Below are 288358 nucleotides of genomic sequence, written 5' to 3'. Positions count from 1 at the left end.
AACAATTTAGGGTGAAAGCTTTATGATAGGATAGAATATATCCTTTCTTTATTTTTACCATTTATATAATCGTGTCTTTCTATTATTAGTATTGATTCATCCACGCCCACAGGCAAAAGTACCCATCGCCTACGATTCCGCGACACAAGCATTGCATCAGCCTGCTATCGTATGAAACTCACGATTTTGTGTAAATAAATCTGACAGTCGCTCTCCCACACCCTCGAGCAACAACAATAAAAAATGAATAAATAAAAAAAGAAATTTCTCTATTATGGAATTCGATTATTGCTCAATTCAATATGCTTATAATTGAGACCTTAGATTCGAAACAAGATCAGATTATGTTAGACAAAATTCTCCGATAAAATATCACCAAAACATGTTTTTGAGATAGAGACGCTCTCTTCTTTTAACGATCGGCGTCACTGTCTTAATCCCAGATTAATATGCAGTCCCACACTCAGCTTAAGGATGCCAGACACGGGGTTCACAAAAATGATATATAATTGCTCGTGTTATCGAGTAAACTGTTTCCCTATCGAATGGCTCTCCGTCTGACTTGGTTTTACTCAGGACTTTTTGATATGTGCTTTCTTGAATTTTGTTCCAGTGTATCTTTAAAGGAAATTGATTATATGTGATATTGCTGAACTTGTTCTGCCTTTTTATTTACATTACCTGATTAGAAGGGGGGGAAATGCCACTCCTCAAAAGAAACTTACACCGCAGTTGTACTTGAGTTGATTTGAATGATTTTGCATGTAGGGTGTAATATCTTGATCCTGATCGATCCAATAAGAGAGTAGCGTGACAAAACAATTCTTGTATTTACAGCCTTATATACGTACACAAAAACAACTTGTTCTCATCTAGGTTAATATTATTTACAAAAATCAAATAACAGTTCAATCACGAAATAGTTCCTTGATCAAATCGGATAATAAGTCACCAAAAAAACTACTGACAGACTCTCTTTATCGGGCGGATCCTTACGCAGAAACTCGAATCACTTCTCAAAAAATCAGGAACAACTTCTCTGGACACCGACGTCTCTCCGAATTCTAATTCGAAACCTTTCATTTCGCTCCTCTTTCTTTCTCTTTGACTTAAAAAAAAACGCATTTTATTTCCATCAGATATCAACCTCCGGTTTTTCTCATTGGTGAACTTGAGTTCCCTATCACCCAGTAGCTGCTCAGCAACGTTTCCTCAATGGTCTCAGATCGATCGAGGGAGTATTTCTTAAGGATCTCTCTTTGTAACTGACCTTTCTCGAGCACATGTTAATTATAATCCATTCACAGTTAACATCGGCTAAGTCCACCTGGATTCGATACTTTATTACAATGGTTGATGAGGATTGACCGTTTCTTGATGATTTAAGGAGTCTCTTCATAAGGGAAAAAAAAGTTTAAAATCTGAATGTCTTGACGTTCTTCTCCCTTGAAGACATGATGGATCTATTTGAACACACATCTGTGTCCTTTCACCTGGATATAACAAATGATCAGATGAGTGAAAAGAATCCACGTCTAGAGGTCCGTATGCACTTAACTATGTGTGGGAAAACGGGTGACGTCACATCTGGCCAGAATGCTAACTACCATGTGAGGGAAACGAGGAAAATGTTACAAGGGTTTCAACGGAAGATTTTGTAGCCAGTGGCACTTCTCCCTCGGCTTTCTCGTATATTTCCACAATGTGACGTATTTTGCACTTTGTGCTGTAAGGAAAAGAACCGTGAGGCATAAACATATAGAATTGGATCAGAGGCTGCATCAAATTTCATCCGTCTAATTAGTTTCGTTATCTTTTATTTGTAATATTCACATGCTCGACATAAAAAAGCACACGCTGGTATATATATATATATATATATATATATATATATATATATATATAAATGCTGTTTTTCCGGATTTCGCAAGGTTTAATACAATAAAATTCTTCAAAACGGCGGGATTTTTTTTTTAAATATTATAATATTTTCACTTCCTGTAAATGAGAAAGCTAAAAAGCGATTATTTTAAAGATTTATTTCATTTTATTAAAAAAAAATTTAATTTAAATTGCCAACTATTACACATGTATGAATTCGTAAAATTGTTTCTTCCACACAAAATGAATGCATCTGACACCCAGACGAAGGGATGCTGACCCCGACGGAATAAAAGAGTGAACTGTAAATGTGGGTCCACAATGAAACAACAATGCATTAAATACATGTGATAAATAAATTTTAGAGAAGTCCCTGAGAGGTTATTCTCTGCAACAGATAAATAAAAAAAAATAAAAAAATGAAATTGAAATCAGAAGACATCAGAGAATTTTAGCTGAACCTAGACTCACAAGAAAAAAGCAATCAAGAATTGTAACAACTTTATCGAGAGATCGTTCTTTTACATTTTATTACTTAGGAAGGTCTATTCAATTGAACAAAGGATACAGAATCACCTCACCAAAAAGAACCTTCACCCCTTCCTCGCCAACCACCAAAGCCAAGGAACTATTGTGGAAATTTTGTTTATTAATGTACAATAATACCAACATACATAGAAATAACTACTCTTGTCGCTGATTTGCTGAAGGTGGGGATCTGTTTTAGAATCGTGTGGCCGATGAGGTTACTGGAACTATACCAGCAGAGCATGTTTGGTGTCCTCAAGGACAGGGGTGGGCAGACTTTTCCAGAGCACGGGCTACTTCTAATTTTTTCAAAGTGTTGCGGTCCACTTAATGGCGTAGGCGTGGTGAGATTAGAAAAAGATCTACAATGTTTATTGTAACTTAATAATAGATATGGAATATGTACTTACCTACATAACATAATAATAACAACAAGATAAAAGCATAATAATAATAACCACAAATATAATAATAAAAAATGATGCACTTAATATCAAACAATTCAAAATACATTAAAAAATAAATCATTTTTCATTTAAAGTGAGTTCTCGTATTTATAGTTAGTAGAAGACTTTCTCTGCATACTGTCCGCCAATATCTCGGTTATATAATTACTAACTGCTCATCTTGCCTTGGATTCTAAGGGGTCGTCTGTGAGACGGGAACGATATGTTGTTAGACTTATATTCATCTTTAAAAATGCAGATTCACACAGGTAAGTTGAATCTGCATTTTCATGTTAAATGATATGCAACTTTTTTTAAAATTAGGATACTTTACTTTCTCCATTAGATTCCAAAAGTTATTCTTAATTTCTGAACTAAGTCATTTAAAAATTATATAATTTTGAAGGAAAAAAATTTTCGTTTTCTTCAAGAGAAAAACAGAATATAATGTTCTATAAATATGTTTCTTTAGTATGCGCGTCTCAGTAAAGGTATCACCCCAAAATGTCTCGGTGATCCACCGGTCGATAGCGATCGACTTAATGCCCACCCCTCATCTAGGAAGAGCCAATAAAATCATTTCACCTCTCCCTAATGAACCTTAAAATCCCCACATTACAAGAATGTCATTTATTTCCAGAAGTTATCCAGAAAATGAAGGCCGTTAGGATCCGCTGAGCTGTATCCAGTGACTTATCCATTATATACTGAACTATTTTGAGAATAGCTTTTATCCTGTTTGAGAAATTTTTGATGTCATCTGTTGTTGTCTCTAATGGCACTTGTCATAGACAAGCCCGCTGACGAAGTCGGCGATCTTAAGCCGAGAGAGCATCTCTTGTTTCAGTAGCGCCATCTAGAGCCAAAAGTACGTATTAGCTACTCATGCGTCACATTCGCTTGCACAGCCCCTTTTTATAGGGGGGCACATTCACACAATTCATAAATAGAGCACAGATGAAGAACAACCATGCCCGAATCGGGACTCAAACCCGGGACGCCCAAATCACGGGGAAAACCCCTATGCCCGGACGCCGGCTAATGTTATCTTTATATCCGAAAATATTTTTTTCGTGTTTATTTTACAATTTTCTATTCATTGTTTTTAGTCATGTGTGTATGTCATTTCGTCGCAATATATCAGTTATTATGCAAAACTCATATGTTTATTATAAACATTAGATGCCTTTGAATTTAATTCATGTATGTACGTGTGTGTGTGTGTGTGTAGTTTAAGTCATCTGTGTTTTCAGTCATGTGTGTACGTCATTTCATCACAATATACCAGTTATTATACAAAATCTCTTATGGTTGTTATAAACATTGGAGGCCTGTGAATGGAGAAATTCAAGCTTCATTCATCCCCTACGGTATGCATTGCTCTTGGAGAGACCCACCTCCACCCCGTTTGCATGCTCCACCTGTCTGCATGGAAAAGATATGTTTTTTATTCTGTCACAACAACAGAAATGGCCGTTCGCTCCCATCCTAAAGTGAATAACGCCCTGCTCGTCAGAATATCTTTTCGATGTGCCATCACTCGAAATCTCTGAAAGCTTCACTTGGGAGTCGACTGGTATCCAGCCGAAAAAAAAACAACATTTAAATGTAACTGTCATATTCAACATCAAAGAAATATATTGATGAAAATGGGAACAAAAAATGAAAAGATTCCCGGGGCGTTAAAAATATTTTCTAGTCTAATTATTGGTTTTCAGAAAATCTTTGGGTTGTATAAAAAAAGAAAGCTTGTTGAAAAAGTATGGAAAAAATAAGTAAACGATTTAAATCGATTTATCAATATTTATTATTATTTTGTTCACCATTTTTGAATAATCTGCATTTCATTCCAATAGCTGTTAAAGTCTGGAGAGGGGGCTCCTGCTCAGGTGTTGTCCTTGCTATCTGACGGCGGTTCAAAATGGCGAGGTCCGTCCCAAAGGTGCTTTATTGTTGCGTAAAAACGAGACGTTAATATGATTAAACTAAATGAAACCTCCAAAGGAGTACCTTTGAAAAATGGCGAGCACAAATACAAAAATGGTGTTTTTTTTTTTTTTTTTTTTTTTTTTCATATCCATAATTTAGGTCTCAAATTCTTTGAATAATTGAATCTCCTAAATATTTCGGAGACGTGAAAGGCTTTTACGAATTCTAAATAGCCTTAAAATTTCAGAAGCTCTATTTAAATTTCAGTGTACTCAGCTGAATATGATGTTGTTCATGTTATTATTCGCTTTATATCATCAAAATCCCCTGTTCCTGAACTGAAGTATTTAAATATATTCAAAAACATTCGTTTAATGTGATTCTCTATGTCGCTTAGTGTTATAAGTTTTGAAGTAAAGAAGTGTTTGACTGTCGTGGAATTTCTTGTTCCCTTTGTAAGGAAAGAACTGTGATTCTTACGAAATAGAATTCACATCCTTCTGTGTGGACCAGAATGATCCGGATTGCATTGAAGGGACAACTACGTTGCCAGATTCGGCTTGTAATCTATAGAATAGCTGTAAACAAATGTTGCTTGTGACTGAATTAAGAAGGCAAAATGAATGAAAAAAACTGATTTCAGTGTTCAAAGTTGAAAATCTGAAAAATATGGAAGTTTACTTAAATCGAGCTTTCGCAATGCTATTAATGTGTAGTCGAAAATGTCACAGACTCTTCTTTGTAAAATTTTGAGGGTTTTTTTTTTTTTTTATGAGCAAGATCAAATTATAGGCATGGATATAAATGTGTTGAAGAAAAGGGTCCAATAAACATTGATCTGAGAAGCAAGAAACGTGACTTGCAGCATCGCTTAAAAAATTTTACAGCGTTTCCGTTATTTTATTTTTATAATTTAGAAAATTTATAAGCAAACTTTTGAGGAATAATTGTTTGATAATCATTCATTCAGTTTTTTTAACTACATTTTTGAAATAAATGACAAATAGCCTTTGGAAGAGATAAGTGTTCTTTTTTCCTTTCCTTTATTTATTTGATAAAAACATAGTGATTTAACCCAATTCTTTTATCTATATTTATCTAATATTTTGTATTAAAAACACTTTTAATATTCAATTTATATGCCACTTTTTAATATTATATTATGTTTGAATATATATATATATATATATATATATATATATATATATATATATATATATATATATATATATACGAACACTTCATATTCTTTAGAACTCATCTAGCCTTAAATTGCCCCTAGTTCTACTATCTCTTAACTTTTTTCTCTCTGCATTTTTTTGTACTTTTAAATGCAAAAGAAAATCAGCTGTTCCATTTAATACAATTTTTTTCTGATTTTCAATATTTGAAAATGAAAAATTTTAATATTTTTAAGTCTAAATTTCATTTTAACACAAAAATTTAAAATTTCTTTAGCATCGAAATATTTTTGATCGATTTGAATTTTCTCCTTGACGCAAACGCTAAAATAAGTTCTTCAGAGGTTTTTTTTTTTTCTTCTTCTTCTGACACTGTGCGATCTAAAGAATGTTGTGGTTGATTGTCAATTAAGCGTGCATAACGTTGTCACCGGATGCAGCTTGGTGTATTTGGAAGTGGTAAAATTAAGTTCCTTGAATAAGATGTCCTAAATGTTGGTACCGAAAAACCGCAGTTACCAGCACAACGAATTCGCTGAAGGCTTTCAACCACTCTAACAGACTCACAACGCTCATTCTGGTGGTCTACGCCTCGAAAATGTTCTTTGAATGCACGAATCGAAAATTTTAACAAACATATCGAATATTAATTTTATTCATAGTAATTATTAAAAACATTATGTTTCGTCAAGTAGGATTCGTAAATAATAAATAAGTAATAGCAATAGTAAATATATATATAATATAATATTATTAAATAATAATATATAGTAAATAATAAATAAGTAATTAGCAATGGGATGCTGTCAGGTGCACTGATTTATATTATAACTGATGTTAAATGTATCGCCCTTTACAAATATTATAACACTCAATGACGAATGATGTTTTAATAATTAGCGCAGTATTAGGTACGCAAAGGAAAATTATTTTAATTTAAAACAGTTTCAAATAAAACTGTTTTAAAGTCATTTTTAGGAAACACGTTTTTCTGAGTTGATAGATTTTATCGATAAATATAAAATTGTACATCACAACATGTGAATTCATGCCATTTCCACTAGAGTCATTGCGATTTGTATATGAATGACAGAATTTCGTGATGCTAGGGCAGCTTATGTAAACCATCGTAAATTTTAGCCATACAAGAATCCGCTCTGAGAATATAATAACACATTTTGCTACTATTAAAATGGCACGAGGACGATTCGTTTTTTGGTAGAATTCAACGGATGATTTTGAAATATCAAACTTTTTCTCTAACAACTCCCATGCAGCATTCTTTCTAAAAGATGATTCGTTTCGTTTAGTTAATGTACCGTTTTAAAGCAACATTAGGGCTATTTTGAGATAGACTTCGTCATTTTGAACCACCGTCAGATGTCCAGAACGACACCTGAGCTGGCAGCCTCCTCTCTGCACACTTCCACACCGCACCACCGGGAGGGTGTTTGGCCCCGACGGATTCAGCGTGCACCATACCCACACTTACACGACGATTTTTCTATGGAGTCAGGTCTGGAACCTGAAGCCTTCCGGTTCTGTGGTCCAAACCTTACCACCCGGCTACCGAGGCCCGAAAAGATGATTCCATAAACCGTATTTACGTCATTGCAGTCGGATTAAATTAAATATATTATAGAAAGCAAGATTCCGATGCCGATCTATGTCAAGCGTTTTTGCCTTACATACTGTGTTTGAATGATCTATATAAGGTGAAAATAAAAAAGTGTCAATCAAGTCGACCCATATTAATGAAACTGTACAACTTTTATAACTCGGAGAGAGAAATCTTGACGTTCCTGTTTCAACCCTGAATCGGTATTTGATTGTCCGGCTGTTCCATTCTGTCAATCTTATCAGACAGATGTCTTGATGAAAACTTTTTTATTCCGCTTAACTGTTCCTCTCAAAGGTCGGGCAACTGGTGTCAATGAATGATCACGTTTCTTTCCATTTTGTACAGATGTTCAGTCCAACCGCAGACAGAAAGTGATACCATGACAATTGACCTTGAATCTAAAAGCTCTGCAGAAGAAGCAATTTTTTTTTTTTTTTCCTTGGAACAGTTGAAGATGAGATCGTTTGAACTTGAGCGAATAATGCATGTCCCAGTATTGAATGATGTGGCTGATATGAAAATGTTGATCTCAGAGAAGTCCCCAAACTTATGAAGGGAATTATAAGAATAAATGGTTACAAGGAATGATATAAATAATTTTTTAAACTGCAGGTTGCTGTCGAATGACCACGTGAGCAGGCAAGAACACTGCAAAGTTCTCGAAAGATTCCAAATCCTTTTTTTATTTTTTCTGTTTGTATGTAAGAATTGCCTTAAGAAAACATTTCTTGGCAAACAGTATTTTAATAAAATGATGGATGAACGATCTTAAATGGAAATGAATCTTATTTATGACTCACCGAATTCAGCTGTTCGTCAACCACATGAAATCTTTAAATGAGTCTTGCGAATCAACTTTCCTAAATGACTTATGACCCCATCAAATGTAAACATTATTTTAGATTATATTTACGTAATGAACATGGAGTATTCTAGTTGGTGAGCTATGTTTGTAAAATGACGAAATAAATCGCAAAATTGGCTGCCAAAAGGTTCGTTAAAATTTTATTTTACGATTTATTTAAAAAAAAAATGAAATGCACACAAAGAAAACAGGTGACCATGGACAACGTATTGTAATGAATCAGCTTCTTCCTGGGTGACCACTGTGACATTTCTTTTTCCCACACTCGATAATGTACATTCCGGGCCATTCTTCATCAACGAAACTCCCACAGTGTTAAGTGCCTCCAGATTGCCAAATGGAAGACCCTCCTTTTAAGTACGGTCATCTGGCCATTTAGTGCTAATCCAGATAAGGAACCACACGTGCGTTTCCCAGGCAAATAAATCGTGTCTTCGAAAGGCGACAGTGTCAAACACTCCAGATGTCCTGCATTTTTCCCATGGTGGAGGGTGAATCATCAATGGACATTTTCCCACGGGCGACCAGAGACGATTCAGGTTGTTCTGAACGGTGATTGGGTAACAGGGAGTCTGAGAGGAAAATAAAAGGTGAGATTTTTCGGAAGAAGAAGGAGAGAAGCTTCGTGTGAACCAAGGAGAGGAGCTTCGTGTGAACCAAGGAGAGAAGCTACGTGTGAATCAGGGAGAGGAGCTTCGTGTGAACCAAGGAGGAGAAGCTTCGTGTGAATCGGACTTCTGCGTAGAATTCCACCCGAAGAAAATTCGGTGGATCCCGAGAGCTACCCCCCGGAGTAGCCTAAGACGCCAACAGCCTGTTAGCTGTTCTTGTAAAGTTGTTTCCTTCGAAATGGTTCGAGGAACTATTCTTGTGTAATTTTCTTGTTGTAAATAGCATCATTCATTTAACCTAGATTAGAAAGAGTTGTTTTTATGTAATAAAGCTGTAAATAAAAAAATTTGATCATATCGCTACCTGTTTTTGGATCGAGACTTTACAGTATCTAGAGACTATGAAATTTTATCTTTACTTATAATACAGATGAAGGGTTGTTTGTGTGTGTGTGTTGGGCTCTACTGGACAGACCGTTTGATCTAGAGCCACCAAGTTTGGCACATATACACTTTGGTGGGAGATAATATGCATTGCGGAACGTTTTTAAAAAAGTTTAATTCGAATTTAAATTAAAAATTTAGAAGATATTGGCTTTTTTTTCGCAATAATTTCTGAAAATATTATAGCACAAAAACGATTTTTATTTAATCTTAAAATTTATATATATATATATATATGTAATGATATTTTAAAATCCAATTTAAAAATTAATTTCCTAATTTATAGCTTCATTTAACTCATATTAACTTCATTCTAAAATGTTCTCTTATTTCCTGATCCAATTATACCTTTTTTTTTAATGAATGCAACAGAAGCTCTGTAAAATGATTGAGATCGACAAGTTCCCACATTCAGAGTGAAGGGATAAAAAAAAATGTCAAACCAAGCACATTCTTTTAAAAGATCCCTATAATTCCCTTGTCTGGGTTCACGTGTAGAGAAATCCCTATCAAAATCTCACAGTATATAATCACAGACATAAATCTTTCATTAGCTTTTCCTCATTTTTGTTTTGTGTAATGTGTTTCGTCGCTTCTGCTTGTACCTAGATGATGCCTCCCGGGATGGAATAAAGCGAAATTAAAAATTCGAAGTGTTTTCTCTCTGTCTTCGGCCACGATTCTGTTTTTATATTTATATATATATTCAATGGCACCCATTTTTTTTTTGTCATACAAATATTTTTTCTATATTTAATCAATATGAAAAACAATACTTTAGTATATTTTCCATCAAGAATTGTAAGAATTCTGAGTGAATATCAAACGTATCACGAACAATAATCCAAAAGCATAAGAGTTCTAGAAGAACACCAAAGTTATGGATCAAAGTTGCAGATTCTATCTTTGAACACAACTTATTATTGGCAAAGTAGATTTTAGCAAAGCGATGTATTTACTTAATTCTAGTAAGTAATTCTCATTCTGTGAATGATTTATATTTAAAATATTATTAATATGTAGAAAAGGCCAAATTTTGCATTGAGTTAGGTTTGAAATGAGGTCACATTGTTAAAAAGTTAGATAAAGCAAAGGGCATCATTTTTTTAAATAAATTTTATGGGAATTGACAGAAAATAAAGGAAATGCATAATAAAATGAATACAATGACATAAAGCTTTTAACCTAGCATGAATTATATATCTGTTAAAATTTGAAGTTTTAGAATATTTTGTATTACGTTAGTATGGAATAAAAATTTTCGAATCAAAATGTTTGGAGGAAAATTTCAGAGTTTTTGAATCCCCGAGGTTGCTCGTATATCATAAATAAAAATATTTTTTTGCCAATTTTTCTTTAACTATTTTCGCTACTTAAAAATTTTGAAATGTTCAGGAGCACCTACATTTTAAAATTTATCAATGGCAAGTATTCGCCTTAAGCTGAGCGCATCAAAAATGTCAAAAGAAACATTTATTGCTCGATTTTTAATGCGAGAAAAGATCGATTATTTCAAAAGCGCATATTTCTTACAATCGTCTTACAATCCCCCGTTGCCAAGAGATTCGCAGATCCATTTCAAACGAAGCCGCATTCTAAACAATATTTCATTTCACACATTATCGCCTGCATCTCTTCACACCTCTTGATATCGAACCGTCTTTCTCAAGCAAAAACGGTTCAAAAAAAAATTAAAAAAAATTGGCCTTTTTGATAAAAACTCGGGTGGGATTTATCGCTTCGCAAATCTTGCAGCCAACAAGTCTGGCAAAAGTGGTTCTGGAACGAGATCACATTTCCCGCAGAAAAAGCAAAAAAAGCAGAAAAAGTCGCTTTGGTTATCAGGGGATTGTTCATCGCACTCCTTAAGAATTTCTTATCGCAGCCGGCAGAGCGCTTAATTTGTCACGTGACACGAAGAGGGTTGCTTTTGTAACAGAAATAATCGCCAAAGAGCGTTCGAGGTTTGGCGACCTTTTTGATACTTGCGATTTGCCGAGACTGCGCTCTGCGTGCCAGTGGCAGTTGAACTTCGTGTTCGAAAAAGTGAGAAAAATGTAATTTTTAATGAGATGAAAAATTCCGATCGAATAAGAACATGTTAATTTGGAATTTTGTTGTTACGAAGGCAAATAAAAGCAATATCAAAAACTTTACTGTGCACTGGGGCATAGTTTTCCACTATTTTTTTAAACTTGAAGTCCATTTTCTTTTTCTTCGTACGGGCATTTTATGGGAATTTAATCTCACTCGATATCTTTTGTGATAAAATAAAACTATAATCTTTTCCTATGATTTTTAATGTGTGGTGAGCAAAACGTTAAACGCATCCGTATTTTTCATCTTTTTATTTCTCGCGTTGAAAAAATGAAAATATTTTTATAAATTTCAAATTTATTATTATTGTTATGTATATAAGTTTCGAATTTATAACAATATTAGTATTGTACTTCACCTTTAGTATTGCATTATTATCTATGAACAATTTTGATTAAATTTTGTCTAGAATTTGAATAGAATTCTATACAAAATATATTCGAATAGAATAGAATATATTTTTCATTTTTCTCTGTATTGCCGGCATCACTGCAAAAACCATGCAACGAAATTTCATTACTATAACAGTAACGTGTTATGTGCAATATGACTGAGATTTCACAGAATAAATTGCTGATCCATCTATGTTTTTAAATTCTGTGCTGAAACTTACCGAAAAAAATCTATCACTGAGGTATTTAAAATACATTATAAAATATATTTAAAAAAAAATCACAAAATTCAGAAATAGCCAAAATTTTATTTTGAAGGCAGTTGGCTTATAATGAAATTATTCTTTTTTGTTTATTTATTTCATAATTTGATTCATTGATATTTAAAGGCCAATCGATATGGTTTTCGAAGTTTTTAAAAAGCTTTTTGTGCCAAACTAAAAGGAAGAATACATATTTAAAAAAGTGTATCGACCGTATTTTTTTTTTTTTTTTTTTATTTTTTTTTGTATACGTAGGAGAAAATATCATTACCGTCAATAAATTCGACCTCAAAATGAATCTCCCCTTTCAGACTTCTATGAGATGGATGGAATGCGATTTTTACGCTTTCACTGCAAATTCCTGCCAACTTTTGGAAGAAATTTCCGACCGAAAGTCTGCATTTTATCGGTGTGCATAAGAATATGATAATTCAAATGCCAGATAAGATAAAATTGGCAACTACCGAGGGACCAGGAACTTTCGAAGGACTTTTGAGTTTACATTTCACTTGTAAAGACTATATAATAAAATTGAATGTGTGTAGCCGCTCTATGGACAGAGCATTTGAACTAGACTTCCAAATTCGGCACATATATGTTTTTGAGGATGGTAATGTGCACTTCGGAGCAATTTTTTTTGAAATTTTAATTAGAATTTAAATCAAAAGTTAAGTAAAATGTTAGCGTTTATCCATGATAATTTTCGAAATTATTTCTTCAAAAAATTGTTTTAAAACCGTTTTAAAGACCAAAAAAAATTATCTTTTCCATGATGATGATTTCAATTTAGTTGCTGTAAAATTCTTTAGTCTAGATTTTAACTTTTAAACATTTTTAATATATATTTCACAATTTTCCGAATGAAACCTAAATCGTTTTTATTATTTCATTAAATATTTAATCTCAAAGAATCTACCTATAAAGAAGAAGGGTTCTGCTTAATATCTCAGTAGTTTGCAGGATAAAAAAAAAAAAAAAACAATATTGCAAAATTTAAGATGGATGAACCGCACATTTCATTTTCAATAACGTCATGATGTCATGGAACTGATCAAAGTTACGGGATCTGCAGATCGGAAATAAATTGCATTCTATTAAAAAGGACATTGCTGTTCGTCCTATACGTGAGATGGGTGTTAAATGGACTCGCCTCCGTATAAGGCAAGCGCGCTTCACCCACAAACATCTCATATTTGTGGGAAATGCGCTTATGTGCAACAAGTTCAATTTACTGTTCATCATATTTTAAGTCAATTTCCTAGTTTTAGTTCTTGTCGTGCTTGTTTTTTCTTACCTCGGCTTCATCAATATTGCAAGAGTTGATAGAGGAAAAATAACATCAAAATATTTTTAAGTTCTTAAAAAATATCGGCTTTTTTACTTGCATATCGTATCTTTTTTCCCCTTTTGTGTTGAACATTTCTTTTTAGTTTTGTTCATTACTTCATTGTATCGAATTTTTTAGAATCATAGTTTTGAATTTCAAGTTGCCAATATCATTTTTATTTGTTTCGTCATTTATGTGTATTTATCGTTATACATCTGCTCTTATATTTTAATAAATGAGTTTTTCTTGGGCCGTTTATAATTTTAGCATTTGATTAGCGCAGTGTGGCCAAATAGGGCTCTTGCGCCAATAAACCACCACCACGGAACTGTTCTCCATTAGAAAGACTCACGTACAAAATAAAGAGAACTTAAATAAGACAATTAAAAAAGTAGCTATAATGTCCGGCAATTTGGATGGATTTTGGGCTTAGTTATATCTAAACGATTTATCTAAGAAGAAATATAACTAATATTCTCGGCGAACCAACTGCTCGCCTAAGGCGACAGGTTCAAAACAAAATTAAATATCTTTTAAAGTTGGGAATTCTTTTGTATTCAAATTCATTGGACCACCCACAGATTAATGTGATCCAGAAAGTTTTTACTGTCACCTGATTCACTTATAAGTCAATGGTTCTGGCCAGCTTAAAACATTTATATTGTATTACAAAAGTGTCGTAATTTTTTTAAAACCATTTGACTGGCATTGCTTCAAAATTTTTAATATTGAAACCAAATATCTTAAAAATGGCTGGCAATTAAATATTTTCTTATTAAATTCTAAATAAATCCAATTAAATATTTCTAAGATTTTATTTCTTTTTAAGAAATAAAATCTTAGAAATATTTAGAAATCTATATAAAATTTATAAATTTTATAAAGATATAAAATTTAAATCAATAAATAATATCTGCTTTTAGAAATTGCGTAAAGGAAAAGAATAGGGGCAAAATGTACATTCTTCTAGGGTTATTATGGCCTTGAACACGAGGGTCATTTTAGGGGAGGGGGACTCTTCATCCATTTGAATTGTGTTCAGATATGACGAAGACAGCCTTAGAAAAAGCATTTCTCTCTTCAAATTTCCAAGACTGTTGGGAAGATGTTTTATTTTCGACGTCATATTAAACTATTTCAGACTAAGACATAAGATGGCTCTTTTGTGGAATCGGATATCACATTTGGGAGCTTTCTCTTTCTAAAACCGAAATCTTATTGTCAAACTTCCTTTGTTTCTCTGTTAAATTTTATCATCAACGTAACTATGCCTAGGTTAAATATGGAACCCAATTAATCATTGAGAATTATTCTAATATACAGGCATAATTCCATTTTTGTTAGAAACTAAATACAATAAGCGCCGTATTTTGTAAGTGAAAATCAAGAATCATTTGTTTTTTTTCTAATTAAGAGTTCTGTTTATGAAAGAACTTCAGTCATAATAAGCAAAAGCAACAAATCTCGCAATTAGTAGGATGCAACTTTCCATGGCTGTCATCAGGGCACAATGAAGGTGAAATGGAAAAAAATAACTTGACAAACGAACTTGAACAAACGATTCTCGAACAATGTTATCATCTGTCTCCCATCTATCCCTATCAAATAGCCCTAGTGTTGCTTTTCAACGGGACGTTAATATAACTAAACTAAACTAAACTAAACTAAACTAAAAACTAAACCATCTATCCCTATCATTAACCATCACATTCCATGTCGCCAATCTCCAATTATGTACACATATGCCTGTATATGGATGCGAAATGCAAATTGATTTCTTGGCAGCCCAAATGAAGTAATCACATTTATAATAAGATGGCTTCGCTAAACCGTCGTCCAGTTTACCGTCAATATTCATTAGTCCCTGTCCACTAAAAACTGCGCTTAATGGAATCTGTTGAGAGACGTTAGTATAACATATTCAATTTCTTCACGATACGTAGACGTTACAGTTAATGAGATTAATTAATAGAATAACAACAATTGCAAGATTGATACCATTCAAGTTAAAAGTAATTGTGTTAAAATAGTTGCATGACAGATGCCATTTAGTATGGCATAACACGATTTTTTTGTATGTTGTTGCGGCATCATGCCGCCTGTAAAATGAGCAAAAGATTCTCACACTGAAACGACGCGAAACATTTGATATATATCATATGAACATGCATCGAGAATTTTCGATCCAGTAAAATCATAACTTTCGACCGAAGCTATAGTTTGTCAACGAGGGCGGTCTAGAAACCTGATGGATGTTCTGAAATTCCTACAATTGACGAATAGCTTTTGTTGTACAGCTGAACGGATGAATAGTTGTGTTGTTGATACTTATGGCACTTTACAAACCCGCTGACAGATCTGTCAGCAATTTAAGCCGAATGCGCGTTTCTTGTTTTTTCAGTAGTGCCAACTAGGGCCAAGAGTACGACTTAGCTACTTCACGCGGCACATTCGTTTACACAACCCCTTTTTACAGTGGGAGGGGGACACATTCCCATACCTCACAGATAGAAGAATCATGCTCGAACCGTGACTAGAACCCAGTAAGCCCATATCACGGGAAGACGCGCTATCCCTCTGCCAGGACTGCGGCTGACGAACAGCTATAATCAAAAGTAAACGACCCATCTTAGGAATATCAGACTTTTTCATTGATCTTTTTTACAGCTGCATTGAATTGACCGATTTGCTCAGCAAATGAATAGAGCTGCAAAATATTATTAGAAAGGCTCTAGAGAGGGTTCACGAAATCCCCAAAGTCTATTCAGTTAAAGAAAAGAAAATATTAAAAAAAAATCAAGAAATAGATTTCCAACAGAAAGTTTAATCGAGCGCTAAAATAGACTTAACCGTCGGCAGATAAGTAAACCTATTATGGAAATAGAAGTTCATATCTTTTTAAACAATTTTCTTAAGGAAATGATATTATATTAAGAACAAAAAAAAAAAAAAAAAAAAAAAAAAACCCTTTTATCATGATATTAATTTTATTTCTATATAATTTTTTCTTAGTTTTACTAATATTTTTTAATTGAATTTGGTGAAATTCAAATCCGTCTATCAAAACATTCAATCTCGTGTTTTTGCCTATCATTAACTAAGTAGTAGGGTTTTTACTTCCGCTTTTATTTCACATATTACACTTTTAATTTGTAGTACATTGATTTCATTTTATTCAGGTATTCAGTCGTATTTAATGAGGTGAAAGGTTTTTTTAATACATTCCATATTAATTTTTCAAAACGTAAAAAGTCAATAGTCCAGGCGAACAAACTCGTCATCTAAGGCGGCTAGTACCTTATATAGCAATGATAATAATAACATTCTTATCATTTTGCATCCCATTAAAAATGGATGCTATAACATTCACGTTCACAAATGAGGTGAGTAAAAACAAATAAATAAGGGAAATACATTTTTTCAAAGTTGAAGTTATTTGCTTTGGAAATGCAAACAAAACAACTCACCAAGCTTGACTGTTTGCTTTATTCCAGTACACGAGACGAAACAAATTATCGAAGAAAAGAGGAAATCTTAGAAATATGTTTTTGGTGGGGGTTTTTTTTTCCACCGAGGTCAAGCAAATTAATTGGGTTTTACATTAAAAACTAAACAGTTTAATTCAAAGTCACCTATTAACTTCGTTATAGTATGCCTATCTTTTTGTAAAAAACTGGTTTTCGCATCTCCCAATCCCCGTCTCCCTAGAAAAAGAAATCTTTGATGTATGTCAGAATTCTAAGCGCGTTTACCATTTTAATACCAATAAATCTTGTTTTAAATGTCAGAGACACAGATAAAAATTATGTATTATTAAACTAAAAAAGAAATGCATATCAAAATAAGTAGCAGTGGAAATTTAAATAACGCTGTAGAAAATGTTTCGCCAAAAATGTATGATTCACCAAATTTATCAAACTAGCAAGTACAAAGAAACACTTGTAAATATCCCATCCATTCTATCACTTTCAATATTGGCTTTAAAATAGAGGAGAATATATAATAGCAGCTCCCCTAATTTCCAGGATGGTCATCATCCCAGCTTTACTGAAAATCTTTGTAATAGCCCTGACTGTCTCTCTTGTAGCCAAGAAAATGACATTGAACATATTCCCGCGCACTGTTTGACGTATCAACTCATAGAACAAACCTTTGGGGCAAACTCACTTTCAATCACCGAGATATTTCGTCTCTTAAAAGATTTGATCCAAAGAAACAGTTTTTCATAAGTATCATCTACAAACTTTTCTTCGTTCACTGAAACGTTTTGACATCTATTAACTATGACTGTGGCATCAGAAGATGATAACCGTTGCTACTAAAAATCCCAATGAGTCCATTTCAATAATAATCTGAGACAACACCACTTTTTTTCCTTGAAACTGAATGATACAAAAAAAAAAAAAAAAAAAAAAAAAGTAGGTGTAAAAATTTTGAACAATCTTTTATAAAAAAATTCAATCGATGTGACCGCCGCGGGGGCCTGTTAGTAAAGCCTTGGCTTCGGAACCGGAGGGTCTCAGTTTCGAATCCCAAATCCACCGAAGAACTGTCGTGTAAGTGGGTCTAATTCACACTAAATCCGTCCCCCAGTAGGTGTGGAGTGGAAGTTTGGAGAGGGGATGCGAGCACGGTCCTTGTTATCTGACCGTGCTTCAATATTACGAGGTCCGTCCCAAAATAGCCCTAGTGTTGCTTTAAAACTGTACATTAATATATCCAAACTAAACTGACCAGGGAAGGGCACGGCGGTGAAATCTGAGTTCTGGATGAGATTCAGTATAATGATAATACACATTTAGAATGTTCACTCATGAAAATACTAGCAAAGGCCAGTCAATTTCGAGAAAATGGGCCTCAAATTTTTGGTAAAGCTTATATATTGATAACGTGACTCCCGTCTGAATGGTCTCAATGGCGTGGTTGTCTAGGTAAGCGTCTCGTAGACGGAAGGTCAGGGTTCGAACATAGATGGTTTTTTTTAAATAATTCTTATTCAATTAAAAATTTACAAATCCTTTTAATTAATATGTTTTAATTTTTTGATCCAAAAATAGATAATTATTATCGAAATACATAATAATAAAATTAAAATTTTAAAAGAACAAATTATAAATACAGACGCATTTTTTTAAAAATATTTAAATTTAATTAAGGATTTACAGATAGTTTTAATTAACATGCTACATATTTTTATGCAAGGATAATGCTTATTCTTTTAATACTTAAATTATAATTTAATATTTAAAAAAATAGTAATAAATATAACATAAATGGTGATAATTAATAATTATAAATATTCACATCATAAAAAAATTATTCAATATTTCTAAAAAATTATCCTATATGCATTTATTTTCGATTACATACAAGAACCAAAATAGTAACTATAGTAAAAACATTGGAAACAAAATATATTTCGAGATCTTGCACAACTGATAAATGATGATTGCCCACAATAGCAAGGTTTCTTTAAGAGATGTATGGGAAAACAAACTTCATTTACATTCGAAAATATCTCTCTTTCATCAGAAAGTTGGGCAGCGTACCATGCATACATACTCTATCATCTTATTGAAAATTGGTGATGACAATTGATGGCGTACAATTGATTGAATTTTTACACTATCTTCGCGAGAATTTATTTCTTGATCATGTTCGATTAAATAAGAATTTTGTATACGCTTAATAAGATTTTTTTTACTTGTCTATAAAAATAAATGTCACAAGGCTGAGCAAGGGGAGTGCATTTTGGAAGAATTACTTTAACTTTACAAGTTGGCATTTTCTGGTCATCTTGGAAGATTTCATCATATCATGCAGGTTTTGCATGCCCTGTCCAAGAGACTATAATTAGAAGAAACTGTTCTTTTTCAACATAAGATTTCAAACAACTTTTAAGGTATTTAATATATAATTCTGCTGTTAGTTTTCAAGACTTTGAAAATTTAATAATCACATTTTTATATTTCTTAGCAAATTGATTTTTCAACACAGGATCAAAGTTGCCGATTGCTTCCTGAAGGCATACAAATGCCGGCGTCCTGGCATAGGGGTAGCGCGTCTTCCCCGTGATCTGGAAGTCCTGTGTTCGGGCATGGTTGCTCTTCATCTGTTCTCTCTGTGAGATGTGTGAATGCGCCCCCCACCCGTAAAAAGGGATTGTGCAAACGAATGTAAGCGTGAGTAGTTAAGACGTACTCTTGGCCCTAATTGGCGCTATTAAAACAAGAGACGCTCCCTTCGTTTAAAATCGCTGACTTTGTCAGCGAGCTTGTCCATGGCAAGTGCTATTAGAAACAACAACAACAGGCATACAAACACTTTAGACAGTATTTTTCCAGATAATGTGAGCGCATAATGTGCCCCATAAGAATGAGTCACTTTCTTCAAATCGAGTTTTCTGACGAATACAATTTTGCTTCCTTTATCAGAAAGAGTCTGTTATAAATAGATTGGTTCTGACATCCTGTAAAAGAGAGAATGACATGAGATATATAGGACGAACAAGTGTTAGATTGAAATTAAGGATCTATTAAAAATTTAATTGCATTAATTTACCTGTCTGGTCAGTATTAATAACATGGTTTTTGCTGAAATTATTTATAAGATTTAATGTCTGCATTCGAAAAGTTGTTGCAGAGGACAAGATTCCTTCGTAACTGTTTCTTTTTTCGGGACTGTTACTTTTCATTGTCCAATGCTGTGCTTGTTTTTGAATTTCTTTACGCATCTTTCGGAAGCTTTGAATTCAGAATCTGCTAATTGTCTAACAGCAGCTAAAACCCACTGCTGTAAATTCCTGGTAGTTACTTGTTGAAAATTCTCCCTCGCTTCAACGAAACGATCATAAGTCCAAGAATCGATAATTGCATATTTATCAAATATGCTTCCTCCCTTTCTTACATCTTCCTCCCATTTGGAGAGATAATCTTTCCTTTTTAAACGACTACATCCATTCTTTTGGAATGATTGTAGATTCCATGTAGGATATAGTCTTGATATAGTAGGATATAGTTGACGGCTTTGATTTTATAATCTAAAATATATATATATATATTCTACTTCTTTCTCTTTCTTTCTTTCCCCTTCAGGTTCGTACTCATCTGATGAAGCATTATCTTCAATATTTTCAGAAAGTTCTTCGTCACATCTTTCACTTGCATGAATAAGTTCGTCATAACACACAATAATGTTTTCAGAGAGCATACCAATAACACTTTGATAAATTTCTTCACCCAACAAAATGGCTTCTCTAGAAATTGAAGCTGAAGATTCCGATGCAATAAGATTATTTTCAGCTAACAATTCTTGATAATAAACAAAAACATCTTTTAATTTTGACACTTCACTGTATAGGGATACAAATGGGATTTCATCTTCAGTTTCCGATACATTTGCAGTATCCGTATTCACACACATTTGAACTTCAAAATATATCTATATTATTTTTAATTAATTAAAGGGCGATTTAAGACGCACCAAAATCTTTACTTTATCTGCCTTTTTTCGAATTTAAATGATTATTAAAATTTGAACCATCTGCCTATGCATCCAATAAATTAACACTTGCTCTCTACTATTTCTTTTGATTCTTGCAGTTGGGGATGTTTGCTTACATATTTAACAAATATCAGCTGCTACCTCCGATTTCTGATATAAATACAGCTCCATTGAATTAGAATTTATAATTTATTATTATTAAAATCCAAGAATTTGAAACTTAATTGTTTGAAAATGATGCAAGCAAGTTAAATTATCTGTAGTCATTAATGTTACATTTTTAATTATTTTTCCTTTAAACATTAAATTATAATTTAAGTATTAAAAGAATAAACGTTTATCCTTGCATAAAAATAAATAGCATATTAATTAAAACTATCTATAAATAGTTAATTAAATTTGAATAATTTTATTTTGTTTAAAAAATGCATCTGTATTTATAACTTTTTTGTTTTAAAATTTTAATTTTATTATTATATTTTTTGATAATAATTTTTTTGGAATTAAAAAAATTAAAAAACATATCAATTAAAAGTATTTGTAAATTTTTAATTGAATAAGAATTATTAAAAAAGAAAAAAGCCAAGTTCGAACCCTGATCTTCCGCATACGAGACGGTTACCTAGACAACCACGCCATTGGGATCATCCGGACGGGAGTCAAGTTATCCGTTATAAGCTTTACTAAAAGTTTGAGGACCATTTTCTCGAATTTGACTGTCCATTGCGTTTTAGTATTTTCATGAATGAACATTCTAAATGTATACTATCATTATATTGAATCTCATCCAGAACTCAGATTTCAACCCTGTGTCCTCCCCTGATCAATCGGAATGAAACAAATAGAGATGTATATATTTTCTTTACAGAATGCAGTTTCCTTAATTACAGAAGCGGCCAATTCATTTTGATGCTTTTGAAGTATAACTAAAAACTCTGTAGGGTTTATCAGTAATGTTCAAATATAATTCAAAGTTATATGATAAAAATAATATGAACGTATTTATGTTGATATTCATAATGACTTAATTATTGTGATAAAATATATTCATCAAAACTGATTGATACGACAATTGTAAAAATATTGAATAATGTCTAATTAATATCATTAATACTTTCCGTCTTTAGTTATTGTTTCAATATTATTAACACTGTGTCATCTCATTTTGATGAAATATATCTTATCAAAATCGAGGGAAAAAGGTATATTCAGTTTTTATTTTTAAGCATCTTAGAATGATATATTTTTAATTTCTAACATTTCATATTTATATCTTTTTGTACCAGAAAATTTTAATTTTAAAAACTGATGATTTAGTTTTTAGTAACTGATGGAAAAATTAGCAGCTCATTCTATTTGAAATAATTTATTTTTAGTAATGAACGTATTTATATTGATATTGATAATGATTTGATTATTGAAATTCAAAAAAAAAAAAAAAGAAAGAAAGAAAGAAAAAATGATTGAATTAGTTGATATGTGCTGAGCATCAAAGGCAGTTAAAATTTTACAAAGTAGGAATAGTTGATTTTAATAATATCATTATTTCAAAAACTACTGAAAATCACATAATTTTCATCATCACAAGTTGAATAAAAGCAGAATTGACTTAAAAGCAGAATTTTGATACCACTGTGTATTTTGAAGGTTGAAAAGCTAAAACAACATGTTGCCAAATCGCATGCATGCACTATGCCTGGTCTGAAATAGGGTGGTATGTTTTCTCGGTTCATACATTTTTATTTTATACAGCGAACATTGGGCATAAAACGATTTCTTCATATTTCTTTCTGAAGCAAAATGAAAGAATTAACATCAATTAACATTAATCCATTAACAGAATGCAAACTGCTGGCCCTCATCACAAAAGCTCCTTACTGATGAACACGAGACCGAGTTTCCCTGGTGGTAAATCTGTTTCCACGAAGAAGGACCATGATTCAAGGCCACACATTTGAGAAATATTTACGGAGAATAGGAGCCTAATTCCCCTTTAATGTGTTTGTCATGGACATAATGTCCTTCCATTGATCTTGAGTGGAGGTTTCGAGAACGGAAAGTTAGCTCAGTGGATGCCCTCGTCTTCTGATCCTGATTGCAAACGATGGAGTGTCACAAAATGACCCTCACATACTTTTAAAACGGATTTTAATCTAATCATGCTCGGAGAACACTTCCTATTTGGATGCTAATTGCTTGTCTGTTTACACTGCATTGACACTCCTTGCATTATTTGAAGTACATTACTGGAAGTATGTAAGCAGCACCCTATTGTTAATAAATATTATTCATTTCGAAATTGAATTGAACTAACAGGAGCATAATCAGAATAGACCATCTATGAGCAAGCATAAATATATCTGATTATCTGGGTCCCGATGGCCAGGTGGTAAGGTCCTGGCTACAGAACTGGAGGTTTTCAGGTTGGACACCCGATTCCACCAAAGAGCGCTTCGTGTAAGCGAGTCTGGTGGCCGATAATTAAGTTGAGGCCAAAAGTCTGTGGTGTATGGAAGTTCGGTGAGGAGACTGCTAGCTCGGATATCATCCTCGTCGTTTAGCAGTGGTTCAAAATGACAAGGTCCGCCCCAAAATAGTCTTAGCGTTACTTTAAAATGAGACGTTAATATAAATAAACTAAACTAAACTAATACTAATCATTTGATAGCACCATTCCCCTAATAATCTAATTATGTTTATCATATCACTTGAATATTATCCATTTTGGATTTCAAAGGATTCGCACATACAACACCCACCCCCGCTATGTAAATCATTCCTGATATGTTTTTTTTTTTTTTAACTTTTAAATTCTTCTCGGAGTTTCTTTCCACCATAAATTACGCCATACGCAAAAAGAATGACAAATCCTCGGGAAAGGATGTTATATTTTGCACTGACGAAGGACACCTGTTTCCGAACCGAGTCCTTCCCTCCAAGGTCAAGGTTAGATCGTTCATAAAGCACCCGAGACAAATGTCTGCTTTTCCTGAAGGCGATTTCTTCCTCATTTCAAACAATAATATTCATTTTTATAAAATGCCTGCACGACACGCCGAATGTTTGATAATATCCATTTTTATTGATGTGCTAACTTTTTTTTTATTACTATTTGTCTCCACTTTAGCACAGCAAGATAACAAATATTTCGCAACATCGCGCCATATTTGATGGTATGGCATAGCTACTGGCAGGCCTTCTCTTCGATTGACGACTATTCGAGCAAAAAATAAGATTCCAATTCCAAAATAAAACATCATTTCTGTTTATAGCACATACAATGGAGTATGTTGCAGCTGCTGATAGTAGTTTTAGTTTAGGTATATTAACATCCCGTTTTAAAGCAACAGGTTCCGTATAGGTTCCGGCTAGCACTAAGCAAATGCCGAGGCTGGGAAATTCCTGAGGCGGTAACTACCTTCCCTTGTTGGACTCCGTGGTGGGTGGTGCTGTCGGGACCCGAATGACTCTTATCTTGTGTATGGGTAAACCAAAGAAATCTCCCTTCATTGGGCGTCAATGTGAAGCAAAAATTTTGAAAGAACATTTTGACACGTTTTTCATTGTCAAACGAAAGTCTCCAGCTAACGAGACTTTCCATACAGTCTCTCCATTTTTGGTAGAAAAGGCCATCTCTGAATATCTTGGGGAAGTTCCCTCAGTACGGAAACTTCGTTCTGGTGACTTGCTTGTTGAGGTCGATACACGAAAGAAAACCCAGACTATATTGAAAGGAAATAATCTTGGTTCTATTCCCGTTACTTTCTGTCCACATTATACACTTCACTTTTCCAGGGGAGTTATTTAGTGTGGTGAATTGTTTCACACATCCATTGAGGAAATGACTCAAAAGATTAGAAGTCAAGGAGTAACTAATGTCCGACGTATTACTATACGAAAAGATGGATAACTTCTTGACCCTAAACATTGAGTGCTCACATTTCATGCCACCAGAATACCAGATTCTATAGAAGTGAGTTACATGAAATGGGCCGTATCATATTCCGAATCCCTTACGGTGTTTTAAATGCCAACATTTCGGTCATTCTAAAGCTTCCTGCCGCGGGACACTTACTTGCGCTCGTTGTGCGGAAGCGGGTCATGATAGTTCTGCTTGTACTGCGGTTGAAAAGTGCAAAAATGGCAAAGGTTCTCATGCGTCCTTTTCTCGTACATGCCCCACTTGGAAGTTTGAAAAGGAAGTCTTTTCAGAAAAAATTATGAAACAAATAACTTACGCAGAAGCTAAGCGAAATGTCAGGGCCCGCTTACCGGCACCTGAAATAAGCTATGTAAGCTTTGCGCAAAAAACGATTCAAACAAAAAGCACTCAAGTGGACCCTGTGGTCTTGCCTTCTGTTTCCGTCGTATTCCAAGCATCATATATACCTTCTGAAACTTGCCCTAAATCTGCTGAAGCCTTTATAAATTTGCCTTCAAATAATATTGCTAAAAAACTAAGTTTATCTAAATCTGGAGTTCCAGATTGTACTGCTGATCCACAAGACTTCTCAAATTTTAAGACTGTTCAAAATAGGAAAAAACTGAAAAAAGATTCTAACATTAATGGTAATTATTTGTCCAAAAGTGTGGGCGAAACCTCGAAAACCTATAAAACTGTACATAGTGCTGCAGCATCCAAACTAAATTCAGATAATAAGTACAGTTCTAAGTTTTGGAAAACTTCACCCGAACAATTTTCAAACACTATTTCAAAAAAGGCCAGTTCTTCCTCTAATTCTCCAAAGAATAAAATCATAGTTACTGATGAAGATACCTCTCATGTTTATAACTATCATGCACCTAAGACAGCTGAAGTTTTGGAAACGGATGAGGAAGTGAGTACTTCGAGGGCTCCGGAGGACATTCTGGAATACAACATTAGTGAGGAGTTAGAGGAGACATCTTCAGATGTTCGTACACCAGCTTCCCCTCTTCCTAAAGCAACAAATCAAAAGCTTAAATATATTATTCCAACGAAGTACAAAAATATATAATTTTTTTGCTTATCTGTGCCTACTTCGTTTTTTCCATTTATTCTCACAAATTATTTAATAGTGTTCGAAATATAAATTTCTTTGCCTTCTTTGAAAATTTTAGAGTTTGCATTTTAATCCTAGGGAAAAATTAACTCTTCTTTTAAACATTTCTTCGTGTTTGATTGTGCAATTATATTCGCTGGGATTCTGTTTTTTACTTTTGTGCTAATTAGGTTTTAAAACTTTTATATCCATGTTTTTATTCAATTGCTGAAAGTTTAAAATTAAATTACATTTCAATTTCAAGTTTTATATAATATCATATGCTTGGCGCAGTATGGCCAAATCTGGCTTTTGCGCCAAAAAACCTCAACTACCAACTAACCAACCATCCATTATAAGTTAAAAATATCTCCCTCCTATACCTGAAATATCATCAGATGTGCGAAAATGCGGAAAATAGTTTAAATAGATAGTTTTACACTATATATTTTTTTTTTAAAAAAAAAGATGAATAATATAAAATACAGAGTGTCCCAAAAAGTAGAACAAGCATTTATTTCCTTAATTATTTCAATTAGATATGCATTTCTAATTGCATAGTTTCATAAAATAAGGTACCTAAATGTATGCAAATACTTTGGTTTCTGTAGAAATTGCGAATTAAAAAAAAATTACAAATATTAAATTTTTATGCTGCCCCATAGCGAAAAAATGCCAATGAGTACAATGATTTCTTACACTCATTTAGAAGGGCACAAAGTTTCATGCTCCTTTCTGCATTCGCTGAGATATTAAAAGGCAAATTTATTGATTTAGACCCTTTTTCATACTTCAGACTAATGTTTGAGCGCGTGTTTCGCAATCTTTTTCTGAGATAACAAAAGATTATTAGAAGTGTGGCAGTTGCGGAATGGTTCATTTTTTTGCAATCGTTAAACCCTTCTTTGAATATTTTCTTATAAGGATGTCGGAAAACGGTGTTAGTATTCATTTGTAACTAAGCTAGCATAACGATTATATACAATTAAATTACATACGATAACATACAATACATACGATTAACATACAATGACATACGATTACATACAATTCAAAGGTTCTTCGTTATTGAAATATGCCATTATTTGGAAAGCTTAATATCTCACAAAACAAATACAAAAAGCATTTTCTTTTCTTTTTGGGCATTTCACTATTTCTCTGGGATATCTTAAAAGTTTCATTTTCTCGAATTTCAGTGTAACGAGTCTTTGTATCAAAATTTGACTGCAATTAATATTTCCATCAAAATGTGTGGTCATATCCTCTAAACCTCACAATAAGCATATCCATTGAAACTGTGTAAAAAGAAATAGAAACTTTGTGTTTGCATAAATGAATGTGGATGATTAAAGGAGTGGATGAATATATTTTGCTAATTAATATTTATATTCTGTGGGGGGATATATAAAAATGTAACTTTTTATTATCAATCTCTACAAAGGTCAAAGTGTTTCATTTAATTGTCCACCTTATTTAATAAAGCTTTGTTACAGGAAGTTTATGTTTAGGTGCAATATTTAGAAAAGGACACTTGTACATCTTGTTTGTATTATTTGAATGGGCCACCGCGGAACATGATTTAAAGAAAAACGAATGGAAGTGGGAATATATTAAAATTCCATTTCCACCAAAAGATAATACAAAATAGCTAACTAAATGACTGATAAGAATGAAAATATAAAGTGAAATTTATTAGAAAAACATTTTTTTTTTTTTGTTATACACGCTTACGAAGTAGGTCGTTTGATTATTATCTAGAGATAAACACCATATCATGCCAAATTTAATAAGACAAAACTAGATACATAAAAGTTGCAAAATTTTTGCGTCATCAAACATATTGAATGAAAGAATAATATGCTTTTTTTAAAAAAACAAAAGAAATAAACAGAAAAGTTTAGTTATATTAACGTCTCGTTTTAAAACAACACTAGGGCTATTTTGGGATGGACCTTGTAATTATAAATCCTCGGTCAGTTGACGAGGACGACACCTGAGCTGGTGCCTCCCTCTCCAAACTTTCACACCACACCAGCAGGAGGAAATTTGGCCCGATGGATTTATAGACCATACCGCTTACACGATTCTCCTCCGGTTCCGAAGATGCGATCGTACCACCAGGCCACTAAGGCCTTCAAAGAAACTAATATATATATATTAAAATTCTGAAAAAATGAACAGTTACTTTTTTTATCTTTAAAGAAATTTTTTAAACTTCAAAAAAGTGTGAAATTTATTTTTGTCTGATAATATTTTTGGAAATAATACGAAACTGAAAATTTTATCTTTATACGAAGAAATAATTGCCAATACACGCACTTGGTAACGACAAGAGATGTTTGACCCATGATTCGCAGTCGGTTCGGTGTGAAAATAATTTCAGCGATCGGCTTACGAACTATTCAGCTTGCAAGTGGGTATACGTTTTAACATTTGACTGTTCATTATCCCATGAAATGCTCTAATACCGTATCTTTTTCTGCAGAAAAATTCTGAATGAGTTCTGAAATTAAAAATGGCGTGCTAACCTTGCTATGTGTTGCATGAACATGAAATTGTTTCATTAATTTCATTATTGTTGCCAGATGCAAAATAAACTTTTTTGAAGAATATATCGCTCATCGGCCTTGGGTGAAGGCCATTCCTAAAGTCTAACATTTCCTTTTGTGCATTTCTATAATTTATGCAAAAATATTTTCATTAATCACATATTTTTATAACAAGAAAAAAAGGAGACGCTAGCTATTCATGAACTAACTTCCGATCATGAAAACTGTAAAATTACAGACGGATTATTTGTTATTTTTATACATTTATTTAATTTCACTCATTTTTAATTTATCGTTAGCAAATATTCGATGTTTTTCAAACCATATCGAACTTTTAAAAAATAAAATGTTAGATTCATATTTTCTTAAAATAATGGTATATTATTATAATCATATCTTATGCTTGAATAAGTCGACAAAATTTCATATCTAATGTTTGCCTCCAGAATTCCAAAATATTATAAGTAAGAACAATATTTATTCGAAATATACAATCTTTTTGCAGTCGTTTCAGTGTTGATGATATTATTATTGCTTGCAGCTGCAAAAATATTGCAATAGTTGATAAAAAGGAGGGCCATTTTTTTTTTCTATTCACTTTAGAGGGGGGGGGGTGAAGATTTCACGCACGCTCTGCCGAGTTTCTAGAGCGGAAAAGAATCTTTATATACGCTTTTGTTCTTTTCTCTGCTGAAACAAAAAAGAAAGTTGGATAAAATAAACTCCAAGAAGGTGGAGCAAATATTACGTCAAATGCTTCTGAAAGGTTCATCGCTCTAAAAGAAAAGGTAAAAATATAAACCAAGTGCCAAAAAAAGTAGAAAAAGGTTTATTGTAATTTCTGTAATAAAAAATAAATAAAACGTCATTAGAATGGGTTATCAACCTATAATTTGATTAGAAAAAAGCGACCTTTTACCAGATGAGAGGTTTTTAAGATAAATATAAACGTTTTGAGAATTTCCCAAATAATTCAAAATTACTTTTTTAAAAATTCCTTTCTTCATTGATGTTTTGTATTTATGCGCTGAGATGAATTCTACATGATTACACTAGTAAAAAATTATTAATCGGCATTCCAAAATATATATTTAAAAGTAAAAGCTAATGATAAAGAAAAATTAAAGCGCAATTTTATTTTTTCGAATCTGTTATATAGAAAATAAAGGTATGGAAATCTTCAAAAAATTCGACCACAAGATTTTGATAAATCTCCATGTTTAGATATCCTAGAGTTTGCAAAAATACCTTTATATCTCTCTGTCTATGAGCACAATGAATCAAAAATACAAAGAATAACTTAAATTTGGTATGTTGTCTTTATACATTTTAAGTTTAGATGGAAAAAAAATAGCGTGTACAGGATGTCCATTTTTGTCCATTTTATATATTCTGTTTGCGTGTGAATAACTCAAAAAAAAAAATAATAATAATAATAAGTTGTGCCTCGATAACTCAAAAAAAAAAAAAAAAAGTTTAGATGAATGGGTATTTTTCCGTTTCCGAAGGCCGTAAAAAAACATCGCCAAACTGTTGGCGATGTTTGGCAGCGGGAGGAGAGTACCAAATTATATTTGATATGCAGTGACATCCACTTTGTTGATTTCTATCAAATTTTGAACGAAATCTGTCTTTCTGAAAGTCTGTCTACATGTTCGTACGTGTGAATTAGGGTTTATACAAAAACCGGCTTTTTGAAAAACCGGTTTTCAAATTCGATATTTCTAAAAAACCGGTTTTAGCCGGTTTTCGAATTTTCAAAAAAAAAAAAAAAAAAATTGTATAGGGAAAAATATTTTATTTTTCCCTATTCTATTTTTTATTTTATTTTAATTTCTATAAAATAACAAAAAACGAAATCAATATCAAAGTCAAAATATAAAAAACAAAATTAAAGATTACATATACATATTACTTACACAAAATAACGAAAACTCAAACAAAAATTTCAAATAATATTTATATTATTTTCACTAATTTTAATTTCTCCTAAGAAAATAGGATTTTAAAAAACATAAAATATCCACTGAAAGGTGGCTAAGTCTCATTCTTATTTTGGGCACAATATTGCCTGAAATTGAAAATACTCGTTCACCAGTTACTGAATTTGGCATCAAATTACAAATCTAAGTTTTTTGTTCTTTTATTCGTTTGTTCAAATAATGAAAATGCAGCTTTCAGTGTCTTTGGATTTGTAAGTTTTTCTTCAGAGTCTTCAAGAAATTAAACAATTATATTATATCCGACAATTATTTTATGAACTGCTTTCAAATGATTATGTAGATTTCTCGTAGATAATCCTTTGCAGCTCAACATTTTATTACAATGATTTCATTGTCTATGCCTTACTTTTTGAAATTATCCCAAACTTTATCTAAAAATGAAATTAAAGTTATTGAATAAATATTTTCGACGTTTATTTTACAATTTTATTATTAACTGTTAATATTAATGCAATTTAAAATAATATAGTCTATACATTTACTAGAATTTTTTTAAAAAAAATAAACACTTCTTAATCTAATTCCGATGATTCTAATCTAAAGACATAATTTATGCTAAAACGTTGCGAAAGAAAATATGGAATATTTTAACACCCTGTGTTTTATTTAAAATTTCAATTTTATTTTAATTGAATATTTCGTATTGATATGGCTAGTTCAAGTGGTGTAGTAAAAAAGCTTTCAGGAGTGGTACGAAGAAAATTTTATATGATATTATTAAATACTGTGATCAGGAAGCAGAAAACGAGGAATTATTTATTCCTTTCACACGTTCTTCGAAACGAGCCAGTCAAATTGCTGACGATTCTATTAGCACCGACTCCATACCGATAGACAAAACATCCGACGATAAGCAAGAGATGAACTTTATGAAACTTTTGTTTCGCCTAGAAAAAAATAGTGAAAAGGGATGTTCATGAAAATCATAAATTGACGAATTCGAGGTGTAGTGCACAAGCAGTGGCCAACGCAATTTGGAACGTTGAAAAAATGTGTTTGCTGCCCGTTGCATAGAATGAATAGCAAATCATATAAGTTCAAAATTAAATTTTACATAATAATATGAAATCTTAAAACCGGTTTTCTTAATTTAAAAACCGGTTTTCGAATGTGATAAATTTACTTTAAAAAACCGGTTTTTTAAAACCGGGTTTGAAAACCGTCAAACCCTAGTGTGAATGTCAAAAATATAAATACCAAGCAAAAAACGTGAAAAAGAATGATACTGGACTCATGGTTTTTATCGTTAGGAATGTAGATGATCATTTCAAATTTGGGACAGAACTCGCCACATGCGTCTCTGTAGAGAAATGCGATACTTTTAATTTTTATACCAAAGAAGTTTAGATGAATGGGTGAACACTCTGCCTCTAGTTTGGAAAATTTCACAAACTAATTTAAAATGAGACTAAAGTATAAATGTGTGTCGAAAAGAATACAAAGAACCCTCCAATAGCAGAGCATTTTAAAGAACAGAAATTTCGAATAACTCGATATGACAACTCACTTTTAGAAGGGCGCTTGTTAGCAATATTTTATGCAGAGCAGGATACAAAACAGCGGGAGGAGTCTTCCCAAACTTTCTCGCCAACTCTCTAATAAAGACGAACCTGTGTTTTAGACGTGTTATTTCCCAAGCTATTAAAAATTTGACTCAGATTGTAGTCACAAAATCACATGCCAGATTTGATATTTATAAGCCATTTCATTCCGATTTGGAGATCGCGTTTACATGCTTTTGAAAGTCATACCGATAGATGTTCAAACCCTGGGTGGATTAGCTGAAACTTTAACAGGTATTCAAAATGCAGATATTAAATCTGCGTACCGAAATTTATTTCTTCTGCTCTCTTCGTTTCGAAGTTATCGTGTTCATTTATATTCGAACAGCTGGACAGACAGACTTCCTCTGAAAAGGTTTTGCTCAAAATTTGATAGAAATCTACAAATTTGGTATCGCATCATCTGCGCAGCTCAAAGCGCTTTTTGATTTTCCTTTATCACAAAAAAGCAAAACAAAAAAAACAAAAAACAACAGATATAGATAATGCAAAAATACGTATTTTTCGATCTCGGGTATGTCTAAAAGCTTTCATTCTCGAGTTCGAATTTGTAAAAATATGTATGTTTCTCTCATAGCTTGAATGTTTTTGACACTTTGTTTTAATAGTACTAAGTGTACTGGTTCCATGCGGCAAAGCTCCATAAGAGATAGTACAATTTAATCGTGTTACAGGAGAATGGATGCATGAGTCGTTTTTCAATTGTCTGTTTTAAAGAGGCCAAAAAGTGAAGCAAATATTTTTGAGGTGTGATCCAAATTTAATAAATGGGAGACCAAATAGAATGGCATGTCTGAGGATCACAAATCGAAAAAGTTCATATCCTGGAGGATCGATGTCCCCTTTAGCAAGAAATTGTTCAGTGGTTTGGATTTCTTGATCTTCCTTCAAGTGAAACATGAATGTGAACTAATTTCGCTTAAAAGTCTCCTAGAAGGGCAACTTAACACTACAAACAGAATTAAAATCGGACTTTTTCAGATAGTATTTTAAATACTTCGGATTACTTTGTCCAATAGAAGGTGGAAACTTGTATTTACACAAATAGAAGAAACTTGTTTGTCTTGTTATATAATGTTGTTGTTTGGCTGTTAATATAATATATTTTTCCATAGTATAAGCTCAATACAACAAATCCTGCAGATACCGCTTCTTTCAGTGGTGGCGGGGTGGTCGGCTATATATAAGAAAAAGTAAAAACTCAATACAAATGAGTAAACAACGTTATTCACTTGTATTGCGTAAAAATAAATAAATAAATAAAAATAAAAACTTCATCAATTGATATTTTTTTATCTAGTCTGATTATCTCCTGGAAATTTAAAAAGGAATCTAGGCTTTTCCGTATCCCACAGTTGTTAATTATTCTATGATGAAGAGGATTCGTGTTTTTATTTAATTGACTAGAAATGAAATGAGCTAAATTTCACCTTATTCAGCCGGTGCAAGGTAAGTGTTATCATTTCATCTGAAGTAATGTAATGAACCACATCCGTATTCATTCCTTGTAATTGTTTTCTTTGTATTTATCGTCGGCTGTTCAAGCTAGATATATATTCTTCCAATAGCCATAAACACGGGACCTTGAATTAATATATTTCACACAACTAAATTCATTATTATAAGTTTAAAGTAACTCTTGAAGGTCAACGAGGGAAATCCTGCACCTGTTCGACAGAATTTGAATTCACGGTGAAGCCGAGTTGCTTTTCCGAGCTGAAAGATGTGATGAGTGTTGGCGAGCAACGTGCATGTTTTGCGAAGAGGCTGATCACGTCTCTGAGCGGAAATTCAGGATTGCCGGATAAGTTGTTTACAGAAGATAGCGCAACTCTTCGCCAACAGAGGGTCATAAATCTGTTAAAAATACTTGAATCACTTCTCATTTATTTCTGTGTAACTCCTTGGAATTTATGAGTGATCCTTTTCACATGTTTCCGGAGAAAATTAATTTTCAGGTGAAATTTCTTTAAGGAATAGAATCGTGAAAAGTAGTTTAACCCTTTATAGTTCTCTGGCATATATTCTTACCACTGCAAAAGATTTGTTATGAGGGCTCAAAAATATTTTTAAATGATAAATTGGGTCATTAGATGCTTAAAACTCCATTAAACTACTTTAATAGCTCTGAAATGCATCAAGTCTGTAGTTAAATGTTATTTAAATTCAAAAATGGTAAATGTGCTTACCACTGCCCTTTCACGATGTAAGGAGTTTCGTAGTGACATTAAGTTCCAGCGTTTATCATTAAATTGTAACTCCTGAAAAACTTTCCAGAGATGAAACTCCGCTGTTTTTTTGTTCCTTATATCTAAGATATTCTTGTAATTAGTTATCATTATTTGATATTGATTTTATCTAATTTAAATTCAACATTCATTTTTTAAAATGAACAGAAACTGTTGCTACAGTTGGAATTTCTTAAAATTCGGAATCTTTCTGTTAAAGATTTTATGCCTATTTTGACTTCATTTTTGATACATTGATTATTTGAATGCCGTAATTTATGACATTTTAGTTTATTTCTTAAAGCAAAACGAGGCTAAGATGTTATTAATAAAATTGCATCAGATTGCAACAGTTTTAATTTTATGCAATGTAACAGTCCGCCCAGACAGCCTAATAAATGCAAAATGAACTTCAAGCTTTAATGTAAGACATTACTGAATTTGAATTCCAAACAATTCCATGATTTATAACTAAGAAACTGTATAAAATTGTTTAAAATTACCTATTTACCACTGAATATTCGATGATCATTTTTACCCTTAACGTTCAGTGGTAAGTCTGCTTACCGCTTTCCATTTCCCCTGAAAGATCTCTAGTAAGTATATTTACCGCTCCTTATTTCATAAATTAAATGGCAAATCCACATCGACCTTTCGATGTTTTAGTATTGACATCCTCGGTTTATCATGATATAATTTTTTATTTGTCATTGTCCCGGAATCATGCCCTCTAAAGCAGTAATCATTGCGTACAGTTAAGAGATGTCTTTACGTAACGTCAGGAATTCAAAGCATATCTCTCGAAAGAAAGAAATAGTATAAACCTGCGAAGTTAAAATAAAGTAGAGGAAAGGAAACTCATAAATCATACTGAAATATTCAGAATGAATAATGAGGACAGGCTTGTTGTGCTGGTTGCAATCAGCACAACAGCAACCATATCTGCCGGGGTGCATAAACGCAGCGTGGCCTGGAAATACTCAATGAGAGGAATAAATTCAATGAATGAATGGATTCTCTGCACACGCATGTTTCAGATGCGGAATGTTAGCCACATTCCAGCTATTCCAGATCTAAAAAAAATTATTGTACATCTCTGATAGATTCTTCTTCTTCACATGAGCACAATGGCCCCTAGCAGAACTTGACTGCCTCGACCACGCGCACTTTCCAGCGCTTTTTATCCCCCGCAACTCCCTTCCAGTTCTTTACCCTCAGAACACTCAGGTCTCTTTCCACGTCATCCAGACATCCAGTTGGAGGTCTTCCTCTGGCCCGGGATCCCATAGGATTTTTAAAAGTGGATATTTTGATATTCAGGGCTTATCCAGGTATGGCCGAGCCATCTTAACCTATTGCTCCTGGATAACCACTGTTATCTGTGGTTGCCTATAGAGTTTGTATTATTGGTCTTAGTTGTTTTTTTAGTCCAAAGAAACATATATTAACTATTTCTATTCTGCAGTTAATTTCTGCTCTGAGTTTATAATTGTCATTGTAGTGAAAGCTTATAAGCTAGCTAACAGGTACGAGACATGAGTATTACTTTTGTCTTATGGTCTTGTTACTCGGCTGCGAACCACAAGGTCCCAGGTTCTATCCTCGTTCATTACAATTCGCCACATCATTGTGCCAAGGTATTTGAAATGATCGACTTTTTCTAAGGTATGACCGTTAATACACAGAGGAATGCTGTGATTTATAGTCGAGGGCGGGAATTCCATAAATTTGGTTTTATCTTCGTTGATGGTAAGGCCCATATTTGTGACAGAAGTTTCCAAAGCTTGAAAGGCCTCTCTCACTGCCCTTTCTGGCCTTCCAATAATACCTATATCATCTGCATAGGTCAGCAGTTGAAGGGATCCAGAATGAATCTATTCCAATATCAGCAAGCTTTTTTCTTCTTCTCTATTTTTCCCCCCGTCTTTTGTAAAAAAAACAAATTTTAGAACTGTATTTACAAAATAATATAAAACCTCAACTAGTGAATAATAAAACATTAATTTTTTTTGGAAAATTAAAATAAAATGCTTTTTTTCCTACTGTTATCGTTAAAATGAGTTTACTTTCTTCGCTAAAAGTATAGTTCAGCAACGGATTGTAAAACCGTCCGCGCTTTTGTGCATGCGTTAGGATGGTTTTAATTCGCCAAAATAGGGTGAAAGGAGGAAATGTTTACATTTACTAGTATCTAATAGGGGAAATCCAAGATCAAAAGGAATACCGGAAATGCACTCATCGTTCCGCTTTCACCCCTTAATGAGATGGAATCGTCGAAATGCGGTCCTCTCAGAATATGTTGACGAACTACACTTCAATAAAATACACTGCAAATCAATTATTATCAATATTATAATAAGAAGAAACAATTATAAAAGTAAATAATATTAAACATATATATCGTGATAAAGATGAAAATATGTGTGTAAAATGTATTTTCTGCATTATCAGTCCTTTCGAACAAGAAAGTAAGCAAAAGTAATAAAAAAAATAATTGAAAAACGTACTCAGAAGGGAGGGAATCTGGGGATACATTTTTTAATCTAAGGACGAACCCTCTTGCAAGTCTCAGAAAGCTCATAATTTTAATTGCAATTTTACAGGTAACTCCAGGAAACTTTTACCTCTGTATCTATTATGGTATAGAGTAAATTTTTCGAATTAGACTTTTTGGCTAATTTTTTTTATTTTTGGCGATACTTCTTTGCAGTTTCTTTATTTCGCCGCTAGAGGCCCTATAACCTGTCTTAATAAATTGAGCATAGTCACTTTACTATAGTTTCGCGCTATTTCCCTGGCTACACGAGACGCCTTTTCGAATTTAAAGGCCTTTACCAATCGCCTGGCATGTAATTGCTCGTTCATCTTCTCAGCGTTCCCACGCCATTCATCCGTTTGTGTTGAAAGTTTGGAGAGTTGTGCTCACGTTCGAGAAAAGTTTCGGACAAAAAAAAAAATATTCTAAATATTTTATTTTGATCCATCATATCATTTTAAAGATATCGAGAATATCTCTATTGTTATCATTTCATTTTATTTTGTATTTTTATACTTTTTGATATACTTGGAGCTAATGAATGGACGTCAACGACCCGGTCTGGAACTAAATTAAAACTAAACTTTTGATATCCCAAATTAGATTGATATTCCAGAAGTAGTTAAAACAACATAATGGTCCAAAAATAAGTCACTTTTTATTCATTTATTAATTTCTCAGAAACCTTCGTGGGAGCAAGAACAATTCATCAAAGTTTAATCGAATGAATAGTACGAGAACTCAGAAAAGATTAATAATTAAAAAAAAGTTATATATTGGATATTTGCTTTATCTTAAAAATTAGTTCTGTTAGGTGGGAAAGAGCGCATCAAGGCCATTGAGGGTAGTCACAGTATTTCTCTCTCAAATTTGATATTTTTCGATTCTCCCAAAATCGATTCGGATAGTTAGAGATTGACATGATTGAGTTTGCAGTTTCATAATAGAATGAAAAGAGCCTTCATGCGTTTTGGGAAAGTATTTATTTTGATATATATGGGGGCAAAAAGCTTCCGGAATGGTGGCTGGTTCTCGCCGCTCTGGTGGGTACAGAAATGGGTAGGGTCAGCTACCCTCGATATTAAATAATTCAGCTACTCTCTATAATAAATTTCAAATAAATATAATATTGAAAATTGTTATTTAACAGAACTTGTTAAGTGGAATATAATGTTTCAAATTAATGAATAATTAACATGCCAATATATTGTAAAATGTAATTACTTGTATTTGAATTCATGCTTTTAATAATTTATTATGTGTATAAACTACCGTCTTAATAATTTTTAATACAAAAAAATTCATATTACTTAGAAATCTACTTATTTGAATACTACACTTATAATTAATGATTTTAATTAATAAGTCCAGGGGTCCTAGAGTTCATTTAGTAAGAAATTAGCTATACTATAAGAACAAACGGGTCTCTGGCCTGAAATATGTGAATTTATTAAAATCCGGAGAAGGCAATGTTTGAGATTAGCAATTATTTCTCTATCCATAAGTGAAAATAAAAAAGATAAGAAATTTTAATTTTCGTAGAGACAATCAACTCTTGAGATCCAGGCCCTAAGATTCTCAAGCATTCAGAGGAAAATGCTTTTCAGTGAACTGAGCCAGATATTAAAATATGAAAAGTAACTCTGCAGCTTATTCAGCAGTAGAAGTTATGGATAAAGTTATTTTTAAAAATATCGGATTCAAGAGATGTTTAGTTTTGTTTAGTTATATAAACGTCTCTTGTTAAAGCAGCCCTGAGGCTATTTTCTGAGCGACCTCGTCATTTTGAACCGCGGTCAGACATTTGAACCGCGGTCTAGGACAACATCTGAGCTGGCACCGCCTCTTTAAACTTCCGCATCAGCGGGAGGACGTTTGACCCCGACAGATTCAACGTGCACCAAACCCACTTACATGACGGATCTTCGGTGGAATCGGGTCTCGAACCTGAAGCCCTCCGTTTCCGATGCCGAGAGCTCACCACAAGGTCACCACGGCCTCGGTAGTCTTTCGAAGAAGCTATGATAGGCTTACAGATGATCGCATCAACTTGCTTGAGAGTTTTCTGAGTGACATCGCCGGCATTCTCTTTTATAACTGTGTGAGGTCATGGCAACCAAATTGTTACCAATATCAATTCATCATCTTTGGTTATACGACGGTTCTTCAGTGGAATCGGGTTTCGGGCCTGAAACACTAATAATCAATGCAGTAACACAATGTTCTTGAGAGCCACTCTTTATCATACTCTTCTTTTTATGCTTATCTGCATTTGTCACATTTCTTGAGGTCGCAGTGGCCTGATGGTAAGGTCTCGGCTTCGGAACCAGAGTGTTTCCATTTCAGAGAGGAATCAATGAAACTTAATATTATTATGTATGAAAAAATTAATTAGCATAGTAATAATTTTTAGGTTATTATACGCTAATAAACAAATTGATACACTGCAAATCAATGAAATCTAATCATTTTTTTATACATAATGATATTGAATTTCATTGATTGCCCAAGTTTTATTCAATGATTTTTAATGTCATGTACTGCCATATGTCGGATATAAATTGATAGATGATCATAGATGATTAATTCATGCAAATTAGTCCGTATAAATAATTCAATTACATTATATGAAGAAGGAAAGAAAATTAAAGATTCTTTTCAAAGACCAAACTGTTCCAATACTTTTTTAACTTCACCTCTTTCATGTTTGTAACTCCATAATGAATCTTTCATTCGCTTTCATGAGTATTAAATTTTTAGAATCTACTACAAATTTGTATTCTTTATGTCAGTGCAATATTGAAATATTTTTTAAACTTAATCATCCGTTAATCGATATATATATATATATTTAGCATACTTAAGAAAAATACCTTTCACATTTTTTTATTATTTTAGGCTATCGGATATTTAGTAATCAAACAAAATCGAACATTTCACCGTACAATTATAAAATATGGAATGATGAAAGAAAAAAAAATATATGTTTTTTTAAAAGGAGTATTTGAGTTCGAACAGAGCCTCGAAAAAGATAAATTTGAGCCTCATTTAGAAAATAAGCTTACAACAGCTAACTGATAACGTAACTACCAGCTGCTCTGGAATCTTAGGGGAGAGTGTTACGGTTTTCTAAAAGCGCCACACACTTTTTATTTCTCGTCGTTTATTGTAATTTCGGAATGCCCCCTCGATATACAAAATCTCTTTCAGAGCGGAAAAGCGCAGTTTATGTAATCGCTCCAAATAAAGGAGATGGGCGATTCTGGATATTCTCTTCTCTTGCGATATAAAACAAATAATAGATAGCGCATGAATGGGCCTCACATTTCTTAAAAAGACGAACCGCATTTTCTCCTGCTTTCTATCGTTTATCTTTAGTGTTCAGAAATCACTTTTTTTCTTTCCAACTTCCCTGTACTAAAAGGAGTTTGCATTGTCCGAGTTCAGAAGAAGGAGAAAAAAAAAGCGGATATATTTAATACCGCCATAAGTCTGTCAATAGGGAGGAGACGGCACGTAGAAGTCATCTGCCTGATTGCACCATACGAGATTTATTCGAATTCCCTTCAATCCGATTTCCATTTCTCTCGCAGAATGTTCGGAATGTCCATAAAGCGGCTTTCGTAGTAATTAAATTCCACAAACAATACGATTAAGATGATGAATGGGAAGGCGATTCATGGGATGGCTGCGCGGTTTTGAGGAAGAGGGTTTCATAGAAAGAGGGAATATATTGAAGCGCTTATTCTAAATTTATCCATATTTTACTCCTTTTGTGTCAAGGGGCAGTTTTGTTTTAATTGATTCTTTATTTATGCTATTATTCTGGCACAGCTTCTAGTTGTTTTTTTTATGTAGGATTATAGCTATAAAAAACTTTGTACGCTTCTGCTCGTATTCTTGAATTACAATGATTACTTGCATGATCGAATGTTCAGCCTTTTTCAAATTCCATCACTTTGCTTCATTTTGAGTAAGTGCAGATGCTTTGTGCAGGCGGAAATCTGGTGTGGAGGGGACAGGATTGCAAAGTACTCAAGTGCCAAACCCGTATGGGTGTCAAACTCGCTGTCCATAATGAATGCTTTTACTGTCCAACTGATGAAATAGTATGCAGCAAAAATGATAGTAAACCTTTTTGTATTATACATGTTGTATGCAACATTCGTGGAGGGCTGCTTTTAAGTAGTGATTATTGTCGCATCGTTTCCGTCACCAATAGCAGCGAAGTCTAAAAGTGAAAATAAATATAGAGGAAATAAACGAGTCCTAATAAACAAAAGATTTCTAATGAGCCCTATTAAACAAGTAAAGAAACAAATGCTCATTTCCAAATAATAAAAAAATTAATCTTTAATAAATCAGTAATATACTGACTAAGTTAAAAATATATTAAAATGTGATACTAAATTCATGAGTTTATTAAAGAAGGGCCTCATAATATGCTGTAAAATAGGTCTAAATATACATCTGACATGACGAATTTGAAACGCATTTTTTAAAGTGTGAAGAAGATTTCGAACCACGGATTGGGAGCACTCGATATGTTTTGCTTTTAAAAAGCGGTTAAATCATTCGTCCAACTGCAATTGAGAGCAAGACTATTGATGAGAGAAAGAAATTTTGATTAAGTGGATCTGGTTCGTTACTATTATAATAAAAATAACAAGATCATTTTGACGATTACATTAAATAGCTTCAGCTACCATTTGTTTTTGTTGCTGTGTATTAAAAAAGTTATTAAGAGTTGACCAGTTGCCCCAATTCAAAAGCATATAAAAGTAAATTTCTGAGTTTTGAGGAACTGGCTGCAACGCATCCAATTAACCCTGAATTTCTATTTTACATTCATTATTTTTGTTCCTCAGTATCGTTGCTGAATTAATACCATCTATAAGCATACACATAAGACGGCACAGCTGACAGGAGTCCATTGTCTTAGAGATCATTATCTCAAATATTGCAAATACAAAATGTTAAAGTTTCTGAGACTAACCTTACTTCCCAGTTATAAAGAAAAAAAGTATTCCCATTGTAAAAATATGTAGAGGAGCGACGCTGTCTGTTTACACTACTTATCTAATGGTTCTTTAGAGAGGAAAAGGGAGGGTGAAAAAGGGAAAATTTGACTGAAAAAAAGATAACAGAGGGCACAGGGTACACATAAAACTAAACTAAATTTTTAAGGCTGAAAAAGAAACAGTATGAAAACAACAAATAAAGCAAGCAGAGCGGCGGGTATTAAGCCGCGGACTTACGACTAAAGCCATGTTAAACATATTGAAGATATAATATTTTTGAAACAAGTTAATATCGTCTTATGCGAATAGTGGGGTCTTCAACAAGCTACCCTGTGCGTACCAGAAACTCTTGTAGGATAAAAACATTTAACTCACTTTTATTTTCTGTTTTATCAAATCTACAAAAACTTAGAGAAGAAATAAAAATAAACCTTAATTGACTGTATTAAAAATTGATGGTAAGTTATAACAACAGAATTGTAAATAGAAAATGGTGCTGTGGTAATAATTATCAAAGCATCATTTTTTCCGTTTATTGATTAATTGAAAATTTTCGATTTGGAATAACATAGAACCTATTCATCTTTATTTTTTCAAAAAGGCTTTCCTTTATTTTTTTGGTATAAAATGAATAAAGGACTTTTTTCTTATTGGAAGAATGAATCAGTTGTTTAGATCTTTTAATTTCAGTAAATCAGAAATAACATACAACACCTTCTTTTTTACTGATAAATAACATTTACTAGACAAATTTAATTAATGAGAATTAAACCCGATTCTTTTTTTGTTTTCCTTTTCATCAATATTAATGAGTTAAAAATTCAGCATTATTATTTATATAAGAATAAATGTTCTATATGTTTCATCTTTTTGATAAAAATAAAAGACTTTATTTATTTACTATTTTTTATTTGGTAACATCTTTACTCTATATTTATGTTCCAAAACTTCAAAATGGGAAGGGCGGCGCTGAAAACAGTTACAATTGCAGTGGTATTAAACGGCTTTGTATTGATTTTATATTGATTATTAGAAATATTCTGGCGATGTGGTTGAAAATGCGAACCATAAATTAAATTTCGATTATACTTTTATGAATAAGAAATTCCAGAAAGCGGCCAAAAGGAAAAAGCTCCTTCACTAAGATTACTGTTCCATTGACAAAACAATTAAATAAATTTGGGAGATATAAGATTCCTTTGATTTTATTTTTACAATAAAGAATTTTAATTTGTGTTTATGATGAGTAAAGATTTCCAAACCATATTCGTGATTAACATGGCCTGTCACGAGGACACGTTTATAACATGTCCTCTGTATAATACATTTTGCAATCATTGAAAATTGTGTTCTTATTCTATTACTTTTTAGCACTGAAAATAAAATAAGCTGTAATAAGTTTAACTATATCCCAATGAGAGGGAAAACTGATACCAATGACTATACATGTGTAATTTTTACACTGATTGAATGAATTGACTAGTTTCAAGATACCAGTTGAAAGGATAAATTTCACTGCACTTTTCAGTTATACAGGGTGACTATAAAATAAATTTCCTAGTTTGGCGGCATCTGCAGTTTAAACGAATGAACGAAATGAAACCACATTTACAGACATATACAGACTGTGGAAGCCATGGGAAGATAAATTCAGCAGGGAAAAAAAATTTAGAACCAAAAGTTGCCGATAGGGAAAATACTGGCGCTATGGGAGTACAGATATTAATGGAATTCATGAAACTCACAAAAAATAATCTTTTATTTATCAACATTTGGATACCCTAAATGCCGTGCAACATTTTCAGTATGCTAATCTTTAATGTGTACAACATACTGTATACAATATATGACGTTCTCTAACTGTCTGTAAACTCTCAGTTTCGATGTTGATAACAGTTCGTCTTATGTTCAGTTTCAAGACATGCAGGTTTGGAACGCTGCCAGCGTATACTACGGATTTCAGGTACCCATAGGTTCAGGGCCCATATTAAGCAGCATAAACAATGAATTATGAAACGCGTCAACAGTCAAGAACACATCAATAATTAAGAACGAACTGCTAACATGTCGTTTGCTTTTCCCTTTATTACATGGCTCTGCTATCACGCATGCACTAGTAATTTTACATAATCCATCTCAAATGCAAATTTCCTCGTTCCTACGTGACAGCAGCGCTAATATTTCTCCCATCGGCAACTTTTAGTACTACTTTTTTTCCCCTCTGCGGAATTCGTCTTTTTAATGCCTTCCACAGTCTGTATACAAAATGTGGTTTCCATTTCGTTCATTTGTTTTAACTGTAGATGCAGCCAAACGGAGGAAGTTATTTTATGACCACCCTGTATATAAACGGAAAATTATAGCTAGCTGAAATATTTAAATTTAGAATTAAGCTGTGATATAAAATTGGCCTTCACCATATTCCGTCTTTTTTATATATGTCCCCTTAAATAGAACTCTTTCAAGTGTAAATTTAAATTAGTAAATATAATGTCTATACAATTTTTGATGAAACTATTTCCTGCAATAGCTGAGGGCTTTGACAAAAGGATGTAGATGATTCAGTGCCAGTTCTAGGGAGTTCAATGGTGACAAAACTAATGCATTAATGCCACTTTTTAGATTTAAATATGATGACTGAGTAAAAAAAAAAATAATACCATATACCAGGTACCATTTACCTTCGTTTACGTTGACAAATTGAGCTGACGACGGAAGGTCAAAGTGAATCTTTAGATCTCTAGGGTGGTGGAAGTTTTTGAGCTTGCATCCATTATACCTCTGTATTCCCCAAAAGCTGGAATTTGCAGATTTCACTTTTTGTTGTTTTGATATACGAAAATCTTGACTCAGCGCTTTTGTGAGAATTACAGGACCGGATAGCAATAGCCTTCGTCGGGATTAGTTCCCCTTTCTAACACCAGATGGCAGCGCATTTCCGTTGTCTTGAAAGTTATGCAAAAAAGATTTCTTGTTTGCTTGGCAGTCAAGAAAGGTAAACATTCACGCGGACACCCAGCGAGTTTCTTGTGAAATGAGTAGTTTATGAAGAAAATAATTTTTATTGTCTTTAGGAAATATTCGTAACTGTAATATGGAATTGCTTATAGGAAATTGCATAAAAATAAGGAATGGCTCGATGTGAATAAATGGATGGCTGGTTAAAAAATCTGTTTCTTGATTTTTTCTTGCGTAGAATCTTCTACCTTTTGCAAACAGGAGCACAGGGTATGTGGTGACGAACAGTGCAGAAATACTTCGTTAGGGAAATGTCCCCTATATTCGACAGCCTTCTAAATTCTAAATTTAATTATTTAATGTACTTTCTCAGTTTGTAGCATACACCTGATTCTCAACTATCTTACTTTCGTTATGCCACTGCCTTATGTCGTTGCTTTTTGTCAATTCTGTCGGAAGCGCAGCTGCTGTCAGTTGAATCAAGATGATTGAGCTTATAACTTCAGGAGACACTTATATGAATGTCTGAAACAGAATTTTTCTTTCCCCCAAATTTTCTCTGCTGCATTTGAAATATGAATCATTTTTGTCATTGTTTTACTTCAGGTGCCTAAAATAACAATTGAATAGTTAACGAGCATCTCCACGCTAATATGTTTTACTTTTTATGGGAATATCTTTCTAAAATAAATGGGGGTTTATAAAATGATCTATCAAATGGCTAATTTATGAATTAAATATCACCTTTCAGAGTAGAAAATTAGATCGGCGAATTTCGGCAGATCATTTAAAAGAAAAGGACGATAACGACTGCCAAGATGAAGAAGGTGCGCAACTTATTCCTAGTGTAGCGGATTGTTATAAGCGAGGATAGAACCTGGGACCTTGTGGTTCGCAGCCGAGTAACAAGACGAAAGTAATTACTCGCGTTTCGTAGCTGTTATCTGGCTTATAAGGTTCACCACAGTACTCTCCCTCCAGTGAGTCGGAGGTGAGACGAACGATAATCAAAGCATTTTAACTACACAGTTGTTTTAACGATTGCATTAATCAATATCATTTAAATGAGGTCGCTCACCATTAAGTTCTGCATGTCGGGTCTGCGTGTGTGCTCTTCATCCGTATGTTATGCTCTTCTTTTCATTACCTGTCAAACAGAAGTACTAATTATATACTAAATGTTCTTAGTGATTATTCTTTTTGTATCTGAATAGAGATCCCCACGTATGGCTTATGAGACCTCCATTATCACATCGAATAGGGCAAATCGTTCATTTTCTTCGACTGTCATACTTCTATCTTTTTCTTTTAACTTGATAGTGTTTATAAGCTGAATGCTATCTGTAAATTGCACGATCAGTGATGTGATATCTTTATAGGGCAGGCATTTTAACACATTGCGTACAGGTCATAAAATTCCTCGTTTTCAGCAAGCCGAACATCGTAGCCGGGTCACGAGGTATCTCGTTTCCATGTTTTTTCGGCCGAATCGATGCGTAACCAAACAGAAGCAAATATTTTTGTAAAGATTTTTTTTATTGACATTCCAAGCATATGGAAACAACCGCTCAATGTAGTCAGTACCTTGGTAGATCTTTGCCGATCGCTTACAGTACCTCATAAAGTGTTTTATTATTGTACATTTTATTATTTCAAAATTTGTGTTTTAATTTGTGAGGAAACAGCTTTTTAAAATGTAAAAAAAAAATCTTTATTCATTTATTATATTATTATCTCATTTATTATATTATTTAAAATATAATAAATGTATAAAATATATCGTAATATTCAAGAATAATTTATGTAAATATAATACCAAATACAAATTAAAAATGTGCATATATGCATCCTATTGCTTGCCATGCTTCTAGAGCGTTCAAAAATGTGCGGGCCGTAGGAGTGCGCAGAGCGCTGTACGCAATGTGTTTTAACATAGAGATACCGGAAATGGTTCGTTGTTCTATCATTTGAGTAGTATATGCTCACTAAGAAAGGAATCCTCAAAATCTATATACATAAAATTCTAAATTACGTGGCACGGCACTTATTGCTGAATTTTATAACGTTGTCATTCAGCACTTATTGCTGAATATTGTAACGTTGACATTCATCACTTATTGAATGGTAACAGTCAAATATAAACAGATTCCTATAGGAACTTTTCTTGCAACTGTAAATGGACTGATTTTTTTTTTGTACAACGATTGTGTTTGTTTTTCTTTTATACAATAAGAGATTATTTTTTTATTGTGTGAGTATGTTGTCGAATTTACTCGGTGTTTACATCTTATAACAGGGACAATAACCATTGTTGCAACACATCCCAACTTCATATTTTCAAGCTCATACAGACTTTCCAAACTGCTTCGCTGAATGTTTTTACAGTTGCATTTAATTCAATACTTCGCTAATTACTCGAGCTGCAAAATACAATTAGAAATACTGTGGAGAGGGCTGGTACTGTTTGTCTACCTCAAGAATAGCTCCCGTCAATATGTCTACGATAGTCTGTTGCCGTGGAAACAAGACCTGCTCTATTTTCAATAGGGGATTTAAAAAGGAAGGCATCCATGTTGGCTTACTGATCGCCTTGATGATGTATTGGCGATTTTTTTAATTGATTTATAAAGAGTGAAAAAAATTGTTTAATATATTAATTATATAATAATATTTAAACTTTTAGACATAAAAATGAAATATTAATGAATATGCAATAAAGATGAAAATTATTACAATAAAAAAGTAACTATTTAACTTTTTAATAATTGTTTAATATTTTCATAACTATTAATAATTATCAAGGACTTCAGATTATTAATACAATGACAGAACTTCGTTGATTATTAAACTTTCAGCATGTATTTTCCAACAATTTCTAAGGCAAAACAGTTTTAAAAGTAAAATAAAATAAAATACCGTCTAAATTTCGAAAATAATGTTCATTCAAGCATTTCAAAATCCTCTAAATCACTCTCACAAGTTTCGGTTTTTTCTGAATCAGAATCATCATTGGTATCAATTTGAAATGACAGTTCGCCCACTAAATCTTCTAACAGTCCACCTTTCACCCAATAATTATTTTCAAGCTTTTCTACGTGTTTGCAATGCGCCGCCCATTCTGCCGAAGTAACTTCAGTGATAGCTGTTTGGAGAAGAGATTTCAGATTGTCCAAACTTAAATCGCCAGTAACATTTCGTTCCTTTATCATTCTTTTTACAGAGGACCACACAAATTCGATTGCGTTCAAATCGCAATGATAAGGGGATAGTCGGATAACTTCATGTCCTTCTTTCTCTATTAAATTATCAATTTTATAGACAATTTTCTTTGGACGATTACTGTCTATAAGAGAGAACAGTTCCGCTTTTCGCATTTTTTGATCGCAGGGTATTCCGTTGTTTTCAACCAGTCTATCATAACTTTTTTTGTAGAATACTTCGTTGGAGTGGGGTTTTCAACAGTCGTATGATACGGTGCATTATCCATGCATACGACACTGTTTGGTTGCAAATTTGGAAGAAGTTTATCCAACACCCATTTTTTAAAGTTTTCATAGTTCATTTGCCCGTGATAGTCGCCGCTTTTTGTTGACGCTTTATATACTAGTAAAGCACCCGTAAGGAAATCCGTTGATGACCCAGCATGAACAACTATAAGTCTATTTTTCGAATTAACATTTGCTGTAGCTCCCAAAACTGTGTCATCTTGCCAACATTTCTTAAATGTCAAATTGCTGTCTACCCAAGTTTCATCAATATAGACAATCGGTCGTCCAGCTTTCCTGGGACATCTCATTTCTCTCAAATATCTGTGTCTCCAAAAAACAATATCTGGTCTTTCCATGAGTACTTTTCTATTATTCACGCACTTCTTCCATCGGAAATTCATTGAATGTAAGACTTTGCACAATGTGTCTTTTTGCCACGAAAATCCAATTTTTTCTTTCAACACGGGTAGTAATTTTCTGATGGATGGTACTTTCCTTTCTTTTATGTAAAAGTCTTGAATTGTTTGCCGTATAACACACTTGTCAAAGTCGTCTATTTCACAGTTTCGCTCACTAGGTCTTTTACGGTGTTTACCGGGTGATTTTAAAACTGTCGATGAGCCGGATGATGAAACTTCCTTTTTTATTTTTTTTATTGTAGCTTCAGAAATTCCAGTTGCTTGAGAAGCCCTTTTCAGAGCTTGTGGGAATGGAATTAACGCAGATTTCGATGAAGCTTCACTGGAACAAAATTCCGCAACATTATATACAATTTTACGTGCCTGTGATTTCAAAATTTCACCCTTCCTTAACTTAAAGGCCATCTTGCAAGTTTAGCAAATTAGCAAAATCAATTAAACCAGTAAGGAACAAATAATTATAAAAGCAAAAGCAAAATAAACACAAGGATAAGATAACGCGTGCAACTCTTTTAAATCCGAGAAGACGAATGACGTGATGTAACCTCTAATTCCGCCAATTCCCTACACGCTTAATCCCCATTAGAAATGAACTAGTCTTGTTACTACAGCGACCGCCACTAGACAGACTTCTTGGCGGGAGCTATTCTTGTGATCGACAGACAGTATTTTATTCGGTCTGAAGAAACAAGATGTAAAAGAAATCAAGAAATAGGCGAAAAACAGAAAGTTTACTAAGCAGTAAAGTAAATTTAACTATCGCTAGATGGATATTCTTTAAATTTAAACTTTTTTATATTATTTTTTATATATTACATTATCTTATAACTTTTATTTAAATAAGATTTTGCTTTTTAAGTTTATATACAGGGTGATCAAGAAATAACAGGAGGTGTTCGGAGCCCTGTAGCGTGTTATGTACTAGACGAAATACAATAAAATTTGGCCATCATACACAATAAAGTATGCGGTTTCGATTTATCAAGAAAAAAAAATTAGTACAAAAAAACGCCGATAGGGGAAATTCTGGCGCTGAAAGCGCATAATATGTGGAAAAAAGAATAATAATTGTCAATGGAAACAGTAAATAGCAACACAGCAAATACCAGTGAAAAACGTTTATTATATAGCAACTTACGAATTTGGCTCAAAGTTACCACCAATTCGATGTTCCAATAATTTACATGAGGTTTTTGACAATGGCTCACAGCATATCGGTATTTATTCGTTTAACGTTATTTGATCGTTTAAAGTAGGAATGTCAGGAACATATCCTTGATACACAACGCCTTTCAAATGAACCAGGACCACCTCACAACCAGAAATCGCCAAGATTCAGATCTGTGTCGTCAGTTAATGGATGTTATCTTAAATGGACAAAATTTCAGGATCTTACGCAATATCTTCTGCATCGTCGAGAACGGGGTAACTGTTTGTCGTGATACTGCACTGCTGATAACCTGCTTATTAGCTATCGCCTAATCCATAACGGCAGTTGCAACCTCTTCAACTTGTTCCTGCTTGATAATTTTACGTCCTCGGCCTGGTTGCACATCAAGAATCCCTGTTGTTTCAAATCTTTCAATGCGGAATACGAGGACCATTCCTCGTAAGTTAGTTATGGTCATCGGTCCTCTACGTGACTGTTTTAACCGCGGGCATTCACGAAGAGCAGCACTGGCATTTTCATCCCGCTGATAAAACAACTTGACTAATAAGGCGCGTTCACGTAGTGACAACGCAATCGACGGGAGAATTCTTTCAGAATGAAATAAATTCCCGCAACCCTTCCTTTTATTTTCGATGTCATGTCACAAAGTACACTGTATAAGCAAATTACATAATAAAGTTTTCGGTCTCAGTGCCAGAATTTCCCCTATCGGCATTTTTTGGTACCAATTTTTTTTCTTGATAAATCGAAATCGCATATTTTAATATGTATGGTGGCCAAATTTTGTTATATTTCGCCCAATACATAACACGCTACAAGGCTCCGAACACCTCCTGTTATTTCTTGGTCACCCTATATATAGCCATTCTTTCCTGCAAAAAAAACAAAAACAAACAAAAAAAAAACGCGATTTTATACGCGCGCGCAAGCGCACACACGCACACATAAAAAAACACATTTTTTATAACTAACTATTAATTCCCACGGGGGGGAGCACCTCGTAATTCAGGGCGAGACGCTTCAAGCATAGTGGTTGGTTCACACTACCCTTGCGGGTATACGAAAAGGTGGAACCTCCATTGGCTACCTTCCATTGATAACGGGACTTGCTTCCTCAGGGAAGGATTCTACCGTGGCCGGTGATGGCTCTTAAAACTCAACCACAGTTCCGGCCAATATTGTTATTGCAGTGGTCCGAACATTCAAGCTTTTTCGTGTGCCTTCGGGCGGGTCGGAGTAGTCAGTCGATGATAACTAACTATCAGAGTCTTTCTTCTATCTGCTCTCATACTGAAAATGTCATATAGCGCCATCTCGTAAATTTTTATAGAACTTGCAATGTTGTCATAGGATGATAACTTACCAGTGACTCAACATTTTGTGAGATGGCACTGATTGCTGTATGTGAGATGAAGTAAGATTGAAAAATATTCATATGTAATCAGTATGTGATTCGCATCTAAATATTTTTTCCGAAAAAACACGATTTTACAGAAAGAAAAGAACTGTCAAGTGAAGCTCTGTCTTCCAGTTATTGGCTTAACTAATCCATATTATTCGTTTAAAAATTCAATCATCTGAACAAACAAGTTGGCCACCAAAAGCGCTAGTTTTGACTCGATTTTTAAGCAAAAACGAATTAAAATGTTAATATCTTCCTTCTATTATTTCGGAATATATTAATGCACACAACCCATTTTTATATTTTTCTAAAAACCTTAAATAAATTTCATTGATAGCAATTTTATTTTCGTACAAGTTTTTGTCTAGCTTTATTAAAAATTTCAAAACATTTTATATATACTTTACGATAAATGTTTACATTATTTTAATTATTGCATTTATATATATATGCATGTTAAGAGTATATTTTAAATATAGTTTTTGTTTGCACGTTGATGTTGCAATGATTTAAGGTACATTTTCAAAATGAATATAAAGATAAATGATTAAACTCTAAAACATTACCATGTTCTGGTTTTTCGGACTAGAGATTTGAATGATCATACATTTTTACTTTCTCATATTTGAAGTATATGAAAAATATTGTAATCTAAAAAAAAAAAAAAAAAAAAAAAAAAAACTAGAGATATTGACGAATCTCTACGTTTCAAATCTGAATCTGAAAAACAAATTTTTTGAATTATATTTGACTGGTTGCCGAATCAATAATTAAAAAATAAATAAAACGTTTTGAGCTGGTCTGATGAAATTTGTTATATAGAACTTTCCATCGAGTTTGTAGATTTCAGTCAAGTTTTTAACGGAATCCTTTCAGATGAAGTCTGTCTTATCCGGCTGTCAGAGTTCAAGCGAACTCGATAGCTACAAAACGTAAGAATCTTGGTGGATAAAATTTTAAGAACAAGTTTAACATCTAAAGTGTCAATGATCAGATTTTGAACCAAACCTGTCAAAGGCTTGACCCTCTGCCAGTCTGTGCTTTCTCATGTAAAAGTACAGTGAGTTCACTAAATAAAATTTGATATGTGACCCAGCGAATAGAGTGGTAGTTCCTGCCAAATGTTGGTTTCAGTCGGTCTGAATAAAAGGCATCCAAAATATATACTAGCTTTTCGAGCATTTGTGTGTTAACGGCGTGCCAGGAATGAATCACCCAACAAAGCGCGATACACTGAATAAAAATGCCATGTTTCACAACGCTAACATGTGTTCGCTAAAGCATCCATTCGTGGTTTTACCCAAGGTCCACAGGTGATGCGGGAACACCTTTATGAGACACCAGATGTAAACGTGTTGAGGAGATCACTGCCTCTGATGTTTTATTTATTAACTCAATCGTTGATAAGGCGATTGTTTAGAAAAGTGTTATTGTATGTGCATGAAAACAATATCGGTATATTTCCTCTTTTTAGGCTATGCAGTTGTTTGGCAACGGAAAATAATCACTTTCTGTTAATGGGAAACATGCTGCGATATTTCTGCGTCATTATATTTAACCTCGCTCATTCTAATGTTTTCTCGACTATCTAATGGCAGGGTAACCACCTTTTGTTTAGGAAATGTTTCTTCGATTCCATTAAAACGCCATAAACTACTTGAGATGCTTATACGTTATTTGCCATGTTTGCATCGAGTGATGAAGTATACGGAAGACTTATAAATTTTAACCTACGATGATTCACTGCACGAGCCACATTCCTTCTCTACAGGTAATAAAAGGGAGTGGTCCCTTCAAAACTTTCTCGCATACTCTCTAATAAAGGTGTTGGCCCAGAGAAAGCCTTGCACCGCATTGGTGTATAATAGTTACGAAATGATGGATGTAATGAAATGGCAACAATACGTGCCTTCACTTTACACGCCTCTTTTCCAAATTCATTTCCAAGAGAATGCGCAATTAAAAATCCATAAGGGAATCCATACATTCACTTAAAAATCCATAAGGCCTCTGGCTGGTCATTTATATTAGATTAACCTACTTTATTTTGTGATCGTCTTTGCAGTTGTCTTAATAACAAGAACGATGGCGAACTTTTGGGTACAGAAAAGCTCAAATTTGCACTGTAACAGACCAGATTTCGGCAAGAAAAAATGGACTGAATTCAAACACGTCATTACCGTACGGTATAATCTACCTCCATCTCGACTTCTACTTATCTCAAAGTATATCCTCTGATAGATCTGTTCGTGTTTGCCACTCAATGAAGCAGGCCGTCGCGTGGAGGGATATCGAATTCATCACACATATTTTAGAAGATGAGAAGGGGCTCTTCGGAGTCATTTTTTCGAAGTTCTGATTCGTTTGAAAATGAAAGGAAATGATAGCATTTTTTTTTTGTCACTCAAAATTTTTTTATACCATCTTAAAGTTCAGAAATATATCTTCGGAACACCCATTTAATTGTCGAGTCATTTTTCTAATTTTTCACAACTTTTAAAAAATAATTTTTTATGACTTACAATATAAATTTTCATCTTTATAATGAAACTGAAACTTGTTTCATTGCTTCCCCAAACATTTAAGTGGCATGGTTTTCTTTTATTTAAAATGTGATTGTGATTATAAGAAGAAAAAAAAAAAAAATATATCATTTCTGTTTTCGCAAAACGCTTTCACTTCATCAATCTTATTATTATTATTATTTTATTATCATCCATCTTAAATTTACCAATGAGAAAAAGTAATTGTTAAGGATATTCTCTTCAACGAAGAAAATGAAATAGGATGCAACATTTAATCATAAACGTTAACGTTTCTGTTATTCGTTTCCTTTGTGAAATATTTTTTTTTTTACTACGGGGGCTCAATGATGCACTGCATTTAATGTCTAAAAGGTTTTTTCACAGTTTAATTTCGTACCCGCAACAAATGATCTGAAGACAAACGGCTGCTTTATTCAGAACTAGTCACCTCTGGCAACCATTTGGCTCTCTGAGAATATTGCTTTTTTTTTTTTTTTTCGTGACTCAAAGATTCAGATTCCGTCCAATTGTCTCATGTTAAAGCCGTGTTACTTTCATTTCCTTAGTTAAGAACTTTTAACAAATATTTCTTTCTACATTCGAAAACGCTCGCAACAACGAATTTATTTTTGAATGCAATGGGTGAAGAAAATAATTCATTTAAAAAACATTATTAAATTGAAAATATTAATTAAATGTTATTTACAATTTAATTATAATTAAATTGTAAAAGATCGTCTGTTTAGTTTTTCAACGACCCTATTTACAAAAACTGTGCAAAAATGTTAATTAAGTCGTGTCAGTCGTGAAACCCATTGCAACAGAAAGATTTTCTTTTAGGAATTGTCTGAATGAAGTGGATTTCCTGTTCAATGTCTAACAAAATATCAAGTAAATGAATGCTTATGTCCCAATTTCTATAATATAATGTTGAACAGAAATCATTGTAAATGAATTCAAATATCAAAAATTGCATTTATTTTTTTACTAAGAAAATATGATACAACAGAAGTAAACATAATGCATCTAACTTGATTTATTTTTGGTTTTAAAACTAGTCCATAATCATTTTTTTAATTTTATATTCTCAAAATCATTACGATTACTTGTTTTCTATTTATGACATCTTTTTTCCAGTAATAGAAATTTTATTATCGTTTTGACTCGATGTTCTTAAAAAAATGTATTGAAAAAACAAATATTAACCTTAATTATTTTCCTTTCATTCGAAAGCTTGTATTTCAAGAACTTGTTCTAAAATTCATTTCTATTGCTTATTAAAGACCTGCTGTGGGACAGAATTTTGTCTTTCGGTTGTATCTGAAGAACAAAATAAATAACTTCGTAAAATAATTAACTGCTTTCAAATTAATATTAAATGCAGTAGAGCGAGTAAGAAGGATTTTTTTTTATCAAACAATGATATTCAATTTATTATTTTGAAAAGGCAAGACATAATAGGAGAAATATGCAACAATGCCAGTACAATACATTAAAAAACAATTACTGCGCTCCGAAAAAGAAACACAATTTATAGCTGAAAACATTCATTGGAATCTAGCTTGTTTTATTTATTTGCCTTATTTTTCGATACGTATATTAACTTTTGTTAAAAGAAATTTTAAAATAAAAATACCGATACAATGGAAGTTTATTATATAATGACTTATTTTCTCTTGCCATAGACATTATCATTCTATAAATATGGTGGGAAAACTCCGAAATTAAAACTAAAACTTTATCGTACTTGGAAGTTTTCTGCTTAGATATTCTTTTTACCAAACGATTATGTATTATTCTTTCATAGTTATTTTTGTTGTTGTTAGTTTCTGTATGAATTATATGTATGTATCCAGAGAAATGCTTTTAGGACCGTGGGAAACATTTTTCTTTTTCATAACCCTGTTTGCTGTTGTATGGACTGGCCCGACTGGGCTGAAATTGTATGATAATTCACTTTTAAAATCCCAAGTATTTTTCCTTTGCCGGTATTTTCTGGGAAAGTTACATCCGACAAATCATCTGCTCGGAATTTTCAGAGAAAAGTATGATTTCAAAAAGAGGAACTTACTTTTTCTTATTTCTTTCCCCTGTCTTTTGCATTTGAAGCACGTTTCAGATTTGAATAAGCTTTCAAAATAAACTGATTAATTTTGCTGGATTTTAAAAACAGTGCATGATTTTATCTCACTTCTATGTTATTCTTGGGAGATTTAATGTATATATATATATATATATATATATATATATATATATATATATATATATATATATATATATAGCATTTTTGCGAAATCAAACTTGAATTATTTCTTCTTTAAGAATCTCAAAATTCCCAAATTTTCCTTTCAAAAATACAATGATTTTCATATTGTTGTTGAACACATATATGCGTTGGCGATGCAAAATAATATAATATGAAACATAAAAAAAAGAAGTGTAAAGTTATAGTAGGACATTTAAAAAAAGTGCAAATGCCAGGTAAAGAACCTAAAGCCCTGGCTACTTCATTTAACCTCTTGTTTCCAGAATACATGAAGGCTGTCTTGGGCCACCAGTTTTAAGCCATGGTCGGATGATGAGGCAGCACCTATACTTCTAAGATTTTGTATACTGATTTATTTGTCGCGTTTCAAACCCATGGCACTCCGGTTTTGAAGCTGTGATATTCCCAAGAAATTATGGCTATTTTCAAGAAAAAAACGTTTTCAGAACGACTTTAATGCATGCTTGAATGCGGCCCAAATTTAATTCTGGAATCTATAAGGAATTTTTCGTTTGTTGCAAGAGGCCTGGTTTCACAATGCGGCTCAAAAGAAGGAAGGAAATATGTATGGCAGACGTGATCATGTTTATTTTAGTTTATTGTAGTTTAGTTTAGTTACGTTAACGTCCCGTTTCAAAGCAGCACTAGGGATATTTTAGGACGGACCTCGTAACGGAACCCCGGGTCAGATGGCGAAGACGACGCCTGAGCTGGCACCCTCACTCCAAGTTTCTACTCCACATCAGGGGGAGGGCATTTGGCCTCGACTGATTTAACGTGCAGCAGGCCGGCTTACACGATGGTTCTTTGGTGGAGGCGGGTCTCGAGCCTGAAGCCCTCCGGTTCCGAAGCCACCAGGCCACCGCGGCCACCTTTTGACTATTATAAGCAATCCAAAAGAAATAAGTGATTGTTGTATGAAATAACTTATTTAATTTCCTCACTGTAAATCTGTATTATTAAGTGCACCATTTTGTTATTAAGTGCATAAGTGCACTGCGCAAATTCGAAGAGAGTTTTTAGACTTATTTGATACTTTGTATTATATTCTCTTTTTGGGGGGAGGGAGGGAGGATATAAAAATAATAATAAAGATTGATGTATAAATTTATAAACTAATTTGTAGAAATTATGTAATTTATTTAATTTAATTTTATAGATAATTAAAGAATGCATTTATTTTAGATGAGATAAACAAATGCATTAAAATTCAAAAACTTCATTACATTATATCAGACTTATTCTAATAATGAAAGAAAATATTAATGTCTATTGAATTAGACAAATTTAAAATATGATGGAAAAAAATGCCAAAAATCTTCTTCGAAATTCAATTATCAGAACTAAAACGGTAATAAATATGAAAATAATAACAAAAAAAAAATGGAACAATTATTTTAACAATTAAAAGATTTACTTTTAATTAAAAGAAGCTGCATTTATAAAAGGCTTAATAAATATGCTCTTAACGTGTATCATGTGAGCGTGAATTGATTCCATTCCAAATACTTAAGCAGCCGTACTTTTTTTTTTCTTCGTAGAAAGAAAATAATTAATTGTGGAACATTGCAGCCCTTCCTTTTCCAAACGATTCTTATTTAATCAGGAATTAATTACGTCTTTTAGGAATATTTTTTCCTGAAGTAAATGTGTATTCCTTTTGCAACAAGCTGTGTGTTGCAGACGCAAATCAAGTTTTTTTCTGTTCCACTCGCGGAAGTATGAAGTAAATGTCACGCTTATAAGGTCACGATTTACAGTCGTGCGGAGGAATTACCTCGTTAAACGACCTTAACGAGACATTTATGTGGAAAGTAAAGCGATGAAATTGCTGCGATTTTTTGAAGATATTTTAATTTTACTTCCGCGTCCCGTGTAATATGTCGGATGGAATTGTAAAAGAAACATTTTTTTGCTCATAGCAATTATCTTTTCCTGTCAACTTTTATTAGACTGTATGATAATTTATTCATTCTTGTTTGCTAAAGACTTTGGTTAGAATTTACTAAAAGCAACGTAGAAGAGAATGGTTCATAATTATTTAAAAGTAGCGATGATTTATGCCGAATCTATGGAGAAGAGGGAATCATCAAATAGAATTTCATTGAGAAGAAAGACAATAACTAGAATGTCAAGAAATTGTTAAATCCATTGGTGACAATTAGAGATAACTGCAACTTATTGCATCACTGAATGAAAACGGGGATTTATCTTTAATTTTCTTAAATTAAATAAGATATGTGATAATAATGATAATGCTTCTAGATAGGAAGAGTAAATACGATCTGTAAATTGGTGCAGATTAAAAAAAAATCTGCATGCATCAAACCATTCTACAAGGCAGACCTCTAAACCTATAAATAAATTCGGTATGTAGTTACTTTTTAGTGTTCAGAAGACTTGCAGTTGAAAGCGACAACGCTTCGTATGCTATTATCCATGCAAATGTATTGTTATGCTGTGTGATTGTATATCCTTAAGCCTGCGTTGCTCTATATATCTAGAGCATCTTTTTTCTTTCAACTCTTTTATAGAAACTCTTCAGTTTGATTAATCTAGCATTATTCTATTTTCGAATTATTAAATTCAAAGACAGATGGATGGATATAATAACAAAATTGTTTTTTTTATTATTTGTTTCCGCAAGTAGGGAGGATTTATTAAGTGGAGAAACATCAGCATCGCGGGATTTAATTCGAGTGCTTGATATCTCTATATATATTGTAACGTTTTCCCTTTTCCCTCACAAGGTAATTAGCATTCAGACAGGATGTCACGTCTCCCGTTTTCCCACACATAATTAAATGCATACGGACCACCAGATGTGAATCCTTTTCACTTGGAGAGTCATTGTATCTTGTCAATTGTTACTACATATATGTGTGGGAAAACAGATATGTAGACCATCGTTTCAAATAGATCCATCATATCTTCAAGGGAGAGGAGCGTCAAAAGGTCGAGATGCTAAATTTTTTCGCTTATGAAGAGACTCCTCAAGCCACCAAGAATCGATCAATCACCAGCAACCGTTGTCATTAAGTGTCAAACCCAAGTGCACTTCAGCCGGTGTTAGAATTGATTATAATTGACATGTGCTCAAGAGGCGGTCGGCCACAAAGTTAGATCCTTAAGAGACACTCTCTCAATCAAGTTGGGATTATTGAAGAAGCATTGCTGAACAGCTATTCGGTGATAGGGAACTGAAGTTCTCAAATGAGAAAACCAGAAACGGATATCTGATGAAAATAAAATGAGTTTTTTTTTCTCGAGTGGAAAAGATGATAAAGTCATCGAATTGGAATTCGGAGAGACTTCGGTATACGGAAAAGTTTCTTTGAGAAGCTCCGTGTGATTCGGGCTTCTGTTTTAGAGACCACCCGATATAGATCGGTGGATTTCTGGAGCGGCCCTGGAGCAGCCGTTTAGAATTAACAACCTGTTAGCGGTTTTTGGTGACTTATTATTCGATTTTAATTAAGGAACTATTTCGTGATTGAACTGTTATTTGATTTTTGTAAATAATATTAACCTAGATGAGGACAAGTTGTTCGGTGTAAATATAAAGAGAACAATTAATAAATGAATTATTTTGTTACTCTCCTATTTTGTCGGTCTTGACCAAGATATTACAATATCTATCTTTTCTGATGATTGTATTACTTTCTCTTTATATACTTTATACATGAAAAAGTAAAAATAATTAGTTTAAAAAATCATCTTGTATGAGAGTAATCCACTAAAACTTCGCAAATATCCATTTTAGACAGAATTCTTCTGATTTGGGGTAAACTATTCTTAATTTCTTATTTATTTTCAGATTTCGGATCACGATAAAATTTTTCAAACCTAACGTGGTCTTAAAAACCATCTTGGATGGGAGGGTGTGCGTGTCTAAGATGCCTATGGTACATTAATGTCCATTTATACCGGCCCATAATCAGACTGCCTCTACTGATTATAAGAAAAGCGTGATTGAAGTATTTTTTTTTTTTTTTTTTTTTATTATTATGATTTTTCTCAGTCACTTTTTGACGGTCATCTTTTCTGACAGACCTCCTTGAGCTGTCTTTCCAGGGAAAAGGGCAAAGGTTGAAAGATGGTGGGAGGGAAAAAAATGAAACGCCCTGCTATTTTTCTTTGTCTTTTCACTTTTCGTCGGTCCTTTCGGTATGGAAATGCGGAGTTGCTTCCGTTGAAAGATTTATGGTGTCAAACTTCCTGCATCGGGGGAGGTGTGATGGCCTCGCAGTCGGGATAGAGATGACAGAAGCCGATAAAATTTCCCGGCCCACCCTCAGACAATTTAATAGTCAGCTGGCTTGTCTTCCGCTTTTGAAAGAATGAGTGGCTCAGCGGTTGTCATCGAGATAGTTGAGTCAAAATCGATTATTTACTTAATAGTAGGGGTGGGTGCTTGGACATTTTTTGCGCCTCTCTCTCGGGACTTTAATCAGGTTTCAAGAATATTTATATATACCAATTATAATAAAGAAAGAAAAAAAGAAAAAAAAGAAAGAACGAAGTTCGAATCGAATCTCTGATCCAAAATATCTATCATGATTTAGGTTTCATTCGTTTGGCTTGATTGCATCTGCTTTTTGCATCCTGTGAGTAAATATTCTTACATTTTGGAATTTACACACTCTCTCTCTCTCATACACACACACACACACACACACAAAAAAAAAAAAAAAAAAAGGAAAGAAAGAAAAATTAGCCTAAAAACATTATTAAATTTAAAAAAAAAAAAAAAAAGCTTGAAAGTGAAAAATTCTGCTTTGTTGTCCGAAAAAAAACTCTCTGTATATTATATATATATATATATATATGTGTGTATGTTTGGCTAAAATTATGAATATATCAGACATTTCCTGAGCAAGGGTAGCAACATTTTACTATCAACTTTCAAAATTATTTTAAAAATGTTTAAGAACAATTTTGTGATATATTATTATGGTGTTTTTCAATGAAAGAGCCTTTTGTATTTCTTCATTATGAATGTTAAATGTAACAGCCCCACCAAGAGGGATCTTTTTTTAATAAAACATTATTTGAAATCCAAATAAATAAATAAATGATACATTTAATTTTAATCCAGATGTCATATTGGAATTCAATATTATATCTTAAATTTTAGCCCAGACTATCTATGAGGAATTTGAAACTTGACTCCTGTATGCGACGTTTCTTAATATCCGTTTCTGAACAACCCGATCTTCATGTCTGAATCCCAGCGATTTTCGCTCAGAGGTACCATAAAGAACTGATTAACTGTGACATCACCAGCACTTTTCCGGAATTCATGAGCAGTATTTCCTGTCATATCATCTGTTTCAAGGGAAATGACCTCACATGAACGAACTTCGTTTGCATAATGGACCTCGCATAGTAGCAAAATGGCGCTCTAATCTAAGAAATTAAATCAAACCAACTTTTTAACATTTGATATCGCTTATTGAGAATCATATAGGAGGATCTATATCTCTTTTTTTTTTTTCTTTCGGCGGAAAGAAAAACGACATTTCAACTCTTTGATTTGCGCGAATAATATATACTATATAGAGAGAATGACCTTTCACATACAATTTTTTCCAGATGAAGAATTTCGGACTTTCAAAACTGCCATTTTTAATAGACGATATATTACTGCTATACAGAAAAGGAATGGAAAGTTTGCAAATACTAAAAGAACATTTTTTTAAATTAGAAATCATCTCTTGTGGAAACATTTCAAAGGAACTTAAAAAAAAGTAGGGATGTTATTTCATTGGCACTCTCGGTATGCTAACATACAGTATGAGGCGTTCATCATATCCTGAATTCTGCTTTTTTTGAAGATAACAGATTAATTTACTTTTATTCTCTTAGATCAGGAATGGGCAGACTTTTCCAGGGTACTTGCTACTTCTAATTTTTTCTAGACATTGCCGCCCATCCCGTAGCGTAGGTGTGGTGAGCTAAAAATAAATATCTAAAATATTGATTTTAACTTAATAATAAATACGAAATATGTACTTACCAACATAACTACAAACTTAACAATAATGGCAAGATACAAACATAATAATAATAGCTACAAGTATAATAATAACAAATGATGCACTTAATATCAAACAATTCAAATTACATTGAAAAAGGAAAGACTACACAAATAGAATACTATCGTCATATTCAAACTACTTAGAACTTCTTGAATAATAATTTTACCTGTTGTCAGTTATTGTGATCTCTTGCATCAATAGCGTGAAGTCAAACAACTAAAGTATTTCTAGGTGATATTCAGGCTATTCTAAAAATTATCGACAATTTTTTGCGGATATTTGTTTTCTACATCATCTACTTCCCAAAGTACAGAACACTTTCCCGAATGAAGGCTCTCTGTTCCTCAAAACAAACTCCGAATAAATTTCCATCTGCTAGATTATGGCAATTAACGAGATCTGCGCCGTTACTTCACCTAGATGGATAATAAAAAAACCAATGAAAAGGCCTTGTTTCTAACACCAAATTTCCTGTTGGATCCGAATAGTTTTGGTTTCCAAAAATTTTCTCTCCCCCCCCCTCTCGAGATTTCTTTTTCATCTCGTAAATATTTTCCACCTTATTATATTCTTTCACAGTTCCTCCTGCTATAATTAACCATTAATGATAATGAGTGCATCGAAAAGAAAGGGGATGTCTTTGCCCCATCGACCCTGTGGTTTGACGGTCGGATTGCCTGGAAGATGTAATTTTCAACTGTAGAAAACAACTGACGTTTTGTTATGATCCAAAGTCAGATGTTTTGTAAGCTTATTTCCAAAGGAATGCTGATATGCAAATAGGCAGGCAAAAAGTGAAGTAGTATTTGAATTACGATTCGATGGAAGATTTTTTTTGTGGCGATGAATTGAACCCATTGATTTTATAAGTTCATTGCAAAAAATAAATCATTATAGGATTTTATAATCGTGTTTTTGACTTCATTTCTTATCATTGCACTCGAATCTTTATGTATCGAATTTGAAAATTCCGATAAAAGAAATCGTCTATAGAATTTTACTGAACCTTAGTAAATAATGCAAGTTTTTCATCGTTTTCTTCTTGAAACAACTATACATTATTATCTTTTTAAGGTTAAAAAAGTTAAATTATCAGAGAAATTTATTTAAAAAATATAAAAATAAGAATGATTTTTCAAAAGTGTTAATCCCTCACTGTCAAAGTTTCGAATAGATCTTCATGCCTGAACGCATTCTCTCTTCATATTTTCTTCGCACGAGGAAGATGCGAGCAATCAAAGAAAGGCCAAGATAGATTCTATTAGTCAGAAGATACAAGTCCTGATCAACGTCTAACTGCCAGGTGGCAAATTGGATTTATATATTTCAAATATATTTTCAGTCAAACGGGTTGTAATAATTGTCTATATGGCACATATAGTTCTTTCATACTGCTCACATACAGTTCTTGCATACGATGAGGAAAAAATGCAAGCGCTCTATTACATGCATCGTAAATAATTCAAATGACGTCTTGTTTTGAAATTTGTGATTTAATTTCTGTTCTCTTAAGTGCCATAGCTTGTAAGCTGAAGAGAAAGTGTATGAGGAAGTAAACATTTTAATCCCCCTCCCCTTCCTCCGTCATTTCCTGTTCAAATTTCTTAAGCCTGGTGGAAGGAGGACGTGAGAAAGTATAAGAGAGCTCTGTAATGAGGAATCACAAGTTTGTAGTAGTTGCATTACTCTATCTTTTCTTTTGGATAATAGATGGCGATGTCTAATGAGATAGGCATCCCATAGTGCACTGCGATTGTAATTATAATGAGATGAGATGCTGTTCTTTAAAGGGTTCGCGCATGAATGTCTTGTTTTGTCTTTCGTGTTTGTGCTTGTTTTATGTAAAATGTGATGATTAATGAAATGTTCCCGAAAACATACGCCCTCTTGCTTCCATTGCACGGATCTTAATGATATTCATTCCACCACAAATTTCAGATAAAAAGGCAATCGAAGTTAGGACCTGGATTTTCAGCCCCCAAGTTTTAAGCGATTGCAACCATCTTAAAACCTTCAATCCAATAGTTGTTTCTTAAGATGCGGTGGTAATTCGTATAATTTGAATAATCGTTCTATTTTCAATAGTGAGAGAGTTATGGGGAAGTGAAAATTTAAACCGCCACCATTTCCACTCTCTGTGAACTCAGGCGAGAGCTTCCCTTCTAAAACACAGGCTTTGCTGTTTCAATTAACAAAATTTACTTTAGATAATTCGACTATCGTAAGAATTATTGAAATGAACTGACTTTCAATATGGAATGAATTTACTTAACAAGAGTCTTTTTAGAGTGGTCAGTAGTCTTGCCTATTCCTGTGAAAATCCTTTACCCTGAAAAACCTACCAAATTCTGAAACACACTTACACTGGGGCAGTTGGAAAGCAAGTGAATCAGTCCGGATCACGAGACTATGAGTTCCACCTGAGGTAAAGTTACAGCTTATTGATACGACTGATATCAAGGAGCATCTTATTCCGCCCAACTACAGTCCAGTTCTAAACATAATATAAGAGCACTGCTTTTCTCGTTCTTAAACATGTAAGTTAAATATGATTATAAAGAAATTTAAATAAGATAATTTATAAAAGTTCATTTGTCTAGCTCACTCGATTTTTAAGTATTGTAAAATGTAAGACATATATTCACATGCAAGATATATTAGCAATGTTTTTCGATCGTTAGATTTAATATGTGGAAAGAAACTAAGGTCATGGTGGTCTGATGGCCTTGGTTTCGGAACCGGAGTATTTCAGATTCAAGACCCGATTCCACCTAAGAACCGTTGTGTAAATGGATATAGTGCACTTTAAACCCGTCGTGGCCAAATGTCCTCCCTGGTGTGGTGTGGAAGCTTGGAGAGGGGAGCTCCAGATCAGGTGTCATCCTCGCCATCTAACTGCATTTCAGAATTACGAGGTCCGACCCGAAATAGTTCCAGTGTTGCTTTAAAACGAGATGTTAATGTAATTACACATATTAAGAAATTAAAGTAGAAATTTTTAGATGATTGCAGTACTTTCTTTATATATATATATATATATACTTCGTCAAAAGATTATTTTATAACTTTTCCTTTATTTGTTTGTTTTTTGTTTCTTCCTTTATGAAGCTTTTTCTATTAGGAGCACTAAGTACTTAATTGAATTCTTCTTTGCCTAAGTTTCCTAACATTCCAAAGAGAGAAAGAGAAAGAGAAAGAGAAAAAAAAATGCGATTTTTTCCGAGATTACAAACCGCCCTTATCGAGTCAGATCGTGTGATAAATTGTTGGCTTTTTTTTAGTTGAGTTTAAAGAACAACATTAAAGAATGTAAATGAATAAAAAATTATAAGTTTGTTACATATGGAATCACTTAAAAAAATGAAAGAATTGAATTGAACTGAAAATAAAACATCACGAGAAATTCATCTAATACTTGAGATTTAAATTTTGTTCTGGAGCTTCTTTCATTGTAATTGGGGTTGGGGGGAAAGCAAATTTTATATTGTAATATAAAATGCAGAGAAAAATAAAAATAATAAGTAAGTTAAGCAGAATTTAAAAACCAGTTTATTTGCATCTGCAAAACCATTGCCACTCTTCCAATTAATTTCTAGCAAAACCACCGATTACTACCGTCCTTTGAATCCAAACTAATTAACGTAAGATGCTAATTCTGGTGAACAAGACAGATTTACAAGGCAGCCATTCAATTTTTCTTATTTTATCACCATTCTTTTCTACGTTGGGAAAGAAACTGATTCTTTTTCTTCTTTTTTTTAAAAATCGTCTGACGGTAAGGACGATGACTCAGGTGATGTTTCGCGCCCACCCACGGTCACATGAGATAATCTCGAGATCAGACACAGCCTGGGGGAATGGAATTTTATTTCTTCTTGAATTCATCTTAGTTTTATAACAGCTTTTGGCTTTGAATAGTCGTCCAGTGCTAAAACGATATTTCTTATTAGTTGAAGAAGACTTGATACCCTAAATTTTTTTCCCCACAATTTTCGACACATTTTTTGATAGGCAGATGTAAACTGCGAAAAAACTTAAATTTCTAAAATATTTTTCAGTTTCAAAAATTACAAATTTAAATATTTTAAAATTTAAAAAAAATATTAAACTTTTTAAAAAATGCTTCTTTTTGTACAATTTTTAATATTTTTCCCCAATTTTTTTTATAAAAGGGACAACATATATTTAACAAAATTAGGGATCGGAGTTATGATATCTATATTAGTTTCCGAGAAAAAAAAATTAATTAAAATTTTGCGAAATTTTTCGGACTATACCTAATTCTATTAAGCTTGCATTTAAGAGTGAGAAGAAAAAATTTCATGAAATTTCAATAAAATGTGATTGACTTTTAACATTTTATAGCTCATATAGATAAACAGCTTTAAAGTGTCCAACACAATAAAATTGTCAACTTATCATATTTATTAATGACTATTATCATGTATATCAGAAGAAAATCAGAAGATCAGAAAAATATCAGAAGAAAAATTAGAAAATTTTCACTTTTTTTTATTTAATAAAATTTTTTTCGTAAAAATATATATTAAATGATCTGCAGTTCTATTTATCTAATATCTATTAATACACAGCAAAAATTCTAGACCATTTGATCGAAATTCAAATGAAATGAGTCGTTTTGATGATGATTATAATAACAGTGAGAAATTCAATTGGAAAGTAAAGCGAGAGCAGTAAAACTATAAATAAACAAAGATTTAATCGTTACAGCATCAAACAACTTCCCTGCTTTTTATTTCATGGCTACTTGCACGTGAATATGTTTGACGTAAACATTGGAAGTGGGCGTGGAATCTACTGTCGTGTTAGATAAAATATCTAATTCCATACCTCACTAAATATTTGTCCGATTGTTTTGAAATTTTCAGGTTAATAAGGCAAAGTTTCAAGGACCATTTTCCACTCAAAATTGGAAAATCGATATATTCGTCGATTTTCCAAAATTCTCATGGTACCGAATCCCCTGAAATGATCATTGAAAAGGTACATTGTATTTAGGACTACTCAAAAGTCGGAAATATCGTAGTGATAATGCTTTAGTTTTTATTTATCTAGCTTTGTCGCCCCAACAGTACTCTGTGCATGTTGATTTTTACAACACTCAAGAAAAAATCCTAATCTAAAAATGTTTGTAGTGTTATAAAACATCCGGTTTTGAAATGTGTTAAAGCCTTAGTTAGTAACAAAATGAATGATACATTTATTTTTGTTTAGCCACACTCTTCTTACTGAAATATTCACACTGGTTATTCAGATTCAAGCTATTTTATCCCACGCGATTATGTAAAGGAGAAGTATTGTTAGAAAATTGTATTTAAAAGTAATCTTGATATCTGGAAGCAACAATATTTATTAGAAAAGTAATTTTGACATTTTTTTTATAAGGATTAAAGAAATAATTGTAGGAAATGGAATTGCTGTCATTGAAAGGCTAATTTTTAAAATTTTAAAGTGAGTAAAAAAATGACCTTACTTCGAAATTATTGAGGCAAAACACTGATTCATTTGCAATTAGTTAAAAAGTTAATTAAAATTCTGAATAACTCCTTTTTTAGGTAGCACCTATGGCCCAAGAAGTGACAAATTTGGTAGCAAACAATTTTCCTTTTCAACGACCTTTGCATTAAGCATTTTATAAATTGTAAACCAATTTTTTAAAAAGAATCTAATATATAAAAATCTCATGTCATGGTTTTTGTGTTCGTACTCCTCTGAAACGGCTCGACCGATTTTTATGAAATTTTTTATGTGTATTTGGTAGGTATGAGAATAGGTCGTAAAGTATGTTTCATAACGCTAGGTAATTAGGGTGTCTCTATCGCGTCATTCCACGTTCAACGTACGCTGATGAGATCAACGCTTGCTTGAAATCATCGCCATTCTGGCGTAATGTTGAAGTCCAGCTAAAAATAAGCATGCGCGTCCAAATGCTACAAGATCCATCTGCTGACACATTCTCGGACCAATTGTTAGATATCGGCAATGAAAAAGTTGCTGTCTATGAAAATACTGGATACATAAAATTGCCTACTCATTTCTGCACTGTCGTTGATTCGCAAAATGCTCTCATTGACCGCATATTACCCGATGTACGCACACAATACATAAATCATGCGTGGCTGGCAGAACGATCCATTTTGGCAGCAAAAAATGTGGACGTCGATGATTTAAACTTCAAGATACAGCAGTCGTTGCCAGGTGACTTGATATCATACAGTTTGCGATCCTAACGGAGCTGTAAATTATCCAACAGAGTTTTTGAACTGACTGGATTTGCTAGGCATATCACCACACCTTCTACGACTGAAAGTTGGATCTTCAGTTATTTTACTTCGTAATTTGAACCCACCACGGCTGTGCAATGGCACACGATGGGTCATTAAAAAATGGATGAAAAACGTTATCGAATCCACCATTTTGAATGGCAAATTCCGAGCCGAAAATGTTTTGCTACCACGAATTCCAATGATTCTCACAGACGTGCCAATTGAATTCAAACGCGTTTCAATTAGATTGGCATTCGCAATGACAATCAATAAGTCGGCCAAACGATGTCTGTTTGCGGCTTCGATTTGGGCACACGAAGTTTTTCACATGGACAATTCTACGTGGCATGTTCTCGCGTGGGCAAACCATCGATCTTATTTGTGTTGGCTAAAGACGGACTGACAAAAAATATCGTACACTCAATTGCTCTTCGAAATGAATATTGATTTTCTTTATTTCATTTTTATACTTTAGGATAAAAGATATATTACTTTTTTCACTTTACGTTTAATTTTTAAGAGATCAAACAATGTATATGTTCGTTACGTTATTGAAATACATTGTATTGAGAAATGAAAGGTTTTTTTTTTTTTTTTTTTTTTTTATCGGAGCTTATTGTCTACAGCGCTCCATTCCTCTTTCTGTCATAGACCTCATTCCCACACACTTACAATACATTCGTTATTTTTTAATTAACAACCAAAATATTCACTAGAAATAGTTTATATGGCAGAACAACGTTTGCCGGTTCAGCTAGTATTGTTATAATATAAGGAGCTTCCTTTGATTAATTCAGAATCATTGTCACTTAAAACGGAATATTGGATAAAGACTGAAGAGTCTTGTTTTCATTTCCATTTACTATCAAGCTACCAGTACAGAAGGTAGAACAATGCTATGAAAATCAAAACGCAAGTAAATGTTGTATTTCTTGTAAATAAGTCGTCGCTGAATGAAAAGCTCCATTCTCTGATGTTCGTACTAAATCTGCATCTGAATTGCAGCGCTGAATGGACGAACCATCACCGCCCAAGTTGAACTTCCTGTCAGTGTAAATCAAAACAAGGCTTCCAACATCCCCCCAAGCATCGCTCCGTTTTATTGCTCTTTCCCTGCTCATTTAGAGGCGATTCACCCTTCAAATCAAACTACTATTGAACCCAGAGTGGAAACATGTGAGCGACCCTAACAAAAACCACAACGACTTCCTCCTGAATGAACATGGGGCAAATCCACAGGTGCGTTGCGATAAGTCCAGCAATCCACCAAATGAAAACATCAGTCGAACAATGGCGGATATTTTGAATGAAAGGCGGTCTGTGGGTATGTAACACATCCTAACGAGATTTACAGCATCCTCCACCCCAGGAAATGTGTGCAAATGGAAAATCGGCTGTGGCCGCAGGACAAAGAATCCCCACAAAGTTGTTCAGAAGAGTCTTCCGTAGAAATTGATAATGGTTTCAGCTCGAAGGAATTGCGAAGATATTTCGCAGATGTTCTTTTTATCCACCCTAGACCTTGGGTTTAATTGTTTCTTTAATCACACACTCTTGCAGGTGAAATACTTGCTACAGAGTTCAAGGTCATTGCAGTTGTTGGGGAATAATGCGGTTTATTTCATGCAAAACGCAAATGATGTGCGGAGAGGGGAGGAATAAAAAATATTTTCTGCCTTGTTCAATATAGAATATGGGTTTTGCATGGATGGAAGGAAGAATCGGGGGGGGGGGGAGTTGGATATTTTTAGAAGTTTAAGCAAAAATTCTCAAAAAAAAAAAAAAAATCTTCGTTTCATTAAGCATGGAAAACTTATTGACTTTTTAGTTACAATTAAAGAATATACTATTTATTTGACTTAATGCAGAAGAGGAATGAAATATCTTTAGACCAAATGTTGCATTTAGAAAATGACAGATTCTTTTTCTAAAGTATAAGTTATCAATTAAGTTCTTCGAAAAATTACCCCAGTTTCGTAACAAGTTACTTCAAAGGCCAGCATATGATCTGACTGTGGCCAGCTCTAGAGCTGCAATCGACAACTCTCATATTAATTTTACGTCTGTAAAAAAGACTAAGAATTTGTTAACTCTGTTATATATCTGGTGGATTAAAATCTCTCAAAATTTTTCCTGTTTCGGTCTCAGATAGCTACGATGAGTGACATGCATGAAATTTCTGGATTTTTTTCAAAAATAACTAATCAGAATAGTTAAATCAGTCCTCACAGTAAAAAGTACGTGCTAATTCAATTAAAGTTCTCTATTCCCCCATAAATAATCAAAATATTATTTTCTATTAATAATTATGTCATAAAAATATTAATCTAACAATTATACGAATTTCATGTTATTATAGCTTCATTCGCTCGTCTAAAGTAGTTTCAATTCATTTTAATCTTTCCCTTAATTTACAAATTATAATAACTATTCCAGATTATGATGCGGAGGTGCTCGTGACCACTTTGTCACACCGCGAAACTCTGAAACATCACGACTTTGCCGTTACCGTAAATTAGAAATTCAAAATAAGCAAATTCAATTTAATTATAAAATATCGTTAATTTATTAAAAATAAAAAGAAAGATTGCATCAAATAAATTGTAAATAGGAATTGAATCATTTCCTTAATTTTTTAAACTATAAAATCCTTTAAAATCGAATAATACTATTATGAAGCGTAATTAAACATCTCAAAGATTGAGGTATTTTTATAATGATATAACGAAGAGTTTAATTTCCTGAAGTTTCCAACCTACATATTTGCCACGTAATATCTAGTCAAGTCACTTTTCTCAAAGAATAACGACGAATAGAAAGAGGGACAGTGAACTTTTGTATTCCTAATTCTCTTATGTGTAGATTTAAAGGATTAATACTTCAAAAAGAATTCGAATCTCTTTTTTTATTTCACTTCTTTCGTGCTTATAAAAATGAATTTTCTAATCTATTTTGCATTTCTACTTCATTTATCAGAATATTGAGCATTCTCGATGACGATAAATTATTTTTATATATTCAGAACTTAATTGCCAATTAATTACTAATTAAATTGAATTTTTTTTCCTTATTAGGGCGCCTCTTGGCAGTGGTTTCAAATGGTTTCAGTGGTTACAACAATTTCAAAAACAAAAAGTAGAAATTAATTTAAAAAAGAAAACAGCTGTTAAGAGTACTAAAAAAAGTTTGTTATAAAAACTTTTTTAATTTCATTTATTCCATAAATTCATAAAATGGAAAATTTGTTTCAAAACCGTGATATATTTTCTGTTTTACGTTCAAAGACAATGTAATAGTACAATTAAATCCAGTGAATTTGAATTTGCTTCGTTTCTTGCTGTTTGAAAACAATGCATTTGATAGATCAGGAACTTATTTTAAATTTGAATTAACTGCCCTAAGTGCACGCCAAGGACAATTTAAAAATAAATAGCTGTGGTGCCAGACTGATGCAAAGCTTCTCTGTCTCAAAGGAGGAATTTAACATATTTCAGTCTCAAATGCTTAAAAGAGCACAACATGGATTCAGAAAAAAATCAGAATTTAGATCATTTAGAATTCTCTATCATAATAAATAATCTGTAAATATAATTTAAAAGAATATTGTCTTTTTTTGTAATAAATTGCATTTTTTAAACTCGATTGATGTGACTCAAATAATTTTATTAATACTAGCCATATTTGATGATTATATTCTTGTTATTAGCACTGTCACATCGACCCATTTCTACTTATGAAAGCCAAAAATTAACATTTTAAATTGTGAATGCATAATAATTATAGAGCATTCTGATAAGTTGACTTTGCTTCCAAATTAACGGGAAAATATTTGCGACGATATTGTCCCAATTATTGAGTTGAAATCTTGGTGTTTTATTTTGTAATATCCTTGAAAAATTGAAACGGGGAAGGGAGACAACTTTTGATAACGTATCTAAAAGTTATGAACTTTCATATGGAATAAAAATTGGAGAAATCGGTGCAATGGTTGAACTTTGGGACTATGCCGCAGTTTTTCCTCATAAAGTACGTAATAGAGGAAATACTGTTTTTGAGATTCAACTCATAAATGAGATTCAGGACTTTTGATGACGTATCTGAGTGTCATAATTTTCCTATGAAACAAAAAGTAGCGAAATCGATGAAACAGTCGAAACAGAAGAACTGGTCTTTGATTTTCCAATTATTTTAATTATACAGATGATGGGCGAAGTGCTGGTAGGCGGAGGCGATGAGTGCTTCAATATACAATATTCAATTGTTTTTGACTAAAGAATGAAAGGAATTTGAAAGCATTAAGTTAAAAGATAAGAAATCTACCTTTGCTTTCCAATTAAACAATAGATTGTTTTTTTTTGTTGGTTTTTTTTTTTTAATTTTTGAATGATGTAAAAAAAGGTTTTTGTGAAATATTATGTACCAAAGTTAATGAAGAAAAGCATCAACATTTCTATAAATTCTTAAGCATCTGCAATCTAATTAAAATTAAAAAATATATTTTTGTATTGAGAACCTATTATCTAATTCCAAGTTCAGCTGTCTGACTTGCAGAGTTTTTCGAATGAGTTCTGCATTGCGCATGGGGCCGCGGTGGCCTGGTGGCAAGGTCTCGGCCTCGGAACTGGAGGTTTTTAGGTTCGAGACATGATTCCGTCGACGAACCGTCGTGTAAATAGGTCTGCTGTACGTTGAATTCACCGGTGCCAAACGTCCTCCGACTGATGTGGTGTGGAAATTCGGAGAGGGGGATGCTAGCTCAAGCGTTGTCCTTGTTTTCTAACCGCAGTTCAAAATGACGAGGTGCGTCCCCAAATAACCTTAGTGTTGCTTTAAAACGGGACGTAATATAACTAAACTAAACTAATCTGCATTGCGCATGACACACCCAGAAATTTGCAGATAAAACCAGCCTTAACATAACATTATCGTTTAAAAATTCAAAGCTTACTAATTTTCGTAAATATATCTTGTGAAGAAAAAATATTTTTCGATATTCACTCTAAGATGAAATAAGTTTTTCGTAAGAATACAATGAACATACATTTGGATCTTTAGGAATGACCGAATTAGGTGAGAAAATATTTTTAAAGTACATTTACAATTTTAATAATAAAATGCTTTTTTTTTATAAATGAATTAGTAAATAATTTAATGATTAATTGCTTAAAAATAAAGATGCTGATTGAAATAAAACTGCAAATAATTTCCGAATTATTTCCTTACTCGTTTTAAAAATAAGATGATTCGAAAGTGAGCACTGCTGTCCTGAGGAATTAAGCGACACAGAAAGAAGAGCCTATTTTCATAATTAGAAATGCGTAGAAGATTTTAATTTCCCCGTTGTCTGGTTCCTCTATTTGTGACAATATATGCTGTTCAGCATAATTAACGTCCCATTTTAACGCATCACTAGGGCTATCTATTTTGGGACGAACCTCGTGCAGAAGAAAAGCTCCCTTTGAAGTTGCTTTTCTTGTTATTTTTTTTTTTCAAAATTGTAGATGCATATCCAGTATTTAATACGCACCTACAAATTTGTGTAAATATTAAAAGCCAAATTTCTCCACTCATTTCGTATCGGCTCTGAGTTGCTGTCCTCAAATGCACATTGATAAAGAGATAGACGGATCGATGCACGCATATAACGTAGATACCAATGAGTCCAAAAATGGGTTTTCGGACTCTGGCAGGTCTTAACTGTAGAAGATCTCGGAACAATATTTCGAAGATTACATTTCTTCATGTGTGCGAGACAATAAAAGGATGATTTTTTTTTTTTTTTTTTTGCATAAATAAACAATGGCGTAATAGTGAAACTGTCTATTGTCTATTCTTTTGAGCAGGGATGCGCAGACTTTTCCAGGGTCCGGGCTAATTTCAATTTTTTAAAACTGTTGCGGTCCACCCAGTGCCATAGGTGAATAGCATTAAAAAAAGGGTCTAAAATATTGATTTTAAATTAATAATAAAGACGGAATATGTATCAACATAACTACAAACATAATAGTAATGGCAAGATACAAACATGATAATAATAGCCACAAATGTAATAATAACAAATGATGCCTTTAATATCAAACAATATAAAAGACATTGGAAAATAAATCATTTTTCATCTAAAGCTAGTTCTTGTAGTTATAGTTAGTAGAAGACTTCTGCTACATGCCGTCCGCCAATATCTCGGTTATATAATTACTAACTGCTCATCTTGCCCTGGATTCTAAGGGGTCGTCCGTGAGACGGGAACGATATGCTATCTTAATTGTACTCATCGTTGAAAATGCAGATTTACACAGGTAGGTAGATCCAAAGAACGAAATTAAATAATATTTAACTTTTTTTTATGTAGATATTTTACTTCGTCCATTAGATTCAAAAAGTTATTCTTAAGTTCTGAACTACGTGCTTTTAAAATGATGCCATTTTAAAGGAAAAGTTTTTCTCAAGAGATAAAGAGAATCTTCTCAGTTATTTCTTCCACTCAAATTGCCAAATGGGTAACGCATGAATGCAACAATCGGTTCTAGTTTACTAAATTCTTGAAAACGTCCCTCGAATTCAGAGTGAAGTTTTATTATTTCATCACAATATTTTTCTTTGTTTAATGTACCTCCGTTTTTAAACAATTCGGCAGAAATATTTTTGGAAGTTTTACATCGGTGTTCCATAAATATATTTCTTTTAGTTTGGGCCTCTTAGGCATTAGTAAAGGCGGTCACCCCAAAATGTCTTGGCGGTTTACCGGTCCATCGTGATCGACTTAATGCCCACCCCTGCTTTTGAGGATGAGGAGCGATGAAGTATTTGCAATTTCAGATAAAGACGCTGTTTCTAGTCTCTCTCTCTCTCTCTTTGTTTGTTTATCTATCACTAAACTACTTTTAATTTTAAAAAATTCAAATAAGGTGTTCTCAAAATGTCTTTTTTAAGATTAAATTGCACTTGCCACTTTTATAGATTACAGCCTTCTAGTAACTGTCTCCAAACTAATAAGGTTAGAGTAATTAATAATAACCTTTCGCATCTGCAATCTGACACTTTAATGACGACGTCGGAAAACTATTATCAAACAGCACTGAGGAAAAGCGAGAAAGTAGATTTTTCTTCGACTTCCTCCAACCCATCCACTCGAAGACAGCAGTCGCCGTGTTACGGAGGTCGTCGCTCCACTCCATTGCAGCATCGAATTTCGAAAAAGCCACTTTCGATTGTCATACCTCCCCCTTTCCTGGCGTCTTTCCAAAATCGTCCAGACTTCACGGCAACTTCTCATTTTTAAAACATCCTTCCCATCCATAACTGTACCCCCCCCCCATCTCCCCTTCCTCCCAGACGATGCGCTCTGCTTGAGACACGAATCCTTCGAAGACTGATGGAGTGATCAGAGCTGTCTTCAGAAGAGTAAGCTCTTGGGTAAAACTTCCAGTGGTCTAGTTTTTAATGATCTGCTGACATTTGGAAAGACACTTGATGGAATAGGTAAATATTTATTTCTGGAAATTAGGAATGACCAAACTTATCTAACTGTACCACATACCATAACATTTGAATTTTTGCTTAAAATGAATGGCACATATGCCCACAGTTACACAAGATAATTGAAAGCTAACTGGCGCCCTTTCGATAAAACGATTATGTGTGATTTTAACTTGCCAATACGTTAAATGCCTGCAATTGTATTGGATTGCAATATTGATTTTCAATGAAGACTTAATTGGAATTTACATAATGTATTTTCTCCCAGATAATTGATTGTGGAAAAAAATAATATTCTCTAATCAAAGAGATTTATGCATTATAAAATAAATAAACAAAAAGCCGAAGTAGCGGGAGTGGTCACCGAAAACTTTCTAACAGATTCCCTAATAAAGGCGAATTTGTGTTTTTTTGCCTCTTTTATTTCCAACTGATTGAAACCAAAATTTGACACGACATTACAACTGCAGTCACCAAATCCCACAGCAAATTTGATATATTTAAGTCAGTGCTTTTTTGAGTTATCATGTTTACAGGCTTCTGAAAGGTAGACCGACGGACGTTCACCCCTTGTTCGATTTAACTCAAAATTTGCAAAGCACTTGCACGATAGATACTAAATTTATGTACCCAATTTGTTTCCATCTAGCTCTCTTCCTTTTCAGTTATCGGAACGGTTAACTTATATTTGGATAGAATACTTCCTAGGAATGGATTTTACATTTGTGAATTTCTATCAAAATTTGATGGAAATTCACAAATGTGATGTAAAGACAATATAACAAAATAGTTCAAAGCGGATGGAAAACAGAATGTTCAGAATAGTTCAAACAGAATGCCAAAAGTATGTTTTATTTGACGTTTGCAAAACTTTCTCCATGTTTTGCATACGTAAAAGTAAAAATAGATTTTTCCTGATACTGTAATACATATTTATAGAAATTTAGAGGAGTAATGGCAGCATGTGAAGTGCATTATCCAATGATTCTGATTTGAATTTATCTGCACAAATAATTTAGAAAATCTTACAGATTATTTAAAACTAGCCTTTTCAAGCGACCATCTGGTTCACCGAGAATATTAACTGTGCGTAATTTCAATTAAATGCCTTATGCAATACTTGCATAGTCTGCAATATGCAACTTTTGCATTTCTTCTGTTCATCGTGAATATAAATCATCCTAATAGAATCAAATCCCATGACATCAAAAATGTCTTATTTATCTATGCACTCAGTGGTGCTATCTACTCAAAGGTTAAGTAGAATTCAATTGAATTGATATAAGGAATAAAACTAATAAATTATCGATTTTTTCTTGATCTTCTGAAAATATTTGCATTATAAACTCTGAAAGGAAAAGACAATAATTAATCCTGCTACCAAGCTTAAAAGCAATTGTGAATAAACAAGTTGCAAATATCACAAACCGTGAAATGGATAGAGGCTATAATATCTTGATCCAGACCGACCAGAGTAGCAATATAAATTTTTTATTTACAACTTTATATATTTACAAAAAAAACTTGCGCCCATGTAGGTTAATATTATTTACAAAAATTAAATAACAGTTCCTCGATCAAATCGGAGAATAAGTCAAAAAAAAAAAAAAAAAAAAAACGCTAACAAGCTGTTAGCTCTAAACGGCTACTCCAGGAGCCAGAATGTAGCAATCTTTATCGGGTAGATCCTAACGCAGGAACCCGAATCACACGGAGCTTCTCACAAAATCAGGAACAACATCTCCGGACACCAATGTCTCTCCGAATTTAAATTCGAAGTCTTTCACTGCTCTCTTCTCTGTCTAAAAAAAAACGAAAATACTGCATTTTATTTCCGTTAGATAACCGCCTCCGATTTTCTCATTGTTGAATTGGAGTTGCCTATCATCCAATAGCTGCTCAACAATGCTTCCTCAATGGTCTACATTCAATCGTGGAAGTGTCTGTTAAGAGTCCATCTTTGTGGCCGACACCAATTGAGCACATGTTAATTATAATCAATTCGCAGCTAACATCGGCTGAAGTGCACCTGGGTTTGACATTTAATGACAACGGTTGCTGACGATTAATAGTTTCTTGATGACTTGAAGAAACTCTTCATAAAGGAAAATAAAATTTAGCACTTGGATGTTTTGACGTTTCTTTCCTTGAAGACATGATGGATCTATTTGAAACGTAGGGGCACACATCTGTGTTTCCACACCTGGATAGCAACAAAGGATCAAACACAATGATTCTCCTAGTTAAAAGGATCCACATCTGGCTGTCCGTATGCACTTAACTATGTATGGGAAAACGTTACAGTGACGTTACATCTGGTCTGAATGCAAATTACCATGTGAGGAAGAGGGGAAATGTTATAAGGCCAACTAACTGAGAGATGAAGTCATTGAAAAGTTCATTCGAAGTTATGGACAATTGCAAGACAAAACAACATTATGGCTGAAGGCATTTAATAAATTTGGAATAATACGATAAATTAATTATAAACAACAGAGGATTAGTTTGAATCTATTCTGGACGAAGCCGAATAAAAAAGCTGTATAAAACTTAAAAACCTAGCCTGACCTAATGCACAAAACGTAACCAAAGTAACCTTACCTACTGTGCAAAAACAGACAAAGATGTCATTGTTCGCAACTTTAGCTGACTAATAACAGTACTTTAGCTAGATGAATATGATTTTAAGGGCTGCTAAGAAAGACCGCAATATTCTATAAAGAAATCTCCCTTTTGAAGATATTTATTGAAGGTTCAATGCTTATATGGATTTAATGAATGTTAAATCTATTTTCATATGAAAAATGTTTGCTATGAAGTTTAAATTCCTATTGTTCAGCGGTTCTGGATCAGATGTGGTAAATCGTTATCTGACTGCGTAGCAAAATGACAAGTTCTGTTTAAAAATAGATGCCATGTAGTTTTATATCATTTAGTATCAGTCAAATTGATGGCCCATTCAAGGCAATACGATTTCCAATGTGGGACGATCTTGTCACTTCGCACTGTCGTCAGATAACGAGAATGGTGCCAGGCCAGGTAATTCAGTATCTATCCATGGAAGCACATTTAATTTTCATCTGACCCACACATAAGGCTTATTATTCATCGAACCTCGGGTCATCTAGTCTGGAACCTTACCACTAGCCACTATGATCCAACGTAGCTTCAAAATGAGACATTATTAGGAGTGAAGAAGAAGCAGTGCAAACATTTGCTTATTTATCCAAGTAATAAAAGACATGCCCTTATGAACAGTCTCTGCTTATCTGTTGCATGTGGTTTTTCTCTGATATGTACACGGTAACGCCTTATGAGATTGTTTGGAATTATAGCGTCAAAGGATCTCTCTTCATGATTCTACTTCAGATGAGTGTGAATGAGTGCATAATGAAAATGAGTTTATAACAAGTAGCTTGTTTTATATTAAGATGGTGAACGAAAAAAATTGAAACAAACAAAAAAACACGAAAGTGGTCTACATTAATGTCGAAAGTTGTTTAGTTACATTAATGTCCCGTTTTAAAACAACACTGGGGCTCTTTTGGGACGGATCTCGTCATTTTGAACCGCGGTCAGATGACGAGGACGACACCTGAGCTGGCACCCTCTCTTCAAACTTCTGCACCAGCGGGAGGACTTTGACCCAGACGTATTTAATGTGCACCAGACGCACTTATTTTCGGTGGAATCGGGTCTCGAACCTACAGACCCCCCCTGTTCCGAAGCCGAGACCGGGCCACCGTTGCCTCAGTAGTCTTTCGAAGAAGCTATGATGGTCTTACAGATGATCGCACCAATTTGCTTGAGATTTTTCTGAGCGACATCGCCGGCATTAATTTTATATCTGCGACAGGTCATGGCAACCAAATTGTTACTAATATCAATTCTTATTACCCTTTGGTTAAAAAAAAAAATCTGATTTCATAGCTATTCATTTGCACACCAGAACATCTAAGAAAGGCAGACTTTCAGTTTATTTCATCATTATTTATTATTTAGTGTATTTTTTATTTTCTCAAAATCATTCCTCGATTCCCAATAACATTTGAATCAAAATCAACAATTTAAGTAAAATAATCAAATTTTTAAAATTAATCACCTCAATGATACTATCATATTATATTCGTTTAATAATAGCTCCAAGCAAAAATGTGTCGCCCGACAGCATTTGCATTTGTTTGAAAGAAAAGAGAATTTTAATGAAACTATTTCCAAATCCATCGGAATAAGACCAGAGATATGGCAACCGATAATAGATTTGAACTTGACCGAGAAATTAAAAAGATGAACCGTACGACCTTCAGCTGAACTCATTTCGAGGCACGAGCCCCAGAAATGTACTTTAGAAACAATAACAAGCCCAGTAAACTGCAGGATGTAGCCTTGGCAAACAGTGTAATGGAAGAAAACGGCATACATTTCAATAAAAATTATGATGCTTCAGATTTAAAGTAATTAGATAAAAGATCCCCATATAATGCAGAAAGTGTTCACACATTTTAGAAAGATTTTGGGACCACTTGATTAATATTTAAAAATTCTTTTTTAAAATGCTCAATCTGACAGCCTTTTTTCTGGACTATGTCTGCATCGTAATTTTCATGTAGAAGACCTTTGAGAAAATTTCTGGGGGTGTTGAATTTCATTCCTCTTTCATTGCTTGTTAGTCCATCAACCATGGCAGGGTCGCAACCCTATTTTCAACTTTAGAGTCACTCTTCAACAGACCAAAGACGCATCAGTCCATAGTTGAAATAATCGGTAGACTTCACATGAATATGTTAAAAAGGTGTGTATGCACAATACCCGTACTATTTTCCAATTTTTCAAAAAAAATGCAAGGCTCTTTTTTGAAATATGATTGGTATCTTTATCTTGATGAAGCTTCATTCTTTAAAAATCGTTGTGTTAAAGTAATGGAATTTTTTCTGTAAATATCGGATTAAAACTTTCCCTTGATAATATGCTGATCTGATTTCAACATTTTTTTTTCCAGTGTTTCTAATTTTTAATTTCATTTTGAACCCTGAGATAATCATTCACTCCTTATTGAAGTTTTCTTTGCCTTGACGAAACTAGGTTTTTCATTTTTTCTCTTCATTTTCAATAGTAAAATACTCGTTGTAGTCTTTTAGGTAAAGCCGTGTTTCATCATAATGCATTGCTATTTATCTCCTATTAAATAGTTTTCATAGAGAATACTACAAACTGTTCTGCGTTGAACCATATGCTTCGGTAAGAATTGGGAAACATTGCGCATTTTAGCTTTTTATTTTCTCGCCTAGGAACTATAGAGAAAATATTCTAATCTCCAAAATACTCGAACTCGAGATTTTGGCGAATCTCTACGCTTCGGGGCCTCCCCGAGTTCGAAAAACACATTTCTGAAAAATGCCTGTCTACCTGTGACAATGATAACTCAAAAACGCTTTGAGCTAGACGGATGAAATTTTGCAAATAGTCTTTTCACCACATTTTGAACAAAATATTTTCAGAGGATGTCTGTCTGTCCGGTTATTCGAATCTAAATGAAAACGATAGATGCAAAATAAAGAAAGCTAGATGGATAAAATTCGATACACAGATTTAACATCTACAATCCAGGCACCCATCTCATTTCTGAGCCAAAGCTAACAAGTTGAGTGTCTGCTGGTCGTTCTTTCAGAAGCACGTAAAAGCGATGATTCAAAAGCGCAGTGGCTTAAATATTACGTGCTTGCACTAATACACTGTATTTTAATCAGCGACATCTATTGGTGAACATGTGAAGTATCTATATCAACGACAATGGTTTTGGGTTTTACCAATTTTCTATTACTTTACTGATATCATTTTGAAAGTTTTCCATTTAGTATTATTGAGTTTTTCAGCGTATTAAGACCCCAATCATGGAACGCTCCAAATTGCATTTTTGACATTCATTGCTTGTTTTTTTTTGTTCGATTTGAAGAAATCTGCTACCGACGCCCATCAGAGAGTTTTAGATACTTTATTGTGATGCTGTTACGTCATATCCCAATTGTCGGTTTTGGTTTCGGCGATTTAAGAGCGGTGATTTCGATGTCAATGACAAAGAAAGGCCCGAAGGACCCCAAAAATTCCAAGACAATCCATTGCAAGAATTGCTGGACGAAAATGGAAAAAAGTTGATAGAAAATAAAATGATGGAAAATATTTTGATTGATATGTATTGTACCAATTTTCCTCAATAAACACCTTTCCAAAGTGAAAAAAAATGATCAAAATTCACGCAAGCACCTAATATATCAAATTTGGCATGTGTTTTAGTGACTGCAATTGTAGCTTTGTATCAAATTTTGGTTTCAATTGGATGGGAAAAAACGAAATATCTCCTGATAAATTCAGATTTATTGGGGAGCGTGCGAGAAAGTTTCGGGGACCGCTGGTTAAGTTATAAATCTTGATTTAGTATTTTATTTATTGTTGCTCCAAGTTTGTATGAAGACTTTATAATTGCTTTCTGCTTCGACTGATCTCTTTTTGTTACGAGCGACTTGAAATAGTACTTACTTTTTTTTTTCAGGAGCTCATTTGGGACCTTCTTTCCATAAAGAATGAATGAGTGAAGGCTTCTCCCTTATCTATTAATACACTGTCGCTTATTCTGATGATCAGAATTTCAATATCATGCGCCTTCACAGCATCTTTGAATTGAATAATAGGAATATTTCTCTTCAGAAAACACAGACCGTGGTGGCCAGTTGGTATGATCTCCGCTTGAGAAACGGAGGATTTCAAGTTCGAGACCCGATGCCACCGAAGGACTGTCGTGTAAGAGAGTCTGGGGCTTGTTAAATCCGTCGGTGCCAAACGTCCCTTCGCTGGAGTGGTGCGGTAGTTAGAAGAGGGGATTGTCAGTTCAAGTGTCGTCCTCGACTTCTGACCGAGGTTCAAAATGACTAGGTCCCTTATGACCGGGCCGTTAATATAACTAAGCCAAATTTCAGAAAATACAGTAACGTATATTCAACTCAATTCCCAACCTGTTTACATCAACATTTTTATAAACAAATAAGTTTTAAAATAGCAGATGACATTTTTCATCTCAAATTATAAGCTATTGCCAGAAATTAATTTTTTTTATCGAAAGTATTTAAATATCATTTATACTATGTCATTATAATATTTTGATGCTATTTGATTTATGAAATTGCAACTTGTAAAACCGTCGAAAAAGTTTTTCATTAATACCTAATATAATTTCTAAATTGAAAAAGTAATCAATATCCAAAAATAATGATTTTTGTGTAAATTAGTTACTGCATTTAATTAATTTATTTTAAACTATCATTATCTGTTTAAATTTACAATTCTTTTTGAAAGATCATTTACTTTATTTATATTTATTAGTCGTCCTTTATTTTTATTATTAGTCGTCAAAATAGCCGATGTTTCCGGTTTGAAGGCTCATTAAATTCAAGAAAATTTTTGAAACTCGACGAATTTATCTTTTTTACGAACTGCAACTCATCACATCAAAATTAAATCGTTATCAATTGATTTTTTATTAAAAAAAGATCTCCCTAAATTCACGTCCTTCTAAAGTTTTTGAATTTTATGATTAACCATTTGCAAAGAACGATAATTCTAATCTCAGTTCGAACACAAAATGAAAAGGAGATCAATCCTCTCTTATCGTTTGGTTGCAGACATCCCGAAAGTCAGTCGCTTAAGCCGATTAATAAACCGCCTAAAATTTTGAAAGGAAAAATCTCAAACGCAAATATCACGATTCGAGGAAATACTGCTTTAATCCATTTTCCAAATAGTTTTTAAAATGAACCAATTCAGTCCAACCGATATTGTATACTTTCTTCGTTTCCGAAGATTTTCAATGAAAGCTTCTTATTTGTTTACAACAAATCTAATTAACTGCAAGTATTAATTTTCATTAATAATGACTATATTGTCTAAATTTACTTTTATTTACGATAATGAAGTTATTTAACAGTGAATAACGATCTATAGGATAAATGAATTATCGATGCCCCGTAGCAGTGAATTCGCAGTGTCCTAATAAATGCATGATATATGAGCTTTCAGTCTTGAAATAAGAAACTGATTACTTATTTTCGATATATAGTTATAGGAATACATTTACTAGGACACGGGATAGTAGCATTTTATGGAAGCAATACCTTCTTTAAACAAACATTCCTGGTAATTAATTCGAATTCGCTTTTTAAAGATTTGATGATAACTGGAATCGAGTTCGAATACCCTGTTACTCTTTCAGAAAAGAAAATGCAGCCATTTTTTTTCATTCAAATTGAGATAGATTTTGTTGATGCAGTTTCAATTTCTAATTTTTAAATTAGCACATTTTTTGAGGGTTATAAATTAAATGTAAGCGCAAATCAAACAAACACATAAAGAAATAAACCTAATAGCAACTTTTGATGTTTAAATATTTTGTTACAAATCTGCAATGTTGTTCCCCAGCATGGTTAATATAATCACTGGAAAGACCGTTTTACGATCAGCTCTGTTGGATGCTGATCGAGTGCCGAATCAATGATCCCAGAGCGTGGCGACGAATTTCATGACAAAATAGACAATACTGGAATCTTCCAGAAATTTGGCAACCGAGCCAATAGGAACCGAGATATGCCTGATTGTTCGAGAACCTTCTCTGCCCGTTCTGAGAACTATAAAAGGCAGGCAGTCTAAGCAGAAGACAATCGTGGAAAGAGTCGCTGGAAGGTTTAGAGTCGCATAACGAGTTAATGGTGAATAGTTGTATCAGTCCAGCGAAGCGCATGCATTGTATGGAGCTCAAGCGTGTAGTAGTGAGTAGCCAGTAGTTTAGTAATCAGACAGCAGTTGGAAACAACTAAAGCTACCCCAGGGCAGCCCTTGTTTCTTATGACCTCCCATAGTCTATTTGGCATGGATTGGACCAATTCTTTGAAAAATTATCCATCGATTTTGGCCCACTCTTTGACCAAATGTTTTCTTAAATCCTGCTTATTAGGAATTTGATATTCATATAGTTTTTGCTGCAAATAATCTCACACATGCTCAATGAAAATAATGTCTAGACTGTGCATGAGTCTTAATAACACTAGGACATTGGTAAAGGACCTATAACTTGAAATTATCAGTAGCATGTTTCGGGTCATTATCTTGGTACAATTTTAAATGCCTTGAGATTCCCAATTTGTTCGGACTTTGCTTTGAATTTCGCTTGAGAAAATCAACATAGACATATTTATTCATTGTACCATCGATAAAATGTTAATTCTCGGCACTAGTGCCTTGCCATACAACTCACACTATTTACTTGCCACCTCCATATTTGACAGTAGGCCGTACATTTTTGGCATGCATAGCTGTATTTGGTTTCCGCCAAACTTTTTGCTTGCCATCCGATCCGAAAATGTTATATTTCCTTTCATCAGCAAAAATTACATTTTCCCAAAATTCTTTTGGCTGCTTAACAAACATTTTAGCAAATGCCAGCCTAGTTTGTCGATTTGCTTTCCTGATGTAGGGCTTCCTTTGAGATACTCTGCCATGATATTTATGTTTTCTTAAAACTTTTCTGACAGTTTCAAGATTTACAGATTTTTCGAACTTATTTTTGCATTTGAGAATCAATTTTACTGCACTAGTTTTTGGATTAAAGTAAACTTGTTTCATAATTCACCTCTCTTCACCTTCATTAAATGTCCTTAGACGCCTGATCTTTTCTTGTTTTCAATACTATTTTAATACTATCGCCATTTTCTTGAACCTGCGAATAATGTTAAAAAACAGTAGATTTACTTAATTTCAAGATATTATCTATACAGCGAACTGATTTTCCCTTTTTCACAAGAGTTAGCCAATATATGTTTGTTTCTCGCCATTTTTTCCTATAAGTAATCTTATCTGCCGAAATTTTTATGCTTTAAAATGATGGTCTAAAACAGTAGACAACCTAGATACCATGTTACAACGGTTCGAATTGGAAATTCGAATATTAATCTTCACAGATAAACATGATTAGGGAAAATACAGCCATATCATATCGTTTGGTTGGATAACTCTATAAGAAAATAAACTTTCCTCCCATCAAAATGATTTATTAATTGTAAAATGCATGCCTTTATTGAAATGTAAAAAAGAAATTATGGAAATTTAGTTGTATACATTTAATATAAGAAGTTATGAATTCAAGCATGAAAAAGAAATAATATTACATGGGCGTATTCTAACTGAAATTCCACAACTGGTCATAGAACGTTAAGAATTAATAATGTTGGGCCATACATAAATGATCGCCGCCGTCTTCTCCAAGATCCAATGCTAAACCGGTAAGGTTCTGAGCTCGACCGATTTAAACAGTAATGCATGCCACGGATCTCTGGTGAAAGCCATTTCCCTTCTCCGAAAACGGGATCGCGGTGGCCTGATGGTAAGGTCTTGGCTTCGGAACCGGAGGGTTTCAGGTTCAAGACTTGATTGCACCGAAGAGCCTGCTCTGGTGCACGATAAATCCTTCGGCGCCAAACGTTCTCCCGCTGATGAATTCAATGCATGAAAATGCGAAAGTTTTTAGCGGCGAGCTAGCTGAGGTGTCGTCCTTGTCATCTGACCGCAGTTCAAAATGACGAGGTCCGTCCCAAAGAAGCAATAGTTTTGCTTTAAAATGGGGCGTTAATGTTACTAAAACTAAAAAATACTCCAAAAACGATAATGTTCAGTCAAGATACCGCGGGAATGGAATGCATTTCCTCAACAGAATGCGTTATTCAACTTGGAGTTAAAATTAATTTTCAAGAACCACAAAAATTTTGGACTTTCGCCAGTCTTTAATTGCGCTTCTCTGATACCGCATTTAATCTTTTCTCCTAATATGAATATGTGAATAATTCAAGATAAACACACGCTAAAGTCCTGATTTTTTATAATTCCCAAATTTTTATATATATATTTTTTCGAATTTATACGTTTGGCAACCAGATTTACAACATTTTTAAATTGACCTGCCTGCAGTCCTTGGTATCTGCCTCGTCAGAAAGAAATCCGCCATTGAGAGTAAATTCCATCATTCATGACAATAATGCCACAAATGATGCGGCATTCAAATTTATATGCCACATTATCATGCAATCAATTCTTTATCTCCTTAAGGGAACTCGGTACCGAAAATTTCCAACACATTTTTTTAAAATTTTGTCATAGATAGATGTTAACTGAGCATAAACAAATTTCTAATGTATTTTTCAAAAATATTAACCCTTTTTTATAAATGCATCTTTTCGTGCAATTTTCAATATTTTTCCCAATTTTTTTTAATGGACTTCATAATGTATTTAGCAGAATTAGATATAGGATTTTTGATATCTATATTAATATCTAAAAAAAAAAAAAAAAAAAAAAAAAAACGTGCTCAAAATTTTGTGAAATATTTTGGAAAATATGAAATTTTTTCACTTTGAACACTTTTAGAAAATATTCTAACCACAAATCCATCCTTATTTCTACTAAGTATGCATTTAAAAGTGAGGGGGGAAATTTCATATAATTACAACATGATTGGTGAAGAAATTTTATATATATATGACATTTATGATAAAACATTTTATAGCTGAGAGAATTTTGGAAAAAAAGCAAACTGAGATAAATAGCTTTAAAGTTTTCAAGACAAAAAAAAATTGTAATAAAAACAGTTCATATCAAGCTGGTTTTTTCTCAGAGCAATAATGTGCATTTGTAAGTCCTAAGATCTGAGTTTTATCAATTGATAAAACTCAGATCTTAAACATCCATCGCATGAAAACACATTGTATCTTTACATTAAATTAGATTACATTAACATATTATATTAAATTAGATTGTCTAGTGCGATTGCCAAGTCAATCTATTTATTTAAACCATAAAAGATTTTTAAAATTGATATGGTCACTATAAGATGTTGTTAGGTTATCTAATTACGTAATAACTTAAGACAGAAGGACCCTTAAGTAGGGACTGAATAAATTGACCGACTTGATATTACATGGATCTCACAACTTTTTACGATAGAAGAACTGAGTTGCGAGACTTGGTTTTTTTTACAAGTTATGTTTTTGATGGCATATATATTATTATCATATTTATTTATGACCATTACCATATACAGAGATTATTAGAGAGAAAAATTGGAAAATTTTCACTTTTTTTTATTCGATAAAATTTTGATCTGCAGTTTTGTTTATCAAGTACCTATTATTACACAGCAAAAATTCAAATCCATTGATTGAAATTTAAATAAAATGAGTCGTTTTTAAGTTGATTATAATAAACAGTGAGAAATTCAATCGAAAAGAAAAGCAAAAGCAGTAAAATTATAAAAAAAGATTTAACCGCTACAGAATCAAACAGCTGTCCTGCTTTTCATTTCAAGGAAAAAAATAAAGTGGCCTGGCTATTTGCGCATAAAATATATTTGATGTAAACACTGGAAGTGGGCGTGGCACCTGCTATCGCGTTAGATAAAATAATTTCATATCTCTCTAAATAGTTGTCCGATTGTTTTGAAATTTTCAGATTAATAAATCAAAGGTTCAAGGATACTTTTACACTCAAAATTGGAAAATCGATACATTGGACGATTTTCCGAAATTCTCAGGATTCCGAGCGCCCTTAGTTTCTTTCTTTTTTTTTTTAACTTTAAAATAACTACAAAACGATCTGTTAATTTGTCTTCTTTGAGTATCTGAAAATTTCTGCTAGATTGTGCATTGCGCAAATTAGAAAAATTACACCTCCGCACCCAGCAAAGCATATCATGGGGGAAGGTTGTCGAATCAGCGACATTTGAAGAACTCCACAAATTATTTTTCGCATTCCCACCACCGAGTTGAAAGAGCAGGAGCTTTCATTGTTCTTTTTTTAAATTTGTTCAATGATTTCCTTTATCCACTGAAAATACTGCCATAGGTAGAAAGATATCGAGTTCACATTACTGGGATGCCATGTCTAAAAATTAATTTCAACTGTGTCTGGAGTAATACTTTCAACAACGGCTCATATGCCTCATCTCTGATCCACAGTCTGAAAAGAATCTGCAAATCAATATATAATATTTGTTTTTAACGACAAGCTTTGAAGTGCGGGTGTTCGGTTCCTCTTTGGTTAAAGGACTCGGGAGAATTTGGAATGTTCACACATTACTGTTACGAGAGCCGTAAATAAATTAATTATTTTTCTATAGAGAGTTCAATGTCCACCAAGTAACAAATGCTGATTGTTCGTTTCAGTATCCCGAGACTAATACTTTTCGACGATTCTGTCTCGTTAAGGGGTAAGACGAGGAATGAGCACATTTCCAGAATTCTTCGTCATTCTTTGACTTTGACTTCCGCTCTATTATATACATTTTCGATCAATTTTTTTTCACGTGTATGTGAGTGTTGTGACGTTTCTAGCTGAACTGTTTTATTTTAATTCAATACTGGGTTATTGATTACTTATATGGCTAATGCAAATGGCAAAAATATACATTTTGAAATAATATTTTTAAATAAAAAAATCATTAATTATATTTTAAAAAAGTATCTAATTATATATATAAAAATATTATTTCTAATATTCCTAAGATATTCCATAATTACAGTAATTTCTTAAATGGAAACAAAATGTTTTAAATAGAGTAATCCAGCTTTGTTAATCTCAAAATATTGTCAGAAAATTCAATAACATATAAAAAACAATACAAAGCCTTTTAACATTAAAAAAATCATTATTAATTTGTAAAAAAAGTGAATTACCATACTTTTAAGAACAGAAATCTTCCATTTATTAATGTTTATACCCCTTAAAGTAAATGAATTATTTTCTGACAGTATTGCAATTTATTTGCAGTGTTTACGCCTCATAAGTCCCCGAGTTCACTTTATTGTTAACCCATTAACCGCTGGTGTTGCGTTGACGAAACGGTCAATATAAATGCATATAAAAAATAACCATTAAACAAATGTTTGAATAAATTACAGTTTTATGTTAAAGAAAAGCATTACTAACAAATCAGTGAAAAAATTGACTTAAATTAATTATTTTACACCTAATAGTCGATGTTTTACTTTAAACATTTTTTTTGTTCAAATTTCCAAACTCATTTTTTCTTTAAAAAAAATAATAATTAAAAACAAATTGGGGTTTTGTTGTGAAATACATTAACCAAGGTCACTCTTTGTCAGTACATTCCACAAAGCAGTACATTCCTCAAAATATTGTCAGAAAATTCAATAACATATAAAAAACAATACAAAGCCTTTTAACATTAAAAAAATCATTATTAATTTGTAAAAAAAGTGAATTACCATACTTTTAAGAACAGAAATCTTCCATTTATTAATGTTTATACCCCTTAAAGTAAATGAATTATTTTCTGACAGTATTGCAATTTATTTGCAGTGTTTACGCCTCATAAGTCCCCGAGTTCACTTTATTGTTAACCCATTAACCGCTGGTGTTGCGTTGACGAAACGGTCAATATAAATGCATATAAAAAATAACCATTAAACAAATGTTTGAATAAATTACAGTTTTATGTTAAAGAAAAGCATTACTAACAAATCAGTGAAAAAATTGACTTAAATTAATTATTTTACACCTAATAGTCGATGTTTTACTTTAAACATTTTTTTTGTTCAAATTTCCAAACTCATTTTTTCTTTAAAAAAAATAATAATTAAAAACAAATTGGGGTTTTGTTGTGAAATACATTAACCAAGGTCACTCTTTGTCAGTACATTCCACAAAGCAGGTGTTTCTGTGGGGGAGGAGGGGAAAGTAAAAACAGGTGTCAGCGGAAAGGGGGTAGACTGTTATCCTCCTTGAAAGATTTCATTTCAGTACTGTGCGTCTTTTTTTATCCTCTGTGGTTTAAAATGCGTAGAACGAGATATCTTACATTAGAAGAAGCTTTGGAAAAAATTTTCGAACAAAATTCCGATGACGAAGATACAGACGAGACCGATATTGTATGATAAAAATATAATGCAGAAATATAAAACAGAATTTGCACTTGGCAGATAATACTGCAATTGATATCAACGATAAATTATATAAAGTAAGACCGTATTTAAATTTATTAAATACAAAATTTCAACAATTTGGTGCTTTTTCCCATGATTTGTGTATAGATGAACAGATGATTCCGTACAGAGGTAAACATTCTGCAAAAATGTTTTTAAAAGAAAAACATATAAGGTTTGGTTATAAATCCTGGCCTTTAGCTTCTTCAGGTGGTTATGTGTTCAAATTTGACATTTATACAAGTAAATCAGTTGGATCCAACTCATCAGAATAAGAAGAATTTGGCCTTGGTGGGAGAGAAGTTTTAAATTAACTCAATTTGATTGAAACTCCCATAAATCATACCATCTACTTTGACAATTTCTTCACCTCATGTGCTCTACTCTCCAAGCTAAAATTTCTAAATTTTAATACCATGGGAGCTATTAGAGAAAATCGCCTGGATAAATGTCCGCTAGAAGACGTAAAGAGCATTAAAAAAAAAAAGAAAAAGGAAAGGTTATGATTTTCAATATGAAGAAAACAAAAAGATACTTGTTGTTCGGTGGAACGACAACTTTGTTGTGACAATAGGGTCAACGTTTGGAAAAATTGAACCACTAAAAAATGTTTCTCGATATTCTAAAAATCAGAAGAAGAAAATATTAGTAGTCCAACCTCACTGCATTGTGAAATATAATTAGAGAATGGGTGGTGTAGATTTGTGTGACAATTTTGTTTCCAATTACAGAATTAGGGTCCGTGGCAAAAAATGGTGGTGGCCGATATTTTCAAATTTCATCGATGTTGCACTAACAAATGCTTGAAGAATATCAAGATTTTCTGAAGAAGGAAGTAAAAAGTCACTGTTGGGTTTTAGATGAGAGGTTGTGCTTTATCTGTTACCCTTGCCCTCATCTGCCCTTGGATTGTGAGATAAATAAGAAAAGATCAGCTACAGGACGTCCGAGCAAATTCAGCCTTACAAAACCAATATCCGAAGGACATTTTATTGTTAAGTCTACAGACAGTAGAAGACTACGTTGCAAGTATTGCCACAGCCAAACTATTTATCGCTGCAATGTTTGTGAAGTTGCTTTAAACAACACAATTGTAGTGAAGCTTATCATACTTGATATTTGTATCACCTTATTCTTACATAATAAGTTTGTCACCTACATTTATTTGTTAGTTTTTAATAAATTAAAATTTTCAAAGAAGTGTTTTGACTATTTTACACCCTTTAATAAGCTCACAAAAGTTTCTAGTTTTTAATACGTGAATAAAATGCGTCGTAGTGCTCGGTGATAACGATCAACATTCGTGCTTCTTTTCCGCTGACGTTGCGCCAACACAACACCCTATATTTTTAAATGTAAGTGCAATTTCCTTATTTTTACATTAAATTACTATTATAAGTGGTCAAAATAATAACTTGTACTGTTTGCATCGAAAACAAATAATGATTTTGAGTTTTGGCGTTTAATGGGTTAAATGTCAACATCTCCCTGTTTCATCTTTCCTTTCACCCCTATTTTGGCGAATTAAATCCGTCGTAACGCATGTGCAAAAACGCGGAATGTTTTAGAATCCGTTGGCAAACAATATTCAAGATGAAAAATTCTTAACCAAACCACTGAGAATGGAAATCTGTAGATATTGAGAAAGGGACTCAAATTGCGACCTTCACGAATTACCCAAGACGTCCTAGCATTCCATTCTTGACATTTCCCTATACGAGCGAATTTAACATCCGAAGGGATTGGCTAAATAAATTTTTTACTAAATCTGTGCGAATACTCTGCAGGATAATCCGTACGCCCTATGGCCACCAAATACATTTTGATGGGTGAAAAAAAAAAATGCATTTCAAAGCAATTCTTTTTTTAAACCTCAATTAAAAAATGACGTGGAATTTTGACGTTTTTTCTACGATAACTCACGTAAATATTATTATTATACAAAAATGATTTTTATATCACTTTAAAATATTTTTTCTGTTCACTTTTCAATTATATATTATTTTAATTTTGCAAAGAAATATAAATCATTTTCATTGTTTCTTAAAATATTTAATCATGTGTTTTTTTATTTTTGCCCATTGTAGAAAGTAAAGGAAGAAAAATCATGCAAGAAAGGAAGAAAAATTATCTGAACAGTTTATATGGTAAATTACATTATTGTAAAAAACAGCCATTCCATTTGAAACTGATCACTCGGGCAGTCCCGTTTAGAAAAATGTCACGGAACTGAATATCTCCGGACAGTTCATGAACGCAGAACAAGTACAGAGCTATTTAAACAGCGCAGCTTTCATGTTTGTCACATTTGAAGCTTAGCGGAATAATTTAAAAAATAGCGGATATTTTTTGTAAAAGAAATTCTTATGTGCAAACTAGAGAGAATTCTAATTTTACTCGAGTCGCAATTGTCCAAACAAAACAGAACGCAACTGATGAAAGCTTTGTTATTAGATTAGTCTCATATGCAGGTAAAATAAGGGGGTTGAATTTTGTCCCGGTTTTAAAGCAACACTAGGGATAGTTTGAGACAGAACTGTGGTGGTATGGATTGATTCTTCCACTTCAAGAGAAAATTCAATCCATACCACCACAGAGCTTCAAGAAACAGTACGGCATTTTTAAGAAGAACAAGAGTAGATTTATTTTATATAAAAAGAACGAAACAAACAAAAAGAGAAAGCAGCCCTTTCGAGCTGTGAAAGAAACATTAAATTCTTGCCAGTCAGATCACATAGTGCGTAGTGAAATAGAAGTACCTACGGACCTCGTCATTTTGAAAACCGCGGTCAGATGACGAAGACGACACTGGAGTTGACACCCATCGCTAAATTTCCACACCACGTTTGGAAGACGTTTGGCTCCGATGGATTTAACGTGCACTAGACCTGCTTACACGATCTTTCTTCGATGGAGTTGGGTCTCGAACCTGAAACCCTCGGGCTCCGAAACCGAGATCTTACCGCCAGGCCACATAAGGGATTTGGAAACCAATTTTCAATCTTTGACTTCTAAATTATTACAGCTATCAAAATATTGATTTATTCGTAATGATGAAGTGATTATTTGCAGAATTTGAACCGGTCCTTTGTCTTAATTGTAAGGTAGTTATGGGAAAATTAAAATTTTAAACTCTTTGAGCCTGGCCAGTTTGTCAATGAACTCGAATATCTTCCCTACGGATAAGAATTGATCTTGATCACAAGTTAATATGGGCAAAGTGAAACGAATAACATATGCATACAATAAAACTCCATTTATTACACACTTCGTCACAATTCTACTTAATTCGTAACTACTGTGATGATGAAGTATTTGTTTACACTTTTTTCTCCCTTCCTAAATTGTGCAAATTTTCTGTCTCATTATTTTATTTTTTGTACATATTTTAGTGTATTATCACTCGTGATAGATCCATAAAAAGTTCTTTAATTGAAAAATATGTATTTCTTTATGTTGTCAAAAATCTTTAGTGTACTTTTGTAAATACTAATATTTTCTACCCAGTGGAAAGAAAAAAACTTCGAATGGAAATTCAGAAGAACCAGTCACTTACAGGAAATCAGCAAGTCTAGCTGGACTATCTTTAAATATTCTATACATTGCTCTTAGAACAACATCTTTCCATTAAGTAGATTTATGTTCATATTGAAATGTTCAATGGATTATGTGCCATCCACAAGTACCTAGATTTTAAATTTTACAGTCCTTACTGCACAAAAGTTCTCCTTTGACATATTTTAAAAAATTTAAATTTACATTTGGTCCATCTATGCTAATTTCTAAAAGTATGTCCACACTTGATGTAATTTCTTTAGAATTCTCAAACAATTCATTAGAAGTGGTATCCTTAAAAATATTTAATTCCAATATCTTGTGGAGAATCCACTGTTTTTTTTTCAAACCAATATCTTATAATAAGATCCATTTGGTATCTTTTTGAAATGTGGTTGATTCAAAGCTTCGACAAAGCACATTATAAATTTTTAAAAAGATTTCTTTAGAGATTGTTAAAAAAATAAAACTATAAAGTATGATATTCTTATATGAAAGAAAGTAAATTTTTTTGGCTACTTCTCTATCAAGTGAACATACATGAAAATATTTCCTGTCATTGAATGCATTAAAAAACGAATGTGAGATAACGAGTTTTAACACCCATAAAATTTCAACTTTAAATGATTGTTCTCGAGCTGAAAAGGACGAAATCGGCTTTATTTTCGGACTTGGCATATCTTCTATTGTATTCCTTTTAGACACAAAGTCTAAAATCAATTATGGCTTTTTTGAACTGGTACACAATTTTATATGTTTTCTTCTTTTGGTATGACTAATATGAGCCTGTTTTCCCATATTACTTCAGCTTAATATAAATCGTATCATCGTAATATCATATAAATCGAGCAGTATGTAGCAAACAGATTTTGCGGAACTTCTCTGAACCATTCGACAAAGTCAGGATTCATATTTTTATCCGTTCAACTTGTATTAAATGCAGATTTTGAGCAGCTCATTATTTAAAAAAAAAAATTCTCTGATGTACTCCGAATAAGCTCAAAATTTCTCAGATAATAAACAAACCATTAAATAAACTCATGTTGAGTGACTAAATATCACCGATATGCATCCACAGATTGAATGTTGCTATTCCTGCCAGAGAAATGTATTCTAATTTCTCATGCAGTTACAGAAGTCTCGCACATTCTCAATGGTTGCAATTCGGAAATCTCATTGAAAGATAACAGCTGTCGCTGAAATCGAAACTGATCTATACAGGAAAAAAGGGGTGTTTCTGCGATTATACAACTTTTCCATTATGGCAACAAACTCTTATTCTTGTAAAATTCAGAGATCAGCATTTTTCAGATGAAATAAATAAATAATAATAGGGAGCTTAAATTTCCTGTATTTTCTAGGTTTTTATGCAAGCTTTCAAATTTCCCTGCATTTGAGATAATTTTTAAATTTCCGGTATTCTCCCTGTGCCGTGGTAAACCAGATTAATAACATATATAACGAACATACTTGATTCAAAATGTTGTATTCAATATTCAGAGATTATAAACACTAAGAATGATAATTAAAGCTTATTTTAATTAAATTTCAAACAGTATGCACATTAATCATATAAAATTAAAGATGTATAATAAGTACTCAAGCCACAAAATAAAATTGATCCCCCCAACTTTGATGATGTTTAATGCTAAAATTCAATTATTGTTTAGAACTAATAATAAATAGCACTATCACACACCACTGCTATCTAAAAAATAAAAACTTTTAAATGCATATGCATTAGTAATATTAAATTAATTTATATCATATATTAAAAAGTAATTAAATATATACAATTAAAAATTATATATGGCTTGGGATCACAACAGAAAAATTTTTTTTTGTAGAAATTTTTCAAAGTTATATCATGAGAAGAACTGCAATGCGAAGTATCCCTTTCAAGAATTAACCTAAAATAAACCATCAAACTCATTACTACAAAAATTTACTATTGCAAAGAAAAAATGTTAAAAAGTATTTTAATTTTGTGCTTCTTGGTTATTTTGTAATTTATTTATCTATGGATAATTGACTGACTGAAGATTGAAAGCAATAAAAGGAAAATTACATTATGGATTCTGACAGACAATGAAAATTAAGTAAATTAGTATTTATATATTAGTAACTTTCATAAATATTAGAACACAATCAAAATCATAAATATTAGTTTATTCCCATTCCATATAATATACAAAATAAAATACATTTGTTTAAAACTTTTAAATGTACATGAAGAAAATGGAATTTTTAAAGCACAATTTTAAAATTCCAAACATTTAGAATATATATTTTTTTAATTGTCCTAGGTTACAACCATTTCACAAGACTGCAACATTTTGGTTGTAAACTTGAGTTAAATACATATGAATAAAAGCAGAACTGTGAATGTGACCAAATGAAGTTCCATATAATACACAAGAATATGAAATCTTATGTTTATTTATTTGCACTTTCTGATGCTAGTTTATAAAATTTTCTATTTACAAAAATTAACAGTATGCCACAGGTATACTTACAACTTAGCATATAATTTATTTATTTTTTAGACTTAACACATATAAGAAGCAATTATTATCTTCTAATCACACACCAGGTGATTACTTCTTAAGTTTATTCTACAGAAACATCTAGGAATTTAATAATTAAAATCCAATGATTAACAATTGTTTAGAAACAGTGACACTCAATATATATAAATTAACTTAAATAATTCATTAAAATTTGTAAAACACACAATAATACTATTACCAAAATGACTAAAAAATGCAATCATGTATTATAAAAAACAATTGATCATTGATAAAAAAAATTTAGTTCATAAAATTGATTTAAAAGAAGGTTAAGAAAGTAAATAAATAAATGATAGTTAAAAAATAATTTTCAAATTTTAATTTTTTTAAGTTTTACTTCATTCCAGTTTCAAAGAATGTATAAAATGGAATGAATTCAATGTAGAAAATTCTTAAAATAATAATACTTTAAGAAAATTACAACACAAAAAAATCAGAAAATACATTATTAAAAGCCTAAAAACTTGCTGAATTCTCACTTCAAATATTATTCAATACAAAGCCTATTACATCTGAATAGCAGCAAAATACTAAGATGTAAAGAATTAAATTGTAATGCGGATTAATTAGTCAAGATAAATGCCAGACTGTGATTTATGGTGGTATTTTTCAATCAAATTTTTTATTATTAAGGTGCTGATTATTTTACAAGATTATTATCAAAAACTATTATTATTATTATTTTAATTTGGCACAGTAAAAAAAATTACTAAAGTAATCTCAAAAACTTCTTATCTCGATATAATTAAAAAAATTTCGATACAAAAATTTAAAAATATATTATTAGAGCCATTTTGTCTCAAACAAAATATTATTTAACTGAAATGCTTTAATAATAAGAAAAAAAAAATATCCTTAACTATATTTTGCAAATAAAACAATCAATATACAATCTCGTGCTGGTTGTTTCATTTTATTGGGGGAAAATTGGTATATTTAATTTACTGTTAGCCTTTTCATGCTAAGTGAAAAAAAACCCTTCCCCCTCAAAAAAATATTACACTATCTTCTCCATGAAGTTGTACACAAAATAAAGAAGAGTATTTTATATTATTGATCCCCGAGCAAAAAACAACCCTACAAATTGTTAGAATATAAATAAACGGGTTTTCCAGGCTATAAAATAAATGGTTAATAGATGAAGTGAAACATTTTGGCTAAATTCGGCATCAACCGATTCTCATTCCTCCAACCGAACTTGGTAAGGGTCCACTGTACAAGCTAAGGCACAAGAACAGGACAGGCTATCTTTTATGTCTTGTTCATTTTCTCAAACGATGGATATCATGCGATAGTCAACTTAAGCATTACGCATAAGACCTGCAAAAAAAACAAGAATTTTATAAAATCGAAATAAAAGAACGAAATCAGTCATCACTTAGAATGAATTCCTCACAATACTATGCTTAATTACTATGCATATATATATTTTTAAAATATAAAGCAATTTTTCAGACAGCAAAACACAATTATTCAGTGACATCACCAATGAATTTCTGAGATTTCATTTTCAGGTAAAGCAGGTAAATTAAAAAAGTAAAATTATTTTAAATAACAAATGCATTTAAAAAATTTCCCAATAGAGGTAATACAAATTATTGTGAAAAAAGAGCAACCAATTTTTAGAAAATTACGATCAAGCATATGAAATGAACAAGTAAGTTACTCAGAAGATTCTTTTAGTTCTACATTATACACATTTTAAAATGTAAGTACAAACTGAAAATTCATATAAAATTTCTAATTATTTGCAATTTTATACACAGTTTTAAAAATGACCAGTTTATTGTTAAAAAAAAAAACTTCAAGTCAACTATATCTAAACTATTTAAATATTGTTTGTTACATAATTTGTTTAAAATTAACATATTTTTGAAAGCAAGAAAACCTACTTGGATTCACTGGATTAAATGTTCTGTCAAGTGAGCTTTGTACTATGATTAAGCTCGCCTGAAAAACAAGCATACGAGTTAAAACAACAACAAATTAAATGAACATAAATGTTACTAAAAATACTACAAATGAATAGTTGAATTACCTTCCAAATGCCCATCAACCTCTTCTGCTGATTCAGATCTGGCAAGTTCTTGAGCTTTCATAATGACCATTTGAGCTCGAACTGCATCCTCTTCCAAGGATTTCAGTCTAGAATTAAAACACAAGGTTTTAAACTTGCAAAGAAGTTTCTAAATTTATATTTAAAAATATTATGTTATATAATCTTAAATATAAATTATCATTTATAAAATTTTCCAAGCACAGTATATTCAATTTCAAATCTTATACTTTTCCCACAAACAACTACTCACACATTAAAAAAAAAAAAAAGCTTATGTGCAGAAAATGCTAGATACTTAAGAAATCATCCAAGAATGATGTCATAAAGCATCCTTCAATAAAAAACGTTATTCTGCCTTGGTTTGAAATGGTTGGATACATGAAGTTCCAAAGTGCAATATTATAAATGGTTCACCAGCACATACACTAGAATTTAATATAGAAATTCAATTTATAGTTTACACATAATTTTTTTTGGGGGGGTAGAGATAATTTTAGTGATGTTTTGGTCTACACAGTTCAGTTGAATGGAGATAAAATATATCAAACTGCATAAAAATTACAAATCAATTGTTGTTGGTTTAGCTAGCTAGAACAGGCTCTTTACTGCACTGTCAGATAAGGAAGGGACGGAAAATCAAAACAAAGCCTTTCATGTTTAAATAAAATCATATGGTCCGAGAGTAAAAGTTATTGGCATTAGAAGAGCCCATAGAATCAGCATGTTCAGATAGCTTAAACAAGTCAGTAATAAATACAAAGAAATGCAAATGTGATAAATATTTTTAATATGTCCTAATTAAATTAAAGAAAAACTTGCATTTAAGGGAGCAAGAGGGTCAAAAATTCAAAAGTAAAAACACACACCTTATTCTACAACTATTGCTTGACAATTTCAAGTGGTCATTATGATGACTGATTTTCAGAATAAAGTGAATTCCCCTGAAAACGGCCAATTTCAAAATTAAGATAAAATTTGATAAAAAAAAATCTTTCTCTGTGGCAACTGGTTTGTAGAGATATTAAATGGTGTTCACAAGCATAAGGGTGTGTTGCATGGATCCTTGGTTCATGTGAACACGCATAATAACTGATATAGCTTCAAATCTAATTTTTTCCGCTTCTTTTTGAAAATTGTCCATTATAATACAATTTAATAACATAGAACATTTTTAGAATATAATCTTTTTCAATCCATGAGTTCGAACAGATAACAAAATTCTTATAGGCCTTATTCAATAATATATATTTTTTATAGGTTGATTTTTCAAAAAATAAAGCTAATATCAATATAATATTTATACCAAGTAAGGAAGAATATTGTATCCTTCCATTTCGAAGTTTTAGTGTCTAATGTAAAGATTAACCACTAAGTAAGTTAATTTAAATTTTTGCTAGCTTAAAAGATATATTTTGAAATTATATATATATATATATATATATATATATATATATATATATATATATATATATATATATATATATATATATATCAGATTTTGTTACTAAAAAATATGTTATTACAAACATACATTTTTTTAGACTAGCATTTAAAAAAAAAAAAAATACACATAAGAAATTATATTAATGCATGCGATACATACTAACAATCTTACCTCTGTGCAAATTGAATTTTTGTACTATATTGTACCTTTGACCCCATGATGTGATAACAATAATATAATAATGAATAAACAAATAACAATAATATAGTAATGAAAATTAATAAATAAAACACTAAATCAGTTTTAAAAAACGAAACTGGAATATTGGGGATAATTATGCATAATAATGCAAAATTTCTCTCAAGTGAAGGTCACATGAGAACTGGAATTGGTCTTTGCAAACTATACTTTTTTTAAACAATGTCAATACATCTTTAAGAAGTCTTTTATAGAATACCAATTTGTTTCTAAATTAAAAAGATCATTTGTTTATAAATGATATCAATAACTACATATGTGAAAATTTCCATGATTGTTTAACATTAAAGCAATAGCAAAAGCAGGTTTCAGAAAATGAAGCAAAATAATTATTTTATAGTAATAAGATAATTATTCATTAATTTGTCATTAAAAGGAATTCATAAATTTTTTTTTCCAATTTGTATTTTTATACGATAAATGTAAAAAGTCAAATTTTACAGACTGAGAGTTACCTGGCTTGTCTCCAAGCAGCTCGTTTTGCGGCATGCAATGCCCTTTGTTGAGCAGGAGTGAGATTCTCTTCAGGAAGGTCATTTTGATTCAACATTTCTTTAAGTCTTCGCTCAGCTTTTGCTGTTCGAACAGGAATTCTGCTAATTTGTTCTGTAGATTGACTAAAGAAACAAAACATTTTTAAGGGGGGGAAAAAAAAAAGATAAAATAGCAGTTTTATGCAATAAATATTAATGCAAATCAAGATAAATCAGTTTATCAATTCCTCTGCTGTACAAACTTACATTTATCAGATTTTTGATAAAAACATTTTATTTTTTGTCAATGTATGTAGACTAATTTTATCTTAAAAAATAAGCACTTTATAAGTATTTCTTAGGCACCTTTATTGAGAATAAGAGCCAATGTTAATGTTATATTTTTTATTAAATTGGGTTGTTGCTCAAATCTAAAGGGGGATGGGGTCCTTGTATTTTCTCTGCGTGTATGTGCAATATAAGAGGAAATGCACAAACAGCACTTATGTGCTAGTTATAATGGAATAACAGTACGCCATAATATTAATGAGTGGAAAAAGGAAGAAATAATATAACAATACTTATAATAATAAAGAACGTTTATATTTACATAAAGAAAAAATATATCCTTATTTTATGTGTAGAATTTAGCAAGGCAATATTTACATATTAAGAGAGGGGGGATATTAATCACCTCTCATGCTCAAATTAACCCACAAAATAAAATTTTTACAATCTTGATACAAGCCATTTAAAGATTACTTAACAAAAAAACATTATGAAGCAAGATTACTTTTTTTATTTTTGTCTATTGATATATACAGGAAGCAATTTTTACAACTTCTGCAAATTTTCCAATTATCAGTTAATTAGCTCCAATAGTATTCAAGTAGCTTGTAATCAGTATTCCAATATGAGTATTTTTTTCTCTGCCGTAGATTTTTAGAATCATCAAAATCTATCAAGAATAAACTATCTGTTTTTGCTCCTTTGATTATGCTTCATTTGACAAAAAATTTTCATTAATTATTTAACAAGAATGGATCAAAAAGGCACCATTAGTTAGATGTCTGAAATTTTTTAAGGAAATAGCTAAAGAATATTTGCAGTAAATATGAGAGAAAAAGATAAATTTAGCCTTCTTTAAAATTTTCAAACACTTCTTGAGCAATGGTATACCTTAAAAATATCAAATTCCAATTTCTTGTGGAAAAAATCTATTGATTGATTCACACTAATATCTTACATTAAGAGCGATTTGACAAGTTTGTGAAATGCAATTGAAAGCTTGATCAAAGTATATTAAAAATTTCTTATTGTTTAAAAATCTAGAGAGATTGAAAAAAAAAAAAGTCCTAATCCATAGCAAATAAGGTAATATATTTTTATATAACCGACCAAACATACACTTTTTGGATAATCAATATCAATGAACATATATGAAAGTATGTCTTAATATATCATTGAATGCATTAAAGGATGAATATGAGCAACAAACTTCAATACTCATAAAAGTTCAGCTTTAAATGATTGCTCTTGAATAAAAAAATTTGAAACCAGTTTATTTTCTGATATAAAAATTTGATGCTTTCAGGTTTGAGACGTATCATTTTCGTCACTATTCCTTTTAGATAAAAAGTCAAGTACTATTCATTTCAGTATCTTGAGATGACCCCTTTTCGTCGATTCTATGTCACTAAGGGGCGAGACGTGGAAAAGATGTGCACATTTCTGGAATACAATTTATTGTTAAATGTAAACATCTACTCCTATTTTGGTGAATTAAAACCATCCAAAAGCACGGAAGGTTGTAGAATCCGTTGGCAAACAATATCAATGATGGCATTTTGAACTGATATATAGTTTTGTATATTACCCTCTAATGGCAAGATTAATAAGTAATACTTAAGCCATACTTAAATTTTCCATATTACATATTTATCGTTACCTTCTTACAAAATAACCAGAAAGAGTAGCAAATGATTTTGTGGCACTTCTCTAACCCATTAAATAGATATTTTTTATCTGTATAATTCACATTAAATACAGATTTTGAGCACCCATTAAAAAAAAAAGGCTCTAATTTACTCTGCATAAATACAAAATTGCACAAATAATAAATAAATGATTTACATAAACTCTTATGCAAGCTATTAAATACCACTGAAAGCTTCCAAAGATTAAATGCTATTATTCACGGCAGAGAAATTCATTATATTCTCTTGCAGCAATTTATGTTACTACTTGTACATTCTCACTAGCTGCAATTTGGAATCTCTCATGGGAAAAAACAACTGCCTTTCAAATCAAAATTGGGTTGATCTATATAGAAAAAAAAAAGCATAGCTATTAGAAAAAAGATGAGTTTTTTCAAATGGCAGTGCTATGTTTTTGAGGATATCAATTTTTTTTCTTCATGCAATGCTTAAAGAGATAGCATTTTTCATCTAAAAAATGCTGTATTTCCAGATTTCCACAAAAAATTTCAAAATTCCTAGCATTTCTACCATTTTTTAGATGATTTTTAAATTCCCCTAAGTTTTCTGGCACCATGATTCTAAGCACATAAATACTGACAAAGAAAAACAGTCTACTGTCAATATTTCCCTCTTCCATAAAGAATTATTCATTGTTATGGAACATAATCAAATTTTTGAGGAGAAATATTCAAAAGAATAATATATTTAATGTAATTACCTGGAATGAGAGAGGGAATCATCAATAAAGTTAAGATTTTTTACATCAAACAGATTTGCATTGTTAATAATTTCATCAAATTCTTCTTCAAGAGAATGATAACCTTTCAACTCTTCCTCTGTCATGGAGGCAAGTTTTCTTTCTGAAATAAGTAAATACATCAATGTATGAAGTAAATTATACAAAGTAGTAAAAGTTAAATGAGTATTTGAACCTTATAGCCCCAACCGCTTCATGATTTTATTACTAGCAACTGAGATACAAAGTCAAGACAGTTACATTATGCATAATGATGCTTGATGTAATCTGAAAATCATTAAATAAATCATCAGCCATTATAAGACGCAAGTACCATCGAATGATATTTTCTGTTTAAGCAATGAATTATTTTGTGGAATGCATGCCACTGTGAGGCATATTCTGGTGATAGATATACTGATTCAAAACATAAACAGCAAGAACCAATATTACTTTTTTCAGTTGTTTGTAAATGTAATAACCAGATATTGGGATAAAAACTAAGTTTCAAAATTCATGGGAATTGCTATTTTGAATATACAGATTAATTTTTCAAGTTAAGTTTTACAGTTAAAATGACTGCAGAAATCTTTAGCTATAATCAACGATGGCTCAAGTGTATTATTATTATTATTATTATGCCTAGTTCAACTCTCTGAGTTTGTATTAAAAAATAATTACTATATTTGAACATAATTGAACTGCAAACAATAATAACAAATATTCTGTGTAATAAAATTCAGTATTTTAGAAAATAGTCCCTTCCTATAACTTAATACTGTAGAGACACATATTATGCCATTAACCAATAAAGTGAAGGGTGTAAACTCATCACCAACTTCAGGTTTGAACACATTTATGATTCAAGTGTATTATACCTTCTTCTTCCTTCATTCTTTCTAACTCCACTGGTGAGAAATAGCTGAACTGCTTTGTGTCCCCTATTACAGCACCATCAGCAGGTTTGGTCACAAGCTCAAAGCGGCGTTTCTTTTCACTGAATGTTAACTGCTCAGGATCATCTACTGGTGGGATGAATGCCTGGAAATAATATAGAATGTAATCTATATACATTAAAAATCTATCTGTAATCTACATATATTAAAAAAAAAAAAGTTTCTTTCTTCGATGTTTTTACTCACTTCCACAGAAAAAAGTAAAATTGTACAAAGGGGAAAAAAATTCTGCCTAAAATCATGCAACAAAATTTTACAAGCATCTAATAAAGATTTCCTTTAAGTTCAGTACAGATGATTTCTGAAGTTTATTGATTAATTCCTAGACTTGAAAATATTAATGTACTGCAAACAAAAAATTAATTTTTAAAATTACATTTTCAGTAATCCCAATTTCATTTTCTATTCTTCTTCTGAATTTTGAAATATTAATACAAAGCAATAAATTATTGCTTATAGGTATTATAATTTGCAAACAAAAAACATTTTCAGAGAATAATAATTTTAATTTTTCACAGAGCAGTACAAGAAAACAAAAATGAATAATAGAGTGATCGTCATTTTTAGTGTACATCTTTTAACATTTAATAATTCATATATACTTCACACACAAAAAAGTAAGATTTACCTTAGACATTTTTGGAAGAACTGGTTTAGCACCTGGTAATTTAGATCTTCCAATTGGATCTACCATTGATTCATCAGTACTTGATGTTAAATTGGAATTTTCTGCACTGAAGTGGATTGGTGAAGGCATCTCTCGCATCTAATTTTATTAAAATCCGAAATTTTCAAAATGATAGAAAAATGTATAAACAAAACTAAAAGCAATCAAATATTTCAAATAAGGGAAAAAAAAGTGTATCAAATTAATTAGTACAAGTAAATCATTTCTATGTAATTATAGTGAAGACTACAAATAAATTTAAAATTAATATCACAAGCAATCTTTATTTAAAAAATATTCCTTCATATAAACTAATTGCATTTGTTTGTACAATTAAAGAGAGATTTTTAATACTGAAATATATATAGATAAATATTAAATATAATTAAGTTTTCTTTACCTCTGTTTTGTTTGAAATTTGAAAGTCCTGCCTGTTTGGTGTACTATACATAATTTCATTACCGCATTCTTCAATGTCATCTCCAAATATTTTGTTACCCTAAGAGGGGAGAAAAAGTGTTAAGAAAATATCATACATTTAAGAACAGGAATAAATATCAGAATATAAAGCATTAGCAAATATATACCTCAACGGAAATGACTTTGAATTCAACATTTCTATCAGTCATGAGTGGACCTTCTAAATGGAGATTATCGGTTTTCTCACGAAGTTGCTCCTATACATGATTAATTTAAATTAATATGGCAGTTTAATTTCTAATAAAAATATTCTACATTTGTAATGTAAACAGATTTCTGAAGTCATTCATAAATAAGCATTTTTACATAAATGTTATTCTGCTTCTTAGATAAATACAAATTAATTTATATGATTCACTATTCTTGCATTTTAAACTTTTATGCATATAAAATGCATTAATTACTAATATATATATATATATATTTTTCAAAGTCAAGAATCAATAGTTATTTTAAAGAATTAACAACCAAAGTACTTTTCAGTATCTTGAAAATTTATGCAATAATATATGAAGGAATTAATAGCATTTCCTTTATACCATTTTTTCCATATCTTCTTTTTCCCACTCAGCTGTTTCTTTCATTACTTCGTGCTCCTACAAAAAGAAAATTTTATGCAAAACTCATTTTTGTATACTCACATTTCAAACATATCTCTATTTCTTAACTACCTTTATTCCAGCAGAATTATATGCAAATAATAGATGTAATTACTAATTTAACAGTAACCACTAGCGAATTCAACAGCAAAATTGAAGTGTCAAATAATATATTATATATATATATATATATATATATATATATATATATATATATATATATATATATATATATAGAGAGAGAGAGAGAGAGAGAGAGATGACAAATTTGTGCAAATATCTTTTATTAAATTACAATATTAAACTTTTCCAAAAATAAGAAAATTCATATTTACCGATACATTTTTTTTATATATTAAAAAAAACAAAAAACTATCAATTTAAAATCTTTAGTTTAAATTTATAGGATCAAAGCAATATATCAGCTGGGAGGAAAGAAAATTTATTAAGGACATTTTAAAAACATACTTGTAATAGCATTTTAAAAAGTAACTTCGTATAATTCTAATTAATTTGTTTTTTAATCTTTAAAATTCATTATAATAAACTATGAAATTTTGTCATCGATTTTTTTTCCTTTATTCAATATCAAATGTTATAACACATATGGAGTAAAAATTTAATTGATTAACAAACAGTTATATTTCATATTCTAAAAGCTGTCTATTGATGTCAAGAACACATTAGTATAAATCTGGAAAATTGACTACAAAATTATATCTTTACAAACATGAATCAGGTCAAGTAAATTCAAAGTGAGTAAAAAATGCAACAAATTAGAATAAACTAACCTGTCTGATAACATTCATCATCTCGTCATCTTTATCAATTGAAGATGATGAGTGTGAAGGCTTTATTTGTACAGACGGTTCATTTGTTTCAACAAGAGAGATGTTATATCCATCACACACTATCAGACGAACAGAATCGCATGCTGTACGCAAGGCAGTAATGGCCTCTTGATATGTGGCACCAAGTAAAGAAGTTTCATTTACCTGACAAAAGCTTTCATTTACTTCATTTTCAAAAAAACCCAAATGAAAATGGTGATTGATTATCTATAGGATTGCAGAAAAATTAAACAACAGAATTTAAAGTTTGTTTTATTGCATAAATGCAAAATCGTACCTCCACTATCCGCATGCCAGGCTGTAAACGTCCATCTGAACCAGCAGCGCCATCACTATTAACCTTAACAAAATTTAAAAAAATAAAAAAATATTTGAGATCCATTAGTTTTATTATTATACAAGAATTATACGCAAGGAATAACATGAGCTTAGTTTGATGCAAGATTTCAGCTATTTTATAATAAAGCAAATACTCTATAATTTAAATGAAAATGTATACTTTATATTTATATTCTATCCAATTCATAAAAAAAAAAACCCTTTATTTCTTTATCAAGATGTGAAATATACAACCTTTATTTCAACAAGAATACTAAAAATAAGATAACTAGATAATTTACTTTAGCATTAAAAATAAGCATGACGGAGGAATTTTAATTTTTGCCTGAATAAAAATATCAAGTTTATAGTTGGTTATTCAATAAAACATCTTATGTTCGCAAGTTTCAAATTTACATTGCAGTAAGAAAAACACAAAAATGGTTTTAATGATTTAAAAAAAAAAAAAAACGCATGCATTACTTATATCAAACTTAAAAACTACATAAAGAAATAAGATAAATTTTGCATAAAATCAGAATAAATGCTTCAATAAATTTTGTTTACCCAAGAGATAAAGATACCCTCATCTTCTTTATCATGCGGATTACCAGGCTGACCTCCAACACCTCCTTTAATTCCCATTCCCAGTTTCTCAGTAGGATGTTTGGTGATAATTATTTCCTGTACAAAGTAGAAAGAAAGTCACTAAAAATGATCATCAAAGACAAATAAGCATACTAATTTTCAAGAACTATTACAAATGATCGGCTGGCAGTCATCTTTTTATACAGGATATCACCAAAATGTGGAGCAAGAGTTTATTTCCCTACATAACATAACTGAAGGTATACTTCCAATTACAGAATTTTATCAAAGGAAATAGGCATTTGTATGAAAACAATCTGGCTTTTATAAATGTTAATAATAAAATGTTCAAAAAATTAAAATTTTATACTATGGACTAAATTTACATTCAACTATGTACACATAGAATTTGACAAATCTCCAGATAAATTTGCAGAATTATGTTTATTTCTTAATTTAGAGAAAGCTTATGACAAATTTAGATGAAAACTTTCTTTTATTCACTGCAGAAAAAATGATATATGTGAATATTTGTCTAACAACACATCATTCAATCTTCATAATTTGAAAGAAATTCACTCATCACATATATTGCAATTCATTTTAAGAGTAGCAATAATTTCCATTTAATAATGAAATGATGATAAATTTGAGAAATTGATTATTTAAAGTATCCAGAAGAAACAGTGCAGAAATCCGAACAGAAAATAAAATTCTATCATAGTAAATGTGTGCATGAAATCAAACTTTCAAAAACATATTCCAGTAATGAGGAATGTCTAAAAATACTGACAATTTTTATATTTTATGGAACTGGAACTGCCCTAATATGTAAGTACTATTAAAACAAAGAAATTTTTAAAAAAATGTCAATAATGTACATTTTAAAAATTTTATAAAAACTTAATGTATTATCTGATCACTTTTAATATATTTAGTAAGAGTTTAATAAATGTATTATTATTATATCTTGATTCTGTTCTTTTACTAACTTACTGCAAAATGGACATTATCTCTGAAAAGCACAACTAAAGATTTGATCATCCTGAGGTATGAAAAAGCAGTCCAAGTCAGTAAATTAACCGTTTAATATTTCTGCAAACTTTGTAGGTAAAAATGTGAAACTCTGTGTTCTCATAGATGAGTGTAAGAAAAACATTTTACTCATTGACAATTTTTCATAACGTGTCCTTATACAAATTATTTTTTTTCAAAACTGTCCATAATCAATCTCTATAGAAGCCTACATATTCATTGTTCATTTCATTTAGTGAAACATTGCAATTGGAAGTACAAAAGCATATCTTTCATAATATGCCTATTTGTAATTCTTAAGGAAATATACATACTTCACTTTTTTTAAGACACTTTTTATATAAAAATTTAAGTTGCATTACACAACCAAAAAAAAACAGTACAGCTATTATATAAAAAATACAAATTTTCTAAAATCAAATCTATAGACTGAAATTAAGAGACAATTATTCCTTGATGGCATAACAGAAAGATGAATAATAATAATAATAATAAAAAGTACATTGGAAAAGGGTATCAAAAAATTTGAAAACATTAATAAATAATCATTTCTACCATACTTCACACCAAATATCCAAAATTATTATCATAGATATTTCAAAAGAAAGCACAAAATGCTAAACAATGTTTATTCAATGAAAGGATTCTTTGGAAATTTAATTTATAACTGTACCCAAGATAAGAAATTCTTACCATAACATTTCAGTTGTTCAGAAAACCAGCAGTAAAAGTAGTTAGTAAAAAGAAGTTGTACTTACAGTGGAGTACAGTAGCCGCAATAAATGGATAAAGAAAGTAGATTGATGTGCATGCACCATCACCATGGAAACTTGATAAAGAAAATAGTGTAAAATATGGTTGCCAGATTTATTAGAATTAAGGAAATAATTTAAGGCAGTAAAAAAAAAAAAAAGTGACCAAAAGCTATTATCTAATTGATAAAATAAAAGCTCATTTTCATAACAAGAATTTCTAGGTTTATACAAGAGAAATTGTTAAGCAAGTAAATGAGAAGAAGCTAAATGCATGCAACAGATCATTCGTCAATTCCTATCATCTATTTAAATTCTACATACACTAACGCAAATAATTAAAAACAAATAAAATAACAGTTTTGATGGATGTTTAAATGCATGCACATTAAAAGAGATTATCTACAAAAATTAAATTTTTATTTCATCCATTAGTATGCTTTATTAAAAAAAACACATTAAACAAGAAGACAAGACAAGAAGCTATATTTTTGTGTTTTATAAATTTAAAGTTTCAGAATTTTTGTGAATAATCATGGAATGCCCAAGAAATACCATACGGGAAAATAAGACTCTAAAAAAATTAAACTCAGATTAAACTATTCTTATAGAAATCAAAGTGATAAAGTAAATCAATGTATTAATAACAGTTAAAATGGCAACTTCATTTTACTCCTTCTCCACTATAGAAATTGTACATAAGAATTAAGAAGACAGTTTTCCTGGTTTTGAAACTATAAATTCTATTGCAGAATCTAAATAATCAAAAGCCTTTATCTAAACATTTTTTTTCATTATAACTAATCTCATTTGTTACAATTATCTGAAAAAATTCCAATTTTGAGGGAAAAAAAAAAAAGAAACAGACATTAAACTTTTGATATGAAAAAACAGCCTAAATACTTAAATTACAGATAATTAGACATTTAAGATTTTCAGTTACACATGCATGGTTTGCATTCCTAATTACACAATACAACTTGTACTATAATACAATAAACAAGAAATGAAACAAAGTAAATAAACTTGTAATTTGAAAGCAACAACAATTTCAACAATTTTTAAACATGCATAACATACAAAATGGGTTGAGAAACATTCAACAGGAAACAAATAAAATCGTCACAAATATAAAAGGTTAGAATAAATCTCTAGATATCTACACAGCATAGGATTCAGAATTACATGCAAGAATCTTTAGAAAACAAAATGCAACTGCAAAACACAAAAGCAAAACAAAAACTAATATCACAAAACATCAACTTGAATCTTTACAAAATCTATTAATATATAAATTAATATTATCCAAAATATTAATTTAGAATATTTAATAGACACTGATTAGATAAATCAATAAATATTTAAAAAAAATTAAAAATCATCTTAAGCTAAGACCAAAACAAAAAGATGGCAGCAATTTATATAACATTTTTGTGCATGTCTTCAATTCTTCAAGACAATTTAATGATAAATTTGAAATTTTATTAATTATTTCCACAAAATTTAGGTCCATTCAATACATATGCATTAAACATAGAAAATATAATATTAAATAGGATTTATGGATAATCCCAGTAATGCAACACATTTTTATATCCTACAATAATGAATTTTTGTCTAATACATTAAAAAAAACATTTCTATTGTAGACAAAAATTTAACAAATATTTTAAAGCAAAAGTAACACAAATTAAATATGTGCTATCTATAAATTTTAAATTAACTTATTAACTACTGTCCTCTACAAACAGTCATGTAGACTATAGACAAAAATAGAGAGGTAGGCATGGCAAAATTGAAGCTATTTTTATTAGTGTAGCATCAAAACGCATTTATTTTAGATTATAGAGTTTAAGTAAGAAAATATATAACTTTTTTTAATACTAAAGTTAATGAACTTATTTTTATTTTTTAAAGAAATACAATTTTTTCATAATACATAAAAAAAAGGAATTTAAATATCTAAATCTATAACTTGAAAGTAATAGTAACAATTAATAATAATGTAAAGTAAAAAAAAAAAAAAAAAAGTAGCAACAACTGTGAAATTTATATCTTGGAAACAAATGGTGTAAAAAAATTTATTCAAGAATCAAGTCTAACAGGACAAGACAAAACTTTATTCATCATAAAAGTCACAAAGAACTATAAACATTCATGTCAAATACAGAAGAGTAGATGAAGTATTTACAAATGACTTAGTACCAAGAATGATCTGTATATTGAATGTAGTATACAAGTTTTGAATTTTGTTCCTGTTTGTGCTTATAGAATGAGGTTAACAATGCATTTTAGAATAATACTTCTGTCACAAACATTAAGTTACAGAATATATTAAAAAAAAAAATGCACTGTACAAATACTTGGACCCAACAATTTAATATGAGGAAATTAAAAGGAAAAACTTGGTTATGATAACTCGCAGCATTCTAAGATAAGGAAAGCTTATAATAAACACAAACTTTTAACGAAATACATAAAAAAAGAAGATTCAACCATATTATATAATTTCTCTCAATTAAAAATAATTATCATGGATACCTTTAATAAGGCTCTTTGAAATATTTAAATATTAATCTCTAAATACATCTTAAAATTTATAAAATATTTTTAAAAATTAAGAGTATTTTATGCATTGAAAGAGTTAATCCACACTTCCCAATCCACCTATAGCAATCCAATTTTCCAAGGAAACGTTTAAACTAAAAATCAGAGGAAAACAGTTAAGTTAAAAAAAAAAAAGAAAGCTATGATTTTGGAATAAATTATCAATATTAAATTAATATATTGAGAATTATACACACAAGACATATATTAGATTCTGAAATAAACTTGGACTAATGTAATTTCATAAAAAATTATTTATCTATTGGGATGGTAACTAAGTAACAACAGAAGTAACTAAGTAACATTTTCCATCATCATTAAAAATTTAGCCATTTAAAAGGTACAGCATGAAACAAAATGAATGGAAATATGAAGAGCAAGATCAAGGCTATAGTGGAAATGACAGCATATCCCAACCTAGATCTAATAATTTTTGACAAATGACCAAAGATGTACAAGGCTTGCATGTTCAATACCTCACATGCTATCTGCTAATACTAAACACTTTTCTTGAATGCACTCTCAGTTTGGCAAGTAGATAAACATGGATGCCCTAGTTAACCATATTGTTTCTTGATAAAACTCCTAAGTGCAGAGTTTCTTTATAATCCCACCAAATTGGCAACATAATCTTTTTTTTTTGGGGGGGGGAGAGAAGAAGAAGCAAATCTTTCTGTAATCTCGCGTTTGCCATAACAATCAGAATTCACAATGGCTATAATATGCTTTTTTAAAAAAAATCAACTTCAACAAAATGGACTGTTTTTGAGCTAGAAACCCCAAGAAAAAAAAAAATTGGCAAACCCATTTTTTTGTAAAGTTTCATCCTCATATAGGGCATAAAATTTCTAATAACCTTGCAGCTAGCTGCTCCCTTTTCAGAAATAACACATTAAAATATATCTGAAATATGCATTTTGTTCTTCCATTTTCAAATTGGGAAAAGAAACTAAATAACTGACCGATACAATTTTCTTGTTGATTGTAGCTGGAAGTCCAAACAAGAAATATATATATATATATATATATATATATGTGTGTGTGTGTGTGTGTGTGTGTGTGTGTGTGTATAGGTTAGGTACTTTGAATATTATTACAAATTAAAAGATTGTATTAATCATCATCTAGACAAAATCTATAATCATTTAGTTGCCAAGCCAAAGTTATATAATTTTAATGATAAAATATGAAACTTTCAAAAAACTCAAATTTCATATAATGTTTTTTTTTAATCAACAATATGGCATTCAACCATTCTTTTATTGATTTTTCTTGTCCCTAAAGAAAAAGAGGATACCTGGGGGAGGATATTAAAATGCTAACATCTTTGTTCATAAAAATAAAATTTTCTTGATTAACATCAAAAATTAGTTAATTTAAAATATTCACTTAATATAAATAGCTAAATGGTTATGTAAGGCTAAATAATATATAAAAGTTACTGACCAAAATTACAATAACAGAACAGAATCCATCACAGAATAAAGGAAATTTATTTAAAACTAATTAAACAATTTGATTCAAATATTAAATATAAATTATCTTTTAAAGTTACTATAAAAAATGAATTACAATTTCTTTCTTTCTTAAGCTGTGAAAAGTACAAGCCTTCCTTATTTAAACCAAGACTTAAAATTCTCGTATAAAACATTTTTCATATGAGATTAAGTCAAGGTTTTGCCAATATGCATACCTTTTCTGCCTTTCCATTTTTATAATTTAAATCATTGAGATGCCTCTTGCATTCATATATTATATATATAAAAATTACAAATATTCTTAATTAGAAAACCCTAAATTATGAAACAGATTTTAGAAAGTAGACGAGTTTCATGAAAGTAATCAAATAAGCGTCATTTTCTTGAGTAGGTTTCTACATATAACACGGAGATTTAATTAGATCAGCTTTCTATCAGATGAACTGAAATACTTCTGTATATTTTTTTCTTTACCTGTTGGCATATTATGCTCATTCCTTTGATGGAATGAAGAGAAAAGTTCGAAATATATGCAAACCATGATTGCTACAATATACAAAAAATAACAAGAGGTTTCTGTCAAGCCTTTACTGATTATTTAAGGAATGATATTATGGCAGATTAAAAATATAATTTTTCTATTTGTATTTGTCATTATTGCTTGAAGAAGAAGATATTTGCAAAAATATAACTCTTTAAAAAATTTCAAAGACTTCAAAAATGCTAAATATTTCCAAGCTAATTAAAATCCACAGCTGAAATATCTGAATATTTAAACAAATGTCATATATATATCAGTTTCAATTTGCTACAAAATAAAAAATTATATTACTTAGAAACCAGAATTTTTAAATTGCTAAATTTTGAAGTAAAATAAAAAATACCAATAATGACCACTAATAACAAGTAAAGTGGAAAATAAAGACCAATTTAAAGGTAAAAGAATAAAATAAAAAACATTAGTTTATGATTGATCATTATTACAAGTTAAAGAATTCTATACAAGATAAATAAGGAAAATGCTCACACCATTCATTTTGAAAAGGGAAATTGAAACAAGAGGAATAAAATATTCATGAGTTCAAATCAAAACAGAATGATTTTCTTATGATATTTCTCCACACAATATTTATTCAAAATTTAGATACCTTTCAATCATTCAAGTGAGTTTTAAATTTTAAACTTATATCATCGCTGGAAAGAAACTTCGATATCCTCTTTTAATTGGAATTTTCATAAAACAGAAGGGGGGATTATATAATTGAAGGGCAGGGTTTGTGGTCTTATAATCACATTTCTATAGATCATCAGCTATGAATCTAATCTTATATCTAAGGCAAACTGAATAAACAAGAGTATTTAAATTATCAGCCTGGAGATTATAGAAAGATTACTTCAGCAAAATAAATGAAGTCTCATTATTCATTAGCACAGCATTGTACTACCTTGTAACAAAAGTAAAAATTCTATTGAACTAGTAATCATATTGTCACTAAGAGAAAGTTTAATTAACAGTTAAAACTCAACAATAGAATTGGAGGGCAGAATCTGGTATCTTACTTAATAAAAGAGAGATTTTTTAAAATTAAAAGATTCACACAGAATTCAAAATTATTTTCATAGAAATACAATTACTTATATTTCAGGATTATATATATCACTACTACAACTTGTTCAAATATTTATTAAATGTATGAGCAACAACTGCATTTATGCAGCTGAAATTTTTATGAATACAAGAGGCTCTTTCATTTACAAAGCACACTTAAGGCACATATCTATAAGCACGGCATGAAACATTCAATGTCTTTATATATCATCTGAGAGCATCACACTAAACCACTCTATTGCTTCGTTGTGAAAAGTAAAATGGCAGTGCTTGTAAAGTGAAGAGTAAATTTAAATATTAATTGGAAAAACTCATTTCATTTGACAAACTATTTAAATATGCATTTATTATACCAAAACTATCCTTTAAAAGCAACAACAACAACAACAAAAAAAAAAAAAAAAAAAAAAAAATGTAACTTACTATACATATCAACACAGAATGATCGAAAAAATTAAACAGAGTCTAGCATTTTAATGAAAACAATAATCTTGCTCTGAGTCGCATTCATTAGATTAATTTGAATGCCTAACATATAATCAGATGCAGCAAATCGAATTTGTTGAGAGTTGAAATTTAATGTGAATAACTTAATGTATAAAAATATCAAATTAGAAGGTATGAAGAGGAAATAAATAAAATGGTATTTAAATTTTCAGTAAAAAACTAAACATGAAAAAAGGAAGAAACAAAATTAGACATGGGAAGTATTATATAGCATTCAAATTGTATAATTCAACTCAAAATGTAATAATATTTTTGAGTATCAATAAAGTGACTCAAATGCTACAAAAATAAAAAATAATTACTTATTGGAAACTACTCATTTAAAAGAAATTCCTGGCCAACTTCATTTTCCTTAAATTAGTAAAGAAAAAACATGCCAGTAATGTCAAAAAAAAAAAAAAAAAAAAAAGTATATGAAAATTCTAAATGAGAATTCTGATATGCAAGTAAAAAAGTTGGCTAGAAATCTTAATAAACAAAATTTGCGAATTCAGTATTTTTAAATATTTTTTTAGAATGTCTCATCATAAAATCTAGTTTGAAAACAAAAGTGGATATATTTCAAAAGCAGAAAATAATTCAAAAATTAAAAATAGGACAAGATAGATAGCATAGATTAAGACAATAAGTATTGTCTTATGTAATGCAGAACTAAGGAGTGATTTTGAGCATCTAAAAAAATTTAATTAAAAAAAAAGCACAAAAAGGATGATTTCAATTTTTCTTATGCAAAATGATTTCAAGCCAAAAGTCAAAAGATTTAGAGTGATTCAATTCTTTAAGCTGCTCACATTTGAAAGTAACACTTTTTTTCTGTACATACTAACAATATAATAGCAATTCATGTAAAAAATTTCTATTTCAGTTAGAACTATAATAGTGAAATTCTGTCCATTTTTACAATAGCAAATTACAGGAAATATTTAATTAAAAATTTCTGTTATCACAGATATGCACATAGTAAACTCATTTAAAGATTTGAAGCAATAGATTTAATTTTTGGTACTTTTCCATTTGTGCATTAGTTACCAAATTATTCATAGGTATGCCAAGAATAGAGACCCCATGTTGTGGTTGTATATTTTGCATTAAAAGACAACTACAATTGGTAAGATATAATTTTGGTAACTCTCACTAATGAAAAACTACCCAATATTTTTTCTTAAGATTAATTTGTACTCTTGGAATTAGAAACTCAAAAAAAACCAAATGGGATCTTGTTTTTGAAATAAATTGGAAATGTACATAATAATCGAAACAAAAATTTTATTTTTAAGACTGAATCTTATTTTCCTTCTTTTTATTAGACAAAAAAATTTAAAATTCATTTTTATATCTGCCATTATTTGCTTTAACCAGATTTTGAAGTCGAAGTATCATTTAAAATTTTTTATTTTTTTTCAAGGGATTCAAGAGCAATTGTTTCAGTTTTTGAACATTTGACTATTCTTTAATTTTACATTCCACTTATTTTAACCTTGGTATGTATAAAATAATTTATTTAATTTAATTAAAATGGGCATTAAGCAATTAAAATTTTAATAAAATGGATAATAAGATTCAATCGTACAAATATTAAAATAGATAAAAGTTTTTAAAAGAAATAAAAAAAAAATTATTAATAAGCTTTTACGCTTATTATAATTTTAATTTTATACATAAATCCAACTGAAATTTAAATGTTCAATACATTTTATCTTTTAAATATCAAAGAACATTTCCAGAATCATAAAAAAGTTGTTTAATAAACTTTAGAGATACATGTATCACCTACAAATTTTAAAATGTCAAATGATTTGAGAAAGATCAATATTCAATTAATTGCAAGAACTCTACAACAAATATTCATTTCATCATAATGTAATGAATTCACACAAAAATGAATTTATACAAATATGAAAAATACTGTTTCTCGTGAATTTCTTATTAGAAAAATACTCATATTACTGAAGAAAAGGAGCATGATACTCAATTCATTAGTCAAAGAAATGTTTTTTTTTCCCATGAAATAATTCACATTTCCGTTTCAGAGCAATATTAGAGAAATTTCCTAATAACTGTAAACCATGAAAGTTATTTTAGGAATTCTTAAAAAATAAAAAGGGAGGTGCAAAACTATTCTGCACCATGCTGATTTAAAACACAAAATAAAACAAGCTACTCTTTCAGCACCATTTAATGCTATATAAACAATATGTGTAAAATTTTGAATTAACAGTGAAGAGTTTAGCTTTTAAGTGGGCTATATCAATATAATAATCATCCACGTCTGGGCTAAAATAAGCACCACAGTAAGGCACAAAATTTTAAACTCTGTTCTAGATAGATTTTGTATATTATTTGCTAATTGAATATATTACAATAGAAAAAAAAACACTAGTACACAATAAACATTAAATATAGCTATCTACAAGATATTTGGGAAAAAATATTACAGCATACTACGATTCAGTACGTAATTAAGTATCACAGAAATAATGACCAGCAAAACTTAAGATAATACACCCAAAATTCATAAACAAAAATGTATTTGAAGAGGGTAAAAAGTTGTTGCAGTTAAAATTAAACGAGAAATTTTTCTCATTCAAAATATAAAAATATATAGTTATTTTGATTTCTTAATAATATTAAAGTAATTTTTAAACAGAATGAAAGTGAATCACAACAAAGCTTGATTCTTTAAGTACTTCTAAAAATAAAAACTCAAAACAATCAGCAAATTAAAAAAATATGATACAACTAGAAAATAATTCTGAAACAGACTTTTATTATCAAAAAAGCAAATTTAGAATGAAATGCTCAGAAAACAATTAAAAACACAATCATAGTTTGAAGACAACTCACTTAAAAAAATATATTACTTATAGATTAATAAAAAAAGCTAAATATTTTTCACTGATTACAAAAATACTTTTATTAAATCATTACAAAAATTTGATAATAAATCAGTGATAATGTTAACTTCTGACTCAAATCCAAAATGCAATTTCGGATTATAATTATTAGATAAAAAAATATCTTTCATAGCCAATTAGAGAATGAACTGCTCAAACATTTTCACAATAAAAGAATGATGTTCAATTTGGATAAAAAAATCAGATTCATAAAGCTATAAACAATCACATCTAAAAACTGATAAAATACTTTGCAAGTAAATAAATAGATGAAATTTGCAAATTTAAAGACTAATCATGCATACTGATAAAAAGCAAACTTAAAATGCCAAACAAAACATATTTCATGGTTTACAGTATGATGACCTAAATAGGAATTGTATGTTACAAATTACTCTCCCCAATGGGAAGTGGGGACCCTACCTGCCAACCTTGAGGCAAAGGGTCATGACGGACGGTCAACGTCATTTCATATGTAGGAGCTAGGAGTGCCATTACTGCATCCTTATGTGAAGCTTGACACACATCAGCACCATTAACCTGGAAAAATAGCACATAATATATAATCAAGTAGCAGCAATATTTCAATTTTTGATGCACTATTAACAATTCAACAAATTTTTTTAAAATTACACTAAAATGTCAAAATTTAATTAGTACAAATTACATTAAAATATTTTTAAAAAACATTAATGAAAAACTGAAACAAAAATCAATAAGAATCTTTTATATCAAGCTAATGGATCCCACATAGAGTTGAAAATTTAAAAAAAAAAAAAAAATTTAAAGAAAAAAATTAAGTTTAGCCACATAAAAAAAAAAGTCTCTAAATAGAATTTTTGAAAATTAACATTTCTAATAGATATCCCATTTAAAATTTTTAAACAAATCGGTTTGATATTGCACAACAATCAATAAAATCTTAATTTAAAGTTCCAAGATTTCAAATTACCTTTTCCTTTCTTTATGTTCAGCTCCAAAAAAACTAATTCATATTTACTAATAAGATACCTTACGATAGTATTACAAATTTGATAGAAAGTTTCTTTGAATTTTAAATCATTATATTGGAAAGAACACACATCAAGTCAGTAACTGAATAGAAAGCCAAGTTTTAGTCGAGATTTTGCCAAATTGACAATTTTGTCCACCAAACATGGCTATTAGTTTTCAAAGAAATTTTGTTATTTTCATGGTTGGAGGTTTTTATTTTGGATTTGACTGCCACAATTATAACTTTAGTTGGAGAGCATAAACAAGACTTAAAAGGGTTGGAGAAGTTTATCCTCACCTAATAATTAAAACAACAAATATACTCAAAACGTTTGTAGATCTAGAATTGATTTCAGGAATGCCAGAGTAGAAAAATAGGAGTATAGAAAATAAGTTTTTATTGTTTTTTTTGGAAGAAAGCAATTATTAGCACAAACTCCAAAATTAACAAATATATATATTTTTTAAGATATCCATGGAAAAGTTCTTGTCAAAAAATTTAATTACTCGTTTATAAAAACACGTTATCTATTTTAAATTAGATTAGAATAATTCACTATTTGGAAGATTAATTTCCTATTATGGCTGTTAAAAAAATTAAGACATCAATTTATCTTCATTTTAAAGATTTTTTTTTTATTTTTTTTTAGATATTTAAAAGATTTAAACAGTTCTTTTTATTTAAAGGCACATTTCCCAATAAAAAGTAATAATTTTTCACCCATTATTAAAAAAAAGACAATAATGAAACTCACTTTTAAGAGCCTATCACCAACTTTTAATTTTGCTGTCTTGGCAGCTGCTCCTTCTGGGACTATCTAAAATGAATTGACAACTATTAAAATTTCATATTTTTAGTAAGAATTTCATATAATAAAATAAGCAATTACCACTATATGTTTAAAATTTAAAACTTATAATACTAAATGATGATAGGCCTGATACTTTTAATGCTAACTTAGTTCAAGAAGTCTCCCCACTTCCAGAAACAAACAGTAATTGTATTAAATCTATTTCTCAGTACAATTTCACATTTCAATAAATTGGGCTACCGAATAGAACAAAACAGATTTAAAATATTACTCAGTAATTTTTATAGTAGACAAGAAGGTTTTTTAGCATAACCTTAAGTTTATGTCATTATCTCTTTATATGATTAAAGTAAAATCACTGAATTAATTAGAGAACTGTATTTAACACTAAGGTATATATTTTTCCAAGCCTACTAGTATGTCATTTAAGAAAATATTACTTTCACACATTCTCAAAATATACTGCATTGTGTACTGATCATTCTCAGAGTGCCAACTTCTAATTAGACGAATTCTATCCATCTACATTATATTTCACTAAAAAAAAAAGTAGGGTTTTTTTTTTTTTTTTTTTTGCATTTTTTGAGCTCCATCTTCTCTATCAAAATTCTTCCCAAAATTGACTTCTTTTTTAGAAATTTGTGGTGACCAATTCAGGATGAACAACATATATGTAAATTATGAGTTTACTAAGATAATGCCAACATAAAATGTAATAGAACAGATGAAAATGTCAATATAGTGAAAGTCTATAATAAATCATATATACCTATTATAAATCATATATGATATTTGTAAACTACAGGCTCTGTCGAGGCTGTGTGTGACATAATCACCACACCGCTCATCATCCAGGTATGCTTCTAAAAAAGCTATTCTTTCCTTTTATTTAGAACTCTTGTGTGCATTGCCTCGCCAAAGAGCGTTGTAAAAATCAAATTTTTAATTTCTTTAGTTAAATTCAAATAAAATTATTTTTTTAAAACATTGCAATAATTGGAAGCGCAGAAAATACACGTTACCCTAGTAACAACATCAATAACAGAAAAGACCATAAATAAATAAAAACAGAGAAACTGAAAAAATTCAATTTTTTTATGCTTCTAAAAAGTACAATGCAAATAATTAAAAATAAAATACCTTTGAGATAAAAATGCCAGGTTCTCCTGCACCAAAAGGATGGCATGAATGATCGATGCCTCCAATTATGCTTAAGCCTAAAGGACCACCTGCCTTCACAAGACTAACTTCCTAGAAAATTATACACATAAAATGATTTTTACATTTTATAGATACCAATACAAACAAATAAAAAATGTTCACTACCGATAAAAAAACATTATAAAATTTAACACATTACTTACAATTTAACTGTTTTTATTAGATCATTTATATATTACATATACACTTATCTTAAAAATAGCATAAAAACAAACTACTCCACACATACCTCTACTTCACCACTGGCATTTACATGATTCAAACAATTCATTTTAGAGTAAGCACATGTCATACTGTCTTTCACTGACTCTTCAGTCTTTCCATGATCAACATTATTATAAGTTTCAGTCGTAGTATTAACTACTGGTGACTGAGTTGTAGTGTGAGTGGGAATGGGTTCCAAATCCAGGGGATCATTTCTTAGTCCAGGTAATTTAGTGTAAAGTGAGAAAGTAGGTTTCAAATCTGCAGAAGACAGTTCAGGACGCTTGTAAGATCCAGTATAGGAAGGTCGATTGGCCATATAAGAACTGGAAGAATAAAATTTTGGTGTGTATGGTCGAGGCAGTCCAATAAGTTTGGGTGACTTCTGGCCTAACAATGATGATGATGAAAGAGATATGGATGATTTGTCAGGCAAGTGTGGAGTATTTGGATCTCTTGGTACCAGCTATAAAATAAAACATTTCAAAATTATAAGGATATATTTTATTTAAGAAAAAGCATAAAATATTTTCCTACTAATTAAAGAAGTTTTATGCATCAAGAGTATAAATATAATAAAAGAAATAAGGTTTTAAAAATGAGTGTTTATTAATGAACTAAAACAAGGAGTTTTTGAATATTAATTTCATAAAATCTTGAAACAATTTCTTTACAAGTATATAATTCTCTTGTATGGAATCAAAATTTAATAAATAAACTGATTTTCAAAATATGTACATAGCATATTTTTACATATACACTTTAATACATATATACCTTAAAAGTGAATCAAGAAGTGAAAAATCAATTTAAAAATTCTACTTTTAAAAGAAAAATTATTGTTCAATGAAATTTGTTTTATAAACTGTAAGAAGATACTTATTTTAAAAAAAATATTATTAGATTTATATACAAAAAATAATATTTCTTTTAAAATGGTCTTTCTTGTTTCAATCAAATAAATATACACATATAAAGCATGACACTTTTTCTAGAAAAGGAAAACAGGTGTGGACTTCTTTAAAGATTATATTTTTGTTCCTTCTGGATGAAAATGGGAATGTTCAATTTTGAGTAATTATTAAGTTCTCTTTCTTTGAAAAATGACAGCCAACATCTCAATCCAAATAAGAAAGTAAAAAAGAGAAAGACGAAAAAATATTCAAATCTCAAAGAGTTTAAGAAGGGAATTTAGCTGAGACTGCAGTTTTGATTTTGGTATGTAATAAACTCATACGAAAGCATATGCAACACAAAAGTTAAAATTAAGCATGAGTTTGAAATGGTCAGAAGATAACAACATCCAAAACTTCTATATATCTAATATATCAATTTATACAAGTTCAAAAATTTTATTTTCCATCGTCAGTAAATTTAGTGCAATATTAAGAACAGTTACATATTTTGTCATATTTAAATCAATTAGTTTTTAAATGGCAACTTTGTTTATTTGCAATTAAACATCAATTTCTCAAAGAAATAAACCTCAAGCAATTTATTTCTAAAAAGCAGCAAAAATATATATGAAAAAAAAAAAAAAAAATCAACACATTGCTACCACATTATCATATAATGCAATATTATTGGGAGTTGAAAAATCCAGATCTTATGCCTGCATAAATTTTGAAAGGCTTGTGACCAACATTTGGCATGAATTCAATTACTACAAAAAATATAAAAGTTTGAAATTTCTACCCAGATACCCCAGAAGTTAATATCAACCGATGCAAAAAAATTAAAGAACATTCAAAGCTCTGGTTTGAAACATCATGTTTATGTTTTAGAATTGATTTGTTTAATTTTATAAATGTATTCTTAATTCAGCAATGATAATGTGAATGCACACAAAAGTATTTAATATTATTGCAACATATGCATGCATAAGTGTTGCAATTAGAGAAATGAAAAGTTTTGTAGCCTTCTGTTCATCAAAAATCGAAAATAACAGTTCAAAATTTAAATTCAACACATTTATAAAAGCTCAATGTGATTCCCTACAAAAACATGAAGGATATTCAAGCAATACTGTAACTCATCAAACACTTTTTTCTGCATGTTTTATGAGAAACTATGAAAAGACTGCAGATATGCATGCATGGTGATAGTCAGTGTTACAAAAAGTCAACAGACAGAAAAATTGTGTATTAAGTTATTAGACACCATCTAATATGAAGAATACTGTGCAATTGAAATTCCAAAAAAGTGATACAATTATGACTATTCAGAGTATTTCATGATGAATATGAAATTGTCCTACCTGACTGATGTTGATTTCAGAAATTTTATGATGAAAAGTGTATTTGTAGAAGTATTTGTTAAAAAGTGTATCTGTTAAGAAATTCTATCACCAACATGTCAGTGAAGAGAATATTGAAATTATTCAAAATGCTTTAGCTAATGGTCTGAGCAAATCAAACAATACATCAGCTTGCAACAGCAAATGCCAACATTGACAGTATGGATAGTGTTGCAAAAATTAGTATTTAAACCATAAAAGTTTTAACTATTCCAAATGCCAAATTAAAATGATTAACAAGAAAGAAAATAATTTCAGTTCATAATTTATGAGCTTGATAATGACAAATCTTTTATCAAGTATTTTAGAACATTTCACATAAACAGTACAGTGATGCATCTGGAGAACATCTGATCCACATGCCAGCACTGAAGTGGAACATGATTCACCAAACATGAATGTGTTTCAGGAAATGTTACACAATAAAATTTTTGGCCTATTCTTTGTCTTTGAGAAGACTATTTTAAAGGGATTATTTATTTATTTGGATATATTACAGATTTTAGAGGAGGAATCTGTTAATTTAAGTCTATAGCAATGTGGTACAGCATCTCACTGGCACTTATATATTGCTGTACTAGCGGATTGATTAATGAGCATTCCAAGATCTTGTTCTTCATCAACGGCGCCATAAGAACTCAGAAGCCCCTATACAATTCTTTTCTCTTGAGGTTACACTAAACAGCAAGAGTTTATTCCATCACTACTATTAACTAACTAATGTTGAATTTAAGATATGCATATCTGCAGCATTTCAAAGGGTCACATCAAACATGATGAAAAAATTGTAGGATGAATTATCTAACTGCCTTGATAACATTAATATTTTTAGAGGGGCTTGCACTGAACACTAATAGCAGTATTGAATTTAAACTTAAAATTATTTTTAATTTCCAACAGACAACAAAGTAGTACATAATTTTATCCTTTTATATAATAGTTCTGCAAATGTTGTGATATTCATTCATAGACAACACCCTGTAGTTTAATAATTTAATAAAATCATACAATAAATTTTATGGATATAAAGTTGATATCACTAATTTGCTAATTTTTAAAGCAACATAAAAATGATTTTTGCATGATACATTCCAAAATTAATGGAAAAATAAAAAGATTTTTGCATTTATACCAGAAAAACTCAACATTTTGAATTTTGCTTTAAGCATTTATTACCAAGAAGTAATAAAGCAAATATGATGGCTACAGGTCCAGCTATTTATCATATGTAGCATTTTGCATTACTTTTCCACCATGCATATTAATAGATAGCATCTGCTTATAAACTATCTCAGTTCTAATAATCAGATTTTATTGCATGAGAACACAACTTAATATGCTTGCAAATAGATGCTATATGTTATTGTTTCTTTAATCTTAAAGGTTATTTCTTACTTAATTTATCCTTATAATTACCTCCAATGTGCCAAATGTGATATTTTTAAAGCTCATGTATAATGTTCCATTACAAGAAAAAGAAAGTTTATCAATATAATATTGAAAAATGCCTATAATAAAATAAAAGCATGTCCCACCTTTCCCAATATGTGTGTCTTTAGGATTTTTGACATCTATATCAAATCAAAATGGAAGATTCTTTATACAAAATAACAAAGTTAACAAAAATTGCATCCATAATTACTCATTAATGCATCTTTATTGCTTTTCAAAGTTGCTTACTTTTTGACGCTGTATAACAAGACGAACAAAACGATCTAAACCACTGAGGAGAGAAACGGCTTGATCTTGCCGTGCTCCATCCATGTCCACTCCATTTATTGTTAATACCTTATCTCCAACTTTTAGCTTTCCATCCTTTGCAGCAGCACCATTTTCAGCTATCTTAGCTATGTAGATACCCTAGAAAAAAAAGTTTAAGGTTAAAAAAAAGTTAATTTACTTTCATAAATGATTCCAGATAGTATAAAAATTCAAAAACATTATAGTTTTTTAGAGAAAATTTGAAATGACATCAAATAATTAAGTTATAGAAAATTAACAACTTTTAATTGAATAAAGAGAATATTATATATACAGAATGTTTTTAAAAAAATCAAAATCTTATAATAAAACCACCATACGGAAAATTTTGGTCTCTTTTGCTCTTGAGTCACAATGTAAACGAACATCAGTTTTACCATCGCTTCTTGTACATAATATGCCCCCCGTAATGAAATAAATTTAAGCTAAAAATTCAAAGTGTCTACCATTCACCCAAACTGCTAAAATATGTTAACATTTAAAGAGTCAACATGATAATTAGAAGTGCTAAAAGACTCAAATTATTAAAGAATTAAAATTATATGCAAATCCATGGGAGAGGCAAGTAAGATCAATTGATGCAACAATTCCAGCATCACCTCTAATTTTGCCCCAACTGAGCGGACATGCTACTTGCACCTGAGGTTTAAGTTGCTTTTCAAACATTAGAAAAATCAAATTCTTTAGAGCACCATGAACATTTTGTTTTATATTTATTTTTGGAAGCCTTCAACCATTCACAGCACACATTTTTTTCAGCATATTGCTAAAAAATACCTTTTGCATTAAAATTACACGGAGAAAAATATTTAAATAATTTATTGATAAAAATGTCATAAGAAATATTCTGCAAAGAAGTAATCACTGAACAAAACTACAATAATGAGTTTAAATCGTAGCTAAATCAATTTTATATACGATTTCAAGCCAAACAAAAAAATTTCCCACCAAAAGATTATTATTATTTTTATTTTCTTTTTTGCCTACCAATGCAAGCAAAGGAGACTTTAAAAAATTAAGTCAACAAAAGATGTATTTTTTCTCCATGCATGCATACATGCTATACACTAACATAGGAGAAACTTTATTCAATTTTTGAACTCATTAATGCAAATGAATCAGAAACAAGCATCACTTCCTTCTTCATGGTCAGCACCTTCATTGAAAGATGAGACAAAACAAAGAAAATTTATTCCTATACTAGGGCAAATCTAATTTCCCGAAAATTTTATTTTATCTTCAGAAAGAAAAATATGCACTTTGTATAAAAAATAAGCATTTTTTAAGGCCCTTATATAAGGACCATAAAAATAAGCAGATTTTAATGACTATGCACCCTGTGAAACTCACATGGAGCATTATATTAATGAGATATGTGAAAAGATTACGACATGAAGAGTATCCACTTGGACGGAATTTTGATATTAACTATTATATTAATGAGATATGTGATAAGATTAAGTAAATAATTTTGTGCATGAAAAATTACTATGAGAAATTATTAATTGTGGTCTTCAAAAGCGTTTATAAGAATTAAACTGGAAATAAGAGTAAAATAATGAAATCTTTCTAATCTTGTAACTGGACTTTATTTTTCTCTTTGAATACATAAAACTCAAGAAAATCCTTTCTCTTCTACATGTATTTCTTAAATATACTCAAAGTAATTATAATACAACTAAATAAAAAAATAAGATAAAAGTTTTTTGTCTATTTGTAAGTCACGTTAAAGATATGTTACAACCGAAATAAGAAATTACACATACCTGTAAGCTTTGATTTTACTAACTATAATTTTTAGATAACCACGTTAAAAAAATGTTTCATAATATTCAAATAAGAATAAATAATCATTTAAACTTACATCGCCACCTCCCACATCATTTGGCCTCTCAACGATGCTCAAACCAAGACCATTTTGCTCTCTGATGAGTGTTGTATGTAAAATCTAACATATAAGATAAAAACAACTTTAATAACTATTCTTTCAACAAGCAAAATCATTGTATACCTCAATATCCTCATTGCTGCTCAATAAGAAACAAATCCGATGAAGCACAAAATAAAAAATGAATACCATGCCATTTAATAACAACTTGAAGTAAAAAATAATAATAATAAAAAGTTCTGATTTTTCTTACCAAATGCTTCTAATTCTGATAGTTCCCCCCCCCCCCAATAATCAATATTTTTAGTAAAAACACACTAAATAAATGTACAATATGCCAGATTATAAAAAAAAAATCAAAATTTTAAACACATATTTAATACAAATAGTGCCAAATTAACATAGAACACTTTTGTTTAAAATCTACTAAATAATCCATTTATATTACATTTGATACAATTATAGCAAACTTTAAATTTAAAAACTTTTGTAATTTTTCAGTATAAAAAATATGTTTAGACAATAACTTACTCTTCACAATTCTTTATACATATTTACATCAGAACATAAATAATCAACAACATAAAACATTTTTAGAAAAAGCATTTTTAAGCTTCTCTGCAAAGAGAAAGCTGCTAAAAAATCATCATCCCAAGAAACATCAAATTCTTATTACTAAAATTCATAAATTTCCTTCTTCTTCATAGAGCATAAGGCAAGCAGTTTAATCAAGGTAAGTACTTTACATTATATATTAGAATTTAATAGAATAGAATTAATACAGATAATACATTAGAATTTAATACAGATAATAAGAAAAAAAAAATTGTAATCACACAAAACAAGAAAAAACTATGATGAGAAAGACTCACTTCAAATTTGATATCATAATCATCTGAAGCCTGCTTCCTGAATGAAGGTGATGCAGATTCGGATATTTTAGGAGCAGAATTTTCCTCTTTAGGTATATCAATAGTTAAGTTTAATTTATTTTTTGAAGGAGTATCAGTTGCAGCAGGTATTTTCTCTAATTTTTCAGATACTACTTCCTCTTTTCCAGGTTCCTCGAGAATAGCTTCTGTTTTCTGTACAATATTGCTTTCAGAGGAATGTTTGTGATTTTGTTGCAAGGATTCTTCAATAGGTTCATTTTTAGAAATTTGACATGGCTCCTCAACATTACCATTTTCCAAGTTGTTGTTTGATGGTGATTCAATAGGAGACTGCAATTACAGAATTGGAAAAATTAAATTATAAATATATTTAAGAAAGTGTAATAGTTTCACGAAAATACAAACTTTTGGAAAATCTGTTTAATAAAATTAAGACATATGATTATATATATAATTTTACAGTCTAATGCAATATGAGTAGGAAAGAAAATTATTTGAGTTTCTATTATTCAATTTAGAAAAAAATTTAGATAAATATATAACACACCTAAAAATTTTGTTTCTCTTTCAAATTGATTTAATAAGTCAACTTTTTAAAATGCACAAAGCCTCCGAGACCATGATAATATACATGTTACATATTAAATTTATCTTTGCAAGAGCAGGAAAATTGTGCAATTTTTTTTTAATAATTCATATGGTAATTAAATGCAAAAGGGAATTTAAAAGAGTTTCCACCAAAATCAGGGGGGAAAAAATTCCCTGCATGTTTTTGCAGTACACAAAGCAAATAATACATTTGTGCTAGATATATTAAAAATACCAATACACTTTAATTTTTATCAGTAAAAAAGAAATGAGAAGTAACAATTCCCAAGAGTTGTGTATGCATGAAGGGGAGGTATAATTCTTATTTATATTTTCATGGATAAAAGACATTCACAACACTCTATATCAAAAAAGTAAAAAACACTTACACTAGGTGGAGAAATTGCAGAATCCCTTCTAATTGTCATGACCATCATGCTGCCAGCAGCTTTTAAAGCATCCACAGCATCAAAATGTGTAACACTTTCAAGATCTTTCCCATTGACCTTATGAAAAATACATATATTGATATCTTCCAAAACAAACCATATATTTCGTATCATTAAAATTACTAACTATTTAAAATACGTTAACCAAGTAAAAAATTAAATTTGGTTTCTAGACTGAAAATATAATTTTTAACTTTATATTATTTAAAACAAATACATAATCAAAAATAGGACAATACTAAAACATAAAATTTCTAGATACTGGCCATGAAGTTAAACATGTATTAAACTGATAAAAATGCCGACTTACTGATAAAATTTTATCTCCCACTTTTAATCCAGCTGATTCAGCAGGGCCTCCAGGAATAACTTTTGATACAAAAATACCCTGAAAAATATATAAATACTCCCATAAGCTTACTAATATAAAAAAATAAAGAATTTAAATTTATTATATATATTCTTGGGATCCAAGATGTAGTATCAATAATTCATGCATATATATGTTTTTATACCATTTTAATTATTTTTTAAATTGAAAACTAGTATATATATATTATCTTCCAAGCAAAGCAAACTGGTAAAATATGGAAAATTAAAATAAAATTTTGTTTTTCATAAAGCAGACAACGAATCCTTGTTTTTAACAACAAAAATCTTTTATAATTCTAATATATTATCAATACAATTTTATATACAAGTACTCTCACACTGTTAAACATTTAACATAACTATTAAATATAAATTTCAAATATGCTTTAAAAAATTAAGTAATTTTCATTTCAAAAGAATTTTAAATCCAGAAACGTACCGCATCATCTCCTCTGTAGGGTGTTGATCCTATACCTCCAGCTATACTTAAACCTAGACCAGATGAAGTTTTATGAATCACAATTTCCATTTCTGATTCAGAAATTTCAATATTGTGAGATTTTTCCTCTATACCTGCAATTATAAGGAATAATATTAAACGAAAAAATGAAAAGATGTCCTATTAGAAATACGCAAAAAATAAAGAGATGAATTGAATACCATTAGAATTAAGGTGTTCCTTTTCCACTTCTGAGTCTTGAGATAAAAGTGATGGTGAATTTACAGATGGTGTGTCATCAGTAAAATTCTTTCTTTCTGCCTGGGCTAATATTGCTAAGACCTTTAAAACAAAAAATAATATAAATCAGTATACTTAAAATTATAAACTGCTACCACAGAAAGCAATCGCATCTGATTTATCAATTAATTTAAACAAATCAACAAATGCGCCTATTAAGACAAAAAAAAAAAAAAAAAAAGATGCTAAATTATAAATAATGTTTTTGCAAATACAATGCAACCTTTTTAATATCAGTATCTATTCTAATCAATCAGTAATACAAAAAACAATGCCATGTTTAAAGACATACCTCTAATACGAAATGGGGAAAGTTGAGTTCAAGATGAGACTTGACATATTAATAGCATACTTCTAACTAAGGTAACCATTCAATGATTTATGAAAGGTGAATAGCCAGCAAATTCCAAGATTAACCTTCAAATGTTTGCCACAGCTACATATTAATAAGTTACCACTATTGGTCAGGAATGCAACACGAATGAAAATATACAAGCTTGCCAATCGGATGGTCACAATTCAATACTGAATATTCAATTTTCTTTTTATTATTGTTAAATTCTAATCAAATAAAAAATTACAAATATTTTTTTTTATCAAAATATCAATTCTTCTCATCCATAAAAATAACTGTTCATTTCATGTTAAAATGAATTAATAATTAAAATTTAATTTTTTAATAATTATATAATAACTTTTTATGATAAGTAATATACAAAATTACTAGGTATCATTAAAAAGTCATTATAATTTTAAAACTATTATATTAATATACTTATAAAATTTCAGTTGATGGAACAATTGAAGTTACACATGAAATAAAAGCAACTGTTAATCTCTTGAAAGCACTGGCACATGTTCTAAAACTTGTGGCTTACTTTCCAGCAATCCTCTTAAAAAAAAATTGTTCTAATGAACATACACAATCATTGTTTACTAATGGTGTACAATGTTGAAATATTTTATTTAAACATTTTTATCATTAGAGTATTTTTTTGATCATTATAATACAAGTTCTTGTATGTAAATAAAAATTAAAAGAAAAAAAAATAGATTAAAAAAATTAACAATTTTTTTTAAGATGAAAGCAATAAATTATTATTTGGTTCAAAATGTAAATTTGTACTACAATTTAAATATACAAAGAAGCACTTATATTTTGGATAAGAGTGATTAATATTTTAATCTGTTAATCCAATTTGAAATTATTAAAAATAATGGCACCAAAACCTGTTCAACTGTCTGGCAGGCCGGTACGGTATAACAAATTTTATTCTCTATTGACAACTTACTAATACAGGGGCTCCAAATTGTTTTGGTTTTGCAGATCATGTTACAAGAGCCACTAACTAAATATACAAGTAAAAAAAAAGCAAAACACTAACAAAAACAAGTAGTTAAAATAAAGCTTATTGTAAAAGAATTAAAAATATATCAAAATACTTTATTGCAGTGTAAGAAAATTCAGGAACCACAGATCAAAATTCAAAATAAGAATTTTTTTTTTCAAAAATTCAATACAATTTTGATATTAAGAGAATGATTATGAGAGATAGATTAAAATTTGACAATTTAAATTTCAAATAACTTTCTACATTAATAAAAAATATGTTAAGGAAGCATATTTACACAAATCACTAGCAGTCCACTTATGCAATTTATGACTGAATTAGAAATGTCTGTAATAGAATATAAGCTATACCAAAAGTTAGCAGATTATTTTCTTGGAATTTGATAGCTATTATGCTTTCATATACTAATGTGTGAGCATCCTAGAGGAATTATAATAATACACTAAGTCTCATTCTCCTGCAAATTTCTCAAGTTGTGTTCTCCTCTTGCATGCTGTTTATCACTTCCACATTTTGTTTACACTTTTAAAGTTTCATAAATAAAACATTCTTGAGATTTCAAAATTTAGATCATGCATCAACAATCATAGCTTAGCTATGTTTAAAATCCATTTCTAAGAGTTACTGAATCAATATAATAAATATTCCACTGGTGGATTTCCTTCAAAATTACAGGATTAAAAAAAAAAAAAATGCAAAATATATTTATATTTCAATTTAAAATAAGTTTTATTTTTAAATTATCAATATTAAAAAAAATTATTTTTTTACTCCAAAATTTATACCCCGTTATAAGTATTATAATGTGAATCCAAATTCAATCTGTTTTCAAATTCAATACAAAGTGACACCTTTCATATTGAATCAAAATTAAATGACATTAACTGATTAACAGTTAATTAAATTCCAAAAATATTTCAAATAGTGATTTGTCATAAGGAACATACACATGTGCAAAACTTTAAAACTCTGAAAATATTAGGAAATAAAAAACTCATTTCAAAATTTGACCTTTGTAAATATGAAACAACTAAATATAAGCTGTGAAATAAAAATGGATAAAAACTCTCAAATATCCAATGACATAAAAATAATATAAGAATCGAAAGATGAGCAAAATAGATTTATTTACGAGTTTGATTGCTAAGAGCAAATGAGAATTATATGCTAGATTAATAAATAGTTGAGACAATTTATTAATGTTTAAAATCCTTTTACAGGAAGGTGAAAACTAATAATAATACAGGGAATCTCTTTACAATTTCAAGAATTTATTGGAAAAAAAAAAAAAAAGTAGATAAATCAGTTGAAATTTATTACAAAATGAAAGTTGCTCTTCTCCAGATATAGTTAAATTACTTCTATTAAAGTTCCATTAGTAACATAAAATTCATCAAGATGGTGCTTGATTTCTAGTATGTTCTTAAAATTGAATATTCTCTTATGGTATAGCCTTGTCAGAGGGAGAGGAGGCAATATTTATCAATGACTTTCCATCTCAGAAAATTAAATACCCTCTATCTTTGTTCATTTCAAGATTTTTAAAACATAACCCATAAAATACACTAAATGCTTTCTTGAAGTATAAATATTTTTAGAAGTTTATTAAACAGCTTCTGTTTCTTCAATGAAATAAGCAAAAGAAATGGGATCTCATTGGCAATGAGTTAATTAGAATGTCTCATTAATTGTCTTTTTAGTAATTACTAAAATCAACAGATGCCTTCTATAGTAAATAAAATAAAAATATAAAGGTCAAATGATGAAATTTCGAATATCAAGGGATCAAAAGTACAAAATTTTCTATATCAAAATATACCTTTGATATTTCATTTCTAAATAATTAAATTACAAAATAATACCAAATTTTGATTTATAATTGGAAATTTCTTTTATTTTTAATTATTAAATATTAAAATAATTGTTTGAATGAATCATGTCACCCAATTTTAAACATTTCTTTTATATTCCAAAATAAAAATAAAAGGCTTTTTTTTGTGTGTGAACAAATATATATGAAATTATGCGATATAAAATTGTTGTTTGCAACACTAATTAATTTGGAACACCTCATTAAAATATTCTTACTATATTTTAATTTAAAAAAAATAAAATAATGGCACAAAAGAGTGCATGCATACATTTTCTTTCTATGAGAAATTAATATAAATTCCTTTGTCTTATTTTATCTTTATTTAGAAATCAAAGTTTACATATTACACTGAAATTGAAAACGAAGCATAACTGTTCTGACATTGTGATAAAATATTAAATATTCACCAAGTGACATACATTTCACACCCTTAATATGAAATATTCATAAATGGGATAAATTGCTAGCGGCAATCACTATATGGATATATATCTCCATCATCACATGAGGAAAAAATATTTATATCTTTGAGAAGTGCTGAAATTAGTCAAATTGATTTGATTAAGTGAAATGAAAGTTTATAAAATTAGTGAACAATACAAAATACATATCATACTAATTTACATATGTTGTGATGTTACTCTATTAAGTGGAATATAAAAAACCAATTAACATAGCTTATTATAATAATTATAGATGGAACCACCATAAACCAATTATTTCAAAGTTTACAAAATATGCAACTTATGGAAAAGCAATCTTGCACAGATGTATAAAAGCTTTATTTCAGATAATCAAGATCTAAATGAATTTGCAAAGGTTTACTGAAATCCCTAAGTAAGAATTTGTTCAGAAGCATTGTCTGATTATTTCTTTATCAAGTACCCTATCTACAAGCAAAATAAAAAATCAAGTAAAAAGCCTTGACTTAAAACAGGGTATTAAAGAATTAGAGTAGTTTTAATATTAATACCATTTAAGAACTTCAAGGCATAATTTGCCCCTAAACTTTCCCCTTAAAATTTTAAGAATTTATGTAGCAATTAAATGTTTCAATTGTTTTTAAATACTAATACACAGGAAACTAAACAATAGCAATACCTTCGACTCTAATGTTACCTTCTCATGATCCTTTTGAGAATCAATGAGGTTGATACGTTTGTTTTTAAGATGATGTGGAGTATCCCTCCGATGTAACTTGTTGGGTCGATCATTTTGATCTTCAACATCAGTATCAAAACCAACATGTTTTTCACCCTCTTCATCCTAAAATTGTTTTTTTAAAAAAAGTCATTATTCATCTTAAATATAATATTAATCATACTAAAATTAAAGGCAGAAGTAATCCCATTGTAGTAACATTGTAGCAACATCTAACAAATAATAAAAGCCAATATGGATGTTGGCATTTTATATAGCAGAATGCCTTAGAGTTGTCAAATTGTGCTCTGAGGATAGAAAAACACCTCAGAGACAATCCAAAATTTTCTTTTACAGTACCATTTTTTTTTCTTTCTCTTTTTAGTGATAAGTGTATTAGGAAATTAGTAAGGTAATCACTTCAGAGCTTTCTCCAGCAGAATCTTCGTCCAGTAAATCCTCTCGCGTTTGTGCTCGATAAAGGGGGCGATTGGATTCAACATCTTCCACACTCTCTTCTGGCATTTGCTCGACTTCTGGAAGATCATCTGAATCTGGGATGTCTGCTAAACTCTGGACAGCATCTAAAAAATTATCGAAATTATTCATAATTATTTATTATTATCAATATTTTAAGAGCCATTTAAAGGATACAAGTACAGAAATATGTCAGAAATAACCAAGTTATTAGACTAAATCTACAAACCTTTGAATTGAGTAGCAGAAGTTTCAGAACTTGAAGATGTTACAGATGTTATACTAGATCTCTGAGGCCTAAAGCTGTCAACAACTTCATTTCCTTTCTATAAAAATAAATCATATCCTTACAGATAGAGGAAATATCAGACGAGCAAAGAATAACTTTTATATCAAAAATACAATCATTAATTTTTACAAGTTTTATATTTAAATGTCAGAGTTACTACAAAAAAGACAGGAGGAGGATTCAGCCTTTTCCCCTTTTTTCACATGAAGAGTTTAAAGAAAATCGTGAAAACCACAAATGAGTAAAGATGAATTGCCATTATAATACCATCAAATATTTGCAGACTTGTACCATTACTTAAATTATCTACCAAATTTCTAAAAAATATTAATAAATATAGCAAACAAATTTGGGATAGAAAAAAATTCAAAACACTTACAGAAAGGTGATACACCAACAGCTAATCTACGATTATGAATATACGAAAATGAAATAATCAATCCATAATTTCTCTATACCACTACTTTCGTGTAGTTTAGAGAAAGTACGGTAATTGACAAAAGATTTGAAATCAAGAATTTGATGTATCTCCATGTTTTAGATGTCCCTGAGTTTGAAAAATATTCTTAGAAAATGTCTGTCTGAGACAAAGATAACTCAATAACTCTTTGAGTCAGGTGGTTGAAATTTGATATGGGGTCTTTATACCAAATTTGCAATTTCTATCAAATTTTAAGCAAAATCTGTTCAGAGTAAATCTGTGTGGGTGGATGTTCAAATATAAATTAATACAATAACTACAAAATGAAGAGAGATGGATGGATCAAATTCAGTACACAGATTTAACATCTATAATATATACATTATCAAATTTTGTACCAATGTCAACAATCACTTGTTGGTCTCTACTTTCAGAAACATATAAACAAATGCAAGCCAATCAAAAATACAATGACTTAAATATATCAAATTTCCAATGTGATTTTGTAACTATAAGTGTAATTTTATCCCAAATTCTTTCAATTTGATGGGAAAAAAGGTGTCTAAAACACAAATTCAATTTTTGAATACTGTTTGGGCATGCCAGGGATAAATTGCAAAATAACTCCCCAAGAATAACAAGACAGATTCAGTAAAAATGCTAAATTCATGCAAAAGGTTTATATTTTGTAACTAATGTATGCTAATGCCATATAAGGCTATCTCTGGCATGAAAAGTTCGTCAGAGTATGCAAGAAATTTTTGGGGAAACCAATCCCATTAGTTTACTTATCAAATAATGACAAAACACATTCATCTTAATATGATAGATAATTTTAGAATTCTTCAAATTTTTAATTTTTTTTGTCAAACAACAATCATGTTTTCAAAAAGGCATTATTGAATTCTTGAACAGAGTTAATCTTCCCAGAAAAGGCGGAAGAACAGCACCCAAATAGTACCATTAGAACTTTTTGATTGAGATTCAATAAATATCATTGTGTTAGTAAGGATTTCATAATCTGGATGATTTGAAATAGAAAATTTCTCTAATACTTTACTTAAGTAACATCTCAAATTCTGAGCATGAGATTAATTGTATTAGTTAAATACACTAATTAACTTGCAAAATTTCATTATTCAAAAACGTTTGTATGTTTTCTATTAACCAGAGTTTCTATTAATGCAGATTGAAGTTTAATACTAATTATATGGTTTCCTAAATATCAATTATAAATATCCTTACAACATGGTAAGAAAGTATTTTACAAATAATCATTCTTATCAAAAAACTAATAGAAACTCTGATTATATAGTTTTTTTTTTTTTTTTTTTTTTTTAAGAAAGTGAAGTAATTGAAAATTAAGTTATGAAAGCCCCCAAAGCATAGTTCCTGCTATTTCTTTTCTCCCCAACAGATAGCAAAAAATGTCAAATTTTATTATGAAGTTATATTGCATATTAAGAAAGAAAGCATTAATATTTCATTGCACAAAATTTCAAAAAATGCTGTAAAAAATAGAGGGGGAAAAAACTAGTGATTTTTATAGTGTTATGCTTTCAAAACAGCAATGCAGTGCATACCTCTTCATGGGCCACAACATGACCATCAATGTTTTTAGACTTGCTAACAAGCAACTTATTGTGCCTAGCTTTTAACTCTCGTGGATGTGGTGTGTCATGCCGCACAAATTGAGTCTAAAAAACAAAAGGGAAAACAAAAATAGTACTGAAAAATACAAAAAAAGAAAGAAAAAAAGGCATGCAGTGAATTAAAGCGGCATCTAACTCACTAGGGGAAAAAATATTTACATGCTGAAATAGAATATCTTTTCACTGATCCATTCAAATTTTTTATGTTATTAACTTAACTAAAAAAAAACAGCGATTATAAGGCCACTAATATAAAATTCAATTAATGGACTTCCCTTTCTTTTCACGGGAATAAATATATCTTCTTTAATACTTTAAACCAAAAATAAAATTAATTTAAGGTAAATGTTTCATAATTTTAGTATTTGTTAAACATTGCCACATTAGTTAATATATAACAACTGAACCAATGAAAATGTATGCTGACTCATAAGAATTAAATAATTAACAATAAAAATTCAGAAAAATGGAAATAATTTTAATTAATAATTATCCATGCAAAAAAAAAAAATCAATATGCAAAAGATTACTTTGATGTACAAACAGAATTACATATGGTTAGCAACATTAAAAATTGTATAAAAAGGTATTTGTTACTTCATAGAAAAAATTCTTTCTCAATCAATAATAAGAAATTTAAATTTTATAATTAATGCCATCAGTAATTTTTTTAATTAAACAGTTCTTTGAAGTAATTATTTGATACATTGTGCAAGACTACTACACAATGTCAGAAAATCTGAATTGATTAATGAAAAAATACCCATTCCACACTGAGAATATAAAATGAAATTGCTACATTATCACACTTGGTAAGACAGTACAGCAGTTTTTATTGCTTTAAATATTATCAACTGAATTTTAATTTTATTTTTTACATTATTTTAGGAAATTTAAGCATTTTAATGAACAAGTATTAACATACACACACACACATATATATATATTTTATCCTCCTTTTCATTTATATCAATTTATCATGTCTGAAAATTAATACTGTTCATGAGAAATTAAAATTCTTAACATTTTAATTCAATAAATAATTACTTGCAAGCTAAGAAACTGCACTTTAAATAATTTATATAGATCTGCTTGGTTTGCTTTTAACACAAAGATATTTTGTCACATCTTCATAACAAACAAAATCTACTCGATTTAAGTTTCTCAGCTTAAGGCTAATGAACACTTAACAGAAAGCTTTTATTTATTTAATTTAAATATTAAATATGAAGTGGCCTATTTTGCATTTTAATTTCTTTTTATTTCAATCCTTAAAATTAAAAATATTCTTAATTTTTTACAATAAACTAAATCTAAACACCTGTTTGCATTATCTATTGCACAATTAAAGAGTGCCATCAGAAATACAATTAGAATATATAAATCTAAACTGACACCAATAGCCCTATTTTTACAAATTCATATTTGATGTATTCTTAACTAAATTCATGAGTGTTACCAGCATATAAATATAGGAAATTGGATAAATAAAATTCGTTAGTGTGTGTATCAAACAACCATTCTGGTATTTTACAGAAATGAATTCGTATAAGTTGGCACAATGTTCAATTCTTTGGTAACTAAATTTTATATTTGAGTTGATGTATGCCTGGAGCAAAATGCCTAGCAGAAATATAGCCAGGAAAATAATAATAATAAAAAAGGCACTTATTTTAATATAATAAACTAGCTCAGCTATTCATGCAAAATTAGGCAATGGTTCACTCAGCTAAGCAACAAATTTCCAAAAAATATTTCTAAAACTTCTAATTTGTATCTTTCTGCATAAACATAATGGACAGCTTCCATAGCAAAAATGCATTTTTTTCCCCTTTCTTTCTGTCAAAGAATTTTGCTTATCTACATACTATTCTTGTTAGAAACCTTTTACTAAGATGTTCAACAACAACCAGAATTAGAAATAAATCCTATATGAATACATAAAAACATTTTAAATTCTGCATTACATGAATAAACTTTGTTCGCAACAGAACTTAACAAAAGGTATTATGCTACCAAAATAATAATTTCTTTAATGTATACATTCCACCACCTAAAATAGCAGATTTTTATAGAAATGAAATAAGATGTTCTAAAAATCATTTACATAATTTATAATTTATTAGCAAAATTAATAGTGAAATGTAAATAATCTTATGTACCTAAAAAAAAAAAAAAAAAAAAAAAGTGCGAGACTGGAATTAATATTACATTATCATAAGTACATATTATCTCAGAATAAAATTGGTAGCACTGTTGCTTCAATAAAAGTTTTTTATTTTGAAACAGAAAATCTTACCATCAACCTAAAACTATCCAAACATTATAATAATAATAATAATAATAATAATACTGATTTCATTACAAAAATTTATTTAAGTTTACAATTTTAAAAACCAATTCATGAAAATAAAAATAATCTTCGCATTTGTAGTCGTAAAATTATTCAACATTGTAACACAAAGAATTTTTAATTTTAATTTCATATTATTACATGCACAATAACTTCTTTGAAGGGAGAGGAGAATAAGAGGAAAGAAAATTTCAATTGTAAATAATAAATTTTGATTCAGCACAAGACCCAGACTTGTAACAACATTACTTTAGTGATGTATTTCAATGCAAGATATACTTACCTCTTTTTCCTCATCATCCAGTTCTTTTTCGTCTTCTACAAATTTAACAAATGATGTTCGATCGTTCTTTTCATTCTTTTGTTCCCAACTCAAGCGACTATCTTGCTCTCCACTATCTCTAAGTAGATTTTCTATTGAAATATTAATACGAAATTTCAAAAACATATGCTCTTTTCAAAAATTTGTCATAAAATTTTTCTCTGGTTACAAAAGAATCATTAAATATAATACTACAAAATGTCAACTATGGTATAGTTGGGTTTTAAAATTTTTTTAAATCCAACATAGAGCACAACTATCACAGAATAGTGATTTTATATTTGATTGTTATCAAAATGGTGTCAAAGAAGAAAAAAGTTCTATGTATTCTTTGGTTCAATGATTTTAATTTGGTCAATTCAATACCAAATTGGAGTTGCATAAAGGACAAAATGTTTGCAATGCTAACTGAAGATATTGATACACTCAAAGTAAAGATTATAAATGTTATATTTAGTCTGACAGCTTTATACTGAATTTGCGAGAATTGGAATACGATTCTTAACATTTCTCAAGTTACCAAATGAGCCGACATTGAGATTTATTGACATAAGAACTTTCATTAAAAATTTTATACACATCTTTACAATATATCAAAATAATCGCATATCAAACCAAATTATAATAATTTATATACAAAAGGAGGGTTCCCAAGAGATTTTTTATCAATTACTTCTTTCCAAGAATATGAAAAACCTTTCCTCTGCATAATTTTTTGACATCTACAAGGACTAACAATGGTTAAAAAACACGACATGAAAATGCATTTAATGAAATATAAATCATAAAAATATCAATAATATCTTTTGCTAAAATTTAAGTAGGGACTTACCCATGCTTTCTGGGTGATATTCTTGTTGTGGTAATAAAAAGCATGTTAAGACTTTAGCACCATTTCGTTCATTAATATCTGTTTGAAACTTTAGCATTGGTTGAGACTATACATAAAAAAAGAAACAATATTTTCGAAATTTCAAGGAAACAGATATTAAAAGATAAGCAGAAATTGTGACATATAATCAAATATCAGATAGTATAATCAAAAGGAGCCAAATCATTCAGCATATCAAAAATCTTGCTTTTACAGTATCCTTTCATTTTTTTAAAAAATATGTAATCCTTTTTTGGCAATTGATTTATGTTAAATTACAGTAAATAACAAAACTTATAATTTGAATTTAAAACTTTTTCTAATAATAGTTTATTGATATTGAAATAAATAATATTTTGAATAAGCAGGAAGTTTAAAAACATAATTTCATACTTTTACTGAAGGAGAGAAGGAAAAATTCAAGGACCATTAAATTACCTATTTTAGATATAAAAATGTAAATGATAAATTAAAAAATTTTTCACTATTAATATAGTAATGCACCATTATTATTATTATTATTATTTGCCTACTATTTCAAGATGCTTAAGTGAACAGTATTAGACATCTGTTAAGCTCATTTTTATAATTAACAAGTCAAGATTTAAAAGTTCAATTTGACTTTAAGATTTGACAACTTCCTTTATCATTACCCACTTGAATAACTTCGACTAGATTCTAATTTCACACAAACTGTTATTGCGAGCTGTCTTCACAGACATATCAATACTTTAACAGAAACAAAATTCTTAAAAAGAAAAAGGGGGGGGGGAGATTCAATACCACAAGAATCTTATTTTAACAAACACTTGGAAAAATAAAAGGTAAAATATAAGAAACAAATAAACCTTTATTTACATTTCTCCAAAATATTTGTATGCCTAAATTATGAGAGATATTAAAATTTATTTAGTTTCATAACTTTATACAACTTTAAATCACTGAACCATTCTAAAGTAGTCAAGTTCCTTGAAATCATAGTGCTATTAAAAAACGTAATTGTCAGGATCATTTTTCCTTCACAGCTCCTTATAAATTATCAATAGATAAAGCAGGATCCTTCTTCTTTAGCTTTTAACAGTGGAAGAAAATTGCACAAATATTGGACGAAATATGCAAACAGATTGAATTTCTTTGCAACAACGATACATATAGATGCAAATTATGAAAGAAAAGCAACTGGCAATATTCAGAAAAAAAACTGTACAACATTAAAAATTTCACCATTAAAAGAATATTTTTAAAATTTTAAAATGTTGCAAAAAACAGTATCAAGCTAGCACTAATATTTTCAGGAATTATTGCAGGAAAAGATACCATTTAATCTTTTATTTTAAATCTCTTCAATGCACACACCGCACTCCAAAGAATATCTACAACAAATGGGTAGTTCTAGGTCAAACAGTCTGCCCTGCCAAACACCAAAACAGACATTTTTCTTGGCCTTTTCAGCTTCTGTTCTGTAATACAAGAACCCTCGCTTTAATTTTCACTATTTTTTTTTTTTGTTCTCAATTTGAAATCGATCAGTTCATCTGTATTGTGTTATTCCTTTTCTTATTCTTTTCAAGGTTTTGAAATTGCTATCTTCATTACTTGTTTACAGCATATTTAGAGTAAGCCCCCCCCCCCCCAAATTTAAGTCTTTTAATGATTCAAAAATCTCCTACTCCAAACACTTTTTTTTTTCAATTAAAACTTTTTGTACTATTTTTCTTCTTTAAGGTTTCTAATTGCCATAATTTTATTTCCAGAAATTTCCTTTTCAATTGTGGTAAGGATATGAGATAGCATCACGAAAATCATAATAATTTCACTAAGTTTTCACCTACAAAGTATTTTGATTAAAATTTTTTAAGGTTTTTAAATACTTCTAGCTGCATAAATTTGCAAGAAAAAATATTTAAAATGTTCTTAAATTCTATTAAAATAGAATCAATCTTTTTTTTTTTTTTTTTTTTTTGTAATTCACAAAAATAGAAATCTGGGAAGGTCTGAAAGTCTTTTTAGCAATCTGTGACCAAAGAATAACAAATTTTTAAAATGTTCTTAAATTCTATTAATATAGAATCAATCTTCTTTTTGTAATTCACAAGAATAGAAATCTGGGAAGGTCTGAAAGTCTTTTTAGCAATCTGTGACCAAAGAATAGCAAATTAACTTAGCTGATATCAGCATATGAATCTTTATTCGAAGGCTCAGATTAGAAATGCTTTTGATATATTAACAATTTCTTTGGCCTAAGTGAACATTTTTCAGGACACTAAAAGTTTCCAAACAGTCAGTGAAGGAATAATTTGTACCAAAGATTGCATAAGTAGAACAGTTTCTAAAACAGAATCCTAAAATTGGATAATTTTGATAAATGACAAATTAAACCTTGATTTCCCAGATACAAGATTTTTACTACATTTTGTGGCAAATTTATATGTTTCATCTCTTGGTGCAACTCAATCTTTACATTCAACCTTCTCAATATACCAAACCAAGTCGTTCAGCATTTGAATTACTCATTCAATAGAAGCTATACACCTAGAAAAATTACATTTTTTTTTCCTTCTAGCAGTGAATTAAGTAGTACACATTAGATGAAAAGAGATTCAGTGTCCCACCTGAAAATTATTTTGCCATGTCTAAAAGAATTGTTTAAATAAGCAAGAAAAAATTACCCATATTTATTAACAATAATAAGAATTCTTTTGCATTTCACAACTAAGTGAGGGGGGGGGGGGAATGCATTTTTTTAAAGGACCACCATTAAGACATGCAAAATCTCTCGTATATATATATATATTTGATTGTTTGTTGAATTATGAAAATTTCGTAAAATATCCTATGAAAAAAATCGCATATCTGGTCACTTCCTTGCTTTTTTATTCTTTTTCATTCAAAAACTGAATTGCAAATACATCTGGGAGAACGGCAGTGCCTCCGCCAAGTCGAGCAAAAACAAGCGGCACGGCCGTACTATCCTTTTCTCGAAGCAGTTCAGGCCATTTTCGACCCCCTATAACTTCGTTGTGAATAAAACTAGAAGCCTGAATTTTCAGTAACCAAGCAGTCATTATATAAACACGGTATATTTCAAATTCCATTAAATTTGAACCAGTAGTTTAAGAATTATAACTAGTCAAAGTTTGTGAATTTTGTCACTGACTGACTGACAAAAGGAGCTCGTGAATGCATAAAAAAATATGAAGACGATGCTTCTATGACTGCATGCCTGGAAGAGAACATAATTATAAAAATAGGAGCAAAAGTCATGTTAAGGCGAAATATTGACGCAAGTCTTGGTTTAGTTAATGATTCTATCGGTATAGTGCAAAGAGTAAAGGTTGATCCGGAAAATACTAAAATAATTAAGAAAATATACATTACATTTAATAAAGAACATGTTTACGAGCTTAGTCCGGTCAAAACTAAATTTGAAATTATTAATAGAGCTTATGTTCATCGCAAATAGTTTCCCATATGTATAGCCTATGCTATAACTATACACAAAAGTCAGGGCCTAGGTCTAACTAATGCACTGATGGATATCGGTTCTGCAGTATTCACATCCGGTCAAGCTTACGTATCACTTTCGAGAGTTACAAGTCTGGATGGCTTACATCTAATTAATGTCAACTTTGGAAGTATTAAAGAGCAGGAAATCCTCAATTTGTGAATACAACAGACTAAGAAGCATTTACCATCCAGACTTGTCAGAAATTGTAACATCAAAGCTTACGAGAAAACCCATAGAGACCAGGAGTGGGCTATGAGAAAAACTGTAGCTGAAGCTCAAGAAGTAGTACCGGAAAAGAAAAAGAGGAAGCCTACATACAAAAATAAGAAAAGGACCATCTACAAAAAGAAATGAGATGCCATCAAAAACATAACTTGTAAAAAAAAAAACCAAGTCTTGCAACTCAGTTCTTTTATGGTAAAAAGTTGCGAGATCCATGTAATACCAAGTCGGTCAATTTATTCAGTCCCTACTTAAGGGTCCTTCTGTCTAAAGTTATTACGTAATTAGCTAACCTAACAACAACTTATAGTGACCATATCAATAATAAAAATCTTTTATGGTTTAAATAAATAGATTGACTTGGCAATCACACTGAACAATTACTTATTTAACTTTACTTATATTAATAATATTTGTGTTTATCTTATTAATTATTAATAATTTATTAATTATAAATTATTAATTAATAATAATTTAAGATTAGATAAACATGAAAACACAATGTATCTTTACATTAAATTAGATTACATTAACATATTATATTAAATTAGATTGTTTAGTGCAATTGCCAAATCAATTTATTTAAATCATAAAAGATTTTTAATATTGATATGGTCACTATAAGATGTTGTTAGGTTAGCTAATTATGTAATAACTTAAGACAGAAGAACCCTTAAGTAGGGACTGAATAAATTGACCGACTTGGTATTACATGGATCTCACAACTTTTTACCATTGAAGAACTGAGTTGCGAGACTTGGTTTTTTTTTTACAAGTTATGTTTTTGATGGCATTTACTTCATTTGAAAATATTTGTTGAATGTTTGTCAAAAATACATAAGGCTATACACTTTAAAACAAGCCAGACACTTAAATAAAACAGCTCTAATGTATGATGCAATGCTAAAAGAAACTAAGCAAGAGCATTTTGTTAGAACACAAGAAAATTTCTTGGCAATCTTGGTGTTTAGAAATACTTCTTTAATAAAGCTTAAAATCCTTTTATGAGAGTTATGTTAACATCCCATACACTCCAAATTCTATTTCAATTCTGCATTTAAGCACAATGAAAACAAAATGAATGGCATAACAGTACTTTTTCGAATTTCTGAGTCTATTGAAATTTCTTTAGCAGTTCTGCTTACCCTTTCCATTCTCCAAATTACACAGAGAAAAGATTAGTGTTTGTCAGAGTTCTCAAATCAATTACTATTTTTTATTGGTGGAATTTTCAAAGCTAAAGCAAATCATAAACAGATTTTCTCTTTCCCTCCCTCCAAAAAGAAGCAGATGCACATTTTGCTTATTTTTCAAGAACCCATCAAAAATTCATTTTTTTTTTTTTTTTTTTTTTTTTTAAGTGCCACAAGTTTAGCAAAATAAAATTTAAGGAGTTCAACAAGGGCCGTGAGGACATTGGAAAATTATATTTTTCTTTCATAAATTTTCTTTTTCCACTTAAAAAACATGTTAGTAGGGAATGCTGTATACACAGAAATTGTAGAAATATAACAAATATATGGTTCATTCTTATAAATGCATCATTACTTTTAAAATAATATAATTATTTTGCAGACATTTTTACAAAATAATTAACTTAATTCAATTTGCTACTAGTTTCATGGGGTGTTTCAGATTTAGCATGGCACTAAAAGACAGAAAATAATAGATAAAAATAAAATAATGGGACATAAAAAATAACAGAAATATATTTTTCTTCAATCTTAAAAATATAATAATAAATTACAACTTAACTGTAGCATCACTTTTACTTCCTCATCATTTTGAATTTAAAATACTAAGCAGTTTTTTTTTTTATTAAAGAAACTCATAAATAATTAAGAAAAGTAGAAAGGAAAATTCATATTGTTGCATGTCTTATTAAATATTTTTCAATTAAAAATAATAAATTCCCATAATTAGAGACAATATGGCTTTAGATGATACAATTAGCTACAATTGATATGGATTTAGAGCGTAAATAAACATGACAAATTAAAATAAATATTGTTTAAAATAGGAAAAAAAAAAAAAAAAAAGCATGGGAAAAAACTAAAAATTTCACTAAAATACATAAGATAAACCATGCATGTTTGATTATTTCCTAGGAGTTAACTGATAAATTTTTACATAAAATATAATTAAAAAAAGAAATGATAAATTTTTCAAAAAAGAACACAGCATTTATCAAATATCCCACTTTTCGTAAAGAATAACATACAAACCTGATTTTCTGCCAACCAAAGAGCCTTTAAGTTCAAAGCAGTAATAGAGATTGGAAGATACTGTAACCTGGAAAAATTATTTCAACTAATGATGAGATTCACATATAAATAAAATGCTAATCTTAATACTACAGAGATAAAATTATGACCAATAATATTTTTTACTTTTTGAAATTAAATAAATTTTTATGCTTTTCCTTTCTTTTTATCTCTCTACATAATAAGAACCTTTCATACCTAGATTTCCACTTTTACAACTTAATAAACTGTTTCCTTATTACATTAAATGGAGGTTGCAAATTGTAATTTAGCAATTCAGAAATTTAAAAAGCAAAAAACATGTAATATATATGCTCTCTCTATTCTTATCTAAGATGAAAAAGCAATATATTCTACTCTCAACAGATTAATATATTAGAAATTAATTGAATCTCTACTATTTGAATTTCAAGAGGAAAAAGAAAAAAAAGTCTACCTATAAAGTTCAAAGAATTGAAATTACATCTAGAATAATTTGTGTAAGGAAAAAGTTAATCTGAATACATTATTTATAGCAGAATAAAAGATTACTTTCTTTATATAATAATGAGATATCTCATAAATAAACAAAAGAATATAACAAAAGATAGAATTCACGAATTAAATAAAAATGAATATTTGACAAAAAGCATGAAATAAAATGAAGCCTAGCAGGAAACAATATATGCTATGTATACAAGTTACAACCAAGAATTTCATTGTAATTTGCCAAATTTGTTAATGTAAGTAAAATATGAAATCATAATTTTTCAGAAGAAAATAAAATAAAAAGAAACATGCATGTTTTTAAAAAAGCTACATTTTTTTGGTCGACTTTTCACAAACACTTTTCTGTTACCTTTTTGATGGCTGGGTCCCAGAGAAGAAACTGTCAAACCCAAGTAATAACTTGTCAAATTTTAGTAACTTAAAAATTTTTAGTCATGCTTATAAGTTCTAACAGAACAGAACAAACACTTGAGGTGAATGACTGGAACCAAGGTAACAAAAAAGTACACTTGTTTTAATATATGACACAGCTCCATGGAATGTTAATCATAGAAATCAACTTGAGTTTTTTTTAGTATTTTTATGCAAACTAACAATATTGGAGGATCTTTCCATGAATAAAAGTTCAAAAATAGTTTTCATTAGAATTTAAGACAACCTTTGATACACTAATCATACAGAGCATCACAAAAATACCATATCACTAAAAGCAAGGCTTTAATTTACATAGAAAATACAGTTGTTTTCAACAAGTTATAAAACAGGCATTAAAAAAAATGCCTTGAATATTTTTCCAAAACTGAGTTGAATGTAAATATGAAAATATTACATGCTTTAATGTGGTTGTTAGTGACTGGAAATAAAAAAATGCAATAAGTTCTCCACCCAATTATTTTTTATATTTAGTATTTATTATTATATTCACTTTTTAGGTGAATGCACTAAGAACTTTCAACTGGATTGAAAATGATAATAATAAGTCTTAAGTATCATTTAATTGGAAGCTGAATTGAGGAGAGAGAGAGAAAACTAAATGAATGACAAAAATGCCACATAAAAAAAAACTGAAAACAAGAAAATGTACAATCATTTACTAGAGAAGAAAGTGATAGCAGAAACAAATAAGTTCTGCAAACTCTTTGAGAATTCACACTCTGAGGTAGACACAAACATCTGAAACTAATTCTGGTTCATTTTTAAATCATAATCAATGAAATTCAAAATGAATGATAGTAATCTTATTTTAGTTTCCATTATCAGTTTAATATTTTACAATCGAACTTGACATTTTTTTAAGTATAAAAATTACTGCTTTTTTAAAAAAAAGAAAAATATATTATTTAATTACTGTAATTAAAAAGATTTATATTTAAATTGAGTATTTTATGTAAAATTAATCATGAAGTCTTGAATGTTTCTTCTGATGAACTTTTCAAATCTTTATAAAATTTAAAAAGTGTCATCTGTTTCTAATTTTTTTAAACTTATATTCAATATTGTAAATATAATTCTTTAATATTATTATATACATACTGACAAATGTGCAACAGTTAAATGTAAACAAACATTTTGAACTATTCTATACAGTACATTTTCTAGTTCAAATGCCTTAAAGTGTTTCATTGATCACTTTTAGAGTTGCACTTCACTTAATGCTTTTCTAACTGATGCAATTGTGAATAACTGATATAAAGTTTGAAAGATACTGTTCATCAAACATTTAAATTCGTTACAAAAGTTCAAAATGTTTTATCGATTAAATGAAAAGTGAAATTCTTTATGAAAATATTTTAAAAATTCACACAAGTTTGATTTTCTTCTTTTAAAGTGAACAATCTTAAACTTAACATTTGCTTTAGAATTTCACTTGTAATGTAATGCAAATGATGTACATATGATAGATATCAGTGGTTTTCATATCTTTCAACATATTTCAATTCCTTTAATGCAAAGACGGAAGTGGGATTTGTGCATCCAATAATGATGCAGCACAAAGGAGCACAGATTTATATTATAACTCTGTCTTGTATTACATATATTGTTAGGTAATTATATTATACTCAGTAATATCATACTACATGCCAAAGCTAGCATTTTATTTGAGTAGTAATTAATTGGGAAATAAATACACAGGCAAACATTTATTTGGGATATTTACCTGAATATTTATCCTTCAAAATAAAGCATGCAAGTCAAAATTGGATTTAAAAACTTCCCTTTTCCTATAAAATTTGACATTTACTGCATTTTCCATTTCCAATCATTAATTCATGGCATTGGTCACAGGAAAAAAGATGCATTTAATTTTATACAAAAGACAAAATAAAAATAGCAATCTCGATTAATAATAAAAGGGAATGCATGCACAATGGAACCCTACAGGGCAAGACCCTTTGACCTGAAGCTAGCAAATTTGATGTGCATATAATTATTTTTTGAAGTTCTAATTAATTAAATGAAAATTTGGCATCTTTCCAAGAAAACTTTAGAAAATAGTTTAAAAAATGTCTATTTTAAAATTAAAAGAAATCTTCAATGATATAAATTTCTTCAACATTAATTTTTTATTTGCTTTTTCACAACTTTTTAAAGAAATACTTTTTTTCATGAATTTTTCAGCATATTTCATCAAATATAAAATCTCAGATTTTTGTTAATTGTTGAAAGATCAAGATTCTCATTATTTATTCTGCTTATAATGACGGAATAAAAAAAATGCATTTACAGAACTAGTAATGGTGACAGGCAACTAGAATTTCGATTACTCAGTTAACATTTTATTGTTACAATGATGTTGCAAAACGTCAGTGAAAAGATTCATGTGCATAATAATTAAATCAAGTTTAGAGCTATTAAATTAACACAGACCTAATCTTTATTACAATTTGATGCTTAAAAATATACTTTTTGAAAGAATTATCAACATCAAAGTAGTGTAAGAAATTTCTTGAAAATTGAGGGAAAAAAAAGCTGGTTGTTATGGTGGAGAGTTTCTAATACAAGTAGGTAAAATTATAATAAGTATATATTATAATTTTACCTCCCATTTGAACACAATAATATTTATATTCCTGATTTATTAAGATATTTAAAAACACTGGACTGATATGATCATGTTTATGGGTGAGTTGTCATCTGTACATTGTGCAATGCAAAAATAATTTTACAGGGCAGGCAAGCAGGCACTTAGAGCTACTAAACTTCTAATTGCTTGGAAAGTAAGAGATTACCAAGACAGATTTTTAAAAAAAGATTTTTTCCTTTAATAACTTAGCAACATTTATATTTTAAAAATAAATAAAAATTCAGCTTTTTAGCAATATTAATTTTATTTCTGCACATATTTTCCAGCTTTAATAACTTAAAAAATATTTATAAGTAATATTTTAAAGGAAAAATATTATTATGTTTAACTTATTTAATATTTAGATGCTAAAAAATATAAAGATAAGAATATTTTACAATTGAAAATAAACTTTATATTCCTGTGTCAAACAAAAACTAATGTTTTTCTCCTACCTGCTGTTATAAATTTACATATATTGATCATTGGAATTCTTAACAAAAACCATACAATTTTAATGATTTTAGTTAAATCCCAATTGTTAAAATAAAACATAGGATTTTTCTCAATTTTGCACAAACTAAAATCAAAAGAATTAGTATGCTATCCTTCAGTTATTTGGACAATAAAGGCATACTTTCAATATACTTTAAAGTGAAACTCTCATGATTTTTGTGATAAGAAGACATTTATTTGTTAGATGTGTAATTAAGGTACATTCTGCCATGCAAAGTCAAAAGCATCTTCATCTCAATATTATTTTAAATTTGCCACATCTAATACTCAGCTTGCAAAAAATATTGCTTGTATTTAATTTAAATCAAATCTCTAAGGCAAAGCTTGATTTTCATGATTCCATCAACAAAGCATTTTTAAGCATCAAACTGTGATAAACATAAAAGTTGTGCAATTTTAATAACCTCACATTTGTTTTGTTTAATGTATGATGAACATTCCACGTGAAAGCACTTCAAATATTAAAACTAAAATTAATAATCAAATCAATATTAATTACTAATCAAATATTAAAACTACAATACCACCCTCAATTGCATTTGTTTTTGGAGGTGCTGAACCCCCCCCCCCTCCCACCATTTTTATCCTGCATGTAAAATGTGTAGATAGTAAAAAAAAAAAAAAAATCCTTCTTCTTTAACTTTGAATAACAGAAGAAAATCATGCAATTAAATACATCATAAAATGCTGAATACTAAAATTTCATTGCAGCCATGAAAATTAAATTTTATATATATTAGAAAAAACTTCTGAAATTTTAAAACTTCTATTTTTTTCACCAAGGGAGGCACAATTTATGTACAAAGAATAAGTGTTAAAAAATATGCCAGTCTACATTGCAACATAAAAAAAAAAAAGCCATAATTTTCTAGTTTATTGATTTTACTATGAGATTTTTGATACGGATTTCTTTGACATGTGTCAATTTAGGAAAGGGAAATTTAGGTATTTTATTATTTTTTTATAGAGTGTAGAATAAGTAAGATGTCACTAAAAGTAAACAATGCTTTAAATAGTAATTAATTATATTTTAATAGTAATAATTATAGCATGGAAAAATTTAAAACATGCATCAGTTTATTACTCAAATTAATTGAAATGCAAAATTTAGTCAATCAGTGGAGTCAAAATATTGCTGTTCTTGTTTTGACATAATATACAGGGCAGATGAGAAACTACCCCAATTGATACAATTTATCATTTGTCTGATTTAACACAATTTAAAAATCCAAGAACAGAAGAAATCTGTGTACGAGTAGACTGTCTATTTGTGTGCTTGTGAACACAATTAAAAAAGAAAAGATATGAAATTAAGCATATGGTTTTATAGTCAGATTTGTAGATATATATCCAATTTTCAATCAAACTGGCCAATATGACCACCTTCCATTTGTCTATTCACATGTATGTGAGTGTTGTAACTCAAAAATAAAAGTTAAGAAAATGAAATTTGATAAGTAATCTTGTCACAAAAATTAAAGCTGTATATAAAATATTAGATCTAATGGGTCAACAGAAAGAACTAAATTAAATATATAGTTGGCTATATTCAACATTTAAAAGAAACAGTGCCATACTGAGTTAGTAAATGTGAAAGTCAAAGGGAGAAAACTCTCACTGATTAAGTAATTGTTACTGAAAGCTGTAATATTTCAATGACATTCATAAAACTTGCAATTAATACATCAGCAAAAATCACAGCATTACTGTCTGTTCAACATATAAAAATACAAACCTATTTCCTGAAACATCAAGAACATGCAATTCTTTCAACATCCCTGTCTCTTCAGGTAAAAAGTTCAAACGGTTTTCTCGCAAAGATAAAACACTTAATCGGGTCAAATTACCAATCTGTGCTGGAATTTGTGAAAGTCTATTTCTGTCCAGATTCAGATTTGTTAGATTCACAAGTTTCCCAATAGAGGAAGGCAGTTCTGATATTAGATTTTCTGTTAGTATAAGTTCTTGAAGAGATTCACAATTTCCAATTTCTGGAGTCAAAGAAAGAAGACGATTTTGGTCAACCTGTAAAAAAAACATTTAAACATTAAGGGTATATTTTGTATTAAGTTAAATAAAACACATGGCAAATAAAAAAAAGATAAGGCACCAACCTGATAGAAAATGTAAGAGTTTATATTTAAAATCATACCTTAAATATTGTAAGTTTTGATAATTTCCCAATGCCTTCTGGTAGAGATTCAAGACAATTTTGGGATAAATGCAAGTCTGTGAGATTTTCCAGTCCTCCTATTTCTTCTGGCAAGTATTCTAATCTGTTTTCACTGACATCTAAACATGTCAGGTTCTTGAGATTTTCAATTTCCTAATTTCAAAAATGCACAAAATAAGTTTAAATAGTAACAGATCAAAATCTTTTGCACCTTTGATAAAATCATACATAATTTTGTATTTAAAAGCAGCTAAGATAACTGAAGAATTTGACAATCATTAACATATAAAAATTAATGCAGGCAAATTTTAACAAAGAAATTATAACCATGCAATTACTAATTTTTGTTAAAAACTGAACTTTTAAAAAACTAAATTAAATTTCTATTTGCCTTTAGTCTTCATGATACAAATTTATGCAACTATAATTTTGCAAGGCCCATGGATGAGCTACTAATAACACAAAAGGAAGTAAAATATTGGCAAAGCAAAACAAGAAAGATATAATTACCATTTTAAATGTAATAACATCAAAATAAGAAACTTCATTTAAAGAAAACATAATAATAAAAACAATTACATAAAACTAAGTAATAATAAGGGAAAATAAAAATATTAAAAAAAATAATTAGATATAAAAATGAAAGTAAAATAATACCCATTTAAAAACATTAATGAACATGATAAAAGTTCCTGCTTACTTAATCTAACATTACTTTTAAGAAGTTTTTTTTTTTGGGGGGGGGTAATATTATCATATTTTTTCTTTTTAACTCATATTTTAAGAAATTTCAAAAAGAGGAGATGTGATATGAAACTGTAAAGGAGAGTAGGAACCTACTTATGAGCATTTATTTAAAATCTAAAAATAGTTTCATTTGGGTAATATTGGGACATTGATAGAATGCTTTGTTTTTAAATACATATTCAGTAAGATTTAGTTATTAATATATAAAAACAGCTGATTGCAATACTTTTAATACCCATTCAATAACATTTGAGGACAGAAAAAAAGCCATAAAATATGTTTTGCAGAAAATACAAAAATAATGCTATCACTTATATAATAATGATAAATTATAACGTGCACATACTGTTGGTAAGGTAAAAAGTTCATTACAGTCCAGCCACAGCTCTTGCAGACTTGATAACTGGCCAATAAGGGAAGGCTAGAGAATAAAATAAAGATAATTTGCAAATATAATGAATGGTAGAAAAATTTAAGAACTATTTAATTTCATAAAGAATACATTAGCAAAAAAAATAGCTAGAAATGCTATTTTTTTAATAATTTAAATCACTTACAAGCTCCGAAATTTCATTGCTTCCTAAATCCAACCTTTCTAATTTAGATAAATTTGCAAAAGAAGGTGGCAATGTTCTTATACTGTTCTCTCGAAGCTCTAAAGACTGAAGATTTGTCAGACTGTGGGAAGAATAATAAAAAATTTAATACTTTGATATACTAGATAAATAAATTCAAATATAAATAAAGCTGCACCTTACTTTCCAAAATCATTCGGTAATCTAGTCAATGAAATGTCATTCAAACCTAACACTGTCAGATTTTTAAGCTGCACAAAACCAGCAGGCAACCTGAGGGAGAAAAAAAAATCTAAAAGATTTCTAATTTTTTTATATGGAAAAATGACAAATATTAATAAAAATTCTTATTTCTTCCAATTCTGTATTAGTTAAAAAAAATTACAACATATTTTATTTGGTTGTTTGTTCCTTCATTTCATAGGCCTTTGATTGTTTTAAAAATAAAATAATGTTTCATCATCTTGAATACAGAGTCTCTCTGGGATAATCGTAAATAGTACAAATAACTTTAATACATAAAGTGATAAATCAAAACTAATGCAGAATTTTGTTAGTCTTTTATGAACTATTAAAATTTAAAAACAGTTTTGTAATTGCACACATCTTAATTACATTTATGATAAGGTACATTTTTTTTCTCCTAATCACATTTCTCTACTGTTATATATTTATATTATTTGAAATTTTGTTAAAAAAAATATTTGAGGTAGTAATTGCACCAAGCTACTTTCAATGAAGTATGCAATATACTAATGCACCCTTTTCTTGAAAACAATTAAATTTAAAAATTTTACTATAAAATTATCCCATTATTTTTATTTTTGGGGGAAATTTTATGCATATCTTATTTGAATCTAATAAAAATATATTGTGTGTAAAGTTATAAATCATATAAAAATACTCATTTAATGTATTTAACTCAAGTACTCACTCAAAGTAACTAAATTTGATATTATCATTTTAAAATTATCAATTCTTTTATAATTATTTTATACTTGCCCTTTCAACAAAATTATGAAACCAATAAATGGTGTCATACAAGAGAATTATGAACACAAAAATTTCATTTTTAAAACATGGGTCATTCAAAGTCTTCATTAGCGTTCTTAGTTGATAATATATCACTTCACACTTAAGTTGAATTTTTAAACAAACTTAAAATTTTATTATTCCTTTATGATGTATTTAAAAATGTTTCTTAACAGTACACAGAATCAACCCAATGTTAATCTAAATTTTAATCCATGCTAATTTTGTTATGAATTATTATACATATGAATTTCAGTTCAGATAAATATGCCATAGAATTTCTATCTTTTTATAAGAATTTACCGAAAACCAGTATGCCACATACTGAAATAAATAGAAGTTTGGCAGTGAGCATTCAGTTGTAATATCATTAAGTACTGTATAAACATCATGATTTTAATTGAGTTCACCAAAATCTATTCAAGATTACTCTAAGTCAACCCTAACTGACAGGAATCAAACAAAAATAAAATTTTAGATAAGTTTAACACATTTATCATAAATGAAATGATATTCTATTTCTCAGAAAAATTATTGCTTTCCAAAGAATATTATTTGTATATCAATGTAAATAAATAAATGCATTAATAAATATTTGAAAAATATGAACACTTGTTTATTATTATTTTTTTTGTCTAAAATTATATACAGCAAGCACAACTACTTTTTTTTTTTTTTTTTGTAATGCTTCACATAATGTGTGGAATATAAATAAACTCTTAAAAGCTTCATACTATATATATATATATATATATATATACTTATTTAAGAAGAAACAGATACAGATTAACAAAAGTAATATTAGACCAATAATATCGAATCAACAATACTTAAACTAATTCATTTAATTTGCCGACATCTATGCGTAATCAAAACCTTATTTACTATTATCGCATTTACAAGCTAAAATTACAGGAAATTAAGGACCACTGCTTTCTTTGTTATATTGTTTGCAATAATTAATCTAACTCTCTATTTCTTACTCTTTAATAAGAGAAATAAGGTAAGGTCAGATTAACTGGTATGCCAGAGATGACAGTACATTATTCGAGTTTCAATTTTGAGTTCACTTACATCATATTTACCCTTATCAAAAATATAATCATAATTCTTAATCACATCTTTTAGTTCTTTCTTAAATTCACATTTATTCTCCATGACAGTTTGAAGTAAGAAAATTTAATCTCACAGAATATAAAAGTAAAAATTTAAATGAAGTTATTCTTTATAATTTATTTAATTTTTTTAATATAATTTTGTATATTCAGAAAGAACTAATATATTATGAGACAAAGTGTGATCTAGGATATACAAAGTCATTTTTTTAAAAAAAAATAGAGTACGCACCAGAATATCCAGCAGAATGTGCCGGAAGGACTGGCTGAATAGCTAAAACATCCGATAGGTCTGAGTTATATGAATTCAATTCTTCGTCCACCAATACCAGAAGATAAAGATTTTATCCAAAACTTACTGTTATAATACATATTTTCTCACTTCTTATTGAGTATTAAGCCCTCCATTTATCTCAAGCTATGTAGAAGGTAAAAGCGGCCCGATGAATCACAGAAACATGCAACAGTACTGTGTAGATAGTGTGTAAAATAGAAGATTCTGTACTGGTAGTTTATATACTGCATTTTACATTTCAAGAATTTATTATAGAAAAAGTGAGTTAAAGGATATAAACTGTTCACACTTTAACATAAATTTTATAATGCCAGACTAAAATGCAAGAAATGTAAACAAAACATTAATGTAAATCATAGGCCTAATTCTCAAGAAAATTGGTTCAAATTTTATTTTTCACTGACAAATGGTTATAGATATGAAAAGGTAACCCTAAGATAACAGTCAAACCTTAAAGAGTTTTTAGGTTTTGAAAATGTCTTTAATAGAACGACTTACCTTCCTCATTTAATTACGATAAAAGAAAACTAGGCCGGATAACCCAGAAGCCAGATAGTCGTAAACTGGAATACTATAGTCGAGAGTGTTCTGTACTGTAGCATTTTAGAGAGGGAGAAAACATTCTTTTTACATTAAGTCTCAATTATGCCTTCAGCATTTGTCATCTGGAGATGTTTTATCAAAAAATATTACAATATGATGGAAATCATCCAGCCAGTATCTAGGATGCACGGTGGAGATTTATTTTTACAGCATAATTTTACATACTTAATGATTGTCAGCAATGAATTTTCTTTTTTGTACAGTCAGAAGTGTTTAATGTTTCTGTGGGTAACTTGAAAGGACAGTACTGTACCCAATGATAAGCAATTTAAATCCATTGATTTTTGCAAAGTTTGTAGGGTGCAGGTGGTAATTTATTTTGGAAATGAATATTGAGAAAAAAGCCAAAATTCAATCTGAGTGGAGGAGTTAATTGAAAGCTAATTTGTTTGAAATTTAGAGGTTGTCAATGCTGATGATTCTTCATGTTCAAAAATCGATTTCAATTTTTACTAAAGTCAAAATTCCCAAATTTTATATATATATTTTTGAATATTCAGTAGCTTTATAGATGCTATCAACCACTTTGAAAGTTCTTGGGGAGATTTATAAAGATAATTTGCCTGAGATTAATAGGCAAGACTTGTTAATACCTTTAATGCCATGCATGCCAATTAATCTAGCTGTTTCCCCAAACTAAGTTTTTCAATATATTAAAATACTAAGTGAGAAATCAGTTAAGAATTCTCTCAGAAATACTATGGGAACAGATTCAAACATAAGTTGAAATGACTATTTATTTCTCTCGCAGCTTCTTTTCAGAAAAAAGAGGTTGGTTTAGTACAAAGAGAAATGCAGAAAGCACGGCATGATAGCAGAGTATTTAGTTATATTAATGTCCCGCTTTAAAGTAACACTTGGGCTATTTTGGGGCAGACCTCGTAATTTGGAACCACCATCAGATGACGAGGACAACATCTGATCGGGTACTCCCTCTCCAAACTTCCACACCACACCAGCAGGACATTTGATCCTGATGTATTTAACGTGCACCAAACCCGCTTTCATGACAGTTCTTTGGTGGAATCGGGTCTCGAATCTGAAACCCTTCGGACCTGAAGCCAAGACCTTACCATCAGGCCACTACAGCCTCGAAAAAGAGGTGAAAGTGAGGGTGGGGAGGAAGGGAGGGAAGTGGTATCTGATTTTGAATCTGATAGTTTTTGATTCCAAAAAATCTAGAAAACAAATTAAAAATGAAAGAAGTGTACATAAAACAGATTTAAAGTTTTCATGCAGCAAATAGAATGATTTGTGTTTAGAATACACAAGCAAATATTTCTGAAAATGAATGATTTACAATCCAGGGGAAAATTTATCACCATACATTTCGATGGAATTTTTTTAAATACAAAATAAATTATTTCAATACTAATATAGGGGAGGAAGAAAGAAAAAAAAGACTTACTTTGCTAGTGGATTACTACTGATATCAAGAGTCTGTAGACATTTTAAAAACTTAATATTTTCAGGTATATCCGAAATATCTAAAAATAGAACAAGACAATATGTAATTATTTCTACAACTAAGAAAAGAAATATATTTCTCATCATATATCAAAAGTTAATCAATGTTCAAAATATAAATTGAAACTATAGCATAACAAATGAAGACAAAATTAATGCTAAAGGATTCTGAATTCTCAATTTACAATTACCGTAAAGTAGTGCAACATTTTTGACAGACTAAGTTCTGAGGTGATCTTGGTGCACGAATTTGTTATAATTCAAGGCAAGGGAGTATGCAGGTTTTTAAATGTTATTTACTAAAGAAAATAAAATTTTAAATGTTACTGCCACTTGCAAAATTCATAAATATATATAAAAAAAATCTGCATGGAAAGTAAAAGGCAATATGCATGCAGAAAAGAAATAGACGAGGAACAAAAAACACATATAGCATATTTGCAACCATGATAAGATCTTAATAGTGAATATATGGATAATCTAAATATTTAAGAAGAACTGAAGTCCAAAAATAGCAAACAATATCAGGGCCAAAGAATTTAAATACCATTTTTCACATATAAATGTGAAAAATGAAATGCTTTATAGTGCAACAAATGTGAAAAATGTCTGGTAGTCTTTTAATTAAGTTCAAAAGAAATGATATAAGAATTGCTAGAGTACACAGTTTTTTCTTTTTCTTCTTTTTCAACTTCCCAACAGTAATTTACAGCACTTACCAGTTTTATTTTTGATAATTCCTTTTTAATATATAGATAAATGAAGTTTGAGTACATACTGCAACATACAACAAATCCATAGGACTCTAAACATTAGGAAAATATATTTACCATTTTTGCTAATATCTAATTCAACCAGATTCACCAAACTTGCAATATCTGATGGCAGTAATCCAATTTCATTGTCACTCAAACTCAAACGTCGCAATTTTACAAGACGAAAAAGACCCTGCAGTAGAGAAAATTAAATTAGTCAATGGCAATGAAAATTACCTTCAATATATTATAAACACAAAGCATTATACATTATATAAAAATATGGTCAAATAATTTAATGTCAATTTGGCCTTCTTATGTGCAATATAATTATCAGAAAGAGAAAAATTATGAAGCCAATAGTTAGCAATAAAAAACAATTCAGATTAAAAATATTTAATTGTTGTAATTATGTAAATCATTCCAATTTGATTATGAAAAAATTATAAATATAAAGATATTGACTGATGTTTTTAATTAAATAATCAAAACTAAGAATACATGTTTGAGTATTATTTCTAGCAACAGTTGCTATTTCAAGATAAGTTACTTTAATAAAAAAGCTATCTTTTGTACTATATACAGATATTATAAAAAATTTCAATTTTGAAAGTAAATATATTGTGATACTTCTCGTAATGCAAATAAATGAATAATAAACTATGTTAGAGACAATAAAATAACAGCTAATAAAACATATATCTAAAAATTTGCCAGAGTTATAAGTTTTCTCACTTTGCAATTTTTCACCCTAACATTTCAAAAATTGTTCTGTCTTCCATTTAAAAAAAAAAAAAATTTTTTTTAACCTCCTTACATTTGAAAAGTTAATTCATCACCACCTCCAAATAATACAACAAATCTAAATTTTATATCAGAAACTGCATTTTACAATAAAAATCTATTGTTTACTTAATCATGTTCTCTCAAAAACCTTAAAAAATAATTAAGAATACAACTTCAAATTATTTCCAATAGAGCTCTGAATAAAAATTACCAATAACGAAAGACATTTGTCCAGTTTTAAAAATTATATCTTTTGACATTAATTATAAGTGAAAGCAATTGGGGAATCTAATGCTGAAAAGCAAACACATAAAATTATTCTAAAAAAAGATTTTATGACTAATTTCTATTTTATTAAATATAATTAATGGTTACATGCCACACAATGACCTTGTCAATATTTATTGGCATAAAATACATTAAAACAAGATGACAATCATAATTCAAAACCAGAAAAGCAGAAATAACTTATCAATGATAAAATTAAAAAAAGAGTTACTGATTTTATTATTTAAAAACACTATCAATATGCTAGATTAGAATTTAAAAGAGCAAAAGTATCAATAATTATGGAATACCTACTAAAAATTATTATCCAATTTTTATATTAGAGCTTACTTAACAAAATATAGAAACTATTCTGAAAGAAATTGAAAACAGACTACAGAAAATTTGATATTTACTGTATATTAGAAGATTGTAATAAATTCTACAAGGAAAACTTAATTAAAATGAGAAGAAATGCAGCAGAATTTTCATCGAAGAAAATTAAAAGCTGCCACAGAAGTCATTTTTTTTTTTTTAAATTCTTCTATGCATTAATAAAGATATTTAACAATAGATATCCCCAAATTTATTAATTCACATGTTTTAACAAATCCAAGAAGAAAAACATTTGTATGGTTACCAAATGCAAAATTATCAAACTTCCATATAGTTTTTAATTTTTAGATTTCTACATCAACCCCAAAATATACTTTTTGTTTCTGCCTCCCCTTAGCAAAAAAGCCATAATTTTTTTCTGAAAATAAGATGCATTGAAACCTTTGATTTTATAAGTTAAAAATTAGCTCTTAACTAACTTTTCTAGTTTAGCATTTTAAAACACATAAAAATATACAGAATATCCTCTTAAAATTTCTGAATTCGCTACATTTTGTATTTTTACATAAATGTATGGTTTCTAGGGAAAAAGATGCAAGACCGAGTCTGCATGCACATATCAACTTTCAGCTTTTGTATTTATAGCCTTAAACAAAAAAACGTCTAATCTTGGAACCTTTTCTTAGGTCCTTTATAAATTAGGTAATTATTTCACGTAAATATATATATAAAACTGTTATTAAATCAGATATTGTAAAGATTAAAATAATTTCGCAAGAAATAATAAAATAGCATGTTATTATGGTACTTTCCCGTTAGCTGAGTGCAAGCAAAAAAATCCCCAAATGATGTAGAATTCCGCCAAATTTCTTACGACCACGTACTCTATTCTCTGAATTCATTCAAAACAAACTTGGCGACTTGGCTCACGTTTGGTTCGCAACTGGTGACATTTGCGCCCGACTAACAGAAAAGTACAGTTATAATTTATTTCATAATTAAAAGACAAAACTGATGAATGTCTATAGATATAACTAATAATTCAATATATTTTGTTGCATAAATATAAAACATAGTTAAAAGGGTACACCTTAAATATCATATAGAATTAAAAATTCTAAATTATATTATATTATAGGCAAACTTGATTTTGACACTTAGTTAGAACTTAACAGTCTTCTCTTAAATTTGGTAAGATTTTGAGGGTTCTGGTAGCAGGATTATAAGGGAGGGGGGGGAAGGGGGGAGTTTTTGAACACTACTGGGATATCTTCTTTCCAGATGAGCAATATAACAAAATAGTATTATATTTTGCTTTTTTTAAAAAAAATTTTTGTTTTAGCTTTTCATATATTTAATGATATAATATATAAAAGTGACAAATTGAAATTTAAATCAAATCTGTTTTTTTTTTTCATTTATTAAGAGACAATATGTTCTTTTTAAAAATGATTTAATTAAATCTTGACCAGAAATCAGAGTAATACACTCCCAGCACCATAATTATGATGGGAGATAACGAGAGAATGCATTCAGTTTATATACAGTTGTAGCCACTACTGCATGCATGCAATTTTGAAATTTGATGACTCATGATAGCAATTTTATTAACTGATACGCAATAATGCTATATATTACTTTCAAGATAATTTAAGCAAGAATTAAATAAAATAATTTTTATAATGGATATTCATACTGGAATAACTGTAATAAAGAAGTAAAAGGAAACATAATAATGACATATACAAACATTCACATTTATGACAGTAAATACTTATTCGAGTAAAATTTAGCATCATCTACAGCTTTCGAGGAACATCCTAAAGAATTGACTAATACTTTTAGTTCTTCAATGTTATGATGCGATTCCATGATTGAATTATTGTTTTACTTAAATGGGTTTTATTACTTGGTTGCTTCTGTATAAAAAGTTTCTTTAGACTGTTCCAATAATTTTCAATTGGATTAAAATCTGGACTATTCACAGCTCATTCCAATATAAAAATAGATTGTCTTGAGGCCAATTTTCACATATTATGGTAGCGACATATAGCTGATTCTTGATGAATAAATTCTTCATGATCTGGGAAAAGATTAGCCAAAGATAGAGGTTAAGGAATAAGTATTTAATTTATGTATTTTTGGACATTTATATTCTTATTAAGCACAGAAATTCTTTATGCCTATGGATTTTTGTCATACAACTGTGAGATCATAACACAAATTGGGTATTTAAGAGCAAGTATAATCTAACCAGAATGGAAATTTTCTATCATATTCTTCGTATATTTTATACACTTGTTACCAAATTGTGAAATTTTGGTCATGACTCAAAATCGCATTGTTCTGCTGTCTGTTAATATGAGTTATCCTTCCAAACTTTTTTTATAATTTAAAAATGGCTTTTTTTTTCCTAATAATTCTTTCATTTAAATCAGATGCTTGAAATCTGAGTCAAATGCTCATAAAACTTAATATCAAATTGTACCATTTGATTTTGTATATTCTCAAATGATTTTCTGCTACCACATAGAACCTGTCTTTTAATAAATCAATCAGCACTTAATGTTAGACGCCCTTTACCAATTTAGTTTCCATATGACTGAGATTTCTTATACTGCTTCAAAAAATTGATAAATTCCATGTTTAGATAGATTTTTATCAATTTTCATCATAACTAAAGTTTTGTTCATATAATAGCAAATTTTTATATCATATTTTGAGGTAACCTGTCTTTATGCAATTCCAAATACTTTTTAAATTTAACAACTCAGGAACCTCCTCTCAGCCCCAAAACATGCTATCATCTGCTGAATTCTATTAATAATAAAATGCCACTATAGACTTTCTAAAAAATCTTGCCCACTGCTATATTTAAAAGAAAAGCAATATTTTATCAATTTAAATGAAGTGTGCTTTATTCTGGTTGCTTAATTATAATTAAAAAGAAAATAAATTCACCACAATACATTCTTGCTTAAATTGCTTCTAAAATAATATATACTTTTAAGATATTTCTGCTAATAATAAGGTAGTTAAAAGCAATCAAATTTCCAAAATGCACTTTTTCCAAAAATTTTCTTCAATTTCAACCATTACTTAATTCAAAAGAGGACTTTTTAAGAAATGGGAAGGGGGGGGGGGGAGCTGAGCTGACATTTCTTTTAAGCATCTGATTTTCACACGAAATTGCAGCTAATCATAAAACAGAGTATTAACAGTTTTTTTTTTAGCTTAAATATTAGAAGGTATGAATAATTCTTAACAATTGGTTCAAACAATTTATAGTGAACTTTTTATATAATTTATACACATATCAATACCTGCAAAATTTATCCTTTGATTCTTTTCAATAATAGCATAATTTAAGAAAAAAAAAATGCAATGTAAACACATAGTATTAAAAATCTATATTCAGAAGCTTCCAAGAGGTAACTGTATATTTAGAGCAAAAATTAACGATACAAGCAAAATTCAAATGAGAAGTAATAAAAATAATAATAAAAAAACAACAACCTAGATTTGAATTAGTTTGATTTCAGAAAGAAAATACATTGTTTTTGTTAATACACTATAAATATTTATATATTATGCTTCCTTTTTAATAATAAAATTTATAACATATTTATAAAGATATTTATGGCAACTTTTATATATTAAAAAAAGTATAAAGGTGATGAAATAAAATTTCACATGTAGACAAATCCAGAAAATCTAAAGCAGAGGATTTAAATTTCTTTTTAACTACAAGATCTATTTAATTTTGCTATTTATACAATTTTTTTTTATTTTTAACACAGCTCTAAAAATGAGAAACAGCACAATAAATGGATTTATCCTTTTAGCCCTAATGAATACTAAAATAATCATTCCTGCCAACTTAAAATAATACAGAATTAAATTTGAGTCACAAAATATTTCATTTCCCTCCCCCTTCCACTTCTTTTCCTGTCTTCACTAACATATTAATGCGCAATTTGCCTGCTTTTTCATCCGGGACAGTTTTAAAAATTTATATTTTTGAATAATGCATATGGAAGAGGTATAAAATATAAAAGATTCATGCTGAACAGCCTGTAAAAAGTTCAGAGCTCAAAAATATGCATAGTATAGGCAATACAATTTCGAACTTGATATCCAATGTCATCTTTTCAACTGAATAAAAAATTATTAAATTACACATCAATACATACCTTCAGTACTAATAAACAGGAAGTTTTTTCAAATAATACCCATATATTAATTACAATTTAATTCTAAAATTTTAAGGTAAAATTTATTAATCTCAGATTATTCATAGTAGAGCATTTAAAGCTTTAAATTACAATAAAATTTTCAGTAAAACAATTTCAATAAATACCTAAAAGTTATAAATCAAGAATTCAATCTTATCTTTATTTCAGAAAAATGAAAATATGCTTTGAGAGAGTTATAAAGGTACACATTTCTAGTAGAGAAAGGTTCCATGTCCAGTTGAGAATAACCGAAATATGTTTTGAAAATTCAAGCACCCATAAAATATACATAAATACTAAATTTTTAATAAACTATTGTATTTAATTTTTCCACATTTGCTTTGTTCATTAGTAAGCATTTTGCTATTAACAGACATTTTATATTGAATGCAGGTGCATTAAGGTTGGTTGATATCACAGTTACTAAATATGAATATCCAACCATTTTTTAAAAAAGGAGCCAATATAAAATTTACTTTCCTTTATATTAGGTTATAAGTCTAAAAAATATTTAGCAGTGATATTGTCCCAAAATTTTATTAGAATGTTTCCAATTTAACAAGAGTTAAAAGCATTAATCTCTGTCATGATATATCACCATCGAGTTCAATATAATACTACTGGTAGGTAAAATATTTATAATTTAATTGCTTCTGTGCTAAAAACTTACTGGACTAATAAACCTATTATTTTTGGAGAGATTTTCTGCTTAAATAAAACTTTAAAAAATATATTACAGAGAACAGAAACTATGAAATTCTTTTATTTCTTTATCACAGGATAAACAAACATATAAATATATATTAAGTCATAGGAATAATAGAAGATAAATTCTTTTTCAGATGCACACAATTAATATGCAAAAGAAAAAAGCTGTTTAAAAATAATATGAAAGTTTAGTAAACTGTCATTTTAACAAATTTCTGTATATAAAAGAATACATTTTGAAAGTGCTCCTTCTACAAAAAAAGAAGATATTAATTAAACAAGTTACGAATTAAATTATTTACTATATTGTTAATTAAGTTAAAACTACATTTGATCAAATATATTTAAGTAAATTATATAAAAGGCGTTTTAGAAGAATTTTACAAAATTCTTCATATTCTTGATTTTTTCATGCAGTGAATAAATTCCCACAACCAAGGCAACAATTAAATTAAATTCGAGTCTTGGATATAATGTAAATTTAAGTCGCACTAGTATTTTTAAAGAAATAAATCACTTCGGTCTTGTTACAGCAAGCAGATCATGTTAGCAAACTGAGTTTAACAACAAACAGAAACAAATTAAAATAATGGAAAACATTTAATAACAGCCAAATACATTAATAAAAAGTTTTAAATAAAAAAAAACCCCATTTGCTTAAAGAAACAGATCCTGTTTCAAACCGATTCCATAATCAATCACGATCACGATCCAAGATGTTTTGAGTCACGTCTTGTCAAAGTGCATCCCCAACCCTTAGGCTTAGTCACGAAAAATTGTAAACACAGAGGGCGTCGGCTGAACATTTTTTAAGATTCATGGCATTTTCAAAAATCAAAGGTACAACTCGAAAAAATTTTGTAAACAAATAACCTTTGGCAGATCTCTGATGTGATTGGAATCCAGCAGAAGTTCTTCTAAAGTACGAGGATAACGCAAAACATCATCGGGTACATTTGCCAAACTACAGTGCCTCTTGTCGATGCATTCAACTTGACGGTTACAACCTCGAAAAAGTGGAATACAACGAAACATTTTCAATTATTTAATTTGCTTCTCATGATGATACACAGGAAGAGGATTCCACTTCCGAAGAGAAACAGATTAGCCAAAACATTCCCAAGTAAACTTGCTAAATGTCTACCTCATTTGAACACGAAAAGTTACTACGATTACGTCACTTCTTACAATTACAGTTTGCGCACGCCATGTTAGAAAAAAAATTCCATATCAGCTCATACTGTAGTCTTTATATATAATTTTATCCAAACATCATTGGCAAAGATTATACATAAATTCTGTAAAAAAATTGGCGATTTTTATTTTTCGCGGAAAATTTTTGATACACATTTGAAATCTGAAACTATTTGCAGAAAAAACTGCTTTGAAGAATTGATATTAAATGAAATACGATATTAAATGAATATTGATATTAAATGAAGAATTGATAAAAAAAAAATAATTTAATGTATTATAAGGGAAAAAAGTATTGAATTCCTAACACTATAGCTACTTTCAGATCAATTTTACTGTCCAATATATAGTATGCATCAAACACGAACCATAATGTCCTAAGTTTAAATTAATGCAATATCCATTATTTGAAATATAATTTTAGAGTATTATCCTGATTTAAAACAAAAAAGGGCTTTGTTATAGTTTTTTTTTTTTTTACATATTTTGAATTTTACAAATACAGTGAGTAAAAAGAAAACAAATCGCAAAGAAAAAGTTGAAAGTGAGAGTTGAGATGTGTAGACGAAATTCGAATTTCTTAAGCATTTTCGGGCGAAATTGTTTTCAAATTGAACGGTGGTGAAATTCATGAAAAATAACTTTTCATTTATTAAGTTGAGTGTAATATTATTTCTGTAAGTAATCCGAATCACTTCTTTTTCACATCAATTTAATAATGCGTATTGCTTTGCACTGGAACATTCACAACTGAATTCATATATCCGGTATGTTTATATCTATATTTATTCGAGGATTAAAGAATTTCTAGTGTTGTTTACAAATATTGATCATTGCTGGTGCTTAGAGTGAAACAGCAGTTAACAAAAAATTTTATTTGTGTTGACATTTTTCCATTCATTAGGAATTCATCATATAAAACCAATCACTGAAAGCTTGAAATAAAACTGCTATTGATATTTTGGTATTGATAATACTTAGGAAAAAATTCTAATACTAGGTAGTTTTATTACGACGAATTTGTTTTCACTGATTGTTTTTGTCTATCGTTATAATTATTTTTGGACAGAAATATTTAAAAGTTGCAATTTTCTTCTGATAATTTTGTATCAAATATATATTGAAAATGTAATGAACTACCTTAAACTGCGAAAATAATGCTGAACTAAATGGCATTCTACATTGCAGTGGCAAAGCAAATGGCGAATAACATTTTAGTGTTTAGGTGATCTAGTGTTTGTAACCTGTTTAAACCAAAGATATATCTTATTAGGAGGTTACACCCTCTCATTACCATTCCTCAAGAATCATGTTGTGATTCTTATGCTGTCCAAAATAGATGGAAATGACACTGCTCCTATACTTGAAGAACTTCATTCTTTAAATTATATATGCTTCTATTTTTTTCCTCCCGTTCTGTCTGAATCTTAATATGAATGATTCTTCAACCTTTTCATGTGCACTAACTTTTCATTTTTGATTTTTAATTGAAATTGCCTGATTTATACTCATTTTTTGTTTTGTTTTTTGCAAGCAAAAGAATAAATTTGTCTCAGTTTTTTATGCAGTAGCAAGCATGTAAACAATCAGAATGTGCAACCTGTTGTCAAATGACGATTAAGAAATTTACCCTGATTTTGCATCCCTATAAGAGAGATGAATTAATAGTAGTACACATCGTATGCAGTAAGGACTGTATGTGGAAGAATGAATGCTATAACTTTCAGTCACTTTGCACTGTACATATTTTTGTTATATTTATCCATAGAAACCATTAGAATTATAATAATGCATCTATATTTTTATTACACATCCAAATTGATTTTATGTTAAAAAGTAAATAATAAAAGAAAAAGTTAAGAATGATAAAATAGAATTTAGGAAGATGAAAAAAGGGATTAATAGTTTATCCCTTTATTTTTATATGTATGCTGTGACATTTTTAAGTAGAAATACATCCAACATATGGAATGATAATCTGTAATATTTAAAAAATTGCTTTCTTGAGGCTACTCCTGTTTTATTTTAAATCTATTGTAATTCTTGCTTAATATCTATACATGAAATACTCCTCATCATGTGCCATTATGTTTGTTTGTTTGAAGAGTTTGGTTTGGTATTCATCGTTTCACCATTTTTCAAATTAGCCTCATACATGACACATTTCTACTGGTTTATGTGTTTTTGGAATTAAATTTTATCCTTCATTAGATTGAATAATTTTCTGTCATATAATCAATATTTTTACTATCCAATGCATTTTATGAATAAATTCATTTATTTTATTGTTAAATTAATCTTATTTCTTTTACTTCTCTGCATTATGCTTTGCATGATTTATTATTTATTAAATTCAACTTTGTTTTTGCTCGAAGCCTGTGTTATGTTTATCTGTGAAATAGTATGTAAATCTAAATTATCATCAAAGTTTTCAAATGTCTTTTAATCAAACATATAATATTTATTATTTGTTTATCAGGATTGACAAGCACCTAGAAAACCGGGAATTTAAAAATCTACAAAAAACAGGAAAATTTGAAAATTTTCATAAAAATCTGGAAAATACAGGGAATTTTCTATTTCTTAATTATTTTTTTTTCCATCTAGAAAATACCGATCTCTAATGATTGTGAGAATAAAAGATCATAGTCACAGCTTCCATAATGAATCAATACCATTCATAATTGTGTAATATGAAAACTCGGCCATTTTCTAATCTCTCCTTTTTTTCTGTATAGATCAATTCAGTTTCGATTTGTGTGACACTTCTTATTCCATGTAATTCCTGAATGGCAGCTAATGAGCATGCGCAAGACCTCTGTAACTGCGTAAAAGAACATAATACATTTTTCTGGCTGGAATAGCAACATTCAGTCTGCCGAAGCAGTGCAGTGGTGTTAAATCTACCATGCTTGAGTTTATTGAATGGTTTGATTGTTATTTCAGAAATTATGAGCTTATTCAAAATAGATTAGAGAATTCATTTAAAACAATGAGTGGTTCAACATCTGTATATAGAACAAATAGGGTGGATAAAAAAAAATCAATCCTGATTTTGCTAAATGTGTTCGAGAAATTCTGCAAAATTTATTTGTTGTATTCTTTTCACTTTGTAAGAAGATAATAAACCTAAGTAATATGGCAAAACAGGCATTTATTAGTCATGCCAAAAGAGGAAAATGTACAAGACCATGCCAGTTCAAAAGAGTCCTCATTGATGTTGGACTTAGTATTTCAAAGGAATATGAAAGATGGTATGTCAAATCCGAAAAATGTTAAATTGAATGTCCGAAAAGAAGCTAATTTCGAACTTTATTAAATTCTAGCACAATCATTTAAAGCTGAACTTTTATGGATATTAGAACTTGTTGCATCACTTTCGCCCTTTATGCATTCAATGAGATATCAGAAATATTTTAACATATATTCACTAATAGTAAAATAGCTAAAAAATGTATGTTAGGCTATACATAGATGTTATATTTTATTTTTTAATAATTAGCTCCATGATACTGATCACTGAAAAATCTGCAGAAATTGATGTCCAAATACTAAAGCAAAATTAAGCAAGCAAGCAAAAATTAATAAATAAATTTTAAAAAAATCTTTTTTATAATGTTTTTTTTTTTTTTTCTCTTTATTAACCCTCTCGATTCCAGCGGGGCGGTTTGAGAATTTACCCTATAACATCCACGTGAGGCGGTTTGGGGCGGCTGCTAGCCGTTATAGGGGAGATGGGTATTAAAAGAGGCTTCTCTACTGAACACTCCAGGAGGTCCTCGTTATCTTCGACAATCGCGGCTTTTTCACAGTAGTTTCCCCTGTGCCTTAGGGCGGTAGGAGTTGAGGAGGGATTCAGTAAATAGGTTCTTGGCGTACATTTTGTATTTTGAAAGGGTTTTAGTTTCTATTTTCACGTGTTGTTAGCTCAAAATTGGAAAGATTTTATGGCCATTTATAAAAGAAATTTTCCACTGAAGTTCTCTGGTAACGATAAGGATACCGACACGTTGTTTATTTTTCAGACAAGCATCGGAAGCCCTTTTCAGTAGTAAGACTATTGTAATGATATAAAGACAAACCATTGCATTGTCAATGCGGCCTATTCGCATCGCAGTTTTCTCACAAAATGGGTAGCGACACTTGTTACTATGGAAGGAAGTCGTTTTACACTCCAAGCATCTTATTCTTTCATCAAAGGACTGTCGGAAATTCTGAGGCCGTGTACAAACTACCGCTTTTAAAATAGAATTAAAAGACAAAAAAAAAAAAAAAGATTGGGAGTATTCTTTATCGCCCTCTTCAAAGAGTGAGATAAGTTATATAAATACTGAGTTCCTTTATAGAATGCCATTCTGAAAATTTCTCTTCAGTTGTGAATTTCTACTCTTTATTTTATGTACTGTGAATCGGGTGTTTGGATTATCAGAGTAATTTTTCTATTGAAACGCTTATTTTTTCTTCATTATGAGTAAAAGAAATCGTGAACACAGTGAAGAAGAAATTAAAGCAATTTTACTTGATTCTGATGAAAGTGACAGTGATCTATCAGCGAAGATGATGGTTGGCCAAAAAATCATACTTTAGCTGATCTCTCATTTATTCTAAGCAAAGAAGCAGGAGATGAACGAGAGAGATAGAGATGAGGAGTCAAAAATTTTTATATAATGTACATATTATCAAAAATTTGCAAATGATTCCCTCGTGTGGAAATTTAATATGAAGCTTTCGTTCAAAAATTTATCTTGTCTTAACAATACTATAGAAAACTTCACATAACATTTTAAAATCAGAAATTCAGCTTGAAAAATTCAACATGACAGTTCATACTAAAAAAGTAATATTTATGATTAATGTAATTTTAAATGTGTTAAATCTTCATATTTAGTTTATGAAGAATGTAATGTTTTAGAAAAATGTTCAGGCTGAAAACTGAAGGAATGTATTTTCGAATTATATTTCGCTGAGTAATTTTTCCCCCGAATTTTATTTCATAAATTTTTGTATTTCATTATTAAATGAAGTTTTAAAAGTATGTTATCTCATCTATTGAAACAATTCGATAGATGAGATATATAACGTTTGACGTAATATATTCCCTTGGTTAGAAAAAAATTTTAATAGTTATATTTTAAAAGATTAGTAAAAATGAGTGACAAAATAAAGATATTTTTGGAATTTATATTTACCCTACATTCTTTTTCGATTATTTAATGTAAAAGCAAGAATGCGTAAGGTTTTGGGGGAAAAAATGTGAAAACTTCTTTAAAAATTTAATTAAAGTTCTAAAATTTTTCTTTTAGTATCACTATCGAAAATACAAAATAATATTTTATATTTAAAAATTCAATAAAGATAATCGTTTATACTAAAAAAAAATGCTAAAGACAATAAAAAAAAATCTAGGCTGAGTGTTGAAAGAACATATTATTTTCGAAACATCTTTCAAAAAGAGCAATAACATTTTTTTTATCCAACGATTGTTTTTATTTCGGTATTAAATGAAGATTTAAAACATTATCTTGTTTATCACTGAAAAGCATTGACATCTATACTATGTAAAAAAATGTACTAATTGCATTGATATATGTATAATGTATGTTTTACATTACTATGTAAAAATTTTTTACATGGTAATATATGACATATTATTTAATTTTGGCAACAAAAAAATGTAAAAGCCTATTGAGAATTAAATGAAACATAAAGATGTTTTTGAAATTGCTAGTAAAGCCAGTTTTTATTTAAATGGTTTGGAAGCCTAACATAAAACTTACAAAAAAAAAACCTATTTTCTAAATTATAGAATAAATTTCAAATTTTTTGTAAAAAAAAAAAAAAAAAATACCCCACAAAGATGATGAGCGAAACACTTCACACTAAAAAATATAAATACATTAGAATAAAACTCTTAAACTGATGGAAAATGAATCTCCTTGTCGAAAACCGCAAGGCAATTATTCAAGGTAGAGCGTCGACAGTTTTATTACCTCAGAGTGCGGGGGGTAACTGCCCCTCAGCTAGGAAGAGTCCATGTCTTTCAGAGACACGCTGAAAAAGTCTGGATGTTAAAGGAAGTGCCACTTGAAAAGTGCTTGGATGTTAAAGAGTTAAATGGTTTGTATCATGATAATAATGTTTTATTTCACTTGAAACCTTAATTTTGTGTGACTTACAAGTGAAGAGCATGAGAAGTAAGATATCCTCCACCTGCAATGTATCAATTTTGCCTCACTAGATTCTAGATAATATATAAAAAGATTTTTTTTATTGTAAATGTAAACCTTCTTTTAATATGTTATTATTTTGAATTATGTTAAATTGCTGTTCCCTTTCCTTGCTTTTCCACTCCTTAAAATCATATTATAACTAGGATGAGTGTTATTTTTGCATTTCCTCATATTTTACATATATATACTTAATTCTTAGTAGTTGATTTTATGAATTTCTGAAATACATTGTTAAAATTTTATTTATTATTGCACTAAATCTGACTTCAGTATATATTAGAATATTGTAAATTAAGTGAAAATTCATCCATAGATTTTTATATAAGAAATAATAACTTTTTCCCAGGAATGTCTGCACTTCTGTAACTAAATCCTTCTGGTAAATAGTTTTCAATTGTTTCTATAATTAAATATTTATTTATTGGTATTGGATATTATATAATTATACATCTTTTTTTATTGTTGTAATTTTAAAGTTATTTTGTAATTTAATTGCACTATTTTCGGTTTTGGTTTTTATTTTGTAGTATCGGAATCAACCATTTTATTATGCAAATACAATAATTTAGCTTCAAATACTATCTTTTAAAATCATTACAGTTTCTTTTGCTTTTTTGGCTTAATTTTGTGTCATATTTTTAATATATCTGTTTGCATATTATGTGTCTTTTTAATGCTACTGTTTGATCCTGGGCTCTTCAAAAAGTCTTTATTTTACTTGTTACATAATTGTACTTTTTAAAATATGTCCAATAAACATTTTTTTTTTTTTTTTTTTAACTTTGACAACTTACAAATTTTTGCTTTTATCTTAATTTTACAGTATCTAGAATTCAGATTTTCTCTTCGCCTTGTTAACCTCTATTCTCGTATATATTCATCAAGCTTTTTCTTCTTCATAAGCACAACAGCCCCTTGGCTGCCTCAACCATGTGCATTTTCCAGCACTTTCTATCCCCTGCAACTCCCTTCTAGTTCTTAATACTCAGAACACTCGGGTCTCTTTCCACGTCATTCAGCCATCTATTTGGAGGTCTTCCTTGGCCCAGGATTCCATAGGATTTTTAAAAATGGATATTTTGAGGATGCTGTTTTCAGGTCTTCTCCAGATATGGCTGAGCCATCTTAACCTATTGTTCCGGATAAAAAATATTATTTGTGGTTGCTTATAGAGTTCAAAATTTATATATATCCTAATACTACTTTTTATATATTTGATTAAACTTTAAAGAAAATTTAAATATGGATGAAAAGATTTCCAAATGAATTAGAGATGAAAAAAGTCCAAAAAATATTCTAGATAATAATAATAATAAAACTTAAAAAGTTTTTTTTAAGGATATATATATTTTCTTGTGAATTTGCATTCCATTGAGCACACCTTGTATCTCACTCTGTGAAAATTATTTGAGTTTTATCTGAATTTTGTATACATTCGAATTCTGTTTTTAAATAAGATATTTTCCATGTGTTGTATGAAATATAAAGAAGTATTTATTATTCAAGACTAAAAAAAGAAAGAAACTTTTAGATTATGTGCTCTCAAAATTCTTCATCTCGTATGTTAAGATTTGAATAAATAAATATTTCCAGTATCAACCCAGTAACTTCACATTTTCCCACATTTTTGCTAAATTTGTGGAAATTTCAAGCAAAGTATATATACACCTGATGGCAAGAATGTTGTTTATTCAAAACTTTTACAGCAGTTGTTAATTATTATTATTAAGGATTAGGAACTCTTAAAACTTCTAGTTTTAATTAGTTTAGGAACCCTTTAAACTTCTTAAGGCATTGAATATAAGAATTCAAAAACTGCATGGTGTAAAAATATGCTTTTGGGTTTTTCTTATACATAAACAACACAGGCAGAGCTGCAGGTGCAATATCTAATGTAAATGATAAGATTTTATTAATTATTCTATATTTCTGTTGTCAAAATACCTTTTCCTTAACTACAATGAATTTAAATTCAATGAATATGATATTTAACTCACTCCTGATTATGATAAAACACATAAGCATTATGTTAAATTGCTGTTTAATGTTAAACAAACAAGAATATAAGTGCCAAAATGTGCAGGTATTTTTTAGTTATGCTTATATCCCTATGAGTGGAAAGTGGTAATTTTATGATTATTTATGGTATTTTCAAAATAAGTAGTAATTATAAACTCTACTGTTCTATGAAAAAGTGCCCTGTTTTCATTTTTAATATATGATAAATATTATAAATATTAAATGAATGATAAATATTTTTTATCATATGATAAATATTATGAATGTGCATACTTGTATTTTATTAAGATAACATATATAAATAATGTACTTTATGTAATCTTTTCAAGAGTTAATAAATCCAATAATATTGTTTTAGCAATTACCAAAAATGACACAAAAAATTCAAGATTATTGCCATCTGATGTAAAATATTGAATTCAAATATTTTACATCAGATGCCCTTTCGCATTGTCAAATTGCTGAAGTAATAGGTTGAACAAGGCAAACTAATCAGCAATAGGGTTGTTATAAGAACTACTTTGCATTTTGTAGTATTTATTACATTGCTAAGTCAAGGGTCAAATTAAAATAAATAGATTTTAATCAAATATTGTGCACAAAAGTTGTATTCTAAATGCAATCCAAATATTCAATTCAAATGTTGTTATTAACAGTTGTTCACTGTTAGTCATCGTTATTTTGTGTACATATATTTCACTGTGGATTTGACAAACTATCAACAGATTATTTAATGGGTCAGACTAAAGGTTTAAAAGATTTTTACAAGTTTGCTGGGAGGAATTTAACTGTAGGATTTTAAACTTCACTATACTTTTTAAACTTATATTTATTCTACTTATTACTATTTTTCAGGTTTTAAAATTTATTATATTCTTGAATATGAATTGCTTAGATTATTTCCTTTCATTTCAGCCATCAGTTATTTTTTTAATAATAATATAATCAGTTGATATTTTATTTATTGGTAGAGCCTTGATAATACTATCAATAGAAATTTTTTCAGCAATTTTCTTGGTTTTGTAGCAAAGTTGTGTTGCCTGCATTGTCAAATTTGGGGGGGGGGGTAGAGATTCTGGCTAATAAAAACTTTATTCAATAAACTCATTATGTTTTTATTATTATTATTATTATTATGAATTTAATGAAATTTGAATCTCTCATAGTAAAAGCATAAAAAATATTTTCTAATTTATGTTGTTAATTAGAAGCTAATAGTGCTAATTTAATGATAATTCATAAATATGTTGAAAATAGGCTATTCATAAATCATATATATGAAACTATAATTATTACTATTGCTATAATTATGACGCAATTAATACAGATTAGTTGTGTCTTGTTTTGTTTCTCTTCAAGAATTACTGTAATCTATAAACAATTGACTTTTTAACTAAAATGATTAAAAAATTTTTTAAAATCTTTGCTGTGTACTGTCCTTTCAAGTTGAAACTCGGACAAAAAAAAAAGTTAATGTATTGTATTTGGGCTTAAAGGTTACAATAAATATTACAAGTTAAATTTCATGATTGTTTCTGCGAATGTTCTATCAGCTGAAATACTGTGTAGCTGAAATTAAAAGTGTGATTATGTAAGCATTGCAATAAAGCATAAAAATGAGTAAAATCTCTTGCATATTTATTTTTAAAAAAACACTATTTTATACTTGTATAGTGTATTTAACATGACCCAGAGTGCATCACAAAGAATGCTCAAATTTGCTATACTGGGGCAATTATTGAAACATTTTTAATACTTTGGAACTTAGTAGATCTATCTGCAGCATTTACAATATAATTAATTAAAAATAGAAAAATAGTTACAGTTGTTATTTAAAATAAAAACAATAAGTTATAATATGTATATATTATGCAATCAATAAATATTTACACAATTATATAAAATAAATGCTAGCAAAACCCAAAATTAAAAGAAAAAATATTTGTGATTTTAAACAAATACAACTGTAACTACTGCTAAAAAATTTAACAAATTTTTCCAAAAAGTAATAAAAAGAGGGCTTTTACATTATGTGCTATAGCTAAAAATTATGGGTCTGCTTAATTTAAACTATTATCTATTATTAAAAAAAGAAAGCTAAAAGGGAATTCTAAATCTGTTTTCCCCCTCTATTTATAATTGAATTAAATGTGTTTAAAAGCAAGGGAGGTAGTCCGTGTAGTGGAATACTATGACACAAAGGATTTAAGAAGCTAAAATGATGTTATATTGTAAATATGTATTAAATAGTTGCATTTTGTTTCTTTATTAGGCAAAAAAGAAATTTTAATGATTGACAAATATGAAACCCTCTGAAAAAACATAAAAAGAAAAAGTAAGTATTCCTTGTGAATGCATTTTCTTTTAATAAATGAATTTTTTTAAAAACTTAATATCTTTATTTATTTATTTTGATACAAAGTGTTATTCACTTAAAATTTAAGTTCTTTATTCTTGCTTCATGGGAAATAAATGAAATTTATTTAAAAATTATATAAATTGATATTGTTTGTAGTCTCAAAGTAATAGAGGTTATATCTAGGATACATATATAAAGGACTTTTGAACAAACCTTTTTGTAAGAAAATATTAATCCCTGAAATATCCAGATTTCTTATTAAGCGTATGCTTTTTCCATGTTTTAGCTTTGTACCTGGTTGCCACACACAGGGAAAATACAGTGAATTTAAAAATCATTTTAAAAATATGGAAAATGCAGAGCTATTTGAAAATTTCCGTCGAAGTCAGAAAAATAGGAGGAATTTTAAGTTTCTTTTTTACCCCTATCTAAAATAATGCCTATCTCTGAACATTGCGAGAATAAAAAACCATAGCCACAGCACAAAAACAAAACCATTGCATAATCGCAGAAACTCAATTCTTTTCTACTTGCTTCCCTTTTTTCTATATAGATCAGTCTAATTCTGATTTCAGAAACGGTTGTTCCTTTTACATGTGATTCTCAAATTGCAGCCATGAGAATGTGGTAGATTGATATAACTGCATGAAAGAATAGAATAAATTTCTTTGTCAAGTATAGCATAGTCTGTGGAAGTAGCATGGTGGTTTTAAGTCTACCATGCTTGAGTTTGTAGAATGGTTTGTTTATTATTTGTGAAATTATAGCTTAGTCAGAGAAGATGAGAGAAATTTTTTAAACAATGAAGTTGCTCAAAATTCATATTTAATGCAGATTGGATGGATAAAAATATCAATACTGACTTTGCTGAAAGAGTTTGAGAAGTCCCCCAAAATCCATTTACTGCATACTTCCCTCTTTGTAAGAAGATAATAAGCTTAAGCAATGAGGAAAAACAGACTCTTATTAATCATGCCAAAAGAGAGGGGGGGGGGAAACCATACAAAATTATGTATCTGTTCAAAAACATCATATTTGATATTGGACTTCGCTTTCAAAAGAAAAACAGATGATATGCCAAGTCCAAAAAGGTTATATTTGATATCCAAAAATAAGCTGATTTTGAACTTTTTAGTACAAGAACAATAATTTAAAGCTGAACTTTTATGGGCATTAAAACTAGTTACATCAGAAATATTTTCACATAGCCAAAAAAATGTTCTACAGATCGTACAAAAATGTTGTACATTATTTCTTACAAATTAACTCCATTTTATTAACATCTCTTGAAAAATCTTTAAATAATAATTAAAAAAAATGTAATATGCTTTAACTTTAATGAAGCTTTGTACTACATTTCTTAAAAAATACCAAATGAGTCTTGATGTAAGGTATTGGAATTCAATATTTTTAAGGCATACCACTGTTCAAGAATTGTCTGAGAATCTTAAAGAAGTTATATCAAGTTTGTATACTTTTGCAAATTAGTATTGATGGACCCAATGTAAATTTAAAATGTACCAACGAACTCCGTGGAAAAAAATATGTAAAATTTGAGATCTAGGTATTTTTGGACTATGCATAATCCATTGAGTGTTTCATTGTGAACATTAATATACTGAATGGCAAACAGATGTTATTGTAAGAGCAGTGTATAGAATATTTAAAGATAGTTCTGCTAGACATACCAATTTCATGGAAATTGTTGGTTTTTTTGAATTTTCATTGAAATTTTATTCTTTCCATTAGGTAGAAAATATCAATGTCTGCAAAAGCACTCTAAAAGTTTTTGACAACATAATATGCTTGTTCTCTAAATATTTCAAAGAATTAATTTATTTTAAAAAAGGATTATTCAAAATGAATCATCTGATTTCAAAATGCTGTATTTTCATGAATAACACAGAATGCAAATGTCCAGCGTATTGCAAAAATCATTGTCCAACTTCATTCCACGATTCATAAAATTCTTCAAAAGGTATTATGTAACTAACTTATAAGCTGTCGCTTGTGTATTAGCTCTAACCTTAAGATCATAATAGCTGACATCTTTACATTGCAGTTTGAATTCCAAAATGAATGCCCATGGAACAGTTTATAGATGGACAATGCCTACTTCCATATGGATGGTACAGTTAGCATGTATATTTGCCAAATTTGGGCTACAATACTTAAATATCTGCAGGCGGGGTTACGCTCTTCACATGTAACAATTTAGTGCAGTTTTACTGCTTCATTCATTCAATGTCACTGGTTCTGTCTCGTTACCTGTCACCAATCAACAATATGCATCGCTATTGGAGCAATCCATGATTCCAGCACTTCAAGCCATGCAATGTGTTTCAACAGTAGTGTTTATACAGAATCCTGTTCCTTAAACATCGCCCATTGTTGGAAACTAGTACTCTGCCGCCATTTTTATGACATGACAATCATCATCCATAATTTCCATACAGTTTAGCCGCCCAGACTTGAATCCTTGTGACTTTTGATTCTGGGGATATTTCAGGCACTTAGTTTGTCATGATCCCATTATATCTGTCTTTTGAACTAAAAGAAGCATAGCACAGCATTTACATAATATTCTCTGGTATACACTGTTTCCAAAAGTTGAACATGTGATTTTATGCTACCAGATGGTAGCAGACAATGGTGGACATCATATCTAGTGTATTTTGGAAACAGGAAATTGTTATTTTGTAAATTTTTATAATGCTCTTTATAAAGCTATAATATGCCATCTAGTCTTTTTTCCCTCCCTCCCTAGATAAACTTTTCAGCAATTCATTATGCCATTACCATTTTCATAAAATTTTTGAGCATAGTATTTGATATAGACAGTTCTTGCAATTATGAACCTTAATTTCGGACCCCATGTATAAGGGGTATGATACAAGGGGGGGGGTCAATATGATACAAGATTGTTAGCTTTCAATATTTTCTTTTAAAAATTTCAATACAACTTTTACCTTTATTTGTAATTAGTTAATCGTGAAGATTTTGTAAATTTTCCATTTTCAACCCTATATCAACTTTAAAATATTCTATGATCACATCTATTAAAAAAACAAAAAATATTTCACTACTCCTAATAAACATAAAGTTACAGAAAGAAAATGAAGCATTAAAAATCATGATAAAAATTAATTAAATGCACTCATTAAGAAAGCTTAATATTTTAAGTGAAAATGGCTTACTGATATATTTTTACTTGTAAAAAAAGAATGTAAATACAAACACTATTAATTATTTTCTTTGCACATGGATTTCTCGCACCACAATTTATTTCAAGCCAAGTTTGTTAGAAATGCATATCTTAGTTTAGATGTTATGCTTAGAATTTTGATGATAATATCTATTTTGATTTCTCAAAAGTTTTATAAATGTGTTAACATTTTGTTTTATAAATGTATCTTTGCTTACTTCATTTGACTGAAGTTAATGTTTTCTGTTAAGATTCATAACTTGAACATTTTCCCACTTCACATTCATTTAGTGTTTTGTCCCGTTTCTTTAAATTCAGTAAGCAGTTACAATAATTATATTTAAATACATTTCTTTTATATTGAAAGTTCACAAAATCACATCAAAGTTAAGTATATGATATTTATATTCAAATTGCTTTTAAGCAAAATAATAATAAATGTATTGTAAATTTTCTTTGCATTTACATTTTTTACTCAATATTTTTTTATGTTATTCCAATAGGAAAGAAAATGGAAACAAAAAAGAAATCTTTAAATATGGCCAGTCTAAAAAATTTACCTACAACTGAAAAAAGATGCAATAAATGTGGTTTTGTGACATTTTGCTTGCGTGTGCTGTACAGCCACAGATATAAATGTGAAGGCAAACTATTAGGATCATTAATATGTTGTTACTGTAAAAGAAAATTTAATTACTTATCATTATTCAAAACTCATAGAAAGACTTGTGTGAAATTTCACCACAATAAAAAATTGTTGTACAAGCCGAAATTCAAAAATTTAATAGCTAAAAAATGTAGAAAATCTAATGAGGAAAGAGATCCATCTAAACTATCTATTATTTCATGTGCTGATTGTTTGAAAATTTTCTCATCAAAGCAAGACTACGATGTGCATGTGAAAAAAGGTTTTTGCGAACTTAAGAACTTAGTTAAAAAGCAAACCTTTTCAGCTAGAAAATCATTTTCAAAAGTACAACCAGAAATAGAAGAATGTTTATCAGATGTAGATGCCTTTCCACTAAATGATAGTCTTCCATTCAGCATGTCTGTCAAAAAGAAAAGGTTTGTTTCTGAGCTACCAGTTTCTGGAGTTTCATGCAAATGGTGTAAAAATATTTATCCTACAAAGGAAATCCTTCAAAAACATTTGAAGAAAAATTATCAGTGTGCTCTTCAACAAAATTCATTTACTCCTTATAAAGAGACTTATAAAGCAAGAAAATCTTTTGGTTCAAAGGAACCTGTTGTTGCACGAAAGTCATTTTCTCATATGACTCCTAGGATCATATTGCCTTCATTCAGTTACACACCTTCTGGTGGATCTGCAAGGAAATCTTTATCCAACTCAAAGAAACGATTTTTGAAAAATTTGAGATCTCCTTCAATGAGCACAATGACAGTTTTAAACCAGTGCCCAATTTGTTATGTATCATTTTCTGATTCATTTGAGTTTTTCCAACATCAGAAGAGACTTAATCATTGGGGGAAAGCAACTAAATCAATTAATAGTTTTTGTAAGTGTCCATTCTGTGAGAAACAATTTTTCCATATTCGTGCACGTAATGCTCACCTTCGAAACCATGCAGATAAATCTGTAGAAGAAATTGAATCCTTTTTAAAAAGTAGCACTTGTAATATATGCTCGAAAATTTTTGTCTCTGAAACAGCAAAATACCAGCATATGAAATTAGAACATTCAAAATCACTTTTTGATATCGATTCCAAAGAAAATCGCAACAATAAGCAATCTTTATTACCTCTTGTAATCAAGCAGAAACTAAAAGAATATCCTAACACTTGCCCCATTTGTTCAAAGAATTTTCCTTCAACTTTTTCTCGTGATAAGCATTTTAAGAAAAAACATCTGGATTCAGAATTAGAATGCAAGTTTTGTCCTCAGCGATATAACAGCGTTGAAGATTTAGAATATCATATGCAAAAAGCTCACTACAATAGCTTTAAATTTGAATGTCTTGCTTGTAAAATCAATTTAGCAACTGCCCCACATGTTGTTCTGCATGTTACAAAACTTCATGCTGACCAAGATCCGAAAAAGATTATCCGATCTAGAGATAATGATTCTGCACTTTTTGATGAACAGGGTTTTTCTTCCTATATGCCAAGGAACAATCGAAATAAACAGGCCGAATTCTATTGTGACATATGCAAAGTTAGTTTTCAAAGACTATGTGGCCTGCAAAGCCATCGGCAGTCCAAATCACATCGTGACACTGTAGTGAAAAATTTGGATTCTATGCATAAATCCCTGTCAGATTTACCCCCATCTCCTCCACCAGTTCCAAAAAAGAAAGTTAAGCATCCTGAAATTTTAACATGTAGTGAATGCTTAGAGGAATTCACTACTGTTAAAGATTTCGTACCACATCGGTTGAGTCATTTTGGTGTTCACGGTAAATATCTGAAGATAAATGAGGAAAATCTGTATACTTGTGAAATTTGTGGGGAAGTATCTAATAGTCATTCTAAGGTTCAGTTACACTTATTCTGGCATTTACAGGTTGAATCTACTTCCACTGAGAAAAATCCTGTAACTGTTAAAGGCAAAAATGATCCTATAGTTCCAGATAGACTGAGTGGACAACATGTTGCAAAAAAGTCATTTGCTAAACAGAATTCCGAATCTCAACAAGAAGTGGTCATTGGTGGGGTGAAAAAGCCTCTCTTCACTTGTGAAAATTGCAACATAGGATTTACTACTCAAGCTCATTACAGCTTACATGTTCGTAAATTTTGTAGAAAAAAGAATGTATCGTTGATGGATAATGTGAAAGAGAATGATGAAAATTCTATGCATTTACCAGGAATCAGTACACTAAAGAAGCATACAATCAATATAAAACAAAATAATTTAGAATTCTGCAATGTTTGTAACTGTTTATTTTCTTCATCTGTTAAAGAAACGCACAAAAGTTTTTGTGAAAAATGTGCTGTAGATACTTCTGAAAATATCAAGGATTTAGATCATATAACTTCTAATATGGACCTTGATAATGTTATAGCTGTTTGTGTCTTGTGTGTGTTACCATTTGATGATCCACAAGCATTTGCTAATCATATGCTTGCATGCCATAAATCTGCAATAAATAGTGTTTCTCTGCAAAAAACTAGTAATGGATCTACAGTACACTGCACAGCATGTAATTCTTTGTTCTTTTGCCCTGATGCTATGGAAGATCATAGCAGTTTTTGCAGCAATCCTTCCTGTTGTGATTTTGATGCAGATTCAGTCACTGATATTCTGAAAGCTGCATCAAAACTTGAAAATCTTATAGCAGCTTGTATTTCTTGTTCTTTAGCTTTTGATAATATTCAGAATTTTAATGAACATATGTTGTCACACCAAGAGCCCAATTCAAACAGTGACTTACAAAGTTCATTAAATGAACTTCAAGTCTCAAGTAGTGATGGAATAATTGAATCTGCATCTGTTGATGTAAATAATGTTCTTTCTTTTGGTGACTTAGAGCAAGTATCTGCACAAATTGAAAATAGCAATACAAATGATAATAATCCATCTGAGATTTTGGATTCTTCCAGTTCACAACTACCAGATGAAGTTGTATGGACAATAACCAATTCTTCAGGAGCCAATCTGTCATCAGATTTTGAAGAAGATGGTATGATAGAGCCAATAGATAAACTGAGGAACGATTTTTCACAACTGTTCTGTATATTAATAAATGATTCAGAATTAATGCAACAATTAGGATTTGGTGAACAGCCTGTTGATGATGTTTTAGCAAAAGTTTTACAGCAGATGGGCCAAAATCCCGCTCTGAAGGACAGCCAAACTTCAGATATTGATTGCTTTCGTAAGAATATTCAAACACTTTTAGATTTTTGTTTAAAAGATCAAATAATGGAACTTATAGGAAGTGGAAAAACTTCCACTGACGAGATTGTAGCTGAAGCTCTCAAAATCTTCACTGCCGAAAAAACTCCTGCAACTGTTGCAGAATAAGATTGACATTACATGCATTTTCATAAATACAAAATATTTTTTAAATGGAAAATTTCTCCAGCAATACTCAACATCATTTCATTGTTATTTCATTCTGTCAGTTAAAGTTTTAAGATAAATTATTTTCCATACTTATTCATAAATTGTATCTTAAAACATAACATGTCATTAAAAATATTGTATAATAGTTTTAGACTGATGATTGTTAGAAAAAATAAAAATTTTGATGCCTTGTTTGAATATAATTTCAGTTTCTGGATGAAGAGAATAGTGGTGTTGAAGAAATGAATTTCGTTCATTTTCAATTAATGCTTTTTTTTCGAAGCATTATTTGAAAATTCAGTGATAAATAACTTAGGATTCAACTAATAATGGTCATTCTTTTATACTTTCTACGTACAGAATTTTTTTAAAGATGTTTAATAATTAAAATTTAGTGACATATATATATATATATCTTAAATGAAGAATTAATAACCTTAATTCCAAATTTTGTGTTTCACAGCTCCCTTTAAACCTTAAATTCCATTTAGGGATCAAAATAAAAATTTCATTGAGTATTTTATATATTTAATAATGTATTGTTTGTCTATCTAATTACAACAACAACAATAATAAACTTCTTATAATTAATAAAATTATAGTACAGATGAGATTCCTTGCAATTTTGTTCCAGGATTATAATGTTGGAGACTTCAGCAATTCTATCTTCAAACAAGCAAGTTAAATAGCTAATATAGCAGTAGGAATAACTGTTTGCACATGTAATCTAATTTTATAAATGCATATAAGATCTGACTAGATGCCAGGTACTACACTTGAAATAATGAGCCCCCCCCCCCAGTTTAAAATAAATTCAATTACAATTAACTGGATATAAAAGCCTATTTCTAGGGAACTGTTTGAACAGTTTTAAATATTATTTCTGGGTTAGTAGAAGAACCAGTTTTGAAGGGATATTTTTTACTGAAACTTATAATAAGGGTTATGTTGAACTTTCAATTGTTATCAAATAGAACTTTAACAGTCATCAATAATAATGGGTCAGTTTATTAGCCTTTATTTCATTTTACTATTTCAGGGATAGATACAAATTTATCTTTCCCACTCCCTCTATTTTGAATTGCCTATTAGGTGTTGAGCACTCTCAGTTTAATACAAAATGATACCATATGCACATTAACATTCAAAACAGAATGCAAAAAACATTCATTTGGTCATGATTTTGAAAATTGTCATGCTACAAAGAACCGAAAGAAACTAAGATTCTTACTTCCCTGTGATCAGGACTATTTATTTATATTCCCCAGAATGCTCTCCATTAGCCACTATATCCTTTTGCACTAAGGACTAGATTTCTCGCAGCACATCGTGAAACATGGTAGATTTTATAAGCAGAAGTACTAGTAATGTGTTGTTGTGCATTCCATATAAATACATGTGCGCCCTCTGTGTCACAATATCGGCTCGCGTTTAGTCTGGAAAGTGGGGCTTTGCTCATATTTCATGATGCATACTGTTGAAAACCACAATCAGACAATTTTTCATTTTTTTTACACTCTGTTATGAGAATTAATGTGTGCAAGGCATTTATTCATATTAAATTGAGGGTGCTTTACAACTTTCTAATTGGCTTTTTTCTTGCATCTTTCACTTTTAAAAGACATGAGACCTTTTTACTATACCTTAACTTCTTAAGCTGTCACCATTAAAAAGTTAAGGGGATATAATAGATCTTAGAGAGAAATCTGGAATATCCCAGAGACACTTCTATGCAATTCAAAAGCATTTTTGATCACATGGATGAGGTGCTACTGTTTAAGAATTAAATATGTCAAAATTTGGGCCGGATGAAAAAATGTGATGCAATGTTTTCTATCGAATCTAATTTTATTAAGAAATAGACTATACGGCAAAGAGTTACAATTTGTAAAGTTTTTATAGTCAAATTCATATATTTATTGTTGCCTGATTTTAATAATTCATCTAGAAATTTCACTATAATTAACTATGATCATTGAATTTCAAAAGGAAAATTAAAATAATAAATTTTATTAAAAAATTACAATATTTTCATACACTAAAAATGTTACATTCATCTCTCTCTATATATATGTATGCATGCAAACCTAGTCACTTTGTATTACAATCAGATTACACCTAGCAGATAGCAAACTCTTAAAATTTCTACATCACATGAATACTTGATTATTAATGGCAAATTGCCATATACCAAATGTAGCATACATGATGGAACTTCAGTAATTTTTAAGTCTTTGATCCTTTGAAATTCCTTCAAGACTTTCCATTGGATCAACTTTTGTTTTAAATAGTGTTATTGGAACAGAAAGTACAAAGTAAAATTCAGTATACAGATTTAATATTGATAATGTAGACACCTATCAAATTTTCGTGCCAAATCCAACACGTGGTTGACTTTGTTCTGTATTTTCAAAAGCATGTACATGCAATAAATTAAAAATATAATGACAAATTTGGAATGGGATTTTAACTATAAGTGTAGTTTTGTGTCAAATTGTTTCATTCTGTTGAAAAGCACATCTATAATACAAATTCAATTTTCTGATACTATTAACCATTTGACATGAATTAATTGTCAAAAAATTCAAAAAGAGGTTAATATTTTGTTATTGTTATATACCAATGCCATGCAAAGCATTGGTATAAGGCTCTGGAATAAGACTTTTATTAGAAAATAATCGAAAACGTTTTGTGAAGACTAGTTACTAAATACATTAATATGATATTTAAGATTATAATTAGCCATATATGGCTATTCCCATTAAATCAATTTTAATTTTCCGTGACTCTAAGTAAAGTAACATAGAAAAAACGTGGAAGAAAACAACAGGTTATCCAAATACTAATTTTTGAATGCCTCATACAATGTTTGCAATTTTCAGTTCTTCCCATGATTTCTCTCATATATTTCAATCTGTTTTGAATACAATTTAAAATTTTCATCCTGTATAGGCTTTGCTTTGATTGTTCACTTCAGTTAAAACTGATAAAAGAATTTAATTAAATTGCAGTTACTGAAAGCAAAGAATTCTATTTGTTCTTCATTCAGATTCATTATCTTTTTATGGCACATGGCCCAGTAATGGTCAAACTGCACTAGCTTGACTTGAGACATCAAACTTTCCATTGCAATAAGGAAAAAAATGCTGGGAAGTACTATAGCTAAGCAGTACTAATTAATTAGCCAATAACACTCTTTAGTTTTATGTATGAAAATATTTATAATATTTATGGGATACAATTCATGGATTCTATTAAAATTATATTTTTGTTATGCCTGAATAAGTAGAAATAAAAGTTATGTAACGAAATTTGATCTTGTTCAAAATAATTTTCATCCCAAGAATAGATATGTTACTTAAATAAAATTAAAACATTGCTAAAAAAATGACAAATGAAAACACTTTTCCAATAAATAAAGAATACTTATGAAAAAAAAGTTTAATGTAAAAATGTACAAATGCAGAACTTTAAAAATAAAAATTGTTAAATAACAATACACAAAAATTTGTCACACAAATATTTACAGTTTACTTTTACTTGTCTTGCTTTCATGAGATTAGACTGAACTTGAAAAGGCAAACCTAAATTATTCGGTAACCTAAAAATTAAAATTACACATAATTATAATATTATTAGGAGGATTTTGCCAGACTGAATTAATAATAACTTGTAAATTATTACAATTTAAATTATAGAAATGAACAAAAATTGCTAAAATGAATTCATATTCTTAAAATGTTATTTTATGGAGTATATGAAATTGCAGATCATATATATACATATACATAACTGTTAGTATAAAACATTGTAAAATGCACAAGTACTATTGTTCTGAGCAGTTCAGTCTATCAGTTTCATCTAATAGTAAAGAAATGAATTTTTGAGATAAACTTTTTTACATGAAATTTAATATTTGTTATGTCTTCGTAGTTTTGGAAGTTTTAAAATTCAATCAGAATAGTTAAAGGATTGAATTGAATTAAGTCACTGAATGAGATACAGGGCATTAACTTATAATTTCTGCAGGGACAGTTTCATTTAAAACATGCAATTACATTAAAACCCCAAACTATATAATTCCCATAATATCATTATATAAGATAATTTAAAATGATGGTATCGATTATAAATGGCTTTAAATTCCTTCTCAATTGTGACCAAGATGTTATATAATAAAGGAGGAAGAATCCTTAATCACATGAAAAACATTTAAACTGTTATCAATTTCATATCAGATATTGTGAAGCATGTTGGTAACAATTAATGATCTCCAAGTATACCTTCAATATATTTTACCTTATTAACCAATGTGATGCACATGTAAAATCTAGTCAATAAGATTAAGCTGAACATTGAAATTTGCAAACTATATAATAATACATATGAATATCTTCTGTTACTTCCAGACTACTTTTTGGATACTGTTCACAAACCCAAAGAGTGACAGCCAGTATAACTATAACATGCACACACTCACAATAAATTTAAACTGGCTCTGTGTTGAGTTTATATTTTTTGTTCTTAGTGTTTAAAAGAAAATCAGCTTTAGTCGGGCATCCATTTTGAATTATCTTTTATGTTGAGTTATCTCTAAGGGTGTATAACTGACATATCAAATAACATTTCAAATACAGAATTTATTATATTTCTGTCAGTGACAAAAGGACTATGTAATATGAATAAAATAAAAGAAAGAACTAAGATAGAATTCTTACTCTAAAATTTAAATTTTAACTAATTACTAACAAAACTAATTAAGGTTAACATACTGTTGTATCTCCATTTTGTACATTATTTGACAACTTGGAACGTTTAGATTCCCTTTCTTCTTCTTCCTGGTCTGGTTTCTTTAAAAATAAAACATTTTGGAATTTTCCCAAATATAAACATCATTATATAAAATAAAGAAAAAGGCATTTGATACAATTTTATAGCAGGAAAAATACAAAGGTAACATAAAAGGGGGAAAAAGGATAGAAATTACAATATTATAGCATTACTTACTTTTTATTTTATAAACCTTGATAAATGAAATATTATACATTAAATTTAAAGTTTTGTCACACAGGATTGCCATTCAATTTTTTTTTAAAAAAAAGCCCTTATATATATAAAGACATCTAAATCTAAATTAAGCCCTAATTAATTTCCTAATTTCTATCTTAATTTTACCCATATTTACTTCATTCTAAAATGTCCTCTTATTTCCTGATCCAATTCTATCTTTTTTATTTATCTTATTATCTCACGCTCTGAGTGAAAGGATAAAAATCTGTCAAGCTAAGTGAATTCTTTTAAAAGATACCTAAAGTCCCGCTACCCAAAATGAAATGTGTAAAGAAATCCCTATAAGAATCTCATAGTATATAATCACTGGATATAAATATTTCTGTCTCTTTTTGCTCTTCTATTCTTGTATCGCTTGTGAAAAGATGGCAATTCATCATCGCTTCTTGTACAAAAATTATACCTTCGAGATAAAACAAAAAATTCTTCAAAAAGTTTTTAAAAAAAGTGTTTATTTCTTTGGCTACAAAACTGCATAAATATTACATAGATAAGGAATAACAACTTCCTAGATTTTTTCAGTATGAAAAGCAGAAAAGTAAGAAATTACTGAATTAACTGAAATCAAAGTATATTAAATGAATGTTTATATTTACAAAAAATAAAATCTGTTTGTTTGCTGCTTGCAAGACTGTTGAATGGTAGCTAGACTCTTTTCTCCTCCATCAATTTTTTCTGCTTCTTTGAAGCTGTATACCTAACAATCCCTAATTTTACAATAGCAAATCTCTAAAGATCAGAACACTTAAGAAACCTCCATAAAAGTTAATAACATGATACATAGTTCTAAAACCAATGAAAGAATCAAGTTTCAATAAGAATATAGTTTTCGATACTAAATCCACAGTTTACAGCAGAATTGCAATGTGGTAATATAAGAATTATTTTCACAGTTTCTCCAAAATCAGAATATTTTTAAGACCTCAAAAATTAGAAGAGAAATAATCTAAAGAAATTATTTCTTAACACGACTATCTAAAGAAATTTTTTTCATTAAACGAATTAAACTGTTCTTTGCATTCCCCCACAAAAAAATTTCAAATTAGATATTTGCAAGTTCTGAACATGCCAGGGTAATCTGTGCTTTGGAATTAGGAAGCTGTTTGAAGCAAACAAACCATTTGCTTTTAGTATAATACTGCAGTGATTTTTAAAACATGTGGATTTAAATAAAATGCAGCTTTTAAAACAGCAAAATTTTCGGACATGCAATCAAATATTTTTTTGTAGTATTCTTCACAAAATTAAACTGAAAAAGAATTCATTTTCAGTTTTGGTAGCTCTACTAGTATTTAAATAGATGTAGTGACTATTCCAAAATTACTGTTTTTTTTTTTCAGTCTTGAAAATTGGATTGATTTATGCAGAAGAAAAAAGATAAGCTTCTGCAGTTTAAAGTTGTGGATGTTTTGGTTTTGGTTTTTAAAACTCTGGCAACAAAGTTTTATTCTTGCAATGTTTAAAAAGTATTAATTTTCAGATAAGAGGGGAAAAAGAGAGAGAGAGAGAAATTTAAAATACTCAGTATCCTCCTGGTTTTTAAGGAAAATTTTCCTGAACTTCTACTGTTTTATATATGATTTTTAGTTCCCAGGGTTTTCCCAATTTCCTTGGTGCCACAGCAATACTATCAAAAATATTGTTCAAGAAACGCATTTCATCGTTATAAAAACATCCACATTTACAAATGTTTTATATAAATTGATAAAAGCATTTGCAAGAATTGCAGTTTGTTTAGGATTAGGAAAAAATACTTACATCTTTCAAGCAAACACTAAGGAAACTATTTTAAAAATTACTAAGTAGAGCACTACATATCTATTTTTAAAAAGAGTTAAAACTTTCTTTTAATTAAAAACGGGTATTTAATAAACTTCCCAAGTGATTAATTATTAAGAAAGTATTATTTTAAGTTTTTAATTTAAGAAGTTTTTAAAACAGATAAGTTATATTTCTTATATATAATCTTAATTTTAAAATTTATAGCATACTTTACCCATGAAATTTTAATAAAATATATACATAATAATAATTATATATATCAGCTGAAAATAGAAAAAAAAATTAATCTATCAATTGGTGATTTAAAGTAAATTTAAATAACTGTATTATACTTTTGTGCCTAACAAGATATGCTCCTCTAGAGTAATATTAAGTACATTATTTAAAATCATTAAACACTTCCAAATGTATTAATGTCACAATTATTAGCAATTCCTAAATTATAATAAAACTACATAAACTATAAACCAATATTTAAAGTTAAATACACACTTCTAATGACAATTAAAAGGATTTCCCATTTTATCTTATAAGTACCTTAACCCTACGAGCTTGAGTAGCCCGATATCACCCATTTGACAAGGGCCTGACCCAGGCGCTTTGGGTCAGATAAATGAGTTTAAAGGAGAGAGAGATACCTAATCAAGAAATACCTTTCATCCCTTGAACTCATTTAACCAACACAAAACACCCGATTCAAGTCCCTGTCAAATGGGGTGATACCGGGCAATCAGGGCTCATAGTGTTAAACATGTTTAAAATGAGTTTTCCAAGTGAATTGAATATTCAAGGCCAATCATCATTTTTACAATTTGCACATGCTCTAAATAAATGCATTTGAAGTTCTTACATTGTATGGATAGACAAATAATGAGCCACTTTAAATCAATAAGTTTTAGTGAATTGTGTAAATATTATCCAGTTATATAATCCTGAAGATAAGAATCACGCTTGTTAAAGAAAATCACCAAAATAATGAAAATCATAATCAGAAATTCTTTGTAAAAATTTTTGTCTTATCAATTTGATCAACAATCATGCCTCTAATTAGTCCGCTGGAATATTAAAAACAGTATGAAAACTTCGCTAAGGCACCAGTGTTGCTTATACCGCTTCACACTATTTTTTATAGCAATTATACATATTTTTGCAATTAAAGTTGTTAGCAAATACAGATCACTTATTCTAAATTCTGAATGTCTCATCCCTGATTTATAAAGAATCTTTTCGATTAAGATTTGAAGACTAAAATTTTTGCAGTCTAAACTCAATTAGTCAGGAAAGTAACATCATAAAAAAAAGGGGAAAAAAATACCTTTCGTTTTAACAAATGTGTAATGTTTGAAACTGGCTTGGAGGTGCTTTTGTCAGCCTCAGGAAATCCAACCTAAATATATAGGGGGGAAAGAAAAAAAATTTCAACCTCTAATCTAAAACATCATAGCATGATAATAATTTAGACTTCATTTATCTGTTTTGCTAAAAAAGCATAAAAAGACAAATGAACTAAAATCACACAATATTTTGAAATATAACATTAATTAGTAATAAACTGAATATTAAGTTTTGCTTAGTCACATAATAGCTATTAAAACATTCATGCTTATTATCCAAAGTCTTGTTATTTTGTTTTGAATTTTGGAAGATTTATTTTTGGAATATTATTCAATTAGATATTTAATTTTGGAATATTTGGAATTAACAAAGAAAAAATTACTGCACAGAAATAAAATTATTATCACTGAAAACTTTTTTTCTTTCTGAATTTTAAAATGACAATTGTTTTCGTGGGTCAATACATTCCAAAATCATAGAAGCAAAAACAAGAATATTTCAACTTTTCTTTCTTTTTCTTTTAATTAAGACTTTGGAAGGGCCTTTTCTTGATATCTAGGATCCAAAAAGCAATTATATGAAAGAGATATGCAGCATTTCAAACAATTCTTGCATCATGTTTGTCACATGATATAATTATATAGCATCAAAACTTTCAATATTATAATGCTAAAAATTGAACATATATTTCTGTAAAAATTTAAGAAAAAACAGATAATATATAAAAACTATGAACAAAGATAGTTGCAGCTTGTAATGAACAGAACTGCAACAGAATTTTAAAACTGCATGAAATACCGTTAATCTAAAATATGCTTAGTTAATATCAGACTTTATAATCTCCTACAAACTAACAATACTAAGCAAATGGGTTTCAATGTCTATTTAATATGCTATGTAACCAGTTAATACAAGATAAGAGGAAAGAAGTTGGACAGTGTTGATTTTTGAATTTATCTTAGACTGAGGATATGTTTTTTCACAATGAATCCACAATGCCAATTTTTTACTGATATGTTATTTCAAACAGAACATTTATCAATTTTTCCTGTAACTATGTATTTGAGCAAAAAATAGTTTTAGATCTCTTCTGACTTCAACTGAGATTGATTTTGAAATAAATAACAGTTATAGAACTTAATAAATAACTTTTTAACTTTGAAAAAAAAATGGCAGTAGAGAAATTATTAACAAATGTGGCAGAAAAAGAAATTTTTGACATAATTACTGACATGTGTTCCAGCTATATAGCCTCAATGGAAAAGACAAAGATACCAAGAAGTAGTCACCTTTTCCAGCTCATTTCTTTTAATGATTATGCGGTCTTCTAAAGCTTTTTTGGCATCTTCAATAAGTTCTCTGGTGTCTTCTATTTTCTCTCTAATATCAGACAAAACACTTTCCAAATCTTCAATTTCTTTTTCAACATCAGCTTTATCAAAGCTGCCAGGAATGTCAGGAATAGGAGTGCTCTTTAAATTTTGTATTTTCAATTCCAAAATTTTCACTGTAGTTCGGAAATTTTCCAAAGCATCTACATACATTTTTTCCAGCATCTGTGCTAGACCCATTTGATAATATCTAAGATAAAATTAAGAAAGTCTGACATTAAATAGTAAATAGCACTTCATTTTTTTTTACCTTTCTTTTTTTGAAGTTGATTTAATTCACAAAAGTCAGGTTCTAATAAGCATGAGAGTTTAAAAATTCTAGTAGGGATGAGCAAAATAATTTTTCACTTTCATGAATAATGAAACAAACTTTATTTACTTAGTTTATGTTCTCCAACAAACAGTTCATATTTATAATTTTTAATCATTTATTAATTTATAAAACAAGAAGAAATTTTTACTTTCTAATATGTATAAATTATTAGGACAGAAAATAACTAAAAACTATCAATTATACACAACACATTGAGTTTTAGTTATTTATCGAAGTGATGGCATAGATACAAGGCAATGAATCTAAACATTTTCCACAACCCTTTTCCTAAACTACATTGACTTGTATATAAAGAGAAATGCAAAGAGCTATATGGAAAATATTTGACACAAGACTTTATTGTCGCCACTTTCAGACCAAAGCAGCTATCGCTCTTTCCATGATAATGAAATTCTAAAAAAAGTCGCTGTACTGTTGAAAGAAATCTATCATGGGTTACTATTGCTATCATCATTTTGGCAATATTATGTTCGGGATGTGGATAAATGATAGTGGGAAATTAATGATTGCATGCATGCTCGTGTGAAAAGCTCTTTTCTACAGTTTACCTTTATTCTTAAATATTTTTGTGAATTACCCTGATTTTTTTTAGATCAGTAAAATTCTCTGATTACTTGGTTCATTCTCCATCCTACTTATCTTTCCTTGAGGGAGGAGGAGGGATATACAAGTTTATGAACATTTGATCTATGGATACGATATGATAGCAACAAAAAAATTAAATTATTTATGCTAAAACACATGATTAAAAACTTGGAAGCAAAGTTTGCTTGAAACAGGGGACCAGAATATAAAAGTAAATTATGTAATGTCGGTCTCTATATTGATTTACATTTTGAGATTTTTCATACAGCTTTGAAGCATTAATCGCTTCAATTTTTCTGTAGTCTTTTAAAGCATTTAAAATAAATATTTATTTTTCCTTGTGATTTTATATTTTGCATCAGTAATCTGATGTTACTTTAAATACTATCAGTTATTATAAAATACATCACATTTTATAAATATTTAATATCAATAATATTATATATAAATATTTTAATTGATTTTTTTAAAATCATGTTTGAAGATATATTTATTGTCACATATTTTAAAATTGTTTCAGTTATATGCAAAATTTTATTTGTGTGTAGTTTCATTTCATTATTATACTCAAAGCTAGATTGAATATTTTTCATTGAAGGTTGCAGTATTTATTACTGATATGTTGTGCAATTTCAGGCTATCGAAGAACATTAAAAGTATAAATTGCCATACATTTTTCTATTGCTAATTATTCATCAAAAAATGTATACTAAAATATCTTGAACAGTTGCTATTCAACTTCTATTGTTATTACATTAAAAGAAATTTTGCAAAAGTCTTAAAATTCCACTAACATTACAAGTTATAAAAAACTTTTTTTTTTTTTTTTTTTTTTAACCAGTCATGAATGCATAAAATTGAATTATTGGCATTTCAACAGGAAATCTAGACTATGTTTAGCAAGATTTTTTTTTTTTTTTAAATTCTTTTAACAAGATGACTAAAAACTATTCATCAGCCATTTTTCAATTTTAAATGAATAATCGTAAACCAACAGATAACTATTTAAAATTAAACAAGATATTTCTGATAACACAATAACATATGTATAAAAGCTGCTAGCACATATTTTATGAAAGGATACGTTTCTGCTAAAAGTCTATCATCAGGATTAAGATGGCGCTTTTTAATTTCTAAACATGCCTTGAGATCATTAATGGCTGCTGTGTTGTTGTCAGATTCCATACTTATTTCAGCTAAAAGTTGAAGAATTTCTGCAACTTTAAGCTGAGCTTCAACATTATCTTCCCCTTGTCTTAAAAAAAAAAAAAAAAAAAAAACAATAAACCAAATGAATAAAAGATAATGAACTTCAGAAATGAAGAATATAATTTACATAAATAGAATAAAGATCTTACATATTCATTATATTTGGAAGAGTAATAATGAAATAATTACCTAATGGTTAAATGATTGAATGTGCTGATAATATATACTATTTATAAACCTATAGACAATTGTTTCAAGAAAAAGAATATACTGAACATTATCATTAAAAATATATGGGAATAAAGTTATTGCTTTAGAAATTCTAAAAAGTAACCATATTTTCAGACTTAAGCTTGTTTTCTCTTGCTAATCCCAAATTTTAAGTATCAAACATTGCTGGTTCACCAGATAGGTTTAATAATAATAAAATCTAAGCAAATTTTAATTAAGACAGCATAGCCTAGAAACAAAATATTTTAATCATTCTTGTCCAAATTTTATAAGCCAAAATAATTACAAAAAAAAGTATTTAAACTTGAGAATAAGAATTTGAAAGTCACCGATTCATTCCAAACCTATCATAACTGATCTCTGCCTTAAGTGAACATTCTGGCAACCCCGAACACCGGAAACAGAGTATTCCCCGAGTTTTTTCTTCAGTCTGTGCGCAGTTCCCTTGCTTGCATGTGAAGAACTCATGTTTACTTAAAGAATGTAATTTTTATAGAATTGGTTAATTAAAAAAATTTATAAATTATTACTAGACTAATACTTATAAATTGGCACCTTGTAGCGGGACCATGCTGCTTGTGAATTGCACGCACGGCTCAGTTTTGTTTTATGTAAAAAAGACAGTCATCTGTACCTTTACGGAAAGGGCCCAACCTGAATCTAGAAATATTGATCAATTTGAAAATATGATGTGTCGCATTTAATGTACAGTTCCAGATACATCCTGTATCTCTCAGATAAGTTTGTTAGTTTTTTCGATAAGTTCATTAGTTTGTTTTCTGTATGATCGTTTATTCTCTTAACAGGAAATGAATTGATAGAGTGTGAATTTATGTTTTGATTATTTTATAAGTTCATGAATTGTTATTTTAAGGAAATTATTGAATTGTTATTTTGAAAAATTTATGAAATGTTCTTGAGATAAATTATGATTACTGTATACTTATGACAAATGATAATTTGATGCGATTGATGGTATTGAGTTATATCTAATTGATAATATGAATGAGACTGATTATTATGTAATTAAATTTATTTACTCAAAATAAGATTTATTTTATAAGCTTCGAATAGCTAGTGAAATCTCCTTGAATTGAATTTTGATTAATATATGAGTTTAGTAGTTGAAAATAATTAATGGTTAATATAAAGTGAGTTATTTAACTTTATCTACTCTGAAAACTTAAATAAATGAAAGAAATTGCTGATATGCAGGGGTGTTTGTGGGACCCCAAAAAATCCCCTGAAACTTTTACGGACTTACTACCAACATTTTGGAGTTTCGAGAAGGGGGGGGGGGAGAAATTAAAAATTACAATTATGAAGTATTGAATGACCTAATTATAAAAGTTCAATTAATTACTTTTTTTGCAAAATTAATAACCATAAATTTTCAAACTTATAAACTACTACATTTTATGTAAATATTTTAAATTACCTGAATTAATTCTTTAAAAAAAATTATCTAATTTCTGCTGCTTTTTTTTATTTTCTGATGTTTGTGGGCTTGTCTTTCTTTTGTGGTGAACTTCATAATTGCAGGAAGGTTGACTTTTATTTTCCTCATTTACAGTTGAAGAAATTTCCTCGAGAACTGCACATGCAGAGGTAGAAGCAGTTTGCTTTTCTGCTAATGTAGAAGGTTTTTCAGAGACTTTTATAGGTGACTCATCTGAAATACATGTTTTTAAGTCCTCTTGATATGTGTTTCCAACTTCTGTTCATATTCAGCAAGAGATCTTTGTGAATTGGATCAGTCATTGGATTTTTTGAGCCATATTTTTCACATGAGGTTTCTTTAGAAGCCATTAAATCATGTTTAATAGTCTGCACTGCATCTAGGGAATCAATCTTAAGAGAGGTTCTATAGTCAGTGACAAGTGTATCCATTAAGTTGAATGCACTTTCCACTAATGGGCCATGGAAGCAGCTAAGGCAGGCTTTGACCAATTTAGCCAATGTAGGATACTTATAATCATTTGTGAAATCATCTTTTAAATTAAAAACTTTAGACCAATATTTATCAATTGTACACTTGACTTGATTTCCTCTTTCATGAGATGTGTAGAGCATTTCTTTGGTGATATCAATATCACTCTGGTATAACCTTATTTCAGCTTCTACTTTTGACTTTTCATTATCACTAAAAATATGGGACATAAAAGATGATAATTTTTCAAAAGCTAATATTGTACTGGTTTTACCTCTTAGCTCTGGATCTAATGCTGTAAAACTAATTAGATATGAATTTTTAAGGGGTAATTTCTGTTTCATATGCTGTGCTGTATTAGTATAAGCTTTTATCAGAGAAATTTGGAATTTTTTTGCTATTGGATGATTTTTTGATAATTTCTTCAGGAGAGTGGAAGTTTCTGCACCAGTAAATATTACTTTGCTAGGTAGATGGAATTCTGGATTTGTGACATCAACCTTTAATAAATCATTATAAGATGTGCACTCTATATTTTCTGGCTTCATAAAAAAAGAGAAAAATTTTGCCATCAATTTATAAATACTGGAATGTATTAAATGAAGCATTGGTTTTTTTTGTTTCAAATAATTTAATATATGAGTTGAACTCTGGTAATACTGCTGAATACAATGCCATTTGCAATAAAGTTTTGTTTTTCATAACAAATAACCCATTTAGTATTCTTTTTTTCCGAGCTAAAGCATCCTTTGTGAGTTGTTGGGAATGCAAGCAAGAATACACCCCTTCAACAATTTTTTTCTGAGCTGCAGAAATATTTCTTTTATTGTATACAGTTTCAACATAAGAAAAATAATCCCCTTTATAAGTTTTATCCAAGTAGTGAAAATAAAATGCAATAAGAGCATCCCACAGATCTTTGATCCTTTCTAAAACACATAAAATGTACACCCACCTATGGTCTGGTCTCTTCAAGGGCTTAAGTTTTTTAATGGCAAGGGATTCACAGATTTTGAAAACATTTTCTCTTTTACTGCAGCTTTTCATATCAAAATAGATGTCATCAAACAAATCTTCTAAGTATCTATCAAAACATGAAGCAAATTTTTTTGCACAGTTATTAGCTGTATGACATGTGTCACCATCAATATCTAATAAGTGGGGTACTTTGTTTGATCGTAGTCTGGTTTCAACACCCTTTTGTTTTTCCACGCATGGTGTTACATGAGTCCATTAATACACTAATTAAGTTTGCCCATGGAATATTATTATCTTCAATAGTATTAACAACTGCTTTAAAAACAGCTTCTGAATTGCAAGATTCCATCTTTAGAGATGCAAAATGATGAACTACAACTTCATTTTGATTGTTGTCATAAAACTGCACCAATATTGCCAGTACACTTTCTTGAGCATTGCTAGTACTTTCATCCGAATTTAGAGAAAATGGAGTCTCCTTTAGAGTTTTAATGATATTTTCCTTAATAGTTTTTGCGAGCCCATATTTCATCTTATAACATGCAGTAGTCCTGGACATTTCCAACGAGTTTAGTGTCGTCTGATCGCGGCTCAACTGTTTGCAGAGTTCAATTAAATTGGGAGCTACATTGAAAGAAAGAGAATTCTCGGCGATAAACGAAGTTATTAATACCCCTTGGCGTGCTTTTCTTGTCACTATATCCAATGGCCGAGCATCAGTCTTCATTAAGTCATCAGTATTTTTTGAATTAGCATAATTACTTAAAGTCATTGAATGTCTAATGCACTTCGAATATTTTATGTGGTCACAGTTTTAGAATGATTAGTGAAAGCCTTGAATCCTTCCCCACCATACTTCAGCAGTGAGTTACAAAAAACTCAATATGCTTGTCCAGCAACATTTATTTTTTTGCACCATGTGCCGATGGTATCCCCATTACCATCTCTCCGTTCAATCCAATTCCACCTAAATGCATTCCGAACACCTTCTTCTAATTGTATAATATCACTATTTATATCGAGAAATTTCATAGTGAAATTCTCTTGCGTACATAAATAAAAAAATATTTCAATAAACGAAACGAAAAATTTACACGTGAATCAATAAATGAAACGAAAATTTTACACAGCGGAGAAAAAAAAAGTTGCGAAGCGATCAATGACAAATAGCTAATACGGCGAAAAATCCCCCTTCTCTACTTATTGGCGCCACGCCCGGAGAGATAAGACCTTTGAACCCAGAGTCACGTGATCGCACATCTGGTCGAACGAAGTCTCCCCCTTTTTTTTCTGCCGCGCCTACTTGCCGAAAAGGATCCAGAAGTGAATGTCCGAGAACCGGGGGAATGAGTCATAACTCGCAATAAGTAAAGAACAAAAAAGAAGTCCCCCCCCCTTTTCACGCATTATCACTGCCTTTGGAGAAAGAAAGAAAAAGTTTTCACCACACACACTGACCTTGCGTTTTCTGCTTTCAAAGCAAACAAAATTACCCAGATCAAAATAAATAATTCCTTATTATTCCTACTTCCTTTTGAACGACGATCCCCGGAATTTCCGGGTATCAAAATTCAAAATCCCCGGAATTCCGGGGTTTCCCCGGAGCACAAACACCCCTGCTGATATGTGTTTGGATAAAATTATAATCGCTACTAAATATTGTTGTTTGAACAATATGTTTAATTATGAGTAATTAAGCAAGTAGGATCATGACCATGTAATTAATTAGAATTTAGTTTAATTGATTTGTGTATGCCAATTTAATTACCAATTCTGTCATTGTAAAAAACTAGTAGTAAACTTTTTATTCAAATCAAAAGGTTCATTTTCAGGTGCTAGCAATTTGTAAAATTTAATAGATAAATTTATTTGCAAAATTTAAAATATATGTAAGGAACTCTTAAATTTTTTTTTTAGAACATCTGTGAAAGACTCGCATATTAACTCGGTAGTGCAACATGACTCTTGTAGCCAGTGCAACACATGAAGACCTGATCACACTGGCTACAGAGTTGGGTGGGCAGCAAAGAGACGTAGGTTACCTTGAAGGATGTCATTTTGAAATCTGTTAACTATGAGGAGGAATATGTTAAAGAACTTCTTTTCACAATCGCAGAGGAGCGAAGGCAAGGGTCGAAGAAGAAAAAGCAAGAGCAAGGGCCGAAACAGAAGAAAGGGAGAGATCGAAAAGACTAATTGGAATTCGAGGAAAGGAAACGCAAGGATTATATGGATTTGGAGTTGCAGAAGTTAAGATTGCAGCACAATACAAGTCTAGCAGAGCCAAGTAGAGGGTCAAGTTCAGAAACGTTGGTTTTGAAGACCCAAGTGAGATCTACAAACCCTCATCCATCGTTTTGATCCTAACAACAACAACATCAGTCTTTATCTCATTCTCTTTGAGCAACAGGCTCAACGTGCAGAAGTACCGAAGGAGTTTTGGGTATCCCACCTCATCGGTTTGTTACCAAGTGATATTGCACAACTGTTGTCTTGGGAAACCGAAGAAGTTGCTCAGGACTTCGACCACATAAAAAGGCTTTTGCTTAAGCGGTACAAGATGACACCAGAGAAGTTCCGACAAGTTTTTAGCAAGCATACTAAAGGACCAGAAAGCTCCTGGATGGACCACTTATAAAATAACGAATTATTTTTATGGCTGGATCACTGGCCTAGAAATAAAGACATTCGAAGATTTGATAGACTTGTTGGTCACCAATCAATTGAAACGTAGAGAACCTCCAAAGGTGCGGGAACACTTCCTGAATGAATGGACGCTCCTTACATCGTCCAAAGAACTGGCACAGAAACTGGACAACTGCGAAATGGTTCATCAAAACCTAAGAAAGGAACCGTCGTCTACTGTCAAAAAGTGGCCTAGTAGAAAAAACAAGATAAATGCCCAAAATCAGAAAACAAGACATCAGGAAAAAGTTGGAAACCAAGAAATGAGACCTCCAATCTATTGCTACAGATGTTCCCAATCTGGATACATCAAAGCTAAATCACCCACTAGCTCTCAACTTTCTGATTCTACAAGCAACCAATTCTCCGTTGGCTCCGCTAGATGTAAACATTGTAGGATTGACCGTTCGAGCCTGTGCTGACACTAGCGCTTCAAAAACAGTTGCTGGAGAACTTCTGTATTCCCGTTTGTTAAAGCAAGGTGTGACCTTCCGGCCAACTAGCATCACCATGACTTTGGCGAATGGTTGCCAAACTAAAGAAGCAGCTTGCACTGCCCTGGTGACGTTTAAAATTGAAAAGAAAGTTCTTACAATGGACCTTCTATCTCTGCCCAAAGCAAAAGGAAACAGAACCTTGCTCGGGACCGACTTTCTTTGAAAAGCTGGAATAGTACTTAACCTGAAGCACAAAAATCAGCACTTTTATAAAGATTAAACAAGGAAGATCCCTTTTCGAGAAGATGTACCAGTTAGCCGCCTATGCCCTGTAGAAACTGTACCAAACCCCGAGTTTCTCTCACCAGTCAATCCTGTAAGAGATGAGACCGAACCAGATGCCTGTCAAGGACCCGATGCATTGCCTAACAATTTGTCTACAACTCAGATTAGTGAAGTTGATCAACTACAGAATTGTAGTCTTAGAGAAGAGGTAGAAGAAGGCTTGACCAAGCCCCAAATGTCCCGTTTGAACCAATTGTTGATGGAATACCAGGATACCTTTAATCCAGGGGGAGAACCAAAGGCGTATATTGAACACTGAATCAATACAGGGAATGCACCTCCAGTTGCAACAACACATTATCGCATGTCACCTGCTCGACAAGAGATACTTAAAAAAGAACTCTAATATCTCGACTCTGGAATTATAGAAGAATGTGACACCCCATATGCTTCCCCAGTAGTGTTAATTCCTAAGCCAAATGGAGAATTCAGATTATGCATGGACTATAGAAAATTAAATGCATTGACAAAATCTGATCCAGATCCATTGCTAAGAGTAGATGATCTGTTGCATAAATCTTCAGAGATTAAGTACATGTCCACCATTGATTTGAAGGCAAGATATCATCAAGTTAAGATGTATACCCTGACATGGACAAAACTACTTCGTCTGACCATTTGGAGTTTATAGATTCACTCATTTGCCTTTCGGCTTGAAAAGAGCTCCAGCAACCTTTCAGAGACTAATCGACTTTTTCCGAAATGAACTAAAGGTAAATATGTTGGCTTATCTTGATGATATTATCATAATGTCCCCCACCTTTCAACAGCATCTTGAAGATTTGCATCTAGTATTCAAAAGGCTTCAGCAGTTTAAGCTACAAGTAAATTGAGAGAAGTGTCACTTCATGTGTCAGAAGGTTAAATACCTTGCACATCTCATCACGAGATCTGGCATTGAAGTTGATCCTGTCAAAGTGCCAGCCATTATTGGACATTCCTCCACCAAAGAATGTGAAGCAGCTTCAGTCTTTTCTTCAAACCTGCAGTTGGTACCGACGTTTTATTCCCAACTTTGCTGGTGTCGCAAAACCTTTAAATACTCAAACCAGAAAACGAGTTACCTGGACCTGGAGTTCGGAAGAGTAAAATAGTTTTGATGCCTTGAATAAAAGTCCGATTTCACTACCAGTTCTAAAACAATTAGACGAGAACAAACCGTTCATCCTCAGAACTGATGTGTCAGCCTATGCCTTAGGAGCAGTTTTGTGTCAAAACCAAGGTTCTGAAGAACACCCAATTGAGTAAGCCAGTCCTCTTCTTATACCGGCTGAAAGAAATTACTCAACCACAGAACGAGAAGCTCTAGCTGTGGTCTGGGCACTGGAGAAATTACGAGGATACATCGAGGGTGCTGAAATCCAAGTTGTTTTCGACCATCAACCACTGAAATGGTTCCTCAGTCTGTAAACAGCAATAGGACATCTTGCTCGATGAGCTCTACAAATACAGTAATTTAACTTGAAGTTTGAATACGTCCCTGGAAAAGCAAATGTGGTGGCAGATGTGTTAACTCGACCTGCGTGTAACCATGGTGAGATAACTTGTGAGTGCTGTGCTGTTATGCTGGACCTCCCCACCAGGTCGTCGAGTGACATACGAGAGGAACAACTTAAAGATCTAGATTTGAAGAAAATTATAGAAACCTTCGAGCAAAGCTCAAAAGATGAGAACTTCCTCAATTGGACGAGTCGAGGATATCTTATGTCCCAAGGAGTGCTGTACAGATACGTACCTGAATCTGACTCTGAGGAAGCTCAGCTGGCAGTCCCCAAACGAGAATGGAACGACATTTTGAAAGCACATCATGATGCACTGACTGCTGGTCACCATGGTTTAGAGGGGACATATCAACAGATTTCAAAAATATATTACTGGTCGGGAATGAGATCCTTTAGCTCAGACTGCTCGAATGTAGTAGGTATAAAGCTGAAAATCAGAAATCCGCTGGACTATTAAAGACCCCAGCTTATTCGAAGCTTTAGCAATAGATCTTTTTGGCCCTCTCCCAGAAACACCAGATGGGATGAAGTGAATATTCATCATCATGGCCACAAAATGGGTAGAGGGTCATTTTCAAAAAATATTACAATTTGCTGTCCCACACGAAAAAAGAAGAAATTGAAAGACAAAATATAACAAAAAGTTAAATCTGAGTATTGCACTACAAGAAAAAAATAACACTACTATACATTTTCAGCATTAAAAATCAGAAAAATTATAAAAATTGTTGAAATATAACAATTTTTTAAAAGGGAATGCAGGCAAAAATACCTGTCCCTTTCAAGTTATGTTATATTCAACTCTTTATTTTGTTAACTTTGGTTGATAATTAAAATGAAAAAAAAAAAAAATCTTTTTATTACAATCTAGGCAATTGATGTAACATTTTATTATATAAAATTAATAAATTTATTTATTTTCTTTAGCAGATTAACAGATATATTTTGTCCCTAAGTCTCTGTCAAGTCCGTTACCAAATAATTATTTCTTATTTATTTGTTTAAAAATTTGCCAAAAGATGGCAGCAATAATCTAGAAACATAGCAAAACTATTCAAGTTAATTTTTTAGCCATTTTGTTTCCTTCAGTTGAAGATTACAACAGTTGTGACAAGAATCAGATAATATCAGGGTGAGTATTTTTATTCATTGTCAAGTCTGTTACCATCATTTTAAATATAAAACAAAAAATTTTTATAACTTTGTTTTTAAATATTGCTTATTAGATAGTTTAAGAAAGTAGTTGTATTGTTATTTAAGTAAAAAAATTATAGAGAATATCTCTTTTTTTCAAGTTTTGATGTGATTGTCAAATCCGTTACCGTCAAGTCTGTTACCATGTGATTGGTAACGGATTTGACTGAAAGTAACAGACTTGACAAAATTTGAAGGCAGTTGTTAAATTAAGTTATTATGCTTCCAGAATGGCACTAACACCTGCGTCAAGGCTGCAATTATGTTGAAGTAACTAAACAATATTTGAGACCCAGAAGCAATAATAAAAGCTTGGCTTTAAAACAAAAAATAATTTCAAAATTTTTTTCTCGAGACGATATTAGCCGTACAACAGCTGGTAAAAAAGAAACTATCACAAAGAAAAAAGATAAGCGCCAAATACATTATTTGTCTGATACTATGAAAAATTTATATAAGCAAATTTGTACAGAGAATTCTAAATTTTTAGTATCATATATGACATTTACCAGATTTCGACCTTTTCATATTCTCTCACCTAATGTAGAAAATAGGAACACTTGTGCATGCATTGTTCATTCAAACTTTAAATTAAAACTACAAAAGTTAAATCACTTGAAAGCTTTTCAAACAAATGATCTTAAGTTACTTTATTCATCAACAATTTGTGATTTAAATTCAATACAATGCATGTATAATGAGTGCATAAAGTGTGCAGTGAAAATAGAAATAAACGTTCCTAATAAAAATGACTTCACTTTTTGGTATTCCTGAGAAAAGAGATAAGAGAAAAAATTATTGAAGATCTGAAGAAAGAAGTATCTGTTCAAAAAATATTTAAAGAGAAAGTAGATGGTTCTATTGCATCGCTAATTGAAAAGTTTAAGGAGGACCTTATTAGTTTTAAAAAAGCATGTTTTCAATATCAGTCAACAATTCAAAGCTTATCATATGTGTAAAAACAATTTAAAACCCAATGAAGCTCTTTTACATATTGACTTTTCGGAGAATTATGCCTGTAGATTTAATGTAGAAGTTCAAGCTTTCCATTTTGGTGCCTCTAGGGCTCAAGCTACTTTACATACAGGTGTTATATATATATAGCTAACGAAAAGCCCATATCTTTTTGTACAATCTTGCCAAGTTACGACCACGACCCAGCAACCATATGGGCCCATCTAAGACCAATATTAAAATTCATAAAGAGTACAGCACCTAATGTTTAAGTTCATTTTTTTCTGATGGACCTTGTACACAGTATCGTCAGAAGAAAATTTTTTATTTGTTTACACATTTGCTTTACGATTATGGGTTTGAAAACCTGGTCCTATTTTGAAGCTGGCCATGGAAAAGGGCCGGCAGATGGAGTTGGTGCTGTAATGAAACGTACAGCAGATGATTTAGTGTCATTTGGCAAAGACTTATTTGATGCTAGTGAACTATTTAAAAAAATTCAAGACAAAACAACAATTAAAGTCTTCTTTATCAACGACAGTGATATCAAACAGATTCAAGAACTTCTACCATCAATAATTCCTCCTCTTAAAGGTACATTAAATGTACACCAAATCATCATTAACAGCACAGGAGTTTTTTTTTTTTTATAGAAATGTAAGCTGCTACTGCGAGCAAAATAGCCTCTGTAATTGTTTTCCTAAAGAGAAATTCTCTTTCTCTGCTGTAACCCAAGCCCCCAAAAAGAATTATCCTTTGGAAAAAATTTATTCCTCAGATAGTGGTTCTGATTCCATTGATGAACCTGACACAGGAGAAAGTGAAGAGATATTCTCGGTGGAGGTATCAGCTAATAAAATGTATGAAGGAGTGTATGTTCTTGTTGAATTTACTGGAGGAAACCAGAAGGAAGATCAAATACACCTATCCTGCCATTATTCAAAACAAAATGAACGAGGACGGAGAGATTCAAATAATGTGCTTGAAGGCTAAAGATTCGAAAAGAAAAATCTTTCAAGTTGACGAAAAAGATGTTTCATGTGTCAACTTCAAACAAGTTTTAGCCATTCTACCCCAACCAAGGTTAATAATGAAAGGAAACCGAATTTTTTATGAGTTTCCTGCTGCCATCAATACATTTGAAAAGTGAAATGTAATATTGGCATTCAAAACCCATTTCCTGTGATAAATAAAAGCCATTATTTTATACATCAAAATCTCAGTAACGCTTGTTTTAATCTTGATGATCTATGTAGTGGAATTACTTGACTTGCATTTGTTTATGTTCTAATCTACTGTATTATTCATTTTAAAAACCCAATATTAAATTTATTATTTCATTTATGTTTTTCCTGAAAAATAACAACAATCTATAGATACTTATGTGTAAGTAAACTTAAATATAAGAGTAAATTCTTCCTATAATAGATATGTTGTTTGATATTGCATTAACGTCAAATCCGTTACCGGACAGTTTTTGCTCAATATTATTATATAAATATAATTTTTTCCCCTTGCATTTATAATTTTATTTAAGCTTAAGAATAGGGCTGATAATTTTAGTGAAATTCAAAAATTTTAATGAATGCATACTTAGATTACTAGAGAAAGTTCTTGTATAAATTTCTATTTAAGGCAAATTTGTAGACATTAAAGTTCCTTTCTTAAATTTAAATTGAATATTAATGATAAATATGATGTTTTGTACTCAAGCAATTTAAGTAATTTCAAATTAAGTTAGTTTTAGAAACTTTAATAAAATTTATAATGAAGATTTCTCTTAATTTTGTATGGTAACGGACATGACAATTTTCTAGCATTTTGATAGTTTAATAGTATTTACTAATTGAAAAATAAACTAAAGTGCATGACCAATTACTTTTCCAAGTACCTTAAACATATTCAAAAGCACCTGTTTTCATTTCAAAAGGTAATTGAAAAAAAAATTTCTGAAATTGTAACAAATTTTGAAAATGACCCTAGAACTCTTTGCCTTGAGGGATGCTACAGCCAAGAGTGTGCAATAACATTGCTAGAAGAGGTTATCTTGAGATATGGGCTACCAAGGTGTCTCATCTCTGATAATGGAACCCAGTTCGCAAGTGCTGTCATGCAACAAATCTGTAATTTACTGGACATTGATCAATGTCTGACTCCAGTATACTGTCCACAAGCAAACCTGGTCGAGAGAAAGAACCGTGACTTAAAACCCAGAATTGCAATCCTAGTTGTGAATGGTCCTCATACCGCTTGGGCAAAAAAACTACCAGTGATCCAATTTTCCATGAACTCTGCAAAATGCAGCTAAACACGGTATTCTGCTGCGTTTCTTTAATTTGGAAGAGAAATGCACACAGCAGATGACGTCAAGCATGATCTGCGCTCTGTTATACATAACGATAATTTCTTTGCTGAGATAATGCCATACTTGTGAAAATTTGCCGACCTACACCAGGAGATAAAAGATCGTGTGGAGAAGAAGCAAGATCAATGCAAAGAATATGCAGATAAGAAGCGCAGAAATGTTGTGTCTTATGCACCTGGAGACCGAGTATGGGTAACTACTCATCAGAAGAGCAACAAAGCAAATCAAAAATCTGGAAAGTTTACACCACGGCGTGATGGACCTTACATCGTAACGACGCAACATTCCTTGACTAGTTACGAAGTTGCAAACCCCAACAACCCAAATGTCCCACCTGGAACATACCATTCATCAGCTTTGCGCCCATGCCTTGAATCTCTCGCCAACAGTCAACCTGTACATCCTCTGCGTAGAAGAGGTTGCCCCCAAAAGAACTGAACTTTATAAACTTCTCTTGCTGGCTAATTGTCGGGATGATAGCGAAGCCAGAGAAGGAGTCTGTAGCACCAGAACTGTAATGCATCACCAGATAGGATGACAGAACTCTACCTTAAGCGGACATTCTGGCAACCCCTGACACCGGAAACAGAGTATTTCCAGAGTTTTTCTTCAGTCTGTGTGCGGTTTCCTTGCTTGCATGTGAGAAACCCATGTTTACTTAAAGAATGTAATTTTTATAGAATTGGTTGATTAAAATTTCTTTTAAATTATTACTTGACTAATACCTATAATATTCATTTTAAATACTTTTTAAAAAATTGTTAGTATGATCCTTATGTACTAGGACATTACATAAGGATCATATTGGCATTTCAAAGATTAATGTCTTAATTTTAAAATCGAAATTTACATGTTTATTAAGAGATATATTACATTTCAAATATTTAACTTTGAACATTCTTGAAGGAAAACATTTCAAACAAAGATATACAGTAAAAGCAATAAAATAAGCATGCACATACCTTAGATATATTGACTTAGCTGTTTCCAAACTGTTCCATGCCAATTCTAAGTCATCTTCCTGAAACTCACACAATTTATGTTAAAGAATTTTTTAATGAATAAAATGCAGAAAACCACTTCATTTCAAAAATGTTTAAAACTACTAAATAATAATAAAATGTTTAATATTTCAGAACAACTATGTAATATGCATAAATACTTTCTGTTAAAGAACATAATTTTTAAAGATAATTATGTAAAGGAAAGAAAAAATTTTCATATTTGTTGAAGGATGGTTAAGTTTCAATATTATTTTAATAAAGTTCCTCAGTATTGATATAGTTTCTTTTTTTCAGAATAGGTGGAGAAATTTCTGAAAGTTGATATTTTAATAAATGGAATAATGATAATTTTGATATAATCCAAAAACATATTTTGTTGTAGATTCTTAATTCAAATTCATTTTAAAATCTGAATGCAGATTAATAAGTGCAAGAAATGAAAAACTATTCTCATGAAATGCAAATAATTTCGGTAAAATACCAAGCCATTTCATCAATAACCTTAAGGCAATCAATAATTTCTCAAATGGAATTCTTTGATAAAAAAAAAAAGCATTGAAGATGTAATTTTGTTCAATGAAAATAAATAAAATTTAACAAAATACTCATTATATAATCTATGAACGTTCTATGTTAAAATTTTTGTCTAAACATCAAATGCATTTAATCTCTGAATAATATATTTGAGAAGAATAAATTGAGTTTCAAAATTTGAGTGATGTATTTGAGAAATTTCGCCTGCTTTCAGAGCAATGCATTCAGAAAATAAATGAATCTCAGTTAAGATATAATGTTTCACCTCAGTTTCCTGTTGTTCCTCGTTAGCATTTGCTTCATTTTCAGCAACAGCTGACTGTTCACCTTCCTTCTCGATAGGTTCTTTGGAAGTCTCCTCTGGAATATGCTGAGGAGAATCTGTAGATTCAGAAGGCTCCTTCTCATCTTCTTTAGTTGTAACTGTTGCTTCAGTATCTTCTTGATTTTCCTCGCCATTTTCTGTGTCTGAAAAATAAATTCACAAAATGAAACATTTTATAAGATAAAGCTTATTTTTATGTAAAAATTTGAACTATTGACCCCTTCTAATTATATTGCCGAATATCAAAATTGTAAAAGAAATCCCCCTAAACAAAAACAATATATATATAATCAAAATATCTGTCAATTTTCTTTAAGTAATATAGAGCTCTTCCTCTTTAGAATGAATTAAAAATCATAATTTTGAAAAAGAATAAAGTTTATCCAAATTAAAAATTTAGGGTTTTTTTTTAATGTGAATTATTTCTATATAAGAGAAATAAAACTTATGTTTTTACATACAAAAAAAAAAAAGAACGTTGGAGATTTTAATCTTATTGAATAAAATTCCTACTTTATAAGACAAAGAATACTTATTTATCTCTAATAACTTTGAATTTATTCACACATATTAATAAATTATAGAGTTTTTTTACATGTAGAAATCACTTTACATGAGTTTATACACTTTTTTTAAGTAATAGCAAGAATTACAATAATTTGAAGATTACTATGAGGTGCTGCTCTCAATTGGGGAGGGTGAAAAAAAAAAAAAAAAAGAATGTTTTACTGTGCTGATAAAATTTAAACAAAGACAGCTTAAAAATAAACATATTCAAATATGAAGCAAACCTGAGTCATTTTTTTCACTTCCTTCATTTTCTTTACCTTCCTCCTCTATAAAAATAAGAAATGTCTTTGTTTTAAAAGAATTTTCAACATTTGAAAGAATAAATTAAAACAATAACCATAATTATATATAAATGAAACAGTAAAAATAATAACCATATTTTTTATTATAGATATAAATAATTGTAATTAAAGATGAAAATATGTTTCATACCAGAAGATTTTTCAGGTTCATCTTCATCCTCATCTTCATCATCATTGACTTCTACAGAAGTATAAAAAATAATCATTTAAAAATCCATACAGCAAATAAATGAAAAAAAATCAATATTTCAGCTTATTAAGTGTTCAATTTTCTCAACTGTGTAGAAAAATCTTTTAAATTACTATGGTAAGCAATAAAATTATATATGTGTGTGTGTGTGTAAACATATTTTAGCAGATGTGTGGTCAAGACGAGGACAATTTTGAATTTTTAACTTTGATTTATTTCATCCTGGAAGACATAATTTACTTACAAGAACAAGTGGTAAGAAATACATTAGTCTACATTGTAACACAACAGCAGAGATTTCTTTGATACATGTTGATTTAGGATAGAAAAATTTAGGTACTTGTAAAAAAAAAATGTGCTAAGCATTAAAGATTTTTATCCCTTTACAAGGAACATGAGAAAATGCAGAAATAAGTATTTTTATAGAGCGCATGTTGAAAGTAATTAAATAAAAAGTAGATTTGGATCAGGAAATAAGAGAACATTTTAGAATGAAGTTAATATGGGTTAAATTAAGATAAAAATTTGGAAATTAATTAGTATTTAAATTAGATTAAGAGATATTACACACACACACCTGATGACACATATGATAACTGACTCATTTTAAATATATCTAAAATTCCAGATCTGATTTGTATTTATTTATTAAGTTATTTAAGAATTTTCAATGCATGACAGGAGATCAAATGTTGTCTCATCCACTTTTTAAATCGTTTGCTAGATAAAGATAGAATTTAAAGACAAATATTATTGATATCATTTATTCAAACACTTTCAAGGATAAGATTCCTCAATTTTGATATATTTTACAATTAAAATGTTCCCTAATTTTTTCCCCTCATTTCCCACATACAATATAAGTTTTTAAAAATAACAGAAATTAAATGTAAATACTTTGGGGCATATTGCGAGTTAATGTCAGTATGAGAGCTGCATATCAAATTGTCTCCGAGGAAGATATTGTAATTTTTTTTATAAAATATTGATCAATGGTTTCTTATATGTACATTATGCATTTTATTTTCCTTAATTCTTGCTTTTTTTTATGGCAGACAGCTTAAAGTAAATTAATGTTTTGTAAAATTTATAGATTATTCCATAGATTTTATTTCCTGCTATTGGAAAACTGATATTTCTTCATATTATATTCTTGTTCATATACTATTTTCAAAACTGTAAAGCTTTTTCAAAAACTAGCTACCTTTGACGAACAGTTTGTATGTTCAAATTATTGACTTTTTCAACTGTAAAAAAATTAAAACAGAATGCATAATTTGTAAAAAAAAAATTTATTTGATACAACTAAAAATCCTGAGCATAAATACAATATTGATTGCATTTACTGTGTGAACAAATAAAAAAATATGTACTACCAAATACAGAAGTACACCTACATTGGAATTAAGGTACAACTAAAGAAATTTTTATCTTAATTTTAATATTGGCAAAAACCTGCAGATGTTTAAGAAATGTTTTGACATACAAATTTGAATTTCATAGTAACATTAAAATTATTTTTATAGATTGTACATCAAATCAAATTTAAAGAATTTATTAAAAATGAATAAGAAAATTGCATGGAAATAAAATTGATATAGGGGTGTAAATTTGTTAACTATGCAAAGTTTTAAAATATAAGTTTTGGGAAACTTTTATTGTATTGAATTTGATTTATGATGTGTAGCAATTTTTTCAAAAGTTTTGAAATGAAAATTAGTTTTTTTTTTTTTTTTTTTTTTTTTTTTGCAAATTTAAATTATGAAGTTTATGAATAAAAATTAAATGTCACTATTAGAAGAAAACTCATACCCAGTTTTATGTGATACATTATGAGGCGGTTGAAAAAAAAAAAAAATAAAAAAAAAAAAAAAATTAAAAAAATTAAAAAAAATGCCTATTTAAAAATATTGTTTTTTTTAGAAATTAGCATGTAAATTTTGAAACAATACCCAAATTTCTTGTAAGAAACTGTTATATTAATACTAGCTTGCATAAAAAGCAAATTAATTACAATAAAAAAATTGTTTACATTAATATTTTTAAAAAAATGTTTAGATGGCACCATATTGCTTTAAATGCTAGGTTATTCAAAAGAAGGAACATATATAAATATTCATTTCTAACAATATATAGAGACTCATACAATGCATGATTAAATAGAGAAAAACTCAAAGTTTTATTTTATGCATTCAACATGAACTCCATTTGCTAAAGAAATGTTGATTAAGGAGCCCATTTTTTGCCAACCATGAAATAAATGACTCCTGATTATTTAATTCATTGCAATAATAATTATATCTTACAAATTTTGAAGTGTAGAAGATGATATACATGTGTTGTCTTTTAGTAGCCGTACAAATAAAAATCGCATGTAACAAGATCTGGTAATTTTTTGATCACCAGTATGCAATGCCTGAAGTAACAGCATATTATGCGACTTCCAAACAGGGATATTTTTTTAAACACATGAAATACCATTGATTGCTGAATTCCAAGCTCTCTACTTCCTCTTCTTGAAGATTTTCTAGATAAATTTGGCTAAGTCTAACATCTTTATTATATGTAGAAGACAACATATGCATTCCAAACATCTCCAAATTTGTTAACTGTAAACCTGTTCATTTTAAAGGAATCTTTCTTTGGGCCTATAAGAAAGCACACACTGCACTGCAAAAATGGGTTTACTTTTTGAATAATACAGTATAAAATAAAATTTTCTCAGAAGTATTGCAGTTTTCTTCTAAGCAAATAGTGTCACTTTTATTGAGAATATTCAACTGCATGAAATTTTTTTCTTCCATTCAGTGATGTATTGTGTGTGCCTCTATCTATTGTCAATAATAAGAAATAGTTATTTTAAATCTGCTCTTTTTAATTAATCTAATATAATGAAGGGTCATCTCCAGAAAACATTAAGGAATTGTCATAATTTTCATATTAAATAATTAGGCGAGTTTGCTCTCTGCTCGCTTTCGTTTGCCAACCCCGATTTTGTTTGATACTGTCCACAATGTTTGTCAGTTCCAGTTAACAAAGTTTTTGAACTCCATTGGCCATTTGTTCAATACTTAATCTACCCATGATGAGAGCAAGCATATTCAGATTGGCCTACTTCCGATTAAAAACTCAAAGCCCCACAATGAGAGTATTATATGCTTATATCTTCAATATCTAAATATTGAATCAATTTTCACATTTTGCTGCCAAAATAGCAGCTCCCCCCCCCCAAATTGTCAGATTCTCACTATCTTCACAATTTTTCTTCATCTGATATCGCTGGACATCACATTACTATTTTAACCTTTAGGTTATAAGAACCAAATTCTGAAAAATTCCTCCAACTATGGGCCCTCATTGAGAAAAACTCAAAAATCTCTCCCCTTCTTTTAGCCATATTTGTTGAAAATGACCCCTTCAATTTCGGTCACTCTTAGTGTTAATGGGTTCACTTTCCCCCACATAGAAAAAAAGTTGCTCTTTTATGGTTTTGTCTTTGTCAGGATCCCAGATATGGCTTCGCATCACAGTTTTATTTTATTTTCTTCTTGAATTGGTAATTCACTTATTTTGCACAGAACACTATCAAATTAAGTATACAATAATATATATATATATTAAATGAAATTTTCCGCTGTTTCTGGCTAATTAAACAAAATTTCACCAATTTTATAATCTTTTATTTATAGATATAATATGAATAGAAACTTCTACCCCATTCAAATTTATTTCTTTTAAAACTTCAACATTGCATTGAACTTCATTTTATTTGTATATTTCTAACAAATAAATTTTTTTATAAACAAAGATCGATTTATGCATAATATTTTAAGACTAATTGCTTGCATTTTCTATTTAAAAATAGCCACTTCTTTCCTTGAATATCACATAGGTTATACTTTTCTTCTATTCCATAGACAAAAAGCATAACTGAATACATCAATATTAATGTGTGCACTAAACTGCACAGAAAATTGATTATAGTTTTTATTTAATGTAGTTCGCAAATTTTGTAATATAATGAAATAGTAGCTTTCTCACTAAGTTTTTAATACTTAGTATGCATGTTGAAAATTTAATTTTTTGGTGAGAATCAGATTTATTTAAAATGTGTATTGCTTTTTCAAAAAGTACACTTAGAATTTAACATAATCAGTAATTGAAATATTATATATATTGATTATCACTTGTATATTAATTCATGCATCCAAGTCGATATAATTGATAATTTGTGTATAAACTAATATGTTTCAAAATATTATAGTTGTGACCATATTATTTCTGAAAAATCCTCATAAAATTTCAAACTGCATGAATTTTCGATAAAAGTCAACATTCGCTATTAAAGATTAATATGAAGGGGAAAGTAATGTCACAAAACTATGGAAAGTGTTAAAAAAAAAGAAGCAATTTGATGCCATTTACTATAATTTATGAATGAAATTAAGCATACTCATTTCATACATCTTAAGTCTGTTTATATGGGGGGGGGGAGCTGCCAAAACAGGGTTTTGATAACTCTCCCGCCAACACTATTTTTAAACTTCTGCTAGCAGAAATCACCTGACCCTATGATGTACAACACAATAGGGGAATGATTTTTTTACAGCAATTAGAATATTGTTGGAAAGTTTACTTGGAGAAAGGACATCCTAAGCAGTTGTACTGACCATAAGCAAAAGGTTGAAAAATAATGGAGGATCAACATATGTAATGCTTAGGTATTCAGACGATTGTTAGCTGAGAGATGATAAATTTCCATTACTTGAAAAAGATAAACCAGAAAGCTATTTATTAGCGTTGTCACAAATAATGTATATATAAAAATTGAATTAACAAATAAGGTTTTTAATTCATTCGTTGTTGATTTGGTGATTGATAATAAATAAAAAAATTTATTTTAAAACTTTTTGACACCATTTCACCATCAAGTGTAATCCTTATTATGATGTAAATATTTTCGTTAAACATTTCAAACAATACTGGCAAAACAAACCTCAAATTTCATGGGTCAGGTGACTCACTATCTACCAATCACAAAACGAATAAAACACAATGTTTATATAAAAAAATTAATATAATAGATAGGTAATGTTAATAGATGACATTTTACTTATAAAGAATATGAGAAATCAATGTATTTGAAGAGGCAAAAACGTCAATACATTAATATACAATCTAAGCAGAGTTTCTTTTAATTAAAAGAATAATTTCTTTTAAATTATATTTAAAAAGTTTGCTATGGATAGATAAAATATTTTTAAAATATAAAATATCAAAAATATATAATTATTTTCAAATTCCATTCATTACTTCAGAAAAAAATTTAGCTTTGGATACAACCAGATTTTGATAGCAAGTCAAAATGATATTTTAACTTAATATGGCTACTAAATAGTTATATTCTCAAAAAAAAAAAAAAAAAAAAAAAAAGTCAAATTATATAGAAGTTTGGAATACATATTGTCTTTTCACACAAGTCAAGAAAAAAGTGTTTGATTTGGTCACAGTAATAAAAGACAACTTTCTTATAAGAAGGATGTGGGGCATTAACAGATTTAGTTATTGATATTAGTAACTTTAATTTTTTCCCCCACAAATTTCGTTATTAAAATGATCATTCACCAATCTTAAAACTAAATATTTATGGCTATGCAAAGACACATTTTATAACTCTGGTTAATAACAAGTAAAGTTATTAAATCCCTAAACTATATTGATGACTGTACTTTAAAAAATGCTAAAAATTGGAAATTAAAGAATGATACCTTCATTTAAAGCACCACCTAGAATGCCAGCCTGTTGCTGGGATAAACGGAATAATGCCTTTCCATATAAGAAATGAACTTCACCACATTCCAAAGCTAATTCTCCAAAATGTTGAGTGTACAGCTCACAGGCAGTAGACAAACTTTGAACAGCATGTAGGTAGTCTTGAACAAGTATATGTCGTTTACCTTGCAAGAAGTTATTAAATGCTTCCTCTGGAAGTGTTCTAAATGGAGAAAATAAATTGTTCAAAAAGTATATCTAAAATAATAAGCCAATAAACTTATCAATTGTATTGTGATCCAAGAGCCGAAATATAAGAAAACATTGCAATCTCTATGAAAGTCAAGCTACATAGAAATCAAATCAAAAGAGAGAGACAAAGAAGTCACAAGCAAAGATGCACCAAGTCATCCATCAGATACATAATTAGATGTCTGAATTAATTAACATTAATATTTCCAATTGAAACAATACAGATATTAATTGTAAATACTTAATATAAGAATGATTTAATACTTAAAAAGATTTATTAATACAGTAATTCAGTTATATGGACTTAGTGATTATGAGAGTACACACACTTGTATCCATAGTATGGTTGTTTATATTATCTTAATTACTGGATAATTAGTTAATCATATTTTAGTTAAAATATGCCTGTCAATAATATGGAATATCTTAATCTAAAATTTTTAATATCAAGTTTGCTTAGACTATGAAATTGTGTATTATTTCTACTAAAATCGCGATTTAAATAATTCTTTGCATTCATGCGAAATTAATAGTATGCATTTAAGACATATCTTTAATCTCATAAGTTCAAATTCGATAAGGAATTACCAAGAATATGTGAAACACTAAAGATTTTTATAGGCCATAGAGCAGTTTTAGGAAATTTTGACCTATTTTAGTAATTAAAAAAAATTATCACAAATAATGGAAAATAATCCAATAAAGGGGAAGGGAGTGATAAATGCAGATATAAATAGCCCAAGAAACATTACATGTATCAAACATGAATGAAAAACATCACAATACTGTAACAGAATCAAATCAATATACAATGAATATTGTGACACATAGAGAAAAATAAAACTTCATGGGCAAATTTTAGAAAAAAAGATAACCATACTTATGATTATTTTTAATTGAACTGCCCACCATTTAATGAATTATTGAAAAAATTCTTATTTTGATGATTGCTATACAAATTATATAAAAAAAAAAATATCCTTCATGGCAGTCTAACTGTTGTTGAACAATAATTTCTTTATCTTCCCACTTGAAATAAATTAAAATTATCTCTTTATGCTTATAGGCATTCCTCAGTGTGCTCTGTTAATTCATGATTAAATATATGTAGAACTTGTATTATATTCAATATTATACATTTAATTAAATATTCACAATAAAAAGCAATATTAATGATTTTTAAAATATATCGATAAAATTTTGTCTACTCATGTCAAATTTATACTGCTCGAAAAGATGATAGCTGTAAATTATATACAAATTTCTAAAGTTATTGTTTATGAATTGAAAATAATGAAGCAATTCTTAAAAAAAATATCTAAATGTCAGGTAAATGGAAATATTATTTCAATATATACAGCTGCCTAAATATTGATGAATAAACATCAATAATAATCTATTTATCCTTTGAAACCATTACTCAAACAAATGATATTTAGGAAAGATTAAAAAGAAAAAAATTTATATATATATATATATATATATATATATATATATATATATATGGCATCTTTCAAGATAATAACCAATATATCAATGTACATATATTTAAAAAATACATATATTAGTGATTAAAAATATTTCCCTTTTCTTTTAAAATATTTATATTATGTTATCTAATAACCATCTTTGATGACTAGCTGGTTCATCAAGATTAATGCATGCTAAAATTTTCAATCAAATATTTTATATAACTTGGTTTTTTTTAATGGCTTCTTCCATAAAATTTTTAAACTTCAAATTTTGATAGTCATATTCATTAACAATTTACCTCATTCATAATAAAATTAAGTCTTCAGGTTTAGAATCATAAGGATTTAAATGATGCTAAAAATACTTTATTTCAGTCAATAAATATACTTCTGAAAATAGTTATTAATTCTAAATTTTACTCAATACTTTGCTCCTATCATAAGATAATGTTGACAATCAAATGTTTTAACTTCAAATCTGATCAAGTTATAAAGCTTTGAATATAATATTTTAGGACCATATTATTTCAGACTTATCAGCGTTGGGGAAATTCTGAATGCTGATTGCTCTATTTTCTACAAGATAATCTGATATGGAAATCTAAAATTGCATATTTTTATAGAATAGTGACATAAAAATTTTCATAACTTCATACATTTTAATTGCAAAAACATGGAATTATCTTTTATTTAAAATATTAGTATCACAGTGATATTTTATTTAATGCGACTCAAAATACAAAGGGTCTATAAAAAAATTTAAACTTCAGAACAAGTATTGACTATTGCATAAAATGGGATTCTTAATTCACTATGATCATTTTTTCAATTATATATACATGCTTAATACTAACTATTTAGGAATTACAAGTTGGGTTGTTATTAAAGTGAGCAACCTGTATATATATAAACCATGTTTGCCTTAAATAAAACTAAATCATTGAATTAATCATAGATATTTTAAAGACTATAAAAAACTTATTTTAATTATTTTTTTTAGAAAATAGCACATTTCATAATTATTTCATTTCAATGTATAATATGTTTCCGTTTAATATTTATTCATTACAGATACATGTTGAAAATTACACTTTGCTAAGTTTAGTATGCAATTAGAATTAACTTTATCTTTTAATATGTGCTGATGTTAATGTGATGCAAAATGTTCATAAAAGTTAATTTTTGTTATGTATACATAATATGATCATGCAAGCTTTAAAAAAAAAATAAACACTGAGTCTGTATATTTTATGTTTGATAGGGAATGATCTGGGAGTATTTCTATTGTATAAATCCTTTAATGAAATAAGAATTTTCACAAATAAAGTAGTATAATAATTACTATAAAAGATTAAAAATAAATGATGAAACATGCAAATCTAATAAAGGAAAAGACAGACTTTATAAATATTAAGTTTTTCAGATCACTAACAAAATATTGACTAATCACACCGTGGCGAAAGCTTATAAGCCAGTTAACAGCTATCCTACACGGGCAATTGCTTTTGTATTGTGGTCATGTTACTGGGCTGCGAACCACAAGGTCCCAGGTTCTATCCTTGTGCATACCAATTCTCCCTCATCACATACTGCCACATTTATCAATAAAATAAATAAGAGAAAAACTCAATTAACATTAATAGAAATTTATTACATATTGAAAATAATCTATTTTATTCCACTGTCCAAAACTGTCCCTAAATATAAAATAAAGTAAAAAAATAATAGAAAAGTTGGTTAGAAGTTTTTAATATAGGACAATGAGTAGGAAATATAAATATTCTAATATTAAGAAAGAAAAGCTATTCAAAGCCTAAAATAATATAGATTGGAAATTGTGTGTTTGAGAATAATCCTTTAAACAAAAATTTTGTAATCATATAGGAATTAATGCATCCCACGGGCTAATTTTGAATAAATATATATTTTAATAAACATGTTTATTTTTTGGAAGTTCTAATTATCAGTTACTGGTTACACAGATTTTTAGTTTTCATTAAATAAATAAACTAATCTTACATTTTAAAGAATTATAAAGTAGATGAACATTGCTGCAAGTGCAATTTTAATGAAATTATAGTAAAATTGGCATGATATGGTTACGAATGGGAATAAGCATAAGGAATCGGCAAAATTGTTCTGAAATATATATTTTTTTAAACTAACCCCAGATTATTCCAATGACGCGCTAAATTTTAAAATTATTAACATTTTTATAGTTATAATTTATCTAAAACCTAAAACATAATTTACAAAAACCACAATTACCAATATATCTATAGTTTCAAATACATTTTCGTATTTCATTGATAAAGCTCAGAACAAAAATGAATGATAATGCGTATCAATGAAAACCTAATGAACAATGTTGCAAAGAAAAATGAATATAATTGAGAATCATACTTGCTTAAATCTTTTGAGCGGGATGGAGATTCATCCACAGGCTTAGTCTCATCTTTTACTTCCTTTGATTCTTCCATGGTAATTTTGGGTCAGAATGCAAACAACAAAAAGATCAAAACTTTAAATGAAAAATTGTAAATTTATGCTTAAATACAAAGAACAAAATATACGAATAAGCGCTTACAAAAACTCGTCACAAACTTTTGATTTTAAGTGAAAACCCGCATATTAAAATTGGTTACAGTTAAGCTAAAAAAAATACCGGTTGATTTTTAAAAAAATATTTTGTGCATGATTAAAATGCATTAAAAATACTTTCATCAGTATGACTTCAAAAAAAAAATGTTATGCAAAAGGATTATATTAACTTTTAAATTAATCATTGTTACAAAATATAGTAGTTACGAAAAATCTTCCAATTATGAAATATTGCGCAATCCTTGTGTTTGTCTTTCATCATTGGTGTTTTTAAGTGTCTATTATACAGAGTTGCGATTGTGATATCAATATTCTTCCTGTGATTTCTTCCTGATCAAAGTAGCAAGTTTCTCGTTTAAAAGCGCAACGTAAGAAAATTTAAACCAAAATTATACAGAAATGGAAGAAATGCCTCATTTTTCATCAGAATCTTATATCCCCTTCGTATCTGTTAATGAACAAGTTTCAGATACTGTTGATACTAATTTCAGAGAAAGAAGTGATTTTGGACAGCAGAGAAATGATAAGAATATATTGAGAGCGTGTTGTAATGTTTCTAGTTCAGATGCTCCTTGGAAAAGAGCATCCAAATATTCCTTTGGATTAATAGGGTAAGTTTAAAAACTAATAGCTCACTTTATATATGTAAATTCACTTATTTTTAAAATTTTGCTAAAAATTATGACTTTGCTTTTCCATTTGTGATTGTTACAATTAATTAAACGGATTCGATATCTTTCGTAATAAACATACAAATTTGGTTGGTCTGATATATTTTTAAGGGTTATGTGGCTTATTGATAGATGTCTGGGTTTAGGTTCATATGTTTAAGATACCATTCCATTAAATATCTGTTTTGCATATGATTGTTATGGAATTTAAATTTGCCATTGCACATCAAGCACCCTTCACATTGCTATGTTTTGGAAATACATGGTACATTTTCGGTTCATGCACTGGTTTTTTTATCTTACCAAGATAAAATTTACAAGATCTATTCTCAAAATATGTCTTCATGTATCTTCAAAGCAAGATGTAAATTTGATTAAAGTGATTATTATTTTATGATAAAATATAGTCAATGCTGAAAAAATAGTAACAAATGCTGATCAGCTGATTTATTAACTTTCTTGTAAAATAATAAATGCATTTAATTATATACATACCTTATGATGCAAACTGGTAACGGAGTAAAAGTTCCTTGTTCAGTCTCGAGGAAAAAAATATCTACTCTTTTTTTAATGTTTTATTTATTTATTTTTTCCTTGCTGATATTGTGTGATTTTACATTGTAAAAACTTTTGTATTTGCTTTGTGCCTAATTTTAAACATTCTCTTATTTTTATTACATAAAATGTTAGATATTCAATTTCAAAATGAGATATTTTATTCCAGTATAAATGCTACTGTTTTCTATCAAAGATAAATTTGATAGAATAACAGTCACTGTTACAGTTTGATTTAAACTTGAGAGATATAATGGAAATGATTAAAACCTTAATAAATAAATAGCTGTAAAATTAAATAGACAGCTAAGAAAAAAAAATGGAATTAATTGAATGTACAGTATGGAAGTATTATCTTTTAAAAAATTATTATCAAATACATCTGTAGAAATTTATATATCTGTTGCTTTTATTAGTAATTGCAGAAAGAAATTGCTTTTTTTTTATAATTGCCATCTCATTTTTTGTTAGTATTCACAAATTGCAATTAAATGCCACCTGCTCCATCTATTGACGAGCATTTAATAATCATCTTTGGAGATAATTTTATAAGAAGTTATAAATTTCTTCCTTTGACATTTATTAGTTATTGTTTTTCTAATTTTAGATGGTAGTAATTAAAAATTTGCAAAAAGTGTATCCCAAAAATATAGATGAAAATGTTCCAATATGTTGGTTGGTTCTTGCTTCCTTGGCTAATATAGTATAGTGTAGGGTCAAATTGCTTCCATTCCAATGACAGAACAAGCATTTTATGGGAGGAACTGTATCATGGCTGCTGATGGCCATTAGAACTCAATTATAGTTATTGTTTGGGTGCTGTTTGTGATTGTCATTTAATTACCTTTATGCAACAGCAGAGGTCATGAGGAGGGGGATACCGGTTTCAGTTATAGCATGCGATTTTTTTTTACTAGCAATCTATAATTTTACTGTACTTACCACATATGATATTAACATTAGCACTTCTCATGCGAATAAAATAAGAAAATAAGAGTATATCATTCTAAACATTGTACTTAAGCCAATATAACATTGTGGGTTCATTGACTGAGATTATAAATTTTCTTTGTAATATATTTTCAAATACAGAAACAAATTCTTTGAGTTGTATTTCTGTTTTGGACATTATTTTGTTAACAGGATCACAGCCAATGGCATGATTGTTGGCATTAAAATTTAACAATTTTGTGTTTGGATCTCACAATAGAATAATACTCAACTTTGAATCCTCTTTCTGCGATCTGATAATACATAGCTTTACATTTTCCTGATTGTACAGTTCATTCTTAACCAAAAAAAAAAAAAAAAGCATTTGTTTTGTTTATGATTTACTATATTATTTACATATATTATTATTTTTAAATTGTATTGCCTTTTTAAGTAAATATTTATAAAAACTGTAATATTCCTTATATAGTTTTGACTTCAAGATCACGGGTTTAAGAGCCCAGTTGAAAATATACTATGTATGTGACTATGAATATGTTAATTTGTGACTTTAGATATTATATAATTCATATATTTATTTAGATGGTTTTATATATGAATTTTAGTTAAAATTCAAGATATTAGTAAATTTATTTTAATAACATTTGAAAGTTTATTAGCCATTAGTTTTATCATAGATGCAACTGTATTTGTTGTATTTGCATCTCTTTATTTTGAAAATTAATACTAATTTGAGATTCAATTTTATCATCCATTTTTAGACTTCATGAAGAAATTAATGATTTTTATGGAACCATGTGTCCTAAAGAACAAGAGACTGAGCTTCGATTAAAAGTTATTGAGCACATTACAAGAGTTGTACATTCATTGTGGCCTCAAGCCCAAGTAAGACACTAAACACTAAAAATTTTGTGATAATTTTACTAGACAATTTGTTAAATACTTTCATGATATATGTTTTATGAGATTTCATCACTTTCTTACTTTTAATATATCATTTGATATTGTCTGTTTTTCTTAATATTTCTGTAATTAAATTTAAATATATTAAACTTCCTTTTAATTAAATATATTTTCTTCAAATACTGTCTTATAAAATTGATATATGCTTATTGTGAATACGTTTTGATTTTTTTTAAAGCATTTTAATTGATCTTATAAGGCTGATTAATTTTTAGTGAGGGAGCATTGATTTTGCTTTCAACATTTCTTTTTAAGAATTAATTTTGATAAGTATTTCTTGTTTATCAATGTGTGTCTCTTTTAATTTCAGGTTGAAATATTTGGAAGTTTCAGAACTGGTTTATATTTATCCTCAAGGTAAGCTTTTCATGCTGTTTATAAATAGTCTGCAAATTTCAGGAAGATCATTTAGTCAATCATTGTCGAAGAAAAGTAAAAAGTATTGATCTATTTGAGCAGTATCATATTTGGTTAAAAGAGATTTGGGCTTTTAAATAAAATTTCTGGAATTCTCTTATTTATATGAATGATTTATCTTATCTTATTTATTTTTTAGTGACATTGATATGGTTATCTTTGGAGAATGGAAAAGTTTGCCTTTGAGTACACTTAGTCAAGCTTTAGAAAATAATGGAATTTTGGATAGTGACATAAATATTATTGCTAATGCTACAGTAAGTTAGCTAGATTTATCTGTTTTTTTTTTATTGAATGAATTTCTTTTTTAAAATAATTATTAGTGTGTATATGTGATATATATTTATTAGTTATAAATTTAGAGCAATTTTTTATAAATATTTTTAACAGTTTTAGAAACATTTTCAACTGTATGGTGTGCGTGCGTGTCCTAGATATTTAATGTGCTAGCCCTAGATATTTAATGCTTACATTTTTATTTTTTATAAGATCTACTTATATATTTAAATTTATTTCTAAATATAAATGGATCTTATAAAAAATCGTTTTTATTTTATTTCAGTTAATTTTATAAATAATTGTTTTGTTATTTGTAAATTAGTTTCAATCTGAATTACAAAATAAAAATTCGATACTTTCTAATACAATAATCTATCAAATTTGAAGTTTTGTTTGCTTCAGAAAAAAAATATGTTGATTCTTAATGATTCCAAAATTTTGAATTATCATCAAAACCTTTGTTTAATTCAGATATACCTAATTTCATGCTGAGAGCATTCTTCTTTTTCATCATCTTTAGAGCCATAATTGTCTGAAAAATTCATTAAAGAAATGTAATTTTTTTTTTTTTAACTAAATTTCATACACTACTCTTTTCTTCTTAAAATTACTGATAAAAAAAATGTTGTGTAATGATAACAACAAATATGTTAATCCCATATTTTTGACTTGCAGTTAGAGTATAATTCATAAGATATTTCTTACAAATGATCAAAGTATAAAAAATACGTATAACAAAAATTAGCAAAACTATTTCTACTTTGAAGGCATTATATTCCAAATTCACCTACCTATTGATAATTCAGAAAAAAAGAATAAATCTTTCATATTTTTATAGTGCTAAGTTTCACTATAAGAGCCAATGTAGCAGTACACTGGTATTGAAATCCATTGACTACTCTTTAAACTATAAGATGCTAATAAGAAAGTTTCTTGCTTAGCATAATGGCTTATGAAAAGTTGAAGAAATAAAAGTAAATTAAGTGCTATATATAAATATATAAATAATAAATCTAAAAACAGCATATATATATTTTTTTTGAAAATTAGAGGTAAATGGCCTTTTTATGACCATTTAACTGTTTATGTATGTTTTTAAAAAATTGCATTTTCCTAAGAAAATATCAATGATAAGAAAATAGTGTTTTCCTTACATTACTGTAAATACATTGTGAAAAATATAAATTATTAGAATAGTAAATAAAATACACCCTATTTGCAAACAGCTGTTTCACTTTATCATTTAATATTTATGAAATCTCTTGTATATATAGTTATTGTTTAAGCATTTTTAATATTTTAATGATTTTACCACTATTTTTAGGTACCTATTATAAGACTTGTCCATTCACCATCTGGTATTAGAGTTGATATAAGTTTTAACATGTCAAATGGTGTGGAAAGTGCGAAACTTGTTAAAGTGAGTATAAATTAGAATTATTTAAGATTAATTATTAAAGATGTTAAAAATTTGATAAATTATAAAAATGTTAATGGAAGCATCAAATTAGGTAATTATTTATTTTATATAAAAAAATTTCAAACTGTACAATCTTTTTATATTATAAAAGCCAAAGAAATGTGTTATGCTCTTTTGATATCTAGCCATTTTTTTGTTCTGGTGAGGTTTTTTTGAAATATCTATAAATAATAAATGTGAAAAGGAATAATAATTAGTTATAGAATGCTAAACTTCTTTCATTATTTATATATATATATATTTATATTGAATTGGAAAGATAGGTGATAACATTTCCAAATGGTAAGAATGTCACTAGATTGTGATTCTCTGTCACAATTTATTATTCTTGCTTCATGGTACAATTGAGAGCCCCCCCCCACACACACACTTTCTTTCTTTCTTTTTTTTCTATTAGTAAATTACCATATGATTTGATATAAATTTAATTATTAGTTTTCATATAAGTGTTCTGATCATTGTGCAGCTTTGGAAATATGAAAAATGAATAGTTTCTGACTTCAGTACTGATCGAAATGAAACATTATGTAAAGGAAAAAATTTGTTGACTAAAAACAGTTTGGAATTTAAAAGAATATGTGCATAAATATTGTCAGATTCATCTTAATAATATACGCAGAAATAATAATAAATAACAACTTGTGTGACACGAACGAAAAAAAAAATAGCTTGATACAATCAGTTTTAACACATTGCCACTATACTCTTTCCCCTCCCCCAATCCAAGGGACAATGGTAGGCATGAGTAAACGCTCTTTTCGTACATATTTGATGGAATAGAGGTAATGTTTTTACACCCTGGAATAGAGGCAGTATGCTCCATTAAGCACCAATCTGGTTTCAGCCTATTGATGGAAATCCATGTGGACTTATCTTTTATTTGCATCATGTAGACATTTTCTCTCTTGAGCACTTTAAAGGGTCCTTCATTAGGTCATGCAGTGAAAAGTATACAGTGTCTTGGCAGAAAAACACATGAGAAGAATTGACATATTCTATCTTAACAATGTGACAGAGTGATTGGATCAACAACATTCTTCAAGTCTCGTAAGTATTGTTGCAAAAGATCTAGAAATTCTGATGTCTTAGTTTTAACACTAATTGCCTGTAGAAGCTATCTGAGCTAGATCCATAAATTAGCTCAGCTGATGAAGCTCTAATATCGTCCTTGAATGTTGTATGGATATCTAATAAAGTCATTCGTAACTGTTATTTATGCTCAATGTTCAGTTGAGCCCAGGTAGCATTTTATGCAATTCTTAAGTTGGTTGTGAAAATTGTACCACACCATTCACTTTGGAATTGTACACAGCTGTGTAAATTTTGGCAATTCCTAAAAAGTAGGCAAGGGAATGGAAATGATCACTTTCGAAGTTTCTGTCTTGATCAGTAATTATGATTTCCGGGGCTCCAAAGCATGAAATCGTGCTAAGGAAAGAAAGTCTGCACAAAATGTGAACCATTTGATCCATCATGGGAGGAGCTTCTGGTCAGCTAGTGATTTGATTGGCTGCAGTTAAATTAGTGTTTGTATCCTTTGTAGAGAGGTAAGGGACCTACAACATCTATATGTATATGTCTAAATCGTGCAAAAGTTCATGGAAAATCACCTTTTAGGATTTAACATGGCAATTGACTTTGGGTTTTAACAAGGATGCACCATTTATAAAATTCTGTGCAGTCCCTTCCTAACAACATTCAGATGAATTTACAGCATTAGCTATATATATATTATAGGTTAGTCTGCTCAAAACTAAATGTGCCAAAGTGTGCTCTATGGGATTTCTCGTAAGCTTTGATGTTACAATTTCTGACAAGTCTGGATGGTAAATGATTCTTAGTCTGTTGTATTCACAAATTGAGGATTCCTGCGCTTTAATACTTCCAAAGTCGATATTAATTAGATGTAAGCCGTCCAGACTTGTAACTCTTGAAAGTGCCACGTAAGCTTGACCGGATGTGAATACTGCAGAACTGATATCCATCAGTGCATTATTTAGACTTAGGCCCTGACTTTTGTGTATAATTATAGCATAGGCTATACATATGGGAAACTGTTCGCAATGAACATAAGCTCTATTAATAATTTCAAATTTATTTTTGACCTGACTAAGCTCGTAAACATGTTCTTTATTAAATGTAATGTATATTTTCTTAATTATTTTTGTATTTTCCGGATCAACATTTACTCTTTGCACTATACCAATAGAACCATTAACAAAACGAAGACTTGCGTCAATATTTCGCCTTAACTTGACTTTTGCTCCTATTTTTATAATTATGTTCTCTTCGAAGCCTACAGTCATAGAAGCATCGTCTTCGTATTTTTTTATGCATTCATGAGCTCTTTTTGTTAGGTATCTGGGGCAATCTATGCTATCTACAGCTGTAAGTTTTATTTCGGGATGTGGAAGAGATTTAAGCAGTGCAGTATTTAATTGTTGACACATGTTTTTTGTAGGTAATAAGCAAACGGTATCATCAGGAAGTTTCGAGAGGTGTTCAATTATTTCAATTAATCTGTTTTCATTTGAATTGGATTTGGGAGTTATTAATCTAGTCGAGAGTAAGTCATGGTCTTTTTGTGTAGTCACACTTAATCTTATTCTATTTAGCATTTCAACAAAGTCAGAATCATTGAGCTGTCGCATGTTAATTGTAAGCTCATCGTATATAACCAGTTCAATCCACAGATTCGGTATACTGAGGGCACCTAACAACTTGTTAGTTTCAGCAGGTGATAGTTTTTCAAAAGGTGACTTTTCTCTTACTGGCGGAAGCTGTAAGAGATCTTCAAAAAATACAAGAAGTTTTTTTCCAAACCACCCATTCTGATCGTCGTAATGAATATCGTAAATGAATATATGTTAAAGTAGCATTGGATATCATCGACACTTCATCTATGATAAACAACACTACTTCTTTCAAATCTGACCTCAGAACTTGTAGCACTTCATCAGAAAGTGGCTTGTACTTCGGTGTTTGCTTGTGTTCTACAGGCAGCTGCAATAGTCTATGTATAGTCAATCCATTCACATTGAATGCAGCTATTCCTGTTGGAGCACTAATTGCCACTTTTTTGTTTAAATACGTCTTAACCCAAGCTTTCAAAATTTTTATTAAAAAACTCTTTCCAATGCCACCAGTTCCACTGACAAAACAGTGTAAAACGTCAGCGTTGTTATCAGTTGTGTCCATTTTATTTGTGATCATATCGAAGACTCTTTTTTGATCGGCATTAAGTTTTGCGATCATACTTTGAAGATCAGTTTGCTCTTCTTCTACCAGATTGATTCTTTGATAGTCACCCATTGCGTTTGCAGCATCCACATATTCAAATTGAATTATTTCAAATTAGATATTGTTACAAACCTGTAATTTTGCTTCCCAGCGCGAATAGTGTCATCATAAGAAAGACCGTTTTACAGTAATCTGTATTGGATGCTGTCGGATGCCGAGCCAGTGATCCCAGAGCTTGGTGACAAACTTGGCGACGAATTTGCCGACAAAATGGATAATGATCTAAACTGCGAGAAATTTATCGATCCGTCCATTATTTCCCGCATATTTTAGTTTTTCCTTGATTTATACACTAAACACTAATTGTATTCTAAATTTGAAGCTTCTATGTCTGCTAGAAGTGCCTTAGAGTTTTGATGATCGGTCAGTCAGTCAGTCAGTGACAAAATTTACGAACTTTGACTAGTTATAATTCTTAAACTACTGGTTCAAATTTAATGAAATTTGAAATATACAGTGTTTATATAATGCCTGCTTGGTTACTGAAAATTCAGGCTTCTAGTTTTATTCACAACGAAGTTATAAGGGGTCGAAAATGGCTTAAACTGCTTCGAGAAAAGGATGGTACGGCCGTGCCGCTTGTTTTTGCTCGACTTGGCAGGGGGCACTGCCGTGCCCCCAGATGATATCGGTATTAAACTAAGATATAAATTCCAAATGTCATTACTTCCAAGGTGATGTCCTAAAAGCTTTTTGTTGGATAGCAAACTTAAGAGGTTTTTTTATATCTATGATGATATTATTGAAATCATGATCTTCCAACATATTGGAAAAATACTTTGCAGAAAAGTGAACAGCAAGTAATTCGTGATTGCAATATTGTATCTCAATACCACTGGATTTGTTGGGGGGGGAGGGGGGAGTACATGTGAGAAAGTATTTTTTGATACCATTTGTTGTAAAATTCCCACTTTACCTGTATTAGATACATCAACTACAAGTGAAAGTTGAACTTTTGAATTTGGATGAGTTAAAAGAGCTACTTGATTGACTGAATTTTTTATAAACAGATAATTTTGAATAGCAGTATTGCTCCAAACAGTAGCAGTTTTATACAGACAGTATTATAATTCATTAATTCATCATTTTTAGGTCTAATCACAATTGAGATTAGTTTAGCATTAGTAAAAAGACAGTTTAGTTAGAGTAAATAATTGGCTAAATTGCATTTGGAGCTGCATAGGAAAAGGAAGAATAACCACCATATCTAATTTATTGGATAAATATATAATATTTTGCTAGAAAGCTTTTGTTTGTTTTAAGATGTCAAGTTATCGACAAAATTAGCAAAAATGTTTTTATTTTTGCATCATAATTGAAAACTTAATCATACCACATGTTTTGAAACCGAAATTATGAACTTTATATCAACATTCAGGATTATATTGAACTGGATTTGTCATTTTGAAACAGTTTATTGTAGTTAAATAAGTATTTTACAATAATTTTTTTTCCATGTTTCAAAAATCTTTTGGTTGATTTATGAAGCATGAAACGTGATTGCTAATATTTTCTAAAAACATTCTCTCTCTCACTCTCTTTCTTTGCTTTCTTTTAAATATTATGAATGCAACTCTTTTAATCTGTTATTAACTTCTTCATAATGATGACATAGAATGGACATTATTGCTAATATTTTCTTTTTAATTTTGTGGTTGTTTAAAATTTTCCATACATTCAACAAATTGCTTTCTAATTTTAAAATAATATTAAATGAAAAAAATTAATTGGTTTGATATTCTATAGGTGCACATTTTTCTTGTAATTTCCTCAAAAAAAAAAAAAAAAAGGCCAACATTTTTCTTATACATTTTGATGTATATGAAACCAATTGCCACAAAAATTTACAAAATTCATTCATACTATCTTTTTTCAAATTAGTTTATATATATATATATATATATGATAAAGGAAAACAATTGTTGATAAAGACAATTTTCCACTTTTTTCTTCTTTTTTTTTCTGTATGTTATGAGTTAAACATTCAGCCAATATTATTGTTGATGGGTTAAAACTTAATACTATTGTGGTATTGTTGAATAATTTTTTGTATTTTGATTTAATGATGTATTTTAATGTAGTGATTTCATTTGTAAAATATATTTTTTTCCCCCTGTTAGTAGAATTCTTGTTAATTTTGATTTGTGTGTTGGTTAACATTATAGTTAGGGGAATAAAATAAAAAAAAAATCATTTCATTCTCAAGCACTCTGCCAATATGCATGTGTTTTTGTACTGAATCTTTTGTAAGTAAATCTGCCAAATAATTCTGAGATATGACAGGTTGCCTAAAATTCGGTGTAGGTAGGCATGCATCTTCTACTGCTGATTAATATATTTATAAAAAATAGGAAGTGTTTTGGATAATTGAAGCATATTTTGCATAATTGAAGATTATCTGAAATTCAGTATGTGGAAATGTTATTTTATTTTCTGAGCATAACATTTTATTTTACATTGGTTTTAGTTAGAAGAGTAGAACAATTTTTCACATACAGTTAAGAACATATTGTTCAATAAATGAAGAAAAGAATAAGCCAAATCAATCAAAGGATGATAGATACATCTGAATAATGTCTATGAAATTTCCTTAAAAAGAACCTGAAAAATTCAGGAAAATTCAAACTGTAGAAATGATGGTCACTCTTTTATTGTCTTCTCTTATTTAATTCTGAAGGTATCTGATCATAGTTTCCATGTATCCATTATTCTTAGAATAATTGTTTTGCTGTAATATATATTAATATGTTTCTTTGTATTGTACAGAGAGCACCATGAAATGAAGTCAGTTTCATCAAATATAGAATTATTGTACCAGTGTATTCCTGATTACAAATTCTTAAAACTAAATTTTATTAGATTACTTACTAGATTTTATTAGATTAAAAATTATATATTGATTACTTTAAATTATATTTGGATCATTTTGAGAACTATTTAATTGGATATTGTCTGTAAGCATTGTCTCTGACTGTAGTTTTTTTTATTGTTATGGTTTCAGTACAAGAGAAAATTTAATACATGTTTAATCTTTTTATCTTTCTAGAAAATGATGAAACAACACCCAGCCTTACCGAAATTAGTCTTAATTCTAAAACAGTTTCTAGTGCATAGAGGACTTAATGAAGTATATAATGGTGGAATGAGTTCTTACTGCCTGACTTTGCTGATAGTTAGTTTTTTGCAGGTAAATAAATATGTTTTAGTGTTCTCATTAACAATGAGTTAGTTTCGCTTACTTTATAATTGGTTATCCTTTTTCCTGTCTAAAAATCCTGCGTTATAAAAGAGATTGAAAACCGATACATCTTTTTATAGATTTCAATGGAGATAAAGAATGAATATATTTTGCAAACTGTTAAATATTAAAGCAAATATTTCTTTTATTTTTAGGGCTATCACAAGCCAAATTTTGAACCATCTGCAAATTTTGGTGCTGCATTACTTGAATTCTTTGAACATTATGGCATTAACTTTAATTATGACAAAGTTTCTATACATTTTCAATCTGGTGGACTTTATAAGCCTAGAAGAGGTGGTGGACATTTTTTAAGTGTTGAAGATCCTTTAGTGTCAGGTAAAAACTTTTAATCTTATTTCCAGTACAATTTTTTGGTAAATTCAGAAAATAATTTGGTCTATAGAAGACTTTAACTTTTTTTCAAATATGAAATTTCTAGATCAGGGTGTGTAATATCATGAAAAGTGCTTAAATTTGAGAATCACTTTTAAGTACTTTAAAAAGGGCTTAATTATTTTGAGAGGTGCAAAGAAAGCTTAGTTTTTATTTGCTTCCTCACACTTTGAATAGGATAATTCTAAATTGTGGTCTCAAAAGCATATTTATCAGATGTATGAAAAAAGGAAACCTACAAAAGAGCAGAAATCTTGGGTTAAATAGATCTAGGGGTTTCAACACATATTAAGATAAGGACTAATGAGCTCTCCCCCTCCCTCTCTTCAACTACATGCATTGCCTTTTATCAAAATAGTTATCCAGAAGGGGCAGTATGAAGCACATACTGTACCATACTTTTTACATTTAAAAAAACATACAAAATTTCATTTTTAGGGTTTTAGATGCTGAAGAATTTATTTTAGTTATACCTGGTAAGTATGAGAAGAATACACAGATTGTTTCAGTCTACGGAAAATAAGAATATAGCTAGATGGATTTACAGCCCTAAAGAAATATATCAAACATGAGAGAAATTGCTCTAAAAACGCAATGAAATCTCTTTGTAGTATATTACACATTCAATAATCATTCTATTTAATATATCATTTTGGAGCAATCCCTTGAACAACCTATTAAAAGAATTTTAATGTACTATTTTGAATTGTAATTAATTGTTTGAAGTGTCATGGACAATTTGTAATTAATTAAAATTCTTTTAAAAATCACACTATAGATCTTGCTCATATGCTCCATGTTCCAACCATATTCACTTTTATTAACAGTGTTAGTTATAAAATGTTTGGAAACCAAATTTCTTTTTTAAGTTTATGTTCTTTATTAAATGCACTTTATATATGAATTTGATAGTTTTAATTTTTATTGTGTTCCTTTCATGTTTTTTTTTTAATAGGTCATGATGTTGCTAAAGGAACATATTTAATGAATTTATTAAAGATGTCTTTTCAAAATGCATTTTATACACTCTCTAAAGCTGTGACTGAAAGCATAGCCACAAAAACGTAAGTTTTTCTTTGCTTTGTGTATAGACTGTTGAAGCATTGCTTTAATCTGTATATTCTATATTAACATTATTACATTCCCCAAGAAAGGCCTATTGCATTTTAAATTACAGAATATCTGAAAAATTTGTAAGAAAGTTAAAAGTTACCATAGAGCATTAAATTAAATGCATGGTGCAGAGAAATTATTACAATAATTACTGTAATTTAATTGATGCTTTTATAACACAATTTGTTCCTCTTCTGTAAATTTTCTATTATTTTGTCTGGCTTGAAATACACTAATCTTTTTAAAGCATGTACGTATCTAAGAGACCATCTAGTGTTCTTTTAAGGCATTGTTTGTATTATATTTCTTTATTAATGATATTTACAATAACATTTGGTTCATTTGTTTATATTTATTTTAAAAATTACTACATTTCTTATTCAGTTTTTTATAATAATTAAAATTTCAATATTCTTTTACATAAATTTAATGATGCCTAAATGAAATTTTTTGAAAAACCATTTTACATTATTTGGAAAATTATTCATGGTTATTCTTATTTTTTTAGACATTAAAATCAGTTCAAGTTTTTTTTTATCTGTCTTTTGAATAATTATTTATAACCCTTATACTATTAATTTAATGAATTTCTTTTAATATAAATCTTTAAATATCTTTGTCTTTTTTTAGTCCTGTGAAAAGTTTCTTGCATCTTATACTTAAAGTTGATCCTGAAGTTTTGAGAAATCGTGAAACAATGCTAAATAATCATTCAAAAATTATGAAAAGATTATCTAAATTAATAGATAAATTAAAGTAAGTATATTTTTATATTCTAAATGCTGCTTTGAAATTAAGAACGTGTTTTATTCTACCAAATATTTATGATGTATATAAATCTATATTCATTTTAATCTATAAAACCTTCATATCTTGTTGTTGAATCAAATTTTAGAAATGAGATGCTGTTCTTCTCATTTAACCATGAGTCAGATTTAAATTCTGTCCAAAACAAGCAGTACATTAATGTAATCTAATCTGTCTACAACTCTTTCTTTGTTATTGTTCTTTTTTTTAATGTAACTTATTTTGAATTAAATTCCCATGGAATTTTATTATAATTCACTTCCAAAAGACACTAATTATTAAATATTCAAAAATAGACATAGGATATCATTATTATTTAAAGATTTTAATTGGTGTTATGTATTGCATGAAATGTTAGATTGCATTAACTTTTCATTGCTTTAAAAAATTACAGTGAGAATCAATCTGTAGAATCTGCATCTACTTCCATTGCAAGTTCAAAAAATTTCCATAAAAAGAAAAAGTTTGGATAAATTGGTAATTATTATTTAAAAAAATATTATGTTATCATTAAAAAAAGATATAAGTAGAAAGACAAATGATTGAACTGAAGATGTTTGGTTCTTAAATGCTTGCAATTTAAAGTAATGAAAATAAATTTTAAAAATTCCAGCAGTTAATCATAGAAGTCAAAGTATCTTAGATTTGACTATAAATATTGTTTTTTGAATTTTCAATACTTATTGGTTCCCAAGTTTTAATTTAATGAAAGTACTTTTTGTATTTTAATTATTTTTATTTTTTATATCAAAAAATAAAGTATTTTAGAACCCATAAAATCAATATTTTAATTTAATAATTTGATTAAGATTTGACAGATATGTTTTAAAATGCTTGAAAGTTTACATTTAAAATAAAATTAAGTATAGCAATTGAATTTTATGTATGAAGTCTACAGTTGTTAGATTTTTGATGAAATAGTTTAAGTTTTCCAGTAATAAATGCAATTAGTAAGCGAAAATATTTTGATTTATGCATTTTTACTAGTCCAAGGAAGAATTAGAAGAAATTAAGATGATTGGAATTCAAGGATTATTAGAAATAAGCTTCTATATTTAAATAATTAATCATTTGTCTTTATATTAAGGTCAATTTTTCTATAAATATTCTTTGGTTGTTAGTTAAAAAAAATATTGGTGAATTTTACAAATTGGGCTATTTTAAATGGCCACTACAAATTTGTAAATACATAAATTATTAAGTGAATAAAATAGAAATAATTTATGAGAAATATATATAATTATGGCAATATATATTCTCGCATTTCTGATTTTGATGTTTCTTTTCTTTTACAGGTAATTCAAGACAATATTATTTTAATTTTTTGTAAATACTTAATTTAAATAAAGTTTTTTCGTCTTTACTGAAATGTATTTATTTTCTGTCATTAAAAAATGATCCAGGTTTTTTTTTTATTATTATTATTATTATAGTTATCGAAAGTACAACAAGTAAATTCCATTGTTGACTACTGAAATACGTGTGAACTAAATGATATTAGTTTAAAATATAGTATGAAAATCCAAAATTAAAAAAAGGAGAAAAGGAATTAAGCATAATAGTTAGATTTTTGTCAATTTTTCAGACAAGACTGCTAATTTACGAAAAGCATGACAACAAAATCTTATCTGTTATTTTAGCTGCATTATTTATTTTAGCCTTTATTAAATTGAATGTATTGATTGGTCAAATAATTTTTTAAATATAATTTTTTTTTTTTTTTTAAGAATTTTCTATTTTTACATAATTTAGCCAGAGCAATGAAGTCTGCTTCAGCACAATTAACTAATGTATGGAAGAATTTGAATGCTCGTAAATGCAAGTTATGTGTGAATATGACAAAGTTGTAAATTGATAATCTTCCTTCGCCCCCCCCCCTTTTCAATAGAAATTAGCAACATTTATTTACGTTTGGGAAAAATTTTAAAAAGTTTCAAGACTTTTAGAGTTTAGTAGTATAATTAAATTTTTTTGTATTACCATGATAAATAATTATTATGCACTAATATTATATTTCCAAAATTATTTGTTATAACAAAACACATGCAAAATATTTCTAATTAGAAGTAAACAGCATTAATTCTGCAAAGTGTTCACATTGAATTGTGAAATATGTCATTTATTTGATCGATTCGAACAAATAGAAGATTCCAATATTAATGTAAGTATCCTTCTGGGATGGATTAAAAATTTTTTCATTGGCAAATTTGGTTAAAATTTATTTTAATGTCCTCTTGAGTTTGTTACCAGTATTGTACCTCAAACAAGCGAAAGTTGTTGTTTCTCTAGTGTTTAATATTTTTTTTTCTTTTTTTTTAACATTAAGTGAATTATTCTCCCATTTCTATATTTCAGTTCTAAGAAGGAAAGTATGTTTCACTTTCAGAACGCAAAACAATTATTTTTTTTTTTAAATGTAAATATATTCTGATAAATTGTAATGCAATTAAGAATTCTTTTTATGAAAATGAAGTTATTTTGGAATGCAAGACACTTTATTGTAAATAGAAGTAGCTGTTTTTTTTTTTATTATTATTATTTTTAAGTAACAGCTACTTCTATAGGCTAGTCTTCTTCATGTCATAGGGATTTAGTGACATAAGAACTATTTTCTAACCAAATTATGCCATTTCATTTCATTGAGATCTTTTTGATTGTTTGAATGATTTTCAATTTTTAAAGGTGTCCGTAAATATATATATTTACATCTAGGAACCATATTATTAAATTGGGATGTATAGCAACAATAGCTATTATTTCCTGGTTTCAAATGTAGAAACTGAATAAATTCATCAATATGCATATATTAAATTTTAAAAATATCATGACAAAAAGTTTCATATCCATTACAGTTGCAAAACAGTGATACTGATACAGTTTAATCCATATTTGTGTATCTAAAATTTTAAGTCAAAAGAGGTACAACAAATCGTAGAGTAGATGCAGCAGTTATAAAGTCTACCAATATGTCCTCTACAGAATGAGATTGATGAAATTAGTAGATATTGAATTGCTTCATTCCTTAGAGATTGTTTTATTGACAGTTATTTTAACTCAAAATTTTTTCAAGAAATATTATCTAGTTGTAATTTAGTCTAAATAAGAAGCATATTTTTTACACAAAAGAGCTATATGATCCATATCATTAATAAGTTAACTGGCACGCTGAATTTTTCACCATGTAATTCATATGGCCCCGCCGGCCACTGGTGACCTTTATGGCAGTCAACTTGTTAATGCTGTTCCATTCATAACAAAACGGATCATCATAGAGATTCAAAAGACCTGGAGTTATAAGTACTTTGCTGATTAGTCATGACAAATGTCGTATTCCCTCCAGTTTTGGACCAGGTAAAAATAGACCAGATATCAAGGTTTGGGAGATGAAGTATTTGCTGTTTCGATAATTATTAATTGTGATGTGATGTCTCATTACTTTAGAAGAGATCCATGCAATGCAAGGCATATTTTCTGTAATTTTTCTGGCTAATCGATCTGCTAGCTCTTTCCAGATTATTTCGAAGTGGCCAGGTACCTACAGGAGGGATATTCTTTGGTTTAGTTTGGTCATTGTTAAGTTTGAAGGCAATACATTATATAATTTTTGATAATTTGATGAAGATATTTTTCACGGAAGTAAGAACAGTGTAGCTATCTGTAATTATTTTATTGCTTTATTATTCTTTTATTAATGTTTTGCCCTGTTTAGTTATACTACTACTTTGGTAATATGAAGATGCACATTAAATCATATTTTAAACGCAAATCTAAAAATAGTACAGATTTTGGTTATTTTATTGTTTTTGCAAACAAACAAGCAATTCAGATTTCAAAAGAAGAATGAAATGCTTTCACTACGTATTATCTTGATTTTATAATAAAATTTCTAAAATATTTATTTAATAAAGAAAAATATTTAGATGTACAACATTTACAAACGTTTCTGTTACCAATGATTAGGAGTCTGGAGTTGCAGTGTGTGCCACCAATCTTGCTTTAGGTATGTATCTGTTGCTAGTTCCATTCATGGTGATAATGGGAATCGGAGGAGCATTGAGGCTCGCTTTAGCGGGAAATCGCTTTCCAGCAATTTCAATTTCAAAACTGGCATCACTAGATATAAATTCCGAGGAAACCACTTGAGGTTCGCCAGTCTTTTCATCATAATTGTGCACGAATCCAAGGCAAACCACTCGCTGCAGTGTGAAGCCATAACCGGAAGATGTAGTCTTCCCCACATACCGTCCATTGCGATAAATAGGTTCTCGACCCCAGGCCCAAATGTCGGCTTCGGGATTGTGATTTTCTAATTGAAAGTGGACCAGGCGTCTTTTCATCCCCTGATCCAACTGCTGCTGTAAGGCCGCTTTGCCCAGAAAATAATCTTTCTGCAAAAAAATAATTTCAAATGAAAAACTAATTTTAACTTAAATATTTAGGTTCGTTTATCAAGAATTTTACTGAAAGCATGATAAATATATTTTAAATGTACAATGAAACATGATTAATGAAGAATAAATTTAACAGCATTCTGGAATGCAATTTTTTAAATTTGGCATTATAATTGCAAACATGTTTAACCTGTGAATGTTTTGTATGTAGCAAGTTACATTCTCAAAAGTGCATCATTCATATATGATATTTCCTTTTATCTTAATTTAACCCATATTAACTTCATTCTAAAATGTTCTCTTAGAAAAAAAAAATCTTCTAAAATGCAATACGAGCTCTGTAAAAATGCTTAAATCAGCGGTTCTCAGGCTCCGACTGAAGGGATATAAATCTGTTAAGCCAAGCAAATTCTTTTAGAAGATACCTATATTCCCCTTACCTAAATCGACACGTGTAAAGAAATCGCTATCAGAATCTCATAGTATATACTCGCCGGGGGGGAAATATTTCGGTCTGTTTCGCTCTTGTGCTGTGCTGTAGATTGACGTATTTCGTCACTTCTTGTACATATTATGCCTCCCAGGATGGAGTAAAGCGAAGTTTAAAATTCAAAAGTGTCTCCTCTCTTCGGTCACGGAACTGCTTTAAAAAAAATGTATTTTTACATTATGTATATGTGTAATGTAATATTTTAAAATCTAATTTAAATCTTAATTACCAAATTTTTAACTTATTTAGCCCATATTCTCTTATTTCCTAATCCAATTCTCTTTTTCATTTATTCTACACGCGCTCTATAAAACTGATGATTTCAGCATTTTCACACGCTCCGAGCGAAGGTATAAATGTCTCTAATACTCACAACATTCTTTTAACAATACCTAAATTTTCCTATTCTAAATCGACACATGTTTAAGAAATCTATCAAAATCCCATATTAAAATCACCGAAGAAAAAAATTTGTCTCTTTTTGCACTTGTATCACGATCTAAACGGACGTCAGTTTTATCTTCGCTTCTTGTCTATAAAATGCCTTCCATAATGAAATAACCTGAAGTTAAAATTTCAAATGTTTCTTCTTTTCGGCCACGCATTTGCTAAATTACAAGGGGTGTTCAAATGAAAAAGTACGAAACGTCGTAACAAGGTAATCGTTAACATATTTGCCTTTGCCGGTATGGGAGAACGTAGCGAGACATCTAGGGATGCGATTGGAGTCTCTGGTATAGATCGGAGCATGCGCAGGCTCTCCTGAGCTCTGAAACGCTCTTTATAAGAGTCTCGCGTCTCTAGAAGAGGCTCTTATAAAAAGCGCCGTCTAATTGACGTGGCAGTACATTTTACGGAAGGCAATGGCCGAAAAGGGAGCTATGGCGAAAAGGCAATGTACTCACCACAGTCCTGCCGGCATGGAAGTTGAACCCGTTAGTTCGGAAGTCAGATGTCAGTGCATTAATTGTAAAAGAAAGAGATCGATCAGGAGTCAGATATTGAAGGATGAACATCAAGTAGAATATTTAACAACATTGATAGGCATGTTCGAAGGATACGGAGATGATTCTAGCCCTGAATATCATGACCACACTATGCAGAGGAAGATGATCATGGTGGAACTGGAGCACTTAAAGAGTGAACATGAATTAATTAACTGCCTTCAACCCCATGGCTGCCTAGAAACTGAGCAGGTTGAGGATTTTAAACTCTCCCCTAAAAGGTCCATCAAGAAGAAAAGACCGGGGCTACTCACGGAGAGTGTGGTTCTGCTCCTTGATAACGCGCGTCCACACGTATCCAGGGTCACACACGCGGAACTGGTCAAGTTCAAGTGTGAGCAACTCGACCATCCACCCTACAGTCCGGATATGTCGCCTTGCGATTTTCATGTGTTTGGTATCCTGAAAAAACATCTGAAAGGGACGCGCTTCAACTCGGACGGCGAACTCAAGGACGCTGTAAAAAACTGGGTCTCGTCACGACTACAGGAATTCTAGGGACAAGGAATCCTTCGTTTCATTAATCAATGGGATCGTTGTGCTCAGACCTATGGTGTATACTTTTAATAAAGTCTTCATTTATACCCACAGTATCGTTTTGCACTTTTCATTTGAACACCGCTTGTATGTTTACTCATATACATGCATGCAAATTTTAATATGGCACTGTAAAAGCTATTAATTGCGAACGGGACATGCATTGTAAAAGTGAGTTATTTTTCTATCACTTTAATAATAATTTCACCCTGCTTATTGATAAATTTATAGTAAACTAGTCGCCTTTGGCGCCAGCTAGTTCGCCGAAAATTTCGACTATTTCTGTTTACTTTCATTTACATCTCTTATGCATAACAAAGCCAAAAAAAAAAAAAAAAAATTGTAAGCATTACATTTTAGAAGACGTTAAAGCCATGTTATTTTTATAGCCTTATATATGTTGTATTCATTATGAATGTAAACCATTCTAATGGAGTCAAGTCCTATAACATCATATTGCTATTTAAAAAGTAAACTTTCATGTATCTGTCAGGATACTGTAACTTCACATTTCTTATTCCTTACTATTTAAATTTAAAAGTTTCATAGAGCTCTAATTCATATTATGTACAATTTGAAAGTTGTGTTCTACAGTCCACTTTTTTTCATCTGTATGTTCATTACATCACTGGAAAGGTCAGTAGATTTAAAATTGTTTTAATTAAATCATTTCCCTTTGCTTCATTAAATCTTAATAATAAAAAGAATCAAAACTTTCACTAAACAATTTTACAGCTTGTACTAAAGCTCGCTCAATTTGGGAAAATAAGCTGAATCTTGATCATCAGCAATGGGGAGGGGAGCCAGGATAAAATAGTAGCAACATTGAAAATGACTTGAATTTCACTTTAAAAATGAAATATATTGTTGTCAAATGCACTCATTTTTTAAAAAATTGATAAAAGAACAGAAAATAATTATGCAACAAAAAACTTCACTTTTATTGAAAAGGTAATTTTTTGAATTTTATTAAGTGTAAAGATCAATTTTGTGTAGTAATATTTTCGGAAGTTTTTCCGAAAAAACAAAATTTTATTCATCTTTTATTTGAAATTCTAATAAAAATATGAAGAAGAAAAAGCCTCTCAGAGATGCATAATCCCACCCTCCAAAATATATATGTACCAAGTTCGGTAGAGCTCTAGATCAAACAATTATGCCTCTAAAGCTACAACACACATTTTATTATTAATAGAGATGTAAATCAAATGTATATTAGATAAAGTTCCTCTTTCTTAGATTAAAAGATAACTACACAATCAAATAATTGAACGCTGTTTGAAATTCAATTAAGCAAAGAAATCTAATGTTAAGAAATACAGAAATATATATATATATATATTAAAAATTTGCCAAAATTTGAGAAAAATTTAGACACTAATAAAATTTGTGTCATTAAAATGACAATTTTACAGTAATGTAAATGACAGTTTTGTGAAATAATATTTCTAGGAGTTATCACGGGAAAATATCAAAGTTTCAATGATTTATAATTACAAATTTTTTTAAAAAAATCACTTTAAGATGCACATTTTCAATTTCTAAAGTATATTTGTGCCAAAAGATATTATATTTGTTATATTAACCCTTATTTATCCCTCTAGAATAGTGGAGAGTCATTAAAATACATTTAACAAATTGATTGATCGAAATGATACATGATTCATAAATCATCAAATATACGACATTAAATCTTTTTCAATCCACTTCTTAAGATGCTACCTAATTTAGAATACTTTATTGTTCCTATTTTAGTTTAACAAATTTCTCATGTCGTTGATCAAAAAATATTATACTGAGAAATGAATAGTGTCATCAAAACAATAATAAATGGATCCATCTTCAATTAAAGAACAAATTTTGAATATGAATAATTTCCTCAGAATTTCAGAAATATTCCCTCTATAAAATTTAATTAATGGAAATATGTTATGTAACATTATCTATTTTCAATTTCTGAAATGATTTTGACAAGTAAAGGATCAGGCAATACGATTACTCTGCTAGAAGTTGAGTATTTAAAATAATAATAATAAATTGTGCCTTCATTTGGTCATTACTTTTAAACTTTTATTTATTAAAACTATTTCTGAAAATTTTTCCTTAATTAAAAAATTTTTTTTTTCAAAAACTGCTTTAATTAATTAAAAACTTTTTTTTTTTTTTTTTTTTTTTTAGGAATTATCTAGAATGCATTTTTTTATATATATATAAGTCCCTTCTTTCTTTTCTTTTGAAACAATCCTTCAAATCCTTTTCAAACAAACGAGAAAGAAAAATGGGGGGAGGGGGGAAAGAATGCCCACTGTTTCTTGATTTACATAACAGAAAGAAAAAAAATGATTAAGCACAAAAATCATTGAATAAACAAATTCTGTATAGTGTTTCCCAACAGTAACTTTTTTTATTATTGTTATTTATAATTTATAACATAAATCAAAGTTATATAATTTTTGATCAATGATTTTCTATTTCTATCCCCGCCCCCCGGTTCAATGACTCGGCTAAAAAAAAAACTTGATTTGCCTACAAAAAAGTAACATGCAACATTTGTCTTGCATATATGGTAATGGACCATTCTAAAAAATAATTCGTTGGGAAAAATATATTTATACATTGTTCCTTACTTACATCTGTTAAGTATTTTTAAATACAAGTTGTTATATCTAATATATAAAAATGACTTTCTGTTTGTTCATATTTTATGTTCTGCCATGCCATTCATCCAATAGCGATAAAACTTTGCCAACTTATTGCTTACACTTGCGCGAAGGTTATAGGCATAGTACAATCACTAGCATTTATTTTGAACACAAAAAAATTTACAAATAAATCGTTTCTATTTAATTAATTTGTCAAAAATTCTGCCTCACAAACTGCAGTACAAATAATATCAATGGAAGACATATTGGGATCAATGTATAAAAATAAGAGAGTATTTTGGATGAGAAAAGTCTCTTTAAAAGATATTCTTAAACTCTTAGTAAAATTGATACATCCTAAAAACTCAGCTTCTCTTTGAACACACTATATAAATGTAATATATTATGTACATGATGTAAAATATATATTAAATATCATTCTTGTTTTAACATCCTTTTATATATATTAGCATTATTTTTAGATGTCTTTTTTTCACTTACTTGCATCCTCACTTTAAAGCCTCGTCCAACTTCAAATGGAGTAGTGTGGCTATCTAACTCTTCCGCCCAAAAAGGAATAAACTTTTCAATACGAAGAAAACGTAATGCATAATATCCTACATTTCGAATTCCATAATCTTTTCCAGCATTTAGAAGATTATGATATACATGTAGGGCATACTGAAGAAAAAGGTAAATAAATAGATATCATTAAAGCAAATTACAGTAAATTTTTTATTGCCAAATTTTAGTAAATTATTTCTATAAACATATGAAGACAGCATTACAATTTCAATTTTACACTTACACTTTTTTTTAATTAATACGGATTTACAGATATAATATGCGATATAGCATTTTATAAATACAATCAATAAATCACTGGAGTAAAATTTAATATTTATTTTAAAATATTTTTTTGTTTTATAAACTAATTTGTTACTATAATGCATGCAAGATATGTAAATAACATTTCAAAAATGATGCATTTTTTTAAAATTCAGTTTATATTTGTTAGTTTTAATTTTCACAGTGTACATTTGAGAAGATAATCATTATTAATTTTTTCAATAAATTCTAACATTATTTTTTAAATGAATAATGCATTCTTACCTCTGAAGGTATATACAGGGAATAGCCAGGTTCGCCTGTGTTATTGAATCCCATGACAAGAACTTCACCAGCATATCCAACATTGGTTTTCTAAATTGGAATTAAAGTTTATATCAAAATAAAATTCCTCACTCAATTCCATGAGCATTATTGAGGCATAAAGAAACACAAAATTCAATACAATCTTTCTGAATCAATGACACTGCATCACTTTTGAAAGATAGTCAAACAAACTCTATTGCTATAAATAATAACGATGAATATGTGTGTTGAAGCTCTACAGATCAGATCATTTAACCTTGAACTACCAAATTTAGTACAGAATGGGAACATGTACTTTGGGAGCAATTTTAAAAAATTAAATGAATCTTAGCATTCTTCCATGATAAATTTCATATATATTGTAGCACAAAAATGATTTTACATCTTAATACTTTTCTTTAGTTTTTCAATTATTCCTTTTTTTTAGGGGGGGAGGCATATGTATACATATTTTTTTTTAAGTTAATTTTTAAAAAAAATATTTTGAATATATTTTGCATCAAAATATTATACAGTACACTCCCGATTATCCGCGGAATTGGGTGGCGCGGCCGCCGCGGATAACAAAAATAGCGGATAATCCGAAAAAAGCTAAAAACGGGTATAGCAAAAGAGAAAACAGTCATTCCAACTTTGAAAAATCGTTTTATGTACAATAAAACGAAAATAAACAGCAGGAAATGTTTAACTAACGCTTAATATTTTAGTATATCACTCAAAACTAACCTAAAATGCATTTTGTTAATGAAAACAGAAAAGTGCTTTGTACTTACGAGAGGCATCAAGGATGCACAGAAAAATGAATACATATTTACTGTTTTAATACTATAATGTATTATGTAAATTTTTATAAGCATAACTGTAAAACTGCACCTTTTTGATCAGTCATTTGTGTTTGCTTCTTGCTTTGGAAGCATTTTTTCTTTGTTTGGAAGCAAAAAAAAAAACTTAATGCGGCAGGCGCGGATAACCCGCCCGCGGATAATCGGGAGTCTACTGTATATATATATTTTTTTATGAAGTAAAATTCAAATTGTTTTCAGTGTTATTAATATTTCATCATTCTAATTTTTTTATCTCATTCACAATGATCAATCATATGAAGATCGGCTTATTTTTACATGATGAGCATATTTCAATATACAGGTCTTTTTAATAAAATTTTGAAATTTGTTGCACTTAAAAATGATTTAATCAAGTAATGGTAAAAAATTTTATAATGTATCCCTTTTTAAAGATTGATGCTTTTTTCTGTAATATAATTAACTGAATAAACACATTGATAGAAGTTTAGGAAAATGCATAATACAATTAACTGAACTGTATGAGACTGTTCAAATAATAGTATAAATCATATATCTGTCAAAATTAAAAAATATTTAGCTATGGACATCATAAAGATGTTTCAATGTTTTTGAATACTGTTGCTTTTCCTATAATATATAATCAGAATTTTTTATATAATCAGAAACATAAAAATATAGACAGAAAATTAGGGAAATACAAAGCACAATTAATAGGAAGGTGTAAATTTCTAAAGTTGCATAAGTTATGCATCTATGAAAATTTAAAGTTTAAAAATATTTTACTGGATATGTCATTAAAACTAAGTTACACAATTTTTTAAAAATGAAATTAAAACATTTTTTAACAATCATTTATGCTATTGTACTGGTCATCAAATGAGATACTATTATACAATATTAAAATTAAACATTCTGAAAGAATATTCCTATGATTTTGATATGTGCGTAGGAAATTATGCCGTTTTGCAGATTAAAAAAAAAAAAAAAAAACTTAAAATAAATGAAAATTCTAAAGGAGTTCATTCTAATAAGAGTATAAATAAAGATCATGCATAGAAATTCACATCGGACTTATGGCCCAAGACAATCTAAGGTCCAAATCAATATTAAACAGTACAATAATTTTAGCAAAATTTCATAATTTTCTCAAAATGAATATAAAAATTGATGCCAAAACACGACACTTTCTGAGTTTAATAGTGATCAAATCAATGTTATAAGTGAATTTATTCTTTATTTTGACTTTTACTTTTTAAACACATTTTTGCAAGAAATAGGTACAACAATTTATACCAGTTTTAGTTTAATTAAGGTTATTAAGTTATTTCAGCAGTTTTAAACAGCTTAAAATCGAGACATGGAAGATGTATGATAAGGGGAAAATGTGATAATTAATAATTCTAAAAAACACTGTCTGCCAAAAGCAAACAAGCCTTATTTTTACAAGCAAAATAAGGAAAAGAGAGTATTAAATGTTTTGGGAAATTTTATATTCCTGTCACCATAAGAATCATGTTTCTAGATTAAAGGATTGGAAAATACATGTTAAGGGGATTTATAATAATTAAAAATGCAATGATTAATGATTCCAAAAACATTATTTGCCAGAAGTAAAAATTCAACATTATTATTATCATTATTTGACAAGCCAATACAATAATAATTTAGTTTTCAACTAATTCCCATAGCAAATATGGAAATTCCAAAGCTGCTGGAGAATACGCTTGTGTGCAAAGAAAATTGTGGCAAAAAAGAAATCGGCATTAGAATTTGGTGAAAAATATTAAATATTTTGATCAAATTTAATTCAAATCCTACTTCTCAAAATATTATGTTTAATTACAAAAATGCCAATTTTGTGTTTATAATGGACAATGCATTTAAAAATAATAAATGGTTATTGAAAAATCCAATTTTTCAAAAATCTTGTTTCACATATAATCAGTCGCCTTAATTTTTTAACAAGTTGTCGTCAATGATGGCTAGTATTTAGGATTCAGTCAGTATATTAAACTAGCATTTACATTAAGCGAACTCTAGTGCAAATTTCTTCCTTTCAGTCGTTGTTCCATTTTTGCCGAAATGTAAACAATTTGAACAAAGTCAACTGTTTCTGTGCATGCATATCTTTTGCAATTTGGTGCAAGGAGGGGGGGGGGTGATCTTGATATATATACGGAGCATCATCCTGGCAGCCAATAAGAAGCTATCATATTCTCGCCATTAAAACTGTATTCAGTAACGTAAAAGCATTCATCGCTGTAAAACGGCCAGCCGTTTGTCCAGTTCATTCAATTCGTTTATGTTAAATTAGTGTAAGATTCTTGTAATATGAGCCATCTCTAAGCATTAATCTCAACCAGGCTTTCCCCTAGGACCCGTGAGAGATATTTGATTTGATATATAATCCAATTAGTAGCGGCCTGTTTTTCGAGCCAGAGTTAACATGTCTCTACATATATATATATATATTGATCTTGAAATAATCTATTAACATTTTTTTTATTTGTGTATTCTACAGATAATTTTTTAATAAATTCTTTCTCATCCAAATTCAAGTATATTTTCCTTATTTCATGCTTCAACATTTTCGAAAAATGTGGATTATATATTTGTCTGTTGAGTACCAAAAAGCCTTCATGAGGAAGACAGGAATTTTTTGTAGAAATTCTGACAATTACAGATGATTTGTTTGACAACTGATCATGATAAGATGATTATGCGTGTTGAAATTAGATGTTTTTACTTCCTCATATATGAAATATATATAAAAAAAATATTGTAATTGGAAAAAAAAAAATCAAGCTCCAGATTTTGATGAATCTCCACGTTCCAAATCTCCCTAAGTACGAAAAATACATTTTCAGAACTATGTCTCTCTGTGAATACGATAAACTATACATATTATATGAAAATGTAGATTTTATACCAAATTTGCATACAAATTCGGAAAAAGTCCGGCTGTCTAAGTACAAAACATATAGAGCCAGATAGGCAAAATCTGGTACACAAATTTAGCTCTAAAATCCATATGAACCAAATTTCGCAAAGAATTGACCACCTGTAATATGATGCCTTAAAAACACAATAACTTAAATATATGAATTATGGTTTATGATCTTGGGACTTGAAATGTAGTTCTGCTTCAAATTTTCACTTCAATCGGCCTGGAAAAATGCATACGATTTTCGCTTAGTTATGAGTTAATCGCATGTCAACAATTAATCATCAAGCATTGATATTTCATAACTATTTCTTGTCAATGCCAAGCAATTAATGCAAAAGTATCGATTTTCTTTACTTTGCTACAAAGTACATACAACTTTCATGTGTGAGATTCAAAATAAATATTTGAACATTCGCAGAGTTCACAATCCTACCCATGGTCCACAATTTTATGCGGAGGAAGAGGGATAACAATGATTAAAGAATATGAGAGAAGGCTTTGGGTGACCACTGCCACTAGTTGTAATAATGTAAACAAGTCTAAGCATTTCAAAGTTAAAAAATCTTTTTGCAAACAAAACTATTGATTTAACAAATCAAAGCAATATTCTATTAAGTATTTTATTTTATTAAAGATAAAGTCCTTCACTCACTTTGCAAGTGAATCCTGCAATATCCATTTCGGTTCTAGTCAATTCTGACATGAGTTCTCGAGATTTCGGGCCCACAACATTCAGAACGGTATACATTGACGTAACGTCACTCATTGAAACTGAACCATCTTTTGGCATATATCTTCTCATCCACTCACTGATGCGTGTTTGCTGTGCAGTAGGTGACATCATAAAGTAGCTAAAAAGTATAAAACATACATTAACGGAAATAGCAATATAATTGTAAATCAGGCACACCCACATTTTTTTTTTTTTTTTTTTTGTTGAATAAAGAATGCAATACGAAATAACATATACATTTTTTATTTATTCCATTTCCCTTTTCTTTTTACTGTTATATATCACTATATTAGTTATACTTTTTAAAAATGTTTTTGAAATAATCATTTTTTTATATCAGTTTCAAGACAATATAAATGCATATATTATAAATATTATCATTGTTCCCAGACGAAAATCACTATAATTGTAATTAATAGTACAATTATACATTAAAGCATTAACCGAGTAAATATCCTAAATTTATTTACGATACATGATACATGTCAATAAACATGTCAAAAAAATATTTACATTACATTTGTTTGATAATGATTTAAGACAGTATTTATATTTTACATTTTTATTTAATTTGTTACAAGTTTGTAAAGATGGAAACTTGTAACTGATTTTTCACATAATTACTAATATGTTACTCTTGTGAAATTGTGTATAATTGTGTGCTTTGGATTACAATAAATTATTTTAATATTTTTACACCTTAAAATGATTAATTTTATTAACTTTTGTTTCAATAGAAAGGTGCCATCTGTTTAACAAAATTTGCAAAGGTTAAATTAAGACAAAAACTAAATAAGAATTTTTTTAAAAAATTAATGCAAACTTTGATTTATAAAGAGCTTTAATGTCCATAACTGATATGCAAAATGTATACTTGCAAGCAATATTTAAGATGTAATAAATACCAGTTATGAGCTCTTCTTAACAGCAGGCAATCGTTTTCATAACAGCCCTGGTCATTCTGCATGCCAGAAGAAACAATATTTCCAACTGGAACATTGATATCATTGGAGCAGAGTAGTTGAAGAAAGTCAACGACTTCAGTTCCACCAGACTGAAAAAAGAATCTACAAATGAAGTAATTATGATATAAATGAACTTAATTAGAAAATATAATGCTTTTATCAAAAAATATAATATTACTAAAAATGGAAAATCATCCCAATAACAATATAATTTGAAATGTCTAGACTAAATTTAATATTCTTTTTTAAAAAAACCAACTAAGAAGTGATAAATTCATCATATCATAATCCATAATCAGAATTCCATCTTGAAAGAAATCCTCCATGCCGAAAAGGAATGTTAATGACAATGTATGTTAAAATGTCCCTTTAGACAGAACAGTAATGGTAAAATAATTAACACTAGTTTTATGGAAGTGCATCATTTTGACACATTTCAAATATCATAAGGAAAATTACAAACTTTGCATTTTTATCTTATCTCTTGCACTGACTTTAATCTGTTGAACGAAGTAAATACATATTGATGTCCATTTTCTTCAAATGAGTTGAAATATTGTAATTTTCTATGTGGCATACTTATCTTTACGAATGTGTGTCAGTTTGACGCAATCGTAAACCTAGTGTTAAAAGACAATAACAAACTCTGGAAACAATAGTATATTACAATGAGACAAAGTTTAGAGTCAACATAGAATACCAAATGGTGTGCAAATTTACCATTAAGGCAACATCTTTTCGATGGCCTCTCTAGCTGTTTTTCAACATTTGAGATTTAATGGTAATAAACACACAAATCTTATACAAGAATGTACTACATCAAAACTATCTTAAAGGATTTTCTATTTCAGTTGTCCACTAAACTTGCAGAAAAGCATAGATTATAATCTCCCATCACGTAGTACTTCGCAAGAACGCAAGGGTTACCAAATTAGCTTTTGTAAAAGAAACAGAAACCATAACACTTGCAAAATATGTGAAACGATTGTTTGTGGAAAGCATACAAATACAATTGAACGTTTGTGTAAAAGATGCACAAAATGAATGTAAAATATTGAAATAATATATACTAACATGTTTGAATAATAAAAACTTTCTATAAATATATATCTCATATTTTTATTTTTTACTTATGGAGTAAAATTATATTGCCTTCTAAGTGGTTGTTTTATCTTTAAATATATGTAGTCATTCACGCGTCAGATTGATGTGTGTTGTAGAGATAGGTAGTGTATAGGGATTGCAATATTGGTATACCAGAGCACTAAATATCGGTATTTTGAGCCATTTGTACAATTTTGTAATATCGGTATTCACAAGTTTAAATACCGGTTTTTCGGTATTTACTAGAAATTTTTAAAATTGTCTCCACTATATGTTCAGGTATCGCGAACATAGCAAAATAGTGTACGTTTTTGATTTTATGTCTCCCTAATGGTGTGCAAGGGCAAAATTAATAATTAATGGCTTAATTAATTGTTTAAATCTAAATTAGCACCCTGAAAGAAAATATTGTATCCATAACGACTGAGGGAGCAAGTTATGAAAAAGTTGGAAAGTTGATTGGTGCAAATCAGCAGTTGTGCTATGCACATGGAATTCAATTAGAAGTAATAGATGTATTATACCAAAAATATAAAGAACAGAAGAATCCAAATACTGTGGATATAGAAACTTCGGATTCCAACTTTGAAAAGAGTAAGAGTGAGAGTGGTATTCACAATGAAGATAATGACAATGTAATTGTTGAACAAGATATTGCTAATGAGGATGAAATATTAACCTATCAAGAATTGCTTCCTATAATTTATAAAGTTCGAAAAATTGTTAAGATTTTTAAATGTTCCTCTATAAAAAATGATATATTACTAAAATATATACTAACTGAAAATAAAACAGAATATATGTTAATAATAGATTCTAAGACATGTTGGAACAGTTTACTCCTAATGATGGAACGGTTTTTGAAATTTAGAAATCCAATCCAAAAAGCAATAATCAACTTAAACCTGCAAATTAATTTTTCAGACAGTGAATTCGACTTAATATCCAGAACTATATCAGCTCTACTTCCAATAATATTGACTATTGAGGCATTATGTCAGAGAGATTCTAATTTATTAATAGCTAATGCAAAAATATATTTCATGTTGCAGTCACTGAAAGAACAATGTACATCACTATCTGAAGAATTATATATTACATTGAAAAATCGCATAGAAGAAAGGCATACCGAAATAGAAAATGTCTTACGGTATTTACATAATTATAATGATTTTAAAAATGAAAATGAAAAAGAGGAAAAGAAAATAACCATTTCAAATCTGATTACGTTTAGAGTAAATTTTCTTAAATATTTTTACTTACAAACCTATCCACATTCATAAGAATTCGGTTCAGTAATCGAAGATTATGATGTCACTACTGTCGATAGTGAAAAGGAATTGTTTCTTGAACAGAAATTAGAATTAGCGATTAATAAAAAAATTTCAATGAACCAAAAAACAATACAGAAATCAGATATATCCAAAACCATCCAACGAGAAATCGATTTATTTGAAGATAAGGGATTTAGAGGTAAATACTTGGAAAAAAGTATATCGCGCATTGCTAATATACCACCAACTATCGTAGATGCCGAAAGAGCGTTTACGACAACTGGTAATTTTTACACAAAATTATTTTTCAGGCTTAATGACAGTACAATTGATGCATTATGCTTTTTAAGATCACATTTCAAAAATTTGTAATAGTACCACAGACTGAATAGTGATATTTACACTTTTTTTGTGATTTAAATAAATAAGATGTTTTTTTACTTTTTTGTGATTATATACTGTTATAATTTATAAGCTAAAAATTATTTTTTGTGATATTTTACACTCTCTAACAAAACTGGCAAATAAAACAAAGAAACACCTGTGTTTGTTTTCTTTTTCTGAAATTTCTAATACCGGTATTAAGATTTAAAAATACCGAATGCCAGTATTGAAATTTTGGTCCGGTATTGCAATCCCTAGTAATATATGAGAAATGTCTGTAAACATAGTTTTAATGTCATGGAGTGAATCAAAATGGTGAAATTCTTTGAATTCATATAATATTTTTTTAAAAATAAATATCATATCCATTCTTACTTTCAGATGGAATTTAGTAAATGATGACATATCAATAACTCCAACACGTTCCCTACAAGCAGTATATTCTTCTCGAACATTATCAAACCATGAAGGTTTGCCAAAGGTAATCTTTGGTGGTTGCATACGTTCGTCTTCTGTAAGAAAAATATTAAACTATCTTTCATTTCTAATTAAAATATTTGTAGCCATAAAAATTTTAAATTGCTAGAACTCATTTTATGTGTTTAAGACAATAACTAAGAGCTTAATTCATAATTTCGTTTGAAACAAAGATTTTATTTAACAAAAATTATATTTAATGAATATTTTTAAATAAACTCTTTAAGATTGTTGTCATAATATAAATGGTCGATTTAAAAAAATCTGAGGACTTACAGAAGTAAAACATAATTTTGTGTTATAGTTGGCTAATAAGAATATGATTCTCTGCAAATTTTGACATCAACCTGATGACCAAACTTCAAAAGCTTTAATGTTCATTAGGCCACAAACAGAAAATGTGCAATGAAAGCAAGAATTGAGAAATGAATCCAGAATTAAGAATCTGCTTCCTGAACAATGTACTTACTGTTATTAATCTTTGATGTCAAATGTATTATCATCTAATTTATTGCATCATAGTACAATTTTTTTCAATCTATAATATGTACCACCTCTTCATGAATATAAATTCACTGCTTGTGTTATGAAACAGATTTTTGCTATAATATTATCTGAATACTAAATAAATCATAACACTGATTAATAATTTACAAAACATTAAAAATATAATGACCTTTTTCTCATAATTGGTTCAGATAATTTTTCTTTTTATATATAGCAAAAATTATTCATTTCTAAATTATCTTTAAATCAATTTTTAATTAAAAATCTTTAAAATAACTACATTATTAATATCAATTTAATATTTGATTAAAACACTGATTTTTTTACTCATTAAAGTCAATAAGTTAAATAACTGCCATGTTTGAAATAGCAAAAGGGTATGATATTTTAATGATAATTTTTTGGGTATGATATTTTAATTTTAAATTACTTTTAAATGATGATGGAAAAAAAAATTGAGCTTATACTCCATTCAGTAACCTTCTGCATCTCTCCTTGATGAGTGTTTGACTACAATGGCAATCCAAATGTGCCACAGGTTCACATGCACAGTCAACTCTAAGTGGAAGCGAGATTTGAAAATACAAAACATCACTATCAGCCTAGCAAGTAATCCTTTTGCCCAATATGAATTAATACAATGCACACAGAAGATAAATAAAAAAAATCAGAAAACTGTTAAAAATTAATGTTTCCTGACACATACAAATTTTACAAGAGTTCAAAATTTAATACTGCCAACCATGCAATTACATCAGATACAACATAAGTATAAGTTAAAGAAATTTTGGCTATTTTTTTGATGAAGAAACCTAAATTGGGATGTTAATATAACAAAGCTAAACTCGATGTAGACATCAACACAGTATTAACTTTGAAAATCTCTAGAAATTTCAGATGTATGCTATGATGTGGTTCCTTCTTTTGAATGTAAATAAATCAACAGAAGTTTAAATCAGGGAACACAATCCTTGCAAGTCAAAAAAAAAAAAAAAAAATCATGGTTTGCCAAGAAATTGATAATGCTAAGATTTCCAAATTGCTGGAATCAAGTTGTACAAAATATCAATGAGCCAGTACACAGCGAGTTGTTACAATTAGATTTGAAACTCTTGTGTCCTTCTATCAAAACTGAATTACAGAGAGAAGCTAATTTATAAAATATGATTAAATATTTTGTACATATGGGCTTAAATTGAAAGACTCTGCTAAATTTTAAAGTGTACTTTAGATTGTAAGATAAGACTTAATATATGATTTCTCGCCATCTTGGATGTTTATCACAAAGGGTAAAAAATTTCTTTTAAGGTTGCCATAAAAACTTGTCATGATTACTTTGGCAAGAAATTAAGCAAGACTTTGAAATATTTCTGTGATAATTTCCCAAAATATTATTTAAAAAATTATTTCTATAATGGTGCTAATTTAATCATAGAGCAGCTTTTCTTAACTTATAAATTTTTTAAAGATATATTTTGAATAATTTTAACAACGCACTGAGTTATTGTATAGATATTTGAATCATTTTCATTATTTCATTAAATACTTAATCATATGATTTTTTTCAAGTAAAAGAAGATTATGTTTATTATCTACATGAAGAATAACAAAATGGCATAATAGTACTAAAAAACAACGTGCAATAAGAAGATAAATTATTTGGAAAGTTAGGTTTTTAATTCCACTATATTATAATATTTGAATCTGTTACAAAGTTTCATTCATACAATACACAGAATAAGTAAAAGGCTATTAAAATAACATTGTTTTAATGTTTACAACAATTTCATGCTTTAAAATATTGGTGAGTGAAACATGAATATCAAAATTATGTATAACAGATTTTAATGTAATTAAACACAACCAATAGATGAGCCAGGTGATCATCAAAGATGGCTTGAATGTTATAAATATGTGATCTTCTCACATATTTAATATATGAATGTTATAATGCAATTAGTAACAGATATTTATAATTATTTAATTTCAAAATTTAAATATTACTTTCAATATTATGTATTAATGTACTAGCATTATATTTCAAAATTATTACTTTTAAATAAGTTTGTATTAGTAGCATTAAATTTGTAGTAATTAAAGTTGTTTATTACTATTTCAATTACACACTTTTATCATTTTTATGTTTTTTTTTTATAAAAGTTCCTTCAAAGACATATACCGTAATCATATAAGACATATACAGTAATCATATAAGACATATATAATAATTAAATTTTTATATTGCATGTACACATAGAATTATCAACAATATTTTGGAAAGCACAAGAGGAAGATAGAAATACTCTAATATCTATTTGAATAAATTCATTAGTAAATGGAGCAACATTTTGCTCATTTTATGCTAATTTTCAAAAAATTCTGCATAAATAGATGCATAAAAATGTTTAGTTTTTGAAATAATGAATAAAAAATGGTGTTTCACTTACTTGGCATTGAAGGATCAAAATATAAAACTCTCTCGAAACCCATTCTTTCACCAAATATAGCTCCTGCCTGTTCTTGTATTGTATACAGAGGCGAGCATCGAGCTTTCCGAGCTGTTTTGAATTCATTCAGCAACGGATGTCGAATAGAATAGTTATGACCTAAATACAAAAATATATTTCAACAAATAATGATGCATCCAATTAAAATCTTTTATTAAAGAAATTGGTCAAACAAAAATTAAGTATAAGTTAAAAAATTTATATAAATATTCAAGTTTATGATTAGGTGTACTTTTTAAGAAATTCTTTTGCACATAATGAATATTATCTGTCTTTGCATCACTCAGAACAGTGGGAATATAAGGTGTTAATCTTTTTTAAATGATTTTTATTTGGAAAGAAATATGAGCATCTTTATTAGGCAAATAGCAACTTTCCAGTCCTAGAAGGCAATTTGATTCAATCATTTATGTATTTGAAATACGGAAAACTAAAGAACCATTCACCCAATTCCAACCACTGGTTCGAATACTCTAATTTTTGTTTCATATGAAAGATCATGTCCTCTAGACATATCATCAATGGCTGCTCGTCTTTAATTTTCGTGGGACATTTCAAAACCACAACTTCACTGTGTATTCTCTATGAGGTAAATTTGTAACAGAGTACCCCACCCCAGCCACAAACATCGAAACGATTTCAAAAAGTTTTATTTTACTGGAAAGCTAATAAGCCTAAATGCATCATCAATGATTATTTGTGCTTCATCATTCTTTATTCGCGATAGAAATTGAAAAAGTACTACTTCTCAACACATTTTCTATGCAAAAAACTTTGACAAAGTCTTCCTGTTACAGTCATTACCCCTATTCCGAAAATCGTTTCAAATGAATGATCATGACCCTTCGATACCAAATCAATTATCATCGATCCCCTTTTTTTTTTCATTTTGAGAGATATTAAAAAAAATTGATTTTGTTAATTTTTGTCATTATTTTGAAGTGTACTTATTTAATCCAAATGCTTTATAATTATACTGCAAGTACAGTTTTAGATTATGTTCTGTTTATTTTTACTTATATTTTTGTAATTATACTTCTGGTGATAAGATATAATTCATCAAAATTTATTGAAATGATTATATTAATCTTATCAATTCTTGCCGTCTTATACAACCATATTAATAGTACTAATATAGTCATTACGACCAATATTGATGAAATAACACAACAAAAGAAGAAATTATTATTCTAAACTATAAGAGCAAAGAGATAGATAAATGATAATATATCATTTTGATTAGTTAACTATACATGTTACAAATTGATATTATTTGGCTAAAAAATCCACAAAAATGGCAAGTTATTGAAGTGGATACTTCTCGAAAATAGAAAAGAAAAGGCAGATGACTCTTAAAAACTACCTTGATAACTAGGAATCTGAACTTTCAAATGAAATATAAACTGTTACCACAGTTTATTTAATAGTTGTGATGGGGACCTATGTCAGTTTCTCCCACTGAGAATTACAATAAAACAATGCCTTTGATTTCTTTCGTCTACAATTTTCTTTCCACATCTGAAGCCTGACATGCTAAAGAATCATTGATGAGATATCTAAATTATATTTAATTTTATACGGAATAAAAATTGACAAACTCAATATATCGGTTGAGGATGAAAGACTGGTTCTGCTAACTAGATCAAATATATAGATGACGAGAGCTCAACTGGCCACCAAACGCAACTAGATTATATGTTTATGGTAATAAAGAATATCAAAGAACCTATAATGCAAGCCCCCAATCACTGATCCAATTTCACCAATTTTTATTTCGTATGAAAACTCATGACATCTAGAATTTCAATCAATCCCAACCGCTATTACTAGAAAATAACTACTTCACAGAATATTCTTCATACAATAAAATCACAATTGTAATCACGCCTATTTCTTCGATTTTTTCATATACATAATTTGGCATATTTTGTATAAATATTTGCATTATAGTGAAGAGAATCAAAAATGCTTTCGGACATTTGTCTCTTGGTTGAACTGGGTCCAAATTTAAAAATAATTTTACAGCAATTACCCCATATCAGATTTTTTTCTTTTATTTATATTGTTACGTTTATGAATCATATAATCAATGTACTCTCAAACAATCCGACAAATTTAGTTAAATTGTTGTGAAAAATGTCTACAAAATTCTGGAAAATCACTGACAATCAATAGATCCAATGTAGAGAGTGTAGAGTGAAATAGTCCAACAGGTTCAATAACAAATAAAGACGTTCATTCAACATGAAGACATAAACACACAGACAGCAAAAACACAGCCAAACGTACACAAGAACAGCAACACACAAACAGTGAAGCTACAAAGAGAGTCAGACAAGAATCAGCAGGAAGAAAGATTTCACACAACTAATCTGCTAATCCCCACTGTCTATTCACTTTAGCACATCTTGACTGCTGACTCAATGACATGACTTGCTACTCAGCATACAACTTGATTCTGCTTCAATGACTACAAGATTCGGCACACGACTGACTAAATGCTTGAGCTACACTCAGTTGACTTATTCCAACTCTGTCTTCCAGTCTTTAATAACTTCCGAGACAGAGCAAAGACAGTTCAGCATAAATCGCGCCTAATGGTTAAAATTGTCACAGATACCAGTATCTTAAATTACTGACTTGATTATAAGACTGGCTACTTAGCATGAAGTAGCATTGTCTGAATACTTGATTATAAGACATAGCAGGCGACTCAATACCCGGCTCATTAATCGCACTCGACTTAGAATCGACAACTGATTCCAGCTCGGCCTCCCTCCATTTTATAGTTCCCAGAACAGGGCACAGAAATTTCCAGAAGAATCGACGTAATTCGCGTCCTATCATCAAAATTCCTACTGATTCTGGAATCTACTATTTTGTCGTCAAAATCACAAAATGGTCGCAACGATGATGGATCAATTATTCGGCATCCTTTTAGCATCCGTCCTATAAAGTCCGATGTCCAAAACAGTTACATTATCCAATATAACTGTTTTCCTAACATTGAAACCAACTGCACTGAAAAGCAACTCTTACAGTTTTGTAACAATGGATATTTACCATATTGGTAAAAAAAAAAAAAAAAAAAAAAAAAAACTAAGAGCTAAATTTTGTCCAACTTTGTTGCTTTTATGAACTATCATTTCCAGATACAATTAAATGGATAATTGAGGATTTTCACAGAAAATTTAAAGGGAATTTATAATTTTGGTATAAGGATCCTATACAAATTCCATTCCAAACTGGCTTAATTCTAAAAAATTGTTTGTTCTAAATAAAGTGTTTCAGAATTATGACAGCTTCAAGAAGTTTGGGAAGTGGAGATTTATCAAAATTTCAAAAGAGAAATTCTCTACTATTGTAAGAATTTCATTTCCCATACTTTCTATACAAAAAATTTCAAGTAGGAATGGGAAGAATTAATAAATTTCAAGATGGGACATGTAATTGAGTAACATAAACAGAAACAAATGCCAACTATGTCCAAATTATTAGTTTCCTTTAAGATTAGTTTAGAATAATGAGCGATAATGTAAGCTCTGAGGGTATCAGTTTAGAGAATAAAATTTTAAGGCGGAATATTTACCCTATTACACCAAGTAAGCAAGATCAAGATAAAATTTTGGGAACTTTCCTCCAGTATTCATTGCCCCAACAATGTGTAAATACACATTCAATGTGTATTTGGCTAATTAAGAAGAGGTGTCCTCAAAAATTTCCTTCATTATAGATCTTTCATTTAATGATTCTGCAGTACTGGGTGAGTTTTGGCATTAAAAGGACAATGATTCAAGGAAGATTGAACTGTATTAAAAAAGGTTTGCAGAACATTATTAAGTTGAATGAGAAGACTTGTTTGTATGGTACCCACTGAGAAAAATATCTCAACAATTATGAAGTACAATACATTTTTCCCTTTTTTTTATCTAGAAATTTTTACTAATCTAAGCCAATCCATTAGCTTAATGCTTATTGAATGTTCCATACAGTTTGGAAGAGAAAAATTGAGATAACTGTGTAAAATTAAAATGACTATGATACAATACAGTTATTAAATCCTTATATATATATATATTTCAAATGTGGAATCCTGTCTATACAAAACATTATTCTCTTGCTATTTTAATACCCCTAATGTAAAGAAATTGAAGATGGGGAACAAATATGTACATCAAATAATAATAATAAATCCAGTCAGCATGCCAAAGTAGATTATATTTGTTCAGAGATATAAGGAATCTTCGCTTTTTTGCCATTTCTTCATCCAATTGTATAAGATATCTCCTAGGAAATAAGAGGAGGAAGAGAATGCAATTGATAGAAAATTTCGAATGAACTGCTATACGTTTAAATTAAAATGCAGTCAAAGTTAAGGTACTGAAAATAATTGTTCAACTTCTGGTTTCTTAGCTATTATAACTATCAGAATCTAGCTTTGCAATTATGGAAAAAGTTTTAAACTGTTTGCTATGATGTAGCAGCAATCAGTTTAAATTGAATTCTCTCTTTGATTTTAAATATGAGGAAATTGGGATGAATTAAATTTTTTCTTATATTTTTGAGTTGGAAGGCCCATCTATGAACACAATTGAGATTTTCTCCCACATTGGTATATATTACTCGCCAGTTCAAATCCAATAAAAATTACTCAAGTTAACTTGTTCAGAAATTAACGTAGAACAAAGGTTTATAAACAGATATAGATAGATAGCTAAAAGTTTTGGAAGCTGTCTTGGTATTCTACAGACCAGGATTGATGAAAAATTGCAGGGATTTTTCTGAATGTTTTTTTTTATTAAAACTTACAATAGGCAGTAATTGTATTTAAAAAAATGCAACTTATCAGAAATCCTTTATTTATAAGCAAATTACTTATTTTCATCAATAAATATATTTATTCTGACTTAACTATTATAGTAAAGAAATTAAATATTTAAAAAAAATCAGCTATACATGCCTACAGCTTCCTTAACTCGTTCCCTTAAGAATCTGGCATTATTATGAAAGTCAATAAATCTTTTGATGTCAAAAGGTAACAAATAAGCTTTTGGTTCGCCCGTTGTTATCCAGTCAGCCAGCTCTTTACCTAAACCTCCTGCACCTTGTACTGCATTTACATTCATTCCTGCTGCAACATATAAGTTGTCGATCTGTAAAATGAGTAATAATTGAGGAGTAATGTATTTAAATAGTAACCAGAAATTAATATTATGTGTAATAGAGCTCTTTTAATAACATGAAAAGTGTTTAATGTTATTGCAAATACATAATACATATAGATACCCAAATAAACTCCTTCAGTGGTTATGGAGTACTTCAAAGTTTTTTTATAATTACCAACTCGAGCTGTCAATGACTATAGGAATAAATCAGATCAGAAATCATTATTAATAAAGTACAGGATGAAAAGATATAACAAAAAAATAATAAATTTTCTCTTCAGTTTAAATTATTAAATGTTTTTATTTACATATCACCACCATCCTGAATGCAAAGATAGAATCCTAATTGATGGAGACGAATTTCTTTTTCTTAGCAAAATGGATTAAATAAGGAACTCTGTTATTGTTCCTTCAAGATATGCTATAAATTTTCTACCTTTTAGTTTTCATAAAGAGACTATTTTTCTATATTCATTTGCAAAATTTGATGGATCTTGCAATTTTTTCATTATATTAGAAATAAATAATCTAGGAGGATCAAATAGAAAAAGATTACAGTATTGCAAAAATTCTCATATATACACATATTTCCCAATTTTCTTCACATAAGAAAAATGTGGGCTAAGCAAAAATAAATAAATAAATAAATAAAATTAAAAATGCTTGATTGCTCTATAAAACACATCTACAAAAAAGTTTTCAAAATCATTTCAATTTTAAAATTTCATTGAAATTTACTAGATAAATATAATATAGTTAAACCTTGCTTGAAAAGCATCTTTCATAGTGAGTGATTCACATTACAAGCAAAACAAATTGTAAAAATGTGACTAAATGTTGAAGAAACATCTTGATGACACATGCAGGAATAGTCTGTATCAGTCTGTGTTGAGGGCTTGTTTGAATAAAAACAAGCCCTCAGATTGCTTTGGCGAGCACGACTCTGATGGGTTTGAGCAAATATCTGTAGAGCCTTAATCAGCAAGATTTTATCTTCAGCCAAAATTAAGGGCTGGAAATGGGCAGTAATGACATTGATGAGCTGGTGAAAGAATTTATGGAGCTGCATTCTGTATCACAGAATGCAGTTGCAGAAAAAAGTTACAAAGGAGATTTGGTCATGTGAGGAATACAGAACAAAACTCTTTCAGTAAAATAAGGGAGATGTTGGAAACATGGGAAATTATTGCATATGTTAAGAAGTATTACCCTTATAAGGCAGTAGCTATGTGAACTACAAATGCGAGCCACAAATTTATTTAATGATAATGCTGTCTTCATTTTGAAGTGCAGCCAAAGAAAAATGTCTTTAGGCAATTTTCTTGTCAAAAAATACACCTTATAAATAATAAATTATGTGGCGATTTGTTAGGAGCAAGGATAAAACCAGAGACCTTGTGGTTCACAGTGCAGTAACATGACCACAATACAAAAGCAATTACTCGTGTAGCATAGCTGTTCACTGACTTATAAGCTATTCACTACAATTACATCATTATAAAATTGTTTGAATTTTTAAAAACAATGGAAAGCATTGTTCTATTTTACATGGATTCCCTTGAAAAAAATTATTTCATTTAATGAATGTTTTACATTATGAATAAAATGAAGAAAAAACGCTAAGAACACTTACTATATAAAATAGTGGTTTGCGTTTTATGACAAATATAATTTATATCACTATGTTTCAATAAACACATTGACATACAAAAAAAATCTTATATATATTTTGAATATGGGAAATAATGTTGCTTATTTTCAGGAAAATATGTGAGCAACTTCATATAAATAATGCAATATATTATAACATTCTGAAATAATATTGGGTTATCAACTTCATATAGCCATACTCCTTGAAGATGTATCATAAAACTTTTATATGTACATAAAGAATTCTAAATACTACCAGAGTTGTTTGAAATACCAAATGTAATTGGATCTATTAAGCTTATACAGCCTTTTTTACATATACTGTTTGCTATAATATAATTATTAACTGTAATAATTCATTAATTTTTAAATACATATAAAAGTATAGGTATAATTAATTATTAATGGGTAATTAAAAATGGTATTTACTGAATACACAAAGGAATGTCTTATTATTATTTGTAAAAATAATTATCTCAAAAATTGCAATTTTCGATGGTTGAGTAAAAAGGGATTTAAAAAAAAAAACACTACTTAAATAACAGTGTGTAAGAACATTTCCATAGAAGGCAAAAGAAAAAAAAAATTTGTACCTCTGAAGTTTCGCCAAGAATCCAGTGGCCATCAGGAGTGAATGTGTCAGGACCAGTTGAATAACGCTGAATATCAACTTGCTTAAGGATTGGAACCCTGAAACAAGCTTCTTCATAAACTGGTTCTGATAAAAAAAAAGGGGGGGGGGGTGAATACATTGAGAGGTTTCCTTTTCAAATTTATATTTAGTTCCATTATAGTAAATTCTTATACTATACTATATAATTATATGCATATTTATTATATACAAAACTATTATTAAATTTTAATTATAATTAAACATTTGTATACATGTGTGTGAGTAATTATGCAATTATACTACACATATTTACTCTTTTACAAATGATTATAAAAAAAAATAATTTTTCCATTTAATTTCATAAATAATGAAGGTTTTGCAAAAATTTAGATAGTATCTTTCGTTTACTGAAAAATTTTTATTCAAGATGTTTTGTTCAGAATTATATAATGCCTAAATAATACTGCATTTACATAACTCTCTGTAAAAGAATAATATTGATTCTATATTCTTAACATATTCCAGCAAACATTTATATTTCATTTAAAATCGTCACGAAAAACAAACTACTTATGCAAATTTTGTTCAAAGCCTTCCAGATACCTATATATACATACAGCAATAATTACCAACAATACAGAAAGTCAAAGACATTTCTTATATAAACTAAACCTTTGAAGATAATATTTCTAACCTTTAGAATCATATTGATACTCCAATAGGGACCGAGTTACATGCATGCATTAAGCTTAAAACACATAATAAAAAAAAAATATTCAAAAAATATAAATAGATGTTTATTGAAATCACAACTATTAATTTGTTATGATGAAAACGAAGAAAATGCATTGTCTTTATAGGTATTTAACCTACAAATGCAAACAACAAAACATTACAATATTCTAAGTTTTAGGGTGGAAAATGAAAGATAAAGGTTAATATAAAGAGTTTATTTAAATTAAGAATACATTTTAAGAAAGTTCTATGGCTTTTTCTTTTCATCAAGAATGTAATAATTTAAGAAATTTGCTTAGTTCAATTAACAGTTCAAAGAACAATCGAGATATTTATTAATTTTTTATATAACTTTTAATTAAATAATTAATTCTAAGAATTGTTGAATTAATAAGTTTAAAGAATGATGCATGTATGTATAAAGGAAAAAATCAGTTGAGTGGGCTATACGAACCAGAATGTACAGACAAAGTTCATATTCCTACTTATATTAAGTTTGAAGACAGAAGTTAATGTTAACAATCTGATGCAATCAAATATTTAATTTAACTATATTATATTGTTGAATTATAGTATATTCAACAATAATTTTAAACTTTTGCACTGCTGTAGGTTACTTATGAAAAATTTTGTACTGAAATTAAAAATGTTTCTTCAATAAATTAATCATAAATTTGAATGTAGAGAACTTTTTAATAAATACTCATCAAAAAACGTACACATATTGAGTATGAATATTTACCTACTTTCATTGTTAAATGCAGTCTTAAAAATTAGATAAAGGATTTTGGTTTATTTTTGTAAAATACTTACTGAAATATTCCCAATTTGGAGTGAGTTCTTGAAAAGAAAAATAATCAGGCATTTTATCAGTAAATAAAGGATTTGCTTTTTCAGGGAATCCACCCACCATAAATCCAGAATCATACGGTCGAACATATACACAAGCATCATAATCCCTAAGCACTAAATTTTAACAAAAAGAAAAAAAAATACTATAAAATATAAAAATAAATTAAAGAAATACAATAAAATAAAGGCAATAAATTTACATCAAAATTTTAATTAAATACAGTACACTCCCGATTATCCGCGGAATTGGGTGGCGCGGCCGCCGCGGATAACAAAAATAGCGGATAATCCGAAAAAAGCTAAAAACGGGTATAGCAAAAAAGAAAACAGTCATTCCAACTTTGAAAAATCGTTTTATGTACAATAAAACGTAAAATAAACAGCAGGAAATGTTTAACTAACGCTTAATATTTTAGTATATCACTCAAAACTAACCTAAAATGCATTTTGTTAATGAAAACAGAAAAGTGCTTTGTATTTACGAGAGGCGTCAAGGATACACAGAAAAATGAATACATATGTACTGTTTTAATACTGTAATGTATTATGTAATTACAAAAGCATAACTGTAAAACTGCACCTTTTTGAAAAAATCAGTCAAAAAAAAAAAAAAAAAAAAAAAAAAACTTTGTGCGGCCGGCGCGGATAACCCGCTCGCGGATAATCGGGAGTATACTGTATAATAAGATGAAGTAAAAAAAATTTACTCCTGCAATCATTTTTATTAGTTTTATATTATGTACCTCTGCAGAACAAATTAAAAATTTTCCTCTTTGTCTCATAACATTAAAGCAAGTATTCTCTTAAAAATTTTCAATATTTGCTATGACAAAGAAGTTCATGCTCAAGTGATACACATCAAATTCACTAGATCTAATTTTGGCACAATGTTTGAATATCAATAATATCCTGGAACATCATATCAAAAAAACAGCACAAGATAATATTAAGTGTAAGATGAATGGTGTGATTAGGCTAGCCATGTTATTAATTCTTCATAACAATAAAACCATAGATTGTTTCTTTATTCATGATGTTTTAAAAAAATATAAAGAACAATTGTTTTAGTCTTCGATACTTAAAACTATATAATAATACGAGAAAAATATTAACATTCTAAAGCCTTATTTCAACTTAAATATGATTATTTTATTTATTTATTTATTATTATTTGTTGTTGTTGTTAAAAGAGAATTTCATAACTTTATTGCAGGAATAACATCCCATTCGAAACTACACTAAGGATTATTTGGGGAGAGAATGAAACTTAATATTTTTTAAATAGTCAAATAATAAGAAATTTATATCTTAGTTTAGCTAGATCAACATACATTTTTAAGACTTTCTGAGATTCGTTTTGAAAAGGACATTCTAATAATGAATAATGGGATCAAAAATAATATTTCAGTTAGAAAGTTCCCCGCAAATTTTCACAGCATATAAATAGAAAAACATTTAATCTTGGAGATTTAATATACATATCTACATAGCAGATATTTAAATGAATGAGGTTTTAAACCAGCTGATTACTCTAGGTATCATGCTACTGGCTCTAAATAAATGAATTCAAAATAAATTGGTTTAAATGAATAGTGATACCAATTTATTTTTTTTTTAAATTTTTTATTTACTAACCATTTTTTTGTAACAAGTGGTTCACCAGGAATATTATTTTGTTTAAAATCAATTAAATATCATATGCACAGTTTGATTTTCATGATTCTTTTGATAAATATTTTTAGACAAATTGAGGTAGCCTTAATCAAGTTATTTTAATAGTTTTATGTATGTTCTGTTTATTGCATTCATAAATTTTCCTAATGGAGTCAAGTCCTATGACATTATAAAGGCACTAAAAATATAATTATCTATTTAATGCACAGTATGTCAACTTCTTTATTTCTACACTGCACATATAAGAAACAGAATCCTGAAATAAATATTTAATAAGATAATGAAGACGGTTTGAATTTCAGTTCAACAAAGAAATCCCTTGTTAAAAATTATGCAAAAAAATTTAATTTATAAAATTCAAGTAATAATAATAAAATCTGCACAGCAATTCAATTAATATCACTAAAAAGACCAAATTTGAAATTTTTTTTAAATTTTAAAATTGTATAAAAATTAATTTTGCACCATAATATTTTCGTAATTAACCACTAGTAAACATGGAGATTTTATTAAATTTCAATTAATTAAAATTACAAAGAAATCCTTCCAAGTTATTATTTTCTACATTCCAAAATACATTTGTACTAAATTCGTTAACCAAGAGTTAAATAGTCTATTTTTTAAGTACCAAATACACATATATTCTCCTATATTATCAGTAGATTTCACACAATTAAAAAAATATATGCATAAAATAATTCTATAGATAGGTCTGGTTTATTTCAAACTTTAACTGATCAATCAAAACATCTAGTATAACTTGCACTTGAACAATTACAAGGAGTTGATGTAGATACTCCAGGTACAGGTCTGGTAATGACATATCCATTTTCAGCTGGTTGAGTTGGTACTCGAAATGGAGGAACACAATTTACACCCAAACTTCTAGTCCACTAGAAAAAAATAGTCTGAACTTTCAAAATGCATTCTATTTAACATAAAAAAAGCATTTTACTGTTAGCTTTGACAACAGCCAAATGTGCAAAACACAATAACAATACACAGCAAAAAAACACAAAAACAGTATAAAGTTGCTTCATTTGGAAAATATATGTACAATCAGAAAATTAATGTATTACCAATACAATGATATTTCATAGTAAATTCATGATAGCTGACAAAGCTATGAAACTAATGGGGGGAGGGGGCTGAAATGTATACTTTCAGTTAAGATGCAACCAACAGATATTTATTTTATGACAAGAAGATTAATAAAATAACATAGATGGACACACATTATACCAGATATTTAAATAGATAATGCAGTAAATAATACAGAAAAAAATCAGGAGTTCTTAATATTTTCCGAGTCTACTTGTTAATGGTGAGGTATGGGCATATATTGGTTTTTCCATATTACTGTAATTATATTTGCTTTGAAGTAGAGTTCTGTACAAATTAAATTGATTCCCAGTAAACAGTTCCAGAATTCCAGATGAAAATGTTCATATTTTTATTTTATTTTATTTATTTATTTATTTTGCTATATTCTTGTCCAGGATCCTTCTTTATCCCACATTAAAGAATTTCATTACACATCTAATTTTTTTTACCTATTTTAACTATTTGAATTCCAGTTTCTCAAATTTATAAGCTTTTAAAATAAAAATGAAGAAGTTATTTTTAAAGAATTCTTACCATTCCAGCACATAGCACTAAATATTCACAGTTAATGACGCCAAGGCTGGTTTTAACACCAGTGACTTTGAAACCATTCGTTAAGATTTCTAACACTTTGCATCCCTCAAAATACTTGACACCTGTGAAAAAATTAATTTGAAATATTTTGCATTTAAAATATTTCAATAAAAATTAATAAATAAATTGAAATTAATTAGATATGATCATAAGGATGGGAAAAATTTATTTTTCCATAAGCATAACAGTAACTGTTGTAAATAAGAATGCTGTCACAGTTTCATTTTTCTGTTAATACAACAATTATTAATATGAATACAAGTGAGAACTAATATAGAAGACTTGGACTCAAAAAAATCATAAATATAAAATATAGTTGCTGTACTTAACACAATTGAAATATATTTTAATTGTTAATGCTTATGAAACTAGAAAGATAATATTTATGTTTGTAGGTATCAGGGGTAAGGGGTGGGAACAGAAAATATATAAATCGATTTAACACAAGAAATCATATGACTTAAAATATAGATTAATAAGGAAGTAAAAAAGTGTATAATTAGCATTTTAATTCAACATCTTCATGAAACATATATAAGGTATTTTTCCTCAAAATACAGTTAAAAAAGTAGGTGCAAATTTCAATGATTTTTGGAAATTCAGATTGCTTAAACGATTCGATGACCAAACAAGGAAGATTCACTGTTTTTGCAATTATAAATTGAAAGTAAAATAAAGAACATTCAATAGAACCTCAAAACAACTCAGAATACAAAAGCTTGCATGTTTACATGAAAACACACTGGCATTCTAAAAAAAATGAATGATCCATAATTAAATATTATTATTAATAATAATTTCCATAAAGGAGGTACTATTAAAATTGCTGTTTAGGAAAAAAAAATTAAAAAACATAAAAAAAACTATTTGGAGAATAAAATATAATACAAAGACTATGAATCATCAAATTTAAATTAAATCTGTATGTAAGCAATATATTATGTTTCCAAAGGTCATTTAAATATAAAAGTGTTTTAGTACTTATGTATGATAAATAAGGCAGTAATTAATTACAAATAAAGCAACAACAAAAAACTCATATTTATTGCAACCAGAGATTAATCACAGAAGATGTCATGTTAGACTACTGACTATGTTTGACACTGGCATATGGGTAATCCACAAGTCCCCCAATGACTTACAGTTAATACACAAGTACCAGTATTTCAAGTAATAAAATTTCTCTAACAAAAATAAAATATGTAGGTAAATTTCTATAGAGAATTTTTTTTTAATTCTCTAAATTTTTATATCTTATAATTATTAAGATATTATTATAAATCTCAAAAAATTTTTTAATTAAAAACAGCATTTAATTACATAATATTTCACATATACAAAAATCAAAAGAGTAATTTATACTTGGAACTTGAAAGAAAGAAAATTTTCAACCTCTATCTTTGGAAATTTTTGCTAAAGCTTGGCATACACTCAGAGGATTTACAATACCATCACTTGGAACCCATATTCCACCCTTAAATAAAATCAAAGAAAAGATGCAGAGTTGGTTGAAAGAAGAGAATAATAATAATAATTAAAAAAGAAATGCAATCCATATTTGAGAAAGCTGTGAAAAAAATATTGCTTTTTAAAACTTTAAAATAAAAATTTATTATTCTTTTTAATTGGTAAGTTTGATATTTTTTATATCAAAATTTGGTCATTCTTCCATATTATTCTGATAATTATTCATTTTGATCTGTTGATTGTTAAATTTAAAAGAGCTTAATTTAATATTTTCAGATATTTTTAAATTAATTAGTTGGCTTTGTGATCAGTTGTTTGCTCACAATATTAATAGCATTAATTTAATAATAGCAGCCAACTATGAAGAACAACAACTAATCACACCAAATAAAAGAATTATTTCAAGTCATGTAAGTATAATAAATAAATGCATTATTTATTATGCTTGCATTGAAAAACACAGAGTATTCTGAATAGTTTGGTATGCACACAAAGTAGTGAAATTAATTGGGGGGATGGCAAAATAGATCCAGTTATTGAGGATAATAGCTATATAAAATTTTATTTTACAAGATCTCTAGAAAATAGAACAGGAAGATATAACAATTAATGATGTATCTAATTGTCATCAGCTATTAAAATGAAATAAAAATTAGCAAAATTAGTTCAGTAACTGAGACTGAAAACTCCATGGTGATTTATCCCCCAGAGAGAATGTACAGTAAAGTAGGTTTTTAAAGTTTATCTCAAAGATGGTGAAGGGGGTAGGTGACTATCAATCGCTTATATATCCTGACAATCATTTGAAATAAAAATTGCCCAAATTGGCACGAAAGTTGGAACTGTGGAGTTCTGTCATGCCTCACCACCACCAAAGAGAACATACATTGAAATTGTGTTTTTAAAATTTATCTGGAAAATAGAAATGTTGAGATAATGAAGTATTGATGACATGTCTATGGGGTATAAGATTTAATTGGAAATAAAACTGAATCAACAGCACAATAAAAAACATTATTTTTTTAAACTTTCAATGCTTAATCTGAGAATAAGCGAAAGAATTAAAAAAATTCCATGAAAAGTCTTTTTTAGAATATATATATAAATTGTTCAGTATTATTTATTTGAAATAGAAATTTAGACAAAATTGTTTATAGAATATTTTATCATACTTACCACTAAATCATCACTTTTTGCAAAGGGGTGATAGTTTGAAATATCTTTAGGTTCCAAAATGTCGCATTTTATCCCATGTATTCTAGATAGAAAACAAAAATTTATTCAGTTTTAGGTAAAAAGATAACTGTCTTCTTTTGAAGCAGCAAAGAAATCTAAAAAATATATTACATTCAAAGATTTTAAATAATAATACAAAAGAAAGATAATTTAATAAATCATTAGATACAGTTAAGATACAATAGGAAAGAAGAATGTGCTTTTTGTAGGGTTTTAGTTCCATTGCTTTAAACTGTATTTAAGAATGGATTATTTAGAAATCAAAACTAAATGATTTTCAAAAATTCTGTAGTAAGCTCTCAATAATTAAATAGCATTTGATTCTTTTTTTTTTTCTTGTATGTTTTAGATGCATATGCATTTTTAAATGCAAGATGCACTGGAATATTTTTTAGATGCATAGGCATTTTTAAATGCAGATGCATCAATTCCAATGCTGATGCAGATGCATTGGAATTGATTCCAAAATGTATTTTGTGAAATGAAAACTAATATAAATGTTTGTATGTGATTAAAATCCTATAAATTTAAGCAATAATACAAATGCAGAGATATCACTAGGACAATAAGGACAATTTTAGAAGAAATTTCAAGGTAATGAAATTAGTTTTATCAAATAATATTTTTAAAAACTGGAGAGAGCAATTATAAAAGATATTTCAACAAAAGGAAAAATTTTCACCTAGCTTCAGCAGCAATCCGTCGAAGTTCTATCATTCTCTCATTAGTACGAGCAACATTCACAGATCCAGTTTCAACAAAACCTAATCCAAACATAAAATTTGACCCAATTTTATAACTTCAATATTGATATTACAAAGATCAAGTTTGCACTAAAATAAACGGTTCTAGAATAGGAAAATAAAAAAAAATTTATCCTGATTTCAAGCTATCAGATATATTAATTAAAAAAGTAAGTAACAATTGTTAAGAAATCGATTACCATCTATTAACCTATATATACATAGTGACAACTCTATATTTAATTTAAATTCAAATGAATTTTATAATTTTAATCTTAAATTAGCCTATATTATTTTATTTTAAAATGTTCTCTAATTTTCTGATCTGAATCCTACATTTATTATTTCCACCACACGATCTAAAAAAACTGCTGGCACTTAATTTTCCCATACTTCAAGTGAAGGAATAAAAATCCTTAACACCTACACATTTCTTCAAAGATACCAAAGATTTCCTTTCCTCTGTCTGCATGTGTCCAAATTTAATTTTAGTTGTATTAATGTCCCGTTTTAAAGCACCTATTTTGGAGATGAACCTCGTCATTTTGAAACACAGTCAGATGACGAGGATGACACCTGAGCTGTCACTGCCACCTCTCTAAACTTACACACCACACCAGCCTGAGGACGATTGGCCCCAATGGATTTAACGCTCGCCATACCCACTTATAGGATGGTTTTTCGGTGAAATCCTGCATGTGTCCAAGAAATCTGAATAAGAATGTCTTAGTAAAATCAATCAGGGAATTTGATCTTTTGGTAAGATGTAAATAGACATGTCTTTTTACCATCAATCTTCGCTGTTGGATTATTCCAAAAATTTCTTCTGTTCAGTCCTGGATCTCCAAAATTATGTTTATACATATACAAAACCCACTTTGAAGAAATGGTGATGATTTTTATTCTTCACTAGTTCAAGAAAATAGCTCATTTTTTTGCTTTTCTTTGTTCAAGCCCTGGTAAGTGTACCACAGAGAAGTTGAAAGCAGAAAGCATGGAAGAGAGATTGTAATAAAATATTCAGAGCTTATTTAATTTTAGAAAAGAATTTGTTGGCACAACATTTTGTTCTGTGGAAAAAGTAATAGCTCACACAACTCAAAAGTTACAGTAAACTCTGGGTTCGAAGTGATTAGAAAATCATTATTAGAGCATAGAATAATTAGAAATTATTATCTACATATAGAAAGAGATTATCAATCAACCTAATATTTTATTAACTGCCTCCTATAAGCACTTGCCCACCCATCATTTATATATTTAAAATAACTGACAAAATCAGAGAATCATTCCTCCAATCAAAAATATTGCATCAGTTATGCCAATTTTTATTTCATATGAAATTAGTCACTAATGGTCATATGAAATCAATGAATCCCTCTTACAACTCCCACTCATTTTCGAGAGATATTTCAAAAGCACATAATTAACTGTACATCTTCTGCTGAGTAAAATCTTGACAGAATTTGTAGGTTACACTAAAGAAACTAATATATGAATTTCGTCAAATTTTATTTCGCATGGAAATCCATTATACCTAAATGCATCATCCAGAATAGTCTACACCTTATACCTCTGTTTTCAATAGATTTAGCAAAATAAAGCTTCAATAGAGTCTCCACCCCCCCCCCTACAATATCAACAGAATTCTTCTAATACCTCATAGACTAACAATCAGAATTTAAAATAATACTTTCCTCATTGACAGGAATAAATTAATGTCACGTAATATGGCCGCCAAACATAACTAGTATTAATAAAAATAATTTGATTATATTAATAAATTCTGATGAAGTACATATTACAACAAAAATGTAATAAAAAATAATTAAAACTTAGTTAATATAAGTAAAAGTTGCACAATAATGATAGAGCATTCTGATTGTTTAGCTATACTTCAAAGTGGTGATACCGTCATGTTAGTGACAAAATTGGGCGAAATTTTTCCAGTTGCAGGCACTGAAGGCATTGTAAAGGTTTTTAATTGGAATTCCACTCAAAATGTAAAGGAAAGGCTTGGTAATCTATCAAAAGGGGGTAAGAGCATTCATATTTAAAAAAAATAATTTTGAAATCGGTTCGGTGGTTTGAGCTGGTAAACATCACAAGATTTCTACATAGAAAATGTATAGCAGGACAGAATTTTTTCAAATTCTCTCAAAAATGCAGGATGGAGGAATACAGACCGTTTGTTCATTTGATGATCTATCTAGGAATCACAAACTTTCATACGAAAAAAAATTGTTAAAATTAGCGAATAGCTCATTCTTTCTTCAGTGTTTGGAAACAGATGGCCAATTCATTGATTTTTCTGATTATTTTAAATATCTAAATGTCTTTATTGTTCTATATAACAAAAAGTAAAAAACTTTCTGCATATAGATTAATACGAACTGAAGGGAATTACATTGTAAAATATCATGAAGTAGCTTTGATGTAAAAAATTGTGAAGTATGATGCTTAGTTTAAGAAAAAATGTTACTTGTCCAGGTTAGTTTACATATTAAAGTTTAGAAATCACCGTTACTTTATGGGAATATCTTTATGCAGAGCAACAAATTTTCAACAGATAAGAAATTAATAACTAATAAAAAAATGTTATCAACCAGATAGTTTCAAAAAAGAAGTTCTAAAGGTTTAACAGGTATTATGTCAATAATGATTTGTGCATGTGGTGTGAACTTTTTACTGTGCACTATACACATTCGAAAATATAAAATATTCTATCTGCAACATTTTTTTTTTCCATTTTTATCAGAATTCATTTTGGTCTTAGATTATTTGAGGTACTTTAGCTATTGTTATGCTTATTAAAGTTATATTTTGCTAATAAAAATAAATTAAGTCATTCAACATCAGCTGAACATGCAATAGATACACAACTCCCCTAAATAGTTTCCAGAGTATGGCTTTATTCTTGGATATACTATCTACAATGGTATACAGATTTATCTACTCCCAATGTATCCTATCATAACTAAAACTTTTCAGGCCACAATTTTCAAATCTCATTTCCGTTTGACGTCATTCTCACAACCTCAACTTCTTAAAAATCATTACCAGTATTTCAATTTTCATATTAATTTAAATTAAATTGCATAAATAATTTATTTGTATCATAAATATCAGTACTTGTGTTCCTAGTTTTATGATAGATAATGAAAGTTTTTACACTTGCTGAAAATGTTCATTTAATATTGATATAAAAATAATTTTTTTTTACTAAATAATAATTAATTATTCACAAAATTTAATAAAAATTCATTTTAACCAACTTAAATAACTTTAGATAAATGGTTATTAGGTTACATTATGAGTCATTAGAACAAAAAAAGAATAATTTATTATTAATTCTGTAGAATGAAAGAAAGAATTTTTTAAATAATTACTGAGCTGCAGGAGACTCAAAAAAATATTTTCTAACTTAATATTAAATTTAAAATTTTAAGCCTTTAATCTAGTTTTTTTAAATATGACATTTATATAAAAAATGAGAAAATTGTAAGGTATTATATGATCTGGTGACCATTCTGAAAGCCTTCTGAAAAAGTCACCAAACAGGAAAGAAAAAGTGAGACAGAGAGAGAGTAGATGGGAGTTCAGCTGAGAGAAGAGAGCTAAGAAGTGTGGAAAAAAATATGATCTGATATTTTTTTTTTAATATCTTTATATAGTGTTGTGTTCCATTACCTAAAATGCGTAAATAAATAATCTTAGGAATAAAATCATCAGCTGACACATTTGCAAAAATGTTATAAGTAAAAGAAAGCTTGTTAAAACAAAACAAAGGAAGTTCAGATAATGTTTACACACTCTGTTCTTAAAAAAGCATCTTTTTTATGAAAATGTTTAACAAAAATCAAAGTACAGCAGAAAACTGGTAATTTTGATATATTAAAAATAATAAAGTAAGTGTGGAGAAAAAAATGTTAACAGTTTAATCTGGAACATGAAACATTGAGAAGGGTGTTTAGCTAAAAGTAGCAAATTATGAATATGAAAACAAAGCATATTAAGCAATTAACATATAGGCAACATATAATAAGCAAAATATGAGATTTTTAAAAATACGTAAGTTCAATTGCACATTTCAAACTTATTTTAACCTTGTTCACTAGAATCCAGGTCCTATTATTCAATATACTCATGTAAACAATCTATTGGTAAATAGTTGTTAGAAAATTGGTATGGTAAAATAAGTCTGTAAGTCAGACAATACAATAAATATTTTACTCCAGTTCTACATTTATGTAACTTATGTTTTTTACAAGAATAGGCATACTTTCTTAATCAACTGTTATAAATACTATGCTTCTATTATTTTTTTTTTACATCTGTGAATAAATTTAGTGTGTTAGTACTGATTTTAAATTCCTTTTTGAAAGCTGCAGCCTGCATATACTCATGTAATTAGAATTAAAATATCCCTTTATTCAAAGAACATAACAAGAAAAAAAATACAGCAATTATAAAATAAGCAACATTATACATCTTCAAAAATAGAGAAAAATTAAACAATAAAAATACAAAAATGAAGCTTGGAGGAAAATATGCAATTAGAGCCTTGTATCAATGGCATTTTATCATAATTGTGATGCCAATTAATTATGAATAGTAAAAATAGAAGAGGGTATTATAATAAGACACTAAAACTTCCATAAACATTCAAATGTCAATTGCACATAAGATAAAGAATTGCATGATAGATTGTAATATACATTTGTTACAAATTATTATAAATAATTTCTAACAAATGTCCTCCTCTGAATAGTGATACTTTAATTCTAATAATTCACTGACATAAAATATAAAAAATGTGTATAATACACACACACACACACAAATGAGGATACTTGCCCATTTCATGACCTTCATTCTGCATTTTTTTATAGAGTTCAGAGCTATAAGTTGTCATTCTCCCTTCTGACATGGAATGAAAATGCCCAACAATTCCACAACTTCTCCAGGAGTCTCCACTACCAATTCTAAAAAATAGTTGTGATAAGCAATACAGAAAAAATATCTTTCAAGTGACACCAATTTATTAATATGATGAGCCATATGATAAACTAATACACATATTCCACTTTTCCTTGTGGAAATCTTAAAGATAAACAATGTTTTTAAAAGAATTATTTCACTGAAATTGATAACAAAGTACAAAATAAATACACTCATGTCCATAAATGAAGGAAAATTCAGAGTCACGCAGAAATTGAACTCTAAAATACATATATCACCCGTAAAATGATTATGCACATCTTCAAAAATCATACGTAAGTTGCAAGAAGCCACCAGATGACACCGATAGTATGTCACAATAACAAGAGTGCAAGAGAGCGATGTATAAGGAATACAGGCAAAGAAGTAAAAATTTTCGCAAGTGCTTTATAAGCCTTTCAGTGCAATAACTGCATTGTTATGACACAAAGGAAGTGGTAGAATTTTCGTCCGTCTAGAATGTGAGTGTACCCAGCAGGAAGTATCGAAGGAACTTGGAATCGCCCAGAGAGTCATCTCCAGACTTTGGCAACAATTCCAAGATAATGGTAATGTGAATAGACACCCCTGAGTTACAATACCATATGAAGACGGTATTTGGCAGTTACTGCCAAAAGAAACAGATTTAGCACAGCATCAGACCTGTCTCGTCAACTGAAAAATGTTGTCTCGCCAGTTGAAAAATAATTTTTCTTAAAAAAAAAAGTAATTTTAGCATTAAATAAACATTAAATAAGCATATATTTAGTTAAAAAAAAAATCATTTTTTTAATAAATGCTTGTCAAATTGGTACCAGAATAACAGAAAAATATAAAGTATTTATTTAGCAGTCACACAATCTAATAAAATGGAAAATTATTCTTACTTGCTTTGCTCTAAAACAATGATATCTTTCCAACCATTTTCATTCATATGATAGGCAACTGAATTTCCTGTAGCTCCAGCTCCACATATTATAACCTGAGCAGATTGGGGAACATTATATGTTCCTAATCTGGCTTTTGCCCAATCCTGATAATTTAGCAAGAAATTAGGTGAAGTCTTGCTTAGAATATGATGATCAAGGCATCTTTTGGTTTGCCCTCCTAGTAGTAAACAGGCAATGCGTACAGATCCCATACTATAATGAAGAAAATGGACAGGTATAATAATAAAATTTTAGAAAGAAAATAAGGAAACAGCTTATGATGCATCAACACTTCTAATTTTTTTACTGAGCAAACAATTTTATTAAAAAGTAATATTTGCTGACAAATATTTCATTCTGAATTTTCTAAATATATGTTGTATATGAAAGAACATTAAATATTTACTTTTTTCTGATTTAAATAAGATATATCATTTCCAATTAGACTGAAAGAGAAAAGATAATAGGTTTGGCTCCATGCATTTATAACAGATTGCGCAAAACAGAAACTAGCAGAAATCCCAAATAGAAAGCTTTTATGGTTTTGCAAAGTGTGAATTTGATGCAGTAGTTCAATTTTACATTTTCTGTAGGAAGTTTGTTCTATAAAATAATAAAATAATTTGGTACGTAAGTTGTAATGGTGACCAAAGAGCACCAAGAAAAATTTTTGCCCATTTGGTGATTTCAATCATCAAACTATATAGCACGGGATTTGCATGTTCAAAATAAATAATAATGCACTTAAATATATATATATTTTTTTTTATAATTTGGCAAAAAATTTTTTTAGCACTTTTGGGTACTTATTAAAACTGAATTGTACGCATAATATATTGTTGATATAAATAATTAAAAAATAAGGATAGATAAATGTGTAGGGAGAAAAAGTTAAGGTTTAAAAGTTAAGTCAATAAGAAAAAAAGCATAAAGAATACAATGTAATTTTTTCTGACTACATGTGGTTATCTTTTATAGGCCATTTATAACCAAGCTTATATAAAGGCTTCTAGTACCTACTGTATTACCTGGTTTCTATTTAGGACTAAAAAAATTAAGAAATCTATAGCTTCAGAGAAGCTGATTCAGGGATTGGATAATTTGTCCATATGTTGGCTGTGCTATATCTGATAAAAAATATGCATCCATAAGAGAAATTGCACATTTTGCTCATTCATTTTCTACATCTCTTTATATAGAAACATAAAAATCCTACTATAATTTTTAATATTTCTTAGACATAAAATTGTCATCATTTAGCAAACATATTAATAAGAAAATAATTCAATAAAAAAAAGTTGGCAATGCAAATTATAAAACAAGCAAAAAAAAAAAAAAAAGTAATATTTGCACCAATAATTTATTTTCAGTATCACATAACATGTTAACCCTCTAGACAATATTTTCATCAGTATGGTGAAAAAACATTATAAAGCAGCTATTAAGAAAATTTAAAATATTTATCTTCTGTAATTTGATTTGTCAATACTTTTCTTACAAAAAAATGTTTAAGAAAATAAATTAAAAGTTTATAATACAACAATAGCAAAGTAGCTTTGTCAAAATACACTATTATTTATTTTATATGTAATAATTTATAATTTTAAACATTTTGTACTAATAGATGATATGCATTTTAAAATTTTTATTCCATAAGTTTGTTATCCATTTTGTAGTAGCCTTTTCATAATATTTTCATTTATGATGTATTCAATAAAAGGAGATTAATTTGGAAAATATTATAAATTGGCAATAATTCTTATATGCATCCATAAGTCTTCCTTATGTTTGAAAGAATATCATTTAAAACACACACAAAAATCCTTTGAATTTAAAAATAACGAATGAAATTCAGATCATATTTACAAAAATTGTAGAAAAGCTATTAAAACCTTTCATGATGCAAAAATTAAGTAAAAAGCGCAAATTGATTTGAATTCCAGGGAAAAAAAAAACACAAAAAAGCCCAACTCAAAAAAAAAAAAAAAAGACATAAAAAGCATAACTGTAAACGTAAAATTTTCAACAAATTAATATTATTCCGATTTTAGAATTACTAAGAATAAAAACTTCAATAATATTTTCTGTAAAAAGATCAAATTGATACATAGCAGCAAATAAATAAATACTGAAAAATTCATTGCAAAAAATTTAATTTCCAATTAAGAAATGTCTTATATACGTAATTTTCGCTATGTTTCATTAAATATTAAAGTTTAATTTAGAAATGAATAATTTAGAAACATTTTATTAGATTTACGACGAGACAGAGTATAAATTTGTTATAAAATTTCAGCAAATGACATTTATTACTTCGTATTTATTTTTGAGTAGAATAAACTTTTTATATTAGACCATTCAATTTGTAATAAAACATCATCCTACAGATGGATGTGATTCACCCTTCCCTAACATTTCCAGTGCACTGCTTCTATATTTGACCTAGACTTGAATATAAACAGAACAGGATCTAAATTTTATTTACTAACTACGGAGAAAAAATAAATAAAGGAAGTTGAAGTATTTTTTTCAACAATACTTTCAATAAAATTTTTGGAACGTAAAGGAACAAAATGTGTGTAAAACAATTATAGATATCCTTATGAAAAATTTGTTTTTATATAAAAGTGCAAAGAAGCAAACTATGCATTTTTTTTAAACAAGTTCAAATTTAATGCTTAACATTTCGAAATTGAGGATGAGGGTGAGCCGATGTCGCCGTGGTCTCTTCTCGAAGAGCAGGAAGCGGTTGTTTGTTATTTGTTCGAATCAACGAGGTAGGGACAATGTAGTTAACTGATTGTCAAAAATAAATATTTATCTCAACAACTGTTTATATTCTTCAGATTACATCTCTGAAATCATTACATTAGTCATGAGTAGTGATACATCTTCCATGCCAGGTAGAAAATGTTGCTAAAAATTTATGTTTACATATATATAGATATCTAGATGATATTATTTTACATCTTTTGTAATATGTAATCTCTATCTTTTCTCCTAATTTATCTAAATAGGAGAAAAATTGCATGTAATTCACTCCAAATATTTATTTTTATCCATTTTTTTAAAAAATTATGCGTTAAAGTTTTAATTAATCGGCAACCTCTTTTTTTATTGTGTCATTATTTTTAAGTTATTTGTTTCAATTTTTATCGTGTGAATTTCAGCACATCATATCATATCATTATCGCGAAGAAAAATAATCAAATTAATTTTTTATATTTATTTTATTTTTATAACATTTTAATTAATATTATAATTTTGATTTCACTGATTTTCATGTTTTTGGCAGTGTTGATTTAGTGCTGCTAATTTAATGTGAGATTTCTTGTTGCTAAATTTAAAAAATTCTTCATAATGATTAATATTTTGCCAATTTTTATATATAAAAATGAATGATAAACTGAAATTGCATTTTAAAACATGTTCTTTCCCTTTAGATATTGAAGAGTATATGGCATCTATCTGTGACCAAAATGGAAAAACTGTAGATAATATTCATAATATTACAACCTCCTGTGATGATGAGTGTTCATCTGATGAAGTAGAGGTAATAAAAGAATTGAAAGTAAATCTTGATAAACATGAATGTGATTTGTGCTGTGAGGGGACATTTTTAGTGAATAAATTATTGCAGTTTGGTGGTGTCCTGAATGATGAATATAAGCATGCTTGTGACATATGCAATGTGGGCTTCAAAACAAAAGCTGATGTATATAAACATAAGAAGCTGCACGAAGATGGTGTTCTATCAGAAGATTCATGCATTCAAAATTTGACTTCTCTTTTATATGTACCAGATAACTCGCATGAAATCAGTTCATCAACACCATCATCATCTCGTAAAAAGTCAAATTCCTCTGCTCCTGTTGTTTGTGATACGTGTTATAAAATTTTTAAGTCTGAAAAAACTCTGAAGACTCACAAGAAAAATCAACATAGCAATATAATTTATACTTGTGAAGTTTGTACTCTAAAATTTTCAAAGTTTCGAGATTTTAAAAAACATTGTGGGACTCACACAAATTTGGAAAAATTTATTACCTGCCCAACATGTAAAAAACAATTTTTATATAAAAACTCTATAAAAAAACATGTGTGTGCTCTAAAAACATAATATTTGGTGTGAAATTATGAATAATATCTTTTACTTAAAAAAAATTGTAATTTTTATCAGTAAATATCAAGATGTTATTGTAAATAAATCAGAGTTTTGTTTAATTTAGTTTTGTTTGTTTGTAACTGTATTTGAAATCCTGTATGTACAAAATATCTTCCAATTATTTATATTTCTGATGTAATTTTTTTCAAATAGGGAAAAAGATTTGTTGCCCCAAAATTCGAATATAAATAAGAAAATGGAGCATCAGTTTTGAACAATTATTTAAAAAAAAAAAAAAAAAAAAATTGAACAAAAAAAATAATGATTTTGTGAATTTGTATGAAATATTTTAAATTAAAAAGATTTTGGGGGTATTTTTATGATAAAGTTGAGAAATCTAAAATCAGATGTTTTGAAAGTTTTCTTAGCTGTAAATTTTTCTCCTTAGATTTCTTTATAGTTGAGAATTACAGATTAAGAAACTTTCATTATGATGGTATTAGACATTGCTTTTAAAATGGATAGCTGCATTAAAGTTCTATTCTGTTCTATCTTACTTTTATATTTTATTTTTAAATTGAATGTGACATCTATATTTTGTAGTTAAAAGGCATTTTTCATATTATTCAAGAACCTTGTTCAAAAAAAAAAATACAATTAGGGAATTTTATTTGTTGGAATATAATTATCACAGATTTATACAAAAGATTTATTTTGCAATAAAATATTCAAAATTTGTGAGTTTTTATAAATTAGGATTAAAATTTACCTTTAAATTAAATGTAGAAAATGCATATTTTTTTGACATTGAATATTTCTTTCACTGAGTTTTAAATGTATTTCTGTATGTGTTATATTAATTATTTTATAAGTGTTAACATATTCATGGGCAGTACAGTTATAGTAGTCAAATATTTTTTGTCCATAAATACAAGTGACAGCTATACCCATCAATAAAACCATTTGAGAAATAAACAAAAATGAGCTTGGTAATTAAACAAAAATGTGTTTTAATTATCACGCTCACTAGGATATTGTTCTATAAGTATTTCAAAAGAAAAGCCACTTTAACACAGATGATAAATGTATGACATTGATAACTCTGTTTTTAAAATGTTTGTGAATGTGTTAATGTTTGAATAAATTTGTAAATAAATCTCTTCTTTTAATGTTTATTTTAAAATGTATATATGGCAATGATAGCTTTATCTTAGAGCATTTAAAATTGTAATAATTACTGAGGAGGTTGATTTCTAGATTCTATATTAAGAAATAACAAAATAATTAGATTTAAAAGAAATCTCTAGCTATTTTGCAGCAAATACGAAAGCAAGGTAAATAAATTTATTGAGAGTCAATATTTTATAAATAAATAGACATAGTCTCAAGTCACAGTTGGTCATATTATATTCATCAGTCTGTTGGCTAATGTGTGACAAAACAATGCTTTCTTTGCATGAAATTACTATGAAAGTTAAGACAAAAGAATTATTTATCCTAGGAATTGATTTGTGATTCACTATAAAAATAAAACGACCTGCTTGTTAAAATGGCTTCCACCAACTTTTTAGTTATGTTCTGTGAAGAAGAATTTGGTCTATGAATTGAACAGATGGAAGTACCATCAAACATTCCTCTAAATAGTCTACAGGATTTAAAATTTTGTTTGCTTTTAAAAGTTATTAAGTTTGCTTCCAGATTTTTAAGACAGTTAAGATCTCTAATATTCTTGATGAAAAATTTTGCTAAGAAAAATATATATTTATTTTTCTTTGTATGTGATTTAACAAAACTTGAAACACAATGCATTGAATAAAAATTGAAAATCAGAGAAGATGGCAGCATGATTTGAGGCAAAATGGTATCTTTGAGAACCAAATAAGTATAAAATGATCATATTTTTAAATATCAATCTAGCTATCAAAATAGAAAGAAATATCAATGGAAAATTAATTTTAAGAAATTCCTTTGTGCTGCAAAGTTGTCCTAAATAGAATACCGGTTTGGGGGCTGTTATTATGTTTGTATTATTGAAACAAGCTCTATTCATTATTCATTACTACATATTTGTTGATCTTCATTTAAATATTCTTGGGAAATGCAGCATTTATTACTGCATCAAATAAGTCTATACTTTATGCCAAATTTTATTTTTGATTAGATTGGAAGTATTAACTTCTTGCCATTCATTTCTGGATGGAATGTACATTCAGTTTGTATAGAGTGAAACTTTCTCTTTGAAATATGCCCAAGAGCAAGAGGATGGTACTTCTTTATGGTATTACAAGTAAGAAACAAATTGCCCCATTTCTAAGAAAAAAAATCAATATAAAGTCAGTAATAGACTATCACAAAATTATGGATGTAGTGCTATTGATATATGTTTATTTTGTATTTTATTGGAAACTTTTCTATTCATATATT

General features: G+C 29.4%; 7 protein-coding genes across 9 annotated transcripts; 3 read left to right on the top strand and 4 right to left on the bottom strand.

Annotated features, from left to right (window-relative positions):
* Positions 1–48309: 48309 nt before the first annotated feature.
* On the bottom strand, positions 48310–49278 carry LOC129972079 (uncharacterized). The gene has a single exon (XM_056086060.1). It carries the CDS (start codon positions 49276–49278, stop codon positions 48310–48312), a length of 969 nt encoding a protein of 322 aa, XP_055942035.1.
* Positions 49279–96778: 47500 nt separating this feature from the next.
* LOC129972636 (protein scribble homolog) lies at positions 96779–168813 on the bottom strand. 2 transcript variants are annotated; one of them, XM_056086846.1, is made up of 39 exons: positions 168485–168813; positions 161355–161472; positions 160466–160544; positions 156196–156285; positions 155995–156115; positions 155784–155858; positions 154670–154843; positions 154253–154542; positions 148410–148476; positions 142416–142521; positions 141545–141675; positions 138840–138953; positions 136776–136872; positions 136490–136653; positions 136031–136195; positions 131626–131746; positions 131405–131538; positions 130904–130981; positions 130534–130650; positions 129536–129886; positions 128640–128723; positions 126695–126874; positions 122744–123184; positions 122434–122544; positions 121237–121299; positions 119912–120028; positions 108586–108702; positions 107978–108040; positions 107641–107844; positions 106790–106846; positions 106358–106447; positions 106171–106269; positions 105732–105869; positions 105026–105188; positions 104130–104271; positions 101415–101576; positions 99237–99343; positions 99091–99148; positions 96779–98518 (listed from the first exon to the last, which is right to left on the bottom strand). In XM_056086846.1, exons 1-38 carry the CDS (start codon positions 168644–168646, stop codon positions 99117–99119), a joined length of 5124 nt encoding a protein of 1707 aa, XP_055942821.1. In that variant the 5' UTR covers positions 168647–168813; the 3' UTR covers positions 96779–98518; positions 99091–99116. The 2 variants fall into 2 exon arrangements, with proteins under 2 accessions (XP_055942821.1, XP_055942822.1); XM_056086847.1 differs by having other exon boundaries at positions 136049–136195.
* A 537-nt stretch (positions 168814–169350) lies between these two features.
* On the top strand, positions 169351–186783 carry LOC129971559 (zinc finger protein 721-like). 2 transcript variants are annotated; one of them, XM_056085439.1, is made up of 3 exons: positions 169351–169482; positions 179327–179389; positions 183122–186783. In XM_056085439.1, the coding sequence occupies exon 3, from the start codon at positions 183130–183132 to the stop codon at positions 186601–186603; it is 3474 nt and encodes a 1157-aa protein (XP_055941414.1). In that variant the 5' UTR covers positions 169351–169482; positions 179327–179389; positions 183122–183129; the 3' UTR covers positions 186604–186783. The 2 variants fall into 2 exon arrangements, with proteins under 2 accessions (XP_055941414.1, XP_055941413.1); XM_056085438.1 differs by having other exon boundaries at positions 169358–169572.
* A 3288-nt stretch (positions 186784–190071) lies between these two features.
* On the bottom strand, positions 190072–224015 carry LOC129971641 (protein HGV2-like). The gene is made up of 11 exons (XM_056085593.1): positions 223797–224015; positions 219666–219892; positions 213838–213888; positions 213627–213671; positions 212776–212978; positions 211935–211993; positions 198227–198397; positions 196122–196413; positions 194813–194884; positions 191418–191495; positions 190072–190246 (listed from the first exon to the last, which is right to left on the bottom strand). The coding sequence occupies exons 1-11, from the start codon at positions 223871–223873 to the stop codon at positions 190235–190237; spliced, it is 1287 nt and encodes a 428-aa protein (XP_055941568.1). The 5' UTR covers positions 223874–224015; the 3' UTR covers positions 190072–190234.
* Positions 224016–224238: 223 nt separating this feature from the next.
* On the top strand, positions 224239–239527 carry LOC129973092 (terminal nucleotidyltransferase 4B-like). Its single transcript, XM_056087475.1, has 11 exons — positions 224239–224605; positions 226933–227056; positions 227445–227491; positions 227691–227808; positions 229155–229250; positions 235657–235797; positions 236004–236187; positions 237200–237308; positions 237988–238113; positions 238559–238641; positions 239460–239527. The coding sequence occupies exons 1-10, from the start codon at positions 224394–224396 to the stop codon at positions 238635–238637; spliced, it is 1236 nt and encodes a 411-aa protein (XP_055943450.1). The 5' UTR covers positions 224239–224393; the 3' UTR covers positions 238638–238641; positions 239460–239527.
* Positions 239528–242025: 2498 nt separating this feature from the next.
* LOC129971633 (pyruvate dehydrogenase phosphatase regulatory subunit, mitochondrial-like) lies at positions 242026–284327 on the bottom strand. The gene is made up of 18 exons (XM_056085583.1): positions 284143–284327; positions 281788–282042; positions 280778–280905; positions 275860–275941; positions 275118–275199; positions 273867–273948; positions 272415–272536; positions 271555–271669; positions 269064–269216; positions 267496–267620; positions 265048–265240; positions 260028–260186; positions 256972–257108; positions 253775–253923; positions 252789–252987; positions 248342–248431; positions 247730–247909; positions 242026–242552 (listed from the first exon to the last, which is right to left on the bottom strand). The coding sequence occupies exons 2-18, from the start codon at positions 282039–282041 to the stop codon at positions 242121–242123; spliced, it is 2682 nt and encodes an 893-aa protein (XP_055941558.1). The 5' UTR covers position 282042; positions 284143–284327; the 3' UTR covers positions 242026–242120.
* Positions 284328–284546: 219 nt separating this feature from the next.
* Positions 284547–286119, top strand: LOC129972486 (zinc finger protein 62-like). The gene is made up of 2 exons (XM_056086632.1): positions 284547–284732; positions 285273–286119. The coding sequence occupies exons 1-2, from the start codon at positions 284705–284707 to the stop codon at positions 285947–285949; spliced, it is 705 nt and encodes a 234-aa protein (XP_055942607.1). The 5' UTR covers positions 284547–284704; the 3' UTR covers positions 285950–286119.
* The last annotated feature ends 2239 nt before the right edge of the window (positions 286120–288358 follow it).

This window comes from Argiope bruennichi, chromosome 6 (genome assembly GCF_947563725.1).
Source record: "Argiope bruennichi chromosome 6, qqArgBrue1.1, whole genome shotgun sequence".
In the NCBI taxonomy this organism is placed as follows: domain Eukaryota; kingdom Metazoa; phylum Arthropoda; class Arachnida; order Araneae; family Araneidae; genus Argiope; species Argiope bruennichi.
This window is presented reverse-complemented; position numbering and strand designations above follow the sequence as displayed.

Bases quoted from the DNA above. Each gene is read 5' to 3' on its own strand.
- LOC129972079 (XM_056086060.1), bottom strand. From the start codon at position 49,278: ATGGCCTTTAAGTTAAGGAAGGGTGAAATTTTGAAATCACAGGCACGT.
- LOC129972636 (XM_056086846.1), bottom strand. From the start codon at position 168,646: ATGTTTCGTTGTATTCCACTTTTTCGAGGTTGTAACCGTCAAGTTGAA. The intron at 138,954-141,544 runs GTAAGTATATCT...TTTGTTTTTTAG, and splicing joins TGGATGATGAGGAAAAAGAG to ACTCAATTTGTGCGGCATGA. The intron at 99,344-101,414 runs GTAACTCTCAGT...TTTTAATTCTAG, and splicing joins GCTGCTTGGAGACAAGCCAG to ACTGAAATCCTTGGAAGAGG.
- LOC129971559 (XM_056085439.1), top strand. From the start codon at position 183,130: ATGGAAACAAAAAAGAAATCTTTAAATATGGCCAGTCTAAAAAATTTA.
- LOC129971641 (XM_056085593.1), bottom strand. From the start codon at position 223,873: ATGGAAGAATCAAAGGAAGTAAAAGATGAGACTAAGCCTGTGGATGAA. The intron at 198,398-211,934 runs GTATGTGCATGC...TTTTTTTTTAAG, and splicing joins GCTAAGTCAATATATCTAAG to ACAAGGGGAAGATAATGTTG. The intron at 196,414-198,226 runs GTATCCTTTCAT...ATTTTATCTTAG, and splicing joins GATAGACTTTTAGCAGAAAC to ATATTATCAAATGGGTCTAG.
- LOC129973092 (XM_056087475.1), top strand. From the start codon at position 224,394: ATGGAAGAAATGCCTCATTTTTCATCAGAATCTTATATCCCCTTCGTA. The intron at 227,809-229,154 runs GTAAGTTAGCTA...CACTATTTTTAG, and splicing joins ATATTATTGCTAATGCTACA to GTACCTATTATAAGACTTGT. The intron at 235,798-236,003 runs GTAAATAAATAT...TTTTATTTTTAG, and splicing joins TGATAGTTAGTTTTTTGCAG to GGCTATCACAAGCCAAATTT.
- LOC129971633 (XM_056085583.1), bottom strand. From the start codon at position 282,041: ATGGGATCTGTACGCATTGCCTGTTTACTACTAGGAGGGCAAACCAAA. The intron at 271,670-272,414 runs GTAAGAATTCTT...ATTTTTTTCTAG, and splicing joins TAGTGCTATGTGCTGGAATG to TGGACTAGAAGTTTGGGTGT. The intron at 265,241-267,495 runs GTACAAATTTTT...CTCATTTTACAG, and splicing joins TTCTTGGCGAAACTTCAGAG to ATCGACAACTTATATGTTGC.
- LOC129972486 (XM_056086632.1), top strand. From the start codon at position 284,705: ATGAGTAGTGATACATCTTCCATGCCAG. The intron at 284,733-285,272 runs GTAGAAAATGTT...CTTTCCCTTTAG, and splicing joins TGATACATCTTCCATGCCAG to ATATTGAAGAGTATATGGCA.